Source organism: Leuciscus leuciscus (assembly GCF_965113295.1).
Source record: "Leuciscus leuciscus genome assembly, chromosome: 13".
Lineage (NCBI taxonomy): Eukaryota > Metazoa > Chordata > Actinopteri > Cypriniformes > Leuciscidae > Leuciscus > Leuciscus leuciscus.
This window is the reverse complement of record NC_138737.1, coordinates 22,790,900-23,079,257: the sequence shown is the minus strand read 5'-3', so window position 1 is coordinate 23,079,257 and position 288,358 is coordinate 22,790,900. Positions and strand designations below refer to the sequence as shown.

General features: G+C 36.8%; 10 protein-coding genes and 4 long non-coding RNA genes across 22 annotated transcripts in view; 6 read left to right on the top strand and 8 right to left on the bottom strand.

Moving 5' to 3' along the window:
• The window catches only part of golga1 (golgin A1), a 21,096-nt gene extending 124 nt beyond the window's left edge, over positions 1 to 20,972 (top strand). The window contains exons 1-23 of one of the 2 annotated variants that reach the window (XM_082188088.1): positions 1 to 43; positions 693 to 972; positions 3,447 to 3,537; positions 4,226 to 4,300; positions 5,934 to 6,064; positions 6,170 to 6,298; positions 6,519 to 6,688; positions 8,109 to 8,220; positions 9,293 to 9,388; positions 9,850 to 9,975; positions 10,061 to 10,156; positions 12,469 to 12,564; positions 12,650 to 12,745; positions 13,990 to 14,142; positions 14,243 to 14,338; positions 14,993 to 15,082; positions 15,175 to 15,277; positions 15,751 to 15,911; positions 16,011 to 16,166; positions 17,128 to 17,187; positions 17,276 to 17,530; positions 18,240 to 18,326; positions 19,374 to 20,972. The exon at positions 1 to 43 is cut by the window's left edge and continues 124 nt beyond it. In XM_082188088.1, the coding sequence (XP_082044214.1) occupies positions 847 to 972; positions 3,447 to 3,537; positions 4,226 to 4,300; positions 5,934 to 6,064; positions 6,170 to 6,298; positions 6,519 to 6,688; positions 8,109 to 8,220; positions 9,293 to 9,388; positions 9,850 to 9,975; positions 10,061 to 10,156; positions 12,469 to 12,564; positions 12,650 to 12,745; positions 13,990 to 14,142; positions 14,243 to 14,338; positions 14,993 to 15,082; positions 15,175 to 15,277; positions 15,751 to 15,911; positions 16,011 to 16,166; positions 17,128 to 17,187; positions 17,276 to 17,530; positions 18,240 to 18,326; positions 19,374 to 19,451 (2,583 nt within the window). In that variant the 5' untranslated portion in view covers positions 1 to 43; positions 693 to 846 and the 3' untranslated portion in view covers positions 19,452 to 20,972. The remainder of the gene's footprint in view (positions 44 to 692; positions 973 to 3,446; positions 3,538 to 4,225; positions 4,301 to 5,933; positions 6,065 to 6,169; positions 6,299 to 6,518; positions 6,689 to 8,108; positions 8,221 to 9,292; positions 9,389 to 9,849; positions 9,976 to 10,060; positions 10,157 to 12,468; positions 12,565 to 12,649; positions 12,746 to 13,989; positions 14,143 to 14,242; positions 14,339 to 14,992; positions 15,083 to 15,174; positions 15,278 to 15,750; positions 15,912 to 16,010; positions 16,167 to 17,127; positions 17,188 to 17,275; positions 17,531 to 18,239; positions 18,327 to 19,373) is intronic. The other variant, XM_082188089.1, reaches the window with a different exon arrangement.
• Positions 20,973 to 24,976: 4,004 nt separating this feature from the next.
• On the bottom strand, positions 24,977 to 30,418 carry arpc5la (actin related protein 2/3 complex, subunit 5-like, a). The gene is made up of 4 exons (XM_082187669.1): positions 30,069 to 30,418; positions 28,167 to 28,239; positions 25,702 to 25,878; positions 24,977 to 25,595 (listed from the first exon to the last, which is right to left on the bottom strand). The coding sequence occupies exons 1-4, from the start codon at positions 30,209 to 30,211 to the stop codon at positions 25,533 to 25,535; spliced, it is 456 nt and encodes a 151-aa protein (XP_082043795.1). The 5' UTR covers positions 30,212 to 30,418; the 3' UTR covers positions 24,977 to 25,532.
• A 4,773-nt stretch (positions 30,419 to 35,191) lies between these two features.
• On the bottom strand, positions 35,192 to 47,898 carry LOC309513519 (uncharacterized protein). 2 transcript variants are annotated; one of them, XM_082189395.1, is made up of 5 exons: positions 47,645 to 47,898; positions 43,479 to 43,844; positions 41,715 to 42,017; positions 40,932 to 41,103; positions 35,192 to 36,386 (listed from the first exon to the last, which is right to left on the bottom strand). In XM_082189395.1, exons 2-5 carry the CDS (start codon positions 43,789 to 43,791, stop codon positions 35,570 to 35,572), a joined length of 1,605 nt encoding a protein of 534 aa, XP_082045521.1. In that variant the 5' UTR covers positions 43,792 to 43,844; positions 47,645 to 47,898; the 3' UTR covers positions 35,192 to 35,569. The 2 variants fall into 2 exon arrangements, with proteins under 2 accessions (XP_082045521.1, XP_082045520.1); XM_082189394.1 differs by having other exon boundaries at positions 35,192 to 36,389; positions 47,645 to 47,897.
• An 18,179-nt stretch (positions 47,899 to 66,077) lies between these two features.
• olfml2a (olfactomedin-like 2A) lies at positions 66,078 to 90,855 on the bottom strand. The gene is made up of 8 exons (XM_082188425.1): positions 90,519 to 90,855; positions 73,904 to 74,167; positions 72,625 to 72,732; positions 72,362 to 72,541; positions 71,361 to 71,628; positions 69,698 to 69,946; positions 67,939 to 68,124; positions 66,078 to 67,349 (listed from the first exon to the last, which is right to left on the bottom strand). Exons 1-8 carry the CDS (start codon positions 90,585 to 90,587, stop codon positions 66,745 to 66,747), a joined length of 1,929 nt encoding a protein of 642 aa, XP_082044551.1. The 5' UTR covers positions 90,588 to 90,855; the 3' UTR covers positions 66,078 to 66,744.
• Positions 90,856 to 92,515: 1,660 nt separating this feature from the next.
• pop5 (POP5 homolog, ribonuclease P/MRP subunit) lies at positions 92,516 to 95,431 on the top strand. The gene is made up of 5 exons (XM_082188459.1): positions 92,516 to 92,594; positions 92,697 to 92,839; positions 93,018 to 93,167; positions 93,278 to 93,361; positions 94,964 to 95,431. The coding sequence occupies exons 1-5, from the start codon at positions 92,575 to 92,577 to the stop codon at positions 95,065 to 95,067; spliced, it is 501 nt and encodes a 166-aa protein (XP_082044585.1). The 5' UTR covers positions 92,516 to 92,574; the 3' UTR covers positions 95,068 to 95,431.
• Positions 95,432 to 95,582: 151 nt separating this feature from the next.
• On the top strand, positions 95,583 to 110,306 carry rnf10 (ring finger protein 10). 2 transcript variants are annotated; one of them, XM_082188419.1, is made up of 17 exons: positions 95,583 to 96,113; positions 99,144 to 99,334; positions 99,507 to 99,712; positions 100,819 to 100,909; positions 100,996 to 101,180; positions 102,425 to 102,561; positions 102,638 to 102,795; positions 103,450 to 103,584; positions 105,179 to 105,377; positions 105,498 to 105,631; positions 106,839 to 106,956; positions 107,304 to 107,405; positions 107,551 to 107,688; positions 107,764 to 107,855; positions 108,043 to 108,100; positions 108,210 to 108,374; positions 109,180 to 110,306. In XM_082188419.1, the coding sequence occupies exons 1-17, from the start codon at positions 95,963 to 95,965 to the stop codon at positions 109,251 to 109,253; spliced, it is 2,334 nt and encodes a 777-aa protein (XP_082044545.1). In that variant the 5' UTR covers positions 95,583 to 95,962; the 3' UTR covers positions 109,254 to 110,306. The 2 variants fall into 2 exon arrangements, with proteins under 2 accessions (XP_082044545.1, XP_082044544.1); XM_082188418.1 differs by having other exon boundaries at positions 108,207 to 108,374.
• LOC309512740 lies at positions 109,797 to 113,310 on the bottom strand. The gene is made up of 3 exons (XR_014211158.1): positions 113,171 to 113,310; positions 112,570 to 112,678; positions 109,797 to 111,767 (listed from the first exon to the last, which is right to left on the bottom strand). It is a non-coding gene; the product is annotated as an uncharacterized lncRNA (long non-coding RNA).
• Positions 113,311 to 113,646: 336 nt separating this feature from the next.
• Positions 113,647 to 128,624, top strand: LOC309512742. Its single transcript, XR_014211160.1, has 2 exons — positions 113,647 to 114,722; positions 128,559 to 128,624. It is a non-coding gene; the product is annotated as an uncharacterized lncRNA (long non-coding RNA).
• Positions 117,916 to 131,109, bottom strand: LOC309512717 (putative aminopeptidase W07G4.4). 2 transcript variants are annotated; one of them, XM_082188433.1, is made up of 18 exons: positions 131,019 to 131,109; positions 130,575 to 130,929; positions 129,027 to 129,169; positions 128,710 to 128,751; positions 127,318 to 127,408; positions 127,080 to 127,228; positions 126,811 to 126,919; positions 125,740 to 125,864; positions 125,550 to 125,649; positions 125,381 to 125,456; positions 124,366 to 124,451; positions 124,182 to 124,286; positions 124,029 to 124,104; positions 123,799 to 123,917; positions 121,085 to 121,168; positions 120,941 to 120,998; positions 120,682 to 120,863; positions 117,916 to 118,542 (listed from the first exon to the last, which is right to left on the bottom strand). In XM_082188433.1, the coding sequence occupies exons 3-18, from the start codon at positions 129,035 to 129,037 to the stop codon at positions 118,414 to 118,416; spliced, it is 1,542 nt and encodes a 513-aa protein (XP_082044559.1). In that variant the 5' UTR covers positions 129,038 to 129,169; positions 130,575 to 130,929; positions 131,019 to 131,109; the 3' UTR covers positions 117,916 to 118,413. The 2 variants fall into 2 exon arrangements, with proteins under 2 accessions (XP_082044559.1, XP_082044560.1); XM_082188434.1 differs by having other exon boundaries at positions 129,027 to 129,119.
• Positions 131,110 to 132,553: 1,444 nt separating this feature from the next.
• Positions 132,554 to 152,483, top strand: LOC309512744. Its single transcript, XR_014211162.1, has 2 exons — positions 132,554 to 132,708; positions 152,419 to 152,483. It is a non-coding gene; the product is annotated as an uncharacterized lncRNA (long non-coding RNA).
• Positions 142,660 to 153,919, bottom strand: LOC309512716 (putative aminopeptidase W07G4.4). Of its 3 annotated transcripts, none has more exons than XM_082188430.1 (16): positions 153,818 to 153,919; positions 152,569 to 152,610; positions 151,827 to 151,917; positions 151,589 to 151,737; positions 151,296 to 151,404; positions 149,968 to 150,092; positions 149,778 to 149,877; positions 149,609 to 149,684; positions 148,595 to 148,680; positions 148,411 to 148,515; positions 148,258 to 148,333; positions 148,045 to 148,163; positions 145,827 to 145,910; positions 145,683 to 145,740; positions 145,424 to 145,605; positions 142,660 to 143,278 (listed from the first exon to the last, which is right to left on the bottom strand). In XM_082188430.1, exons 1-16 carry the CDS (start codon positions 153,826 to 153,828, stop codon positions 143,150 to 143,152), a joined length of 1,542 nt encoding a protein of 513 aa, XP_082044556.1. In that variant the 5' UTR covers positions 153,829 to 153,919; the 3' UTR covers positions 142,660 to 143,149. The 3 variants fall into 3 exon arrangements, with proteins under 3 accessions (XP_082044556.1, XP_082044558.1, XP_082044557.1); XM_082188431.1 differs by lacking the exon at positions 142,660 to 143,278 and adding an exon at positions 144,621 to 144,680 and having other exon boundaries at positions 145,391 to 145,605; XM_082188432.1 differs by lacking the exons at positions 151,589 to 151,737; positions 151,827 to 151,917 and having other exon boundaries at positions 153,818 to 153,843.
• LOC309512749 lies at positions 146,881 to 148,038 on the bottom strand. The gene is made up of 2 exons (XR_014211168.1): positions 147,838 to 148,038; positions 146,881 to 147,704 (listed from the first exon to the last, which is right to left on the bottom strand). It is a non-coding gene; the product is annotated as an uncharacterized lncRNA (long non-coding RNA).
• Positions 153,920 to 154,601: 682 nt separating the features above from the next.
• Positions 154,602 to 164,213, top strand: fahd2a (fumarylacetoacetate hydrolase domain containing 2A). 3 transcript variants are annotated; one of them, XM_082188450.1, is made up of 8 exons: positions 154,602 to 154,674; positions 155,844 to 156,045; positions 156,928 to 157,144; positions 157,346 to 157,405; positions 159,049 to 159,211; positions 159,307 to 159,415; positions 160,281 to 160,368; positions 162,259 to 164,213. In XM_082188450.1, exons 2-8 carry the CDS (start codon positions 155,876 to 155,878, stop codon positions 162,319 to 162,321), a joined length of 870 nt encoding a protein of 289 aa, XP_082044576.1. In that variant the 5' UTR covers positions 154,602 to 154,674; positions 155,844 to 155,875; the 3' UTR covers positions 162,322 to 164,213. The 3 variants fall into 3 exon arrangements, with proteins under 3 accessions (XP_082044576.1, XP_082044575.1, XP_082044574.1); XM_082188449.1 differs by having other exon boundaries at positions 154,645 to 154,834; XM_082188448.1 differs by having other exon boundaries at positions 154,645 to 154,834; positions 155,783 to 156,045.
• Positions 164,214 to 164,322: 109 nt separating this feature from the next.
• Positions 164,323 to 210,984, bottom strand: gpat2 (glycerol-3-phosphate acyltransferase 2, mitochondrial). Its single transcript, XM_082188416.1, has 21 exons — positions 210,877 to 210,984; positions 202,679 to 202,789; positions 199,437 to 199,510; positions 193,969 to 194,079; positions 192,145 to 192,279; positions 191,441 to 191,540; positions 188,344 to 188,477; positions 185,830 to 185,929; positions 182,296 to 182,481; positions 181,051 to 181,149; positions 178,696 to 178,778; positions 177,337 to 177,455; positions 177,143 to 177,213; positions 175,955 to 176,219; positions 174,779 to 174,921; positions 174,285 to 174,362; positions 172,275 to 172,400; positions 169,254 to 169,374; positions 169,037 to 169,105; positions 165,548 to 165,603; positions 164,323 to 165,355 (listed from the first exon to the last, which is right to left on the bottom strand). Exons 1-21 carry the CDS (start codon positions 210,940 to 210,942, stop codon positions 165,230 to 165,232), a joined length of 2,373 nt encoding a protein of 790 aa, XP_082044542.1. The 5' UTR covers positions 210,943 to 210,984; the 3' UTR covers positions 164,323 to 165,229.
• Positions 210,985 to 288,358: the final 77,374 nt, after the last annotated feature.

Sequence of the window (288,358 nt, the reverse complement as noted above, 5' to 3'; positions counted from 1 at the left end):
CACAATAAACATCAGTTCTTTCAGAGTTTATGGAGGTGTTACGGTAGGTTCACGCTTGTATGTTTTGTTGGATTAGTAAGGAAGATGCACGAGCGCTAACATCTGCTAGCTCTGTTTACTATTTATCTCTTATTTCTCCGCTTTACGTTTTTTATTTGACAGTTTAAATTAGATGTTGTCATGCACTGTCAGCATGTGATGGATGAATTGTTTTGACATCAAGCTTACGTGTCATTATTAAACCTGACACTGGTTAGCTTACTACACTGTAGCATATCAAGCAAAGTCAACATTGAGTCTTTTTGCTCGTGTAGTCTATTCTAAAACATTGAACCGCAGTAGCAGAATTTGGTTTTATGAATTGATATTTGTATTTAACTCTACTGTATTGCCGATGTTTTGCTTGAAAACAATGCATCTGCTTTAAATAATTCTTAAGTCGAGTGTCAATATAAGTGAAGTACTATTTTGATATGCCACTACTAGAAAAACCGGTGTATCATCATAATACACAGGCACAGATGTACACTAGACAGTGTTGTATACTAAACAATTCACTCTTAGAATGCAGGTTTCAAGCACAGGAGACTCATTTTATTCAAGTATCTGCTGTTTAAAAGCCTTGTTTGATTGTATTAGTGTAGTGGATTTCTTCTGCTAATGTAATTGTAGTGTTGTGATTGTCTCCACAGAGTCAAGGCAGCAGAGAGTAACCCCAGAATGAGTTCTGCGTATGCCGGGGATATAACCCGTTCTGCGTTACGAACACCCTAAAGCGTCTCGAGAGAGAGTCATTCAAAACATTGCTTCACACACACGGCTATAGGCTACATCTACACTACTGAGATGTTTGCAAAGTTGAAGAAGAAGCTGGCAGAGGAAGGCGCCGCTGCCCCTCGTTCAGGCCGCATCCCTCGCTCCATGAGCAAAGAGTCCATCACTTCTGTGGGCGCAGATTCAGGGGATGACTTTGTGAGTAGATCCTTCTCTTTTTTTGCGATCTCATATCTTCATCATGCAATTATAAACCTTTGTGGTGTGTAGATCAATTAAGTTGCTTGGTCGGTTACAAAATTAAGAAAAAAATTATTATGAGATATTACTGCCTACAACCAAATTACTGCCAAACAATAATGTATTAAACTTTTATAATGTTGATACAATAATAATAATAGGTTTTAAAAAGTCTCTTATGCTCACTAAGGCTACATTTATTTGTTTATAAATACAGTAAAAGTAGTTGTATTGTGAAATATTATTACAATTTAAAATAACAATTTTCTATTTTAATATATTTGAAAATATGATTTATTCCTGTGATAGCAAAGCTGAGTTTTCCAGTCTTCAGTGTCACATTATCCCTCAGCAATTATTCTAATAAGCTGATTTCTTCTTATCAATGTTTTGCTTATTTTTATTTTGAAGACTATGATACTTTCTTTAGATACTTTTTTGATGAATAGAAAGTAAAAAATAACAGCATTTATTTGAAATAGAAATATTTTGTCTTTTATTGTCATTTTTGAAAAAAATGAATGCATCCTTGTTGAATGACAGTATTTATTTATAAAAAAAGTAAAACTTTAATTTGCAGTGTCTGTTACATATGTTACATGTACTTACCAAGTAATAACAGTAAATGATGCATAATTACATGCAACTAACCCTCAACCTAACCCTAATTCTACCCTAAACCTATAGTAAGTACATGTTGTTAATTAATATTACCCATTAGTTAATAATTATATACAGTAATATTTATATATTATAAATATAAATTATATAAATATTTTATAAATACTATATATAATTACATGGTAACAATGGCACCTTAAAATAAAGTGTAACCAAAAAATCTTACTGACCCAAAACTTACGAAGGGTATAATCTTGGCTTATTCTGATTTTGGATCAAATGGAAATAAATATGCAATAACCCTAATGCTACAGTATGTTTCTCTTAGGCTTGTCTGTATGGCGAAAAATATCCCCCCCCTAAAAAATATTAAATATATTATAATAAAATTGTTTTTAATTCTAAACCAAAACCATTTTCCAAGTGTACTTCCAAGTCTAGTAAAGTGCCAGCTGACACATTTTGATTGGTGGACAAAAGCAGAACTGCCCTAGCAAAACAGCATGATCGTTATTCCTGTTTCAAATAACTGGCTTATCCACAGCATCCATTCTAGAGATAGTCATATGACTGTGTTCCGGCTGTGTTTGCACACTGCTCTACATGAGGAACCTGCTAGTGTGCTTGTAAGGTTAGTACTAGAGGGCTGTGCTATGCTGCTTGGGAAACCAGTGGTGTTATAGAAAGTGCTAAATAATATCACATGCTTTGACAAACCAGTGTAACCTGACACTCTTGTCCTCTAGCAATTAATGGCAACACACTTAGGGTTAGGTTGTCTTTCGCCCTAAATAATTAAAGCTGCAGCCTTCAGGCTTGATGGAGAATGAGAGTCGAAATCAAAGCCACCCCTTATAGGTGTTTTATTGAGAGAAACTGATGGGTTTGGACCCAAAGGACCATGCAAATGTTTTAATTATTATAGTGAACACCTAAATGATTCTGCATGTGTGCTCAGTTTAAGGGTTTCTCCTTTTTCAATTATATAGTTCTTATCAAGGATGTGCAATTATATTGTTGTTTTTTTTCCCTCAGATAATAGTATTTTGTATTTTTCGAATTAATTGTCTAATTTGTATATTTAATTGTTCATGCTCATTCCCACTGCTAAATGTAATCTTTAGCAAATCTCAAAAAAAATAAAAAAATGTACTGTACTATATACAGTATATACAGTACAATGTTTAAAACTGTTTAAATGATATATATTTATCAGTGTTTAAAAATTATATATAAATATATACACATACATTTTTCTTGGTGCAACTGTTTTTAAAATTTTGTTTGTTGCTTACATTCACTTGCATTTTAAAAGTGTTGATATTATTTTTAGTGTGTTTTATTACATTTTACAAACAATATTATAAATATTTTAATATTAGACATTTATCAGTTATTGGCCATAGCATTTGAAATAATACTAAAACATACTATAAATATTATATAATCGGTAATCAGTATTAAATGGTAAAACCATAAATAATAAATAATACTAATCAGCATTAGTAAATGGGATGGTGTTATTAATCACATATATAAGTCCCTTAAAGGGGAGAGATTATAAATTATTTCGTTTTTTTTACTATGCTACATATGATATGATATACAGTAGTGAAAGGCTGATACAAATTCAATTAAACCACCAAATATGAGGAAATATTTTAAATTATTTGGCAAAAAAAAAAAGGCAAACTACAGCTACAAGTTTTATTTTCACAGTTTTACTTCTTTAATATTGATGCATTCCTAGTCTATTTCTATGGTGCTACTAGGATGATAAATGTCTCTTCATCTATATCTTTCGCTTTCAGGCGTCTGATGGCAGCAGCTCCAGAGATGACGCCTCTTCTCAGATTCAGCGCAGAAACGATCAGATACGAAAGCTGGAGGCCAAACTCTCAGGTATTGTCAACACAATACAGTGAAACTCACGTGAACACACATGAGAAAGAGATTGAAACGGGAAAAAATACAAAAGGCCATCGTAACAAAATCTAAGATGCAGGCTGTTATTTTTACACTCTTCTCACCTGTAACTCTTACGTGGTCTTATCTATTTCAGTCTGTATTCGGATACCTTTAAACCTTTTATACCTTTTGCCACAATGGAACTGTTTAAAGCACATAGCATTTGACAGATTTGCCAACCAATGAATCTCAATGAATGCAAATGACTGGAAAAATCAGCATGAATAATAGATACCTGGCTCTCACTATCAGCCTGCCATGGTATGCAGTTACACATAGCCTGATCTAGAAACTGCTTTAACCCTAAATGAGCTGTGCTAGATAAGATGATTGCATTATTGACCTGATCAGGGATGATGTATTAGTTTAAAGGTCAAAGGTCAGCAGTGAAAGGTAGCTGTCATTGCACAGCCTCACAGTCAGTTTGGTTTTCTCATCTCAGAAAATCATTCTGTTTTTCCCTCCATTTGTTTATCTTCTCAATCATGTTTATCCCTTTGTTTTCTCGTCCCTGTTTTTATCCCTCCTCCTCCCTCCCCTACCCGTGATCCTCCCCTCATCCTCCTCTGCCTCCCTCCGGTCGTGTGTTTGTGTGTGTGGGTAACCCATTCCCCAACCCTAGACTACGCTGAGCAGCTTCGGCTAATGCAGAAGACCAAGGAGAAGCTTGAGATTGCATTAGAGAAGTATCAGGATTGTACGTACCGTTCTTTTCCTCCCATTTTCACCTCTTCCTTCTTTTGGCTTTCTCTCCTCTACTCCTTTCCCATTTGTTTGTCCGATGCTTTTACACATACACAACATGCATTCTGGCTATACATTATCAACTTATAGACAAGTAAGGTTGGTTCTTGATCAGAAACCAAAGAAAAAAAGAAGACCGTTAAACGGTTTATTCACTTGTTTTATATCAATTGTTTTATCACAAACCTCTTGGTCTGGGTTTTATTAGAGTTAAACTCTATCAACAGCATTTGCAATCATGAACATTACCACAGAAAATTATTTCTACCCTAAGTTGTTTAACCTTTTTAAGCTATTCGGGGTCTTTTTGACCCCAAATGACATTTGCTGAAATAAATAAAAAAATATCTAAATGGCATGAGACTTGATGTGATGGTTGACACTTGCTAGCTCTACAAACAATACAATAAATTGGAATGATATCAGGTTGTATGTTAGTGTGAAAAAAATCTCAGAAATGATTCTCAAAAAAAACAATTTGCAAGGTTAATTAAGTGAATACTTATTTGGGTAGATAAACATCTGATGTAACTTTACAAAGATAAGGTCAGTAAGTGATTATATCACGCTAGTCATTAATAATAATAATAAAAACAAATTATTAAACTATAACAACAATATATTAATATAATACCATTTGTTACTGTAATCATGCAATTTTTTCTTTGTTTAAAAAAGCTGAGGGATTAGTCAATGATTCCTTTTGGTAAATTAATCAATAATATGCCGCAAATGCTGTTGGTGGAGCTTGACTTTAACCTGAAACCTCTTGCTTTGGGAGTTTTCAGTGCCTAGGAAATATGTGTCTTTCACGTCATCTGAGTTTTAAAGGTGAAACCTATAGAGAAAAGTCCTTTGCCACTTTTTATGACATGATTTTTTCAGCAAATTGTAGATCGTGCCTATAACAAGGTAATATAAGATGCTGTTTCACTCTGAAACGTCATGATCTGAAAGCACAGATCCCATTTATAGACCCAAATTAAGAGGATAAATGCACTGAATTGAACAAATTGAATAAAACAATTGAGTACAAATAAATGCATGTACTAACAATGTGTTTTACAGCTTTACTACCAAGGACGTCTGGAAATTAAGCAATGTTGTTGTTCTTTACATTTCATTTAATGAAAGTGTGTAGTTTTGTCTCTAATAACATTTAATGCAACACTAACAAAGGTAACAAAATTAATACATTATGTATTGATATGTAACACATTTATTTTACATATGTCTAACATCTGTGATAACACTTAACCACTGAGTTATAATGTTATGTCTGTTTAAAGCTGTATTTAGAGTCACAGGAATATTCCCGGGTTACTTACAAACATTTAGATTGCTGAATAACCAATTTATGTGCTTTAACAAAAATACGAGCTGCAAATTTCTGCTTTTAAACCCTACAGACCTCTTTTCTGCTAAGCTTCCATTATAAGTGTATTAACTGTAAAAATTGTCTTCTGAAACGGACTGTTCGCCACAGATGCGGCCCGTAGGCATTATGTTGAAAATGATCTGGATTATTTCTCTAAGAAGGATTTCGGAAAAATTTAAGCTTTTGACTTGTTTTTGTTTTCATCCAGCATCCATGCGCAAACTTCAGGACCAGAACGAAGCTTTTCAGTCTAACAGAGCCAAGATGGCAGAAGGAATGGCCTTAGCGTTAGAGAAGAAGGACCAGGAGTGGATGGAAAAGCTGGCTTCACTAGAGCAGGTTAAGATGCTTTGTGACATATTGGATAAAGTCGCTCTAATTAGTGTTTTGTAAGTCTAATATACTAATAATTCATAATTGCTTTGTCCTCTTTCTCTCAAACAGGAGAAGTTGTCACTGACCGCTCGGTTAGACGAGATGACAGAGCAGAGTTTAAGTCTGTTTCAGAAGAGAGATGATCTGGATGAACTGGAGGGCTTTCAGCAGCAGGAACTGGCTAAAGTCAAACATATGGTCAGCACAGTCAACCTTGTGTATTCTTTATTAGTTGTATATTGCAAAAAAGCATAGTTCGCAAAATGATACACATCACCTTCCTACATTTCTGCATTCAACAATCATTTGTATACTGATGCATTTCCAAGTTAAAGGAATATTTATTCTAACACCAAGCTGTGTCAGAAAACTCAATAGACAACAAGAACAAATTCGTTAGTGGGCATTTCTTCTGCAGCTGCTGAAGCGAGAGGAACAGCTGAGTCATCGGGAGAAAGAGCTCAGATTGAGAGGAGAGGAGCTGAACACAGCGAGACTGACCCTGAGCCAAACCCAAGACAAACTGTACGAGCTGGGAGAGGAATATGAGGAGATGTGCAGGATCAACTCACAGCTACAGGCTCAAAGGTGTGTGAGGAAGCACAGGAGAACTTGACTTCCAAATTGTGAGAATGTAAAATAAGGTTTGACTTCATTTTATCAAAGATCAATGCAAAAACAACCAAATAATCCGTTTGTTATCGGATTGACGGCTCAAATGGACAGAAAAGCCTTCATGTAAACACTTTAATCGATCCGATTGAGCTCGATACGAATGAAATTTCTATCGGATTGAAAGGGGTGGTTTATTCCTTTTCTAATCCGATCGAGAGGACATGTAAACACTTGATCGGATTGAAAACCGAAACTGAAAGGACTGCACATGTGCAATGACGTTAGGGCCTGGCGATATGGCCAAAAAAATCATATATCTGTATTTTTTGGTTAAATGGCGATATACAATATATATCTCAGTACTTTCTACGTTTTTCTATTTGGATAAAGAAAATCTGTATTTATAAAAAAAAAATGTTATTTCACATCCTGCCTAATGATATCCTACAAACAATGTTGATATTGAAGGATATGGAAACAAATAATGAATGTAATGTAGGCTATGCAATATATTATGTGCAAAAAGGTGGTTAAAATCACATTACATTCTAACATTGTAACATTACAATCTAAAAACAAAAATAATGCTTTTGTTCTGAAATTGACTAAAGGCTAAACTAAAAAATGAAAATAAAAACAAAAGCACAAACTAATTATATTAGCCTGTTTTTGATTACCCCATTATAAATGGTCACTTTCATAAAATACTTGTACGTTTACAATTCCACATATGGCACATTTATTGTCTCCAACAACAAATATTTGAGCATTTTTCCTGCTTGATAAATATAAACAGCACGGCACAACGCTTCATATGTCATTGTCTCCAAATTACGACCAGAAATGGATAAATATAAAATCTGTTGTTTAAAACAAATAAAGAACCGATGTATGAGAATGGTTATTATGCACAAACAGCGGGAAACTCTATCTATTCGTGCAGTGTGCACATGTCAAAAAATCTACGCACATCAACCCAATCACACGTTTAGCATTCATGTAAACACTTCATTCAGATTCATCAATCGGAATGAATTCAGTCCGATTGAAACAAAAGTTGTGCATGTAAACATAGCCAATGTTCTTCAGACTTAAGTGTGCAAAACCACACATTTGCATAAGCTGGGCAACAAAATGGAACAGAATGTGGCAGTCTCAACAAAAATATAATTTTAAAGATTTTAAATCTAGGTCATCTAGCTCAATCACCCTGATTCATTCCTATTTCAAGATATTTGGAACAGGATGAAATGTTTCAAAGAGTGTTGAAATATTCATTAAACAAATAACCACTTTCAAGGCTTCCTTCTGAAAAAGCGATTGCAGTCAGATTACTCTGTACATCTGTGGAGTTTGCTTATTTATTTCAGTTTTTCTATTTTGTCTCTCTCAGGGATGAGTTGTTGAGTGAGAGAGCGGAGGCTGAGAGGAGGGTTGTGGATCTGGAGAGGAGAGAGCAGGAGTTACAGCAGCTCATCGAGCAGGTCTCGCAGGATTTCCAGAAGGTGGGCACTTGACAACTTTCAGCTCTTCATCAACACAGATGACACTCAGAAGCCAAGAAGGTTACTTTTGGGAGCATATAGTCACCACTCCCATATAAGTGTTTTCATTTCTTTCACTTTTATTTATGCATTATATTTATGCATTTATAACAGTGTTATAACATTGCTTATGGTGTGCTTAAAATCGCATTGCTTATGGTGTTCACCCAAAAAATTTAATTACCCCATGTACTCACCCTCGAGCCATCCCAGGTGTATATGAATTTCTTCTTTCAGCCAAACACAATCAGAGTTATATTAAAAAAGTTTTTGAACTCCATCCATCCATCATAAAAGTAATCCATATGGCTCCAGGGGGTTAATAAAGGCCTTCTGAAGCGAAGCGATGCGTTAAGAGAAATATCCATATTTATAACTCTATAAACTATAATCACTGGCTTCCGGTAACGGCCGTACCCGAGTCTAGTTCTGGCAGAAGAGTGACCTTTGACTTGACGCAACTCAGGTTCTTTTCACTCCCATTATAAAGCTTGGAAGAGCCAGGATATATCACTCCACTTGTGTTTTACTAAAAGAAGAAAGTCATACACACCTAGAATTGCTTGTGGGTGAGTAAATCATGGGATCATTTTCATTTTTGGATGTACTAATTTAACCCTTTAATAAATTTGTATTTTTTTATTATTATTAAAACCAATTACTGAATTATCTACAATATTTGCATTTTTTATTTTTTTTATTTCTTCTATTGCTTGTGTTTGGTCTTTATTTTATTGCTGACAGTTTATATCTCTTGTATAATTTTTTTTTTTATATAAATATCAAGCAGTAATTGCATCGTGACAAATCTTGACTAATATTTAAAAAAAACTGATAATTTATTACATTTATAAAAAAACAACTCTAAAATAATCTGTTGTAGAAATATTTAAACCCTTGCTTTCACTTGCATAAATTGTTCCTAACGTAACCATAAACTCACTGTTTAAAGAAACTGGAATATGTTTTAAATTTTCCTTGAATGGTATAATAATAATCATTGCCACATTCTATTGTTTCTTTTGCTCTCCAGGCACAAAGCAATGCAAATGTACTAGAGAATTCAATGGAGCACCTCCAGTCTGAACACAATAAGCTAAAGCTACAGCATGAGCAGCACAAGAACAAGGTCTGATTGACTCAACAAAGAATTCCTTGATACTAATAATGTAAAGTATTTACTCGCATTTGCACGTGAAAATTACTGTCTGAGAATGTGATAAATTGTTCAGACTCACATGTGAGTGGCATCCGATCAAAACCTGTAGGTTATAATATTACATCAGAATAAACTATAAATGCAAATTACATTTGTCTGCTTTCCATCCCGATCCATTTTATATCCAATTTGTTTTTTAGACAGAGTGTCAAAGTAAAGATAGTTTAAACAATGCATCTTGACACCCTTGGGCTTTATTCCCTTTCATTGCACTGCATATAGCTGTTTTTGGACCCAAAAATATGCCCTGTTCCTAAGCCCTGATGCCAAGTTATATATATATAGTGTGTGTGAATGGATTGACCTATTTGCAACTCTCTATTTCTTTGTCACTTTGGTATAACTCTTCATACCATACTGTGATTGGTCAGGTTGCAGTGACAGAAGAGGAGCGAGAGCGTCTATTGGCTGATCTGCAGGAGAAGGCCGCCTCCTTAGAGAGAAGACTAGAAGCAAACTACTCTCAGGATGAACACTTACAGGAACTGCTGAAAGAGGTCAGAGGACACGTGTTTATACATGCCTCTCATCTTACTGCAGTTTCAGTCATCTAATATCCGCATTTTTTGTTTGTTTGTTTAGAAGTCTGCATTAGAGCAGAGGTTAGAGGAGGCCAGAGGTCAGTTACTGGAGACGAGAACAAATCACACCACAGCAGTCAGTTCACTGGAGGCCCAGGTAACACAGCATCTAACCTCATCAATGCTCTACATTATTACATGTCATTTTTAAAATTGATTTTCAGGCCGGGAAAAGTAATTTAAATAAGTACAATCTTTACAAAAATAAAATAGCCTGTTAATGTGTTTCCTTAACCCTTTCGCACGTACGATCACACCGGTGTGATCAGTCTAGGCTGGTCCCTGGAGCGTACGATCACACCGGTGTGATTAGAACGGTCAGTGCATCACGTGATCAACTGCTAAATTCAAATGTGCTTTCGCGCGTTGGCTGGCGCTGAGCCAGAGACAGGTGCGCTCAGAGCTGTCATACATCACAACTTTTCAGTGTTTTCAACCACATAATGTTTATTTTAGGTTTCAGACATATAAGTACTTAAAAAACAATACATTTAGAGTTTGTAAAATACACACTGATGTCAAAGGAAGAGGCAATAATAATCCTTTCCATTAAAATGAGTTTTATTCATATCAGATACACATTGTGTAAGTAACTTTAAAGTTTACTCTATTCTTCTCCCAGTTCACCTGCCACTTACTTTTATGTATTTCGGGAGAAGTGGATGAATTCACGTGTTGTAAATCCAACAGATCCGATTCTCTGAACTGCGTCTGCGGCACAAACTAAGATGGCGGCGCCCATCGCGCATACAGCTCAACTAACGCGATCGTTATAAAGGTGTTTAAACAACAAAACACTTCCACTTGCATATATTTGACAATCGGAATATCAGATATTTCATGCCATATCAAACAAATTTGTGAATATTTTGAATAAAAAAGGAAAAATTACATAAAAGCAGATCATCATTCATTCAGCTCTGTTGTTGCTGCGGTGTGTCACGTGACAAGCAATGACGCGTCACCATGGAAACCATAAAGTGACGCATTCTAAATAACGGTCGCCTTGAAAAACTCACGCTGGGGGGTCAGCCAGAATATTTTAAACTTACGTGTGAAAGGGTTAAAGGTGCTCTAAGCGATGTCATACGTTTTTTAGGCCGAATTTGTTTTTGTCACATACAGCAAACATCTCCTCACTATCCGCTAGCTGCCTGTCCCCTGAACACACTGTAAAAAAAACACGGTCTCTGTAGACAGCCCAGGCGCCACAAACGGCAAGAAAAACAAACTGGCCCAGCCTGGACCACGAAACATAACAAACAGTGTTCCAGCCAATAACCGACAAGAATGATTTGGGGGTGGGGGTTGGGGGGTTAGTGCACGTGCACATGAAGGGGGGTGTGGAGGAGAGAGAAGCATGAAGAGGAAAGTTAGCTGGAGGAGAGATGTCCTAGACAACGACAACGACTAACGTTAGAATTATATTCTCTTGAATTTTGATATGGCCGACACGCGACCAAAGAGACAACGTTTCGATGAACAAATAACTGTAAGAAGGAAGTACGGAAGGGAGGGGGAGGGGGAGGGGACGGGATGAGGAGGAGGGAGGGTCGAGCTAGCCTTAGTTTTGTTTGACAATACTTCGAACGTCAACAAGAAGTGACGTCACCCAACATCGCTTAGAGCACCTTTAAATGTTGCTTTTGGTTCAGTAAACATCTTTACTTTGTATTCGTTATTGTACTATATTAATGACACTTTATACACCACCATTTAAAATGTTTTTGATAGAAGCATTAATTTGATCAAAAAGTAAAAAAAGTAAGATTTGAAATATTATTGCAATTTATTGTAACTGTTTTCTATTTGAATATATTTTCAAATGTAATTGATTCCTGTGATTTCAAAGCTGAATTTTCAGCATCATTACTCCAGTCTTCAGTGTCACATGATCCTTCAGAAATCATTATAATATGTTGCTCAAGAAATGATTGTTATCACTGTTGAAAACAGCTGGGCTGCTTAATATTTTTGTGGAAACCGTGAAACATTTTTCCCCCCAGGATTCTTAGATCAATCGAAACTTCAAAAGAAAAGCATTTATTTGAAATCTTTATAACATTATAAATGTCTTTACTTTCACTTTTGATCAATTTAATGTGTATTATTAATGTAAAGTATTAATGTTGTTCAAAAAAAAGTCTTACTAACACCAAAACTTTTTAACGGTAATGTAGAATGTATTTAAAGTATCCAAATACAGAATTTAATTATTATTCAAATCATATTTTATTGTTGATTGAATCAAATTGAATTTGCAAAAACCATTTTGAATGGAGTCAAACATCTATGGTTTGTGAATCAAACCGATTCACTGTACTGTACTGTTCAGTGCTTAGTGCTGCCATACTGTATTGTTTCATACAGCTATTAGTGAGAGAATTCCTCTTTCTCATTTGTTTCCAGATCTCTCGACAGAAAGCCAGCATCACAGATCTGCAGACTCTGGTCAAGCACAAAGACGATTCATCCAGGGCTTACAAAGAGAGGACAGACGCACAGGTGAGAGCACTGCGATTCTCCATTTAACCCACACATCACATGACCGTGGCTGATTGATCTGAATGATGTGAATGTGTTCTGTCAGATCTCAGAACTGGAGCAGAGGCTGGCTGACTGCGCTGAGAAGATGAAGAGTCTGCAACAGCAACTTGAAGACAGTGAAACGCACACAGGAAAACTGGTACATTATGTCAAGTCAAGTTTATTTGTATAGCGCTTTTCACAATACAGATTGTATCAAAGCAGCTTCACAGTATTAAATTAAAATAATACAACAAAGTTTGTTTCAAGAGGAATTTATTGATTGATAAAATTTAATTAAATATCCCCAAAATATCCCCAACTGAGCAAGCCAAAGGCAACAGTGGCAAGCAACCGAAAAACTCCATCAGGTGACCTAATGGAGAAAAAAAAAACCTTGGGAGAACCCAGGCTCAGTCGGGGGCCAGTTCTCCTCTGGCATTTATGAGCTAGAGGCCGGATTGTAGTTTGAACTGTAGGATTATATGAATGCCTGGCTGAAGAGATGCGACTTTAATCTAGTTTTAAATTGGGAGAGCGAGTCTGAGCAACGAACAGTATCAGGAAGACTATTCCAGAGTTTTGGAGCCAAATGTGAAAATGCTCTCCCTCCTTTGGTGGTTCTGGATATCCTAGGTATGACCAAAAGCCTTGAATTTAGTGATCTTAAAGAGCGCGATGGATTATAGGGTGATAGAAGATCCGTTAAATAGACTGGAGCTAAGCCGTTTAGGGCTTTATAAGTCAGTAGCAATACCTTGTAATTAATACGGAACTTTATAGGTAACCAATGCAGTGATGATAAAATTGGTGTTATATGATCATATTTTCTTGATCTCGTAAGAACTCTAGCGGCGGCATTTTGGACTAACTGTAGCTTGTTTATTGAGGATGCAGGACAACCAGCTAATAAAGCATTACAGTAATCCAGTCTCGAGGTCATGAATGCATGAACTAACTTTTCTGCATCAGAAACTGATAGCATATTACGTAGCTTAGCAATGTTTCTAAGGTGGAAAAAGGCTGTTTTTGTAACATATGAAATATGATTTTCAAAAGACAGGTTGCAATCGAGTGTAACACCCAGGTCTTTTTCTGTAGAGGATAAAGTAACAGGACATCCTATGATGTTAAAGTTATGTCAATCAAAGTCTCACCAAACGTCCCAATAGCCTGTTTAGTGCTGTCCATCGGTTTGTTACGACTACCAACTGTTTTTGCTGAAATGTCGCCCTCTTCTGTCAGAAATCTGTCATACATACTGGGACGGCAGCATTAGATGAGGAAATTATGTTATGGTGTTTAGGGTTATTAAAAAAATGGGCTTGTTAGGCAGCTCAGTCTTACAAGTCAGCTTTGTTGTGAATCCCTTAGAGTTTTGACCTTTGACCTTTGGTCCCATAGCAGGTGGAGTGGTCGGAGGAGAGAGAGCGACTACAACAGCAGGTCTCGACACAGAGACAGAGAGGCTTGGAGAAAACAGCCAAGCTGGAGGAGGAACTTCTTGCACTACAGAGAGAGAGAGAAACCGAGGTCAACAAGCATCAGGACAACCTGGTGTGTAACACATCACTCGTGTTTCTTTGACTATCATGAACTTAACATGGGGACATTATTAAAGGTTTGTCTGATGTGATGTTTGTGTCTTTCTCTCAAGCGGTTGCTGGAGGAGGAAAAGGCCTCACTGTTGAAGAGCAAAGCTGAGATTGACAGCACTGTAGAGAGACTGACAGCTGAACTCGAGCAGTCTAGAGTGAGAATCATCTGCATCTGCACACACAGATTCACTATGTAACACTACCATGCAAATGTTTGGGTCGATAAGATTTTGAAAGAAGTCTCTTTATTTGATCAAAAATGAATTACCATTTAAAATAACTGTTTTCTACGTTAATGTATTTTAAAATGTAATTTATTCCTTTGTTGTCAAAGCAGAATTTTCAGCATCATTACTCCAGTCTTCAGTGTCACATGATTATTATTAATGTTGAAAAACAGCCGTGCGGCATAATAGTTTTTGCAAACCATGATAATATTTCCCCCAGGATTATTTAATGAATAGGAAGTTCAAAAGAACAGCATTTATTTGAAATAGAAATGCGAAATGTGTAAATACTGTCACTTTTGATCAATTTAATGCATCTTTGCTGAATAAAAGTATTAATTTCTTTAAAAAAAAAAAAAAAAATCTTACTGCCCCCATACTTTTGAAAGGTAGTGCAAGTTAAAACCGAAGGACAGTACAGCTGATAATATAAAGCAGTCCATCATAATCCCTACTGGTTGACCATCCAGTCAGTCATACCGCCCAGTCCTACTGTGCATGTTTCCAGAGGTATTTTGTGAGCTTGAGTCGTGTTGCTGAGCAGTATAGCATTTGTGTGACATGTTTCTGTTTGTGTCACAGGCGGATTTGAGCAGCAGACAGACGGTCAGCGTTGAAATTGCCAAAGCTCTGGAGGAAATCAGAAAACAGAGGGAAGAACTCCAACAGCAGGTTCATTCACTGGCATATTCAAATATGCATAATTGTTTTCACTCATAAAGTCATGCACCTGTTTTAATAAATTTATTGGTCGTCTTTTATAGGTCAGCAAAATGACAGAGTCTCTTGAGAAGGCGGAACAGGAAGTGAGTCGTCTTTCTCAGGATTTAGGGGCAAAGGAGGAAGAACTAAACGCATTGAAGGAAGGTGAGGGACCAGATGTGTTTTGGCAGCAGGAAAGAGACTGGTTCAACCCCTCCATATTTAGCTGTTTATTTTAATAAAATAAAATAAATGGTTTTGGTTACACATTTTAATGTTTTAAATATTTAAATATGTTTTGTTAATTTATTGTTTTTTATTATTATTACTATATATATATATATATATATATATATATACTGATTTTGAAACTAAATTTCTGATAATGATACTAAGATTCTCAAACCTTAAAAGCACAAAACACCTTCAGTTAACTTCTTGACCAAAAGTAAGGTTGTTCAGTGAGTCAGATGTTAATTTAGTAACTGCTTTGACTTATTTAATGGGTTGGTTCTTTGAGAATTTTGTTTAAATGATTTAAACTGGTAATTAGTGTGAGCAATTTATTAAAAGAGCCATCTTCAGAACGTTTATGTGCTTTATAATGGTCTGTTTCTGTTTCTTATTGTGTGTGTCAGAGCTGAAGGCAGCCCGTAGCAGTCTGTCTTCTCTGCAGGCTGAGTGTGAGTCTCGTCGTTTGGAGGTTGAGGAGAGAGAACGAGAACACACCTCTCAGCTGACATCACTGCAGCAGGAAGTCCTCACACACACACAGCAACTCTCTTCTTACAAGTCCCAGGTCAGTGTGTGCTTTTACCCACCCGAGCTGCTTGCTGTTAGATACATTGTCTTCAAAATATAATGTTTTTGTATTGACATATCTCTTTGTGTGTGGCAGGTTTCTGATCTGGAGGGTGAGGTGTTGAGATTAACAGCACAGTCACATGCAGACGAGTGTGATGGTGAGCAGAACGGGACGATTACTGCAAGTGATCTTGACCAGTTACAAACGGTCAATAAAGACCTCGAGCAACAAATGGCTGAAAAAAACAAGGTGAGAGCAAAGAAATGAATCAGTATAAGTTCTAAGAAGAGCAGAGATTGTAAAGTGCCCCTATTATGCTTTTTGGATATTAGCGTTCATGTTGTGAGTAAACTAGCTGTTTAAGGTCAAAAGTCTACATCTACAACTACATCTACCTTGACCCTTAAACACTGTAGCTGAGGCCTGAAAGAGTTTTGTTCGTGTTGTTCGTCTGTTTTATGCGCTACGAAAGCAAATGAACTTTGCATGCATTTCCAAAGGATGAGGACTCAGTCTTGAATTTATATGGTAAAACCTACGCCATTGTTACTGTTCGTATCACTGTGTATTCAAGAGCTGAGGAAGCCTTCGGAGCTAACATTCAGATATGGTAATTTTACAACAATAAATTATTTAAATGAATTACATCAGTTATTTGGAGAATGTTTTAAGTGGTTTAAAATGCACTTGTCTTGAAAGACAAAATAAAAAAATTCCCTATTTGTTTCCTTAATTAATATGTCTAGTTTTATTGTGCACCAATCATTCATACATATTACTGTAAAAAAAAAATATACTTCTATATGTAAAAACAGTTTTAATAAAATTTTCATTACAAATGTAATACGTTTCTCCACATTTGAACCAACTTTGCTGAAATATAAAAATTATATTCACCGATAATATTACCCTATTTTAATTATAATTTGGGTTAAGGGGTAAGGGAAGGGTCAAAGGTATTATTAAATATGCAATTACAGAAATAAATTACAGCTGTAATTACATGCAGGTATTTTTTTAATTTAAGTACAATGTACAAACATGAATACAATCATTTGTATCAAATGATTAATTTAAATGTAAGTACATAGTAGTTAAAGACACTTAATATAAAGTGGGACCAAACAATATACTATATATATACATGATACTACTATATATATATATATATATATATATATATGATAATGTTTTTTAATTTTTTTGTCAGACAATAAAGCAGTTACAGCAGAGGCTTGCGGAACTGAAGAGGACGCTACAGAAAGAGCTGGTTCGTGTGTTTATTCAGATACATTTGTCAGTGTACTGTATGAAACAGTCCATGTCAGCAAACATTTCCTCACGTGTTTATGCAACAGAAACTGAAACCAGATCCTGACTCTGAGATGAGGGAGAGACTCCAGGAGAGATCGGCCGATAAGATGCTCACAGAGACACAGATGCCCACCACAGCTCCAACCCTAGCTCCAGGACTCCCTCAAACCCCAGGCCTGCCGCCCATCACCTCCAACACCACAGTCACCAACAGTTCAGACCTCACCGACACAAGAGAGATCAACTTTGAGTACCTCAAACACGTGGTTCTGAAGTTCATGTCATCCAGAGAGGCAGAGGTGAGGGCTTGATCGCTTTCCGACCTGTTCAGATTACTTAAAAAAACAATGTACACTACCTTTCTAAAGTTTGGGGTCAATATATATATATATATATATATAGCATTAATTTGATCAAAAGTGACAGTAAAGATATTCTATTTCACTTAAATGCGCAAAAATTATAATAACAGTGATAATAATAAGAAATGTTTCTTGAGCACAGAGGGGCTGTTCACACAGAATGTGTTTTTCCATTCCATATATGATGCATTTAAATGCATTTAAAAATACAGCACTCAAGTTAAAAGAAGTTCAACTTTTAAAAAGCCCGTTTCTAAAAGATCATGTGACACTGAAGACTGGAGTAATGGCTGGTGAAAATGTAGCTTTGCCATCAAATAAATAAATAAAAATATATTAAAAACATTTAAATTGTAATAATATTTCACTATATTACAGTTTTTACTGTATTTTTAATCAAATGAATGGAGCCTTGGTGAGCATAAGAGCCATCTTTCAAAACATTAACAATTCTTACTGACCCCAAACTTTTTTAGTGTACATCCAATCATCTTTTGTTGTCCTATAAATGTTTTTTCGGTACATTATTTACCATAATAATCCTCTTAATACAATCCGGTTAGTATGTGCATCAGTGATTTTTAAACTAGCGTACATTTAAGTGATGCTTGAATGAATGAGATGTTACCTCTCTCTCTCTGTTCAGGCTTTCCAGCTCATCAGAGCTGTTTCAGTACTTCTGCACTTCACAAAAGATGAAGAGGACATGCTCAAACAGACACTGGAGTACAAGGTGTGTAAGAGAAACAAGTCTAAGTATGATGGAGGACGACATGTAGAAAGTCAGATTGCTTTCTTTTCAACCCTTGTCACACCCGGCAGCGTTCTCCTACGGACGCTTGAGCTAACTAGGCCACTCTGCTAAGGCAGATAACAAGGTGGGTCAGGATATCTGGCTCACCGCACCGAATCAAACCATTAGCTCTCAGAGACACGGTCAGGAATAGCACCACAGACTGGTATTTATAGCTCAACCCAGCTGGAAATCACTGTGCTACATTACACGCGATGCCCGTTTGAACACTGTGGTACACTGGTACTCTGTGGTGTGTGTGTATATGCTTTCCTTTAGCTTAGTGGTTCTCAACGGGGGCATTCAGAGAACAACGGGGAGCGTTGGAAGCAAGATTTTTTTAAAGGGGGGTGTTCATGGGACCTGGATAATGGATAGGGGGCGCTGGCCCACAAAAGGTTGAGAACCTCTGCTGTTGCTCAAACAGTAGTAGAGCGTTGGCGCTTGCAACGGGAAGGTCGTGGTGTTTGATTCCCAGGGAAAGCAAGAACTGTTAAGAATGTAAATGTGTAACTTGAAATGCAATGCAAGTTATTTTGGATAAAAGCGTTGTTGTTTTTTTTAATACAGAAGTTTGACTTTTATTTGAAACGGTTCGATGTCACATGTCATCAGTTTTTTTTTTTTTTTTTATGATCAGAAAAGCAGAATATTATCAGGGATGTATTATTCACCTCCACTTCTGTACTCAAAATGTTTACAAAATGTTTTTGTGAAAGACATTTTTCAGCTTTATTTAAAATTAAATTTGTTATATTGTTTATTTAAAATACTGTGACCTCTTTCAGTTTTTTTTTATATCAATATTGGATGGATGGATATAATTTTTTTTTTTATAAATGTATAACATTCCATAGCAGTGCATTCCTAATCACTTTCTGAAATGTCCTGTTCTCTGACAAAATGAGGTGGCCAGATTTCTGAATAGTGTGTTTGAAGGATAGAAGCACTATCAGCAAATTTAAGTCTGTTTTGTGTGTGTTTCAGATGTCGTGGTTTGGTTCCAAGCCCACACCCAGAGGAATCATACGGCCTTCCATCTCAGGAACCTCAAGTTTGAGCTGAGAGACAAAAACATCTCTGAGACAAAGTGAAAGAGGGAACGGTGACTGATCTCGGTAGGAAACTACTGACGTCCGAAGGGAACCATTGCAGACTCTGCAGTTTCAATCTCTGCCTCAGCAGTTCCTATGTAGCTCATGCCCTTTAAAGAATGGGACACAAAAACAAATCTGTCCATTTTACACTCAAAATATTGCAGGGACTAAAAACAAATGCTTTATGAACATCATCTTTCTGTGACCTGGGGAGTTTCATCTTTTAAGTAATGGTTAAAGACATCATCCGTCTCAACTCATGTACTCTGTAGTTTCATCCGCTTTCAAAAAACTACCACTGCTGTTTCCAACAGCCTTCAACTGAGGAAGATCTTTCAACACAAGAAGGAATATTTTTTTCATTTACTTTTTTGTATCACCAGTCTGAGCTTGAACTGGTTCAATCAAATCCTCTACTCCATTTCACTGGTACTCATGAAGACAATAATATGGCCTTTTTTCTCTTCAATACTGGACATCAGTGAAAATCAGGAACGGGATGTTATAAGATATAATGTTGTGATTTTGAATATGTGGAAGCATCTTACTTTAATCTGCCTTGTTCATGTCTAAATTACAATTACGTACATTCCATACAAGTATTTATATATGAATACCTGTATATAAGTGATAAGAGGATTTATAAATTAGTGGATACTTAAGTTATGTTTTTTGTACATCATATACATGGCATTAGTCACAATACTGTTCATGAGTGTGTATGTGTATGAGATTCTTCACTGTGGGCTTGAAACTGTAATATAGAGGCATATATGCACAGACTGAGGAAACAAGCATGCATGCCTTATACAACTGAATGCTTTGATTGTACTTTGGTTTTGAGTGTATATTGAAGCATTTGAGTACACTTAAAGCCTTAATGTTCAAGGCTAAAATACTGTCAACTGCATTTATATTTCTCTGAGAATAAGTCAATAGAAGCATCTTTTCATTTTACCTGTGAAAACAAAGTCGTTTTCGGTCAGAACCGGTGTTTTGCTGTCAGAACGATGTAATTTTTGTGTGTTTTAACACTTTAAGGAGCATCAGCAGTAAGGTAAACCACTCTAAATGACAGACTCTTCTGGTAATAATAGCTGAATTCAACATTGGATATATCTGCGGGATGCTTAACGTGTGTTTGCTGTTTTTAGAAAAAGAAACCCAAAGAATTTCTGTTTTATGTAAAGCTTGAATCAGCCGATTCAAAAAACTTGCTGTGCCGTAAATGAAGGTTCTCTGAAATCCCATTGGAAAATGCAGATAAAATGCCCTGTGTGTGAACAGTTAGGAATGAGATTGGAAGATCCATAATGCACTTTTCTACAACTTTATTCATGTTTGTTTTGATGTTATGATACTGTAGCTATCACGACAGTATCCATTGCCTCTGCTTTCAGCAAAATATCACTACATCCTTAATTTGGTTTGACTTCATGGTATGTCAGGAATATCAAAACTTGATAAAAATTGAAATCTTTCTCAGTGACTTAGTCTAAAGAAGACTCATTTGTACTTCTATGTGGTTACCAGTGCTGACTTTAGTGTTTTTAATAGTGGATCTGAAAGTGATGAGACAAAGCCTTTCTAAATCATTTCAGAGCAGAACTAACAGATCAATAATTAACGATGAACATTAGCATTCAGTTTCACTTGAGAGATTATGGATTAGTTACTTTATAACTAATACACGTACACACTACAGCTAATTTTATTTATTTTTTTATTCACCTTTTAGTGCTTAATCCCATTCTATACACACAGAGTTCAGTAATTTGCAGGAGTGACAACTGAATTCTACAGCCGAATTAAAAATGATATGCAGTGTGCACAGACCAAACTGAACTAGTTATTAATGATGTATTTAAATGCGCATCAGAGTCTCTCTTGTATGCAAAAAAAAAAAAAAACGGAAAAGAGTTATGAGCCTTTACTTAGGGTATGTTTAAACGTCAGTGACGGTAACGGTATCGCTTTCAAAAACGTGCACTTTAGGGGTGTTTACATGACACCGTTTTCAACTAAAAACGGGTAACTTTTCATGCGTTTTGGCCGTTCAGTTACACGACAATGGCGTATTGGGGGCCTGAAAATGGAAACTTTTGAAAACGGTTTTCAGTTTTCATGCTCCCAAAACACAGCTGTCAAGTCAAGTCACCTTTATTTATATAGCGCTTTTACAATACAGATTGTTTCAAAGCCGTGAACATTTTTATGTAAACTGTCGTGTAAATGAACGGCCAAAACGCTTATTTTTCAGTTTTTAGTTGAAAATTATCTTGTAAACTCCCCCTAAAATAAACCTAAATAAATCCAAGTGCTTTTATATTGAAAATAAGACCAAAATATCACAACACAATTTTAATAACTCCATAATGTTGATGGCCTTATGAGCCAGGCCCAAACAACAAGCTTATTATAATAATATGGGCATGGCAAGCAAGAGAGTGCCCTGCAAAGCAGCCTTTCAATCATATAAAGAAAAACACAACACTTCTGTTGATGGTGGTTTAGTTAAAATTGCAGAAAATAATGGCCTGGTTTCACAGACATGCTTAGATTAAGCCAGGATTAGGTTTTAGTACAATGACGGTATTTAAGTGGCTTTTGTAAACATGCCTTAGAAAAAACATTATTGGTGTGCATCTTGAGACAAAACAATAGCAGTGACATGTTTTAAGATATGTCAGTGCAAGTTGCTTTCAGTTAAAACAGCTTAAACTTGCATTTTAGACTGGGACTAGAATTAAGCCTTGTCTGTGAAACCGTGGTAATGAGTCTTTGGTCGCTTAATGTTACTTTGGTCAAGAATAGGAGATACCAAACATTCAAGACGGCAGAGTTGTGTTCCGTACACACTTAACGGTAATTTAGGGCATCCATTCCGTATTTAAATGTGTTTGTCACTTCTGAAACTTTAGTGAGTACATGGCCAGCTCAATAATGCATATTCATTGGCATATTATGTGGCAACTTCTTGTTGTTGCTATGGTATTGCTCTACCAGCGGCCGCCATGGGGGGTGTTGGCAGGGGTATAACCGGGAACATTGTCCCAGACCCTGTGATGAGAGGGCCCCACAAATTTTGTCTTGATCCCTCTAAATTTTAGCAGCAGCCATGAGTATCACTATTAGTATTCCTCATTTTAGGATTCAGGATTAGAGCAACCTCCAACCCTATGTTTTAAACCCGATGTGAAACAACCTCCATTCTGTGACATGAATGATGCCTCAAATCATGTTTGTTTTTTGTTTTTTTAAGGAGAGATATACTATTACTCTTCAAATTGGAAATACCAAAATAGGCAAAAAAGTCATACCTAGGGGACCAATTCCAAAGAGACTTGTGTAGGTAATCCTTGTGTTTGAAAACCAAATATTTTCCTCAAAAACTGCAAAGTGAAAAGACTGGAGCGCTTTATGAACAGATTAAATTTAGGCTTTTATTCACATATAAACATTTATCAACGCACACATCAGTTGTGGTAAACGAAAGTTTAAGCATGTTTGCTCGATGTGCAAGAATAAATGAGGTTAATTCTCGTGTTACACAGCATGTTTGAGCTTAAGCAAGAACCAATGAGGTTCATTCTCGTGTTACGCAGCACGTTTGAGCTTCAGCAAGAACCAATGAGGATCATTCTCGTGTTACGCAGCACGTTTGACCTTCAGCAAGAACCAATGAGGTTCATTCTAGTGTTAAGCAGCACGTTTGAGCTTCAGCAAGAACCAATGAGGTTCATTCTCGTGTTACACAGCATGTTTGAGCTTAAGCAAGAACCAATGAGGTTCATTCTCGTGTTACACAGCATGTTTGACCTTCAGCAAGAACCAATGAGGTTCATCCTCGTGTTACGCAGCACATTTGAGCTTCAGCAAGAACCAATGAGGTTCATTCTCGTGTTACGCAGCACGTTTGACCTTCAGCAAGAACCAATGAGGTTCATTCTCGTGTTACGCAGCACGTTTGACCTTCAGCAAGAACCAATGAGGTTCATTCTCGTGTTACACAGCATGTTTGAGCTTAAGCAAGAACCAATGAGGTTCATTCTCATGTTACGCAGCACATTTGAGCTTCAGCAAGAACCAATGAGGTTCATTCTCGTGTTACGCAGCACGTTTGACCTTCAGCAAGAACCAATGAGGTTCATTCTAGTGTTAAGCAGCACGTTTGAGCTTCAGCAAGAACCAATGAGGTTCATCCTTGTGTTATGCAGCACGTTTGACCTTCAGCAAGAACCAATGAGGTTCATTCTCGTGTTAAGCAGCACGTTTGAGCTTCAGCAAGAACCAATGAGGTTCATCCTCATGTTATGCAGCACGTTTGACCTTCAGCAAGAACCAATGAGGTTCATCCTCGTGTTACGCAGCACATTTGAGCTTCAGCAAGAACCAATGAGGTTTATTCTTGTGTTACGCAGCACGTTTGAGCTTCAGCAAGAACCAATGAGGTTCATTCTCGTGTTAAGCAGCACGTTTGACCTTCAGCAAGAACCAATGAGGTTCATCCTCGTGTTACGCAGCACATTTGAGCTTCAGCAAGAACCAATGAGGTTTATTCTTGTGTTACGCAGCACGTTTGAGCTTCAGCAAGAACCAATGAGGTTCATTCTCGTGTTAAGCAGCACGTTTGACCTTCAGCAAGAACCAATGAGGTTCATTCTCGTGTTACGCAGCACGTTTGAGCTTCAGCAAGAACCAATGAGGTTCATTCTCGTGTTACGCAGCATGTTTGACCTTCAGCAAGAACCAATGAGGTTCATTCTCGTGTTACGCAGCACATTTGAGCTTCAGCAAGAACCAATGAGGTTCATTCTCGTGTTACGCAGCACGTTTGAGCTTCAGCAAGAACCAATGAGGTTCATTCTCGTGTTACGCAGCATGTTTGACCTTCAGCAAGAACCAATGAGGTTCATTCTCGTGTTACGAAGCACGTTTGACCTTCAGCAAGAACCAATGAGGTTCATTCTCGTGTTACGCAGCACATTTGAGCTTCAGCAAGAACCAATGAGGTTCATTCTCGTGTTACGCAGCACGTTTGAGCTTCAGCAAGAACCAATGAGGTTCATTCTCGTGTTACGCAGCATGTTTGAGCTTCAGCAAGAACCAATGAGGTTCATTCTCGCTGATCAATGTTTATATGTGAATAAAAGCCTAAATTCAATCTGTTCATCATATAAAGTGATTGAGTCTCAATTCATATGGATTAGTTTTACGTTCTTTTTGAAGATTCAAAATTCAGTTGCATAGCTGCAAATGGAGGGATTAAAATCTCTCAGATTTCATCAAAAAAATCTTCATTTGTGTTCCGAAGTTGAACAGAGTCTTACATGTTTGGAATGACATGAGGGTGAGTAATTAATTACAGAATTTTAATTTTCGGGTGAACTAACCATTAAACTAGCCATTAAAGCCTAAATGTCTAAAAAATTATGTCCCTGAGAAGTATATCAGATATGTAATGACCAAATAGTCAGATAAAAACAAAAGAAATACACTCTTAATGTTCTTTATTGCACCAGGCACTTCACAATAACCCTCCCGACCCGACGCCACACTACAAACTGAATTGACCCATAAATCCACCACCTAAATACTATATATTAAACATCATCCTCTTTCTGTACAATAAGAAAAACTGAGAATTGGAATTAAAGAAATGAGAACTACACATCCGAGAGTGAGTGTAAACTAAGTAAAACAAGCAATTAAACTTTCATATTCGTCACAGTATTTAAAGCCCTGAAACTGCTGCTCAGGGCTTATACAGCAAAGTCTCTTCATGAGACTCATAGTCCTTCAGTCTCAATTCACAGACTGTCACACAACCGCTCACCTTCATTAGTCGAGAATCGTGTCTTCCGTATATTGAAGAATCAATCATTTACATTAAATATCATACAATATCTCTGTATTGAGTGAAACAATCGCTTGGGCTTGAGTGGTTTTCCCCTGGATAAGGTCGAGTTGTGAGAGAGCAAATTGTCCACGTCTAAGAAAAGAGAAACAAATCCCGTGGCTGGTTTTCTCTCTTATTTCTTTCGGCTTCTCAGACAGATTTTCTCGCAGTCAGCACCCGTACGATGGACCCCAGACCCCCCACAGCGAAAGCCTGAGTGAGAATATGAAGACAAAAATAGAAATAGACATGTGAGATGGAAAAAAAGGCTTCGAACCTTTGGAAAGAAATCGAACCTTTCCCATATTCCCAGACCGACCTTTTCGTGCCACTGGAGCAGGATGGCGCTGCTGTTGTCTGAGGGCTTCTCGAAGCCTCTGTAGATGTACTTCATCAGCAGGTCCACTCCGTTCTTGTCCAGGGACTTCACTGCCGGCTCAATATCGCTGCTCTTGAATGCAGTCAGCACTCGTAACACCACCGCCTGGGCCCGTTCCTGAGAGAGGAGGAGGACGGAGCGAAAAACACAAGTGGAGGTGGTGTAAAAGAGAAACAGCTTGGACCGTTCAAATGCATGTGCTAGTGACGCACCAAAATTAATTTGAAATGGATTTTGATCTTATGAGAACACGACAGCATACTGAGTTCAGTTATCCAAATTTAATTGTCAAAATGTTATTTTCAGTTTTCGTCTAAATCAGTGGTTCTCAACCTCTCCTGCAGGGACCCCCTGACAGGCCATGTTTCTGTTTTAACCCTGAAATGGCACGCCTGATTCAATTAATTAAAGGCTTAATGAGTAGTTGACTAATTGATTAATTGACTAATTCCTACTCTTCCTACTCTAATAACTATTCATTAATTGAATCAGGTGTGCCATTTCAGGGTTAAAACAGAAACATGGCCTGTCAGGGGGTCCCTGCAGGAGAGGTTGAGAACCACTGGTCTAAATGAAAACGTTTATAGAGTAGTGCAGGTATGACATCAGAACCCAGAAGACTAATTCGCCGCTGGTTCCTTCGAGACTTTACTTTGGGGTTTTACAATGGCGTTTCAAAATTTTTTAAAAACGTTTCTGTGGTAAACATAACTTGACTACTTTGACGTTTTGTTCTACAATGTAAATGACACACACTCATAGCAAAAACACGAATTTTGAAGCAGATATGTTCATTTTTGAAAACGTACGTTTTTAATACAATATAAGACTGCTTGGGCTGTGAGTGTGTGCAGGGTACGTTGTACAACAAAACGTCAAAGTGTCATCAAGTTATGTTTACCACAGACTATATTTCACTCATATATTGAAAAACCCCATTATAAAACCCTATAGGAAAATCTCAAAGGAAACAGAGGCAAATTAGACTTCCGAGTTCTGACATCATCCCTGCACCACTCTATAAACGTTTTCATTTAGACGAAAACTGAAAATATTAAAAAATTTCAAATTAAATTTGGGTAAGTGGATAACTGAACTGTTTGCTGTCGTGTTCTCAGAAGATCAATTAAACAAGTCGTAGTAATTTTTTTCCGAAAATGAGCTGCCTCACGAAATTTGACATATTGCTTCTCCAGCATCATTTTTTGGTTTTCTCTGCATCACTTTCCTATTTACTTGTTGTAGCTTATACACATTGGGGGAACAAAATAGTCACTGTCACGGTCAAAAAGCAGAGGAAATCAGAGGAGCGGAAAAGAAACATTTTGTCAATGATTTTCTCACTTGCCAAAATGTTGGTGCATCATCACTAATAATGATGCTTAATATTATTAAAGGAATATTTCATGTATAAGTTAGTTTCAATCGACAGCATTTGTGGCATAATTATTGTTACTGATTGACTCGTCCGTCGTTTTCTTATATACATGTATTTAAATCATATATAAAAGCTAAAATCAAAGCTATGGTGAGGTGAGGTGCTTACTATGGTAGTGAATGGGGCCAATTTTTGGAGGATTTAAAAGCAGGAATGTGAAGCTTATAATTTTGAAAAAGTACTTATATTAATCCTGTTAAAACCTGTGTACTAAGAGCTGGAAAACGGTTCAGTTTTTTATAGTCATGTTAGGCATTACGCTGTAAAATTGGATATAACTTTACACAGAAAAGGTTAGCGAGCTCATTTTTTCACACCAAAAACATGTCAACGCACACTGTTATAAATAGTATTTTATTGTTTACCAATCGGCTCCATTAATTTCCATTGCAAATGCCTCAGTATGGCCCAGATTTTGCTATTTTTTAAGAAAAAGAAAGACAAGTATAAATTAATTTTAGTAGAATCAAACATTTTGCAAACGCTGTCAAATGAGCTTAAGTTGAACTGAACCCAGAATACTCCTTTAAACCATCCAGAGGGCTGGATTTCACACCCCTCGAGCTAAAAGAACAGCACATTTAAGGCACACAATGATGCCATTGTCATCACAACCTGTTGTGCACAAATAGGGCCCCTAATAGAACAGTGAGTCCAAAATCACATACTGTCTGACCATTCAAATGTACATTTGATATATTATGAATATAGGTAGTATGAATGAAATTCAGATGAATTACATCCGCCATGTTGTTACTGTCAAGTCATAAATCATCATAGCCATTCATAAATCCTCTCCCATGGCCTCATGGGATAGTAGTATCCATCGGATAGTACTCTTTTGGCTTACTGTTTTTCACATTCTATACAGGCTAGTAGAGAAGTATTCGATTTCGAACACTGACAGTCTTCTTGAACATCTGAAATTGATAGATCAAACTGTCTGAGTAACAGAATTGGCTCTTACTTTCACTGCTGGATTCTTGGAGTTGATTGGTGAATTCCTCAAGGCGATGTGAAATGCTGACATCATGTCCCCTGTGCATCACGATTAGTTAAGGAAAGCAGACCAACCAGTCAGTCGGTCACTCTCAAAGAACCCTGAAGAGCATTCCTTAGAGAGAGGAAATCTTATTTTTGCGTGGTTGAAATTGTTTTTGATGATTATAAGAAAAGTTTACAGAGAAGCTGGTGTTCAGAAGTTTGGTTTGAACATTTCTGGAGTTGATTTCACTGGCTTTTAATGACTTTGTGTTAGAATATGTTGATTTGAAAACACTTCTTCTATCCCAGCTTAATATAGAGACAACTATAAATAAATCATTAGTGGGTTGATTTCTCAGAAAAATGTAAACTCTCTTGGATTCTCTATGGTATATCGAAACATCATTCTGTTTATAAAAATAGCATTCTGGCCATCCCAACACCAACTTGATTTTGATTTTGATTTTGGGGTGGGACTATCTAAAATAATCAACTGAAAAACACATAACCTGCTGCCAAGGCAAACCTTTAAACACTAGAATAGTCCATATGCTGATGATATGAACATGAAAATCATGTCTTTATTTCATAGTGAGGGTAAAGGAGGCGTCAGACTCAAACCTCTTTAAAGATCCTACAGTCTAAAAATGTGTCTCTGAGCATCAAAAATGGACACAACCGCTGATGACCTGATTAAATAAATGACATCACGCACAGTTGGAGGGAAAAGAGGGGGGAGATTTTTTCTCAGAAACTAAATAACTGTTTACGTTCTGATTTGGCAACTCTGGTGTGTCATTTAAAAACACATCTGAAGATTAATGCTTTTCTATCACACGTTAAAAATACACGACCTTGTCATATTCAAGGTTATTCGAGGTTTCATTTATTTAATGTAATTAGAAAAACAAACTAAATTTTGGTTACACTTTTTTTTTTAAATGTGTCCACGTTACAGTGTAATGATACATTTAAGTACTGAATAATAGTAATTAACTACATGTATTTACTATAGGGTTAGGGTAGGATTAGGGGTTCGTTTAGGGTTAGTTGCATGTAATTATGCATAATTTATAGTTATTACTGAAGTAAATACATGTAATAACGTGTAACAAAGACACATTAAAATAAAGTGTTACCTAAAATGTTAACTGAACCAAAAGTAATGGCACTGTTTTAAAAAAGCGCATTAAAATATTCTCAGTCAATGTGTTAAGGATATGAAGCCTAAATATAATAAATTATTAAATAATTTATAATTGATATATCACTAACTAAACTAATGTGAAGAAAAAATGAAACAAAAATAAGAACAATTAAATACAAAAAAAAATTACTAAAACTATTGTAAGGACAAATACATTAGAAATAAAAAATAGAAATGCAAATAAAATAGAAATAAAACCTATATAAATCTAGGCCTAGTTAAAAAGCAAACAGAGCTATAATAAATGAATAGAATATACAGTAATCAGCATTCAGCACCAGCGATAACTCCACAAAATAACCTGTTACCTAAAATACAAAAACAAAACATCAATCATTTCGAATAAACCTAAAACCACATTCCTATCCTAACTATTTGACAGGTTCACTATTATTAACATTCGTCTCAAACACACAGTGAGCTGCCTAACTAGACACTTGGACAGCACTTCTGGACAATGATGCCTAGATAGAAAGCTGACTGGTGTTTAAACACAACATATGTGTCTAAATAATGTAAGTTAATCTAAACTAGGACAAGGTTGTTTTTTGGGTGCCTTTAAAAGAGATGAACTTTTCCCTGCCATGTTTTCTAGAGATAATAAACAATATCCGTCAGCATACGGTAGGATAATATCCAGTATAATGAATGATGACAGTGAAGGCTTCTGAAGGATATTGTCCGATGAGCTCGTCCACCTCACAGGCGTCCGGTTCCTGCTGCTGCTCGGCCGCCTCGTCCTGCTCGTCCACGAATTTATTCTCGTCGTATTCGTCGATGTCGACTCCCCGGAATCGTGAGGACAGGGTGTTTTTCGCCATGAGGAGAAGCCCGGGAATGTGCGATAACGGACAGGTCTGCAGCTTCCCTCAGTGACAGTGCAGAGAGCCGTTAATGTGTTCATCTGTCAGTGGGAAGGTGCGGCTGTTATACCTCCTCTTCCTCCTCCTCCTCCTCCTCCTCCTCCTCCTCTTCCTCTCTCCCAGCTCGAGCATCTCCACACATTCCTGCAGAGCGGACACAAATCCCGACTGGAGCGGAAACGGAATTGCACTCCATGGTTTACGCTGTGACACTGTGTTTCCGTTTCCTGAGAGGCAACGATGAATGCGGCTTGACTCAATTGAAGTTGCCTAAAAAATAGGCTACTATAGATTGTTGTAAAGCCTTGAAATTTTATAATTTTCAAGGACCTTTGTATTTATTTTGTAAATAAACGGTTGCATAAACTGTTAAGACTAGTCTTAAAAGTTAGTCATCTAATTGTATTCATCAAGACTAGTCCTGAAGTGAGCATCAAATCAGCATATGATTTTCTGAAAGAAAATGTGACAAACTGAAGACTGAAGTAATAATGCTGAAATTCAGTTTGGCCATTGCAGAAATAATTTACATTTTAAAATATATTCAAACAGATCATTATTATTTTACATTGTATATTTCACAACACTGCTTTTACTGCATTTTTATCAAATAAATGCAGCCTTAGTGATCATGCAGACTTCTTTCAAGATCATTTAAAAAACGTAATTATTCCAAACTTTTGACCAATAGTGTTTATAGCATATTTTCATATAAATAAATAAAAAATCGTTTTGAAATGTTCTAGTACAACAATGTTAATTTGTTTTATATGAAATTTATTTTTGTTATTGACATATCGTCTCTGATGAACCTATTGTCTCCCAAGGTGTTTGGAAATATGAACAGTTATAAAGTCTGGAGAGTTTGTGACTAATACTAAATAATAATAGTAGATTTTACCTTTTAAATCTACAATTGCGCTAGACAGATTTGGGTTTAACATGTTATAATAAGGTTTCACTAGTTAACATTATTTATACTTTAGTTAACATGAACTTACAATAAAAAAAAACTTCTACAGCCTTTATAATTGGTTAATTTCAACATTTAGGCCTACTAATACATTATTAAAATAAAAAATTGTATTTGTTAACATTAGTTAATGCACTGTGAACTAACATGAACAAACAATGAACAGCTGTATTTTTATTAACTAACATTGACAAAGATTAATACATAAAGTAACACATGTATTGCTCATTGTCAGTTCATGTTAGTTTATACATTAACAAATGTTAATGAATGAGACCTTGTTGTAAAGTGTTACAGATTTAAGGGAAAGATAAGAAAGGTAGAATTCTTAAGAAATCTTAGAATTAGAATATATAGTTTATAAAGTTATTGTATCTGTTTTCACACTTCAAACCTTCCTGGCCAACAGCAGAAAGTGACCACTAGAGGACAGCAACAGTTTTCAAGTAAATCTAATGTCTATTCAATTTCACAGATGGATCAAACCAGAAACCACCCCACCATCTTGAACACATGTGTTTTATTTGTTTAGAAAAAAACATTTGTTGAATTATATACTGTTTGACAATGTCAGACATGCAGCTTGATGATGCTATTACATTGTCTTATAGAATTGGATTTATTAAACTTTAAACAAGTAAATTAAATTGTCAGGCTCATGTAAATAGAAACCATTTAACTCAAAATTGACTTTAGCTATTACATTGTCTTATAGAATTGGATTTATTCAACTTTAAACAAGTAAATAAAATTGTCAGGCTCATGTAAATAAAAAACATTTAACTCAAATTTGACTTTAATGAATTAGCATGCAGATCACTGAGAGTGTCTGACCCAGTCTGTTCTCATATACCATCATGATTTCCATGAATTACTTTTAGTGTTTTTCTACTTCTACATGTATGTTTTGGTTCTATTTTCAAAAATAGCAGTTGTTCTTGCCTTGCAGCTAATGTGTATGTTCAGGCTTTATCAATACCTGGCTTACATCCTCTCTCTTTCATTTTCTGAGGGCAATACAAATATTTACTCTGAGTCTGAACTGGAAGGGAATGCTGGGAGACAGAGACCTCTGGGTGTTCCACACAACCCTGCTGCTGTTTTATGAATGTATAGTGTTCATTTAATCAGAAAATCTATGGCATTGATGGAAGTCTCGAGTTACACTCTTTGAAAATGTTCAAAATCTGAATAATTCATTCAACATATAACAGGACAGCATATAGATACAAAAAGAAAGTGTATAAAGAATGACTGATTTAAAGAGCTGTGAGCATGTCATTGTGTTCTTCAGTGCCTTAAAAATGAACTGATTCTTAATATATATATGTATATTATTATTATTTTTGGAATGATGCATTTAAGATATTTTGAAGAATGTTTGTAACCAAACAGTTGAACTTCATTGTATGGAAAAAAATAATACATCAACTGTCTGGTTCCTTCCGACATTCTTCAAAATACCTTATTTTGTGTTCAACCGAACAAATACGTTTATATAGGCTTGGACCAACTTGAGGGTAAGTAAATGATGACAGGATTTTTACTTTTGAGTGAACTATCCCTTTAAGCAGCACAACTGCTTCACCATTGATTATAATAAGAAATATTTCATGAGCATCAAATTAGCATATTAGAATGATTTCCATATAGCATATTGGAGTGAAGGATCATGTGACACTGAAGACTGGAAGACACTGAAGTTTTGCATCACAGGAATAAATTATATTTTAAAATATACTAAAATAAGAAACAGTTACTTTAAATTGTAATAATATTTCACAACATTAGTGTTTTTACTATATGTGTGATCAAATAAATGCAGCCTTGGTGCATTTATAGAGACATAGAGTTCTTTCAAAAACAATACAAAATATTACCGACCTTAAAGGTACAATATGTAAGAATTTTGCATTAAAATATCCCAAAATCTCAAGGCCAGTGTTATATATTTTGTTAAGTTGATTACTTACAATATCCCAAATGTTTCCAACTATTTTTAAATCGTGAGAAAATTGCGATTTTAACCAAGGAAACGGGGCGTTAGAGCAGGGGGGAGCTGGGAGTCGCCAGTCAATTGCGTCATATCCGCGTCACCCTCGGTTTCCGCTCGTACTGCGTGGAGTCCTGGACAAATGCGGAAGTTGTAGTTGTAGCGTCTATCAAGCTACAAACTTTAGCTTGTTTCTTGCAGTCGTTATGGGACACAATTATTCTTTACCGATTGCAGCTGGTTCTGTCAACAAAGTATGCTTAATTTTATATTTTCCAAAAGTAGCATTCGGTAATAGTTATGTTTATGTAAGGAAAGTATTATTGCTTCAGATTTGTGTTTAGTTTATTGACATTGTTTATCATGTCTGGTGTTTATGGCCATGTAAATAAACATAGCATGTGTTATACATAAAGATTAATCAGTATTTTGGCAAATGATGTGGGCATGTTCGAATGTACTTTTACAACAATTGTTTAGAACACGTAAAACTGCGCAGCGTTATCACAACAATGAATTCAACAAATACAGTAACATCTATGAAGTATTAAACCTTACTTTTCATGCGGTTAATTCATTTTAATGAAATAATAGTGTGATGAGGTTTAAGAGTCAGGAAGGAAGAAGACGCGTCGTCGTGACTGGGACTCGTACTTTATTAAAATAAAGCAAAACAAACAAAAGCCGCGCACAACGCGCATTCACTGTGGCAACCGCGACGGCACAAAACAGTTCAAAAATGAGAGCTCGGATCCACCGGTTTTCTTCCTCTGCGTCCGATTTTCTCTCCAGTCTCTCTCTCGTTCCAGCGCGGCTTATAAGCGGTCTCTCCACGCCGATCACTGCAGTAATAAGACAGGTGCATTTGCACTTGACCTACTTGCTCGTCTCTTTTCTCTCCCATCACAGACCGCGCTGAACCACGCCCCCCTCGCCACAAAAAGCATGTCATTAAACGCAACATTTATAAAAATAGAACTTAGCCTCATCCATGAACATGATTTTTCGATTCCCGTCTGACTGATTTACATCCACGGTGGAGTTTAAAACGACAGTTCCCATCATTCCACGCTCCTTCACATCGTCATCAAGCTACGCCGTTGTTGTTGTTTGGAATGTAGCGCCCTCTAGCGGCAAAAATTCTTGCATATTGTACCTTTAACCTTTTGAACAGTAAAGGCCAATTTATACTTCTGCGTCGGGTTCGCGTAGAAGGTACGGCGTAGCATACGCATTGACGTGTACCATACGTCGTACCCTTCGCCGTACCCTGACGCGCACCTCCTCAAAAATGTAACTACGCGTCGCGGCGACGCGGACCGCAAGATCTGTGATTGGTCGGCTGGATAGCATCGCGTTTCCTCCTACGCATTTCCGGAATGATCTTCTGCACTCTGCACCGCCCGCCCGCCATTTTTAAATTCCGAAGATCAGTGAAGAGCCATGGAAATAGACCAAGTGACCGAGAGATTGCTTGAAGAAGTGCGGAAATACAGCCATCTGTATGACTCCTGTCCTTCAGTCGCCATTGCTCGTAGAAACCTAAACTCAAAACAGCCGCGAGGAATGTAAACACAGTGGAACTGGAACATTAAAACCCACCCGCGCCAACTAGCGTTTCGGCGGTGTAACTGCAGAGCAACACAGACATTCGCAGAAGTATAAATGCTCACGACGGCGTCGCCTACGTGCGTACCCTACGACGTACACTACGGCGTACACTCGACGCAGAAGTATAAATTGGGCTTAACGCACATGGATATATTATGTTCACAAAACAATTCATGGAACTGATTTCAAAGTATCTGTAATTGACCTTTCAGTGTGCAATACACTTAATTGTGCCTTTAGTTTCAAAATCAGCAGCTGTTTTTGTTTAATTTTTTGTTGCATTGAGATACTTTTCTCTTTGACCTTCAAAAGTCTTATGTAATGCCACTCCCCAGTGCTAAAAGACAGTCACCAGACATGATTTTTGGATGAAAAATATAATTTTTTTATTTTTATTTCAAGTCAGAAAGAAATAAAAAGCACCAAAACCCGCAGAGATTCAATTTTCAATGAATCATAATACCATTCACTGAGAAAGACCAGATGGGAGTCAGTAATACTAAAAAGTCTATCATTCTTCTTTGCTGGACTATATTGAAGGAGAGAGCATTGCAGACGGTGCTAAAAACCCTTCTTCTCAAAATGTCATAAGACATTTGAGTTTATCAACCCTAAAGTGGTCCAACGTCCAAGTCTGAACAGCTTTGATTCAATCAATCAGTTTTTTGCAAAGCAGATTTTCTGTATTGTAAAGGCATGAAAGGCAATACACAACTGTGCCGTCACGTCGCTCTCAGACTTAATCCAGGCTTCTCCACCTGTTCACATGACTTTCTAGCTCACACACTGTCTTAGTCTCTTGGGGCCCCTCTGGTCCCCACAAAAACGTCTTGGTAGTTTTCATTTTACGAGGCTGGGACCCCCTGTCAGTGCTCATTATTTTGGGGTGGGGGCTGACTGGCGCTCCAGCCCTTGTTTTTAATAAGCAGGGATTTCCTTTTATTTCTATGGTATGTCGCATGTCATTCATCGGCCGCGCAAATCTGCTGTCATCACAGGCTTTTCTGGTCCTTGTTTTGGATCGGCAGGGTTCAGACGTCGAGCTGAAGCGATAGCCAAATGAAGTCCTATAAAACGATGGCAGGACGCTAACAGAGGGAAAGGGATTTCTGTTCGTCTGGGTGGACGGGAACGTTAGAGGTGTAGCTGTGGTCGGAGAACGTGTTTTGGCATCATACGCTTTGTAAGAACTACTAATCGATATGGTCCTCCTATATATGCCTTCAGTCTTCTCTGTGACGACATGTTCTGGCTTGTCCTCTATGATATTAAAAGATCTGTCGATGTCACATTGACTTTCTGTGGTTTCTTGTTGTCTGTTGGCGTCTTGTTGGCGTCTCTCCTCCATCATGTCACTCTCAAAGGTTTCCTCTGGAGGATCGTTCTGTGTGTCATTCCGACAGGTCTCTGTAATATCATATCGTATGACATCTGTGAAATCATTTTGTCCTTCATCTTCTGTTTTGTTGATGGTGGCGTCTTGTTTTTGGCTCTCCATGGTGATGTCACGCTCTCCGAGTTCCTCTGTGACGTCTTGGTTCTCGTGGACCTCTACACTGCTTTTAAGGAAAACAAATTGTCAACACTTGAAGAAAAAAAAAGGTACACTGTAAAAGAATGGTGCTGCAGTTAGTTATAACAACTTAAATAAACTAAAGTTAACTAAACTTAATATTTTAAGTCAATCACGAACACATATTATTTAAGTTGAAATAACACATGATTTCTTATTCTAACGTTGAATTTTAAGTTAATCACAGCAATCCTTTATTACAGCGAGAAAACGGACTGTTTAAATCTCATCTTGTTTGGAAAATGCTGCGCACATGGACTATAAAGTTTACATATTTGTTCGTAGATTAAAAGACTGTTTTGTCTGGAGGGCTAAATAATTTTACAGCATATTACTTTTAAAACTATTTTGTTTTAGATTTCCAAAAGTCATAAAGAGTGATTACATCCTGAGGCTAAGTAAACCTGAAATCCCTTCTCGATTACAGCACCCCGGAGAGCTATGTTCAGAGAAAAGAGTTTTGCTAGCCTGGAACATGAGCAAAAGCCTAATGTGGAATTATATTTGCAGGCTGACCTACAGCTGTATTACAGCTGCTATGATACTGAAACATGCAGTGAACTATGTAGTCATGGGAAACTGAAAATATGTACTAGACAAAACGTACAAATTTCCATTGTAATGTGAGTAGATTGGAGATTAGCTCTATTGGCACTCTGAAAATGCTTTAACGGTACAGGTGGCATCAATACTTCATTAGGTTAATTAAGTCAGCGATGTGGCTTATGCTGGCTGCGTTCATGTGTTTTGAAGGAGGCGTGGCTTTAGAGACGGTCTAAAGGGAGGGTGGGATCTTATGATTTCATAACTAGCTCGCTATTGCTAGCCTCAAAAATGACCTACCCTACCTTTAATTTATATACAAATGCAATAAATGCAATTCATACATAAATTACTTGAAGCACCTCTTCCATTACGAGCATGTTTTAGTTTCTATTTGACATATGTTTGAGGTATAAAGTGAAAAATGTCAGAGTGATAGAACTGTCCTGATATCATATAGAAAAAAAGCTTAATTAGAAGAATTAAATTTTTTGGCATAATCTTTTATTATTATCTCTCAATATCTGTATGTATCAAAAATCCACGAAAAGGTTCAATGTTAATATTATTAATTTGTGATATTTATAGAACAAAGATAAAACAACACTGTAATAAGACCAGCGAAATGTATGGTAAAAATGGCAGCTGTGGTTTCCAGAACTTGACTGTAAAAAATTTGGTAGTAACATTTGAAGTTTTACAGATTTAACTTAAATTTACATAAAAAATGTGTATATTTCAATAATTGAAATAATACCAAATTACTCAAATCTGTCTTTTACCTTATAACATACTAACAACCATACGGAGCCCCTAAAGGGACATGGTGATTATATGTCAATGCGTTTGTGTTCCCTCACAAATGCTTTGGTTCCCCCGAGAAACTTTGTGTTCGCATGTAAAATGTTTGCATCCTCCCAAGAAACTGCGTTCGCTCATAAAAGATTCAAGTTTTTTTGTGAGCGAATACAAAGTTTCTGGGGGGAAGGGTTGCCAGGTTTGCATAACAATACCAGCCCAATTACTATTCAAAACCCACTCTATCACGGCCCAAACTAGCCCAATTGCGTTCCGGGGGGTGGGTTCCCTGGTAAAAATCAGGGAAATTGTCGCGTTCTGGGCAAGCGACAACCTTCCGATCTCTCTATTGAATCCAACATGGAAGTGACTTAAACTGCAAGACGCTTCAACCCGCAGACAAAAAAATAAAATAAACGTGTAAAAGTAGCCCAATTCCACAGGAAAACGGTGAACTTGGCAACACTGCTGGGGGAACGCAAATGCTTTGGAAAAGAACGCAAGGTTTCTCAGAGGAACTCAAATGTTGTGAGAGCCAATGCAAAGTTTCTTGTTGGAACGCAAAGGTCTGAAATACATTTTTTTCTCCCGTATCATATTTTTTCCAACACCATGTCCCCTTAGGGGCTCCTTATGAACATTGGTGTTAAAGACAAAGCCACATAATGAATCAAAGTTCATCACAAGCTTTTCCACAAGCTGAGGTAAATAGGCTACTAATATATAGAAGGTGCACAATGTCATGTACACATAAAAATCACAATCATGGAAACACACATGACAACAATGCAATAAACATTCATTTAGCATAAGATGTAACAGAATTATATGTTTCATTTTTTTTGGGAGAGTAAACAATGAAGATTATTCTTTTTCTGACAGAAAATCAATTTACTTGCGCTAGGTTGTATTATGATCAATGGGCCCCTTCCACCCAGGCCAAATGAATAGGCAGTATCACAGAAGACCTTAGTGGGACCCCCTCACCACAGGATTGAGGCAATGTTCCCACCCTGACGACGACAGTAATGTCTGAGTGCAGTTGATGAGTTAAATTTACTTCATCTGTGAGTGTCAGGTTAATGTCATTCCTAGCATGAGTTCCTCTAGTCTGTTGTGAGTTTCCATGGAAGTGAGAACATCATACTGTCACCATCTGAATGGCAGACACTAACCACACGGCTTACAATGTCACTTAATACTGCCTCTGTAGCACAGAGGACTCATGATATCACTCACGTATCCTTAGTAACCGCTCAAGGGGATGGATGAATGAGTCCAATATTTTTGGCATTCGAATATGCTAGCCATCTATTTCGTTTCATGTAGTTTTTACTGTACAAGGGCTTTACACTTAACCTGTTCTTACTTCCAAGGTGTCCGATACTGCCACATGTTGAAGAGATAAGGCTGGCAACCCATTGCTGTCAATGAGAAAAACTTTGGAGTCAATAGAGTGCTGCAGGATTGGCTTATGTTTGTAGGCCAAACTGGAAGTTAGCATCACCATGATTCACTTGGCAAAAACCTTGTGGTGTCTGTCAGGAGTTAGTGAGCGGAGAAACACATGAGACAGGATTAGCGAACTACATCCATCTTGTTTACTCTTCACTCTTCGCGTTCTCCACACACATTACATCATTACACAACACTACATAATAATAGTGACAACATAATTCACTCATGAACAAACCTAATAGGATTTTTCCATTGGCGTTTGAATTACTGCACAAATGAAGCTCTATGACCAACAAATGTTTACGATTCTTACACATTTTGTTGAAGATAATCTTCATAAATGAACATAAGTTTTAGGAAGTTTGAAGATATATCTTCACAAATGAACACCACTTTTATGAATTTTGATGCCTAAATACAAATACTTTTTGTTTTGCCCTACAAAAGTATGTTATCCCTGCAGCACAAGATATAAAGTATGCAAAGGGACATGATATGTTGAGGTATGATTTTCACTTTGAACATCCACAATAATTTTAACAGCCTAAAATGTCACTATTAGCATAGATTTTTAAGCACCTAACTAGGGGTGTAACGATTCACTCGTTTTCTTGATGCATCGATTACAAATCCTGATGATGCAAATGCATCGATCTCGAAACGTATTATTGAATCGTTGTTTTCGGTCAATAATCGATTTTAAAATGCTAAAAATCGAATTAATCGTGATTCGATAGCGATTCAGTGCTTTAAAATATATATTAATTGAATACATGCGCGAATCGTTGTTGAATCGAATCGAAAACCTATGAAACGTAAATCGAATCGATTCGCTGTCTACCCAAAGATTCACAGCCCTACACCTAACCTAACAATTTCTCTATAAAACAACATTATATAAAACACGTAATTGGCTATTCAGATAAATGTACAGTCACAATAATATCTTCCTTAAAATTACAAATATTCCAAGTATTTTGAATCCAAACTATCATATTGTTTGAGTAACAGACGCAAATACTTGATTAGCCTATCGCGTCCTTCAGCCCTATTCCGTCCTATAACGCTCAAATTGCCGACTGAAATAATGTTACAATGTGAAATTGGCCATTGGCTCTAAAGTGTTTCATAATCTATACACACAAAAAAAAAATGGTTCTTCAGGGGTTCTTTGCGGTGGTTAAGGTGCTATATAGCACCACTACCATTTAAAGAACCTGTTAAGCCCAGTTTGGTTCTTCAGCGGTTCTTTAGCGGTTCTTTGGGGTGGTTAAGGTGCTATATGGCACCTCTTATGGTTCTACATAGCACCATTTGACAAAGGTAGGTGCTATATGGCACTTAAAGTGGTTCCCCTATGATTACAAGCCAATGAACCACTTTCAGTGCTATTTAGCACCATTTTTGTTTAGAGTGTAGTGAAATGCTGAAATTTTTATTTTTCTTTAAACGAAATGTGACTAGAAGATTCTATGTGTGTTTGGAGCATTTTGACTGCAGTAATTGAGGTACAGTGTAATGAAAGATGTTGAAAGATGAAGAAGACAACTATATTGGATCTGACAGCATCACAAACCGCAAGTAAACAATTTCTATGCTTTGTCTGTAAAGGACTTTTATATGGATTATGTTTTCAAAACACAATGCAATAGCCAGTGGGCGTTGATACTGTTTCCAATGCAAAGACGTTAGCCAATCGGTTAGTCTATCAGTTCAGTTTTAGTTTTACCTATTATCCTGTCCCGCAGCTGTGTCTTCTCCCTGGTCCTGCGGATGGTATGATGAAGGCAGGTAGAGATGTAGCGATGGGGCTAGATTGCCTTCAGTAAAATGTCCATGCGTATCTTGAAGGACATTTTGGTCATCTTTTTTTCTCCAGACCATTTTACACATGGGAGTTTCTCCATAAAGAATGAAACGATCGAGAATTAGTGTGTGAGAAATGGACTAAGAATGATTTGTAAATTTGCTGCTCATGACTGTGTCTTGTAAGCATTTGACACTATTTACTTTGAGAAGGAGAACATAGCAACAACGTTCTTCCGCTAGTTTATAACTTTGATCATGAGACCTGTGAGATGACGTAAACAATTTATTCAATCTCATGTTCACAGGTCAATGATTACACTTGTTTCAGATGCCACACAAAACTCTCACTGTGCCTTTGCTAAGCGAATAACTGTTGAATGAGTTTTTCGAACAGTATCTTTCAATTTGTTATTAAATGGCGTGTATTTAATATGGAATTTGGAAAGTAAAAAGTGCATGTTCTGCATCAAGGGGTCAAATCGTTATAAACGATTTGTTCATCATGATAATCTTAAAAAATGAACTTTTATGAATTTTTAAACCTAAATACAAATTTTTTGTCATTTTATGTGGTTGTGGCTTACAAAAAATAAGTAATCCCTGCAACACTCTATAGACTTATGCAAAGGGGAATTTTATAATCATGACATTATATGTTGGGGAATTTTTTTTGTCATTTGATCTTATACTGAGAGTCTTATACCTGGTGTGCTTAGTGCTCGGCGTCCCATCTGATTCTCCAGTGGGACAGTGGAAGGCCGGTGGGTTGAATCCAGCGGGACTCTCTGTCTGTGTACTCCGCTCCTCGCTCTCTCTCTGTCCTCTGTTCTTTTTATCGCAGTGAATGATTCCCATACCCTCAGTTCACCCTCTTTTTCAAACCAGTCTCTACTGCATTTCTGTCTCCTTGCAGAAGTGGAATGAGGTCTGTCTTTCTCGTCTTTATGAGGTGATGATGTGGAGCAGTTGGAGGGTCGTGGTGACAGGACACATCGCACTCCACATGCTGCGAGAACATAAACAGAGATCTTGATTAATAGGGTTTAAACGTCTTTAACTGCAGCTGCTGCCAGCATCAGCTGGATCTTGGTAAAGTATTAGGAATATTTATTTAACTGTTAAGTAGCCGAATAATAGGCAGGATATGTTAGAATCACTGGCTGATTGTGCATTTTTCCTTGCATAATATAAGGAATAATTGATGACGGGCAGTTGCATTTTTGAAAAATAATGCACACCAAAGGTGGTAATGCAGTCACAATGTAAAGTTGTACAAAAAATTTAATAAAATAAAGACTCCAATCGATAGTAAAAGTTCATTTAATTGGAAACATTTTAATCATTTGCCATTTTTTATCCTATTGTTAGTCATATTTAATTGCCTGGTCTCTATCTTTTTGGGCTTTGGTTCATTTGCTGTTTTTAGGACTTTTAAAATAGCTGAAATAATTAAACTTAAACATCTTAAACATCATTAAACATTAAACAAGTGAATTGTACTTAAAAATAAAAGGCAGCAACTTCTTTTTATTTTTACAGTGTACAGTATAATGCATTTGTGTCATTAGTTCCTTGTTTTGTTTGTGTTCCCGTGCTTTTCTTTTGTGACTTTTAGCTTGACTTTTGGTGTGCTCTATTTTGTAGTCCCTTTGTAGTTTTCTTGTTAATTAGTTCCCTGATTTTTTCCAGGTGTGTCTTGTTAGTCTATTACCCTGTGGGTATATAAACCCCAGTGTTTCCTGTGTTCATAGTCAGGTATTTTCTTTCCATAGCTGTTTTGTTGGTGTTCTTAATTATTGTTTCCTCAGTTCTTAGATGTTCTGCATCTAGGTTGTTTTGTTAATAAATGATTACTGCAATTGGACACTACTGTCCTGCGTCTTTAAAGTTCACCAAACTTTACAGTTTAAGACCTGGAACTACTTCCTATAGCTTTGCATTTACTGGAAAATAATTGCGTTATCATCAACTAATCAGAAGTAAACATTCAACTGCCCTGTGGTATTATATAATGTAATGTAATGTAATGTAATGTAATGTAATGTAATGTCATGTCATGTCATGTAATATAACACTTTAGTTTAGTGTCCAATTCTCACTATTAGCAAGTTGCTTATTGGCATGCATATTACTAGTATATTAGCTGTTTATTAGTTCTTATAAAGCACATATTAATGCCTTATTCTGCATGACCATATTCTACATCCCTTAATCCTCAACACCCAAACATAACAACTACCTTATTAACAATTAATAAGCTGTAATTAGGAATTAATTGAGGCAAAAGTCATAGTTAATAGTTAGTTAATAATGATAATTGGACCAAACTGAAATATAATATAATATCATTTTAAATACACAAGATATGTTTACTTGGTGTGCAAAATCCCACGAAGCATGTGTAATGTAGTGTTTAAATATATATTTAATACTTTCACATTTTAGAAAAGCATTGACATATAGTTACCTATGAGCAGAGCTTTTTTGGCTGTGAATGATTTCTTGGAGGTTTTCTCTGAGAGGTTTCTTGAATCTTTAAAGGACCTCCCCTGAAGCATGCCGTTGCTATAAGCATAAGTGTTTGGAGAAGATGATCCATGTTGATGTATTGGAAATGTTTTAAGAGGTTGGACCCCTCTCTGGTTTGTGATTTGGAGCTGCAGTCTTTGTTCCAATATAGAGTTCCATGCCATTGAGCCTGTTCTGATGGATCCTGTGTGGTCTCTGAAACGTCTCACGGGACAGAAATGCATCCCATGGCTGTGCCCATTTTTGTTCATGGGTCAACAAGGGGCACCTCACTGAATCTAAAGTGATTGCTAACAAGTTACACCTAGAGAATGTAAGAAGAAAGAACGAGAGAGAAAAGATACAGTCATAATAAATCTTACTTTCTGTCATTTCTGTTATTTATTAACTTTTGAACTGTACTGTTACTTTAAAAAAATAACCATGCCTTTGAGAACATATTTCTATAAAAGGGTATATCAGAATTCCAGATTTATGTTATGGTCAAACTCAACTTTATTAATGATGACTTGATTATTTACACAATAGAAAGAATACGAACATGATGCAACCCAACAGGATGAAAATAAAGAGCTATATTTACCCATTGCTTAGTGAGAGATTAAGAGGGAATTTACATGAGAACATCAACTTGAAATGAATTTAGATTTTTTTTAACTATCTTTGGAAATTTTACAATTATCATCCTAATATCTATAACAGAATGGAATATATGGAGCCACTAAAGGGAGGGAAAATTATATTTCAATGTGTTTGTGTTTATTGCCAAACTTGTGCATTCTCTCAAAGCATTTGCATTCTCTCACAAAACGTTTGCAAGCGAAGTGAACACAAAACTAGTGTTGTAAAAAACATGAGATGAGAGGAAAAACTATGTCTGTGTCCAAAATCATATAATAGGTACTTCTTTTGAATAAGTAATTACTTTGCGACTGCTAACAAGTATGTTCTGTATATGAATGTGTATATGAATGTAATCCGGACAAATGCTGCCATTGTCATGTGACCTACCAGTGTCAGTTGCGTAATTTCATTGCCATTCAATTCCTCTCCCGTGGCCTCATGGGATAGGACAGTGTTCATTGTAATGGTTACTTACTGCCAGACATTTGCGTTCTGTCACAAAACATTTGCAAGCAATACCAAAACTGAGATGAGTGTAAAAAATACATTTCAATGCTTTTGTGAGTAAGCAAGTTTTTTGGGGGGGAACGCAGAACTTTTGCAAGAGAATGCAAAGTTTATTGGGGGAACGCAGTGGATCAAAAGTGAAAAAACTAAAATTATTTTCATACTTAAAGGGTTTATTCACCCAAAATTGAAGATCTTTTAATGAAATCTGAGCGCTTTCTGTCCCTCCATTGACAGTCTACGCAACTACCTTTTTCAAGCCCCAGAGAGGTAGTAAAGACATTGTTAAAGTAATCCATGTGACTCCAGTGGCTTAACCTCAATTTTATGCAGCGACGCTTTTGGAGTTTTGTTTCTGTTTGCAGAAAAATATAATTTACCACTTTATTTACAAAATATGAATCTCCAACGCACGTTCACGAGAGCATCAATGCATGTTGATGCGAGATCAGATGTTGTTTCGTGAACGTGTGTTGGAGATAAATATTTTGTCATAAAATTTATATTTTGTTAAAAACATTATGGGCCCTATTTTAACGATCTGAAACGTAAGTATCAAACGCAAAACGCAGGTAAATTTGTGGGCGGATCTCGGGCGCCGTTGCTATTATACCGGCGGGATAAATTACTCTTGTGCCCGACGCAAATCTAAAATGGGTTGGTCTGAAGTAGCTTCATTATTCATAGGTGTGGTTTGGGCATAACATGTAATAAACCAATCAGAGCGTCATCTCACATTCCCTTTAAAAGCAGGCGCACTTGTTCCATTGCGGATTGCTATTATAACGGCGGATTTGCCAGGAGACCGACGTTGTCGTCAGAGCCGTAAAAGACAGAGAAGTGACATTGTATGGGGATGGGAGAAACACACCCAAATTAGCTTCGGTTGAACAGGCGTATAATAATTTGGGTAAATGTGTAAGCTAGATTTATGCCTATTTTTCTATCTTATCTTCATGGACACCACAATTATTTCCCTCGTGTGGAATATTTTTCCTTGTAATTATGTATGATTTGCAAAAATGGCAACTGCTGCGTCTGTGTTGATGAGAGAAGCAAAGTGTATGCGCGTTGTGCACACACATTATGGCCAAGCATGCGCCCTTAAAATAGCATCTGAATAACGCGCCACTGACTTTAAACTAGGTTTTTCCTGGTCTGTGACGGAATTGTTTTCTGAAACTGCAAAATAGTACCAGGGAATGTTTGCACAGGAACACACCTCCTCTTTCCACTGAACCGCCCCCAGGAGCGCAAGTTCATTCCCTAATTTACAGACGTGCGTCTGTGGAGGGAAAAATCCGCTGTGCGTCGGGTGCAAAATAGGAATGATACATGCGTCGGTGTACAAAGTCAGTTGCGCTGGGTGCAAGATAGGGCCCTATATCATAAAATTGAGGTTAAACCACTGGAGTCACATGGATAACATTAATGATGTCTTTACTACCTTTCTTGGCCTTGAAAGTGGTAGTTACATAGACTGTCAATGGAGGGACAGAAAGCTCTCAGATTTCATTAAAAAGATCTTCATTTGTGTTCTGAAGATGAACGAAAAAACAGAATTTTTGGGTGCACTAACCCTTTTTTATCCGATATGTAAAATATACTAAAATGAGGACTGACCCGGCTAAACCTGGATTATCTGTCAGTTGGTGCTGTCAGTATGACTCATTTAAAGAATGTAAGTCCCAGCTGCATCTGCTGCCTGCACGGAACCCATGTGCTCTCTCCGTACAACCCTCTTGCTCAGCGTTTTGATGTTTTATGATTTTGGACAGTCAGTTAAGCTCTAATCCCATGATGAAAAGGCTTCGGGATGGCATTTGGAATGTGAAGTCAACAGTAACACCAATAAGGGCTTCATCATTAGTCTTTAATTAGCTCAAGTTGTGCGGGTTTGTTTTTCTGTCTGTGCCACATATTGTAGCAAGACGTTCAGACAAACTTTAGGCAATTAGAGACGATAAACAACTGCTTTCCCATGTTTAATGTTTTGCATGCATCCATATACTCATCGTATACTGTCTAAAGGTTTACCTTCCATTGATTTTACTTTAAAATCGTGCTTTCAAAATATATATTAAGTCCGAATAGAATGTACTATTTTCAGAGACTTCAGTGTATGTTATTTGTGATTAAATGAAACTTAGCCTATAGTTTAAACTGATACTAAATTAAATTAGTAGTGTAACCATTAGTAGTAACCACATTATGACTTCAGTACATCTTTATATGTAATTTCATAATTACTATTGTCATTAAAATATGGTTAAAGTGTGCTGCCGAATGTACTGACAAGCATTTATGGCAACTAAAATATACTTTCATTTAATTTCTATTGAAACTTGTATGTCATGTATTTATTTGTAATTACACATTTTTAATGATGAAGGTGCAATTTAGTACAAATATATTTTAGATTAACATTAGATTAAACATAAGATTAAAATAAGTGTGTTTAAAAGCATGCCAAACATTATTATTATTTTTTAAATATAATGATTTTACTTTAAGGTGAAACTTTTAATTTAACATTATTGCAAAGTGCTTAAGTGTGATAAAAAACATAGTATTGCACTCTCTTTAAAAACACATTGTCTTTCAAATATATTGACATTCAACACAATTAAATGCACTCCTTTTTCACAAGGTTTGCTTTGAAATCATCTCCTGTAATACATTGTTTGCAGCTTTTACAATGAATCAAGTCTGCGATGTGTGGAATAGGTGGAAATACATGGAAGGCCTTCACTACACTATTCTCATGCACCCTCAAAATACACAACATCTGTAAATCCTTAAATTATCCACCAACCAAAGAGATACATACGTTCTCTTTCATGCGGCCCAACCCTGAAAAGGGATAGTTCATGAAAACCCCACTGGTTTCTTTGAGAAACGGGAAAACGTGTAGGAAGATTTCCATACAGGCTTCACTCGGTTTGTTTGAGAAGGTTGCAGTTGCACTCTTACCTGCCAGTAAAGTTAAGGTCCGAAAATGGTTCCTCTTCTTTTATACAGTGTTTTAAACTCCAGTTCAAAAGTATAGATATCTCTTTGTTGAAGGTTTGACCATCTTTGGAGTTTCCTAGGGAACTTGCAGCTTTGATTTGTGTTTTGGTTTAGTGTCTGGTGGCAAAGGTGAATGAGCAAGACCCATTATGTCGTCAATGGATACAACAACAAAACCTTGCATGAGCGCTATAATTATGTGTTTCAGTGTTAAACCAGGGCACCGTTTCAAATCCGAATGCTCAGCGTTTCCATGATTTCAGAACCTATTCCAGACAAATGTGTTCCGAATATCTATGCATCTGTAAACCACATTCTGTGCAATTTATTCGAAAGCTTTAGCAAACTACAAAAACACCATCTAAAGATTGCGAAACATATCGCATATGGATTAACATTCTGCCTGTTCGTTCCCCCTTCCCCACCCATTGTTAAACTGTCAGGGCACGGTGATGGCTGCTAGCTAAGAAAAGCATGTTTTCGATTTATAAGCATGTGTATTCATTCCAATAGCATGTACCTTTGATTCCAATAAAAATAATGCTTTGTCCATCTATTACAATTATGTGGCCTGATAGTCTAAAGTCAGAATTTTGATTTGAATGTTAAGTGTTTTGTCTTATTCTTGAGTCTCAAATCTTGAGTCTCATTTACTCAACAAATCTGTCTGTCAGCGCACTGGCCAACTCAAGCCCCCATGATCCTTTGGGGCTGCTGACTTATGTCAATTCTACAGACGTACATTACCTTGCAGTACAAGTGATGTCATCTCCTTTGAGAGTACGCTTACAAAACAAGATATACTGGAATGTGATTTTTAAATGTTGGCATTTCAACTTGCAAGCATAATAAAATCACTCCGTCTGATGTGTTTTTACAATGGGGGAAATGTGATTTAATCATTTTAAGGTCTGGTTTTATTCTTTCAAAAGCCTGGATCAAATATAAACTGAGTATTTAAATATATATTGTATTAAATCAACAATAAATATATAAAATGAATTAAAGTTAAATATTGTTTTTCTTTAAAATGTCTCTCTGTGCTCTTTGTTTAATGGCAACATTCCCAACGTTAGCCAACACTAACATTATGAAGTGTATGTCTCAACATGTTATAGATTACAGTACACTTTATCCAGTGGGTCAGGTTTTTGCTTTTTCATCCAAATGCTACACCAAATGTTTATTTTCTTCACACTTCTGTTGATTTTCACATATAGAGCCAAGCTTGCTGCTATATAAATATGCTATCATGTGTATTATCAGTACCATGTTGCATTGAAACTGCCCACTGGCGGTGAATCTGTGATCAGTGATCTTCTTTATTATTTTAGCAGTAAAGCATGACACGCATTCTTTTTTAATTTGATTTGCTTGGTGCTGTGCTTGAGTTGGACAATGTCAACGAGAACCCTATTGCACAGTTTATGCTCACTGTGTCAGTGGCTCGCTCGTACTTCCTTTACATTTCAGATGGATCAAAGAAGACAGTTGGCGATGGATTCAATGAGGGAAGTCTCGGGGTGAGGAATGCAACGGACACTCACTGTATCGACTTCAATATCATCTCAAACAAACAGTTCGGTGCTGTAGAATTTCAAGCAGCACATATTACAGCCTGAGGCTTAAGATATAGATCTCTTATGAATGTCCATTTCATTTTTCAACACTCTTTGAGGTCTTGAAATGCATCAGGTTCCCTCAGCTGACCTCCTTGGATAGATTCAACATTCAATATGTTTAGGCTCAGAAAGGAGTTCGCAAGCCCTATAACAATGTTTCCTATTCCTGCCCTGGAGGTTCTCAAACTCAGAGCATCAAGGGACATGAACGGGAATCGCTGCCGTATACGATTTAAAACATGCTTTATTAAAGGTTTAAAAGGCATGTCCTGATTTTGCCGAGTTAGACGCGTTCCTGGGTCAACATATTTTGTTGATCCTGGAATAACATTCCTGTCCGAAAATTTGGTCCTAACCATATCCCTACCCTTAAACCTAACCTTACCCATAAGTTATCCCTAAAATCAGAGGGAAATGATAGGTGAATAACAGTGATGTAGAAGCACCTAACCCTGGTAGTAATCCTAAGCTTGACATAAACTGTAAACTTGTCCCTCAAATCTGATTGGTTGATTGGAATGTTGATCCAGGGACATGCTGTTCGTGGTATGATCAGGTTCGCGTCTAAAGGTATCTGAATGAATCATACTAGGCCACCATTAAAGTTTGATTCTTCAAGTCTTCTAAATGTACTAATATTATGAGATATTTTATTTTTATTTATTAACATATCTTTATTGCGAGGATTATAGATATAATTACACTTTTCTTACAGAAACTCATAGGATAATTATTTAGAATTGTGTTGTATATTATAATTATGTATGTTATGTTTGGCTTATGCCATTGACTTATCTTTAGACACACACACACACACACACACACACACACACACACACACACACACAAATAAAAAAATCCTAAAATATTTGTAAAAACTGATTAAATATTTTGCATTTATATATACCAAATGCATATTCCTGGTGTTATTGCACACTAATTATCAGTGCACATTTTAAATCTTTGTTATTTTATTAATACAATGCCTTCCTCTGAATAAACATTTTCTTTTCAGCCGACGTTAAATTTTCAAGCTGTTTTCAAAACCTGATCAATAAAGTCTGGTGTCCTATTTTCCTTGAAAATGCATTTTCACTCTGCAAATTATCCCATTTTTGACAGTAACATAATGTTTAAAATGTTGTTTAACATTGCCTTTAATGTCAACTGGAAATGTTTGTTTTTAATCCTAAAGATAGTCATCAAGTCTTAAAAAGTTTCCAAACAAAAGGTAAATTCATGTTTCTCCCGCACTGAAATCATTTAAAAATCTTTTGGATCACTAGATACAGGTCCTGCTTTAAAACATGTGAGGTTTATATGATGGATGCATTTTAACATTTTTGAAGCTGAATTATGAGTAGCGCTGAAAATGAAGTGGCTGTCTTTGGCTAAGTGGAACATATTTAATAAACAGTACATGAACAGCACATATTTCAAGTTGTCACATTGTTTTAAGTTTATGCTTGTTCACATTCATCTTCTCAGCAACCTCAGCGCAGAGGCTCCTTAAGAAAATCAGTTCATATTTGTTACAGTTGGCAGTGGATAAGTGATAAAAAACAGATGTAATCAAAGAACAACTTCTAAATAGCTCTTCCATGGCTTTCCCTCATTAAAGGGGTCCTATTATGCCCTTTTACGAAGTCTTGATTTTGTTTTTGGGGTGTACTAGAATATATTTTCATGTATGATTGTTAAAAAAACACATTATTTTTCACATATTTTACATTATTACAGCACCTCTCTCCCCAGTCTGTCCTGAATGCACCATTTAGTTCCTGTTTCGATGAAGCCCCTCCTTCTAAAATGCAAAATGTGCTGTGATTGGTTAGCTGGCCCAGTTGTTATGATTGGCACTGCTTAGTGCTTGTTTGGGAAATGTCATCTCCCTTACCATAACCGCAAGCTCTACTCAGAAGTAAATATTAAGGATGGCATCAATTTCAAACCATGGTTAATTTTCACAAGGGGCGGTGAACCATCTTACAAAAGCAAGAGCTTACAAAAGCTACATAAACACTAAATCAATATTGTAATGCTAGTTAGCAGGCTAGCAGAGGCTTTGCCCTTAGTTTACATCATAGCAACAATATAAAACTTATAAATGGAACTGTTAATAGAAAACAGAACTATAAATAATAAGACATACTTACAAGTTGTGATCCAAGAATAACAGATTGTCCCAACAAAGAACTGCTCCATTTCAGGAGAAGCTTTTGTGCGTAGCCTGCATTGTACTCTCTTCTGGAAGCTGTTCTCCTTAAAATGTGCAGCACACAGCTAAACGTTTAAAATAAATTGAAACCACTCTAAGTTCATCAGCCTTCATCATCAGTTTTGGAAACGGGATGGAACAGTGTCTCTTTGACATAGCGACAACACTGTCTTCTCTAATGCAGCTCAAACAGGCCTCGTCTCCTTTTTTTTGCGTATTGGGCGGGATTATTTAAATGAGTAAAATTGTGAATTCAAATATCTCGAAAATACGCGTTGTAGTCTAAACGAGGCGTTTGTTGTAGTTCTTGGAAAGTGAATTCTGTTAAATAAAATATCACCCATTGGAGTGGACTTTGAGCTTTGTAACCTTGCAGATCTTTTTTATACACAAACAGCAACATTAAACACTAACAAAAGTTGAAAAAGTAAAAAAGCATAATAGGACCCCTTTAAGACAAACAATAAAATACAATTAACTGAAGGCTTATGTATCCACTATAATGTGTCCACTCTCTTAATAACTCTCTAGTGCTCCTGGATTCAGAGATGCTGCTATTTCCTTCAGAAAAACCAAACAGACAATTCCATGGAATGAGCGTCTAGGAATTTGCCCTGGTTCTTTGTCTTCCCACTCAAATTTTACAAGTAAAATGGACTCTTGCCCTGCCAACATCTGTTCTGTGGAAGACACCAGTAAATCCACTTTTATATTGGCTCTTTATCTTTTTACCCAACACATGCGGATACTGCTGATGTCCACCTCAGCCGGTGGAGGAGATATGTGAGTGAAATAGCGATTTCAGAGCTTTATGTAACTTTGTGTGTTTGCATATGAGGCGTATAAGCTGCATCAGTTCAAATGTTTTTATGTGATGTTAAAGGAATAGATTACCCACATTAAATGTATCATAAAAGTCATCCATATGACTAGTGCGCCATACGCCAAGTCATCTAAAAAAAAGTACACTTTAGCATACTTTAAAAATGAATATAATATACTTACTGTAAGTGGGAACTGAATGTAGCGTTTTCAGATATTAATTGCATGTTATTTAAAATTAAATGAAAATGTGTTACAGTTTAAATTTATATTAAATGCGATTAGCTGAACATTATAGCACTTTCTTGACACACTTATGCAGGACTTAAGTACATCTTTATTAGCCTTTAAGTTCATCATTTCTTCTATTGTCTTTGAAATATGGTTAAAATGTAATGTCGAATGTACTGATAAGCATTTGTGTTAAACTAAAATATACATTAATGTGATTTAAAATGTCCTTTAAAAGGAAAACTTTTATGCCTGGTTTCACAGTCTAGTCCCAGTCTAAAATGCATGTTTGAGCTGTTTTAACTGAAAGTAATATCTTAAAATATGTCACTGCTATTGTTTTGTCTCAAGATGCACACCAGTATGTTTCTTTTTCTCTAAGACATGTTTAAAAAAGCTACTTAAATGTCTTAATTTAGCTAAGGCCTACTCCTGGCTTAATCTAAGCCATGTCTGTGAAACCGGGACTTGAACTGACAAGCTCCAGCGACATTTCTCTTTAAAAATTCTCGCTTTAGACTTCTAATTCGTGACCGGTGTTTTGTTTTCCTCTATCCTCTGTGCTTCCACTTTCGTCAATACATCATGCGTCGGGCCAGAATTCACTCTTTGGCCGGAACTCGAATTGTGTATGGAAGCCAGTGATTTTAGTTTTGAAAGTTATAAATATGGATATTTTTCTTACAACATCGCATCGCTTCGCTTCAGAAGGCATTTATGAGCCGTATAGATAACTTTTATGATGAATAGTCATCCTTTTTTAGTCTTCAAAATCTGTTATTCACTCCCATTATAAAGCTTGGAAGAGCCAGGATATTTTTTAATATAAATCTGATTGTGTTTGACTGAAAGAACAAAGTCATATACACCTGGGATGGCTTGAGGGTGAGTAAATTATGGGATAATTTTCATTTTTGGGTGAACTAATCCTTTAAGTAAGAAACATTCATGCACACGTGTTCTCTTTAAGTACATTTAGCTAGACTTTTGTTTCAATATACTATATTATCTCAGTTTAGTAAAGTAAATGACTCTTAAGAGTTGAAGTAGATTCTTCTGGGGCATTGCTAGTGTGGGGAAAAGTGGGACTGAGAAGAGGGGGTCCAGATCACAACGATGCCCCTCCCCGATGGCCCCTGCGATTTCATTTTAGAAAACCGGAATAATTCATTTATAAATTGGACTGATTGAGTTCTTGAGATCAACTCACTGATGCATTTATGTTGTTATAGTTATAAACAGCTCACTGGAGGTGAAGCTTATCAGTGAATAACTTATTTTGGTCTTTTCCTCACACAAAGTTATCATATGCCTTCAGAATATAAACCACTTGCATGATACTTATGGTGCTTTGTGTACTTTTGAAACTTAAAATCTAAGATCTTGATTTTTAAGTGAACTATCCTTTTGGGTTTTGGCATGATAGAGCTATTCTTTCCTTCTCCCCAAACACCAACGCTCACATAAATCAATGTTTTGCAATTCAGTTCCGGGTGATAGTACAGTTTACTTTTCGAAACCTTCCTTTTCTCCCCTTGTTTGCATTGGCACAGCATCTGAATATCATTGGCTTCAAAGTCAGTTGCAGAACGAGGCATAAAATCAGTTACAAAAGGACCCACAAGCATCAGAGAGGCAGGGCGATCTGATTTCACAACATATGGCATCACCTGTTCTCTGGAGGCGAGTATAACGCTCATCCCACCGTACTCCACTCAAACATCTGTGGCTAATTTATCATTCTCACATTAAACAGAGGATTTTTCAGATGCCTGACTGAATCTGCTCTCAAGCCCAAGGCATTAAATCCTGTTATATCACTCACAGCAAATCTCAGCTTGTCATAGAGAGAAACGTAATATTACTCCATGTGTTTGGCCCAGTTTATGGAGGGTGGGTTGGTGGATGTATTAATTAAATGTGTATTTGATTTTACCACAGATTGGGTCTTGCAGATCAGATTAGATGAATAAAACATGTAATGGAGTCATGTCATCAAGTCATCATGCAGGAAAGTCGTTACAAGGACAAAATCTCAGTATACTCAATAAAACCACACTAGAATATATTCGAATAAGGGTCATCCATAGTGAAGGTAGAAGGTAAGTTGTCAGGTGTTTTAAATGTTATACATTTATAAAATGTATTAATAATAAACAATTTTGTATTTCAGTACATTAGAATATAATTTAAATGTTTGGGGACGATATAATTAAATATATTTATAATGTTACAAGATTTCTATTTCAAATAAATGGTGTTCTTTTATTTGGAAAAATATTTCCAAAAAATATTAAGCAGCACAACTGCTTTCTACATTGATTATATATATATATATATATATATATATATATATATATATATATATATATATATATATATATATATATATATATATATATATATATATTCGTTCTTTCTTTAAATTATTTATTTATTTATTTTTGAGTACCAAATTAGTATATTAGAATAGTTTCTGAAGGATCATGTGATAGTAATAGCTGTTGAGAATTCAGCTTTCCCGTCACAGAAATATATTACATTTTAAAATATATTAAAATATTTATTTTAATTTATTTTATAAAAAAAAATACAATATTTTACAATATACTTATTTTTTACTTATAGACTTCTTCCATGTGGTTCCTTGCACAATACATGACCTGAAAACACTACCATAGAGCTTGATTTGTAAACTCATACATTTTGATGTTTGCATCATATATCTAGCTCCGTATGTATGGCTTTTCTGATGTAGTAAACTTTCTCTGTAGCTCACCTGGTACAGCACTCGAGTATTTATTTCACAATAATTCTGTTTTTACTGTATTATTGATCAACTAATGCAACCTTTGTGAGCATAAGAAAATTCTTTCCCCAAAACAAAGTGACCCCAAACTTTTGAACGATAGTGTACTCTTCACATTTTTGTATGTGTGATTGTGAAATCAACTTTTTGAAATAAACCTTCCGAAAGAAATGTTCACTGGAGTAAAAAGTGACAGTTAGTTCCCCTTGTATAAATATGAAAATGCCCACCCACAAAATTCAACTCTCAGCTCAACTGAGCGATGCATCGCACAAATAAAAATAAACAAAAGCTGAAGTAAGAAAATAGTTGCTCATGTGTGTCATTTGAAAAACACCGTGGGCCAGATGAAGGGTTTCATTTACGTAAGGCCTCACTCGGGGCATTGGGTGATGTCATCAGAGCCTTTTCTGACTGATTCTCAAAGGCATTAGTTAGAATAATAAATGTAAGTGCATGTTATGGGTTCAGGTTACTGGGCTGTTTCCTCGTGTTGGATCTGGAGAGGAACAGGGCCAGAACAGGAAACAAATGATTAGTGTTTTTGTCAAATATTGTACACGCACTCTGACCTTGTACAGGAAATTAGTCTTTAGTGATAGAATGTGTGAGTTTTTATGTGTGAAAAAGCTAAAATACATGCAATAATAATTTAGCGGTATTGGGTGCAATAAAACTCTATTGCATTATATTTAGTGCGACATTCAGTGTTGTTTTTCTTTTTAAAAAGATGTCGAGAAACACACTAATTTACAACATGAGTGAAACAATGCTTTTTATTAATAATTTGTGGTGCACAAGAGAATAAAAGAATGATTCCAACAAATGATTTTTGATTTATGGCAGAGCACATGCCCTTGGGAACAGCTGTTGTTGACAACAGCATTTTCATAAGCATTTTTCCAATCCTTAGAGCAAATATACGTTTTGATGTGAGTCCGATTACTCATGGCTTCCAGGAATCTGGAATCTCCTTCATCCAGAGAGAAAGCAAGAAACAGAGTCAAAATGTATCAACACTTGACATTAAGTCCACTTCTTTCCAAACAAATGAAAGTATATTTCTGCAGAGGAATAACACACATGTACAGGGCTGCTGATAGCGACACGTTCTGCCTTTATGTCAGCTATATTAAACAAGCTGCATCAATATTCATGTCTTAATCTATGACTTTTTTTCCTATAATGTTTCAGCTCTTCCTAGTTCCCACAGGATTTTTGTTTTTGTTTTAATTGCTCAGAAGACTTAATGCAGTTTACATTGAAGTATCAACTTTGTTATTTCTAACTTAAATTTCTATATCTACCTAGGCTCATTGAAAATACAACTCCATCAACTTTTCAAGAAAATTTTGATTACAGAGGCAAATTATCAATTAATAAATGCTTATTTCCATGCAGTTCCTTGCTAAGCTACGACCTCAAAACACTTTTACCATAGAGCTTGATTTGTAATCTAATACATATTGTTGTTTGCGACACATAACCAGCTTTGTATGTATGGATTTTCATGTAGTGAACTTGCTCTGTAACTCACCTGGTACAGCACTGCACTTGCCGTGAGGAGCACTTGGGTCTAGTAGTACCGAGAAACACAAATCATGACACTCAATAAAAAAGACTTGTACATGCAAGCGTGGTGCTAACACTATCAGTTAGGTTTAGTGCAGGGATGGACATACTAGGTCCCGCAGAGTTGAGCTCTAACCCTGATAAAGCTCATCTGCCAGTAGCCTTCTAACCGTGAAGACATTGAGTATCTGGTTCAGGTGTGTTTGATTAGGGTTGCAGGACAGTGGCCCTCCAGGACAGACTTTGCCAATGGTTAGCGAGCGTACTAACCAGACATTTCATTTTTGAACTGCCGCGATACTTACAACAACCAGCGTGATAACAAAATGTCTGATGGCTGATTACAGACTTTAGATATTTTGGCAAATCTAAGCACACTTGTTGAGACCTATTCTTAAATTATGGAGAAGATATTATCATCAACTACAGTCTAAAGGCCCATTCACACAAACAACTGTATGACAACTGTAACGATAACTATAAATTTGGTGTGAATGGGCCTTGACAAAAAAAAATGTGAGATTTTGAGGTGTTTAAGGCCTACATTTGCGTGTAGAATCTGTGTACAATTTCAAAATATAAAATTCTAGTTTAATATTCAGAAAAAGCTATAAGTAGATAATTTGGAGGTTGATTCCTCTCCAAGGGTGTAAACACTCACTTTGTCCGAAATCGAATACTTACTATATAATATGCAAAAAACAGCACACCAACAGAGTATGTCCAAATACATAATGTTCGAAAAACCGTAGGTGAAAAAAGTCCCTGGATGACCTACTTGTGCATATAATGGACACTTTACAATCCCATGAGGCCACGGGAGAGGGTTATGAATGGCAGAGATGCAACTCAACTGACGTTGGTAGGTTAGAAACAACATGGCAAATGTAGTATGTCTGAATTCCATTCATACTATCCATACTTTATAGAACAATTCTTTGTGAAGTGAGTTCCAATTCAAATGTACCTATTCAGATAGTATACAATTTCGGATGCACCGACTGTAAAACATCTTATTATTTTTAGGATCTCAATCAGCTTGACAGCTCAACCAATAGCATTCTTTTGGGGCGGATGTATCCATTTTCTGACCAATGACAGCCAGAAGGGAAACATGTTTGAAAATAGTAATTATTTTCACATTTGGCTGCATCCAAAAATCGCATACTTCCTTAATATATATTAGGCGAAAAACAGTACGAGACAAAAGTAGTATGTCCGAATTCACAGTACTCATAAAAGAGTAGGCAAAACGTACCCGGATGACCTACTACTTCTGGCGATATTCTGAAGTGTGCATATGATGGACACTTTACTATCCCATGAGGCCACGGGACAGGATTTGTGAATGGTAGTGACACGATGCAACTGACGCTGGTAGGTCACATGATAATGACAACATGGTGAATGTAGTACGTCCAGATTACATTCACACTACACACACTCATACTATATAGAACATACATTTTTAGCAGTCATGAAGTAATTTTTCAAAATAAGTACCTACTCAAGAGAGCATGACATTTCGGACGCAGCAGGTATTCCATTCGGTGACACATAAATCACACACTTCACCTTTAACCCATGTTTCATTCACATTGCTTATTGTATCAGCCAACTCTGAAACACTGATTGAAAAATATTACCTCTTTACCTTGTTTATTGTGCTTGTCTGACCCCGCCACTCCCTGCATGTTGAAAGAGATACTTTCACAGCTGAGCGACTTGAACCACAAGGATTTTTTACAGCATTACGTTGTCTTCAGTGGTGCTGAACTCAGTCTGGACAGCACGCGAGAGTTGATTATTCTGGCATTTTACCGCACGCTTCGTGCCTGCATGTGTTTGTGTGGATGGATGGGTGATTGACCGCGTGTTTGTGTGTGCTGAGTGTGTATTTTTCTTGGCTGTTTGCCACACCATTGTGTTAAACAGAGCAGCTGGGTAACTCCGTCGCCGCATTTTGTTACATAGTTTTGGTCTTTCAAGCGCCATTGCCCACACTGCTGAATCAATAAAAACTGGTTTTGCATCATTAAGTTTAATGTGTTTTGTCTTTTGTGTTCCTCCTTATGTGTCATATGTGTCTGGAAGTAATCTGTTCTGCGTTTGTTTGTAGATTTGTTACTCTTTACTGTACATGAAACATGAGGAATTTTTCTTTGGAAAGTACCAATTAGTTTTATTTATCACAAATTCCCTTGTGAAAAAGAAGTGTGCTTAATTGCAATGAATGTACACATGTGTACTTCAAATCTTAAAGTCCCCATGAAATCAAAATGGAGGTTTTGGGCTTTTTTGTTATCTATAAGATAGTGTGCTCCAAAACAATGACAAAAGTCACATTTAGAAGATATAAGCATTCAAAACTTGCAGTCTCTCACTTCCGCCAATATGATTTTTATGACATCAGCTTCTCATCAGATTTTCTCTCCAATCAAACGCTCTCTAATCTAAAGCATCATAGACGCTGATGCTGCGGCTAAAGTTGGTCACTTGTTCACACATTTACTATTTTCTACATGTTGAATGGCACATAGTGCACCAGTGTAAATATGCTTTCCATTTACATACCATTAGTGTCACGTGAAACGCCACAGCACACACACAGTCTGCTCCGGTCCAGAGACACGATACACAGAGCGGATCATATGCGTGAGTCGGCACAGAGCTGAAAACGTAACGGACCCATTTGAATTCTGCACAGAATGCTATATTTTAAAGCGATATGGAGGAGATTAGGAGGAGAAAAGGTTAGAGATTATTAGGAAAATGTGGTTTTACCGAGCTCAACGGCTCTGGCCGAGCTGATATAAACGAAACGCTATTTGCTGTTTTAAAAAAGGGGAGGTGCTGTCAGATATGTCCCGCCCTGTCTTCCTGTTTCGGTGGAAATTACGTCAACGTTGTATAATGCTGCACATTTCAAGGCACTTCAGTGGGCCTTTAAAGTATATATATATTTTTTAAACTGTACTTATGGATTCTATATATTAATGAAATAAAAAGGAGACTTAAGGAGAGGACACTTTCATGACACTTTTAAAAAGTGCACTTTGTAATAATGTAAATAAAATAAAAATCCTTATAGTATACGTTTTAAATAATTATATTTTAATAATATTTTGTTGTACTAAAGCACATGTAAAGTACTTCATAATTTGACTGTAATGTGTTATTCAATATTATATTTAATTAGTCCTGTCAAATCGGGATTAATCGATTTGACAGCAATACATTTAATACATTTTCACTACATTTAATACATTTTAAATATACTAAACTGCAATAGAAATTACATTAAAATATGTTTTAGTTACCATGGCTTGCCAGTACATTTGACATTTTAACTATATTTTAAAGACAATAGAAGTAATTATGAAATTACATTTAAAGATGCACTTTACCCCTTCTTAAGTGTGTCAAAAAAGCTAATTGACTTGAATATACATTTGTATATTATATTTATTTAAAAATGTGTGGAATGTCTGACCTCTGTAAAAATACATTTCACCATATAACCCTGGGAAGTATTTCCTATTGCTTTCGAACACTGATTTATTAAGTGCTTTAAACCTGCTTTGTGACGAATGTGCCTCTTGTGGTTCAACCTATTAAGACAAATGTCCTTAGCTTCCTTTACACAAACCATTCTTTTCATTTCTGTTTTCTCTCAGTTTGAGACTTTGAACGCAGTAAGTTAGCCTTTGTGACTATACTTTACATCACAGTCTGAACATGTTGAGCTTTTTCTGTCACAACACGGGTCATTATTCTCTCTCTAGACTCTCTTCCCATGGATGACATTTGCACTAAATGAAGACAAACTGCATTAATTCAGCTTCCTGTTGCAGCTGAAACTCTCAGCACTGTGGTTGACAAGTGTTACACAAAGGCCCTCTCAAACAGAGTGCACTTCTTATGTGAACAATCAAACTATGCTTCCCAGACATTTTCTGAACCTATAGATATCTCATCAGAAACAGCATGACTTGGGTCGGTCATATTTCTTGTCAGGGTCAGAGAAAGGGTCATATGTCTGCTATATGCCATGCTTTTTATTCCAGGCAATGATCTATGAAAGTGACATACATAAGTATTTGAAGCTTTAACATGTGTGTCATACAAAACAGTCTGTGCAGTTATTTTCAAGCTCTTTATCAAGATATAATATCAGAACATCAACCTCTCATTTGACATCATGAGTGGGAACTCAGAATTTTTCAGATTCTTCACATTTGACTCCATCAGTCCTAAAGACAGCATTGTGTTTTTTTACAATGGCTTCCTACTGTGCCCGTACACTGTGTGTGTTCGTGTGTGTGTGTGTCACGAGGTCACGAGGTCACGAGGGCTTTTTTTCTGATTAGGGCTGGTCATACCCCTCACATCTTGTTAGTAAATGCTTGCACTACACGACAGGACACACCAAATACTTGCCAATCTGTTACTGATAGAGTCCAGTTTCTTCACTCCTTTTTTTCCCCAGCAGACTTTAATCAGTGTTGGGGAATCTATTTTGAAACTGTAACTTGTGACTTATAAAGTAGTTAAACTTAAGTTATTCAAGTTTTTTTTGGTATATATAAAAATAGAAAACATTAAAACTACTTGATTTTACCAAGTTTCCAGTGACATCATTTATTATATAATTTTTATACAAATTTAAAAAAAAATCAAAATTTTTATTTTATTTTACAAGTTTAACAATTACAGACACAACTTAAAAGAATAAATACATTTACACTGAATATATATATATATATATAAAGACCTAAAGTACCACAAATTTAATTGTATAATTTTCTTGTAATCTGTAAATTTATGTGAATTGTCTTAATGAACCAATTCACTATACTGTATCAGACTTTCCAATAGGTGTGTATGACTTGAAGCGGTAGTGCGCATGCCGATGACATCAAAAGTATGACAGTGAGAGTGATTGGAGAGCAAACGGCTCTGTATGCTTTTGATTTGCTCTCATACACTGTAAAAAAAAAATTACATCCCCAAGTCAAAAATTTCTAGTGACTGATAACATCTAAATGTTTCAATTAGTCTGACGTATTATTTCTCATTGAGCCAATGTTACTGTAACAGACTATTGCAACAAGAATTGCACTTGGGCCAATTAAAAAATTTAGATGTGACCAGTCACTAGAAAATTTTGACTTGGAGAGGTTCCACATTTTTTACAGTGTACACTGTCTGTCGCCACTTCAAGTCGAACACATGTAATGCTACACATGAGAATCACTCAGCATGAACCAATTCAGATTTTGTGTGTGTGTGTGTGTGTGTGTGTGTGTGTGTGTGTGTGTGTGTGTGTGTGTGTGTGTGTGTGTGTGTGTGTGTGTGTGTGTGTGTGTGTGTGTGTGTGTGTGTGTGTGTGTGTGTGTGTGTGTGTGTGTGTGTGTGTGCGTGCGTGCGTGCGTGCGCGCGCGTGCGTGCGTGTGTGTGTGTGTGTGTGTGTGCTATGAAAGAGAGGACAATTTAGAGTGAAGGACGATTGTTTAGGACGAATCGACTTACTAATTCTGATTTCCCAATGCTAAATGTGCTTTCAATGCTACATATGAGAGAAAGAAACCTTAATGAGTCAGTAGAATGATTCAGACTTTCCAACACTTATGAGATTAAGACAAACCCATTCACTAGATTTATTCTGACTTTGGCTGTGTCCGAAATCGCATACTCTCTATGTATTTATATTGAATAAGTAATTCATTTTTGATCGCAAATCTATATAGTATAAATTTGTGTAATGTGGAAGTACTTCATTCGCCATGTTGTCACTGTCATGTGACCTACCAGAGTCAGTTGCGTCGCTTCACTGCCATTCGCAACTCCTCTCACATGGCCTCATGGGATCAAGTAGTAGGTCATCTGGGAACTTTTTGCCTACTCTTTTATGCATGTGAATTCGGACATACTACTCTTGCCACATACTGTTTTTCACCTTCTATATAGTAGGGAAGTCTGCGATTTCGTATGCAGCCTATACGTATGAAGGAGAGGATTGTTTAGGACGAAGGGATTCACAAGAATGATTAGGATTTTCTAATACCCTGAGACAGACAAAATATTTTTACAGTTCAATCAACTCACTAGAATTATTATAATTTTCCGACACATATGAGAAAAAGAATTGTTTAGAATTGTTAAGCATTGTCACTAGAATGATTTGGTTTTCCAGCGCTACATGTAAGATAAAAAATTATTTAGGGTGAATCGATTCACTAGCATGATTTGGTTTTCCAGGGCTAGGCTACATATGAGAGAAAGAACCATTTAGAATGAATCAATGATTCAGAGTTTTCAATGCAATAGTTTAGAATAGTTTAGGGTGAATCGATTCGCTAGCAGGATTTGGATTTCAAGCTCTTCATAAAAGAGAAAGAATCGTTTAGGACAAACCAATTCACAAGAATGACTGATTTTGAAGGACTGATCTTCCAATTCCCTGAGAGAGAATAGTATAGGATGAGTATAGACTCACTAGACCGATTCAGACTTTTCAATGTTACATGAGAGAAAGACATAATTTAGGATGAATCAATAATGATTTGTATCAAAATGCTACATAGAGGAACAGATACATAGTTAGGCGAAAGTTTGCTGATCACCAGTCCTGGAAGCTACTGAGAAATATAGTTAAAATTCAGTTGCTCCCCAACAAGGCTTTTAATTAACTATAGCTTGTTGCAAACTTCACACATTTTCTTGTTTTGATGGGTTTCCATAGAGGGATCAAGTCGCTGTTTTAAACAAGTTCAGTAATGTAATGCATGAAATATGATTTGAGTCGAAGCCAGACATTTGCAAATGCAATTGATAAATCAAGGCTTATTTGTTCAGTGTCTTGCGTAAGTGAAGGACTTCTGGGGGCTTCTAGCAGTGTTATTGTCATAATGAGTTTCAATCCTCTTGCGGTCAGCCTTCAGATTATGTTTTGTATGCCTTAACTGCATTCTGAGAGAACTGAATTAAGGACTGCTGTGGAAAACAACCTCAATGAGCTTCATTAAACTCAACAAAATCCAGTTATGCCTGTAGTGAATGTCAAAGCCTCTGCTGGGCTGGAATGGAAATCCCCTCTTTGAGTAAACAGACATGTTCAAAATTCAAGAATTTATTGATCATCTTGACATTTTGTTCTTGCATGTCAGGGAATAAGTGTTCAGTGGCTTCAAAATCTGTTTATTTAATGTTTTTAAAGGAATAGATGACTCGAGGTCCCAACACAGTGATTTGGATTAGGGTGTGTATTGGAAAGGGTGAGCAGACTCTACACATAGCGACTTGTAGGAAAGCCAAGAGGACCTTTAGGGGGTCTGGGACACTGGAGCTGCACAACACTAACCCGCCACGGCTCATTTGTCTTCTCAGTTTAATCACATTAATGACATCCTGCACCAAATATGACAACCTGCAGCTTTTATTAGGGTTGCTAGTGAGGTCTTACATGTATTGATGCCCATATTAACAAAGAGATGCAAGTCTCCAAGTGTGGCTTTCACATAAAACAAATTCTTATCCTGCTGAGCATTCGAGCTAACAGATAAATGCGGTTTATTTGTGCATCATTGATGGAGTACTGATGTTGGCTTGAAATTCTGCTGTGCAAGATTTTGGCTCACGGGGAAGTGTCTTGTGGGTTAATTCAGATGCGAAGACTCCACACATTAAAGAAGAACCTCCGCCCTGTTCTACCAACAATTCTATACCTCTCCTGAGTTCATCTAAACACACACACCGTGTCATGTCAGTCAATCATCACCACACCCAGACCTCCCAAACGCAACAATGACCTCATGAAAACACTTCTGGGTTTTATATCTGGGTTTCCTCTTTCCTGCTCAGACAGAATGAATGTGACCTCAGACCTGGAAGGCAAGAAATATGCATGCCATTTGTGGATAAACACCCACTGATTTTCTGACTGAAAACAAAGAGTGTTATTAATGGTTTTGAGAAGGTTACTATATGGTTGCTATAGGGTGTTCTGTGTGGTTTTTACTGTTTTTGTCCATAGACTGAAAGTCAATGGGGTCCAAAACAACCCTGGACCCCATCGATTTTTCATTGTGGACACAAGACGTGTCTCAAATTATCATCTTTTAGGTTTATGAGCTAGAAAGATTTGGAACAATGAAGGTAAGTAAATGATGACATAATTATAATTTTGGGGTGAACTCTTTAACTCATAGGATTCACCCTGGTGAAAAAGCGCAATTAAATATGCGTTTGTATAGTGTACTTCAAATCTTAAAATAATATTCTAGCAAATTTGTACAAAAATAATATAATATGAAATTAAAGTGTACTTAAAGAGTATACACTTTCTTGACTATGTTTCTTAACCCTAGAATGCATAAAGGGGGTCAAATTGGGTTGACAGCATGCTGTGATTTTTGAAAGATTTTTTCATTGAAAAGATTTATTTATTTGATATTCCATGAATTCTTCAAAAAAAACCTTGTTTCTGACCCTCATCAATGTAATTTTCATTTTTCTTGGCCACAAGAATGCATAAAGGGGGTCAAATTTGACCCGTATTCATTTCCTATGGAATTCTGGCTAAACAGTATTTTTGGATACCTTTTTGTCAATAATAATATTTATTTTTCTTAAAACTTTATGGATTACCTGTGAATTATTTTTGTTGCTTTTTATTACACATTTTTATTTATTTGCCATTAACATGCAATTTTGTCCAAAAAAAAAAAAAAAAAAAACACATTACATTCAGTTTGCGCTTAGGTATATTCTTTTAAAGTATATTATTTTCATACTAAGTACTGCTAAAGTGTACTGCTTTTTCACACAGGGCTAAAATAAATAAATATCCATAAATATAAATCTTACTGTACACTCTGACCTAAAGTTATTTCCCACTATGCCTTTACCACTTTTCTCACTATGTCTATGTCTTCAATCATATGTTGCAACATTTTTAAAATGTCAGACATCTGGAGATGGGGAGATGTATGTCAAGTGACAATGATTTATTTTATCTGAATTATGTATGGTTGCATACTGTATTATACAGTATACCACATAGTGAAGTGCAAAATGCATAACATTACATTGTGTGTTATCAAGTAAAAACACAGCAACTGATTTTAGAAAGTTTATTTGAACTATTTTACGCAAAATGTGAAATTTGACACATACTGTAAATGCAACATACAAAACATTGTAACTCATCCAGGAGTAATCATAAGTAACCACTTATATTGAGTGACTACAATCTTAAATATCTGGGGATGATAAATCTGAGCTTCATAATAGGAATATTGTACCACAAAATATTTACAATGAGAATTTAATATTTTACAAAATGAATAGCTAAAATAATGACATTTACATAACATTTAACATCCCACCCCTCCAAAATTTGATTGGCACAGAGTTAAATGATATTTGGCTGTTAAATGATTTCACAACACATTTCGCAAATCTTGAATGTATGAATAAACATTATGGCACAAAGCTGTGTAAAACAGGTTACACTTTATACTTGTTCAGTATCCTTAACTGTACCCCTATTTACAGTGGTAAAAGGTTTGGGGACTGATAATGAACTACATAGAAAATGAGACATGCAAGTCCTTAAACTCTTTAGTTGAGGGTAAAAATATATTCCCAAATAACGTTGACTCACTTTAACACCTCATCTCAATCATTATACCAATAAAGAAAACAATGTGCTCCTATAAATGGTGTATTTCCTTATTCACCAGGCCCAATTACGAAAACGCCCACCGCATCAGATTTTGGACCTTCATTGGCCAACAAAGTGAACATTGTAGGTCAGCTGATGGCCATTGTCCCATGCATACAGCACCTTATCTTTGGGATTGTAGTCCACTTGGGTCACAAAGGCGTACTCATTTGTGAACGGCAAACGTGGAGCGGCCTCCGTGTTCGTGTGCGTATCGTAGGCGTACAAAATCTCGCCCTCTTTCTGGTTGTAGACGTCAATGGCGTACAGCACGCCACACACGATGAAGCAGTTTCCATACGAGTTGCGTTTCAGCCCAGTCCTCCATGTCGTCTCCTTCTTCATGGAGAGGTCGCTTGGGTCCAGCTTGCTGATGACGATGACTTCGTGTTGGGAGTAGTCGTAATCCAGCGCTGGGTAGATCACCCAGAGGCCACTCTCGTCTACGGCGAAATCGATGTCTGAATGGCCTCGCCATTTCCAGGGAGTGGTGTCCTCGTAGACCGCATCATGAAGCTGAGTCCAAGCTGCCACGTAGCGCATTCGCAAGTCATATTTGATGATGTTTTTGGTGAAGGCTCTGTTATAATAGAAGGCACCGTTGTAGACCACATGACCAGTTCCTATCCAGTTGTAGGGAAGCTTGTAGAGGTTACTCCAGCGACCTATTGATTATGATACAATTTGTTATTAGTTACACAATAAAGGCCATCATGAATATTCTCATACCTATTCTCAACTGCAATTAACTCAAACCATAATGGGGGAAATTACTGCCTGCATTGTTTTAACACCTAATTCTCAAGAAATTTTACAAATCAGTACTTAAGTTTTCGCTGAATGCCATTTTTCATAGTGCGATTCTCCATGTAGCAGGCCAGATTTTGAGGACTCCCAAAACTGCAATACTGACAACTGAATTGGCTCTCAAAAATGCCATGGTCTTGCTATATGTCTGGTTTTAGCGCTCTTCTCCATGATCAATCATTATATCATTCAATTACTGCTGCCACAAAAAAACATGTATGACTAAAACATAATAAAATAAAATAAAATGTAAAACTTTTGTGAATTAGGGATGATCTATACTCTAATTTACATAAAAAAGAGACATTTCACCAATTCAAATAGTTAAGGTACAGTGCTATTTTATTGCACATAATTAGCAAACAAGAATTACTGCTGTAAACTACCATGGAAAAGGTGCACAGTTGTTTAATGAATTTACCCCTCTTTGTTTTTGACTGTTTTTACCTTGTTTGAAGTTCTCCAGGTTGCGGAACTCCACCAGGTTATTGCCGTAGTAGTAGTTTGTAACATAGATCTTGTTGTCTTTGGCCACTGGGTCTTTCATCCAGGCTCCTTCATTCCGTCCATAACTGTGATGCTTCTCTGGAATCTCCACTGAAGCAAGGGTGCCCTCGCAGTCTAGAGATTTACCTATTCAAATAATAATACATAAAATTCCATTTTACACATATCCCATGAAAGTCTAGAGAATGTGCGTGTATATATGTGTATATATGTTTATGTTACATTCCCGACGTGTTTGCGAAAGGCATTCAGTGGAAGGACATTAATGTGTCAGAGCTGACAAGTATTACATGTGACAGCTCTATATACAAGCAAAACATAAATGTTTTTTTATATTGCCTGCGTTTAAATTAGCTGGTTTCCGTGGCAGATCACACAATAAATTAACATGTAATCGCTTGCTTTAATGTCCTCTGTGTTTACTTCCGTATAACAGCGTGGCGTCTTTTTTATCGTTCTTTTGCGCATGTGCAAAATATGAAAAGGCAATGCAGAAAAGCTGAGTGCATGTGGCGGAAGACAAAACGTGTAGTCCATTATAACATCTATACAGCCTTCATGCTTTCAATGTGGAACTAGGCAAAGCTAGACAGACTTTCTTCTCAAATATTATAAACAGAAACACAAATAACACGCGCACTCTTTTTGCTAGTGTAGAGAGTCTAACAAACCCCCCAAGCCAGATTCCCAGTGAAATGCTCTCAGACAGCAAATGCGATGAGTTTGCTTCCTTCTTCTCTGAGACAATCTAAAATATCAGAAAGGCGATCAGCATATCCTCGTGTGACACTGAGGTAAGACAGATCAGAACACATTGTCAGAAAGTTGCTATGTCCGATTTCAAAGAAATTAATGCTAAAATTTTGGAAGAAAGAGTACAGCACCTTAAAACTTCAACCTGCGCCCTTGACACACTCCCCACCTCCTTTTTCAAAAGTGTGTTAAACTGTTTAGAAGCAGTTCTCCTAGAAGTGGTAAACCCCTCATTTCTCTCTGGGACTTTTCCAAAGTCCCTTAAAAACTGCAGTTGTCAAGCCCCTCCTGAAAAAGAGCAATCTGGATAGCAACATATTGAGCAATTACAGACCGATCTCAAATCTTCCTTTCAGAGCCAAGATCATTGAAAAAGTTGTCTTCAATCAGCTGAACAACTTCCTAATCTCAAATGAATACTTTGACAATTTTCAATCTGGTTTCCGACCGCACCACAGCACAGAGACAGCGCTCATAAAGATAATAAATGATATTCGCTTAAATAGTGATTCAGGCAAAACATCAGTTCTGGTACAACTCGACCTCAGTGCTGCATTTGACACTGTCGATCACAACATACTTCTTGACAGGCTGGAAAACTGGGTCTGGCTTTCTGGAATAGTCCTAAAATGGTTCAGGTCATACTTAGGAGGGAGAGATTATTATGTGAGTATAGGTGACCATAAGTCTGAATGGATATCCATGACATGCGGAGTCCCTCAAGGCTCAATTCTTGCGTCACTCTTGTTCAACCAGTACATGCTCCCAATGAGCCAAATAATGAAAATGAACCAAATTGCTTACCACAGCTATGCAGATGACTCACAGATTTACTTAGCCTATCGCCTAATGATTACAGCCCCATTGACTCCCTGTGCCAATGCATTGATGAAGTCAACAGTTGGATGTGGCAAAACTTTCTTCGGTTAGGCAAAATAAATTGTACCTGCTTTGTGCAAATGCGTCTTTCCTCCACTGCCCATTGGTTTCTCTGAAGCAGGTGTTGACAGGGTTGAATTCATGATTGGCACTTCCCTGGTGGTTGCTAGTGTGGTGCTTGTTGTTGTCACAGCAACAAGCGTAGTGGTGGTTGTTATTGGCGGTACAGTCGACGTTATTTCAGAGGCTTCCAAGACTAGCTCGGAGCCCCTTTTGTCCTCGGTTTGGTGGCCAGTGTGGGTTTTGGCTGGGTTTTCTGAAAAGAGCAGTAAGAGAAAGACAGGGAGGGTTTGAAAGGAACATTACAACTCTTGGCCTAAAGTTTTACCCCAAGCATTTCAGATTCCTCACATCAAAAGAATTATTAATGAGATGTTGCACTCGAAGAAACTTCCTGCATTGTAACCCAGTCTCTGCCTGCAATGCTTGGATTCGACATTCCTACACTGAATCCATTTCATCTCATGCCATGTACAACAGATCTCCGTAAAGACAATGTCAGTGGAGAGACCCTAATCTGAGCTTTCTCTTCCTGCACTGTGGGACCGTCTGGAACATTAAACATATGGACATGAGCGCAGGAGAGAGTACATCAGATATTAATACACACACCAACCATCACTGCCATCTGTCATTCAAGGACACAGGGCCATTACTGTAATAGTTTAGGACACCTCAACAAACTTTTGATTATTTTCACTTCCATTCATGTCAAGTTTTTTTAGACAGCAATGCAAATGATTTCATCCCAGAGGAAAGTTATTGGTGATACTGCTGATGAAATAAAGAAATACAGACCAGCCTTTCACTAAAATAACTTAAGTTTGTTGCCGCCTCTCAAGAGATGCATTTAAAGCAGGGTTTCTCAAACTCGGTCCTGGAGGGCCACTGTCCTGCACAGTTTAGCTCCAACCCTGATCAAACACACCTGAGCAAGCTAATCAATGTCTTCAGGATCACTAGAAACTCACAGCTAGGTGTGTTCGATCAGGGTTGGAGCTAAACTGTGCAGGACAGTGGCCCTCCAGGACCGAGTTTGAGAAACCCTGCTTTAAAGAGATAGTTCACTATACCAAAGTAAATTATGATAGACTTTTCATTTTTTGGGTGAACTAACCCTTTAAAACAAGAGCAAAACTAATAAAACGACTATACTGTAGATTTCATGTCCAGATTCATGAAAAGGAAACCCATTTTCCTAACCATGGGCTATTCTGGTGTTCACAATTACTACAGTGTTTTAACAAGGAATAAGATAAGTGGAAAGGGATTTTGGAGGATTTTTTATAGAGAATATGTCAGAGATCCAGTCTTAAAAGAGGTTTGTGGAATATAAACAATAAGATGTTTCTCTCAACTTTCTGCTTGCAATGTTTTATTTGCAGGTTCACTGTAGCATTCTCAAAGCCGTGGGTCACAAAAGGGTACAGCTGCAAACAACTATCCTAAAACTCAGCTAAGCAGTACATAAATATGAACATATTTTCACATGCATTCACAGCACAGTTGCTTACTGGTCCAATCAAAACATCTCATCCTCAAGTCTCTACGATGTGTTTTACCCATTTTATCACCCACAGTTAAGCCAGTTGCGTTCGGCCCTGGTAGAACTATACTAAGGTGACTAACACATTAATTGAACACAGATGTGATGTGCACGGTCTCCATACCTCTCTCTCCTCTCCCTGCTGAATGTGATTCAGAGTCCTCTGTCCTGGACGCTTTGTAGTATGTGATCCCCCTGATGACTCCCGTCTGGTGGACTAAGGTCTTGGTTTTGGAGGTGGGGTCTGGCTTTACAAGTTTTGATGCTTTGGCAGGAGCCTCTTTCTTGGGCTTGACAGGTTTCTCTTTAGGCTGTTTGGGTGGAGGTTTGACAGCTGGGGGTTTCTTGTTGGGTGGTTTTAAGACCTCCTTGGACTTTTTACTTTCTGTGCCCTGGAATCATAAAGTTTTGAATTACAAGGCTGATCTTGTGCAATTGTGCGTGTGTGCTATTGTGTTGGAGAAACCGTGGGCAATATTTTAACGATCTAAGCGCATGGTCTAAAGCGCACGACGCAAGTGCACTTAGGGCGTGTCCAAATCCACTTTTGCTAGTTTAACGACGGGGGGAGTCTAAAAGGGTTATTCTCTTAATGAGTAATGGGTGTGTTTAAGCATAATGTACAATAAACCGATCAGAGTCTCATCTCCAATTCCCTTTAAAAGCCAGTTGTGCTTGCGCCATGGCGGATTCGCTATTTACATGGCGGAATTTGCAAGTGGAAAAACTAAACGCTTTTCTAGCGAGGAAACAGATATGCTCATGCGCGAGGTTAAAGGGCGCAAGCAGACCATCTACGGGACAAAGTGTATGCGCATTCTGGACCCGCCTATAGGTGCATATTACTAATGCGCTCTTTAAATAACAAAAAAATATTGCGGCATTGACTTTAGACCAGGTTTCAGTTGGTCAATGGCGCAGTATATTTAATTTGCCTCAAAATAGCAACGTGCCAACAATGCGCCTGAACAAACCTCGTTTTCAGACCAGCACGCCCATGGGCGCATAAATGGGCGCAAATGCATTAGCTATTTAAACAACGTGGCGCAGGACGTGAAAATGACAACCTGCGGCGGGGTGAAACTAGCAAAAAAACACATTGTATGATAGGGCCACGTGTGTTACCTGTGCTTTACTGTCAGAGGCTGCATCTTTCTGCAACAGCTGCAGTCCCAGGCTGGAGATCTCTTTCTTGATGCTCACCATGATGTCAGAGTAGTTCTCGTAGCGCTTTAGCTGATTAGACAGATTCACTACACTGTCTCTCACAAAGTCATTTTCCCTGGTAAGGTTTGTCTTTATGGTCTATGAAGAGATCATCAAAACAGTGTCATACTTCTGGCAATTTCCTTGAAGCTTGAATCTTTCATATACAATCTGATGGTTACCTCTTCTAATGTGTTCATCTGAGACACAACCTTGTTCATGTAGGCATGGACCTTCATTAGATCCATACTGTACAATGTTCCTTCCAGCAGATCCACCATGGAATGGAGCTAAACACAAACAGGATAATAAAGAATGTTTTTAAATCAATATAATATTCGATATAAAACCATATCGTTATGGCTCTTGGACACTGCTCTTTTGAGCACTGTGGACAGCATCTGCATCATGCTGCTGATTACCACAGAAAACCATTTTGACTTTCAGTTAGAAAAAAAACAACTAATTCTGTCCATGTGTTTTTTTGTTATTTTTACCAGTTGAGGGGTCAATATTATTTTATGTTGTAACCAACAGCATCTGTGCCATGCTTTCCATTAACATAAAACATTTTTGACTCCCAGTAGAGAGGTTATTTTGCGTTTGGCACCTCTTGATGAATATGGTACAAATTCAGGCCTAAATATAAAAAAAAAGTCAAATTAAGGCCTGAACAGCTTCATAAAAGACCAAGTTAAGGCCTAAACATCTTCTTTTTTTTAAACGGCAGATTAATGTCTGAATAAATTTTTTTTTATGTCAAATTAAGGTCTGAACATCTTAAAAAAATGCCAAATTAAGGCCTGAACATATTGAAAATGCCAAATTGAGGCATGAACATCTTTTAAAAATACCAAATTAAGGTCTGAACATCTTGAAAATGCCAAATTGAGGCATGAATATTTTAAAAATGAAATCAAAGTAAGGCTTAAACATCTTCAAAAATGTCACACTAAGGCCAGAGCATAAAAAAAAGAAAAAAAAAAAGCCAAATGATGGCCTCAAAATCATAAAAATGTCAAAGTAAGCATGGAAATAAAAATGGTAAATGAAAATAAGTTAACCTTCATAAAAAGTTGATGTCAAAGTGTGTAATGCGTGTAATGGTCTTACACACTGTGTAAAGTGTGTAAGACCTCAGGAAGTCAAACTAAATATATGAGCTTATTTTATTTAAATGTGTTTTATTTTGCCATTATGCTGTTACTAAAATGTGTCTAAATAAATAGTGTTTAAAACATTACTTTTTGGTTCATAACTGATTGAATGGAAATTTAACAGATTTGTTGAGGTGGTATGATCCAAATCCCCATTTCAGTTCTTTTAAAAATGTACTTCAGTTTGGTGGCTATAGTGCAACTTAACTAAAAATGCCATGTAACTGGAACATTCTTTTAAACTAAAGTCAAGTTGAAAAATCAAGTCAAATATCAAAATCTTTTTTTGTAATTTTTTTTTTACCTTGAGTAGTTCAGGAGCTTGTTTCCTGAGTTTTTCTGTTCTCCATTCATTCTCACAAGGGTTGAGTGAGGATGGAGGAGCCGTGCAAGAACATTTACAGTCAGAGCCTGAGCTCACCGTCTCCACAGTGTAAAAATCATCCACTCGCAAGCTTCCGTCTCGGAGCCTCGTGCACGCCTCAATACTCAGCGGCCGCATCACACACTTACAGCGGCAGTCTGAACCCTCAGATATCATCCGGACCGGCTCCGGCTCACCAAAAATCTGACAGAGATAGACAATGTGAGAGAGTCAAACGTCAAAGAAAAAATATAAAACACATTTACAATAGAACTTTTTATACAATTCCATTCAAAAGTTTAGGGTTGGTAATGTTTTTGAAAGAAGTCTCTTATGTTACCAACCAAGGCTGCAGTAAAACAGTAAATTGTGAAATATTATTACAATTTAAAATAACTGTTTTCCATTTGAATATATTTTCACATTTAATTTAATTCTGTGATGGCAAATCTTAATTTCCAGCATCATTACTCCAGTCTTCAGTGTCACATGATCCTTCAGAAATCATTCTATATGATGATTTGCTGCTTAAGAAACATTTCTTATTATTATCAATTCAAGTTGTGCTGCTTAATAAAACATTTTAAGGATTCTTGATAAATAGAAAGTTCAAAAGAAAAACATTTATTTGAAATAGAAATCTTTTGTAACATTATAAACATTTTATCTGTCACATTATCTTGTTTTTGAATGACTGTCATATTCGTATAATATGGTGTAAACATGTATATGATTTTTTTTGGAATTATGTGTAAAAAATATGGAATTATTCTTATCACATCCAGCCTAAACATGAAGATCAACATAAATCCTTCAAGAGTTAGCAGAATGACACGTGATGCGATTGCGAACAAAACAAGTTTAACCCTTTCACGTCCCTCTTCAATCATCAGATTCAAGTCTTTCTGCACTTTAATTCACCGTAACTGACTTTGTCTGTCGGCTTGAACCCTGATGCTCTGGAAGTGATCAGCCGTTACACTCTGGCCTGTGAGGAACCCACTGCAGTGAAACTTTACCAGGCCCTATAACACTTGCCCACAATTTCAACTCCCTACCAGACCTTCATAAACACATACTTTTACTTGATGGATCTGTGCCATTTTACATAGCCTATACGTTTAAAGTCTTATCTGAAGTTCCAAGTTACACAAAACATAAAAATCTATCTACTTTTTATGAATCAAGACTACTAACTTTGGAGAAGATACAGAAAACGACTATTTTCTCTCACACGCACACATCTGTTGTGAGTTAGCGCTATAGCTTTTACCATGGCACTGGCTTTGAAGACGGCCTGGGGCTTGAGATTCCCATAAATTCAGCACAGTGATGGGACCTGAGTGGATTTGCACCTTCTCCCATAAACAACTTGTTTTTAAACCACATCCTGCAAGCACCTCACAGTTTGACAGAACTTCTCTCATTTCTCAATAACAGCCTTGCATGACATCCAGTGAGATACATGTGAATATCATTTACAGAGTATGTATTAGTGCCATAAAGCAATAATTGGAATGATATGAAGCATCATGAAAGCCAGGTGTTGTTGAATATGGAGGTTGTCCATATATGGTGCTGTGCTTTCTGAGACGTCTACCACATGCACTTCAAAAAGATGAGGAGCTTTTTGCCTTTGTTATACCTGCCTGACGCCGACAGCACTAATAAATCCGGCCTCATGAACAGTAGCAGTAAAAGCGAAAGGAATATGTCAAGCCACAGGGGAAGAAACCACAGAACGGACAAAAGCGCAATGACGGCATACAATTAAGAAAGAAGTAGTAAATGATGCACAGATGTGCTGTTTTTTTCCTCAGGCTGCCAAAACAACCTGCTGCTTTTGAGTATGTACTGAAGACAGGGTTGTAAGAATGATCTGAAAAGTTACAAAACCTTATTTCCTTGGCTCATGAATATGAATTAGGTGGCCTAACACTCTACTGATTGAGAAGCTCTGCTTTTTCTTAAAGGCACAGTCTACCCAAACATGAATTATTTACTCACCCTGTTTCAAACCTCTATGGCTTTCTTTCTTCTGTGGAACACAAACAGGGATTTTCTAAGAACGTTTCGACTGTTTATGTGTATACAGTGGAAGTCAATGGGGTCCAAAATTGGATTGGAACAACATAAGGGTGAGAAAATGATGACAGAATTATCATTTTTGAGAGAACTTTCTCTTTAAGTTCCAAGTTCCCGGTTGTTCCAAATCTGTATGGCTTTCTTTTTTCTTTGGAACACAAAAGTGATTTTCTGAAGAATGTTTCAACTGTTTATGTGTATACAGTGGAAGTCAATGGGGTCCAAAATTGGTTTGGAACAACGTAAGGGTGAGGAAATGATGACAGAATTATCTCTTTAAGAACTTTCTCTTTAAGATCACTATAGTCTCAATGACTGCTTTAGTACATCGTTCAAACATTCCTTTCTGGTTGGCATTAATATGTAAAGACAGTATGACCCTATATAAAAAAAACTGCTGTATTTGATGACATCAGGCTCCGCCTCCATCTTGGCCCTTTTGCTCTCTGACTGTTTGCCCAAAGAGCTCAGGCCTGTCCTCTATCTGTACTGAGATTTAGAGGTCTCTATAAATGCCCGGCCGTAGCACATATGGAACTGCTTACAAACAGTGAAAGATTTCAGCCTTTCCGAAATTCTTTATTATAAGATCCGCTCTGTCTTTGAGACATCCATTTGTCTGATCTCGCAACTGCCACGTAGTCGGGTATAATGGGTCTAAAGGCTCAGCGGGGTAAAAGGAACTCTTGGGTTTTTTTCTCTCTCAAAACAATAAATAACAACAAAAGACACCACAGACCTAAACACCTGTTTGTTGTTATGTGCTGTAACATTGTCCTGATCCATGAGGTCATCATGTGCAATGTCTAAAGGTTTATTTTTTTGAGGTAATTTAAACATTTCATCTCATGAGAATCATACATTTTTTAGACAAAAGCTTGGAGAAAAAATGCCATAAAAAAAACATTGAAAGAAAGAATAACTACTTGAGAGGTTTTGAAAGGTGAGTATTTAAATATTACTTATGAATTAAAATAAATAAATAAATAAATACATAAAAATTATATATCAATAGCATATGATGACACATTTTGTGGCCATATCACTATCACCTCTATCAACCAACCTAAACTGTATTACTATAGGTTCTTTCGGGACTTTTACCCAAAGCTGCCTTCATTTTACAATTAAAATCAAACGTTTATTAAAGGGGTAATGACATAAGAAATCAAATTTGTCTTATTCTTTTGACATATAAGATGTCTTTATACCATTCAAATATATACTGCAAATTTTATAGCTTAAAACATCCTCCTCGTTATAAACAAAGCATTTATTTAATCACGCTCCAAAAACGGTTTGTTTACATATAGTGTGACTTGTGACATCACAGGGGCAAATACATTTGCATATGTGCTCATTTCTGTACAGAGTTCAGAAGGATATACCAGAGTCATGAACAAGTGGATAGTTTACTTTTAATGGTGTCAGGGATCGCCTAGAACAGAGGTCTTCATTCCTGCTCCTGGAGAGCCACTGTCCTGCAGAGTTTAGTTCCAACCTGCTTCAGCACACCTGCCTTTGAATACTCAAGTGATTCTGAAGAGCTTGATGAGCTGATTCAGGTGTGTTTCATTAGGGTTGGAACTAAACTTTGCAGGACAGTGGCTCTCCAGGAGCAGGATTGAAGACCTCTGGCCTAGAAGGATAATATGTATATATATATATGTATATATTATATGTATATGAGGTGTAAATGTTCTGAGAATTTGACAACATATTGTTTTGTAAACGCGGCACATTGTAATGGAGAGTTTGTTTGCAAAGAAACTGTTGACAGATAAAGCAGCCAATTGTATTGGATCTGACAGCAGCTACATTGTGAACAAGGAAACTATTTTGTAATGCTTTGCTGTAAATAAAGGTTTTATATGGATATTTTTTGGCCAAGACATTGGCTAAAGACGTTAGCCAATCATAATAGTGGCCATTTCCTGACAAGCCTTAAAGGAGCCGCCCCTTAAAGGAATAGTTCACTTTAAAATGAAAATTACCCCATGATTTACTCACCCTTAAGCCATCCTAGGTGTATATGACTTTCTTCTTTCAGACGAATACAATCGCAGGGCTGCCAACTCTCACGCATTGAGCGTGAGACTCACGCAATTGACACTTTTCACACGCTCTCACGCCACACATCCATTTTCTCACGCACAGAAAAATTGCAGAGCAAAGAGGTACTTTTAATATTAAACTAATTATCAGCTCTTAGATTCCGTCAATTTTATTATGAAATTCAGACAAAAATACGTTTGGCGCTTGTAAATGTGATGTGACAGATCGCTGAGCGCCTCAGTTCAAGTGCACGTGAACCAATCATCTGTTACTTTTTTATTTAAAGATGCAGTACAACTTACCGAAAGTATACATAATATCGACCAATTAGTGTTTTTCAACCACGGAAAGAGGTCAATATATAATAGCAGGAGAACAATTATGTCACATAACGTTACATTTACCTCAGGAAAGCCATTTAATGACCATAGCATGTTAATTGAATAGAAAAAATAGCTAGAGAGGAGATTTTGCTGAGCACTATATTACATATTTATTATATTTTTACTTATGTCATTAAATAATTGTTATTATAACAAAAACTGCATTATATTTAATTTCATTTGTTATTTTTAACCTTTAATAATACCAGCAGATTGGGCCCTCTATGTTTACAGCATTAGGTGAGATTATTTTTTTTAATAAAATGTAAAATAAACATGTATCCAAAGTAGTCAATATTGAATCAAAATCAAAAAGAATGGAATTGAAATCTTGACATTTTTGTCAAGCAATAATAAAAACTGTATCCTACCAGTCATTGTACAATGTAAACATTGTAACATGTTATCACTAAACTTCATAAAATTCTATTTAGTTACCAAATGTTTTGACAATCACAATTACACTTATTGTGATGCAATATTTGTTTTTACATATCCCCCATACTTTTACATATAAAACTTTATAAAGTAAAATAACTAGCTTCCGGCCAAACGAACATACGGATTTGAAGCACAACTTATGTGAGTAATGCGACGTACTGCTGATATTTATGCTGTGCCATGACGCACTACGCTACTTCTGAAGTCATAAGTTGCGTAAGTTGCGCTGTAGGCGTAAGTAGACTGTGTATGACCGTTTGGCCATATATTGCCAATATTCAATCAAATGTGTATTTATATCTTTAAATAATAATTTACATCAGAACCAGAAACATCTGCCAGATGATTAAATGTAGTTATTACAATTTCAAGTAAATTATTCATATTATGGGCAGGGAATCCCAATACGACTTAAAATGCATTTGTAGTTGCCAGTTAATTACCTGGACTGACTCTTATTAACAAGGCTTAAAGTCCAAGTCCTTGTGGAGACTTTAATCATGTAGTTCCATGACAACCACACAATAATGCACACGGGGTGCCACGCAGAAACCGAGCTGTCAGCTTGAAGTGGAAGGTTTTAATAAAGCTTTGCTGTTCTTTTGTGTAAGCTCAGACTGATAGGGGATATTAAAAAGATTTAATCTGACAGTAATTTGCCCAACTTCTCAAAAACACATTTTATCCTCTGTTGAAATTACCAGAATGGCTAAACGAGTTAATTAGGTGAAAAGTCCAGCAACACTTGCAAACATATTCACACACACGCAGTGTCTATAAGGCCTAGTGGGCTTTGACAATAAGAGCCCTTGTTAACTGGAATGAAAGAATGTGTTATGGTCATTTTGGTGTGTGCATCAGGCATCAAGGCATACTCAGTTCTTTGTAGGAATTAAATAGAGTCTATGATTGGATCATTACTGCAGTGATTATTATGTTTCTAGCATGTTATATGTTTGACAAAAGTTCTCCATAATTGAAGGAGTGTGTAGCTTTTCATTTCTTAAATGACCATGTAGGAAGACACATCATAGCCATATTTCCAGATGACAATGTCAAGATTCATCAGGCTCAAATTGTGAAAGAATGGTTGGGAGGGAGCATGAAGAATCATTTTCACACATGAATTGGGACCTCTGAATCCTATGGAAACTTATTTTCGCCACAGAATAAAACATTTTTAAAAGATAATTGCGACTTTTTATCTCACAATTGCGAGTTTACATCTCGCAATTCTGACTTTATTTCTCACAATTGTGAGATATAAAGTCAGAATTGCGTGATATAAATCGCAATTGCATGTTATAGTCAGAATTGCGAGATATAAACTCACAATCGCATGTTATAAAGTCAGAATTGCGAGATATAAACTCACAATCGCATGTTATAAAGTCAGAGTTGCGAGATATAAACTCACAATCGCATGTTATAAAGTCAGAATTGCGAGATATAAACTCACAATCGCATGTTATAAAGTCAGAGTTGCGAGATATAAACTCACAATCGCATGTTATAAAGTCAGAATTGCGAGATATAAACTCACAATCGCATGTTATAAAGTCAGAGTGGCGAGATATAAACTCACAATCGCATGTTATAAAGTCAGAATTGCGAGATATAAACTCACAATCGCATGTTATAAAGTCAGAATTGCGAGATATAAACTCACAATCGCATGTTATAAAGTCAGAATTGCGAGATATAAACTCACAATCGCATGTTATAAAGTCAGAATTGCGAGATATAAACTCACAATCGCATGTTATAAAGTCAGAGTTGCGAGATATAAACTCACAATCGCATGTTATAAAGTCAGAATTGCGAGATATAAACTCACAATCGCATGTTATAAAGTCAGAATTGCGAGATATAAACTCACAATCGCATGTTATAAAGTCAGAGTTGCGAGATATAAACTCACAATCGCATGTTATAAAGTCAGAATTGCGAGATATAAACTCACAATCGCATGTTATAAAGTCAGAATTGCGAGATATAAACTCACAATCGCATGTTATAAAGTCAGAATTGCGAGATATAAACTCACAATCGCATGTTATAAAGTCAGAATTGCGAGATATAAACTCACAATCGCATGTTATAAAGTCAGAATTGCGAGATATAAACTCACTATCGCATGTTATAAGGTCAGAGTTGCGAGATATAAACAAAATTGCATGTTATAAACACAATTGCGAGAAATAGACTGACTTTTTAAAATTCTGACTTTTTTTCGCGATGGGGAGTTTATATCTCGCAATTCTTACAAAAAAAACCACGCAATTTTCACATATTTTCTCAGAATTGTGAGATATAAACTCGCAATTGCGAGTTACTCCATGAAGTCCAATTCTAAGGAAAAAAATACTGACTTTTTTTCATCAGAATTGCAAGTTTATATCTCACAATTCTGACTTTATAACACGCAATTGAGACTTTATATCATGCAATTCTGACTTTATATCACGCAATTCTGAAATAAATAGTCAGAACTGCAAGATGTAAACTCACAATTGTGAGAGAAAAAAGTCAGAATTGTGAGATGAAAAGCAATTACCTTTTTTTATTTTTTATTCTGTGGAGGAAACAAGATTCAATAGAGTCCAGGCTTAAATTCATTGAAAGTCTTTGGGATGTGCTGGAGGAGACTTTACAGAGTGCTTGACTCTTGCATTGTCGAAACATATAACATTATGCTAGAAACATAATAATTACTGCACTAATAATCTAATCATAGATTCTTAAGCATTTGCCTCTTTAAATCCAAACAACGACTCTTTTGTGAAATTCAGCATGGTTATACATTTAAGCTGTATATTTAAATATATGTGTCATTATTTTACTTCAATATAAATTAACCACTAAATTAACTACGTGCACATTAAAACGGGGTCTTAACCACACAGATTTAGGTCTAATCAATTAAACAAACAGCATTCCAACTGTTTCAGGTCATGCAAACAAACACATTTGTTATCTAAACCTGCTACACTGACATTTGGTCTAACTGTACCAGAGTACCTCAGTCTGACCAAACAGGGAATGGGCTGCTGTCCTGAGATAAGATAGTTGTTTTTCCAAAAATACTTGGCAGGAGCAGTTGTCAACATTGGCCGCTTTCCTGAAAAGGCCTCTTAACCTAATAACCCCATGCCTGGTGAAGTAGTTCAGGTTATGAGTCTGATCTCTGTTTCAATGAGGTGTTGTCAATGGCCGGCTCATCTTTTCCCTTTAATCTAGTGCTTTGAAACAACAATAAAGCAAGTTTATGGCTAGAATTCAAGATGATCCCACACTTAAAAAAACACGTGGAACTGTCTAGAGCATTCTGAAATTTCAAAGATACATTTCTTTGATGTGCACCAGGGTCACGCTTCATATCAAGTGTGCCTTCATTATTCTGCAAAACAAATAATAAGATAAAAAAAAATTATAATAATAAAAATTCAGCATGATCCTTCACTGTCTTCAGAAATTATTCTAATATGCTGATTTGCTGCTCAATTTATATATTTTTAAATTATTATCAATGTTGAAAACAGTTGTGCTGCTTAATATTTTTGTGGAAACCGTGATTTTTTTCATGATTCCTTTATAGAATTTAATAGAAAGGTCAAAATAATAGCATTTATTTGAAACATAAATCGTCTTTACTGTCACATTTGATCAATTCTTAATTTCTTTTTTTTAAACCTAAACTTTTTAACAGTTGTGTGTGTGTGTATATATATATATATATATGTATGTATATATGTGTATATATATATATCATATCATATCAGAAAAAAAAAAATATAGTAATACAATTTATCTGTGGCTAAAAAGGTTATATTCTGGTGAATACTGATAATTTGGTTTAAAAGATTGAACTAAAAATAACTATTTATCTATTCTATCTAGACTATTCTATCATTGTTGGATGAATTGGTTGCTTCTGTCATGAAATTTAAATCTTTCTTTTCTATATGGCGTATCTTGACATCTTTCTGTCAGTACGATGACCTGATGAATCAAGGACATGGCGAAAGAGTCAACATTAGCATACCAAGACAATCTAATCCCGTGTTAGTTGAGAGTCTGGGTGGTGTTCCCGGGGTCACAAAAGTCTGATAATAAATCAATGTCGTAACATATCCTATCAGTGCAGAAGTATTGTATTACTTGAATCAACTGCGGTTATCACAGCCTTAAAGACACTTGACAAAATAATGAATCTAGATCTGAAGACACAGACCTCTCCATCACTCCATTCCAACAGAACACACACAGACACACACATGCTATTAGGACAGACGTGTCAATTAGCCCCAAACTAGTTTAGTGAGCACTTGTTGATTTTGGGGACACACAGCTACATTCCAGATGAGTGTGTTTATGTGTCACAGCTCTCTCTGAACCTCAAACTCTTCATGCTCTCAGCACAGCCAAGAGATGCGAGACGTTCTGGCCGAGGAAGACAAACAGATGGTTCACGCTTAACAGAATCAGACTGCATCTCAGATACGGTGATTTCATTCAATGCGAATAATAACACAAGCTTTTTTTTTTTTTTCACATCAAACTGATGATAATGATATCAGTATTTTCACGATTTCTTCATTCTTTTAAGGTTTTAGTACATGTAATCATTGCATGTTTGTGTCCCCTTGTGAAAAGAAATAGCCTACACTTTAGCATACTTTAAAAAATAGTACTTTTTATGGCAATAAAAGAATATACTTGTGCGAACGGAATGTGTTGTTTTTCCGACACTTAATTGCATGTTAATTGCAATTAAATAAAAATGTATCATAGTTTTACATTTAAATGCAATTACTTGAACTTAAGTGTTTTTGAGTAGTACTTCAATTTCATAATTCATTTCATAATTTCTTCCATTGTCTTTGGTAAAAGTGTACTGCTGAATGTACTGACATTATGGTAAACTAATAAGCATTTATGGTAAACTAATATAGATTTTAATGTAATATCTGTTGAAATGTCATGTTTTTTAAATATATTTGTAATTGGACATTTGTAATGATGTATACGTATATTATAAAATATATTAACTTTAAATGTAATATTGAATAAAACAAGTACAAATTATAATCAAGTTTACATGTACTTTAGTATGGTGAACACATCAAAATAAGTGTACTTCTTTAAAGCACAACAAATGCTATCTGCAAATATATATTTTTTCAGGATTTAAAGTAGGCCTAGTGCACATTTAATACAATTAAAGGGATAGTTCACTTTGAAATTAAACTTTGGTATGTTTTAGCTTACCTTAAGGGCATCCAAGATGTAGGTGTCTTTTTTTCCGCAGTAGTTTCAATTTTGATATTTTTAGGTCAAACCGTTCTTGTCTGTCAGTCATATAATGCAGGTCTATGGTCACTGTCTCAAAGAGCATGCACAGAGTCCAAATTAAAACAATTCCCCATCGTCCAAATTAAACAATTCCCCATCGTAAGTACACATTGATGGCCTAAGACACGAAACGAGCGGTTTATGTGAGAAAACTAACAGTATTTATATCGTTTTTACCTCTTGTACACAGCCACGTCCAAGTGATCTGAGGGCGCGGGCGGGTATAGTTATATACAATAGAAGTCGCATTGGCTACTGCAGTTCATTGGAACAAAACCGTAGCCAAGGCGACATCTAGTGTATATATCTATACCCGCCCGCGCCCTCAGATCACTTGGACGTGGCTGTGTACAAGAGGTAACAACGATATAAATACTGTTCGTTTTCTCACACAAACCGCTCGTTTCGTGTCTTAGGCCATCAATGTGTACTTACGATGGGGAATTGTTTAATTTGGACGACGGGGAATTGTTTTAATTTGGACTCTGTGCATGCTCTTTGAGACAGTGACCATAGACCTGCATTATATGACTGACAGACAAGAACGGTTTGACCTAAAAATATCAAAATTGAAACTACTGCGGAAAAAAAAGACACCTACATCTTGGATGCCCTTGAGGTAAGCTAAAACATACCAAAATTTTATTTCAAAGTGAACTATCCCTTTAAGATCACTACTTTTTCACAAGGGATTATTTGCCTCTCTCCTAATTTCAAGATATCAAAATTTAATTTGAGGATAAAAGCATAGCATTAACGCAATAAAGGCCATGGGTTACAGTGATTTTACCACAGGCACCAGGTGTTCTTAGACATGAGGCAACGTTGTTTTGCTCTTCTTTGTGACAGCAACAGCATTGGCCCTGTCCCAAATGGAACCCTAAGATCTTACTCTGAGCATCGAGTGCGAATAATGGTCACAAAGGGGTTTCACACCCTTCTGAAACCCAAAATGACAGCTAGAATACTCATGGTCTTGTGGACTTAACGGATACATGCCTACGGCGTCCATTGTAAGTCCACAAGACCGCAAGTGTATATGAAGTGTACCATTTGGGACAGGGTAAATTTAAAGGAACACGCCGACTTTTTGGGACTTTAGCTTATTCACCGTATCCCCCAGAGTTAGATAAGTCCATACATACCCTTTTCATCTCAAATGTTGGCGCTATTCTGTTACTTATTGGGAGCAGTATGCTAGCTGGAGCCGTTTACCTCCAGTCTTTGTGCTAAGCTAGGCTAGCGGTGGGTGCGTCAGAAAGAGTTACGGCACGCACGGAGATGAAAAGGGTATGTATGGACTTATCTAACTCTGGGGGATACGGTGAATAAGCTAAAGTCCCAAAAAGTCGGCGTGTTCCTTTAATAAAAACCACCAATGGTTCAATAAAGTGTAACCAGCATCACCAGCTCTTTTGCCAAGTAATATATGATGTGTCTCCACCTAGTGTAACCCCTCCAGTTCTACTTGCCCCGCTCAGAGCGGGACTCCAGCATGGAAGGCAGGCGCGCTAACAAGGACACTAAAGACCGTAGTCTCAAGCGTCATATGCTACTGCGCCTCTTGAGATCAAATGAGTGATGTTTACCCTGTATGGTATGAACATGAATTCAGGCACCAGAAAGGTTTTATACACTAATCATTGAGGCACTGATGACTCAGTTTTCAAAACGATTACGTAATTTGTGCATTAAAACATCAGTTAATTAGTATCAACAATGCTATAACACTTCCTATTTGATTTGTTATGATTTGATTTGTATGACTTTTGTTTATCATGCATCTGAGCATGATCACTAGTTTTTAAAGTGCATTGAGGAAATTTGAATGGAGCAATGTTTCAGCGAACTTCTGACTGCCTGGAACCAATTGAGACACACCCATGGTTCATTATTCTAATGCTGTTTATGTAGTGTGTATGCTTTTTATGGTTTCCAGGCAACTTGCTGCATTAAAATAGAATGCGCATTGGCTTTGAACACGGCTTATCCAATCAGAATTTAGAGTCAGAACTATCTGTTCTATAGAGTGCAACAGTGCCCGCCCACTATTTCAGCGGCGCTGGTTCCGGAAGTATTTTTTCCATTCAATACTCCCACAGGGTTAAAAAGTCTTTATTAAAGTATTATAAGCCATGAACCAATAAAATCAGCTGAGGAGAATCACAACACTACAAACTTTGATTTGAAGCAAAAACGTATTTGAAAACCGGACAAAAATACAAAGGTACAAGACTGTGTACTCAACGGCTTTAGGAAAGAACTACAATCCCATGAAGCTTTGCGTACAACATAACTGAATTAAAAAAAAAAAACGATGGAGAAATATTAAACTATTAATTTAAAAATATTGATTACATCTAGTGCATTTTGCTTGTGGCGGCTCTCTGATTGGTGGAATTGTCTGTAGAGCATCATGGGTAATGCAGTTTTTCACAATGAATTTTGTAAAAAAAAATAAGTTGAAATAATGCGGACTGACAGCTTCAACAGAAGCAAATATCATCGATCAACAACCTTGTAGGTCTGTCTTTAAAGAGTTTTTACTTCCAAACCCCATCTGTTCAAAGCGAACATCAAAAAACTACAATCGTTTGTTGATTTAACAGAGAGTGCAGAAAGCACTTGAAAATGAATGTCGAGAAACCCAAATGTTTTACGCAAATATGCTGCAAATAGCCCAGGTTCATGCTGGCAAATAAACATTAACCAAACATCATCTGCTGTGGCAGACCATGAGTTATAATAGTGCTGGATGGTCAGTAGCTGCCAACAGAAGGGCCACCAAAGGTCCAGATCTTGCTCACCACACAAAGATCAACTCTTATGTAAAGGTCTATATAAAAGAATATTGGCATTGTTGCAGCGTTTTGAGGCTCAGTGTCTGGTCTGGATAAAAATATGACAGCCCTTCAGCTATGATGGCCATCATTACCGTGACGGCTCGGTAAAAGATGTGACGCATTAAATGGGACACAGATGTTCCCGGTTACTCCTAGTTTAAATCTTGTGGTAGAAGTGTTACGACAGTTTCATAAACAGGAACTGCTTGAGCCTTTGATTGGCATTGTGTGAGGTATAGAAACTACAACCGATAGACTTTTTCTTCTGTTTTAGCATCAACCCTATAATTCTTCATTCCTCCATCTTTGTCTCTCTGTGCATCATTTCCAAGATCAGTATTCATTTATGCCATAATGTGCTAATGATAGTATATTTTATGTTTAATGTTAAATAGTATGTATTTAAATAAAAAATGTATTTGAAATCACTGCCATGACAAATCTACTCTAGTGACTACAAACCTTGTTTTTATTATCAATGACATGATGCTTTTTTGTCTGTATTTAATAATTAATTTTAAATACATTAAAATGTATTTTAATATATATATATATATATATATATATATATATATATACTGTATGTATATCTATATATATATATATATATATATATATATATATATATATATATATATATATATATATATATATACTGTATATTGCTTTTTTAATCATAATTGAGATGTGTATTCTCCAGTATTATTTTAGTATTAATTGCAATTATAGCATTTATTAACATTTAAATTGCTTTTATTTTTAACAACTTTTTGATTGATTTTTTTCTTCTTTTTTTCCAGTTTTATTCATTTAAGGACTTCAACTTCAACTTATTTATTTCAGTTCGTTTTATTTTATTTTTTTAGCTTTTCATTATATTTCATTTCAGGTTTATTTTAATTACTGAAAATGAATTTGAAATAGCCTAGTTTTAGTTTAAGTTAGACACTTAGACTAACACTTAGACAGTTAGACACTTAGACTAACACTTAGACAGTTAGACACTTAGACACTTAGAATGAATTACAGTTTTTGCTTGAATTTATTTTTATTTTTTTTACCAAATAAGTTATTCCATCAAACATGTTCTTGAAAATGCAACAAAAGTTCATCAACCCTCTATACTAGGCGACAGATAAAAGTCTAAAGAACAAACACATTCTCTTGGCTCTTCAGTTTGAGCTTTTTTTAACACGCAGATTTGTGGTTTTTACAAAATGTTCAGCTAATTATCCCACATAACAGGTTTTTGTTAACATAGCCCTGCCACCAATGCTGTTTTAACCTCCTCACCTTTTCACACATTTAACCAACGACAAAGACGTTTTAAAAAAATTCGCAACATAACACAATTAGTTAGGGTTACTGAGTTGGTGACTATCATTTACAATGAGTCAAGACCTCTCTCTCTCTCTCTCTCATACACACACTCACACCCAGTCATAAGAGGGTAGGGCATGTTTCTGTGGGACCGACAGGGCTGTTCTTAAGTGCTACAGCTGTGTAAGCAGACATATATTGTTTTTAACCCCAGCAGAACTCGACTCCAATTACCATACTAGGCACCAAGCCCAAAACACACTCACACACCCTATCAGGGTCAGTTTTAAAACAAATGTCATGGTTTTCTGAGGAAATGACGGCTGTGCTGTCTGTCCAAAAACGTTATTGAGGGACATCTGTCTCTGGTTGTAATCGCAGCCTCAGTTGCACTGTTAACACAGCTGAGGTTTGATACACTGACTCATCTGAGTCTAAAACAGGGACAAACAGAGCAAAATAAATACATTAGGGAGCTTTGACAGAGACTTCAGCTACTTTACAACTCAGTGTGGTGTTTTGCAGGTGCACTGTGCATTAAAACTATCAAAGCAAGCTGCATTGTGGTCGGTTCTCACAGTTTTAGCCTAAAAGGCCTGGACTGGATTTAGAGTAAGGTCAGGGGTCTAAAATGCCAATTAAATCATATTGCCATGCCATCTCAAGGATTAAAGACTGGAATGTTCTGGCAGTGCCAGGAGTAATTTAGGCCAAGGCATATGTGCCAAAATATGTTGCCTGTATGCCGCTTTGGGAGGGGAGATTGTGTGAGAAAGCATATTTGTTAAGTGTTGTTTGAGTTATCCTGAATGATCTGTCTGACTGTGAAAACCTCCCTTCTCCCATATGGGCTTTTCTATCCAGTTGCACCACTAACATAGTCTGATCTGGAACGCCGTGAACACGGACAAGTCGAGTGATGCAAATCCCAGTGCCTTTGAACTTAACATCAGCATTCCTGGAAAGCCGCTTGGCCAATCAAATTCAAGGACTGGAGTCTGGAACTGACTAGTGTATCTTTGCCACCAGAACGATTATTTAACACCTAGGCCCGGTTTCACAGAAAGAGCTTAGATTAAGCCAGGATTAGACCTTAGTTCAATTAGGGCATTTAAGAAAGCTTTTATAAACGTGCCTTAGAAAAAAAAGAAAAAAGAAAAAAACATTATTGGTGTGCATCTTGAGAAAAAAACAATGGAAACTGACATTTAAGATTTAAAATCAGTGATAGTTTCTTTCATTTAAAAAATATCAAATATGCATTTTAGTCTGGGACTAGATTTAAACCTTGTCTATGAAACCGGGGCCTTCATATAATAATATAAAAAGTTATATATATAATAATAATATAATATAATATAATATAATATAATATAATATAATATAATATAATATAATATAATATAATATAGACCTACCGTTCAACAGTTTCGGGTTAGTAAGATTTTTTTTTATGTTTTTCTCTTATGCTCACAAAGGCTGCATTTACTTGATCAAAAATACAGTAAAACAGAAATATTGTGAAATATTATTATATAGCCCAGGCCTATATACAACTTACTGACCTCAGACATGTGAACGGTAGTGTATAATGACTTAATACAGATTGCATGTTCCTTCAGAATCCTTTTATTAAGTCAGATTAACATTATGCATTTGACCTCGTGGAATTTCACGTTTCATTAACGCTGATTAGGACACGTCATTTCACAATCCCCAGATGAACGTCCGTTTCAAAATCTCACGAATGCTACAAATACAGGCACTCCCATGATCCAGCACTATTGCAAAATCAAGAAAATACTGTCTGTTCTTCATAATTTGGCTGGAGGTTTGATGTCCAGTCTTCAACTCTGCCAAAAACACCATGCGCAACAAACGAATGGCATGCCAATATTAAAGACAAACGAATCTAGTAATCAGATGATAAATGCACTTGTCAAGTAATTAAAACGAGATCATATACTAATAATCATGTTTATTGCAAAATCGTGTTTAGCAAGCTGTGCGTAATCTGTGCGTAAAATGTAGCTATTTGTTTTTCAAAATAAAACGAAATGAAACAACTCTTACCTTATTCATAGCTCTTGCATCTCTGGCCAAAAGAAGCATACATGTTAAAATACTTGCGTAGATCCACATTTTTCATTAACTAACCCAAGTCCCTTTTTTAATGCACACCTTCCACCTGATGATATGATTTGGCGTCTCTGAAAGCACCTGTATCCTCAGCCTGGAATTATGAGCCTAGATCCGCTAGAACACAGGTTTACGGCTCCATGATTACAGGTCGGTGCCATGCAGAGTTGTGTATGTTGTGACGCGCAACTTCAGTATAAGCAGCAGTTCGAGCTCGAGCTTTGCTCCGCGCAGATCTGTGATAAACGCGCGCACACCCCCACCACCATCATCATCATCATCCCCATCTCGGACACGCGGTCTGTGCCAGTGCAAGGAGGGGAAACACTGGCACCACTTCTGTGCCACAAGGACATTTGTGTTTTGAGCGTATTTGTAAATCTTTTAAAAGTCACCGCTGACCACTATAATTATATTTCTATAATAAAAAGTTATGCGTAAGTTGCCTTTGTGGTTGATGCTAGATACAAAACCTCTCATTTTTATGTTTCATATTGTTCTTATTTATAATAATCGTATCGATATTATTAATGTTAGTATTATATAGTTTATATTTTCAGTGACAAATAATAATGGGCAACGTAAATCAACCTTCAGGTTAAGTTTTGGCTGTTGTCTAGCGCCCTCTTTCGGTTAATAATGATATTACAATTATGACGGGAACATCTCGTGTGCTTAAAATATGGTGTAAATAAAGTGTTTTTAAATGTACCAGACATGTTAGAAGTGCTTATGGTTCTTTAACTACAATGCATTAACTAACATAACTAACGAACAATACATTTGTTTCAATGTTTATTAATCTTCGTTAAGTTATTAAAAATAGTTAGCTAATGAAAATGCAACTGTTCATGGTTATTTCATGTTCATTTAGGTCCATTAAATAATAGGCTATTAATAGATACGACTTTTGTTGAATCTGTTGGTAAATGTTGTAATTAACAAAGATTGATAAATGCTATAGGCCATTTTTCATAAACTGATGTTAACACAAGTCATGCTACCTTATGTAAAGTGGTTAACACTTTATTTTACAGTTTTCTGGTAACACATGTTACATGTAGTTACTGTACAATAACTATAAATAATGCATAATTACATGCAACTAACCCTAAACCAAACCCTCATCCTATAGAGTAGTACATGTAGTTAATTATTTTTACTCAGTACTTAAATGTAAAATGACACTGTAACACAGTCACCCTAAAATAAAGTGTAACTGTAAAGTGTTGATAAGAAAAGCATAGGCTATCTATTCTCTTTCAGAAAAAAAAAATCAATTTTAATAAACAATAATACAAATTCAATAAATACAATAAATGGGAAATTAAATGTAGGCCTACATGAATAAAATGTCAGCATAATTATGTGCATTAATGAATATCAGCCTGGTTTTTGTATAGGCCTAATCTTTCTCTCCATCTCTAATGTTTTATTACTTACTCACCCTCAAGTTGTTTCAAACATGTATGAGTTTCTTTCTTCTGTTGAACACAAAAGAAGATATATATTTGTAAATGTTGGTAACCAAAGTTGATGGCACCCATTGACTCCAATAAAAAAAGAAAAAAAAATTACTAGGAAGTCATTCTTTAAATTAAAACATCTTATTTTGTGTTCATTCGAAGAAAGAAACTCATACGAGTTTGGAACAACTTGAGGGTCAGTAGGCCTAAGTAATGAAGACAAAATTTTCATTTTGGGGTGAAATATCCCTTTAAGATAACAGGACGACGAACTGGCGACAACTACCCTAAATAATCCTAACTACTAAAAACCTCTAATATTCTTTCTGTTTTAACTGTAGTGATCTTCAGAAGAACGGTCTTGCCACTATGATTATTGTGTTACTGTTAAAAATGGCTTATCAGCTATGCTGATGTCAAATTGTCACCCCGCCCATTTTGACCAACGTGGAATATTATTGGCCAAAAGCAACCCGGAAGCAAAGTGCATTGTTTTCAAAGTCAGTTATGCACGTGTTGGAAATATGGTCAGATTTAAGTCGAGGTAATGAAGAAGCAAAAAAATAACAACAGATATTTTGCACTTTGGTAAGTTTTGAACTTCTAAACAATTCCGACCTTTCGTTATTCTTTGGACTGTGTGCAGGTATTTGCTATGCGAGGTTTGCTTCTCTGAACGGAGCAGTCTGCCGCTGTTGGAGGATAAAGCCATTTACCACACAGTCCGATCAGCCGTGAACCGAGCACACGGGGACTACGGATCAGCGCACTTTAACATAGGGGTGATGGGTAAACACTGGTCTTGTTTTCATGTTGTGCTCATCGTGAAGATCTCAACGTATAAGAAGTAATCCGACTGATCATTGTTACGTTACCGTTATTTTAACTCATTTAGCGACATTGCATTTACTTAGATCAGCCTGACGTCTCGTTACAGAAAGGTAAAATCTTTTCAAATGTTCTGTAGTGAAATACCTGAATGCCCACACCGGAGTGGTCCTCATACGCTGCAGGAAAGGGAATTATCAACTCATCTGGTCTGCCCTTACTTTCATCACCTGCCTTGAGAACCGAGGCCAGAGGGTGCCGTGCTTCTTCAACTGTTTACATGTTGGAGGTACTGGTCCAAGTTTAAAAGTTTAGAAGTCTAGATGAAAGCCAACTCCCCACAATGTCTTTACGTGTATTTCTTACTGCCATCCATGTCCTTCTTGATCTCCTCCACAGGAACGATTAGAACATGTCAGAAGTTTCTTGTTAAGTACAATAGACAACAGCTCGACAGAATGCTGCTGGACTGTAAAACAGATGGTAAGTTCTTTCTAAGCTACATTAGAGCCTACAGAAGCCCTAAGAGGCAAAGTGTAAATTTTTTTTTGTGTTTTCTTGTGATCTCGACATAAAGATCCAATCCATTATCCAACAGCAATTAAATTTCATACCGTGTGTATTAGGAGCACTGCACTTTTGCTGTAGATTAATAACATGAAAGTCCACATGAAATGGAACTTGATAGTCTTTTCTTCCTTATTGTGACAAATCTGAGTTAAATGGCTTCTCGAACATGAAATGTACAGTAGGGCGAGACTTGGTTTTGTCCATCGTTGATTGATTGGATGGTTGTAGTTTGCTATTGCTGTGATGTCATGTGAGTGACAGGTTGTCCCGCCCTCATGCCAATAAACGTCATCAGAGAAGAGATGTCACTGCTAGAGGGAGAAGTTATTTGGTGTAAAGATTATGAGGGCACATAAAAAAAAAAATTGTGTTTTGTTGGGTGTTATCATTACTAAGTAATTTAATTACTTTTCCCTTGAAAAAGTAAAGTAAGGGATTACTCTTAATTTTTCTGTTATTTAATTACAGTAATTGCATTAAATACTTTATAGACTATAGAACAATTCTATATAAAACAGTAGTGGATTTAACATCAACATTGAATTTCTATGTTCAAATGTATGATTGGTGAATACATGAGTTGTACAAGGTATCTATTTTAAAACAAGCTAAACAAAATTGCTGCTGACGACACACATTTTGCATGAGAATTGTACTACCCGAGGGAGATGATTTAGGATTTTGATGTGTAAATCAACTAATTATAAAACTGAGGTTAAATTATGGAATAGAGAATTCCAAAACTAAGATTAGATTGGTATACTGTAAGTTTTTTAATATAATTTAGGTTTATTTCCTAACTTTGACTGTTGGTATGTTACTGTGTTATGTAAAAGTCCAAATGTTGTGTTCTGGCCGTGTCAAATTTCCCAGAAATGAGACAAAGTATATTCAGTTTAATTCAATTAATGTAAGCTCCTTAATGTAATTCTTTGGTCAGTTCAAGAATAATTTATGCAATTTTCTATTATTTATTTGAATGAATTAAAAGAGCAGTTTCATGTCTATCCTTGTATTGTTGAACTGGTCATGGTTGATATGGGATTTAGAAAGTATTAGTAATAACTAATGCAATACTTTCTAAAGAGAGTAATACGTACAGTAATCTAATTACTCTGTTGAAGATGAAATTAGTAGCTAGTAATTAATTACTTTTTTAGAGTAATTTAATTTACCCAACACTGAAAATAATGATGTACACAGATAAATAATTTGATGCAAATGTAGTCATCATCTTGAGAAAACAAACTTTCGTTTTGTCAAGATCACGAGAAAATTATAGCCAACATGAAATCATAATGGATTTTTTTTCTTTTTTTTCACAAAGTATATTTATTTCTTTTGGAAAAGAGTGGCAGATGGCAAACTATACATCTCTGGAAGTACTATAAATTCAATATTATAAGAGTGTTATTTTCTTATAGTTTGTGATATTTGAGTAGACAAGGCCAGGGATTTAATACGACAAGTTTGTGAACACACCGTATTCTGTGTTTCTCTTCCCTTCCGCAACAGCCGAAAAACAAGAGGTTAGGAGATCAATCCTGAGCTGTTCCCTGAGTGCTGTCAGAGAAGAGGAAGCTTATGAAGATTGGAGTGATGATAATGAAGAAATCTAAAACCCCTCATATACAACTTTGTGGTAGTTGTGTAGGTCTTAAATGCATCTTGTAACCATGCAGTGATCAGATGTTCTGATATTTTATTTTGTACAATAGGACATGGTTCATGTGGAGCCCTAACATTTCTGATAATATACGAAACAGTTTTCATTTTACACTGTAAGTGATTTGTAAATTGAGTAGCCTATATCTTTACGTTACTAATATAATTGTGTGAAGACTATGAACTCTGGCCATGTGTTGTGTAGGTCACGTGTACTTTTTATTCTGTACTAAAACAACTGCTGCTTTTTTGTTATTAACTCAAAACATCTGTAAACATTTTTTTCTTCTTCAAATAAACCAAATTTGAATAACAGAACTCTTTGCCTATAAAAAGTATGCGAGATTACACATGCATTACACCCATAGACTGTAAGATTACACCACAGTTTGCAGTCGGATGCACCAATGAGAAGCGGCGACTCCGCGCATGCGCACTTCGTAACCCCTGTGAGGCTTATAACCCTCATCCGGGTGTTTACGGTTCCCGTTTGGCGACCCGTCGCCATATGTCTGACTTTACTTAGCTGAAGTAAAATTTGGGTTAAAACCCATTTATTCATCCGTTTTCCTCTTTCGGAGAGCGGCTAACGCCTTGTGGGGCGCAACAATTCCCACGCCAAGGAAAACTGCGCTTTTCAAGGGGCGAGGCCCCGCTTTTTGGGCACTTGTTTTTTTGTGTTAGCGCACAGCTTTTTTTTTACTGAGACATTTGGATTGTGTCTCTATTTTTCTCGGTTTGTCTGTGGTCAAGATGTCGCCGTAATGGAGTCTCCGCGTTTGACAGAAATGAATAAGGGCCTTCGTCGCCTGACCCGCGTTCACAACAACCCGTTGTTCTCCCCGTTTAATGCTAAAGAGCTCCGAAGCTCTCTCCCCGGAGTTCGGCCTCAAAATGGAGAAAAACCCAAACGCAAACAACAGCAGCAGCAGCAACACGAAGATCCCGCCCCGTTCTAGCTCTACAGGCTCGACTCCTACTGACTCTAAAGCCAAAACAGGTACAGAATCAGCGTCTTATTCACACAAACACACGCTTCGAGGGGAAAGTATTTGTATGTTTGGGACTTGCGGCATGGTTTTGTTTGTGTCTGCCGAGATGACGTAGCCACGGCTAGCGATTGGCCCGTTTCTCGAATAAACAAATATCAATAAAGCTTAGCATTTAACGTGTTAGAAATGAACTGTTATTCATTAAGTGGCAGTAGTTCCTCTAGAATTGTTTTTCAGGTATGTTTTACTTTTTTTGGTGTGCATTCATATTTTAATCAACATCAAATAAATTCATAGTAAACTAGATAGACCTATGATAGACTATATTAAATATTATATATAAATACTAAAATTATAAATATTTAATGAACAGTGTTATATACATTTATGGGAATTCAGTTTGTTTTAGAGAAATGTTTGGTTAGTAGTTAATTGGATTTAAGTTTTGAATCAAAACTATTGATATCTGTTTATTTATCTATATAGAGGAGTGATAATCACTACCAGTGTTATCAGAACATGAGTAACTTTATATGTGAGGTGGAATGGATCTATGCGCTGGACACCACAATAAATTACATAAACGCATGGACTGAAAGCTGTAAATTCTTGGACAAATGTGGAACTCTGAACCTTTTATGGGATACTAGTTCAACCGTTTCCCAACTTGATCTGACTGCTTTTCCTGTGATTGTCAATTAGTCTGGTGTCCATCTATATCAGTAAATATATATTCACAGTCTACTTCATATAAACTAATGTTATAATAACACAACATGGGTGGTGTGTGTGTCACTCTCATATAGATAAACTGATATCAAATCTGAATTCTCCTAAACTAACCCAACATTTCCAACTGCATTCCCTCAAGGAGAATTTTTTAGTATTACCCCAAGGAGAAACATATTTAGGTTTATTGTGTCTGCTACTCCTCTTAGTAGCAGATCAGATGCTTGAGGATCATGGTCAGGATCTATTCTTGTCAGCAGTCTGCCATGTGACCAGGGGCCTGTTTCAGAAAGGAGGTTAAGTGAAAACTCTGAGTATGTTAACCCTGAAATGAGGGAAACTCTGAGTTTTCTGTTTCAGAATGGGAGGTATGTTAAACCTGAGAAAGCAGAGTAAGTCAAGCCTGTTTCTGAAAGAGAGGTAACTTATACTCAGAGTCAGTTACCATGGTAACTTACTCTGTGAACCTAACCTGGTCGGGAGCAGGGGGGATAAGAATACCCGTTTATACTTGGATATAAACTTATATTCTAGGCTATAGGCTACTCCACATAAATATGTGAAAAAAATCTGAATGTGTAGATTGTGTGATGTGTAGACACATAATATTAACATTACCTCTCTGTGGCAGCAGAAACTCTTTATCCCCATGTGATGAGCATTTGGTTGAGTACACTTTATAACACCATTTATCATAATTTCTGGTGTATTGAGTAGGCGACTTACAACTGCCTGGGGTTCTGTTGGGACAGGAGGCTCCAAAAGACAGATATTACCATCAGAATATGTTGGGACCAACAAAAAACCCAACCCAAAGTAAAATAAATGGAAAATAGCCTATATAAAAAAATGACACATGTAAACCTCTTACATTTTATGAAGGCCCTTGGATCTTCGGGAGTGACTGGCTCTGAAGTCCCTCCAGGAATTCCCTCAGCCAAAAATGCTGCTGCACTGCTTGACACTGGATGCTATTTAGTTATTTATGTCAAATGTAAAGTCAAGTAGCCTACACCCATGATATGCTCAAGCCTTACCTAATTGAATTATGTTTTTATATTTAATTTTCAGCTGCTGCCATGTTCTTTTAATGCCTGCAGGATTGCCCCTACATGAAAATTAAAATTAGGTTGAATAACACACTGTTCTTTCACCTCTGATATTATAACAGTTGGGTAAGTACTTGTATTACTAACTACAAATGACATCTTCAACAGTGTAATTAGATTAATGTCTACTTATTACTAATTACTAAATCCCATATCAACCTCAACCACTTGAACAATACAAGGAGAGACAAGAAACTGCACTTTTAATGCTTTCAAATAAACAATATAAAATTGCATGAATTATTCTTGAATTGACCAAAGTGTGTAGAGGGAGAAGGTTACATAAAAAATATACCTTTTAAAAATGTATGTTAAATATACAGAATTGTTCTATAGTCTAATGCATTTACATCAGATTTTACTTTAAATTACAGAAGAATTAAGAGTAATCCCTTTAATTAAATTGCAGTATTTAGATTACTTGGTAATTAATTACACCCAACACTGTATAACTAATTAAAATGTAAAGGTGAGAAACGTGCAGACCTCTTTTTGTCTGGCGCTGTTGCCATGGTGACTCATAATATCTGTGCTCCATTGATAATGGCTTTTTATAGTGGTGGTGCACGCGCTTAACTCAGAGTAGGTCAACTCAGAGTTGATTGAACTAACTAATTTCAGCTGTTCTGTAACCGAAAACTCAGAGTTTCCCATCTCAGGGTAAGTCAACTCAGAGTTCAAGTTTTAACTCAGAGTTGGTTGAACTTCCTTTCTGAAACAGGCCCCAGGCGAAAAGCTTCAGTGCTGTATTGCCCTCCAGCATATCAGAACCAAATCACTGTAGATAACTTAAACCATGTTGTCTATGTTTTAGTTATGCGTATGACAATGTTTTGTTGTGGGCTTGTGAAGCGCATGGGACAGTGATCTCTGCTGCCGGATGATAAGCTATGTGTGTTTACACCCCCTGCTCTTATCATGTGGTCCTCTGAAACACTTTAAAGTGCAGTGTGTGACTGAATTGATTAGCGAAGGCCTGTGTGAAATTCAATGTTGTCAAAAATATTTCATTTTACAAAAGGGCCATATATCTAATTTCAGCTTGCAGAGGGACGACACGTATCAAACTGTCAATCTTGCAATCAAGAAAATGTTATATTTTCCCTGAAGTTGGTGGAGGCACCCCCTTGTCTTATGTTATGGTTGGAGTAATATGTTCATGTATTTTGACGTTTATCCTCCTTTTACCTGTTCTTTTAGATGGTAAGAATAATGGGGGCTCAAAGCGCTATAGCCGCAAGCGCGAGCCTACTTTTGCCAAGACCGAGAGCTTTCCAGGCCCACGTCGCTCCCAGCCACAGAAAAGCAAGAATTTTGACAAGAGACCCCCTCAGAGAGGTGGCGGAGGGGGGCGACAGTATGGCCTCGCTGGTGGTGGGAGAAGAGAAGAGGTGTGTGTTACAATAAGCCTTTGGATTGTGATTCATTTGTGCTTTCATTAAGGGCTGTTTTTATGCTTCCTTACTGCATGTTTACATGCTGGTTTGCAGTTATCATGCTGGTTAATGAACTACTAGAAAATAACACAAAGAAAGTATAAACTGTTGGGTTCTCTCTCATTAGGTAGCAGAGAACCGCCGGGCAGAGTTTAGCCCGGCTCAGTTCGCTGGACCCAAAAAGATAAGTCTGAACCACCTGCTCAACTTCACGTTTGAGCCACGTGGAGGCCATTTTGGCTCCGGAGGAGATGGCCATTCCTGCTGGGGTCGCCGCAACAAGTGGGGTCACAAACACAAGCCCTTCAACAAGGAGCTTTTCCTACAGGCCAAGTGAGTACAGCAGAATGTTGCATATTTTTATATCAATTGGTATTAAATCACACGCAACAATATTTAGTGTACCGTGGTGTTATATTAGTATCATTATTGTAGTATTTTATCATTTATTAAAGGGGTCATGACGTGAGAAATCAAATTCGCTTTGAGCTTTTGACATATAAGAGATCCTTATACCATTAAAACATCCTGCAAGTTTTAGAGCTTAGAACATCCTCCAAATTATAAACAAAACACTTTTTTTTTTTATTAAGCTCCAAAAACTGCTCGTTTTGATATTGCGGGATTTGTGATGTCACATGTGCAAAAACATTTGGTTATGACTGCCTCCAGAGTAAGACATTGACAATAGTTATAGATCATCTCACCGTAGTAAATTATTTCATAATGCTTTGTCTGTGAATGAAGGTTTTATATGTATAATATTTTCAAAACACAAACTTGCATGTAATAGCGAGTGGGTGATGATACTGTTTTCTAAGCAATTACGTTAGTCAGTCATAACAGCGGCTGTTTACTGACAAGCCTTAAAGGAGCCGCCCCGTAAAAACTGATCATTTCAGACAAAGAATGAAGGTTGAAAATAATTGTTTTTTTGCATATATAGTTGTTTTTTGTGCAAAAAAACTTTATTAACATTAAACCTGAAGGAACATATTAAAATAAAAAAAATCCATGTCATGACCCCTTTAATGTAGTAGAATTATGTTATTTATATTTTGAATTTCTATTTAATTATTTATTTTTTAACTACAGTTTAGTTATTTTAAATTTTAGTTTAGTTTTTAGTTTTGATAATATAAATTAGAAATGATGCCTTGGCAAATAACTGAAATATTTACTGAAAGTATTATCTAAATTGCTTTAAATTTTATTTCAGTTAACATAAATGTTCCTTAATAGTTTTAATTAACCGTAATAACACTTGTGTACTGTTTAAAGGTTAAATTAAACAGTTTAGGTCTGCTCCACCTTTTTCCATTTGGCCAAACTGGATTAACAGCTGATTGCTTAATTTGTTCTGGTGTACTTGTGTCAGTTCATGTTGTCAAAAGAAAAAAATGATTAGCTGATGAGGACATCTTCCTTTTCTCGACAAGTTGCCAGTTTGTGGTGATTGACGATCAGGACTATCAAGCACACTTCACTGATCCGGACACTTTGGTGGACTGGGACTGCGTGCAGCAAGTGGTCAGTTCAGACTTTACTCTTTCTTGTATATGCTGTCAGTGCATTTTCTTCAAATGTTGCTCATGATTTGTTCTCTTTCCACACAGCGCATCTACAGTCATGAGGTGCCGTCTTGTCCGATCTGCCTGTATCCCCCTGTGGCGGCCCACATCACGCGCTGCGGCCACATCTACTGTTGGCCATGCATGTTGCACTACCTCTCTCTGAGTGAGAAGAGTTGGTCCAAGTGTCCCATTTGCTATGAGGCCGTGCACAGCGCTGATCTCAAGAGGTTCATACTGAAATTGGCATTTTATAATGCTTGTTTTGTTTTGGTTGAAGGTGCAGCGATTTCTGAGAAACACTGTTGATATTTGAAATCGACACCCAAACAAACACACCCCTCCCTTCATTGCTTGCCCCGATTATAACAAACATGCTATGCACCACCGGCAACCACATTAAAAAAGCTCACGCAAGTATGGATGAATCCGCTGCGAATCAGTGTTACCCATGTATCAAGCAGAAACAAAAGCAAACTCTGCATCCGTTTTCAGGCCTTGCCGCTCTCTACTCTAGCGCTGGAAAGCTTTTACAATATTAAAGCAGGTCCTAGGTCTTGCCTGATTGTAATTCCAATTATATACCTCTGACCATTCCCTATTTGGTTATATCTCAGCCATCTCTCTTTCTACAAATGTCCCCTTCGCTCTCACTTTCTTCTCCCTCATCATGAGTTGGTCTAATAGGTCCGATCCACTTTTTGTTTTTCTCCTATTCACACAGCTAGGACTAGGTACTAACACAATATTTTTTTCAGCACACACAGAACAGACATCTAGCAAATATTCCCTACATTTTTTTCAGCGCTTAATCAGAAATCGATTACTGCACCTTTAATGTGAACATCATTATGTAAACTTTAGTTCTCCTCAAAATCAAACACCTGGTACATAAAAGTGCCATATACATTACCTACTGCTCAAATGTTTGGAATAATTCAGATTTTTTAAATTGCTTTTGAAAGAAGTCTCTAATGCTCAACAAGGCTACAATTATTTGAAGAAAAATTCTGTAATATTATGAAATATTCAAATTTAAAATGACTCTTTTCTATTCTAATGTATGGTAAAATGGACTGCATTTATATAGCGCTTTCACAGACCTATGGCCACCAAAGCGCTTTACATAGCCTCACATTCACCCATTCATACACCGACGGCGGTGTCAGCCATGCAAGGCGCCATCCATTTGTATTGTAAATTGTAATTTATTCCTGTAACTGTAAAGTAGAATTTTCAGCACCCATTGCTCCAGTCTTCAGTGGCACATAATCCTTTGAGAAAAACAACATTCTAATATGCACAATATAAAATTGTGTTTTTGATCAAATAAATGCAGCCTTGGTGAGCATAAGAGAATCATTTAAGATAACAAATTAATCATGCAAAACTTTTGACCAGTAGTGTACATATTTACTCAGTGAACTAATTGTAATATCTTGTTGTCAATAAAACCCATCTTGTCAACTTTCAGTGTGGTTGCAATGGAGACCCGTCAGTATGTGTCTGGTAACAACATCACTATGCGTCTGATGCGGAGAGAGAAGGGATCGCTGGTGGCTCTTCCCAGCTCTCAGTGGGTTAAAGTGGAGGAGCCCATTCATTTTGAAGGTGAGGCATTCTACAGTTTGCATGAGATTTTTGTGGTGATCACTTGAGTATGTCTTATTTGACACTTTTTCTGCAGATGTGCATTTGCGCGCATACTCTAAGCTGCTGCTGGCGTCTCAGCACCAGGTTTTGGGTTTGCTGGCTGAAGAGAGGATGGCTCTCCAATCCCAGCTCAGCCAGGAGAAAGACAACCCACAGGCCTGTTTCATACAGAGCGCCTTACTGCAGCTGCAGGTACACATGCATCCACACCGGCATATGAATGTTGGGTTGGACAAGCTGCTTTGAAACTCAAAACTAGTTAAACAAGTCACACTGCTGTTTTCAAAAGTAGTTTGTATAAGTTACTCAACTAGTTTAGATGTTGACATTGAAGCTATTAAAGGGGACAAAAACATGAGTTGTATAACTCAGGTTATGCAATTTAGGTTGATGGCAGCAAACTTGAACTTTTACATGCAACCAACTATATAATGTTTAAAAACTGTTTTATAAAACTGAAAACATACAATGTGACATTAAATACCTGAAAAAATGATAAAGGGAAAAGCTACATGATTTTTTTTTTAACACTTTGAAAAGTCCCTGTGGATAAAAGCATCTGCCAAATGCATAAATAAAAATAAAGTTACTCAAATATCTTAAACTACATTAAAGCCATTTAAGGGTACAGTAACTTGTAATATGTCATTTATTATTATAAACCATTAATGCTTCATGCTTTTATGAAACTGAATAAATACATGGTTACATTTAAAAAGGCTAAACGGCTACACGATTTGGAAAAGTGTTGAGCTATTTTACATAATTGAAAATTGTTAGATTTTGTTACTCTCCAAACACTGCACTCTAACATGTAACCCTCACATTTCATCTCTGAATGAACAGGAACGGGAAGAGGGTCTTTTGAAGTGTCGCCGTAAGGATGGCGGTTCTGTTGATATGCCGGACATGAGGAAACTATCTCTGTCAGAGCACTTCTCTCCAGAGGTGATTGTGGTCAAGAACCTCACTAGCTCCAAGGTCAGTAGAAACTGTGCTCCTTCCTTTTAGGACTCTGCTCTGCTGTCCCACAGGCTCTGGGCTTCAGATTATAAGCTTTCCTGTAGCTCAAACAGTAGAGTGTTGGCGCTTGCAACGCCAAGGTCATGGGTTTGATTCCCAGGGAAAGCAATAACTGACAAGAATGTAAATGTGTAACTTGAAATGCAATGTAAGTCGCTTTGGATAAAAGCGTCTGCCAAATGCATAAAAAAATGTAAAAAACGAATGTAAATAATGATTGTGATGGTCTCAATCAAAGGCTGTTTGACAAATAGTCATCCACTGTGCTTGCGAATTTTGCCATTCATTGTTTTTACACAGCATAGGACAATAAAAAGTCTTAATCATGTGCTGTGTTGCAAGTTTATGGCTTTCTAATTCAGCTCTAGTAATATGATAGACAGTAAACGGTGTGATCTGTTCAAGAATTATTCCACTGAACTCCACTTGGAATCTTTTATTTTTCTTCCTAAACCGGTGCCGCAACAGCTGTTGGCTGTCTACACTGGACGTGACAAAGGTCTGCATCCAGTGTAGACAGCATTACTGATTATAATGGGTTCTATTTGGGTCATTACATGTCAAATCAACCAATTTTCAGAAACTTCTCCAGCTCAATTTTTATTTTTTCAATATTTTTTCTGAAGAAAGACGAACATCAATGGTGGTGAAAGGCAAAATATTAAGTGTCGTAGATATAAAAAAGAAATGCTTTTTCCAATTTTTTAACTCTCACCATTGGCATAAAGTGCAACAAAGATTGCAAACGTAAAGAGACTTAACTAATAATGATGCTGCTATCTCTCTACCTTCTACCTCCCTGTAATTTGGCTCCAAATTTTGGCCCCCCTCTACAAAATAGTGGATTACTCAGGAAATATACATTCATGACATTTATTTTTTGCCTTTCTTCTTCGTTTATGTATTTCTTTCACCAGGAAAAAAATATAAAAATTAAAAAAAATTAGCCGGTGACCTCTGGTTGAGTTGACACGGAATGACCCATTTGCTTTTGTCGCGCCGCTCGTGTCCGGTGTAGACTGTGTTCAACTGCTAAAAAGAATGTTAGGTACAATGTGCTTTTTGTGTCCATGTTGTATTGCAAACTTAATTTTACGGTCCTGTTCCCCATGTACATACTATGCACTTATTAGTAATTGCGATAGCTGGATAATAACTAGGTACTAAACTTGAACCTGCCCCTAAACCTAACCTTAACCCATGTAGTTACAGTATAACCCATGTAGTTACAGTATTACCCAGTACTTTCTTAGGTAAGTGCACATACTGTAAAATAAAGTGCAAACCAAAACACTTTTGCTGCTATTGAGTTGGGATACGGGTAAGGTTCGAGTGTAGTTATAGATTTTACAGAATTACAGCTGTTATTACCTGTAGGCATTTTTTTCTGGTAAAGGTACAATGTAAAACATGCAAGCACACAATAAGTGCGTTGTATCAAATTATTAATTTAAATGTTAGTATATAGTAGTTAGACACTTAAAATGGAACCTGAATATTGACCAAATATCAGTGCGCATCATTGGGCTTAATGTAGTGTGTCCCACCACAGCCCATCCTGCAGTATGCCTCAGCTTTTGATGATGAGCTACAGGAGGCTCATGAGGAGCCAGTGGAAGAGATGACCGCTCCGAGTGTTCCTGAGGTGGCTGAGGAGATGCCTGAAGGGGCTCTGGAAGACAAACCTGTAGAAGAGACCCCTCAGACCAGTCAGACTGCTCATCATGGCCCATATTACTACTTCTATCAAGGTGTGTGTTAGTCTATTTGTAATGAGGCTTTAAACTAACACTACTATGTCACACTAACTATGTAACACTAACTATGTGTAAGCAATGGAGAGTAAATATGACTGTTATTTCTCTCTGTAGCTGAGGATGGTCAGCAGATGTTTCTGCACCCGGTGAATGTGCGCTGTCTGCTGAGAGAGTACGGGAGCCTGGAGAACAGCCCTCAGTCGATCACCGCTACCGTAGTGGAGATTGATGGACAAACGGTCTCTGAGGTACACAGTCTCTCACATTTATGACAGAACTGTCACACATTTTCAGATGACCTCAGTGTCCAGTTAACATCCTGGCATTAACCCATTCAACCTGAAGTGTACACTAAGCAACCACTGAATGGAACAACACAAAATAGGTATCATTTTAAAGCTTAGAATCTCAGCTTTTTAATGCAACTATTAACGAGTGCTGCGTAATCGGGCGCCACCTAGCTGCGAAAAAATGAATCATATTTTTCAAAACTACTACCTAGATCAACTCAAAATAGGTGTCATTTGAAAGCTTAGAGTCTGAAGTTTACAATGAATGTAGCCAATTTGATTAACTCCTAAGTAGTGCGAAGTTATTTGTCACACACGGACCCGCACAGGCGCACACAGAGCCTTGTATATAGATGGAGCACTGATGTCGCGTTTTCACTCGTAACTCAGTGAAGCATGAGTAAATTGTGGAAAATGCAGTTTGGTTTGCTGTGGTTACAGCAGATTATTACGATTAAAAGGAGCCCAAACTCACCATAATCCATCACTCAGATCTAAAGATATTCATGGACTTCTAACACATACACAGGCGCACATCCAATGAAGTAAATAGATGCATTGATGTGATGCATTGATGTGACGTTTTAGCTCATAACTCCATGAAACGGGCATGAATTGTGGAAAATAATCTTTATTGACAGCAGAGTCTCACGATTACAAAGAGCCCAAACACAACATAATCCATTGCGTTGATCACGAGATATTTCTCACAAAGTGTTTGCACTTTCACCACAAAATCTGATCCAGATGCAGCTCACATGCAGAGGGACTTCACCAAAAAAGAATTTTCCTCCTACCTTATTTCCTTCCTGAGTTATTCCATGTCAAATAAGAAAGATATGCAAAATCAAAAATTTATATATTTATGTATATTTTGTCTTTTCTCACCAGTTTCTCAGCATGAGAATATCTTAATGTAATGTATATTTTCTAGAACTTTAAAAAGTGTTCTATCAAACGATGCCTATCTTTTGACTCTCCTTGCTATAATTTTGGAGTTATGAGTCTTTAGTTTTGTGTGTCACTCAGAAAAAAAACTCTAAAAATTGTTATTTTTGTGTGTATAAATAATCTTTTACTAGAGTGAATTAATGTTCCTCTCAAAAGATCAGGATTTAAGTAATGCCTACTATGATGAAGTAATTAACACAGAGCTCATTTGTAGGATATTCGCCGTCGGCATCGTTACCTCTCTCACCTGCCCCTCACGTGTGAGTTCAGCCTGTGTGAGCTTAATCTTCAGCCACCCGTTCTCTCTAAAGAGACCCTGGACAGCTTCGCAGGTACATGCATGTTAAATAATACAATACAGTAATGCAACTCCACTATAAAATAAATGTAAGTGATAAAGAAATATTAAGTCAAGTAAAATGACCATACTCATGTCTTAATTTCTGAACTTTCAAAAGTTAAACCATCTAGCTTTTATTTTGATGGAAAACTGCACTTTCTGCGGAAAACCATGTTTACAAAGTGGAAATGGGAAACTATTATTCTACATATGTCATGATTCAATGTTTTGCTATTCTAGTTTGGGGGGAAATAGTGATTTATCATGTAATCGTTTTTGCGAGTTCTACAAAATGAGTATCGAATGATTTTATTTTTTACATATTTGTCTGTCTTGCAGATGACTTGGAGAAACGGAAGCGCCTGAGACAGAAGAAAGCAAGGGATGAAAAGAGAAGGGAGAAGAGGATTGAGATAGAGGAAAACAGGAAACAGGGGAAATGTGAGGATTTAATTCCCCATTCTGAAGAAACTTTTTTTTTTTCTTTTTTTTTCTTTTTAAGACACAATGTCAGATTTTTGAACTCAATTTAGATGTTGTAGTTGGTTTGTCAGGGTGTGATTATTGAATGTCTTGGTGTGTTCAGATCCAGAGGTGCACATTGGGCTGGAGAACCTCCAGCATTTTCCTGCGTTTGGATCTCCTCCTCAGAGCGGCTCAGGGATGCAGATCCCAGAGTTCCTGCTGGGACCCCCGTCCCCTCTGAGCACCAGCCCTTTATCAGGTAACACTCACTCTCTCTCTTGCCCTGGCCTTCAGTGCCTTTGTCTTTTGTGCTTATTTCCCATATTTATTGCAGATGGAGTGATGTTCCCTAATCTGAGTGAGCACAGTCCATCTTTGAGTGTCGCCAGTGTGGAAGAGGACTCTCACTGCATGTCCTTCGCTCAGGTTTGCCTAAAGCACTTTCTTTCACGTTTATAACAACAAAAGTCAATTTCGCAGCCATCACATTGTGTTCATGTAGTGGGAAAATCTGCACTAAAATGAAATTAAAACTAAATTTGAATATAGTAAAAAAAAAAAATGCCATTGTGAGTGTCAAATTGTCCCATACTGATGATCCTCTCTGGTGTAGATGCTGAAAGATGGGAAAGCCCGCGTGGATGCCGGGCCTAAATGCACCCCAAAGAAAGGTGAGCCTCCTGTCAACACTTGACCTGACTGATACACTTGTTTCTTGTTAGCTTACTAACTCTTATTAGCGTAGTTTTGTAGTGACGTGTGTGTTTTCCTCCATAACAGACATGTTCCTGGCCCCTCCTATGGCAGACAGTGATGGAGAGAGTGACGGCTCGGATCGGGTCCCAGTGCCCAGTTTCCAAAACTCCTTCAGTCAGGCCTTCGAGCAGGCTTTGTCTCAGCTGGACAGTGGACATCAAGGCCCAGCACAGGCTTTGCCCATCCCTGGTGAGAGAAACATTTATACACACTACTGTTCAAAAAGAGGTTAGGTTACAGTTTATTTTAAAGTGTCCATGTTACAGTGGAATACGGAGTAGTAACAATGAACTACATGTACTTACTATAGGGATAGCGTTAGGAATAGGGGTTGGCTTAGGGTTAGCATGTAATTATACATAATTAATAGTTATTCCTACAGTAACTACATGTAACGTGTAATGGACACTGTAAAATAGTGTCACTGATTTTTATTTTTGTTATTGTAAGTATCTTCTGCTCACCATGGCTGCTTTTATTTGATAAAAAAAATACAGTAAAGACAGTAATATTGTGTAATATTATTTAAAGTAACTTAACAATTTACAATTTGAATGTTTTAAAAAGTAATTTATTCCTGTGATGATAAAGCTGAATTTATAGCAGTCATTACTTCAGTGTCACATGATCCTTCAATAATCATTATTTAATAACATTATAAATGTCTTTACACTCACTTTTGCTAAGTTTCATCCTTGCTGATTAAAAATGCAAAAATTTGAAGCAGTGTCATGCTATATATATATATACATACTTAAAAATACTACTAATAAAACATTTGTTAAACCTCAAAAGTGCATAAAATACCACACAGGGACTTCGGGACTCCTGGACAGAGACCTTTCAAATTGAGTTATAGAGACCTTTTCAGTAAATATTTTCTTTCAAATGAAACTCCCCTTAACTAGCTCGCTCTGAAACAAAGGAAAAATGAAAGCGGATTGAAAGTGATTTCCAGAATGTTTGTTACACATTCCCTTTCTTTTCTTTTTAGATGAGAAAGGGGGGAAGAAGAAAAAGAAAAAGCAGAAGCTTCTGTTCAGCACCTCTATGGTTCACACCAAGTAAACACTGAAGTTCACCCTTCACTCCCGTCACTTTCTTCTGCCTTATTCCTCCCATTTGCTTCGGTTTCATTATATCCCGCAATAGCAGCTTCCCTCCTTTCATGCCCCAGTTGAACGAGACCCTCTCCAGACGTTCAGTGACCAGCAGGAAGTTCAATAGCAGCAGTGATTCAGTATTATAGATCAGTCCCACAGTTCTCCAGCGTCTCTAACAGAAGAGACTTACTGGAACAACAGACTCCTGTAACTTCAGCATATGTGTCTCCTATCAGCATTTAAAGAGCTTTAGATCAGTTCCATTCGACATGGCGCTGTAGTTCAGTGCCGATACTCCATTATAGTCCAGAAAGTGGTTGTTGGTTATGGGTTTCAGTGATGTATTTCGGGGGGTCCTGAGGTAGCAGTCAGCCAGCTGTAGAGACGTCCTGCCCCCCCTTCATCATATCTGTGACACCCTTATACTTCAACCTTCATGATTTAAATCTTGGAATAAACCTTAGCAATGCTAACAGCAGAAAAAAAAATGAAGAACCTGAAGTGAGGATTATATGCATTTGAGTTATTCTTCCTGTCAGGCACAACATATGCTGATTGTAACACTTCATGCTTGTTTGTTTACACGACATCACACATTTGTCTCCCTGCTCTTATTGTGAACTTCAGTTTGTATTCAACTAACCAGCTGTTATCATTTGTCTAGCCTGAGAACTGCCTTTCAAAATCAGACATTAATACATAAACATGCAAATGAGAAATCATCTTTTTTTTTTTTTTTTGCTGGAATTGCTGAGAACTTAGTGGGTCTTTTAAGCACTTGACTATTAGAACCTCCAACTATTAGACGGGGTTCAGAGCTGCTCATGTTCTCTAGATGTCACTGCTTGCCGTGTGTTGAGTGAACAGAATATGTAAAGACAAAGAGAGGCTATATCAAATTTTGAAGAGGGTTAATTTTTTCCTCGATTTTCTTTTCTTTTTTCTGATGAAACCTGTGGTAAAGAACCATATGCATATAGATTAAGTTGAATGAATAAAGGATTCTTATGCACTGGTATTCTGTTTCTTATTTAAAACAATTTCACTCTACAAAAATATCATATTGTAGTCACAAAAATGGCACTGCAATAAAATTTGTAAAAAAAAGAAAACGGGATTATTTGAATAGTAAAAACAAAAAAAAAGATATATATATATATAGTTTACTGTTGTTTTTAAAAAATTAAACGTTAGTGCATCCGGAAAGTATTCACAGTGCTTCACTTTTTCCACATTTTATGATATATGTTTAAGCCTTATTCCAAAATGGATTAAATTAATTATTTCCCTCAATTCTACAAACAATACCCCATAATGATCACGGGAAAATAATGTTTGAAATCTTTGCAAATTTATTAAAAAAAATAAAATAATTCACAGCCTCTACTCAATACTTTGTTGAGGCACCTTTGGCACCAGAGGTCTTTTTGAGCATGATGCTACACGCTCGGCACACCCTTTTTTTGGCCAGTTTCTCCCATTCTTCTTTGCAGAACCTCTCAAGCTCCATCAAGTTACAAGTTGCACAGCCATTTTCAGATCTCTCCAGAGATGTTCAATCGGGTTCAAGTCTGGGCTCTGGCTGGGCCACTCAAGGACATTTACAGAGTTGTCCCATAGCCACTGCTTTGTTATCTTGGTTGTGTGCTTAGGGTCGTTGTCCTATTGGAAGATGAACCGTCGCCCCAGTCTGAGGTCCAGAGCGTTCTAGAGCAGGTTTTCATCAAGGATGTCTCTACATTGCTGCATTCATCTTTCCCTCGATCCTGACTAGTCTCCCAGTTCCAGCCACTGAAAGACATCCCCACGGCATGATGCTTCCACCACCATGCTTCACTGTAGGGATGGTATTGGCCAGGTGATGAGTGGTGCCTGATATCCTCCTGACATTACGCTTGCCATTCAGGCCAAAGAGTTCAATCTTTGTTTCATCAGATCAGATAATTTTGTTTTTCACGGTCTGAGTCCTTCAGGTGCCTTTTACTGAGGACTGGCTTCCTCTGGCCACTCTTCCACATAGGCCTGATTGGTGGAGTGCCCTTTCCCCCTGATCACTCAGTTTGGCCGGGCGGCCAGTTCTAGGAAGAGTCCTGGTGGTTCCAAACTTCCATTTACGTATGATGAGTGCTCATTGTACTGTGCTCATTGGGACCTTTAATGCTGCCGAAACTTTTCTGTACCCTTCCCCAGATCTGTGCCTCAATACAATCCAGTCTCGGAAGTCTACAGACAATTCCTTGGACTTCATGGCTTTGTTTGTGCTCTGACATGCACTGTTAACTGTGGGACCTTATATAGACAAGTGTGTGCCTTTCCAAATCATGTCCAATCAACTGAATTTACCACAGGTGGACTCCAATCTCAAGTATGATCAGTGGAAACAGGGAGCACCTGAGCTCAATTTTGAGTGTCATGGCAAAGGCTGAGAATACTTATGTACATTTGATACAGACATGGAGGATGTGCGAATCTGGCGGTTCTGTAGAGGTTAGAGTGATTCATTATCAGTATCTAACCTGACAAAAATGTATTTATCCAATGTTGTCCACATTATATTGCATCCGCAGCAGCATTGTGAACTTTTGTAGATACATTTAGCCATTAACTCTTAAATGCATCATTATATTCAAATTGCAAACACATGAGGAGTCTCCACATGAAAGACCCACGACTGGCACTGGTCTGGCAGATCAACATGCTACAACATTTCTCTCTGATACATATATACGTATATAATTTCCTGCAAAGGATCAATAAAGTATCAACAACAACAACAGTAGGAAATTAAATTAGACTGAATAGAGGATTTTAACCGTGACAAGATGATTGACAGGGCAGTTTACGGTGACAGGATGGATGTAACTAAGCGGCAGAGATGTCCGTTAAAGATGACGTAGTAGTATGTCCCAAAGCTTGCCTACTTTTTTGCTGCACACTCAGAAGTATGGACTTTTTCTTCACAAAAACAGTAGGCTACATACTTTTAGGGCACAGTATAAATAGGCGAACTGGGATGCAGCATGAATCTTCGAACAAGTTATTTTCAGACTCTTTGGGAAGTGATGTCACGTGCAATGTATATTATGAGAAAATAAGTGTTTTAGACCTCGGATGCATGTAAACCTATTGTAGGGCAAAATTAGGAACCTTTAAAACAGCATAATAGGAAGTCTATGTACATTTTGGGGTAAACTGGATTTTTAATATGTTACTATTTTGATGATTTGATGAATAAGTAAATATTAAAAATGTAAAATTCAAACAAAAAAGACGCTTCTTACCATGTAGAGAATTTGCAGGGCTCCTAGCACGGCTGCCAGGGTGTTTTTTGCATAGCTGTTGTGTTGGGGACAGACCAGCAGAGGGCGCTGCATGCCAGTTTTTAGAGCCCTATATGATCAAAAATCATTCAGATCAATGAAACAAAACCTTTAGATGAGTAAAAGTCTTCTTCAAACACAGAAATATGTCCTCGAAGGACAACAGGCCAAGGACATGAACATTAAAGACACGATGTTGTTTTCAGAGGATGTAAGAAGATCGTCACGCATCATGTTTGCATAGGCACCTCTTAAAGGGATAGTTCACTTTGAAATGAATTTTTGGTATGTTTTAGCTTACCTCAAGGGCATCCAAGATGTAGGTGTCTTTTTTTCCGCAGTAGTTTCAATTTTGATATTTTTAGGTCAAACCGTTCTTGTCTGTCAGTCATATAATGCAGGTCTATGGTCACTGTCTCAAAGAGCATGCACAGAGTCCAAATTAAAACAATTCCCCGTCGTCCAAATTAAACAATTCCCCATCGTAAGTACACATTGATGGCCTAAGACACGAAACGAGCGGTTTGTGTGAGAAAACGAACAGTATTTATATCGTTTTTACCACTTATACACAGCCATGTCCAAGTGATCTGATCTGACGTGTACGCAGACTGGTGCATAGATATATACACACTAGATGTCGCCTTGTCTACGGCAGTTCATTGGAACGAATGTCTTTAAGGCGACATCTAGTGTATATATCTATGCGTATATATCTTTAATGCCATTAGCAGCAGCATCACTGAACCGCCTGATATCATCATAATCCCGATTCACTGGACCGGTGGAGGCAAACAACAATCTGTTTCCAGGGAGACCAGGGGCCTTGACAACCACGACCTCTTCCCCAAAGCAACAGTCCAACTGGATGAGAAGAGTGACAGAAGTGAGCAATAAAAGATAAAGAGAAATATAACTCAGTGCTGGTTAGATGTGTGTGGTGTTGAACTCACTGCACTGTAGTCCTGTAATGGTGCTTTCAAGCACACCAGTTCATCAGGAAGCTGCTCATAACTTTGGGTTATTAAGATAATGCCATCAAAACTGTAAAAGAGAAGAATAATCCAAATCAACCTTCAAAATATAGCAAATATACAGAATATACTTTCACTCTAATATACATATGCTACATATGCCTGATGCTATTATTGCTCACTATTACACAGCAAAAAAAAATCCTTAAACCACAAAAACTCATGAAGCAGAATTGTGTAAAAGTTAGGGTTATATTAATACTTGTTTTCAGACAATATATCCATTAAAAGTAATTTTTGTTCATTGAAATTAAGCTGAAATTAAAATACAATATACTAAAGTACTCTTGCACTTTCTAACTTCACAACAACACTATACTGTGGTTGCACTGCGGTTTATACTGTGTATTGTTTAAATTATATTTATATTGTTTATTTTATTCTTTATTTATACTAGTTATTTATTATTACTTATAGTTTTCTGCATCTTTTTTAGAGCTGCTAACTCCATTTCGTTGATTTGTACTACTTTGTGCATACAATGACAATAAAGATTCTTATAAATATTAGGAAAAAAATAAATAAGTTTAACTGAAATAAGTTTAAGCTAAAGTACAAAAAATTACTAAAACTGTAGTAGTACACAAAAAAAATAAAATAAAAATAATTCAAAATATTAATAACCTCTATAATCGTATATAAACAAGCTACTTCTGCTGGCATCATTTTTGTTTGTTAAATGTATTAAAAATAACAAAATTTGTTGTCTAGGAATAAATAATTTGCCAAAAAACTAGATATATTCTTGAAACGCAAGTCTCATTATATTACAGAAATTTGGTTTTCATGTATATGAACAGGTATGTGGTTTTGAGAATGTTCAAGTCATTTTACTGGAAAATAAAGACACAAAACAGATACTTTTTTTTGGAAATGTAGCTCAGTTCACAAAGAGTCACACTCGACACAAACTACACTCTTACACATCAGGGATAAGAGAGCGGTCTAAAGTCTGTGTGTTGTAGATTGTAAAGCAGACAGGTCAGGTAACGGCAGTGAAGATTGATTCATATCTAAGATAGAAAGTCACAGTTCCAGTGATGGTGATGTAATGCTAGGTGATGGTGATGTAATGAAGAAGTCTATCACCCTTCTGAATAAAATAATAATAAAAGGCAACACTATATGCACGTCTGTGAGCCAACAAGATTGCAATAGTACATTCAGTTTGAGACAGGATTTACTCACTTCAGGTCCTTTACACATGTGCTGAGATATTTGCTTTAATGAATGTTAAGTGAATCTTGCTTAGTTATTATGCTTATGGTCACGAGAGGCTCTTCAAGAATAAAAAAATTGAGTTGATGTTTAGCTTGACTCATTTCAGCTGCACTCATGATTTCTGATAATGTTTGATTGAGTCTCTTTTGGCATCTATACAGTAGGGTCCAAAGAACTGAGACTATGACAAAGGACTGTGAATAGGAAAAATGTTTCCTTTTAAAAACTTGTTTTTAAACTAATGGCAATTTATGCACGTTTACAAATTTGATTTGCATCCTAGAAATTGTAGGACTTCTGCTACTGCAAAAATGTTGCATTTAAATGATAATTCAATTCCAATGAATTAATGCACTGAAACATTTGCAATATTCTTCAGATGAGGGATGAATAAACAACTTTCAGCTTCCACAAAAACAGTTCCCCAATACTAGATCATTAAATAACAGTTTCAGGAAAAACAGTTCCTCCTTGCTGACATAATACCGTTAAAAATACATTTTGACATTTAAGAACTATTTGATTTTGTCATGTCAGCAGCGAAGAATTGTTTTTGCTGAAACTTATTTAATTATCCTTCTTAATCTTGGTACTCTGGATGGGGACTGCGACGGGGTGATAGTGAGTGTATGGAAGACTTAGAACAGTAAGAAAATAAATAAAATAAAAAGCAGTTTATAATGGTTTCATACTGCTTACTATACACTAGTAAGAAATCATATCAAATCACAAAATATGCACAGCCAAAAAAAATGCACAGCCATTTTCAGATCTCTCCAGAGATGTTCAATCGGGTTCAAGTCTGGGCTCTGGGTGGGCCACTCAAGGACATTTACAGAGTTGTCCCATAGCCACTGCTTTGTTATCTTGGTTGTGTGCTTAGGGTCGTTGTCCTATTGGAAGATGAACCGTCGCCCCAGTCTGAGGTCCAGAGCGTTCTAGAGCAGGTTTTCATCAAGGATGTCTCTACATTGCTGCATTCATCTTTCCCTCGATCCTGACTAGTCTCCCAGTTCCAGCCACTGAAAGACATCCCCACGGCATGATGCTTCCACCACCATGCTTCACTGTAGGGATGGTATTGGCCAGGTGATGAGTGGTGCCTGATATCCTCCTGACATTACGCTTGCCATTCAGGCCAAAGAGTTCAATCTTTGTTTCATCAGATCAGATAATTTTGTTTTTCACGGTCTGAGTCCTTCAGGTGCCTTTTACTGAGGACTGGCTTCCTCTGGCCACTCTTCCACATAGGCCTGATTGGTGGAGTGCCCTTTCCCCCTGATCGCTCAGTTCGGCCGGGCGGCCAGTTCTAGGAAGAGTCCTGGTGGTTCCAAACTTCCATTTACGTATGATGAGTGCTCATTGCACTGTGCTCATTGGGACCTTTAATGCTGCCGAAACTTTTCTGTACCCTTCCCCAGATCTGTGCCTCAATACAATCCAGTCTCGGAAGTCTACACACAATTCCTTGGACTTCATGGCTTTGTTTGTGCTCTGACATGCACTGTTAACTGTGGGACCTTATATAGACAAGTGTGTGCCTTTCCAAATCATGTCCAATCAACTGAATTTACCACAGGTGGACTCCAATCTCAAGTATGATCAGTGGAAACAGGGAGCACCTGAGCTCAATTTTGAGTGTCATGGCAAAGGCTGAGAATACTTCTGTACATGTGATTTTCTTTTTTTTTTTTATACATTTGCAAAGATTTGTAACAAAATGTTCACGTTATCATTATGGGGTATTGTTTGTAGAATATTGAAGAAAATAATTAATCCATTTTGGAATGAGGCAGCAGCATAAGATGTGGAAAAAGTAAAGCACTGTGAATACTTTCCGGATGCACTATATCACCACTTCCTTTATAAAAAGTTTTAAACAAAAGTTCAAAATTGTATAGTTGCTTAAAGCTGCCTTCACACATTTCAACATTCACATCATACAGTCCTACATTACGTTTGACAAAAGCATAGTTTGTTCTCTTGGCTAATGTAAATCATGTAATAAGAATAAACTTATTTTCTGAATTGACCCATGTAAGCAATCCCAATTATCTTTAAAATGATCACGCCTGTCAATAATTTAAGCACAATAATTTGTGACTATAAAGTTATAAAATATAAGTTCTCAATTTAAAAGTACAATTCGGCCATTTAAAAATTTTATGGTTATATATATATATTTTCTTTTTTTTTCTTTTATTTTACAATGCTGAATTGTCATCTTTAGTTTGTGTTATGCAAGATTCATGCATTAGATATTTTTACATATGTGGAGGACTAGAGTGACAAAAATAAAATGAAGGAATGGTATCACATCAAGTTAAATGAATGGTAACACTTTAGGGTCCAATTTTCACTATTAACTAGTTGCTTATTAGCATGCATATTACTAGGATATTGGCAGTTTATTGGTCCTTAAAGTAAAACCAAATTAATTAAATATGAGTACTAAAGTATGACCAAATTAATAAATTCTTTTTTTAAACACTTGAAATTTAAAATGGTTTATTTGATGCTTTAAATAAAGCAGTAACAGTTAAGGTCTCATTTGTTAATATTAGCTGATGCATTAACATGACTAACTATTGTTAGCATGCTAATCGCTTATTAGCAATATATTCTTACAGCATTTATTATCAACCTTTGTTAATGCTTAATGTTAAAGGTATAGCGGAGGATCTTTCCAAATTTTAGATAAGACCCGCCCTCTCCACTTTTTGAACAGTTTGATTGATTCACCAGAATGATTGACAATTAGGAGGACCAATAGTATAGGTTACCCACCAGGAAGTAAAACATCCTCCGCTATACCTTTAAGATCAACATTTACTAAGATTAATACATGCTTTATCGTACATAGAAGTATTGTTTATCTTTAATTTTAACATTAATTAAACCTTATTGTAAAGTGTTACAAATAAAACAAAACAGTAAATTAAATACATTTTAATTTGGAATTTCACAAATTTTCAAATCATATTCTATTCAGTATTCACAGAGACATTTACTCTTATGGACTTCCAGTTGGATACAGAAGGCATCATGTTCCTTTTGGTTTGCCAAAATGCTTTTATTATCATATTTTGATTACATACAAAATGGGCGGTTACACGATATGCAACATTCTTCCAACAGTATTGCCAAACAAAATCACAGATGCAATTCAATATCAAAATCACTCGCTCAACTTCCTCACCCCCTCTTTAATGTCACATCAACTGAGAAACTGTAAGGCTACAGGGTAAGAACGGAAATAAAACTCTGCTTTGGTTAATTAATCTGGTTCAAAATGATAGAAATGTGATATAAGATGATTTTGTGTTAGAGAGCAGCATATAGGTTTTTTTAGGACGTGAAGAGATGAATATATGCATGTATGAAGTGATAAAATGATAAAGATGGATGGCTTTCATAATGGAAGGATAAAAGCGCCATTATTTGGCCACACTGTGTCAGACGGAGCCGATATGAAAGCCATTAATTGAGAAATGGCACAAGACGGAAATGATTGAATTCACGAAGGAACAGAAAACCATTGGACGTAGGTTTAGAGCTGCAGGTATTTTGTCACCATGGCAAGTATTGGGGCTCCTGTCGGGACCCCAGGGAAAGGGCCGCTGGATCCAGCAATGTCGATATGGGAGTAAGGCAGAGGTTTGTCCGAGTCCACTCCATGCTGAGGGGCAAATGTGTAGATGGTTATTATATGTATTTTTGCAAAAGGGTTAAGATTTTAACTTTTCGCCACCAGTGTTTTATTTTTAGGTTGCCAGACAGCGCAAGTTTCTTGATCATATTCACAAAACTTGCATGGCCCCCATAATGTTTTATTGTATGATAAACAAAAAACAAAATTCCTTCATTCTTTTTTTATCAACACTTTAATGTTGGTAACATTTTGAACAAAAAGCTGAGAAAATGGCATTTTTGTCAGAGACTTTGCATGTTAAAAATGTCATTGTTACGTTAAGGCAGTTTTGATTTATATGCTTTTAAATGTTTGATACGTGATATTGGGTTCACAAGAACGAGACGAGACAATATTAACCACTTTTAAGAAATCTTCAGTGACGAAATATGACTGGAAAATTCTCCTTGAGAACTTGAAAGTCACAAAATGCAAAACAAAGCAGGTGCATTTTGAAATGTTTTAACTGATCTAGTGCTGTCGCTAATGATTATTTTGGTAATAGATTATTTTGATGATTAATCGAGTAATCAGAAAATTTTTGTGGTAATAAAAATGGACCTAAGTGAACAATAGCCTTTAAAATGACTTAAATACATATAGAATAACAATGAAGCAATTATAATTGGTTCAAAAGCAATAAATCATACGGTTTTATTGAACAACACTATGTGATATGCTGTACATAATATAAACAAATCAACTTATGTACATTATAAAAACAAATGCCTGCAGAGGGCGCCTACAGCCTGGTGATTGTTGTGGTTAAACTTTACAGTTCAAATCCTTGTTTAATATTAGCCAAACAGCATTAAAATTCAAATGTCCACTTAATCTTTAATATTTGCTCACTTCTTTACGATAGAAATGCTACAGCCACCGTCATTTCTTGAACAAGAACATTTTGGGTGCTTCTCATTTCTTATTTGTGCATCCTCGTTTCCTTTCCTCGCTTCCTTTCCTCGCGTCTCAGCTCCGCCCCCTGTAGGATGCGAGGGAAGGCTGCAAGGAAAAGACGCGAGGACGGAGGAATCGAATGTAACTTTTTTTTAAACATTGGAATACTTGATCACTCGAGCGTCACTTCATCGCGTCATCAGCAGCGCTCAAAGGATCTGCCCTTATGTTGTTGAAGTTTGTTTATTTAAGAAATTCATAATAAATAATAATAAAGCAAGATACCCTGTTGAAATATGTGAGATGTGTGGTTTATAGAAACTGCAAAGGTAAAGTATAAATTAAAATGATTGTGACCGATGTGAAGGGGGAGGAGAATTTAGACGTGCGTCACGTTTAAGTCGATAAAACTCTTCCGCATAGGATACACCTGTGTATCCTCGCTCATGACTACTCAGGAAGCCTCCAAACTCCGCGATCCTCGACTCCTCGCGGTGCAATTAGAGAATTGAGATGTCCTTCAAGATGGCTGAGCTCGATCGGTTTCCGGGTCATAGGATGGAGGACGGAGGAGCGAGGAGACGAGGAGGGATATTGAAAAGCACCCCTTGACATAAAAACACGCAAACTCAGAGCAAGGGTTTAAACTTATTTTGAAATCGGGATGAACAACAATTCGCATATTTAGAAACATATTGATGTATTCTCCTGTGTTGGCGTAGGCTTATAAATGATTTCTATTACGAATCTGGTGAAATGGCGCACGTTGTGTTCCCAGATGAACGTTATGACCAACCCAAACTCTCAGCACATGCAAAGATGGAGTTTGAGACGCTCCACGCATGTAAATGCTAACAGCGCAACACTTTGCAATGAAACGAAGCGTGTCACACTTTATATGCGTTCCCAAATGCACGTTTTTGGAAACCCAAGCAAACAGCAAGGTTTTGCCACAAACTCAACTCATGCTGATATCACAAGACAGCTTTTCACTTCGACGAGAAATATCATCACGTTTTGGTATCGCGAGATCTCGTGGCAAGAGATCTCGTCAAACACCCCCAGCGGGGAAGTGCTTAATGTGTCATAAATAACGAAGGAGAAAGAGCTAATAAATCCTAAACTGATATTACATCAGGAATAAGGTTTTTCCCATAGTTCTCTTAATGCTGAAATGTATGTGTGTATGTGTGTGCGTGTGTGCGCGTGTGTGCACGTGCGCGTGTCTACCTTATCCAGTCCAGAAGCCATGATGAGGAATGCGCTGGGCGCCTGGTGTCCACGTGGTGTGGAAGACGAAGGCAGGTTATTGCACTGCAGGATCTCCTCATACTCAGACTTCCCTTTGTGGAACTCATAATCATCCCGACGGATAGTGGACACCTCAAACATATCTCCCAGCACCTCTCCCGCTGCCACACAAACAGATTTCAGATGAATCAAACTATGTTGATGGAAACAAAAACAAAAAGGTCTTAGCTCTTCTTACCTTTCTGCCACTGCAGAGCGTTTCCTGAGCGTTGAGCAGCACCGTTATCCATTATGATCTACAGGGACACATGGAAAGGGACACTGTTGAAATGAAAGCGGTCACAGTAGCACTGATGTGTGATGAAGATGTTCAAGTACTCACAGAATAGTGCGGCCCCATGGCTCTGGTAGCATGTCCGGTCAGAGTGGCAATAGTGAAGAGATGAGGAGACTCCTCCCGCAACGCCTAGAGAAACAAACACGAGATGTCCAGACCACCAAAAAGGATAAATGTCATATTTAACAGTTTCCCTGCCATTGATGGGATTTTCCAGCTTTCCTTGTTTTCACTGTTATAGACCTTATGTAGCTCCGCCCCATTTCAGCGCTGGGCTCGTTGTGTTCTGTCTTCCGGTTTGTATTTTCAGAACATGAAGGTAAGATCTTACGGATTTATGAATGAATCGCTCGTTTTAAAATCTTCCCAAGCTACTGACATTTTTTATGATGTCGCTTCAAACATTACAATGCTCATGATAACTTTCGTTAACTTTACAATAAGTAAATCCATGTCACCAGCTAATTACTCTTCGACAGCGATGTGATAGAAATATATAAAGCTACCGCAAAAACAGAAGTTCAAACACAAAATTCTAAAGATGGCTGCACGCTTGTTTCTCTGGCGCATGAGGTCTATACGGTAGAGGGCGCTATTACGCCTCTTCTGAAAGAATACAGAATCTCCGGATCAAAACATAGACGAAGAAACAGCATTGCTTCTAGCATTGCTTATGCATGTAGTCTTTGAAAAAAGAAAACGTGATTTTCTCCGTTTTTTTTCTCCAAAATGTTGCTTTTTTGATGAAACTTACCCACATTCAAGTGCTGATAAAATTTTGTAAAATAATAATACATGAAGCTAGAATAATTTTTTAAAGCAGAGGCTCTGTTCTTTCTTTTGATATTGCATGTTCATACAACACAATATTCTGGGGGCCATTACATTTTTGTGAATATTATCAAAAATGCTGGCGGTGGCAAACAACTTTTTTTTTTTTTTAAACACTGGCCGGGAAATAGTTAATATGTGACCCTGGATCACAAAACCAGTCTTATGTTGCACGGGTATATTTGTGGCAATAGCCAACAAAACATTGTATGGGTCAAAATTATAGATTTTTCTTGTATGCCAAAAATCATTAGGATATTAAGTAAAGATCATGTTCCATGAAGATATTTTGTAAATTTCCCACCTTAGATATATAAAACATTTATTTTTGTGAATGGATGCAGCACTATCGCCAATAGAAATGGACAATTTTAAAGGCGATTTTCTCAATATTTCGATTTTTCTGTACCCTCAGATTCCAGATTTTCAAATAGTTGTATCTCGGCCAAATATTGTCCTATCCTAACAAACCATACATCAATGGAAAGATTATGTATTCAGCTTTCAGATGATGTATAAATCTCAATTAAAAAAAAAATAACCCATAAGACTGGTTTTGTGGTCCAGGGTCACATATAATAATTTAACAATAGAAATAAGCATGAAATAAAATTAAATATTAAATTAAATATAAAATGTTAGATTCTTTTTTTTTTACAAAAAAAAAAAAAAAGTTTGATTTGTGTACGAATGTGTCTAAAACGAATAAACTATTATTATTATTATTGTTAATTAATTAGCCTGCATTATTATGAGGTTTTCGTAAACGAACGGTGCTGAAATGTGCTGCTCACACAGAGATGCTTGTTACTATCATGTAAAGATATGCAGAGCTGTAGGTGCTACACATTTTAAAATAAGATGATCTTGATCTCATGATAGGACCCTTTAAATCTTAAAATAGTAATGCATAATATTCTATATAGGGTTGGGTACCGAAACCGGGCACCGATATTGAACCGGTACCCAAGTAACCGGTGTGTAACCGGACCGAATCAAAACGCAGATTTTGGTGCCTCATTTCGGTGCCACTTAATGCCTCACCTGTCGGTTGAAATATTTGCACTCTGGTTCTCCAAAACGGACGTAAGAAGCATCACCACCGCATGTGATCGTTAGTTAACCCTTTGACACTGTAGATGGTTCACACCGGTGTGATAAGGTTCAGATCGCGTGATCATCAACTGCTAAAATTCTAATTTATGATATCATGCATTAAATAATACATTGTTTAAATTGTTTTTAAATGTGAATACGTCTATTAAAGAGTGCATGTGTACAAAGAGAATCGCAATGCTGACAAAATATATATATTTTTTTATAAAAGTTGCTGATAACTTCTAGACTTGAAATAAAAATAGTGAGTATGTGTTTGTGGTACAGCCGCGGATCAGTTACGCACTGCAAACGCAGCATATGTGAAAGCACTATAGCGAGTGCTGCTCCTGCACCGCTTTCACACTGCAAACGGAGTATGTGTGAATCGGGCGTGAGTCAGGAGAGGTGTATTTGGCCAAAAAAGGCAAAAAATTTGAAAAGAATGGCTGAAATTTAAAGCTGGTTTGTAGCATACCAAGAATACAGACTACTTTGCTGTTATTAGTATACCGTAGTGTTTTTTAGTGTTAAATTATTGTATTTGGGTCAGGTGGCTTAGGTTTTATTGTGTATGTAAATTTATTGTGTTTTGTATTTAGACTACTTATATTTATAAATTTACTACATTTTTTATATATACAATTTTCAATAAAAAAAGCCGTTCTTTAATGTCATTCACCATCGTTTTGAGGCTCTCTTTTTTTTTAAAGTATCGGTTCAGGCACCGGTTAGGCACAGGTACCGTTTTAAAAGTATCGATTTGGCACCGGTATCGGAAAAAACCCAAACGATACCCAACCCTAATTCTATATGCTGATATATGTGTGTACCTGCTCCTTCATCTCACACAGCAAGTCCACCATGACCATTCTTCCTTCAGCATCAGTGTTTCCAACGCGGATTCTACGACCAGCGCGAGACACCACCAACTCGTCCGCCACATAACAATCTGTCAAAGGGTAAAAAAATAAAATAAAATAAAATAAAATAAAATAAAAGACAAAAAACTAAGTAACAGACACCCAAACTGGTAAACACATGCAGACAAAAAGTTGCTTACCAGACCCGACACTGTTCCGCACCATTGCCATCGCACCCACAACCTTCAGGTGTTTGGGCTTCAGTTTGGCTAAGATCTAAAACAACAATGATATTAGTCTCTAAGATTCTTCTGACCATCAGTAACACGAGCAGGTGTGTGTGGGACCAGTACCTGGAAGAATCCTGCAACAGCCGCAGATCCGCATTTATCTCTGTGCATTCCAGCCATGACTCCACCGGCCTTGATGTCAGCTCCACCGGTGTCATACGTAATGCCCTGAAACAACATACAACGTTCATATGGACTGGAAAATGCTCTGTCCTGGGTGTCCAGATACAGTGAACCGAAATATTACCTTGCCAACCACCATGAGAGTCTGCTGAATGGGTCCTTCTCCAGAGTACAGCAGTTTGATCACTCTGGCCTGATGACGCGGCACAGCTGAAGAAGAAACATCAGCCTTTTAGCACATTACAGAACACAATCACTAATGAGATCCAGAGATGGAGAATTGTCTGGGTCATGGTCTTATGGTTTATGGCCTCATACCTCATCCTACTTCCACTGTACTAGGTGAAAATGGGCTCAACAATAACCACATGCTTACTTTTATTGACGTGACTTCTTTTATTGACAATGTAAAAAGATATTGTAAACATTAAAATTCCATTATGCTCACCAAGGCTGCATTTATTTGAACAAAAACTACAGCAACAGTAATGTTGTGAAATATTATTATTTAAAGTGTTATTATTTAAATTATTTGAAAATGTCATTTATTCCTGTGATGACAAAGCTGAATTTTCAGCATCATTACTTCAGTGTCACATGATCATTCAGAAATCATTCTAATATGCTGATTTGGTGCTCAAGAAACATTATTATCAATGTCAAAAACAGTTGTGTTTCTCATATATATATATATATATATATATATTTATTTATTAGGATTCTAAAATTAATAGAACATTTTAAAGAACAGCATTTACTTGAACTACAATTTGTGTGACATTATAAATGTATTTATTTGATCAATTTAATGGATCCTTGCTGAGTAAAAATATCAATTTCTTTCAAAAAATAAATTACATATTTTTTCTGCTTTTGGAAAAATTAAACAAATTCAGTGTTTGAAATAAAATGTTATTATGAATATTTTATAAATACTGCACTTTTCTCTATTTTATTGATCAGACTTGGTTCTCGGTATGGATCAGTACTTTGAGGGATCTAGTTTTGGCTATAACTGATCTGAAACATTCTGTGTTTAGTATAAATTTGCTGAAATCTTTCTGCAATTTCATATTAAACCCATATTAATATTAAATGGATATAATATCCATATATTCCATATTAAACTGTGCTCTTACTGTTAGCACAGCGGTTGACTGCAGCCAAACAGGGGTAATCCTTCTCCAGAGTTTTCAAATCACTCACTACAGTCACCTAAGAAACACATGGAGATGAATGAAGCATGCCAGTGCTTACTGACACGAGATACAGCTTCAAACTCTATTGAACGTTCACTCAAAGACTCACCGTTACAGGACTATCCTTGAAGACAGCTTGAACATACTCAGATACACGCGGGGCAGCCATTCGCTCCGGGTCAGAGCCGCCGATATCACGACAGACAAACCTGCATTATACACAAAAGATATTTTTATTGCTTACTGTACAAAAGTCAAAATGATGCTCTAAGAACACAGTAAAGGACACACACTCATACCTGCCGCTCTCCAGAGCAGAGGCCATCTCAGTAATGGCGACTCCCTCAGTCTGGTTCTTCGCCCAGATGCCCAGAATCGACACCTTATGACCGGGGGACGGCTTGGACTCCCTCACCTCTAGAGGCTGACCACACAGATATTAACTAGGTTACGCTGGTACTGACAAGCATTAAAGTCTAAAACTAGAGAACAGATAGGAAATTTGTTCTATAATATCCAGTGTTAGTTTAGTTTTACTTGTATAGTATTTATTAATAGTTTGAATGTTAGGTTTTCTTTTTATATTTTCAGTTATTATTTTAATTGTAGTTTTAGTAATTTTGTTAGTTTTTTCTATTTGGCTTGAATTTATTTTAATTTCAGTTTTACTCATTGAAATTAAACATTTTATTTCAGTTAGTTGCAGTGGCAAAGTCTCGTTCAAGTTTCACCATTAATTTCTTCATCTAATATTAATATTTTAATTTTATTTCAGCTTTAAGTGCCCACATTATGTTTTTCAGGCATTACCTCTCATTTAGGGTGTTATAAAAGCTGTTTATTAATGTAAAAGGTCTGAAAAGTTTCAAAGGTCAAAAAAGTTATTGTCTCTTTTAAAGGATTTTAACTGTGACAAGATGATTGACAGGGCAGTTTACGGTGACAGGATGGATGTAACTAAGCGGCAGAGATGTCCGTTAAAGATGACGTAGTAGTATGTCCCAAAGCTTGCCTACTTTTTTGCTGCACACTCAAAAGTATGGACTTTTTCTTCACAAAAATAGTACATACTTTTAGGGCACAGTATAAAAAGGCGAACTGAGATGCAGCATGAATCTTCGAACAAGTTATTTTCAGACTCTTTGGGAAGTGATGTCACGTGCAATGTATATTATGAGAAAATAAGTGTTTTAGACCTTGGATGCATGTAAACCTATAGTCGGGCAAAATTAGGAACCTTTAAATAGCATAATAGGAAGTCTATGTACATTTTGGGGTAAACTGAATTTTTAATATGTGACTATTTTGATGATTTGATGAATAAGTAAATATTAAAAATGTAAAATTCAAACAAAAAAGACGCTTCTTACCATGTAGAGAATTTGCAGGGCTCCTAGCACGGCTGCCAGGGTGTTTTTTGCATAGCTGTTGTGTTGGGGACAAACCAGCAGAGGGCGCTGCATGCCAGTTTTCAGAGCCCTATATGATCAAAAATCATTCAGATCAATGAAACAAAACCTTTAGATGAGTAAAAGTCTTCTTCAAACACAGAAATATGTCCTTGAAGGACAACAGGCCAAGGACATGAACATTATGTCAGAGGATGTAAGATGATCACGCATCATGATTGCATAGGCACCTCTTAATGCCATTAGCAGCAGCATCACTGAACCGCCTGATATCATCATAGTCCCGATTCACTGGACCGGTGGAGGCAAACAACAATCTGTTTCCAGGGAGACCAGGGGCCTTGACAACCACGACCTCTTCCCCGAAGCAACAGTCCAACTGGATGAGAAGAGTGACAGAAGTGAGCAATAAAAAATAAAGAGAAATATAACTCAGTGCTGGTTAGATGTGTGTGGTGTTGAACTCACTGCACTGTAGTCCTGTAATGGTGCTTTCAAGCACACCAGTTCATCAGGAAGCTGCTCATAACTTTGGGTTATTAAGATAATGCCATCAAAACTGTAAAAGAGAAGAATAATCCAAATAAACCTTCAAAATATAGCAAATATACAGTACTTTCACTCTAATATACATACTGCAGAATGTGTCCAGTAAATCCAAACAGTGCTGTTACTGCTCACTATTACACAGCAAAAAAAAAAAAAAACACAAAAAAAAGAAGTATTGCTTGTCTATGTCTTGTTTTCTATTAAAAAATATATAAACATCCTTAAACCACAAAAACTCGTGAAGCAGAATTGTGTAAAGGTTAGGGTTAAATTAATACTTCTTTTCAGACAATATATCCATTAAAAATCATTTCTGTTCATTGAAATTAAGCTGAAATTAAAATACAATATACTAAAGTACTCTTAAAGTACTCTTGCACTTCCTAACTTTACAACAACACTATACTGTGGTTGCACTGCGGTTTATACTGTGTATTGTTTAAATTATATTTATATTCTTTATTTTATTCTTTATTTATACTAGTTATTTATTATTACTTATTGTTTTCTGCATCTTTTTTAGAGCTGCTAACTCCATTTCGTTGATTTGTACTACTATGTGCATACAATGACAATAAAGATTCTTATAGATATTAGGGAATAAAGACAAGAAAAATACTGAAATGTTGCTTTAGCAGCTAACTGAAATAAGTTTAAGCTAAATGACTAAAACTGAAATAATACAAATTAAAGCAGTACACAATACACAACAAAATTACAAAAAACAATTCTAAATATTAATAACCTCTATAATCAAATATAAACAAGCTGCTTCTGCTGGCATAATTTTTGTTTGTTAAATGTATTAAAAATAACAAAATTTGTTGTCTAGCAATAAATAATTTGCTAAAAAACTAGATATATAATTGAAACGCAAGTCTCATTATATTACATAAATTTGGTTTTCATGTATATGAACAGGTATGTGGTTTTGAGGATGTTCAAGTCATTTTACTGGAAAATAAAAGACACAAAACAGATACTTTTTTTTGGAAATGTAGCTCAGTTCACAAAGAGTCACACTCGACACAAACTACACTCTTACACATCAGGGATAAGAGAGCGGTCTAAAGTCTGTGTGTTGTAGATTGTAAAGCAGACAGGTCAGGTAACGGCAGTGAAGATTGATTCATATCTAAGATAGAAAGTCACAGTTCCAGTGATGGTGATGTAATGCTAGGTTATGGTGATGTAATGAAGAAGTCTATCACCTTTCTGAATAAAAACAATAATAAAAGGCAACACTATATGCACGTCTGTGAGCCAACAAGATTGCAATAGCACATTCAGTTTGAGACAGGATTTACTCACGTCGGGTCCTTGCAGTCAGAGGTCCACTGGATAGGCTGAACACTGGATGGAAGGAAAAACAGAGAAAAGATTAAGGTCATTTGCATTTTTCTGCCAAGAAACAAATCAAAAAAAAAAATCACAGAAAAATATTTCAACACGTCTATTTTAGCACTGCCTATGTAACGAACCAACATCTAATGTTTAGCAAGTATTACTTAAAATAATTGAATTTGAAAAAAGATATAATGATCATACCAAACACAATATACCCCAGAAAACAGTAGTAATGACGGAAACTTATTTTAAACATTAACAATTATAAATAATCCTCTTACCTTACAGACATCCTCACGTTTCCTCCTCCACGTCTTGCAGAAATGAAGTCTTCTTCTTCTAGTTGTCTGGCCGTTCACTCCTTCTTATACTGTCTATGGTTCACTCCCAGAAATGAAGTCGTGATGTCAGCTGAGCTGATAGTCTAATCACATGACCAATGGAGTCACGTGATGTGTGAAAATTTAGTTTTTCCGAACTTTGTAACGAAATAAAATGCACATAAATTGTGAAATGAATGCATTTATTTATTTCAAATGCACGATTTTAATACGCATCTTAATGTTTTAACCCCCAAGTGTATTTTAATATGACGAATTCCTTAACTTACATCCTTCTCAAAAAATACTCTTCAACTACAAAATACAAACCGGAAGTCACCAGTGATGACAAGCCCAATTAATTTCTGCGAATCGGTTCTTCTGAACATTACAAACCTGTTAAAAAAAAACAATTCCGTAATTCTTTTATCATCCTGTCGTGGCTGGCACGCTCTATGTGACTGTTACTATCAAATCATGACTGTTTATTACGTTATTGTCTGTGAGGCCGGCTTCAACTTCTGGTCGACTTCCTTCCCGCTTGGCAAAAACACTACGTGAACCAACTAGAGGCCCAGAGAGAAGGAAATGAATTGTGGAATAAAGTCGTTGTTTTTGTTTGTTTTTGCGCACAAAAAGTATTCTCGTCGCTTGATATACTTAAGATTGAGCCACTGTAGTCACTTGGACTATATTAACGATCTCTTTAATAACTTTTCTGGGCCAGCAAGTTTCGGTCACCTAGCAGCCTATGGAGAAGTGATCAGCTCTCAGATTTCATCAAAAATATCTTAATTTGTGTTCCGAAGATGAACGAAGGTCTTACGCGGTTGGAACAACATGAGGGTGAGTAATTACTGACAGAATTTTCATTTTTGGGTGAACTAACCCTTTAATGGCTAAATGTATCATTATATTCAAATTGCAAACACATGAGGAGTCTCCACATGAAAGACCCACGACTGGCACTGGTCTGGCAGATCAACATGCTACAACATTTCTCTCTGATACAGTAGGAAATTAAATTAGACTGAATAGAGGATTTTAACCGTGACAAGATGATTGACAGGGCAGATTACGGTGACAGGATGGATGTAACTAAGCGGCAGAGATGTCCGTTAAAGATGACGAAGTAGTATGTCCCAAAGCTTGCCTACTTTTTTGCTGCACACTCAGTATGGACTTTTTCTTCACAAAAACAGTACATACTTTTAGGGCACAGTATAAAAAGGCGAACTGGGATGCAGCATGAATCTTCGAACAAGTTATTTTCAGACTCTTTGGGAAGAGTTGTCACGTGCAATGTATATTATGAGAAAATAAGTGTTTTAGACCTCGGATGCATGTAAACCTATTGTAGGGCAAAATTAGGAACCTTTAAAATAGCATAATAGGAAGTCTATGTACATTTTGGGGTAAACTGGATTTTTAATATGTTACTATTTTGATGATTTGATGAATAAGTAAATATTAAAAATGTAAAATTCAAACAAAAAAGACGCTTCTTACCATGTAGAGAATTTGCAGGGCTCCTAGCACGGCTGCCAGGGTGTTTTTTGCATAGCTGTTGTGTTGGGGACAGACCAGCAGAGGGCGCTGCATGCCAGTTTTCAGAGCCCTATATGATCAAAAATCATTCAGATCAATGAAACAAAACCTTTAGATGAGTAAAAGTCTTCTTCAAACACAGAAATATGTCCTCGAAGGACAACAGGCCAAGGACATGAACATTAAAGACACGACTGAACCGCCTGATATCATCATAGTCCCGATTCACTGGACCGGTGGAGGCAAACAACAATCTGTTTCCAGGGAGACCAGGGGCCTTGACAACCACGACCTCTTCCCCGAAGCAACAGTCCAACTGGATGAGAAGAGTGACAGAAGTGAGCAATAAAAAATAAAGAGAAATATAACTCAGTGCTGGTTAGATGTGTGTGGTGTTGAACTCACTGCACTGTAGTCCTGTAATGGTGCTTTCAAGCACACCAGTTCATCAGGAAGCTGCTCATAACTTTGGGTTATTAAGATAATGCCATCAAAACTGTAAAAGAGAAGAATAATCCAAATCAACCTTCAAAATATAGCAAATATACAGTACTTTCACTCTAATATACATACTGCAGAATGTCTGCAGTAAATCCAAACAGTGCTGTTACTGCTCACTATTACACAGCAAAAAAAAAAAAAAGGAAAAAAGTATTGCTTGTTTTCTTTCAAAAAATATATAAACATCCTTAAACCACAAAAACTCGTGAAGCAGAATTGTGTAAAGGTTAGGGTTAAATTAATACTTGTTTTCAGACAATATATCCATTAAAAATCATTTTTGTTCATTAGTATATTGCATTTTAATTTCAGCTTAATTTCAAAGTACTCTTTAAAGTACTCTTGCACTTCCTAACTTTACAACAACACTATACTGTGGTTGCACTGCGGTTTATACTGTGTATTGTTTAAATTGTATTTATATTGTTTATTTTATTCTTTATTTATACTAGTTATTTATTATTACTTCTTGTTTTCTGCATCTTTTTTAGAGCTGCTAACTCCATTTCGTTGATTTGTACTACTTTGTGCATACAACGACAATAAAGATTCTTATAGATATTAGGGGAAAAATAAATAAGTTTAACTGAAATAATATAAATTAAAGCAGTACACAAAAGGAGGGAGAGCATTTTCACATTTGGCTCCAAAACTCTGGAATAGTCTTCCTGATACTGTTCGTTGCTCAGACTCGCTCTCCCAGTTTAAAACTAGATTAAAGTCGCATCTCTTCAGCCAGGCATTCATATAATCCTACAGTTCAAACTACAATCCGGCCTCTAGCTCATAAATGCCAGAGGAGAACTGGCCCCCGCCTGAGCCTGGGTTCTCCCAAGGTTTTTTTTTCTCCATTAGGTCACCTGATGGAGTTTTAGGACACCATTAGGTCACTTGATGGAGTTTTTCGGTTCCTTGCCACTGTTGTCTTTGGCTTGCTCAGTTGGGGATATTTTGGGGATATTTAATCTAATTTTATCAATCAATAAATTCCTCTTGAAACAAACTTTGTTGTATTATTTAAATTTAATACTGTGAAGCTGCTTTGATACAATCTGTATTGTGAAAAGCGCTATACAAATAAACTTGACTTGACAAAACACAATATAAAAAAAATTATAATTCAAAATATTAATAACCTCTATAATCGTATATAAACAAGCTACTTCTGCTGGCATCATTTTTGTTTGTTAAATGTATTAAAAATAACTAAATTTGTTGTCCAGGAATTTTTTTTTTGCCAAAAAACTAGATATATTCTTGAAACGCAAGTCTCATTATATTACAGAAATTTGGTTTTCATGTATATGAACAGGTATGTGGTTTTGAGAATGTTCAAGTGATTTTACTGGAAAATAAAAGACACAAAAACAGATAAAAATTTTTGGAAATGTAGCTCAGTTCACAAAGAGTCACACTCGACACAAACTACACTCTTACACATCAGGGATAAGAGAGCGGTCTAAAGTCTGTGTGTTGTAGATTGTAAAGCAGACAGGTCAGGTAACGGCAGTGAAGATTGATTCATATCTAAGATAGAAAGTCACAGTTCCAGTGATGGTGATGTAATGCTAGGTGATGGTGATGTAATGAAGAAGTCTATCACCCTTCTGAATAAAAAATTAAATAAAAGGCAACACAATATGCACGTCTGTGAGCCAACAAGATTGCAATAGTACATTCAGTTTGAGACAGGATTTACTCACTTCGGGTCCTTTACACATGTGCTGAGATATTTGCTTTAATGAATGTTAAGTGAATCTTGCTTAGTTATTATGCTTATGGTCACAAGAGGCTCTTCAAGAATAAAAAAATTGAGTTGATGTTTAGCTTGACTCATTTCAGCTGCACTCATGATTTCTGATAATGTTTGATTGAGTCTCTTTTGGCATCTATACAGTAGGGTCCAAAGAACTGAGACTATGACAAAGGACTGTGAATAGGAAAAATGTTTCTTTTTAAAAACTTGTTTTTAAACTAATGGCAATTTATGCACGTTTACAAATTTGATTTGCATCCTAGAAATTGTAGGACTTCTGCTACTGCAAAAATGTTGCATTTAAATGATAATTCAATTCCAATGAATTAATGCACTGAAACATTTGCAATATTCTTCAGATGAGGGATGAATAAACAACTTTCAGCTTCCACAAAAACAGTTCCTCAATACTAGATAATTAAATAACAGTTTCAGGAAAAACAGTTCATCCTTGCTGACATAATACTGTTAAAAATACATTTTGACATTTAAGAACTATTTGATTTTGTCATGTCAGCAGCGAGGAATTGTTTTTGCTGAAACTGTTATTTAATTATCCTTCATGAACTTGGTACTCTGGATGGGGGCTGTATATCAATGTATACATGTATACAAACACTGTAGTTGTAGCTGAGGCCTGGAAGAGTTTGGTTCGTGTTGTCAACATGTCGAGAAGATGCGGTTTTCTGCGCTGCGAAAGCAAATTCACTTTGCATGCACTTCGGAGATCTGTGAACACTCTAACGGCTAATATTGCCCACAACCCATCGCGCGTTGGATGAGGATTCGATTAGGACTACAAACACGAGTAAAAAGTGTTTAAAAAAAACCTACAGACATGGAGGATGTGCGAATCTTGGATGTAGAAAAAAACAACTTGCATCACAATAGGTGTAAATGTGATTGTCAAAACATTTGGTATCTAAACAGAATTTTACACAATTTTCACGATTTCAATTCAATTCTTGGGATTTGATTTCAATTTTGATTCAATATTGACTCTTTGGATAAATATTAGGTAGGCTACAGTAGATGTTAACATATTGACTCTTTGGATAATTATTATGTAGGCTACAGTAGATGTTAACATATTGACTCTTTGGATAAATATTAGGTAGGCTACAGTAGATGTTAACATATTGACTCTTTGGATAATTATTATGTAGGCTACAGTAGATGTTAACATATTGACTCTTTGGATAAATATTAGGTAGGCTACAGTAGATGTTAACATATTGATTCTTTGGATAATTATTATGTAGGCTACAGTAGATGTTAACATATTGACTCTTTGGATAATTATTATGTAGGCTACAGTAGATGTTAACATATTGACTCTTTGGATAATTATTATGTAGGCTACAGTAGATGTTAACATATTGACTCTTTGGATAATTATTATGTAGGCTACAGTAGATGTTAACATATTGACTCTTTGGATAAATATTAGGTAGGCTACAGTAGATGTTAACATATTGATTCTTTGGATAATTATTATGTAGGCTACAGTAGATGTTAACATATTGACTCTTTGGATAAATATTAGGTAGGCTACAGTAGATGTTAACATATTGATTCTTTGGATAAATATTATGTAGGCTACAGTAGATGTTAACATATTGACTCTTTGGATAATTATTATGTAGGCTACAGTAGATGTTAACATATTGACTCTTTGGATAAATATTAGGTAGGCTACAGTAGATGTTAACATATTGACTCTTTGGATAATTATTATGTAGGCTACAGTAGATGTTAACATATTGACTCTTTGGATAAATATTAGGTAGGCTACAGTAGATGTTAACATGTTAATTTTTCTCAAGAAAAAAAAAATATATATCTCACATAATGCTGTAAACATACAGAGAGCCCTATCAGCTGGTAGGCTATTATTAAAGGTTAAAAATTAACAAATTAAATTATATATAATTTGGTTTTCATTATAATAACAATTATGACACAAGTAAAAATATAATACAAAAGTAATATAGTGCACATATTTAGCAAAATACTCCTCTCTATAGCTATTTTTTATAGTCAACTAACGTGCTATGGTCATTAAATGGCTTTCCTGAGGTAAATGTAACGTTCTGTGACATAATTGTTCACCTGCAGCTTTATTGACCTCTTTCCGTGGCTGAAAAACACTGATTGATCGATATTATGTATGAGGCATAAATACCTTTCAGTAAGTTGTACTGTATCTTTAAATAAAAACTAACAGATGATCGGTTTACTTGAACTGAGGCGCTACAGCGATCGGTCACGTCACATTTACAAGCACCAAAACGGTATTTATTGTCTGAATTTCGTAATAAAATGGACAGAACCTGAGAGCTGAGAATTGTTTCATATCAAAAGTAACCTGCTCTGTCTAGTCTGTCGGTGTCAGTGTCCTCTTTGCTCCGTGATTTTTCTCTGCGTGAGAAAATGGATGTGTGGCGCGAGAGCGTGTGAAAAGTGTAAATTGCGTGAGTCTCACGCTAAATGTGTAGAGTGGGCAGCCCTGCTTTTAGAAGGGGGATAAATCGTCGGCAGCGTTCCTCCTTCCGTCATGCTTCTTCTCCATGTGAGGATTGTTTACATTAGACTAGAGTGCGCACTGCGCCGCATGCACACAGTGCTTCTACATGTGGGGATTGTTTACATCAGAGTGCGCACGTGTTTCACGCGGCAGAGACAGAGCGTATTTAGGCCACGCCCACACCCAGGGGGAAAACAAACCAACCGTCCCCATTGACTTTGCATTGCGAGAGGCTGCCTCCTTGTCATTCCTTGCTTCTAACAAAAGACAGAAAAATGCCTAAAAGCTGCTGTGACAAGGTGTACAGCAAAGAAGCTAAAAAACCCAGAAATAAGTTTTTATTAGCTCTCGACCCCAAAAAACGAGTGTTTAGGACATAAAAGTGGATACAGGCAGTTGAGACAGAGCGTCACGCGTCTCATTACTATGAGAACTAACGTACGTCCGCTGGAGGAGACCTAATCGGCAACACAGGATAGTTTCTTACAGAAATATAATATATAAAACTGACATTTGGTTATTTGGCTCACCAGTGACCAAATGTTTAACTTACTGCACACGTAGTGTATTTTTAGTGCATACTGAGTGTCAGGATCCCACAATTTACCCATTCGTTCCAGCCTGTATCCACTTTTATGTCCTCAAACGCTCGTTTTTTGGGGTCGACAGCTTATGAAAACTTATTTCTGGGTTTCTTAGCTTGTTTGCTGTACACCTTGTCACATTGCAGCTTTTAGGCATTATTCTGTCTTTTCTTAGAAGCAAGAAATGACAAGGAGGCAGCCTCTCGCAATGCAAAGTCAATGGAGACAGTTGGTTTGTTTTCCCCCTTGGTGGGCGTGGTCTTCAGATTATGACGCGTTGCGCTCTGTCTCTATATGCAGTGTTTGTTTAAGCGGTTGATGGAAAATAAGTTAATGCGCGTTCTATAAATATAAAATCTGATCTATTATTTTTCACGGTATTTTGAAGTGCCCGCGATAACAATATCGTGCATATTCATTACCGCGATTTATCGCATTACCGAATACCCGCACATGTCTAAAAGATACATTTAGCCATTAAAGGGTTAGTTCACCCAATAATGAAAATTCTGTCAGTAATTACTCACCCTCATGTTGTTCCAACCCCGTAAGACCTTCGTTCATCTTCGGAACAAAAATTAAGATATTTTTGATGAAATCTGAGAGCTGATCACTTCTCCATAGGCTGCTAGGTGACCGAAACTTGCTGGCCCAGAAAAGTTATTAAAGAGATCGTTAATATAGTCCAAGTGACTACAGTGGCTCAATCTTAAGTATATCAAGCGACGAGAATACTTTTTGTGCGCAAAAACAAACAAAAATAACGACTTTATTCCACAATTCATTTCCTTCTCTCTGGGCCTCTAGTTAGGGTTAGACTATGACTGACAGACAAGAACGGTTTGACCTAAAAATATCAAAATTGAAACTACTGCGGAAAAAAAGACACCTACATCTTGGATGCCCTTGAGGTAAGCTAAAACATACCAAAATTTAATTTCAAAGTGAACTATCCCTTTAAAACCTTTACACATGTGCTGAGATATTTGCTTTAATGAATGTTAAGTGAATCTTGCTTAGTTATTATGCTTATGGTCACAAGAGGCTCTTCAAGAATAAAAAAAATTGAGTTGATGTTTAGCTTGACTCATTTCAGCTGCACTCATGATTTCTGATAATGTTTGATTGAGTCTCTTTTGGCATCTATACAGTAGGGTCCAAAGAACTGAGACTATGACAAAGGACTGTGAATAGGAAAAATGTTTCCTTTTAAAAACTTGTTTTTAAACTAATGGCAATTTATGCACGTTTACAAATTTGATTTGCATCCTAGAAATTGCAGGACTTTTGCTACTGCAAATATTTTGCATTTAAATGACAATTCAATTCCAATGAATTAATGCACTGAAACATTTGCAATATTCTTCAGATGAGGGATGAATAAGCAACTTTCAGCTTCCACAAAAACAGTTCCTCAATACTAGATAATTAAATAACAGTTTCAGCAAAAACAGTTCCTCCTTGCTGACATAATACCATTAAAAACACATTTTGACATTTAAGAAATTTGATTTTGTCATGTCAGCAGCGAGGAATTGTTTTTTGCTGAAACTGTTATTTAATTATCCTTCTTAATCTTGGTACTCTGGATGGGGACTGCGACGGGGTGATAGTGAGTGTATGGAAGAAAAAATAAATAAAATAAAAAGCAGTTTATAATGGTTTCATACTGCTTACTATACACTAGTAAGAAATCATATCAAATCACAAAATATGCACAGCCAAAAAAAATGCACAGCCATTTTCAGATCTCTCCAGAGATATTCAATTGGGTTCAAGTCTGGGCTCTGGCTGGGCCACTCAAGGACATTTACAGAGTTGTCCCGTAGCCAGTCCTTTGTTATCTTGGTTGTGTGCTTAGGGTCGTTGTCTTGTTGGAAGATGAACCGTCGCCCCAGTCTGAGGTCCAGAGCGTTCTAGAGCAGGTTTTCATCAAGATGTCTCTCTACATTGCTGCATTCATCTTTCCCTCGATACTGACTAGTCTCCCAGTTCCAGCCACTGAAAGACATCCCCACGGCATGATGCTTCCACCACCACGCTTCACTGTAGGGATGGTATTGGCCAGGTGATGAGTGGTGCCTGATATCCTCCTGACATTACGCTTGCCATTCAGGCCAAAGAGTTCAATCTTTGTTTCATCAGATCAGAGAATTTTGTTTTTCATGGTCTGAGAGTCCTTCAGGTGCCTTTTACTGAGGACTGGCTTCCATCACTCTTCCACATAGGCCTGATTGGTGGAGTGCCCTTTTCCCCCGATCGCTCAGTTTGGCCGGGCGGCCAGTTCTAGGAAGAGTCCTGGTGGTTCCAAACTTCCATTTACGTATGATGAGTGCTCATTGCACTGTGCTCATTGGTAGTGATGTGACATTTGAACCGAGGCGTCGGAGCTTGTGTCGAGAAAAAATGGGCGTGCCAGATGAAGCCGCGATTCGAGGCTTGTGTTGTTAACGTGAAAATCACGTGACTGATGACAAACGAGGCCTCGGTTTGTGTGGATACGTCATCGGTTTGGTCTGAGTGTCGCTTCCGTATAAGGGTAATTCTCCAACTAGGAGCACTTTTGGCACTGTGAGTTTATGGAAAATTCACTCTCTTAAAACACTCTTAAAACAATCTTCCTAGCTTCATTCATTTGTCTTCTAACACAATATAACAGTGGGCAGTTTTAGAATTCCATGGATTATTATTATTTTTAACAGTTTTTCTGTAGAGCGCTTATAAAGATGTCATTTCCACCACTTTTCAATTTATGTATTTTATTACAATATAATATTGTAAAACTGTTATATAAGAATATGTATCTGTCAACAACATCAGTGGCTACCTAATCATGTAACAAAATAAATCTTAATACTTCATGAACTTAATGCATTTTTATTTAAAGTTGCTAAATGCCACGAGTTGCCACGAGTTGGGATTTTTGCCTACAGTATCTCATTTTTGCTCAGGTCTATGTTTATTATAAGTCACTCACACATATATTGTAAGTAATGAACTATTACTACTTGATTTAAAATACATTTAGATCCACATCGTTGGTTATTTTTAATTTTTTTCTTAAAAACTGTAGTGGTGGAAAGTGGTGGAAATGACGGTTTATGGTGGAACGATTGTTTCTGTTTATTTTTACTTAAATTGCCAGTCCAAAATATTTTTAACCATGTATTTTATTATTTAACATATATGAGTTGAACAGTATACCTAATAGTTTTAAAAATAATGATTACAAATGATATGCAAATTATATAAACCTGCTCAAAACATTCATATAAATATAGATAAATAAAAATACATTTAGAGTGTACTGGAATGGTGATATATAAAGTTCTCAGTCCAAAAGCACAAATATGTCATGAGAACATGCAAATAGCACACAAAAACTACATATATCATGTCCAAAGCTAAGCCTGTAATTTCTCAGTGGTGGAAATTACGGAGGTGGAAATGACATTTTAGCAGTTTTTCTGCAATATTAGCACACCCTCATGTCAGGCTTAGCTACTTTTGGACTTAGCATGTTGTTTACTCGTAATAAACATAAATACATTATTTTCATATTTGTTGTACATAATTCAACTGAACTACAGCCAAGGTGGAAATGACGCTGAATAAAAATACTCTGTATAAAAGCTTGAGTTACCTTGATTTATTTTCTTGTGCTGAAGAGCACATGTGCCTGAAGTTTCATCTTCAACTAATACGTCCTTTTCACTATTATTTCCATGATTACCAAGTAAATAAAATATTTAAGGTGGATCTATTAAAGTGGATTTTGTTGATGGAGGTGGAAATGACGGAAAACCTGAGGACAGACTTATTTAATTCCAAAAATAGTTTAAAATTATGATATACATATGGAATTTCGATGGTATGATATTATTTTATTTGTCCTTAAGACAAACATGTTAAAAAATATTTTTAAATCGATCCTTTAATATAATTTTCTAACATTCAAAGAGGGCCAGTCTGGGTTGGGGACAAGCATAAAACTGCAAAATCTGCTAATAAACAGCCATGCAAAAGCATTTTTAAAAGAAAAAAGGGGAAAGATTTGGTGGTTACTAGGATGTTGGAGCATGAACTTCATAATGACAGTTTATTTTTGCACTTGTTTGTTTATTTATTTACAAAAAAAGGCCAAGGACACAAAAGTGCCTGTAGTTGGAGAATCACCCATAAAAGGCGGTTCGAAACTCGCGCCACCTTGTGGGTGTTGTCAGCAGTAGTAGAAGCAGTTGTAGTAGTGTTAAAGAGTCAGAGAGTTAAATAACTATCATTGTCATTGTCGTTATTGTGTCATATATGTGTTAGGGCTGTATATTATTACATTATCAGGTTAGATATTGTTATTATTAATTATAGTAGGCTTAGCTATATTATAGTCTTGTTATATTAATTAGATAAGATTATTTGGATTGCTCTGGATTTTTTTATTTGGATTGTCCTTTTGGATTTGTTTGCTTTTTGTGACTCTTCCTTTTTCCTGGTAATGGAGCCAGCAAGAAAGAGGGAATCCTCCCCTGTCTGGGCTCAACAGAAGCATCAGTGTCCTCATTTATACCAGCTGGCACTGCCATTTTTTAAATAAGTGTGTTACCCCAACACACTTGAAATAATTCTGTTTCTCAATAAAAATAGATTGTAATCCTTCCTTCCAGACTATTCTGTTGCAGTTTACTTTATTACACTCCCTCCAAGCACTGCACTCAACACAGTGTCACTGTTGTTGTTCATACTGTCTGTCACTATCCAAACAATTAATGAATATTTAATTAACTGTGTGTGTGACTCTGCACAAGTAAATTCAGACAGAGAAAGATACATATTTTATATTATACACAAATGTCTGATCATGTCTTTTTATTATTGCAAATGAAAGGTTACATACATCAACAGCGAGTACAAAATAAATAAATAAATACATATTTTTATTTATACAAATATTTTTCTAAAATATATATTTTTTATAGTGAGCAATGCTGAATGAAGCTTCGAGTAATGAACCTTTGGCTGAAGCAATGGGTTGCGAGGTATCAGTGGTTCAGGAAGCCTCATTTTGCCATCACTACTCATTGGGACCTTTAATGCTGCAGAAACTTTTCTGTACCCTTCCCCAGATCTGTGCCTCAATACAAGCCTGTCTCGGAAGTCTACAGACAATTCCTTGGACTTCATGGCTTTGTTTGTGCTCTGACATGCACTGTTAACTGTGGGACCTTATATAGACAAGTGTGTGCCTTTCCAAATCATGTCCAATCAACTGAATTTATCACAGGTGGACTCCAATCTCAAGTATGATCAGTGGAAACAGGGAGCACCTGAGCTCAATTTTGAGTGTCATGGCAAAGGCTGAGAATACTTATGTACATGTGATTTTCTTTAATTTTTTATACATTTGCAAAGATTTGTAACAAAATGTTCACGTTATCATTATGGGGTATTGTTTGTAGAATATTGAGGAAAATAATTAATCCATTTTGGAATGAGGCAGCAACATAAAATGTGGAAAAAGTAAAGCACTGAATACTTTCCGAATGCATTGTATCACCACTTCCTTTATAAAAAGTTTTAAACAAAAGTTCAAAATTGTATAGTTGCTTAAAGCTGCCTTCACACATTTCAACATTCACATCATACAGTCCTACATTACGTTTGACAAAAGCATAGTTTGTTCTCTTGGCTAATGTAAATCATGTAATAAGAATAAACTTATTTTCTGAATTGGCCCATGTAAGCAATCCCAATTATCTTTAAAATGATCACGCCTGTCAATAATTTAAGCACAATAATTTGTGACTATAAAGTTATAAAATATAAGTTCTCAATTTAAAAGTACAATTCGGCCATTTCAAAATGTAATGGTTATATATATATTTTTTATTTTTTTTTATTTTACATTGCTGAATTGTCATCTTTAGTTTGTGTTATGCAAGATTCATGCATTTGATATTTTTACATATGTGGAGGACTAGAGTGACAAAAATAAAATGAAGGAATGGTATCACATCAAGTTAAATTGATGGTAACACTTTAGGGTCCAATTTTCACTATTAACTAGTTGCTTATTAGCATGCATATTACTAGGATATTGGCAGTTTATTGGTCCTTATAAAGCACATATTAATGCCTTGCATGACCATCTTCTACATCCCAAAACTTAACTACTTTACTATTAATAAGCAGTAAATAGGAGTTTGAGGAAAAAGTGAGAATTGGACCCTAAACTAAAGTATGACCAAATTAATAAATTCTTTTTTTAAACACTTGAAATTTAAAATGGTTTATTTGATGCTTTAAATAAAGCAGTAACAGTTAAGGTCTCATTTGTTAATATTAGTTGATGCATTAACATGACTAACTATTGTTAGCATGCTAATCGCTTATTAGCAATATATTCTTACAGCATTTATTATCAACCTTTGTTAATGCTTAATGTTAAGATCAACATTTACTAAGATTAATACATGCTTTATCGTACATAGAAGTATTGTTTATCTTTAATTAATTTTAACATGAATTAAACCTTATTGTAAAGTGTTACAAATAAAACAAAACAGTAAATTAAATACATTTTAATTTGGAATTTCACAAACTTTCAAATCATATTCTATTCAGTATTCACAGAGACATTTATTCTTATGGACTTCCAGTTGGATACAGAAGGCATCATGTTCCTTTTGGTTTGCCAAAATGCTTTTATTATCATATTTTGATTACATACAAAATGGGCGGTTACACGATATGCAACATTCTTCCAACAGTATTGCCAAACAAAATCACAGATGCAATTCAATATCAAAATCACTCGCTCAACTTCCTCACCCCCTCTTTAATGTCACATCAACTGAGAAACTGTAAGGCTACAGGGTAAGAACGGAAATAAAACTCTGCTTTGGTTAATTAATCTGGTTCAAAATGATAGAAATGTGATATAAGATGATTTTGTGTTAGAGAGCAGCATATAGGTTTTTTTAGGACGTGAAGAGATGAATATATGCATGTATGAAGTGATAAAGATGGATGGCTTTCATAATGGAAGGATAAAAGCGCCATTATTTGGCCACACTATGTCAGACGGAGCCGATATGAAAGCCATTAATTGAGAAATGGCACAAGACGGAAATGATTGAATTCACGAAGGAACAGAAAACCATTGGACGTATGTTTAGAGCGGCAGGTATTTCGCCGCCATGGCAAGTATTGGGGCTCCTGTCGGGACCCCAGGGAAAGGGCCGCTGGATCCAGCAATGTCGATATGGGAGTAAGGCAGAGGTTTGTCCGAGTCCACTCCATGCTGAGGGGCAAATGTGTAGATGGTTATTATATGTATTTTTGCAAAAGGGTTAAGATTTTAACTTTTCATGCTAAAAGTTTCTTGATCATATTCACAAAACTTGCATGGCCCCCAGAATGTTTTGTTGTATGATAACATGAACAAAAAACTAAATTCCTTCATTCTTTTTTTAATCAACACTTTAATGTTGGTAACATTTTGAACAAAAAGCTGAGAAAATGGTATTTTTGTCAAAGACTTTGCTAAAAATTTCATTCTGTTAAGGCAGTTTTGATTTATATGCCGTTAAATGTTTGATACGTGATATTCGGTTCACAAGAACGAGATGGGACAATATTTAAACCACTTTTAAGAAATCTTCAATGACGAAATATATGACTGGAAAATTCTCTTTTATCCAACTGAAAGTCACAAAAAGCAAAAGAATGCAGGTGCATTTTGAAATTTTGATGATTAATCGAGTAATCAGATAATTTTAGTGGTAATAAAAACAGACCCAAGTCTTAATAGCCTTTAAAATGACTTAAATACATATAGAATAACAATGAAGCAATTATAATTGGTTCAAAAGCAAGAAATCATACGGTTTTATTGAACAACAATGTTAAACACACAATGTGATATGCTGTACATAATATAAACAAATCAACTTATGTACATTACAACAAATGCCTGCAGAGGGCGACTGTTGTGGTTAAACTTTACAGTTCAAATCCTTGTTTAATATTAGCCAAACAGCATTCAAATTCAAATGTCCACTTAATCTTTATTATTTGCTCACTTCTTTACGATAGAAATGCTACAGCCACCGTCATTTCTTGAACAAGAACATTTGGACATAAAAACACGCAAACTCAGAGTAAGGGTTTAAACTTTTATTTTGAAATCGGGATGAACAACAATTCGCATATTTAGAAACATATTGATGTATTCTCCTGTGTTGGCGTAGGCTTATAAATGATTTCGATTACGAATCTGGTGAAATGGCACACGTTGTGTTCCCAGATGAACGTTATGACCAACCCAAACTCTCAGCATATGCAAAGATGGAGTTTGAGACGCTCCACGCATGTAAATGCTAACAGCGCAACACTTTGCAATGAAACGAAGCGTGTCAGACTTTATATGCGTTCCCAAATGCACGTTTTTGGAAACCCAAGCAAACAGCAAGGTTTTGCCACAAACTCAACTCATGCTGATATCACAAGACAAGCTTTTCACTTCGACGAGAAATATCATCACGTTTTGGTATCGCGAGATCTCGTGGCAAGAGATCTCGTCAAACACCCCCAGCGGGGAAGTGCTTAATGTGTCATAAATAACGAAGGAGAAAGAGCTAATAAATCCTAAACTGATATTACATCAGGAATAAGGTTTTTCCCATAGTTCTCTTAAAGGAACACTCCACCGTTTTTTGAAATAGGGCTTATTCACCTTCTTTCCCACATTTAGATAGGTGGGCAAATGCATTTTTGTCTCAGTGCATGCATTGTTTTAGTTTGACAGGGTCGGCGTGAGCTTAGCTTAGCATAATGAATGGAATCCTTTGTTGCCAGCTAGCATGTCCTGAGTAAAAGTGATATAAAAAAAAAAAACCCGACCTAATTACTTCTTGTGGCCTGCGTATTCACAACAAGTACAAATAGCGATGCAGATTAACACTAGGCGATTTCCTAGGCAGATATTGATGTATATATTAAGGACTATATTAGGGGGAAGCACAGGCGAAGCACTGCTACTTGGGGGTGATATCTCTGCGCCCAAGTAGCAGTGCTTCGCCTGTGCTTCCCCCTAATATAGTCCCAAGTCAAAATCTGCATAGGAAATCGCCTAGTGTTAATCTGCATCGCTATTTGTACTTGTGAATACGCAGGCCACAAGAAGTAATTAGGTGGTTTTTTTTTTTTTTTTATATCACTTTTACTCAGGACATGCTAGCTGGCAACAAAGGATTCCATTCATTATGCTAAGCTAAGCTAGCGCTGACCCTGTCAAACTAAAACAATGCATGCACTGAGACAAAAATGCATTTGCCCACCTATCTAAATGTAGGAAAGAAGGTGAATAAGCCCTATTTCAAAAAATGGTGGAGTGTTCCTTTAATGCTGAAACCTTAGGCGAGTGTGTGTGTGTGCGAGTGTCTACCTTATCCAGTCCAGAAGCCATGATGAGGAATGCGCTGGGCGCCTGGTGTCCGCGTGGTGTGGCAGACGAAGGCAGGTTATTGGACTGCAGGATCTCCTCATACTCAGACTTCCCTTTGTGGAACTCATAATCATCCCGACGGATAGTGGACACCTCAAACATATCTCCCAGCACCTCTCCCGCTGCCACACAAACAGATTTCAGATGAATCAAACTATGTTGATGGAAACAAAAACAAAAAGGTCTTAGCTCTTCTTACCTTTCTGCCACTGCAGAGCGTTTCCTGAGCGTTGAGCAGCACCGTTATCCATTATGATCTACAGGGACACATGGAAAGGGACACTGTCGAAATGAAAGCGGTCACAGTAGCACTGATGTGTGATGAAGATGTTCAAGTACTCACAGAATAGTGCGGCCCCATGGCTCTGATAGCATGTCCGGTCAGAGTGGCAATAGTGAAGAGCTGAGGAGACACCTCCCGCAACGCCTAGAGAAACAAACACGAGATGTCCAGATGTTTCCCTGCCATAGATGGAATTTTCCAGCTTTCCTTGTTTTCACTGTTATAGACCTTATGTAGCTCCGCCCCATTTCAGCGCTGGGCTCGCTGTGTTCTGTCTTCCGGTAAGATCTTACGGATTTATGAATGAATCGCTCGTTTTAAAATCTTCCCAAGCTACTGACATTTGTTATGATGTCGCTTCAAACATCACAATGCTCATGATAACTTTCGTTAACTTTACAATAAGTAAATCCACATCACCAGCTTATTACTCTTCGACAGCGATGCGATAGAAATATATAAAGCTACCGCAAAAACAGAAGTTCAAACACAAAATTCTAAAGATGGCTGCACGCTTGTTTCTCTGGCGCATAAGGTCTATATGGTAGAGGGCGCTATTACGCCTCTTCTGAAAGAATATAGAATCTCCGGATCAAAACATAGACGAAGAAACAGCATAAACAAGCATTACTTATGCATGTTGTAGTCTTTGAAAAAAGAAAACGTGATTTTCTCAGTTTTTTTTCTCCAAAATGTTGCTTTTTTTATGAAACTTACCCACATTCAAGTGCTGATAAAAAAAGAAAAAATAATACATGAAGCTAGAATAATTTTTTAAAGCTCTGTTCTTTCTTTTGATATATTGTATGTTCATACAACACAATATTCTGGGGGCCATTACATTTTTGTGAATATTATCAAAAATGCTGGCGGTGGCAAACAACTTTCTTTTTTTTTTTAAACACTGGCCGGGAAATAGTTAATATAATAATTTAACAATTGAAATAAGCATGAAATAAAATTAAATATTAAATTAAATATAAAATGTTAGATTCTTTTTTTTAACTTAAACACACAAAAAAAAGTTTGATTTGTGTACGAACATGTCTAAAACTAATAAACTATTATTATTATTATTGTTAATTAATTAGCCTGCATTATTATGAGGTTTTCGTAAACGAACGGTGCTGAAATGTGCTGCTCACACAGAGATGCTTGTTACTATCATGTAAAAAGATATGCAGAGCTGTAGGTGCTACACATTTTAAAATAAGATGATCTTGATCTCATGATAGGACCCTTTAAATCTTAAAATAGTAATGCATAATATTCTATATAGGGTTGGGTACCGAAACCGGGCACCGATATTGAACCGGTACCCAAGTAACCGGTGTGTAACCGGACCGAATCAAAACGCAGATTTTGGTGCCTCATTTCGGTGCCACTTAATGCCTCACCTGTCGGTTGAAATATTTGCACTCTGGTTCTCCAAAACGGACGTAAGAAGCATCACCACCGCATGTGATCGTTAGTTAACCCTTTGACACTGTAGATGGTTCACACCGGTGTGATAAGGTTCAGATCGCGTGATCATCAACTGCTAAAATTCAAATTGATGATATCATGCATTAAATAATACATTGTTTAAATTGTTTTTAAATGTGAATACGTCTATTAAAGAGTGCATGTGTACAAAGAGAATCGCAATGTTGACAAAATATATATTTTTTTTAATAAAAGTTGCTGATAACTTCTAGACTTGAAATAAAAATAGTGAGTATGTGTTTGTGGTACAGCCGCGGATCAGTTACGCACTGCAAACGCAGCATATGTGAAAGCACTATAGCGAGTGCTGCTCCTGCACCGCTTTCACACTGCAAACGGAGTATGTGTGAATCGGGCGTGAGTCAGGAGAGGTGTATTTGGCCAGAAAAGGCAACAAATTTGAAAAGAATGGCTGAAATTTAAAGCTGGTTTGTAGCATACCAAGAATACAGACTACTTTGCTGTTATTAGTATACCGTAGTGTTTTTTAGTGTTAAATTATTGTATTTGGGTCAGGTGGCTTAGGTTTTATTGTGTATGTAAATTTATTGTTTTGTATTTAGACTACTTATATTTATAAATTTACTCAATTTTTTATATATTACATTTTCAATAAAAAAAGCCGTTCTTTAATGTCATTCACCATCGTTTTGAGGCTCTCTTTTTTTTAAAGTATCGGTTCAGGCACCGGTTAGGCACAGGTACCGTTTTAAAAGTATCGATTTGGCACCGGTATCGGAAAAACCCCAAACGATACCCAACCCTAATTCTATATGCTGATATATGTGTGTACCTGCTCCTTCATCTCACACAGCAAGTCCACCATGACCATTCTTCCTTCAGCATCAGTGTTTCCAACGCGGATTCTACGACCAGCGCGAGACACCACCAACTCGTCCGCCACATAACAATCTGTCAAAGGGTAAAAAAAGACAAAAATAAAAAAGACAAAAAACTAAGTAACAGACACCCAATCTGGTAAACACATGCAGACAAAGTTGCTTACCAGACCCGACACTGTTCCGCACCATTGCCATCGCACCCACAACCTTCAGGTGTTTGGGCTTCAGTTTGGCTAAGATCTAAAACAACAATGATATTAGTCTCTAAGATTCTTCTGACCGTCAGTAACACGAGCAGGTGTGTGTGGGACCAGTACCTGGAAGAATCCAGCAACAGCCGCAGATCCGCATTTATCTCTGTGCATTCCAGCCATGACTCCACCGGCCTTGATGTCAGCTCCACCGGTGTCATACGTAATGCCCTGAAACAACATACAACGTTCATATGGACTGGAAAATGCTCTGTCCTGGGTGTCCAGATACAGTGAACCGAAATATTACCTTGCCAACCACCATGAGAGTCTGTTGAATGGGTCCTTCTCCAGAGTACAGCAGTTTGATCACTCTGGCCTGATGACGCGGCACAGCTGAAGAAGAAACATCAGCCTTTTAGCACATTACAGAACACAATCACTAATGAGATCCAGAGATGGAGTCTGTCTGGGTCATGGTCTTATGGTTTATGGCCTCATACCTCATCCTACTTCCACTGTACTAGGTGAAAATGGGCTCAACAATAACCACATGCTTACTTTGATTGACGTGACTTCTTTTATTGACAATGTAAAAAGATATTGTAAACATTAAAATTCCATTATGCTCACCAAGGCTGCATTTATTTGAACAAAAACTACAGCAACAGTAATGTTGTGAAATATTATTATTATTATTATTATTTAAAGTGTTATTATTTAAATTATTTGAAAATGTCATTTATTCCTGTGATGACAAAGCTGAATTTTCAGCATCATTACTTCAGTCTTCAGTGTCACATGATCATTCAGAAATCATTCTAATATGCTGATTTGGTGCTCAAGAAACATTATTATTATCAATGTCAAAAACAGTTGTGTTTCTCATATATATATATATATATATATATATTAGGATTCTAAAATTAATAGAAAATTTTAAAGAACAGCATTTACTTGAACTAGAATTTGTGTGACATTATAAATGTATTTATTTGATCAATTTAATGGATCCTTGCTGAGTAAAAATATCAATTTCTTTCAAAAAATAAATGCTTTTGGAAAAATTAAACAAATTCAGTGTTTGAAATAAAATGTTATTATGAATATTTTATAAATACTGCACTTTTCTCTATTTTATTGATCAGACTTGGTTCTCGGTATGGATCAGTACTTTGAGGGATCTAGTTTTGGCTATAACTGATCTGAAACATACTGTGTTTAGTATAAATTTGCTGAAATCTTTCTGCAATTTCATATTAAACCCATATTAATATTAAATGGATATAATATCCATATATTCCATATTAAACTGTGCTCTTACTGTTAGCACAGCGGTTGACTGCAGCCAAACAGGGGTAATCCTTCTCCAGAGTTTTCAAATCACTCACTACAGTCACCTAAGAAACACATGGAGATGAATGAAGCATGCCAGTGCTTACTGACACGAGATACAGCTTCAAACTCTATTGAACGTTCACTCAAAGACTCACCGTTACAGGACTATCCTTGAAGACAGCTTGAACATACTCAGATACACGCGGGGCAGCCATTCGCTCCGGGTCAGAGCCGCCGATATCACGACAGACAAACCTGCATTATACACAAATGATATTTTTATTGCTTACTGTACAAAAGTCAAAATGATGCTCTAAGAACACAGTAAAGGACACACACTCATACCTGCCGCTCTCCAGAGCAGTGGCCATCTCAGTAATGGCGACTCCCTCAGTCTGGTTCTTCGCCCAGATGCCCAGAATCGACACCTTATGACCGGGGGACGGCTTGGACTCCCTCACCTCTAGAGGCTGACCACACAGATATTAACTAGGTTACGCTGGTACTGACAAGCATTAAAGTCTAAAACTAGAGAACAGATAGGAAATTTGTTCTATAATATCCAGTGTTAGTTTAGTTTTACTTGTATAGTATTTATTAATAGTTTGAATGTTAGGTTTTTATTTTAATTGTAGTTTTAGTAATTTTGTTAGTTTTTTCTATTTGGCTTGAATTTATTTTAATTTCAGTTTTACTCATTGAAATTAAACATTTTATTTCAGTTAGTTGCAGTGGCAAAGTCTCGTACAAGTTTCACCGTTAATTTCTTCATCTAATATTAATATTTAAATTTTATTTCAGCTTTAAGTGCACACATTATGTTTTTCAGGTATAACCTTTAATTTATGGTGTTATGAAAGCTGTTTATTAATGTAAAAGGTCTGAAAAGTTTCAAAGGTCAAAAATAAATGGAGTTATTGTCCCCCCCCCCCGATTTAGAGGTTAAGATAAAGAGGTTTGAGTGATTCATTATCAGTATCTAACCTGACAAAAATGTATTTATCCAATGTGGTCCACATTATATTGCATCCGCAGCAGCATTGTGAACTTTTGTAGATACATTTAGCCATTAACTCTTAAATGCATCATTATATTCAAATTGCAAACACATGAGGAGTCTCCACATGAAAGACCCACGACTGGCACTGGTCTGGCAGATCAACATGCTACAACATTTCTCTCTGATACAGTAGGAAATTAAATTAGACTGAATAGAGGATTTTAACTGTGACAAGATGATTGACAGGGCAGTTTACGGTGACAGGATGGATGTAACTAAGCGGCAGAGATGTCCGTTAAAGATGACGAAGTAGTATGTCCCAAAGCTTGCCTACTTTTTTGCTGCACACTCAGAAGTATGGACTTTTTCTTCACAAAAATAGTACATACTTTTAGGGCACAGTATAAATAGGTGAACTGGGATGCAGCATGAATCTTCGAACAAGTTATTTTCAGACTCTTTGGGAAGAGTTGTCACGTGCAATGTATATTATGAGAAAATAAGTGTTTTAGACCTCGGATGCATGTAAACCTATTGTAGGGCAAAATTAGGAACCTTTAAATAGCATAATAGGAAGTCTATGTACATTTTGGGGTAATGTGACTATTTTGATGATTTGATGAATAAGTAAATATTAAAAATGTAAAATTCAAACAAAAAAGACGCTTCTTACCATGTAGAGAATTTGCAGGGCTCCTAGCACGGCTGCCAGGGTGTTTTTTGCATAGCTGTTGTGTTGGGGACAAACCAGCAGAGGGCGCTGCATGCCAGTTTTCAGAGCCCTATATGATCAAAAATAAAGATCATTCAGATCAACGAAAAAAAACCTTTAGATGAGTAAACGTCTTCTTCAAACACAGAAATATGTCCTCGAAGGACAACAGGGCAAGGACATGAACATTAAAGACACAATGTTGTTTTCAGAGGATGTAAGATGATCGTCACGCATCATGTTTGCATAGGCACCTCTTAATGCCATTAGCAGCAGCATCACTGAACCGCCTGATATCATCATAGTCCCGATTCACTGGACCGGTGGAGGCAAACAACAATCTGTTTCCAGGGAGACCAGGGGCCTTGACAACCACGACCTCTTCCCCGAAGCAACAGTCCAACTGGATGAGAAGAGTGACAGAAGTGAGCAATACAAAATAAAGAGAAATATAACTCAGTGCTGGTTAGATGTGTGTGGTGTTGAACTCACTGCACTGTAGTCCTGTAATGGTGCTTTCAAGCACTCCAGTTCATCAGGAAGCTGCTCATAACTTTGGGTTATTAAGATAATGCCATCAAAACTGTAAAAAAGAAAAGAATAATACAAATCAACCTTCAAAATATAGCAAATATACAGTACTTTCACTCTAATATACATACTGCAGAATGTCTGCAGTAAATCCAAACAGTGCTGTTACTGCTCACTATTACACAGCAAAAAAAAAAAATATATTATACTTCTTTTCAGACAATATATCCATTAAAAATCGAGTCCATATTCAGTGGAAGTCTCATTATATTACAGAAATTTGGTTTTCATGTATATGAACAGGTACGTGGTTTTGAGGATGTTCAAGTCATTTTACTGGAAAATAAAGACACAAAAACAGATAATTTTTTTTTGGAAATGTAGCTCAGTTCACAAAGAGTCACACTCGACACAATAAACTACACTCTTACACATCAGGGATAAGAGAGCGGTCTAAAGTCTAAAGTCTGTGTGTTGTAGATTGTAAAGCAGACAGGTCAGGTAACGGCAGTGAAGATTGATTCATATCTAAGATAGAAAGTCACAGTTCCAGTGATGGTGATGTAATGCTAGGTGATGGTGATGAAATGTAGAAGTCTATCACCCTTCTGAATAAAATAATAATAAAAGGCAACACTATATGCACGTCTGTGAGCCAACAAGATTGCAATAGCACATTCAGTTTGAGACAGGATTTACTCACTTCGGGTCCTTGCAGTCAGAGGTCCACTGGATAGGCTGAACACTGGATGGAAGGAAAAACAGAGAACAGATTAAAACCTTTACACATGTGCTGAGTGAATCTTGCTTAGTTATTATGCTTATGGTCACGAGAGGCTCTTCAAGAATAAAAAAAATTGAGTTGATGTTTAGCTTGACTCATTTCAGCTGCACTCATGATTTCTGATAATGTTTGATTGAGTCTCTTTTGGCATCTATACAGTAGGGTCCAAAGAACTGAGACTATGACAAAGGACTGTGAATAGGAAAAAGGTTTCCTTTTAAAAACTTGTTTTTAAACTAATGGCAATTTATGCACGTTTACAAATTTGATTTGCATCCTAGAAATTGTAGGACTTCTGCTACTGCAAAAATGTTGCATTTAAATGATAATTCAATTCCAATTAATTAATGCACTGAAACATTTGGAATATTCTTCAGATGAGGGACGAATAAACAACTTTCAGCTTCCACAAAAACAGTTCCTCAATACTAGATAATTAAATAACAGTTTCAGCAAAAACAGTTCCTCCTTGCTGACATAATACCGTTAAACATAAATTTTGACATTTAAGAAGTATTTGATTTTGTCATGTCAGCAGCGAGGAATTGTTTTTGCTGAAACTGTTATTTAATTATCCTTCATAAACTTGGTACTCTGGATGGGGACTGCGACGGGGTGATAGTGAGTGTATGGAAGACTTAGAACAGTAAACAACTTAAAATAAAATGCACAACAGCATAAAGTTACAATTTATCAAACTTGAGTTTATAATGGTTTCATACTGCTACTATACACTAGTAAGAAATCATATCAAATCACAAAATAATTAATTAATAAAAAGGTAAATACGTCCCCCAAACAATAGTATTTTATTCATATTTATAATATTTTATTTTTCCACAGCATAAATGGGTCTTTGTCGATAAAAATAGACGCCATTATATTTTACCCCCTGCTCTGGAACAAAGCGCAAAAACCCAAACAAAGGTCATTTGCATTTTTCTGCCAAGAAACAAATGAAAAAATAAATCACAGAAAAATATTTCAACACGTCTATTTTAGCACTGACCGTGTAACGAACCAACATCTAATGTTTAGCAAGCATTACTTAAAATAATTGAATTTGAAAAAAGATATAATGATCGTACCAAACACAATATACCCCAGAAAACAGTAGTAAAGACGGAAACTTATTTTAAACATTAACAATTATAAACAATCCTCTTACCTTACAGACATCCTCACGTTTCCTCCTCCTCGTCTTGCAGAAACGAAGCCGTGATGTCAGCTGAGCTGACAAAGTCTAATCACATGACCAATGGAGTCACGTGATGTGTGAAAATTTAGTTTTTCCGAACTTTGTAATGAAATAAAATGCACAGAAATTGTGAAATTAATGCATTTATTTATTTCAAATGCGCGATTTTAATACGCATCTTAATGTTTTAACCCACAAGTGTATTTTAATATGACGAATTCCTTAACTTACATCCTTCTCAAAAAATACTCTTCAACTACAAAATACAAACCGGAAGTCACCAGTGATGACAAGCCCAATTAATTTCTGCGAATCGGTTCTTCTGAACATTACAAACCTGTTAAAAAACAATTCCGTAATTCTTTTATCATCCTGTCGTGGCTGGCACGCTCTATGTGACTGTTACTATCAAATCATGACTGTTTATTACGTTATTGTATTAAGTTGTATTAACAAAGAAAATGTTTTATTGCGTTTATGTATCTCAGTTCAGTTTGTTGAAGCCATAAAGTCTTTAGAATTACTTTTTTTTATCGTACAGTAGATTTATAGGATAGATTAATAGTTATCTATTTAAATCACCCATCTTTAAAACTACTGATTTGTGTCGTATGTCTTTTAATGAATGGTCGTGAACATACATTCTTTTTTTTTTCTGAACAATATTTCTAAATACTTCAAATCCTCACAGTGAAATCCACAGGTCATGAATCATTCTGTCCACTTTTGTGAACCGGTTCAATAGATACACTGAAAAGATCCGACTCAGGAGACGATTCTTTGACGAATCCGGACATCACTAGAAGTCACATGACAGCGACGACAGAGTAAGCGAGCTGTACTTGTATCAAAGTACAAAGATTGTGTTATTTTAGTCTACATTGAGCTGGTACAGTGAGTAACACATTAAAACTGAGACTGGTCATTTTGTAATAGTTTTTCAACGTGCACGATCAAACTATCATTTTTTCTTTGCACCAAGATCAGGTAGGATATCACACAGCACTGCAAGAGACTGAAAGCGACAGTCTCTTATCTACACTGCCTTGCATGATATCTTATTTCTAGCGATAAATAGGATGTCTTAAGCAATACGTAATCTGACGATTGCTGAATATTGTTACATAATCGAAAAACCTGCTAAAGCTTGGGTTGGGCTGCTTTGATGTCTTTATCTTAAATAATTCTGCTTTCTGGTGCACCTGGGAAACTCGTACCTCCGAGTTGGGCACTCAAGTCAGAAACATAACAAGAGCCTAACAAACAAACAAACAAACAAACAAACAAACAAAGAAAATAATTATATTGTAAACAATAAACGAAGAAGATTCGTTAAAGTTGCTCCAAATTTAAATTTGACCCCTTAAAGCAGTGTATGTATATATATATATATTAATATTAGTGCTGGGCAAAGATTAATCGCATCCAAAATAAAAGTTTGTGTTTGCATAATATATGTGTGTGTACAGTACACACACATATATTATGCAAACACAAACTTTTATTTTTACACAGTGTACTGTGTATAATTATTTTGTATATATAAATACACACATATGCATGTATATATTTAAGATTTTTTTATTTATTTATATATAAATGATTTATATTTATATATAATATAAATTATGTATAAATACATATACAGTATATACATGCAAATATTTCTTAAATAAATACATGCATATGTGTGTATTTATATATACAAAATAATTATGCACAGTACACACACATATATTATGCAAACACAAACTTTTATTTTGGATGCGATTAATCTTTGCCCAGCACTAATATTAATATATATATATATGATTCCACTTGAAGGGCACACAACTTATCCTGTCATGCTGCATTTTTTCCATGTTTGTCCACTTCTCTCTTTCACTGCTGTATGTCCTTTCTTCTGTCCGTCTCTCTTTTCCTCTGTTTTAATAGATGAGAATTCTGGGTATCTCTCAGCTCAGTTTGAGGAGACTCAATGCCGTATTTTCTGCAGGCACCATCAGAGGCACCTCAAGCTCAGCCGCTATGAGACTCGTCCAGTTCTGCCACAAAGGCGGCGAGGGGAGCGTCAGAGTCGGGGTGGAGCAGGCAGAAGGTCAGGGGGTCATTGATCTGAAAGCTTTCGACCCCTCCATGCCTTCCACTATGAGAGAGTTTCTAGAAATGGGGCAAAAGGGAATGGACTGTGCTAAGAGGTATAAACTTCAGAAACTCAACAAAGAGAGCACAACATTTACAGTCACCTGCCACATAATAGAATGGTCATTTTGTCCGGATCTATTAATTTTTTTATTTTGAAATAACATTAAAAGTGCAATTTATACATACAATGCCTCCAATGCACCTCTTCTATGATTTTTAATACCTGAATTTATGTATTTTTTGGGGCATAAAAAAACTGAAAATAATATCATAGCCTCCCTAAAGGGATAGTTCACTCACCCTGAAGTCATCCTAGGTGTATAAGACATTCTTCTTTCAGACGAATACAATCAGAGTTATATTAAAAAATTCCTGGCTCTTCCAAGGTTGATAATGGGAGTGAATGGCTGTATATGGCATTATAAAATAATGGCCAAAATTTTTGCCACCCCTAGAATATTCCCATTAATATTTACCTTTTTTTTTTTTTTTGCACACCAGGGTGACTAGGAACATAAAATTGTCTAGCTATGACTTCTTGTTTCACAGGAGTTTAAATAGGAGGAAACACAAAGGCCAAATTCCCTGAATCATCCATCACAATGAGTAAAACCAAAGAATATAGTTCTGATTTGCAGCAAAAGATTGTTGAGCGTCACAAAATAGAAAGTGGCTGTAAGAAAATAGCTAAAGAATTGAAAATCCCCATTTTGACCATCAGGGCAATAATTAAGAAGTTCCAATGAACGAAAGATGTTACGAATCTGCCAGGAAGAGGACGTGTGTCTATATTATCTTAATTGTGTTTATGAAGACTAAAGGCATACACACATTATTAACATGATTTGTTAATTATTAAGGCATTCAAGAGCTGATATGTATGTGGAGCGTGTTATGTTATGGAAGACATCTTTATTTTACCGTGTCTCTCTCAGGGCTTTGTCCAGCGGTCAGCATGTGGTGTCGCGGTCAGATATCAGGCTTCTATCCCCCGTGACCGGCCCAGAGAAGGTGGTGTGTGTTGGTATGAATTATAAGGACCACTGCCTAGAGCAAAACGCCCCGATTCCTAAAGAGCCCATCATATTCAGCAAGTTCCCCTCCACCATCACTGGCCCTTATGATGACATCATTCTACCGGAGGAGAGTCAGGTGAGCTCAGGATTATAATACAATTTCAAACAAACACGTGGTGTCACTTTAACCCAACAATTAAGACTGACTCTCGTAATGTCAGCAAATGCAGTTTTATAGTTTGCCGTAGATTTTGTACATGTAGAATAATACTAGTGTTTTTACTCTGGTGTGCGAGAATGAAATCCATAGTTTCACATTGTGGCGACTCATTCACAGGAAGTGGACTGGGAGGTGGAACTTGCCTTTGTGATTGGACGAAAAGGGAAGCATATTAAGGTAGTAAAAGAGTCATTTATATCTCCATGTGTTGACATATCTAAAATTTAAAATGTTCTGCTAATTGATTGATCAGATATACTATATTAAAGGGGTGGTTGATTATGATTTCACTTTTTTAACTTTAGTTAGTGTGTAATGTTGCTGTTTGAGCATACACAACATGTATACAACAAAGTTACAACGCTGAAAGTTCAAAGCAAAGGGAGATATTTTCTTTTAAAGAAATGGCTTTTTAAGGACTACAACAAACGGCTGGTAGGGACTACACGAGCTTCCTCCCGGGTTAGTGACATCACCAACCGCAAAAAGTTTTTGAAATTTTCAGTGCATGTCTGTGTGAGTGCAAGCTGTAGAAGCTCCGCCCCCTGTGCCAGGAGCAGCAGCTCATTTGCATTTAAAGGGACAGACACAAAAACGGTGCGTTTTTGCTCACCCTCAAAAAGTCACAATTTTAACATGCTATATAAAAATATCTGTGGGGTATTTTGAGTTAAAACTTCACATACACACTCTGGGGACATCAAAGACTTATTTTACATATTGTGAAAAGGGCATTACACCACCCTTTAAACATTACAGGTATAATTTCAGCAGCTCAAGTGGGACACAATCTCATTTCATTTTTGACAAATGCTAAATGTGAACAGTCAAAATATGCAATATAACATTTAATGCAATATAACAGATGCAATATAACATTTAACCCTATAAAATCGACTATATCATAATTGATACACAAATTACTAAGGCCTCTAATTTTCAACATAAAAAAACTTTGCTGATTTATAGTTCATATTTTTAGCAAGGCAAAGGCTTTTTAGAATCATTCTAAAAGGTTGTAGGACATGTGTATTTTAGCTGTTAAAAGCTGGAAAACAGATTTTTATCAAATAAATGTAAGAATGTTTTGATATTGTTAGTAATATTTCAAAATGAACACTTCCTGGACTGAAGTAACTTTTTATTAGATTAATCCAAGCATATTTTTTTGTTGTTGAAAAATCGTGTTAAAATGTGAGTATCATATACGATACATCAGGCTTTTGAGGAATGTTCATTTTTGTACATCTCTTAATCATCATAGTCTTTTCCCCTTCAATAAAAACGACATAAAACTAAGCATTTTAATATCATCTTTATAAGACATTATTGGGAGATATAGAGTGACAACTAATATTATATGCATTTTATGTAGTCTGCAATATGGTTATAAAGATCTCATTGATTTACATTACAAGCGCTTAGAATTTCACTGTAGTTTTTGGCAATATAAATAACATTGGTTTCAAATTGCACATTTTTGCTCAGTTTGGTCCTCTGTATTAAATTCAGAGATGTTTTTTTCTTTCTCATTGAGTATGAGCTCCATATTCTCCTATATACTAGCCTGGTCAAAAGAAAAAGAAACACAAAACACATTTGCAAACTTTTTTTTTATTTTGTCTTTTATTAAATATCCTAGATATTTTTATTAGTTTTCATATATATATATTTTTTTTTACCTATTATTTCATACAGTATGCCAGGCTTACATGATTAAGTGTACCTCCTAGCAGCAGGACAATCTTATGCCATTCCTGTTGGAATTTCAACAAATGTCCCAACCTAACTGATGTCCAATAAATGTGTCTCTGTCTCAGGAAGAGGAGGCTCTTTCCTATGTTGCAGGTTTCACTGTAGCGAATGATGTGAGTGCTCGTGATTGGCAGATGAAGCGCAATGGAAAGCAGTGGCTGCTGGGAAAAACATTTGACACGTTTTGTCCACTCGGGCCAGCGCTGGTTACCACTGCAGCACTGAAAGGTACTTGAATATATGAAAACAGTAGGACATACGTTATATTTGGGAGTTAATACTAGTGACATTGGTTCTGATATTAATCCTGCTTGTTCAAACAGATGTTCATAAGCTGGGTATCCGTTGCCTGGTGAATGGGGCCGCAGTTCAGGACAGTAACACCAGTCAGTTGATCTTTCACACCGAGAAGCTGGTGGCTTGGGTCTCACAGTAAGAAAACTCACTCTGGTTTTAAATGTTTAATATAATATTCATTATAAAAGTCGTCATGCTCTCCAAGGTTGCATTTATTTGATCAAAAATACAGTAAAAATATTGTGAAATATTTTAATTTAAAATGTTATTTATTCCTGTGATGAAGTCTTCAGTGTCACATGATCCTTCAGAAATCATTCTAATAGGCTGATTTGATGCTCAAGAAACATTTCTTATTATTATCAGTTGAAAACAGTTGTGCTGCTTAATATTTTTGTGGAAACTGTGATTTTTTTTAATTTTTTTTTCTGGATTCTTTGATGAATAGAAAGTTCAAAAGAACAGCATTTATTTGAAATAGAAAACTTTTGTAACATTATAAATGTCTTTAATGTCACTTTTGATCAATTTAATGCATCCTTGCGGAATAAAAGTACAATTTCTTTTAAAAAACAACTAATAATACAGCTGTTTGTTCATGTTACTTCACAGTGCATTAACTAATGTTAACAAATGCAACTTTTGATTTTAATGTATTAGTAAGTGTTGAAATTAAATGAACAGATTAATAAATGCTGGTAAAGTGCAGTTCAATATTAGTTCGTTAACTAATGAAACCTGTAAAGTGTTATCATAATTTATTGTGTATAATAATGTTTTATGGGATATTCTGGTTTACATTTGATCTTTTTGTTGCTGAGCAGTTATTTAAATGTATTTTTATTAATGTAAGTACAGTACATAATCAGTAATGCTGCAAATGTTATTTTTAATGTATTAAATTATTTAATATTCAATACCCACCCCAAAAACAACAACGTTGCAACATTTGAGAGTTTTTATAAATTTGCTTCTCAACTTGTAATTGTTTTTTTTGCAGGTTTGTGACTCTTTGTCCTGGCGATGTGTTTTTGACGGGAACGCCTCCAGGTGTGGGGGTGTTCAGAAATCCACCTGTGTTTCTAAAGGTGAGGAAAATCAATGTATATTTCAACATTGCTGGGTTAGCGTCACAACTCACAATCACTGCACCTGGCGGGCTGTTAACACCCGTTTACAGCCTTTCCTGAAACCTTTGTTTTGCCGCACAGATAAAGTCGAAACTCAAAACCTCTGATTCCCTTCTGTTCAAACGGTCAGAACAGTGTGACTGACGCTGACACAATGAGAACAGTTGAAACACAGATCAACACAAGACCAGCTGTAATGGCCTTATTGACGTTGACGCAATGCCAGTTTTCACACAAAACCAAAGTTCAAAAACGAAAGAGGCACATTTAACAGGCCCTGGCTTCAGTGTTTAGGCTTTCTAATGGCCATTGATTGGGCTGACACCAATTAAAGCTGATTTACAGAGGGAATCGCGAGGCCAAACAAAACGCTGCAAAGATAGGCTACAATTACTGACTTATTGTTCTACATCTACTTCAGCTGTTCTTCCTGGTTCTCCTAGTTGTCCGTAGTTGAATCACACTCTTTATCAAGAAAAATTGTACTTGAAGATCTAATCTTTATATCATCTAATCGCATTTTATAGGTGTGGACAATTCAATGAAATATAATGAAACTAAAATAAGAAAACACAGTCAGTTGAAACACATTGTTTTATTCTCAATATGTAACATCAGAAAAAAAATGGCAGGAGTAATTCAGACTAATTTGTTTAAAAAGGAAATAAAATAGAAGGTAACTCTTTACAACAAAGGTTTCTTTTGTTAACATTAGCTAATTTGTTGACTCTTTCTTTTGCAAATTTCGATAATTTCTATCAAATAGTAAATTAAGATTTTATATAGTTGTTACTGTGATGCAAGTAGTTGAATTGTAGATTGTATTATTAAAGGTGTAACTACTATCTAACTTTTGGCCTCTAGCAGTAAAAAAATAGTTCTGTGGAAGAATATTGTTTTGTTTGTGCTTCGCCTCTGCGTGGATGAATATGGTTCAAGGTACACACGTATATAGGGTATAAATTATTATTTTTTGCTCACAAACAGTGATACCCTGGATGTTTGCCACTTGAAATAACCCAAATTTTTAATTCGTCGTGATGACAAACTTTAAACTTCACGCTACTGACAACCAGAGCGGCCGGTCTAATTTCCAATTTCCCACAAAATCCGTCCTGACAGCTCTAAAATAAAAATAATTATTATAGGTTTATCAGCGTGTATTTGGGTAGAGACATGGTTTGTAAGATGGATTTTCTTTGAACCCTCTCATTACTTAAAAAAAATAAAAATAAAAAAACTTTAATAATAATAGTCATCGCAGCAACACATCAAACCATCAGAACAGCAGCTGCTGCAACTCTTCCTTCGAAAACCAACCAGAATAAAAAAAAAATCTTAATCTTTCATCCATACAAACACTGTTTATTGAGCGTGCAGCATGCCGTGCCCAAGAGAAAAGCAGCCGCCACGCCACACATCATTTACACCAAATGAGCTGCTTGAGAAAATAACTAACATTAATCCTGTGTGATTAGAAATGCAATTTACACAACAGAAAAGTGTTAGTTCCCTTTGAAAACTTTTGCATTTATCTGGTACACTGGGGGTTTACAAGCACCACTGGGTAAAAGCACATCATTAGATTGTCTGTTAACAGAAACAAAAATTATTATATATTTTAATGTATAACATGTATATTAAATCTGTGTCCCAGAAGATGTAGTTTTTTTTTTGAATAAAGCAGCCAATTTCCTATGAATTAAGTCCTCAAGTGTATAAAATGTATAATCCGTTTCCTAAGGCAGTAGATATTATTTTAAAATATTTCTTTATATCATTATATTATTGTTGTATTTATTGAAGGTCGGTATATTGTAATGAAGTAACTTTAATGATCTGTTTCAGAGGGGAGATGTTGTGGAGTGTCAGATTGATGAGATTGGATCGATACGGAACACAGTCTTGTAACAGGAAGTTCTGCAACATAGATGCAAGTGCCAATACGGAATCTAATTATTTCATATTGTCAATGTAAAAAAATTTGATAAAAAAAAAAAAAGTTTTTAGCTGAAGTAAATCAAATAAGCATTATGCTCTGGGCCACTTCTTAAATAAAAAAGTTTTTAGAATGCAGCATTTTATTCTTATCAACGCCGAATCTGGTACACATGTATTTTTCATAAAGAATTGAATTCCATGTGAATGTCAAACTGGGGTTTTCATGAAGAGGATACAGAACAGATCATTTCCAGTAGAGGGCATTACTGACCCGTGTACGTTAGCATTCTTGTCCATCTATTCTCAGCTTGAGATAGATAGGCTTGGTTCCCAGATACAATTTTGTTTGTGTGTGTGTGTGTTGAATTATACTGTCATTCAAACTAAGATGACTTTTAAATATGCAGGGTTCTTATTGAAAACCTTTAAAATTAATAAACACCATAAAAAAAGGCTTTATTGATTTTTTTGTTGTTGCTATTTTGCTAGTAATGATCAGCTTTCTCTTTATGATTGCTAAATACTAGTGATGATTCTTGAACGAATCAATCTTTAAAGCTGGAAACCAGTCGAGCCGGTTCACAGAATCGAACTATGGTTCTGGTTTGATGACGCAGATGCACATCTACAGTAGCCGGCACGCTCCTTGTGCAGCACTGAATGAACCAATGAACGTGTCCATATGGGTTATTGAACCAAAGGACCGGTTCGAAATGAGCGAATCAAAAAGAACCAAACGAGCTGGTTCTGTCAGTTTTCCTAGTGTTATCATCTGAAAGCTTTGACAGTAGAACCAGCACATTTGGTTCTTTTTGAGTTGGAAATGACTGAAAAAGCTGACTTTCAACTCTGCCTGTAGGTTTGATTCATTCATTTCAACGCAGTTCTCTGGTTCAATAACCCATCTGGATATGTTTATTGGCTCATTAGGTGCTGTTCACTCCTATTACTCATGAATGGGAGAAACTGCAATGCGTAATATGGCGAAGTACTTTATTCTAAATAAAAAAACTTCAGCTTCATTCAAGTTTCATTCGGACTTTAAAACATTTTAATAAATGTAGGAAGGAAAGTGGGATCAAGTAGGGGACAGTGTTAATCATGTGAATCCCTGAGAGCAGTGGCCAGCTGTTATTTCTCAACCCATCTTATTTCTTGTTAATTACCCAATTCTTCTGCCGTCTCCAGCTTTCCCGCTCATGTGTTATTGATAGCCGAGTGTCCGCGGGTCGATTGTCTGGATGTCTCTAGAGAGCTTGTTCAGCACTTCTGCACTACGAGCAGCAGCCGTCCGTTAAGTCTTTTTGTTTCAGACGAACATGTTCAGGGCCACACACTCGTTTGTTGCTCAGTATTAAGATACACAAGAATGATGTTCCTGGGTTAATGCACATTTAGAATGGTTCTCGTGTTGCATGGACGGGTGTTTATATATGAGATTGTCAAGTGATTGGTATATATAGAGCCAAAGTCATTTCCAGTGAGTGATAGTGCAGCGAGCCCTCAACACTGCCTGTGCTTCTGTAGCATCCATCATGATTATTACCCGTCATTTAGTGAAAACCTGAAACTCGACAAGACCAGGATGTTTTCAAAAGATATTAGCTGTCTTTTGAATACAGAACATCTTGCAGGGGTGATCAAATGACAACGTTCTCTTTAATCTGACATAATAATGAAAGCAGAGGCAAATTATCTAAAAATATCAAACAATTTCTCTATAATTTGGCAGTTTTGATGGCTGGTTTGACTCGACTCATTTCCTCTCACCAATTACCTAAAATTTCACTAGAGCCTGTGATGTTGAACACAGCAGGTGGGGTAATAAGGAAAGGAAAGAATGTGATTTTGGTATTGTTTTTTTTAGTTTTTTTAAAGCTAATAAAAACAACTTATGAACATGACTGAAAACTTGAACACTTCCCTCTCAGAACATTTAGAATATTTCTGTAATTTCATATGTTCATCATCATATCATATATAACATCATATATGAGATGTAGATTTAAAGTATTGGTATGGGTTTTTATTTATTTATTAATAAGTGTACATCAATTCTTAATATATTAGTGTACAAGTATCAATCTAGATTTTTTTACATACATTTTTAGATGGTTTTGGGTGTTTATAGTAGTGTATTGTTGTTTTATTTATAGATATTGAAATAATTATCACTTTGATTTGCAGTAAATAAGATGTATATTCTAATGATGACATTTTCACATGACAGGTTAGAGCAGGACATGTTTTGGTCCCATGTTTCAAGATTCAGTGGAATAGTTCTTAATGGTATTCAGTGTTTGTTCTAAAGGAAGCAGAATATGCATAGGAAGGAAATGTATGTGATAATTAATCTTAATGTTTTAGGTAATGTCATAAAGATAATGCAGAATGTTTGTGCATATGAACATTTATGTAGTATATAGTGCTGTGTGGAAAAACTATAAATCAAACCATGACAGAAACACTACAAACTGGGTAAATTGTTAGAAACTTGTGTACTGAACAGAGCCCTATATATATGTTCATTATAAGTAAACACAAGACTCATAAATAAAACAATTCAATGAAGGAAAAAAAAAAACATCTTGCAATTTATCTGCTCTTTATAAACAGAGAACAGTATTTAACCATCTGAATGGTGATTATCTAACCAATAACTAAACCAAATCTGGGCTCTCAACAACAATGAACACAAAAAGCAACCTCAGCATCACATATTGCCTAACACACTTGATTTCTGCAGTATATGTATGTATAAACACGCAAAAAAAAAACATGCATAATTAATTATTTAAACAACCCTGAAGAACTGAATAGTAAATTCAGAAGCACCAACTGTTATCATTCCCAGCTGAGACTGACTTCTCTGAGTCTTTTACTTTTCTCTTTTAGTAATGAACTGTTTGAAAAACTGCAAGAGTTTCTCTTTGTAAGTGCACTGAGAGAAGAGAGGACTGACGTCTAGATACACATCTTCTCTCTGTCTGTCCTCAGTCAACACCTGAAGTGCAGGAACAGAGAAACGGTGTTCAGTCAGGACAGGCCAAATTAACTGTCCTTTATTACAACACCTGCTACAGTTTGTTACACTTTACTTTTCTCAGTTTATCTGGCCTTGGGCTTTTATTTACAGCTTCTGTAGTTGTGTGTGTGGGGGTATATACAGTAAATCAGGATGAATAGAATCACTTACCCCAAGATCAATGAACGTACGAAGCGCCATTCCGACCAAGTCAATAGATGAGCTCTCTACAGAAGATTCACACAAACACATCAAATATGCAGCGCTGGAGCATCAAATGACACAAAGACTTTGGTCTTGAGGCATTATTTAATAATGCTGGAACACAATTTGATCAGCAGAAACTCTCATAAAACATCAAGGCTCTAGTCTTCAGCAGAGTTAGATTACCCAGTTACACAGAGCAGTGATTCACAAGTCTGTTAAAGACAGCGGGATTAATAATACATTAAAGAAGCTGAAGTGAAGCTGTCAGCATCTATGTAGACTGGAACGGTTGAAGCCACTTCATTTATTCTCTATCGGTGCTCCTGAAGAGGAGAGATGCTTAAATCCTCTTTGACAACAGAAATGCTAACGCCAGTTGTTTACATGCACTGATTTTCGTCAATTGGAATTAAAGGTAGGATTTTTCTAAAAAACTTTTTGTCAAATTTGTTTAAACTGTCTTTATATACCAATACATAATTAAAATGTAAGTGCTCTGAAAAAGAGAGTATAAAAATCGAGTGACTGTAGACCTTTTAATCTGCAATAAACGCAGATCATTATTTCCATTCGGGACGAAACAATTGATTGGTTTGGGCGACTGTCACTCTCTCTCGCAACCATGGCTACCACCACTGTTGCTACAAGATCTGCCCATATGCGCGCACCCGTTTGATTTGAGGAGTGCAAGTGAGGCGCGGAACCTACGGAGAGTAAAATTATGGCAGAGAAAGAGCATTCAAAATTCAAAGCACCTGCATATGCATTCAGCGAAGGCAAACAAAGCAAAAACTACTTCCTCGGACCCTGGTTGCCCGCACTCTTGAACGACCTCCTCTGCTTCGCCCTCGACCCCGGACCTGTCCTCGAACCGACGATGCGGTACTTGTCTCCGGAGTGTAACGTTAGTCCTCATCAGAATCAACAATGTTTTCATCATGGAAACTCTTACATGCAAAACACCGTATATGTTATGAATCTTACACGAAATTCACCTTCATCACAGTGTAACTGATGGTAATGGAAAAACGTGTATCAATGCAACCTGTTTTTAGTTTTGCCTTATAAATATAGCTCGTTACCTATAAATATAGCTCGTTACCGAATCAAACTAAATATATTTTAAACTTTACCAGTATCGATATGCTAGCTTGATAGTGAGTACTAAAAGCCATCTTATTTGTTTATATTTATAGTGATAAAGTTAGGTATTTTATTACATGTGATTCTGACATGATGTCACTGCATGCACTGCGCTCCTTCCTCTCCACTCGTCTCAGGTAAATAAATAAGTAAGTAAATAAATGCGTCTTCCAGCTGAGCCTGAGCGTTTGGCGTCGCGCGTTCATGTGTTTTGGGGGCGTGGCTTTGGAAGGAGCTCAGAAGGGAGGGTTGGAGTGAATGGAAATAATTAGCTGTGTTTACAACAGTCGTGAGAGATCTACAGACACTCAATTTTTATACTCTCTTTTTCAGAGTACTTGCATTTTAATTATGTATTGGTATATAAAGACAGTTTAAACAAATTTGGAATGTTTTTTTTTATTTTTAATCCTACCTACCCTGCCTTTAATCTTATCCAATTTTTAGATTCCGGATGTTGTTAATATGAACCATAAACTTTGTAATCCAAATCGCGATTGTGTCACCGGAGCTACCGTGAGTATAACTGTCTTTTGATGACATCAAATGTTCACTTTGCTTAGTTCGTTTGGTTCAAAAAGATACAGAATCTCAAAGCACAGGGATACGTTCACAACCTGATTGGTCGGCCTTTATGCCACATTGCCTATTTAGAAACGGAACTTACCGAACGTCCAAAACAGATCATCTAGTCTGACAGATCCTGTCAGGATTTTGCCTGATCTGTTTTTATTTGCTATGCATTATGCAATGATTAAAGGGTAACTAAACCCTAAACCAACTTTTTTTAGTTAATGATCTGTAAGAATGGGGCTTTATTAGTGCTGTTCATTGATTCAAGTATTTTTTTTGACATTTGTGTTTAAAGTGTTTTAATTTTACAAAATATGGTGTAAAAACGTCTGAGTGCTGCCCTCCTCAGGTTGAACAGTGGCTACTGCAGTTGAATTTTCCTATTGGAAGTTGTGGTACCCTCTGACATCAGAGAGTACCAGCTAACCACGCCCTTGCCTACAGAGAGATATGTCACAGATGCACGCCCCCTCTCCACTGGGCTCTGCCTACTTTTCAAGCATTTTTCAAATATTGCCAGTGGGTGGAGTCAGGCTCTGACCAGGGGTTTAGTTACCCTTTAATCAGTCGAATTTAAAATGAATGTATAAATTAACATTTAGGGCCCTATTTTAGCAATCTAAGCGCATGGTCTAAAGCGCACAGCGCAAGTGCACTTAGGGTGTGTCCGAATGCACTTTTGCTTTTTTAATGACGGGTTGTACCTATTCTCTTAAAGAGTAATGGGTGTGTTTTGGGCATAACATGGATTAAACCAATCAGAGTCTCATCTCCCATTGCCTTTTTAAAGCCAGTTGCGCTTGCGCCAAGGCGGATTGCTATTTACATGACGGAATCTGCAAGCGGAAAGACTGAATGCTTCTACAGAGAGGAAGCGGATCTGCTTGTGCGCGAGGTTAAAGTGCGCAAGCAGACCATCTACGGGACAAGCCTGATTCCACCATATCTTTGTGTACACAATAATAATAATAATAATAATCTTTTACATTGTAATCCTTTTATTTTTAATATTTAGCATATTTGTTTGCTGCTGCGCGTCCCTGTGTGTGTAATAAGCAGTGTGCGCGTTTTGGACCCGCCTATAGGCACATATTTCTGATATGCCCTTTAAATAACAAAAAAAATATTGCGCCATTGACTTTAGGTCAGGTTTCAGTTGGTCAATGGTGCAGTCTATTTCTGTAGCCTCAAAATAGCAACGCGCCATCAATGCGCCTGAAAACACCTCGTTGTCAGACTAGCACGCCTATGGGCGAACAAATAGGCGCAAATGCATTTGCTATTTAAACAACATGGCACAGGACGTGAAAATGATAACTGCGTCGGGCTGAAACTAGCAGAAAACACTTGCGTGAAGCCTGGCACAGGCGTGACGCCTGGCACCGCATTGCGCCGGGTGTATGATAGGGACCTTAATTTTTTTTAGATTTGTTTTGAAATTACCGTCAATATGCATTTAAGTATATTTATTTAAACAATTAATGCATTTTGACCTTCTTTGACAGGCTTTCCCTCAGAATCAGACTACACTTGTAGTGCTACATGGTTTTTATTCATACTTATCTGAGGTGCATTAGGACAATTAATGTCACATGCATTTTTAACAACCTCAAAATGTGTTTGAAAAAACATTTAAGACCATGTTTACACTTGTATGTAGTGCTGACCACTTGTTATTGGATGACCACGTGGAAACATCTAATCCTTTGAAATGAAAAGCATGTTTTTGTTTTTTACCATAGTGCGCTTTGTCCAGCTGAGCTCGGTTCTTCAAGTGTGTGTGTAGTTGACTCAAACAGTCCGTCTCTAAAATAAACAGTTTTTAGGTTATAAACACTCATCTGTTCACACTCAGTGTGAATAGTGACAGAGATGCTGCCAAAGAACACTTACTCATCACAAATGGCAACAGCATTGTGTGGACAGAGGTCAGAGTTTGTGTGTGTGTACTAACCTGTGATGGGTGTGGGGAGGTAATGAAGGCTTTCTAGCGCCCAGCAGAGAGCTCTCAGCTGGACACTCAGTAAACTACAGAGAAAGAACAGCAGCTCTGGGCACTGAGAAGGCTGACTCAACTAGAAAGCAGAGAGAGAGAAGACAGCAGAAGGGTAGAGGACAGTGAGAAAACATGCAAAGGTTACTATTAATTAGGAAACAGATGTTGTTTGGGCAGTAAAGACTTTTACATGGTTACCAAAAAATTTTATTTCCAATAAATCAGTTTCCCCCCCTCACAGCACAACTGTTTTCAAAATTGATAATAATAAATAAAATAAAATCTTGAGCAACAAATCAGCATATTAGAATGATTTCTGAAGGATCATGTGACACTGAAGATTGGAGTAATGAAGCTGAAAATTCAGCTTGGCATCAAAGGAATAAATTATTTTAAAATATACTCAAATAGAAAATTACTTTAAAAGCGAATCATATTTCATAATAGTACTGTTTTTACTGTATTTTTGATCTTGGTGAGGATCTTTAAAAAAAAAAAAAAAAAAAAAAACATTCTTACCAACCCCAAACTTCTGAATGCTGTTTTTGTTCATATTTATGTATTGTGAATGCATATAAAGGCTCATTTTCAATTATTGCATACATGGGTTTTTCGAAATGCAATAAAATGACAAATTATAAATATTTTTTAAATAGAAATCCATGCATGATACCATGTTGTCATGCTTGGATTTCTATAAAATAAAATAAAATAAAATAAAAGGAACACTTAATTATGATTATATTGTAAGCTCTTAATATGTATCATTTTAAAGTATGCATAATATGTATTTATTTATTGAACTTATATACACACACACACACACACACCCACCAGCCACTTTAGGAGCACCTGTTCAACTGCTCGTTAAAGCAAATATCTAATCAGCCAATCACATGGCAGCAACTCGATGCATTTAGGCATGTACACGATCAAGATGATCTGCGGAAGTTCAAACTGAGCATCAGAATGAGGAGAAAAAGTGACTTTGAATGTAGTATAGTTATTAGTGCCAGATGGGCTGGTCAGAGTATTTCAGAAACTGCTGATCTACTGGGATTTTCATGAAACAATATGAAAGCGTGGATCCATATCCTGTCTCGTGTCAACGGTTCAGGCTGCTAGTGGTGTAATGGTGTGAGGGATATTTTCTTGGCACATATTGGGCATCTATTGTTGCTGACCACGTCCATCCCTTTATAACCACAGTGTATCATCTTCTGATGGCTACTTCCAGCAGGATAACATGCCATCTCGCAAAGATCAAATCATCTCAAACTGGTTTCTTGAACATTACAATGAGTTCTCTACACTAAAAAAACAGATCTAAATCCAGTAGTGCACCTTTGGGATGCGCTGGAATGGGAGATTCACATCATGGATATGCAGAAACTGTGTGATGCTATCATGTCAATATGGACAAAAATCTCTGAGGAATGTTTCCAGCACCTTGTTGAATCAGTCACAAAGGTTTAAGGCAGTTCTGAAGGCAAAAGGGGGTCCAACACGGTACTAGCAAGGTGTACCTAATAAAGTGGCCAGTGAGAGTGTATATAAATATATAATATAATTAAAACATTTAAAATCCAAGTAAGTGTTCCTTAAAAAAAATAAAAAACAAGTAGTCTCTCAGTTGTAGCTAGAGTGTCCCTCATTTAATGTAAGTATGTGGGATTGTCTGTTTTATTGTCTACCAGAGGAAAACCAATAGTCTGATTACAGAAGGCGGACACATGATTTGAGGTATCATTCATGCCCAGTTATAGGATGAATTCAACACTAACGACAAGGGAAGTGTGAGCGATAGTATTAATGATACTTGTTTACTTGGCGTTTGGTAATGGTGAAGCTAGCAAACACCACTTAAATAATCGTACAAAAGCTTTAACATGTAAACGGAAATGACCCCAAAATATCAATAAGGATAAGCTAAAACCCGAGGAAAGCCTAAACCTGTGTCCGAAATGTTTGGTTGAGGTTCTGATTCAACAGGCGCCACCAATCCACAGCAGTTTATGCCATTGACACTCCCTTCCAGTTCTCTTTCTGCTGGATTCATCGCAGATACCAAGAAACAGCAATTTGCAGACAGAAGCACACTTCAAGGGCAGCAGAGTTGTCTGTCTAAAGCCTGGAACACACCAAGCCGACGGTCGGCCGTCGGGCAGTTTCCGTGCGTCGGCCGACTAAATCTTCTCAGTGTGTTCCGCACCGTCGGCTGAAATTGGTCCTCGTCGGCTTTATAACGGCCGATTCGACATGTTGAATCGGCGTCGGGCCATCGGTGAAAGAGGGAACTCTGATTGGCTGTTCAGCTTAGTGACCGAGTCAGTGCACGAGAATAATAGCAAAATAGCGAGCAAAGTCAAAATGGTACAGATAGAAGGCTGTTCTAATGATATGTCATCTTATCTGAGTGTTCCTTGGCGAATATTTCAATATTAACACGAGAGGAGTGGAATAAAGACAGTGTTTAGCAGGATTGATATTCAAAACGGTAAGCACGCACTGCTTTGTTTACGGTTTGTGTAACTGCAGCCGGCAGCGCCGGTTTCCCTTTTTGAATGACGAATATAGACGAATATATCTGCAGAAATAGACAGCTGTCTCATTTACACGCAGGCGCAGAACGCGCATTCTAGCTGACAGTCGGCTGTAGTTCTCTCGGTGTGTTCAAGTGCAGCTTTTTCCCCCGACGCGAGGCGACAACACAGTCGGCTTTCATCAGCGCTAGTTCGTCTGCGTCGGCTTGGTGTGTTCCAGGCTTTAGTTATTGGGTCTTAGTCTGTCTGTGTGTGCATCTATAAATGATGAATGAGGTTTGCGTGTTAGTGTTTTTTAGTGGTTTTCATCTCATTAGAACTCTGGATCCAGAGTGTTCAGAGATGATGTGAGTACTATGAATCTCAATATATGATTATTATAAACACAAAAATCCCACTAAATGTCCATTGATGATGGGTCTGTGGGTTTGTGTACCTTGTAAGAGTGTTTGTCTGGTTCCTCACAGTCTGAATCGCTGCTCTGGTCAGGGTTGTCTGAAGCAGCCCATGATAACACACCCTGCCTCTTCATGAAGTCACATGCTGGTGAATCCTTCTGAACCTGCACACACATTAAGTTCAAATATCTAAAGACACAAGTTGAAAAATTATCAGTTTAGGGTTGAAATGACCTTTAACCATAGTAAACAAAAATAGCTTTCATCTCTGTGGGTGTTTGTGAATCAGTCAGCTGAAAACTCTGGTGGCACTTGAAAATAAATAGGCACAGACTGAATGGTCAGTGTCAGAGATTAGATTGAGCCTGAGAGCTTGCTAGATGTCTGGGCAGTGGAGTGAAAACTGTATTTTTGGCCATGTCTCTGCAAATTTAGTTTGTTGTTTTGACCTAAGCATTGACAACTTGTGTGTGTGTGTGTGTGTATATATGTATATATATATATATATATATATATATATAAACACATACAAACACACACTTGGTATTTTTAACATGGGTTCTTAAGCACTTAAAAAACATTTTAGTTAATCTTTTAAGTCATGTTACCATATTTTACAATGTGAGTAGTAAAGTAGAGGAACAAGATACCAGAAATTGTGTGTTATAGTGTTTTATTTATTTATTTATTATTATTTAAAAAAGTTCAGTTAATGCACATTCTGGCCTTTTTAGAGGAAAATATATTAATCTTAAGTAATTACTGTGCAAAATTAATTTAATTTCAGCAACAATTTTGAGTTTGTATATACACGCGCGCGCACACAATAGACTGTAAAACACACACACACACACACACACACACACACACACACACACACACACACACACACACACACACACACACACACACACACACACACACACACACACACACACACACACACACACACACATATATAAAATTGTCATAATATTTAACAATATTACTGGTTTTTGGTTGTATTTTTTATCAAATAAATGCAGCCTTGGTGAGCATAAGAAACTTATGAAAAAGAAAAAGAAATCTTACCGATCCCAAACTTTTGAACGGCAGTGTGTGTATATATAATACATATAATTATAGTCTATACACACACACATATATATATATATATATATATATATATATATAAATTGACTAATTACAAATTTTTCTGTTATTAATCGTGATTAACCACATCTAACATTAAAGTTTTTAATATATTTATATATTGTAATACTTTCACATTAAATCTCCAAAATAGATTAGATAGAATAGAGTTCAGATTTGTACTTGCACTCTTAAAATGCACAAAACAAGTTGTTGTTTTTCTTATTTTTGACAAATGTAAACATTTTTGTACGATTTTTAGGTAGGTCTAACAGGTAAATATACAGAAATTTAATAATCAATTAGTCTTCACTACATAAACATTAAATATAGATTAATCCTTATTAAATCTACAAAGGTTATTCAGTGAACAGTGAGATATTTTCTTTGTATTTTGTTCTTTGATTAACATTAATGACCGACAGTGGCAGGTTTATTAGGCTGTGGCCACTTTAAGACCTGACGCACATGACCTGGATCTGACACACACACAAAGAGAACTCAATGCAGTGCTAGCACACTGTCTGAAGCAGCATTCTGTGCACGCGTTTCGGGTATTTTTTCACATAGAGCCTTTTTTGAGTTATTTTTTTTCTTCGTATATTGCACTTTAATGGTTTAATAGCACTTGATTGAATGATAGCATGATCATATACTGTAGCGCAACCAAAGGATGACAGAAAAAACAGACGCTGTGTTAACTGTTAAATATTTTTAATGCGTATATATATATATATATATATATATATTTGTATTAAATTGTACCATCTCTGTAGTACAATGAATTTGCATTATATAATACCAAATTTCATAATAGCAAATTTTGGCTATTGATGAGGATTTAAAAAATGCTGCATGTGTGAAGACTAACTATGATCAGAGAATGAGAGCATTGTTTGTTAATGCAGGTGTCTTACCTCCTCCATAACAAGAACCCCACAGCGCACCATGCTGTCCACTACATCAAGAGCAAAGCTGTGAGCGTTCTGACACGGCTGAAACAGAGAGGCAGACAGATGGACAGGCAGACAGACACGAGAGAGAGCAGATAGTAAGGAGAAATAATTAGTTGTGTAGTGTTCTTGTTCTTCTTGACATTTCACAGCCTTTACAAGTGTTTATTTGCTGATGTAAGTATAAAATGTGCCTGCAATAATTACACATTCTATTCCCGCCGCTGAAGAACCCTTGAACGGGAAACTCGATTTGAGAGACAACGAGAGAGAATAATAAAGCGAACAGATGGGGAGCGACTAATCGATTGGAAGAGCGAGAGAGACATTTGGAGACTGTTTGAAAAAAATAAATTGAGTTTTTTTTGTATTGACTGAAGAGCAAGGCAGCTGTATGAGTCACTACTTGCATCAACGTGATTATACATGTCATATGTGCGTGTTTGAGCGAGACTCACCGGTATGTACCCGGGAGATAGTAAATGTGTGAGTTGGAGGCTTTTCTCCGTCAGCTCCTCCTGACCCAGGACAACATCAAACTCCTGGTCTCCACCCCCTCCACAGCCTACAACCTCACTCAGCATGGCTGAGACAGCACACGCTTCACACAAACACACATGCCTTCAGGGTTAGCACTGTCAATAAACCCTGCTGTGTACAAACGTGACTCACCCAAACACATCAACACCCTGAAGCGCCAGAACCATTCAAACTGGGAACGTGCCCCCTCAGATTATTGAGCAGAGTAGGTTTTTTGTTTTTGTTTCTTTTTTATCTGACATCATTAAAGGAATAGTTGCACAAATATTGTTGGTAAAAAAAAAAAAGGTGTATAAAACAGATTGGAGAAGATTAAAGTTTAAAGTTATCAAATGTTATTGGTTATTAAAATGCCAAAACTGGGTAAAAGTTTTTTTGGGTAGATTTTCTTATTAATAATAATCTTCGTTTGATTGATCGATACTTATAATCTCAAAATGATAAGATTATTCTAAATTACTTTTAAATGAAATTAAATCAATCAAGTGACAGTATATATAAGACATTTATAATGTTACAAAAGATTTGTATTTCAAATAAATTCAGCTCTTTTGCACTTTCTTTTCATAAAAAATCCTGATAAATGTGTCACAATTTCCACAAAAAATTGTAACTGCAAATGTAACAACTGTTTTCAACATTAATAATAAGAAATGTTTCATGTTTCATGTGACACTGAAGACTGAAGTAATGATGTGGAAAATTCAGCTTTGCCATCATAGGAATAAATTACATTTAAAATAAATAGAAAACAGGTATTTTACATTGTACTAATATTTAACATTATTGTTTTTACTGTATTTTTGATCAAATAAATGCAGCCTTGGTGAGCATTAGAGACTTCTTGTGAAATGGAATAATAAATAGAATGCACCCAAATTAATTGGCATCGAATCAGGAAATCTGTATCAATATCAAGATTTGAACCCTGCTTGCTAATCAAAAACATGTCAATAGTATACATAAAAACTTTCTTTTTCTTTAGTCATATCTTATCTTGCCAAGGTACAGTATACTAAATAAGCGTGTCACTGATTTCCCTTCAAAAAAAGATCGGTGCATGACGCCTGCCAACACCAACACACTCTGCCCACCTCCTACAGCCTCGTGTATGAAGACATGAGTGAGCAAATGGCAGTGCTGGCTCAGTGTGAGCAGAGACTCCGGGTCGGGCCGCGGTGCGATGATGGGTTCTCCCGTGGGCGGAGCTGCAGCCAGGAGCAGATACGGGCGGAGCAGAGAGAGCGCGTGATGAACCAGCCCGACCAGAGCGCCGCCGAAACCCACGTCTGTGTTTCTGAACAACACCTCCTCCAAAAGCCAACAGATGTCCCTGCACAGCACAGATACACGCACACCCTGAGAAAGAGGGAGAAGATTGTTACGATCATTAGCAAAATCATTCAAGCGAGCAGAATCATGTTTGACACTTGTATGAATCATCTACAACTGGTCGATGACTAATAAACCAATTAATGTACTATTGTAAAATAGTTCCCGCTCCTAGATGTTAATTGCTCGATACAGCTATATCGGCTATATTGTATTTTTATTGTGTCTATATATATATATATATATATATATATATATATATATATATATACATATACACACACACACTTGTCAAAGAAACATCATAAAAGTATTTCATATGAATGGAACTGTTCTTTTGAAGAGATAATTTGCTTTATATGATGAACAGATTTAATTTAGGCTTGTATTAACGTAAGTATAGAAACAGTTTAATGTAACATTGTTTACATAGAGCACATAAAATATGGAAAACAGACTTGAATTGTGATGAATACTACATCTGTTATAGAAATAGCAAATTAACTGACAAATATTGATAATCTATTGTCAAAGATCAACAACATTATGTATATACTGTGTATATATTTAAACAATTTTGATTATAAATAAATTGTTTTATTAAACAAATTAAGTAAAAAAAGCTAATTATATATATATATATATATATGTGTGTGTGTGTGTAATTTGCTTGATTTACTTTATTTGTTTAATAAAGCAATCTTTTTCTAATAATTTTTTTAATTCATAATCTAGCAACATTAAGAAAAAAGTAACTCAGATACGTTGTGTGTGTAAAAGTACATTTTAAAAATGTAAAAGTAAAGTAATGCGTTACTTTATACGGAACTTGAAAAAAAGCAATCCGATTACGTAACTCACGTTAATTGTAATGCGTTAACCCCAAACACTGTTAATAGTGATATACTTCATGTGTGATGTGATGCCCAAGAGGAGTTTTTAAAACACACCCTGCGATGCTTGTGCAGCAGCAAACAGGACACCAGACTGGTAGACATGACGGCCATACTTGTAGTTGAAGCTAAAAAATGATAAAAAAAATAAGACACACACACAAAACTTAGCCTCATAAATAAAACACCTACTAAAGTGCAAGGGTTTGATCTTTGATCTTTGAGAGCTTGCGTGTGTTGATCAGACTCACAGTACATTAAATGAAGAGTCAGTGCGATAGTCTGCTGTCTATCAGCGGGTGGCAGTTCAGGCATGACAGCGGGTGGGAGGAGCCAGGACACATCCTTCTGGTTGAAGATGGAGCCCATCCTGATGAAATAAACCACATTTCATTTTATTACAACATACTTTTGTTTAATATATAGGGGTGTACATCCTTTCATTCTCTGAAATCCCAGCATTAAATGTACATTACAGTCCTCCGCAAACCTCACGTGACTGCATCACAAGTTCACTGTTCTCACTTCCTAACGTTTACTACAAAAGGCTTTACAACAATACATTATTACCAGCTGTCAGAATGCAAATGTCGAGCCCTGCAGGGCTTAATCTTCACGATAAGGCCTCCCCTGCTGTGGATGTTCCGCTTTAAACGTATAACAGCGCCTGAGGCTCTTAGAAGAGGGTGAAGAGCAGATGAGAAGCTCTATGTAGATTTTCCAGGATAGTCCAGCTCATTATGAGGAATAACTTGCTTCTCCCGAGAACCTGAGTTGCTTGAAATGAGTGCACTGCAGAAACATTTTATGCACTTGGCTCTTGAGCTCTGCTTCTGCAGACGGGAGTCTCAGTGCTTTGCATCACATGAATAAATTATATTTTAATATATATTCAAATAGAAAACTTATTTTAAATTGTAATAATATTTCACAAGATAACTGTTTTACTGCACATTTGAACATTTCAAAAACATTACGAAATCTTACTAACTCCAAACTTGCTAGTGTTTATAAATATTGCTTACATTTCTCAAGTAATTGTTTAAACCAAGTGAACAGTCAGTGATAAATTAATCACAAAATACAAGGAATAGAACAAATAAAAACAATAATACAAAGATGCAAATGATATGCTAAATAAGTATTAGATAATTATATAATAGTCATTCAGCCGACTGAATCAGACCTCCAGAGCCACGTGCATAAAACGTTTTAAGCAACTCGAGTTACACAGGAAGTTCAAAGAAAGCGATACGTTGAACTGGCTGAAGTGGACTGAAAGGTATCATTCATCATCCTCAACCAGAATCCTTACATCACTATTAGTTCTTCCTGTTATTTTTCTTGCTTTTTTCGTCTCACCAATTTGGTACATCAGATAAATAACAAAGGTGAAGAAGAACTGAACTGGAGGACCAGAACCCCAGGGACCTTCATGACTGACAAGAAATACTACAGTGAAGGATGCAGGATGGTGAAGTGAAGTGAAACGCGTGAGCTCTTTCGTCTTTGACCATATGTGCAGACAGATGCTAGGGTGGCAAATAGGAAGAGATGGATGATAAGTGGATTCTGCCAATGAGATACAGGAACAGAGGGATTGAAGAGACCTGTTGTTCAGTATGGCGGTCAACAGCAGTTCCTGTAGGGGGCGCCCTCCATCCACACGACACCTTCCACTCTCGCACATCTCCTGAGAGAGAGAGAGAGAGAGAGAGAGAGAGAGAGAGAGAGAAAGAGAACGAGTCTAAAAACTTTTCCACAGTGCCCATACATAAGCTGCAAAAATTGATTTGTGGCAATAAGTCTAAACTGGTTCTGATTCAAGACCCAGATTTTGGACATCAAATGGCAGCACTGTACGAAAAGTACTTAAAATCAAACATGTATTAATATTATCACAAACTGAAAAGGTCCAACAATGTAGTTTTCAAAACAAATAAAGGAACACAAAAGTTTTAAACAAAAGTACTGTATCATCTCAATTCAGTGCGTGAGTGCTGTTTGACATGTGGCCACTCACATGGGTATTCATGCTCTTAAGAATGCCCAAAATAGTGTATCTGTGCATTAGGTCTTGCAATGTGAATGCAGTCTAACCGCAGTCATTCAAGAAGTTAATATTGATCAAACAATAGTATTAGTGAGAAAACAAGAAAAGTCTCACTGCTCTTTGGATGGATAACTTTAATAGCTTTAATAAATTTTTTTAAAAAATGCTGTCAAAAAGCATTAAATCAGTATTATATCTAAGTAAATGACTATTATACATTTAATTTGCATATTATTTGCAACAATTAAAGGTGCAGTATGTAAGAATGACAACTAGTGGTCGAAATGGGTACTGCAGTCGAATTAAAAATATCAGAGATCGTCGTTTCTCCCGCCACCTTCTCCTCAGACTGGACGGCTCTCACACGGGTGGCCAGTTTGAGCACACTCGACAGGAACGAGCGCAATGGACAAATAAAATTGGCAACGTGCAGTATCACAGACCAAAAAATAATAAAAATAAAAACATTCCAGCATGGAAACACACATTTCAAAGTAAAATAACTGGCTGTAGAAGTGTTTTTCAGAGAAACAAGTATGTGGACTTAGCATGTTTCCTCAATATATGCAAACATATTATGGTATTTTTATGCTTTAGTAGAGTGAAAAAGTTACATACAGCACCTTTAATGGATAAATTGAAGCAATATTAGCACACACTACCATTCAAAGGTCTGGAAGATTTTTTTATGTTTTTAATGCAAGGCTGCAATTATTTGATTAAATATACAGTAAAAACAGTAATATTTAGAAATATTTTTACCATTTAAAATAACTGTTTTCTATTTTAACTTTAAAAAGTAATTTGTTCCAGTGATGGTAAAGCTGAATTTTCAGCATCATTACTCCAGTCTTCAGTGTCACATGATCCTTCAGAAATCATTCTAAATGCTGATTTGATATTCAAGAAACATTTCTTATGATCAATGTTGAAATTTCTGCTTTATATTTTTTGTAAAAAAAAAAAAAAAAAATCAGGATTGTTTGATGAACAAACATTAAACGAACAGTACTTGTTTGAAATAGAAATAGTTTGTTTTAATTTTTATTAACATTTTTATTAATTGTACTAAAATGAAATAAATTGTACCAACCCCAAACTTCTGACCGTTACTCTAAGGTTATGTTCCATTATTTTATGCAATTTGTCAACAAGTATATTTATATTTAACTTTTTAAAGGAGTGTGTTCAATAGAATATTAGCATATTTTCAATTCAATAGAATATTTTGCTGTATACAAATTATTGGTATTGAGAATCATGAAATTATGAAGAAAAATGGCAATAGATATTTATGGTATTAGGTACTAAAATGTTGGTATTGCGAAAAACCCAATATTACCCATATTACCAAGCTCTAGATAAATTTGCGAATCTACAAATGGTTCTCCTCCTTTTTAAAGGAATAGTTCACTTCAAAATGAAAATTCTGTCATCGTTTACTCACCCTCAATTTGTTTCAAACCTATATGAATTTCTTTCTTCTGCAGAAACACTAAGGAAGCTATTTTGAAGAATGTCGGTAACCAGACAGTTGATGGACAACATTGACTTCCATAGTAGGAAAAAAAAAATACTATGGAAGTCAATGGAGTTCATCAACTGTTTGGTTACTGACATTCTTCAACATTTATTTGTATGTGTTCATGGTGAGTAAATGATGACAGAATTTTCATTTAGAAGTGAAATAATCCTTTAAGTCTATTAGACAATTTATTTTGATTTACTTACTACGTATTATTATATGGCTTGCATTTTATTATTTGCATTTTGTTTTATTTCCCTGCTGTCATGAACACACCAGCCGAGAACCACTGCGCTAAAGCTCTGCATTTGTATGAAATTATTGTATTTTATATGCTGGTGTATACGGATGAGCGAGCGTGTGTAATTCCATGCGTGTGAGTCATACCTTCAGAGAGAAAGCCTGTGCAAAATGGATCCTAACACTTCCTCTGTGATCACCCTTCAGCAGGGAGACCACAAACCGCAGAGCAGACATCACGCTGGCCTAGAGAGCACACAAACAAATGAAACAATACGCTGCCACTCACACACACGAGCTGAGGAAATGACTTGGATCTAATTCGAGAAAACTATTCTGATCTTCACGGCGCTCTAATGGTGAAGAGCCATCAGAGGAGAAATGAATGGCTGAAATGGATGCACACAATAATATAGATTTCTCAGAGCCCTTTATCCCTCTCTTCCCCTCTAAATGTGAGACGAAAACACATCTCGCAATCTGCATATTAAAAATCATCACATCAAAATGCAAAAAACAGCGTCTGGTTTTATTTAACTGAATATTGCTGCTAATTAGTGTGTAATGAATCAGTTCACCTCAGGAATTACAAATACAAAACTGCATGACTGCAATTCCTGTGCAAAACCCATAAGACATTTTTTCATCTTCATCTTTTTGATGAAATCTGAGAGCTTTCTGTCCCTCCATTTACAGTCTACATAACTACCACTTTCAAGGCCAAGAAAGGTAGTAACATCATGAAAGTAATCCATGTGACTCCAGTGATTTAACCTCGTTTTTATGAAGCGACGCGACGGCTTCGTTTTTGTGCAAAAAAACAAACAATTTACCACTTTATTTACAAAATGTTAATCTCCAACGCACGTTCACGCAACAACGTCTGCTCTCGCATCAACACAACACGCATGCATTGTGGCGCTCTCATGAATGTGCATTGGAGATTCATATTTTGTAAATAAAGTGGTAAATTATGTTTTTTTGCTCAAACAAAGCACTTGTCTCGCATCATAAAATTGAGGTTAAACGGCAACAGATTGTCTAGTTTTGTTGTATCAGTGTGTTACTACCCCTGTTGGTTATGGTGGGAGCTATTTTTCACCGATTGAACGTTTTTATGCATCAGATATCGGTAGCAAAATAGTGCATACTGAGTAACATGAAAAGTTTATAACTTGAGTTAAAAGTTTGGTAAATCCTTCCCCAATTGGTCAATGATCATTATGCTTATGACTACCATTATCATGTTTGCCTTTGTCAGGAAAAATGTGGATCTACTTCTGTTTGTAATTTGTTTATTGGGTTTGTTTAATAGCCCAGTGCACTGACGGTGACGGTGACTGCCGGGTCATTATGGAATGGAGTGTGCATTGTTAATATTAAGGTCGTCACCTGTGGACGCATAAAGTGGCGTGGTAGGCAATCGTAGGAAACGCCCACAGGCACGATGCTAACATCAGGCACTAGACCGTCACTGATGGCCTGATGTACACGCGCCAGCCACTGCCCGCCGTGACCTCTGGCTGCGGTGATGCCCACGCTGAGAGCGGCGCCCTCTCGTAACAGCTCGCCAATGAACTGTGGAGTGGGACAAAAGAGGAGAAATTATGGATAAAAATGTTTGCGGGAAAGTAGAGAGGCTGGATAGTTTTATGTAAAAGCAGAGAATAAATGAACTGCAATATCTGCAAAATCAGTCACATAAAAATGAATTGAAAGCCTGGTGTATGTTTGAGGTAAGTGTCTATATGTGAGAGGAGAGGAGAGACAGATAATATGAGCTATAGCAAGAGCGAAAGTGGCAAGCTGACAATTCTGTAGAATCAAATGGTGCTTTTCTAATGCCTGGACAAAGCATTATGACGATTGTGTCATATTTACTCACCCTTGCGTCCTTCTAAATGCATACGACTCACAGGGAGCAATTCTGGTGAAGGTTTCAGTGATATTACATGCAGTGACCAAGGGCTAACCAGCTAGGCCATAAAGTTCAAGAAAGCATCATAGAAATGGTTTGTGTGACTCGTGCTATATTCCTAGTAGTGTTCTGTCAGACTGAACACTGTCATTATAAAAATCTAGCTCTCATATCTTAATCGTGCTTGTGCATATTCAAACCATTTAAGTGTAATTTTTTGTATTATTATAGTATTTATCCTCCTGAGAACCAATTTGTTTTTACTTTATGCAGTATGCATGTAAACATGGCCATAAATGCCATTCCAATTCTATGCAATGCATCGACACACTATGTAATCTGAATATTAATGTGTTCTTGGGGCAACATGTAATTAAAAAAGACATGAACTAATGGGAGTAATAATTGGGAATATTTTCATTAGAATATCTCAAAAGAATATTGATATCTAATTTATTTCCCCATTCACTTCTTGTGTCTCCAGAATCCCTGATAAAGATGCAGTAAGTTCTGGTGTCCTCTGCAGTGGACATGTATGAAATCGATGCCCGGTTTCGTATAAGAAAGTAATATTCTGATTTGAAACCCCATAACGTTTTCCTGAGATGTTGATTTCTGACAAACAATTAGAAAATGAGTCTGATTTAAATGATAATTACAAAATATTATCATATTTCATGTGCGCTAAATTTGATCATTCAGTCATTTTTAAAGACCAAGGAGAGGGAGTTGTCATGGTTACACCTCCAAACATTTGGTATCTCTGCAAAGCCCTAAATGTGCTCTTTACATGACATCCAGACTTAAAACTATGACATGCATGTTGTCAGATAAATTTGCTAAAATATAAATGTCCTCTACAGAAGAAAAACGGTTTAAATTTTAACTGTTTAAAACAATTTAAATTTCTATTTAGCTTTAAATTATTTTAATTGTAGGTATTTTATTTCAGTTGTCCTTGCAACACGTTTTTCAAATTTGTTTTTCATTTAATATTTCCTCTTTTTTTTTTTTCATCTAAGCTTTATTTCAATTAACTTTAGTTTAAGTTTACAATAAAAAAAACTGATTTAAACTTGCTGTTTCAAGAAGTTTTACAACAGATTTGACGTCTGTGACATCAAAGTCATTGCTCCTTGTGTGCATCGAATATGTTTTAACTAAAATCACGATTGCACATTTCCCATACAGATGTGAGGGCGATGCATCAGTATGATGAATAGAGCTCACATCTAAGAGAAGAGAATGATGTATTACCCACCTTTAGATTTTATTTCCATATGTTAAAGACTCCACAATTAATCTTCATCTGGCAGTTATTAGTATTTTGATTGGTGTCTTTAATATTTCAATTCCATTCCTCATTAATTCCAACTGCTCATTGTCAATTAAATTGATAGTTTAGTTAAACCAAAAATAAAAATTATGTAATCATTTACTCACCCTCATGTCATTCCAAAATTGGGGGGTAAACTATCCCTTTAACAGCCCCTGCTCTCAGTCTGTTTTAATATGGGAAAGAACAGCATCAACACTGACATGTTTTGTGATTCATGCAATAAAGTACTTTATACAGGTTTTGAATTATATAAAGGTGAGTAAATGACTAAATGTAAATTTTTGGATGAACTATCCCTTTATCTCTCTCGCTCGCTCTCTCTCTCACACACAGACACACACACACACACACACAAATCCTAAATCCATCTTGAGAAGCCTGATAAGCTCATATGCTATTCCAGGCATGACAGATTATTTCCTCTGTTCATTTACGCCAATCAGAAGTCGCACATTTGCACATATCTAATCAAAGCCCTTCATAGTAAAACATATTAGCCCTTCTTTCAATCAAGATTCAAATGCAGTTTATGTCAAATCCTGTTTAAAAACCTACAACATCCAAATTCTGGTAATGTTTCTTCTAAACTGCTAATAAGATGCGCCACCAAAAAAATTCAGATAATAGTATGAAATCTTGAGGCCGAGGAGATTTATTATCCACCTCCAAGCATCAGCGAGGCAGAGTAATGGGTTCAGCGACTCATGCAACCTCCCAGTGAAACATCTGCAGTCCGCAAGTGCCCCATTGTCATGGGAACCGCTGTGCCCATCAAGGCCAGGTTACTAATGTATCCTCACCCGCCCTGAAAACGTGGGTGACTGTCCGTCTTGAGACTAAACCTGGTATCAATGGCATTCAAAAGCAGTGTGTCTGAGCAAACGTCTTAAAGGGAGAGTTCACCCAAAATCGAACTTTCTGTCATTAATTACTCACCCACGTGTCGTTCCAAACCCGTAAGACCTTCGTTCATCTTCGGAAAACAAATTAAGATATTTTTGATTAAACCCAAGAGATTTCTGACCACACATAGGCAGCAACTTCATTGCAACTTTCAAGGCCCAGAAAGGTAGTAAAGACATCGTTAAAATAGTCCATGTGACTCCAGTGGTTCAACCTTAATGTTATGAAGCTACAAGAATACTTTTTGTGTGCAAAAAAACCCTAAAAATAATGACTTTATTCAATAATCTCTTCTCTTCCACATCTTTCTCCTAAGCTGTTGAAGTAGTGTAAACAGTGCAGCGCTTCTGGGCTCTACGTCAGAACGCCGCCTCACTATTGGCCGACGCTGGTCACGTGCGCACCACGACACATGCGTGTGTATTCTCGTCACTTCATAACATTAAGGTTGAAGCACTGCAGTTACATGGACTATTTTAATGATGTCTTTACTACCTTACTGGGACTTGAAAGTGGTAATTAAATTGCTGTCTGTCAGAAAGGTTCAGAAACCTCCCGGATTTCATCATAAATATCTTAATTTGTGTTCCGAAGATGAGCGAAGGTCTTACAGGTTTGGAATGACATGAGGGGGAGTAACTAATGACATCAGTTTCATTTTGGGTGAACTAAACCTGTAAGCAAGAGTCTGTTTCGCTTGTCTTATCATGTGCTGAATCTGAGCAATTCAAACAGAACAGCAAACTCAGCCTTTGCGGGGGCTTACAGAGGTCATGACTGGAGAATAGAGGCTGTCCATCTCCACGTCTCGCTCTGAGCCAGTGCCTTCTGGGAGCAAGACGACACCCAGCCTCTGAAGGATGGACCTGAGAAGACAAAACGGTCTCAATTAACAGTGACTAATGGGACATTCCTTTAGGTTATTCAGCCAAATAAACATCAACATAGATGAGACTTCAAAGGGGGCACATAAAAGCACTTCCGTAGCACTATTTTTTCCCCCTGATGTCTACTTAAAGACAAGGTCAGAATTTAGGGAGTCTCAATCCCATCCCTAGCTCAGTGGTAGGTGCACAACAAAAGGGTTCAGCCATTTCTACTCACATTTATTATCAAAATAGTTAGAAAACTGCAATGTTTTCTGCCTAGAAACTCCCAGAATGCACCATGAAAAACTTCAAGGCTACTGATTATATTGACTTGCAGGAAATGTCATCACAATTTCAGAGCCTTTCAAGTCACAGGATGGGCAAACATGTATGAAGACAAACCTTCCTTTTATGTCTCTAATTATTGTTCACACGTCAGTGAGATTTTTTTATTTAATGTTTTTGAAAGAAGTCTCTTATGTTCATGAAAGCTGCGTTCATGTTATCAATAATACAGTACAAACCGAAATATTTCAAATTTTAAAATGTAATTTACGTGATGGTAAAGCTGAATTTTCAGCATAATTACTCTAGTCTTCAGTGTCACATGATCCTTCAGAAATGATTCTAATATGCTGATTTGCTGCTTAAGAAACACTTTGCAATATTGAACTAATGTACTATTATCTTGTTTAACTGCTTTGTTCAATATAAAAAGGCAGAACAAGCACATATTTCATAATGGCACTCCATTAGATACTTTCTAACACCTACAACAAAGGTGTCATGCAGAGATGTTAATAAATACCAGCTACATTTTAACGCACAACCCTCATAATCGTGTCGCCGGCAGATCGCAGGCAATTGAGTCATGAGTAGACTGTTGTTTAGTGGATAAGGTCCTTGCTAGTGCCTGAAATTGTGTTTACTGATTCATCCACGTAAAATGACCATTTTCCACTTTTTGCTGCTTTATTGTTATGAATTAATAATCCAGGAACCAACAATATTCAAAAGGTCTGGGGAGCTTAGCACTGAGAATAGGGATGGAAATCACAAAGAAATCAACGATTCTTCATCCAACTCCAATTTCTTGTACTGGTTCTGGTTCCTTAATGATTCCATTAACAATTCTAGTACTTGAACACCAACTCAGACCAATTCAAGCCAACAAGTATTTTTATTATTTCACCTCAGGCAGTCGTTCAGTCAGATTCAATTCAGATTAAGCTCACAACATCGCTAAAACATAAATTTGGTAGCAGCACATCACCAACATTTAATGACAACTGCAGGAAACACTGTCAGAGAATTTTAATGGAAAAGGGCCCAGGGCCCACTAGGGGGCCTCAGCAAACTTCAAATGGGGCTGCAAGAAGACTAATACTCAACTAACTTATTAATAATATTTTTAAATAATCTAACTATAATCTAAAATAAAATGTTTTTTTTTTAAAACAACAACAAAAAACAAGATCACATTTTCCACCTTTGTTGTTTCTATTCAAGAACATTAAGTTATTGATACTTCCGGAATGACAACATTATTTGTGGCTAATTAAATATATAACTGCTTCCAGTTTGTGTGTATAAAGTTTGAAAACAAGCTGCTTTGAGCACCTGAAAATATCTTGTTTATATGGGAGGGCGCTTCAAATCAAAAAGGTTGAGAACATAACACATTTAACTCTTCTTTCAAAAGAGCAAGAAAAATCGTGTTTGTTTCTTTCCCCCAGTGAATTTGTGGCACATTTGAAACTTGGACTTGGACTTTCTTTTAGCAAATGAAAAAGTGTGAACTGTTCAAGCTGCATTTTTACATTTGTATTCATGTGTGCTCCACATCCAGTGACAATCAATCAAGCATTGCACCTTAAGCTTGAAGCATATCATAAATACATTAACAATTACTGACAGGGCAATTTGTATAAACAGCTATTAAGTAATTATTGATGTAGCCTTGTAAACAAAGCACAAACTTCCCCACGGCTTGCAGTCGAAGTCTTCCGTTAACTGCAGGAGGAAACTATTTACCCCCACTACTCCCTCGCCACGGTCGACTGCTGTTTCCAGCACTCTGTGTCATGATTCTTTAAGAATTGTATGTTTCATTACTTACTGAACCATTATGCCCTGTTAAATGCGAACAGGTGCTTCCGTTGGCTGTCTAACAGACTGAATAAGTGCACTGAACTTTAGAATCTGCTGCGCTTGCACCGAACTAGTACCAAACTAATGAACTAGAATGTTCTTTTTAACAATAGTACGGCTAAGCGGATATGTACATTTACAATATTAGAGGGCAGGTAGGGAAGTAACCTTGCAAAAATAACCTTTCTAAGCAAACTATCCATCTGTAGGTGCTATTGTGTTTTGAGCGAGTGCGAGTGTGTGTGTGTGTGTGTGTGTACCTTAGCCAGGTTTGTCGGACGTGGGCTGGATAAATGGTGTACGGAACCCTCAAGTTGTGGCAGAAAAGAGTCAGACAAATGAGAGCATGATCGATGCCGCTCTGCCGAACACACACATAGACCAGCGGAGCTTTCTACAACACACACACAGACACGGACAAAATTAGAGGACACTTCAGTGCAGGGAGAAATAAAGTTCAGTGCTAAGTGCGCACTTGAAAATGAACCCGTAAATGAACTGTTTTTGTACTTCAGAAAATGGCACTCAGATTGTGTTTCTAGACCCTTTGTACCAACTGTGCTGATATTTCTGAACTGATGCCTTCTTATTTAACAAACACTGAGAGCCAAGAGCACAGGTTAAAGGTCACAATAGCCCTGTTACAGCAAATAAAACATTGTTCATCTCAACTCTGATCAAGTATTCTACCCATAATTTTATAAATAGAGCCTACATGAAATCTCAAATGTATTGCTGCATTCTTATAGCTATTATTTGGAATAAATATACATTTAAATAGACATGAACAGTAAAAAATGTTTTTAAAAAATCCTCATTAATAAAATGTTACCCCTAACTAAGAAACATTTTATTTAAAAGGGTTTCAAATCATCTACACTCACATGAGACAGACACACATCAGCCTAAAATATATATATTTATATATACTTTAGGCAACAATGCTGATGATGAATAGGATTTTGGATTATATGTACTGAATTCTTTCAAACTCTCTTTTTGTGAAGTTAAACTGAGTGGTGCAGAAATGTGTCAGTGCTATTCAGGTGGGCGGCAACTGGCAAGTAGGTGAACAGGTGAGCTCAATACTTTCCGGAGTCATGCACATGGACTGAGGCCAAAAAGATGATTTCTGGCTGTGCTGTAGAATGCATGTTTAATTGGTTATAAAACCACAAGCTAGATGAGGTCTAATCGGTTCTCTGATGTTTTGTTTCATATTGCACTTGCACCAAATGTAAGAATCACACAATCAAATGTAACAAAAAAGCTTTCAAAGTGTGCTTTTACTTCCATATAAAGGATTATCTGTGACCAAAAGCCTGAGGTGGAAAACCTGACTGCAATAAAAATAAATGTGTAAACAGGATAAATGGAGCAATAGCTTGAGAGAGGGAGAAAGAAAGAGAGGCACACACAAAAAGAGCATTTTGATATAGAGAGCAGCCTTCAGCTTCATATATTTAAATCACAATATCATACAGTGAAATCAAGAATAACTGAGTTTTGGTCAGAAAAAACACTTCAAATGTAAAAAAAAAAAAAAAAACACTTGAGGAGATATAGTGGTGAAAGAAGAAAAGCAGTAAAGACAATGAGATATAGGAGTGCAAGTGCAAGTGCAATGAGATATAGGAAGAATGAAAGCATGCAATACATGAAGCACAGGATGCCTACAGGGAAGGAAAGCTGGTAATATGAGAGAATGGAGTGAAGAAATACAACCCCAATTCAAAAAAAAAAAAAAAATGGGACATTTTGTAAAATGTAATAAAGAATCTGTGATTTGTTAATTCTCTTTCAACTTCTTTTTACTGACAGAAGTACAAAGAAAAAAATTCCAATGTTTTCACTGACAAACTGTATTATATTTTGTAAATATGAACAAATTTTGATTTTGATGGCTGCAACCCACTCCAAAAAATGTTTACCACAGTGTCACATCACCTTTCCTTTTAATTACACTATTTAAATGTTTGGGAATTGAGAATACTAATTGTTTTCTGGAAACTTTTGCCCAATCTCGCCTGATATAAGACGTCTGCTCAACAGTCGGTGGTCATCGTTGTCAGATTCTTCTTTTTCATGAGCCATACATTTTTAAAAAGAGAGAGATCTGGACTGCGTGCAGGTCAGTCAAGCACATCCACTGTACAGTGTAGAGTTCATACGAAACCACTCTGTTGTAGCACATGCAGAATGAGGCCTGGCATTGTCTTGCTTCCCAGGAAGGATGTCATCTTTAAGTCTCTGTACAATCCCAGTATACACCTCCAAGTCAATGGTACCTTCACACATATTCAAGTCACCCATGCCGTTTGCACTGATGCACCCCCATACCAAGACAGATGTTTGCTTTTGCACCAAAACAAACGGAAACATGGACTCATCTGACCACAGCACACTTTTCCAGTATCTTTTGGACCATCTGAGAAGTGTTCGGGCCCAGAGAACATCGGCAGCATCTCTGCATTGATTAGATGTGTAGCTTTCTCCTTGCGTAACAGAGATTTGAGTTGCATTTCTTGATGCAGCGACAGACTGTGCAAAGTAACAACGGTTTCCCAAAGTACTTCTGAGCACATGTGGCTATATTTAACAGAGTAGCATGAAGGTTTCTCATGCAGTGCAATCTGAGGGGGCTCAAAGGTCATGGACATCCAATGGAGGTTTCCTGCCTTTTCCTACACAGACTGAGATTTCTCTGGATTCCCTGAATCTTTTCACTATATGCAGCTAGATGCAGAAATACCAAACTACTTCACAATCTCGCATTGACAATTCTCTCATGGCACAAAGTGGTGAGCCATGACACATCTTTGCTTACAAAGACTGAGATGCTCCATTTAGTGAAGTGAAGCAAAGTGACATGACGTGACGTGAAGTGTCCTCTTCATTTAACCCATCCATGTTAGTGCATGCATATTAGGAGCAGTGAGGAGTGGACACACACTCAGAGTAGGGCACCAGTGCTCAAGGGCACCTCAGTCCTTTCCTTGTCGGTATTGAGAATCGAACCCACAAGTCCGACTCTCTAACCATAAGGCCATGACTGACCCTGCAGTATTATCATTTTATACACAAACATGATACCCTCATTTATTACCAGTACAACTGCTAATTGTGGACCATTTCAAAACCATTTAACTTTGCTTTTCTGTGATCTTTTCACTTTTATTTCAACTTTTTTGGAGTGGGTTGAAACCATCAAAATCAAAATTAGTTTATATTTACAAAATACAATAAGGTTGGCCAGTGAAAATATTGGAAATCTTTTTTTTTTTTTGTACTGTTGTCAGTTTAATAAACGTTAAACTTTTCTGGAATTGGGGTTGTAAAGGCTGTATATTTGGTTACCAGTCGTGTGGCACGGTGTAAAGCTGCCAGCTGGTTGAGGTTGATCTGTACATTGCAGAACATTAAACTGAAGAACTTCAGCAGCATCCAGCTCACAATCCTAAAAGAGTTTGGGGAGACATCGACTAAAAATATCAATATATCTTAATAATAATCTGCAGAGGGACAGTTGACATGACATAAAGCAGTGACAGCAGTTTCCTTAAGAATGTCACGCTGCCCTTCATTAAAAGCTATAATATTTGAGTTCTTTGTAAATCATATAGGGCAGTTATGTAGCCTTCATGACCTCATTTTAATTAAAAGGCTACATGGAATAGCTGAGCTTTTAAAAAGTCATGTCACACAGCAGAACTAAAAAAAAAAAAGACAAAAATTAAAAGACGACTGAAATGCTGAAAAATACTTGTACAAATAAGTTCACATGGTCGATGTACCAAGTTTGCTTATTTAATTAGTGACCAAGAAATGCATGAGGTGAAATATTTCTTCATTTGACAATTCCTTTAACTTTTCAAAATCCCCCAAAAAAGGATTTTAAATCTCAGATTTTCAATGTGGATTTTTGCGACCTACCAAGGGTTATTTTAAATTTCTGTTACATTTTGAATGCTGAACAATCTATTAGTTTTTAGACTTGTTAATTTTTTTGTAAACAGAAGGATGAAAGTGATTTGCTTTAAGAATGAGAATTACGTTCAGACCTGAGTAGGCTGGGGGAGATGAAGGTCTGCGTAAGGGCCAGAAGTCTGCTTAAATAACCTCTGACCTTAGGCATCACCAGTTCCACCACCTTGGTCTCATCTGAGGAGCATGCTGTTTCCAGAGCCTGCCTCACTCTGGATAAAAACACACAGAGTCACAGGACAACAGACCGCAGAGAAAACAAAGAGGATATTGTGTCATGGATCATCACATAAACACCACGCAACACACCGCTTATGCCTGCAGAGTGAAAAACACACCCATACTGTTTGGGAATATAAAAGGTTATTTAAATGTTAGGGCCCAAATTGGGTTAGGTGAATGGAGGGAGGGTGTGGTAGCAGGGTTGAACTAAGGTGAGAAGCAAAAAGAAAAGTTAGCATGGCATATGTGGCATACAGTTGACAGCAACATTAAAATAAATGCCATTCCAGTTGGCGATGGGACACAATTGTCCAATAGTGCTCTGTTGAACTGTTTTTGAATGCAAGAATGCCTCTTATGCAATTGCTCCTATCAGATACGCATACAGTCAGGGTCAGGTGACTGTCATTGTATACAGGGCTTCACGACCGATTAGTCTTTCAAGCAACCCACCAACTGTCTCTTTTTCGAGTCTTTAGAAAAAGAGCATTCACCAAATATACTTTTAGGGCTGTCAAAGTTAAAAAGGTCACATAAGATATTCAATTTATTTAACATTATATTTTCTACCAGACTTACTCATTCTGCTTTCTGGGTCAGGAAAGGACAGAAAGACAATTAAAATGGTGTTGAAAAATACTTATACAAATGAGTTCCACATGGTCAATGTCCCAACTTTGCTTATTTGATTAGTGACCAAAAAATGCATGGGGTGGGGGGTGTTGATTTCTTCATTTGACATTTCCTTAAACTTTAGATCCTAAAGCTTTGGACTTCTAGACTCTATCAAAGGTACATTTTTTAAACCGACAGAAAGGGAGAACATTTTACATCTCTGCTACATTTTGAATGCTGAGATTACTACATTACTACATGCTGAGACGACTATTTATTTTGTTGCAATTAATTTTACTGACATCCATAATTATATTTTTTTAGTAAAGGCTAAATTGACAGTTTAACAGTGTTTTATTTGTATTTTAAGCTAACATGATCTGTCAAAAGGTATTAAGTGTTAAATTACATTTGAATTGAAAATTGCTATTTAGAAACAAACTGCTATTTTGTCTCACAGTATAAACTAGCCTTTATGCTGCCTTTATATTTTACACTCCAAAAATAACCATGGCATAGTTTAAGAATTTGCATCCGTTTGATTTGATGTAAATAATCTTATTTTAAAAATGCATTCAATTTGAGAATCAACTGTCAATTGTGAAAATTTTATTTAATCAGTTTTTCATTATACAAGTTTATTTGTTTGTTTATTAAAACAATATAATCCGAATGGATCAAATATACAATTCAAATACACAAATCTAAATATTAGGCCTAAATATATATATATATATATATATATATTGTTTTACATTTTAGAAAGGATCCTCACAAAGGGAATCATTATATTTGAAATTTCCTGTAATCTAAAAGGTTGAAATCCCCTGTACTGGTCGCTATTGAAAATATGAAAGTTTTTACATCTCTGCATCGAGCTAATGTAATGTCAGATTAAGTGGGTACCAATCTTCTATATTAACAGAGGAGAAAGACATCTGAATTAAATCTCAATGGGAGCGCCTCTCAATCCTCAATCGCATCTCTCATCCTCTCTCTCTCTCTCTCTCTCTCTACACATGGCATGTCATCTAATCAGTGAAGAGTGCTCGAGCAAGCCGCACCTCTCGCTGCCGTGGACTCTATGCCTTCTGTTTCCAGCAGGGCTGGGGTGAACTTCACGACCCCAGACAAACAGCATACAGCACACCCTCCTTACTAACCAGCCACGGTACCTGAAAAAACACACACACACACACACACACACACACACACACACACACACACACACACACACACACACACACACACTACATTCAAGTATGCCCGTTCTCTTTTACCCAATTAGCAAAATAAAAGGAGCCCTTGTGTAAACAGATATTGTCTCACTCACCTTGGGACAATGAAAACAATCACTGACCAATCAGAAATTGGTGAATACATCATATTCTCAGCATAATCAGGCTCCAAAATGTTAATGAGCTCAACCAATGAAAGAGCAGGCTCTGATTTGGGACTATTAATTCAAGACGAATTAAACGCTTCAGCAGGATTTGCAGAGCTCGGCTTCTGACACTCTCTAAAGTGAGAGGGGTGATTGAAAAGAAGATAAACTGGGTGCTCACAGAGTCAGTCGCTGTGTGTTTTGATGCGAATCCCATTTATTTGGCCTAATAAAGTGTTTTCTAGGAAGTTATAAAACCCCTCTTCATGAGAGCCCTCTTTCTTTTCTGGGAAACAATGACTGCATCACCACACGTCAGGATCTATCAGCAATGGCTTAAAGGGCCATTCACACAGAGCGCTGCCGTTAAAACGCGAGATGCATCAATGGAATGAAAAAAACATGCTTTTAAAAAAACATTTTTTTAAAAGCTGAAATTCTTTAACTTGAGCGCCGCATTTTGGAAAACATGTTCGTCTAGTGACCGTTATTTCACACACCGATGTGATTAGAACTGATGTGAAGCTTTCGTGATGGCGTGTCATGTGAGTGTTACCGTGATAGAGACGATAGTCCAAAATCTCTACCAGTTGACAAATTTCTACTGGTTAATCATGTCTACCGGTATATAGCCCACCCCTAAAGCCATTGTAGTTTGACAAAGAGGGTGGTTCTTCACCATTTAATAAATAGCCTTGTGGAACTCTTGTATGACCGAAACCGCATCTAGTAAAAACAACTTGATCATACCAAGATTTGATATTAGCTTTAACATTCTTCTTATACAAGGATTTATTTCATGTAACTTATTTATGTGGCATTCATGCCATTACATCCTGCCACGTTATTAATATAAGACTTTATTACCGGTCTGAGATCAGAGGTTGGCATTTGACACTCTGAAATACTCAAGATGAAAGCCTCCTTTACAGCAATGTCTGCTTTCTCATCACCAGATAAACCAATATGACCTGGAACCCAGCAGAAAAAGATACGGAAGTTTTTCTTGCATACCATATCTACTTTAGCTAATATACTTGTAATTATGGGATGATCAATCTTTACAGATTCAAGTGCCTGAAGGCAGGATTTTGAGTCGGTGGATTAAGAAATTTCGTTCTTGTCCATTTTCTATTTTCCACAGCCAGGAGTAAAGCACAAGCTTCAGCTGTAAAGATAGAACTTTGTCCTCGGATTCACATGCCATGAAATTGATCTCCAATTATTGCTGCAGCCGAAACACGATTACCGGTTCCTGCTTTGGATCCATCTGTGAATAGAGGTCCATGGAGAGGAAAAATGGCATTTTACTCAAAAAATGTCTTCTGATATTCATGAGGGTGTGTTGTTGTCTTTTTGTGTTGTTTCAGGGTTGATATAACAGGGTTGATATAACCTTTTCAGATCCCAGGGAAGAATAGTGCAAACATGAGTCTGAGTCAAGATGTCCAAATTTAAGCTCAGGTTTTTCAAGTAAGGTTTTGTCCAATTCTTCAGAGGCAATTATCAAGGGGAAGTGATATCCATATCGCCAAGTGTTATCATAAGCCTTTGCCAGGTCAAAGAAAACAGCATGTTCTTTTTTTGATAAAGATATCACGTAAAATTTACTCCATTCTAATAAGACGATGGATCTAAAGTACTTTTACCTCATCTAAAACCACACTGATATTCATTTATTTTATGGCCCGACTACAGTATCCACACCAGATGTTTATTAACCATTTTCTCCATTGTTTTGCAAAGGCAGCAATGCTATTGGGCAATAGTTGTTTGTCTCAAAATGGTCCTTGCCTGGTTTAGGTATAGGAAAAATGATGGCTTCTTGCCAAGATTGAGGTATATCTGCTGTTCTCCAGATTGTATTAAAAATTGAGGAGGAGTAATAAAATACAGCATGGAGTAGATGCTTCAGAAACTAATAGTGAATTTCATCTGGACCAACTGCAGCATTATGGGAGCATTTAAGAGCACTTGAAAGCTCTTTCATAGTGAAGAGATCATTATACGGTTCCGTGTTATTTGAGAAGTCCAGATATTTCTGCTTTTGCAGTGTTCGTATTGTTTGAAATTCAGGTTGTCAATTTTCTAATAAGGCGTTCTTTTCAAAAGACTAACATTTGCTATTTCTTGATTGTCATTAAAAGAATATCTCAAAATTTAATATGTTGTATTTATGATCCACTTTCTTTGTTGTTCATCTTTCGAAATTATATCCCAGATCTTGTTGTTCGGTGTGTTTGCAGTTAAACTTGATAAAAAACTTTTCCAGCTCTGTCTCTTTGTGTTAATAACTCTGTGTGCTTGTGCCTGACACATTTTAATTTTATCAGATTTTATTAAAAATTCTTTCTGCTTTTTTCAGGATTTCAATAACTTTTGTACAGTTTTCATTGAACCATGGGGGTTAGACCTACAACATGGCTTTGTTGACAGTTTAGGAATAGTTTTGTTTGCCATTTCAGTAAGAATGTCAGTGAACCTTTTTAATGGATCTTGAAAATCTTTTATATATACATTTTTATAGCATTGTGTTGGAAAATTGTACTAATTTGCTTTAAGTTGCCATCTTGGGATTCTTTGTTGGATGTCCAATTCTTCTGAGGCAATTATCAAGGGGAAGTGGTCACTTTTGCATAAGTCATCCCAGGTCTTCCATGAGAAGTCAAGCAAAAGTTTATATGTTACATTAATGGCAGTATATGTTCCTTGTCCCGGGTGCAAGTAAGTACTTGAACCATCATTGAGGTGGCACAAATCATTGTTACTAATGAAAATCTTCAAGTATTTTGCCCCTCGTATTTGTGTGGTGTCCTCCCCATAGTGGACTGTTAAAATCTCCCATAAGAATGAAAGGGGGTGGCAATTGATCAACAAGTTTGTTTAAATCTTGAAGTGTCACAGATACATCAGGAGGTATATATTTATAATACGGTTCAATCAGACTGAAAAGCCTTCAGGTAAACATTAATCGATCCGAATGAAATTTCAATTCGATTGAAAGGGGTGGTTTATCCCTTTTCTAATCCAATAGAGAGAACATGTAAACACTTGATTGGATTGAAAGCCGAAAATGGAAAGGACTGTGCATGTGCAACGATGTAGAAATGGCGTAATGACGTATGACGCACAGAACGAGCTGCAGTTGCTGTTAAATAAAATGTCATTAATGAATAAATAAATACAATTCTACTACCACTCATCGTCTGTGAACTTTGATGAAAGGTTTTGATCCTCTTCAAATGTTGACTACTGTATCTTTCTCCACTGACGTCCTAAGTTGTTTAAACCGTTTCTGCCGATGCTGATATTTAGAAGGCAGCTGTATGACTCAGAGATGGCGAACAGGACATGGTTTGGGTAACATTGGCAACACATTATTAGCTGTTTGTTAATGTCACGGTTATTATATTGTCTGCTATATTTGCTTTTTATTTATTAAATTATGCAATTAATTAATCATCCTCATGTCGTTCCAAACCCAGAACACCTTTGTTTATCTTCGGAACAAATTTCTTTGATGAAATTAAGAGCTTTCTGACTCACACATAGACTGCAACGTAATTGCCACTTTGAAGGCCCAGAAAGTTAGTCAAGACACCATTAAAATAGTCCATGTTACTATTGTGGTTCAACCTTAATTTTTTGAAGCGACAAGAATACTTTTTGTGCTAAAAAAAAAGCTAAAAATAACAGTAATGTCAGTCTCTGATGCTGTTCACGTTGTAAACACATTGCAGCGCTTCCGGGTTCTGTCATACGCCGGATCAGTATCAGCCGACTCCTGCGTCAGCATCACACGCATGTGTCGTGGGGCTCAAGTGAACAGAGTCAGACACTGACATGGAAGAAAATAAATTGTTGAATAAAGTCATTATTTTAGTTTCGTTTTTTTTTTGCGCATAAAAAAAGTATTCTTGTTGTTTCATAAAATTAAGGTTGAAGCAGTTGAGGTTGAACTATTTATTTTCAATCTTTAACATTTTTACATTTTAATCTGGACTACAACATGCCCTAGATATTGATTTAAAATGTTCAGATTTTTTATTATAGAGCCTTATTGTAAAGTGTTACCAATCAATAAGTTAACATAAACTGAAAATGAAAAATGCTTCTAAAGGATTTAATAATCTAATGTTAGTTTCAACATTTAATAATACATTATTAAAATCAAAACCTGAGCTAACATGAACTAACAATGATCAGTTGTATTTTTTTAACTAACATTATCAAAGAATAATAACTTCTGTAATGTAGCTATTTTTCATTGTTAACTCTTTCCCCGTCAGGGACGGGTTATCTCGTCTTTTATGAGAAAATGCTTTCCAGCCTTTGACGAGTTTTTACGGCTTTTTAGGTAGGGGCCGCTATTAAGCATCTCCTGAACAAGTACAGTCTCTCCAGATCAAATCACAGGCAAAGAACAAGCAGAAAGGAGCGATCTCATATGTAAGCAGATGCATATGAAAAAAAATTCAATCATCAACAATAAACAGCATATAAATCAGAACGGCCTAATGTTACTGAGTGAAATGTCAACCCACGAAATGTTAGGACTGTGCAAGCTTTGGGGGTGTTGATCTAAATTTTTATCATCGTTCTGAATCTGATCTGGATGTAGTCTTTTACAAAAACGTGATTTTCTGTAGCTAGAATAAAACGCTTTTTTAAACACAGGTTCGGTTCTTTCTTTTGACATATTGCATGTTCAGATATTCATACAAGAAAGTATTCTGGGGGCCATGAAATTGTGAAAATGACCAAAAACGCTGGCGGTGGCTGGCAACTTTTTTTTAAACGCTGTAAGGTAAAGAGTTAAAGAATTTCTGTATTGTTTTACTGAATTTAAATGTTCTTTTTTTATATATATCTTCCCCAGCTCTGGTGTGTGATTGGCTAAAAGTGTACAAAAAGGGTACCCTTTTACAAAAGGGTAGCGGGATTGTGGATCTACACTTGATTGTGGGTCTGCGATGTAAAAGATAAAGAGAAATTTATTCTAGGGACTGAAGTACACGTGCCTGGCTTGCGAGTCAAACACAAACAGTAATTACACTTGAGCAGTTTGAAGCTGGAGTTGAGAGGTGCATTGTTATTTTAATGGCCCGGATGTGGAGGGCTTGAGTTGAGTGAAGGATGTGCACTTACCCGGTGTGTGTCTCATTCACACACGTCAGGTTCTGAAAGCCCAGGGGAGGAGTGTTACACAGCAACTTCAGACCCTGAGAGTGGCAAGAGGATATTTGATCAAACTTGATGGAAAGCGCGCTAACCAGCCTCCATCACAGTACAGAGAGTCTGCTCTGCTGTCCTACATAGACTGAGATAATGACACACTTTAGGGAAGCCTTTTAGTGTTCAAAATAGCACCCTATTAGTTCCACTATAAATCATAGCCTGAAATATGTTCAAAAATTGGGCCTAAATAAAATACTTCCAAAATAAAATGTTTCTCAAAACATAGTGACATGCAAGTAACACTATCATGCAAGTTTCTAAATTATAGAATAAAACATTGAAAACTGCTTGTTCCTGATTGCTTAGTTTTTGTCTCATTTTATTTGTTTAAAATAAATTAATGAAATAGATTTGGGTTGTACAGTACAAAGTAAAGTAGACAAAAGTGTGTATTTTAATCTCTGTGTAAGGGTTAGTTTAAGATAGTCTTTTCGAGCAGCTGCATCAGCTCCAAACAATTCATCTCTAAAAAAGTATCTTGAACAGACTTATTTGAAAAGTTGTGAATATAGAAGTTGGAACAATGTACATTTTAATTATTTGCTGCCATTAAGGTCGACCATAACTAATCCCTCGGAGCACCAGCGCTCTTAAAAGCTTCTGGAATAAAGACTAATTTGTAAAAGTTTGTTGAAAAAGTAAATTAATAACTAAAGCACTCAGAAATGAAAAAGATAGTTCCTCAAAATTAAAACTGTTTATTTTAGTTTATTTACAGAATAAACTGAAATTTAGGAAACTATTCACTGAAAATCTTCTTGTTTAGGAAGGATTTTTGCATACACTACCATTTAAAATGTGGGGGTCAACAAGATATGTTTATCTTATAAGCCTTTAGAAAAGACGTGTAATGTCTTGTGCTGTTCTTTTTTTTTTCAGTGAAGAATCCTGGGGAAAAAAAGATCAATGTTTCCACAAAAATATTTAGCAGCACAAAATTCAGATTTGCCACCACAGGAATACAATTACATTTTAAAATATAATAAAATAGAAAATGTTTTTTTCTAAATCAGAATATTTCACAATATTACTGTTTTTGCTGTATTTTTGATCACATAAATGCAGTCAGTCTTCGTGAAAAAAAAAGAGACTTCTTCAAGAATATAAAAAATCTTAGCAACCCAACCCTTTTTATCAGTTTGTTAAAACGGTTCCATTTACAATTGGCCAAATAAATGTGTCTCCGCAAAACGGATATAAATCCAATCTTTAATTCCCGTGCTATATGCAAATTTAACGGAGGTCACGTCAATCAGAAGCAACAGATATGTGCTGCATTTTACTTATCAGCTAATTTCAAGATTAAAAACCGCAATAGGAGAGAGAGCGGCATCAGCACTGGTAAGATCATTTAGTCTCAATACTTTTAATGAAGATGATTGTGTGTTGAGCGTCTGCGACTTACTTTCAGATTAATTTGCGGCAGTCAGCGCATTGGTTGCTGAAGAGATACTCAGCTACTCATCTGCGGCGGCGCTCTCACAAGTTTATTTTCATTTCATTTTGGCTGAGTAAATTTTACATCCAGGTATGTGGTTTAAACAACCAGATGCATTTACATTTGTCCAGTTTCGTCTGAAATGCGAGAAGTGGTTTGAGTGATGTGATTCTCTACAGCGTTTCGGAGGGCATTTACACCTGGTCTTTTCACGATCAGATAGCCATCCAATCAGAGAAGTGACCAGGTGTAAACAGGCCCTAAATTGAAAGTACAGAGATAAATTGCAACTTTAGATCTCCCACAATCTTGCAATTGCAACTTCTTTGCCTTGTTTCACAGACAAGTCTTAAAGGAATGGTTCACCGCAAAATGAAAAATCTAATTTACTCACCTTCAAGTTGTTCCAAACCTGTATACTGTACATGTCCTTGTTCTGCTGAACACAAAAGAAGGGATTTTGAAGAAAATTTGTAACCAGGCCTCTTTTGGCCACCATTGACTACCATAATAATAAAAAAATAAAAAATGCTATGGAAGTCAATGGTTCCTCAGAACTGTTCAGTTTCCGATTCTTCAAAATATCTTCCTTTGTGTTCAACAGAACAAATAAATTCATGCAGGTTTGGAACAACCTGAGGGTGAGTAAATTATGACAGAATTTTTATTTTGGGGGGAACTGTTCCTTTAAGTCTAGTCCCAGACTGAAATGCATGTTTGAACTAAAAACATCTTGCACTGACATATCTCAAAATATGTCAGTGGCTTTGCTTTGTCTCAAGATGCACACTAGTAATTTTTTATTTATTTATTTGTTTTTTTTTCCTCTCTCTCTAAGTCACGTTTTTAAAAGCTACTTCAATGTCCTAATCCTAACACCTAATCCTGGCTTAATTAAATTAAATTTTAATTTGTCTCACAATATGACTTTCTTAATTAATGTCGCAAATATTTTATTTTAATTTTTTTACTTCAATTCAGAAATGTGCGTACATTGAAAAAAGATACATCCTGCTAATAATTTCCTTTTGCGCTCTACAGAATGACATGACTGAGTGAATAACTATTCATTTGAGGCACTGATTGTCATTATCTATCTCAGTAAAACATGGGGGGGGGGGCATAAGGGGAGATGCAGACATCTCATAAGTACAATTATGGTGGTTGCTACGTACCTAGTTCAGTGCAGATTTATTTGACAGGGTTGTTAAGTAAAATCCAAGCATGCTTTTTAAATGACTTTTAATACAAACACCAGATAGCTCAAATATGATTTATCTGGCTGGCTGGTCTGAGATTAATAGATTGTTTCAGGAGAGGTTCGATCCAATAACCCTCTGATTACTGCTCCATTAGCCTCACATCCCAGCTCTCAGCACCATGTGCCCACTGGGACCAGTGCTGCTGGAAACAAGCTTAGTCGTCTGCAGTTTTCTGAAAAGCTCTTCATAGCATGGGGGGGAACTATGCCTCTTGAGTGTTCATTATTTTTCTCTCCACTACTAATCCCTTTTTTTCCTGCTATCCCTACCATAAGTAACACGTTTGCTGGCGCTCTGAAATCCCTTTGATCGCCCCTCATGATATGGGTTTGTGAAAGCAGTGTCTGAGGTTTTTCAGGTGAGCCTAAATCTGTGTACTTCCCCCATCTGCCTCTGGCTGTTTGTCCTTTTATTATCTTCAAATAATCCTTTCATCCCTCTCGTTTTCTCACCAGACTCTCTGGGGTGCATTGGTGACAGCACTGTCCAACCATCGGCCTGAACCTGCCCAGGAAAGGAGCCACGCTTTTCAACTTCCTCTTGATTTTCACACACCACGACAGCTACCAAAAGGAGAAACACACACACAAAGAAACATATAAAAGGGTTTGCCGGAACACAAATAAATGAATAAACTGAAGATTTAAAACTGGGACTACAGCGTCAGCACTTTCCACATGGAGAGAGATAAGAAACAATCCTCCGGGATGGAACATGTTCCAATTTTATCTTTTCTATGATCGCTTCATTTGTTTCACATTTTCCAACATCAAAGCAGGAAGGATGAATGTTTGAATGCAAACAGAGGGACGGAATATGAAATCTATTCATGAGTGGTTACAATTGATGGTACAATTTATTTGCAGTCAATTTGGGCCTTTGTGACAGAGAGCCGTCGCCTAAAAGATTTCCACTGAAGATGACATCAATTTAAATTGGTACTAATAATAACATTTTAGCACAGACGGATAAGAGACATGGCTGGAGACAGTAGGACTTATTTATCATCATTCAAAGTTGTCTCAACAACAGACGCCATTACAATCATCTGTGTGGGAAATATCACTTACAGCAATCAATTATTAAATAAGACTGCATAATGGATGGGGGCTCCATCACCCAGGTTAATTCTTTCAATCTCCTTTTCAACTGAAAATTATTTCTGCTGGTAATGTTTCATTAGCTTGGGCTCACAGACACCATAGTGTCTGTCTTTGGAGTAATAAAAGCAAGAAAATATAGTCTGACATCCAGAGGAATTGCATTAGGTTGTAATTCACTTCAGCTCAAATTTCAGAACAGATAAGAATCAAATGCTTTGGTTTTAAGAGTAAAAGAGAAATATTTTACAAATAATAATAATATATGAATAAGACCATTCAAATTCACTAAATATTAAAATGGTTAAAAAAAACAACAATAACATTTGTTCCCAAATGTAGGGGAATCCGGTTATTCTTAAATTAGTTTTTTTCAGATCAAACTGCAAGGTATCACTTTTGATTTAAGGTATACGGCTATTGGTTGTCATAGTAACAAGGCAAACTTGCGAGGATTGTTCAGACTGTGATGCATTAACATATCTAATTTCAATGTGATTTCAAACCATTGGATTGGATTTCGTGTGTGTGTGTGTGTGTGTGTGTGTGTGTGTGTGTGTGTGTGTGTGTGTGTGTGTGTGTGTGTGTGTGTGTGTGTGTGTGTGTGTGTGTGTGTGTGTGTGTGTGTGTGTTTTTGCTATCTGACCTAAGATTTCTTAATTGTACAAAAATCGAAATTGTGATTATGGCTTTGTGCACTCATTAATTTGCAAAAGGCTGCAACTAAATAAAATAAGTGTATAGTGTGATGCGCTGCGGGTTTCAGAGTGATGTGCGGCACGGTGTTTTAGTGTATCAGAGAGGCACGGTTCAAAATTAATGAAGCTGACTCCTCCTCTGCGTGTACTGTACTGTGGGTTTAACGTGCATTTGGTAACCCAATGTGTGCCAGTTAAGCTTTATTTTCACATTCCAACATTATCATGGACAGATGATTTCCAGATGATTCATAATAATATAATGAAAAGCATTTGTAAACTTATCATAAAGTGGCAATGAAACTGAAGAATTGTGATGCACGCCTGAGTGTAACAGATTACTGGAAAAAATATTGTTTTCTATCCACCGGATGTTGATTGGATGTTGAGATGTGGGTGTGGCACTTAAGTGTGCCGCTTCACACAGTGGTTCCCAAACTGGGGTATGTATTTCTAACAGGCAACATGCCATCTCTAGTGTAAAAGCGGGAAAATGGTAGTGCTGTAAAAGGTCAAATAACCTGTGACAAATGACAAATGACCTGTTTACAAATAGATCGGGTGAATTTTCATTTCATGACAACTTTATAAGTCTCCCAGCAGTTTCCACCACAATAAACGTTTGAATAATAATTCACTTTTGCAATTGAAGAAATTAAGACATAAATATTGCAAATTTACTACTGCATCGTTGCGACGTTCGTCTGTTATAGGACAACTTAGTTTGAATAAACGAGCAGACACTGATTAGCTACTTGATCGCCTAAATAAAAAATAAAAAATTTTGTGTAGTGTTCAATGTTGTTATCGATAGAGATATGCGGATGGGGTATTATTCACAAAACTCATCATCCGCACCAACGTTTTTTGACCAAATTTCAAAGCCATCCGCTAATTGTTTTGCGGTCTATGGACGATGCAATGCTCTGCTGATGCGAGCCGCAAGAAAGCCCTTGTCTGTTCTAGAAAGGATGCAGCAAAGATATTTAATGCTAATGTAGGAGGCATAGGCCTACGCTGAGTTTGATTCATTTACGATGAGATGCGCTCTAGTTCACAATGCAATGCAAGTGAACGCGGCGCCTCAATGTCACGGTTATTATATTGTCTGCTATATTTGCTTTTTATTTATTAAATGTGACCCGATCTGGCGAAATGAGTCGGAAGTCGCAACGTTCCATTTTAAGATATGGGCCGTTTATGTGGAAAAACAATGAAATAATAGATTTTTTAATTTATTATTATTATTGCTAAATTTCAAAGAACAGACATTCAAAAATAATCTCCTAAAGTTTCGTAGTCCAGATAATTGAGAAAAGGTATTTAAATGACTATTAAAGTTTACAAAGTTTTACTAAATTAGCTGGAAATGAATATTGCTTTTCTCAACTCCTCTCGTCACCTCTGAGCATTTCCCGGGAATCCCCTCAAACGTCTCTGCTTTCCAAATATGGTGTTACACGTTGTATAGAACCAATCATAAAGCTTAGAAATGTACACAAACGCTGATCATTTGTCAATAGGAAGCCCCGTTTCGACTGACCGGCACGCGATTGGTCCAGTCATCCTCCTGTCAGACTCGTAGCGCTATGTGTACTCTTGCCTTTGGTGTGAGAGACCCGGGTTCGAATCCACTGTGAGACACCAATGTGTCCCTGAGCAAGACACTTAACCCCTAGTTGCTCCAGAGGCGTGCGACCTCTGACATATATAGCAATTGTAAGTCGCTTTGGATAAAAGCGTCAGCTAAATGAATAAATGTAAATGTAAATGTAAATGTGTAAACAAGCTAGCAGATCTCCACAGAAAGATTAAATATTATTAATTTGAGAAATGTCGCTGTCAAAAGAGAGCAAAGTCGCCAAAAGCGTTGAACTCACTGGGGGCTTCTAACCTAAGCTCTGCTGCTGGTCATCAAGAGTGGCTAAGGCTAGTCAGTGATTGTTTTGGATCTGGAGACGTGTCATCCTCTGATGACAGCGACAGCGAAAGTGACAGCCCTGTGGTATTTATCGTGTATGGATGTGAGTGAGTGCAATTATTCTGTGAGTGTATTTATCTGCAAGGAGAATCCATTACAATGTGTTTGATTTATTTTAACCCAAAATTTAACTGTTGGTATCTCCGTTATGAATATGTTACACTGTTATTGTCATCTTCTAGCCTACACAAAGATATGATTGCATAGGCTAACATTATTTGTTCTCTGTTTCCTTGTCTCTCTGCCTCTCTCTCTCACACACACACACACACACACACACACACACACACACACACACACACACACACACACACACACACACACACACACACACACACACACACACACACACACACACACACACACACACACACACACACACACACACACACACACACACACACACACACACACACACACACCCCCTCTCTCAAGCAAAACTGTAGCACCTCTGTTCAATCTTTCTGATTTTAGTAAATGTTTGTAAAAGTGCCTTTTAAATTATTTATTCAAATAAAAAAAATTCAATAATTTGAGCTTCAGCCTGGCATAATAGCATATATTAATGTCTTTGGTCAAATTAAGCTGTACAATAAATAGTTCATCCCTTTCAATGCAATGGATTTTGAAAGATATCAACAAAAAACGGGCAAAAAACTTTAAAAGCGATTTTCTCAGGTTTCAATTGGAAAAAGAGGGCAGACGACCATAATTCAAATGTGTATATCTTTACAACCATTCAAGGTATGACTTTGACTAGGATATCAGTTGAAAGCTTATGGTCTCCTCTTTCCATTAATACCAAAATCTCAATTTTGAAGTTTGGGTCACTGTGACTCATTTTGCTGGATCAGGTCACAAATATATGCAATTGGTTGATGAAACATTTATTAAAATTAAGATACAATTTGTACAAAACGAAATTTGCTTTAAAGAAAGGCTTTCTACAAAGCAAAATTTAATGAAGTGGTAAAAATCATGTCTGACGATTTACAAAACAAAACTTCATTAAGTGGTAAAAACCATGTCTCCCGATATATTGCGCATCTTATGATCCTATCTTTTATTACAATTGTTTTTGAGCTAAAATGTAATACACATCATCTAGGCTATATACACACTGTATATGTTTCTTTTATCAAACATGTTTGGGGCCAGTCAAGGGGTATTTAAACTGCACAATCAGTTATCGGTAATGATACGTTGTATATTATTGCAAATGTTTATTGCTAATGTTTATTATTGCAAATGTTTTTCATTTGTTTAATAAATCTCATAATGATGGCACATCACTATATCATAGTCATAGCTTTTATTTCTATCTCAAATGATTGGTGGTCGGTCAGGGGGTACTTGGCAAAGAATCAAATACAGTTGGAAACGACGTAGACCATTAATACCACAGACTGTTAACAATTGTTTTTAATTAATATTTAAACATTCTCTATGATAAATTTTTTTTGTAAAAAATATTTTTATAACACGGTTGTGGCGGTTATAGAGTTCTAATGACGGTGTTCAACTATAACCGTCGGTCTCACAGTTATATACTAACAGGTCACACCCGTAAGTGCAGCTATATTACAATAGTAATATACATCTGTATTTGAAATGATAATAATACTAATAATTACGGAGACACACTCTCACAAGCTAGAAAGAGTTGAGTCCACTTTAAAGTCCAGGTATAAGTCAATGAAACTAATTTATGTTCCTTTTTATTATATTTCTTATGATATAAAATAAATGTATTTTGGCACTTGGAGCATCACTGACACCAAACGGTTGGGAAAAGACAAAAAACTATGGGAAACACTATTCTAAAGAATCCTTTTGAACAAAAAGTCTGGTTCTGGACTTAAATTACATAGAATTGTCATGGCTCTGTGCAGAAAATATTATCTCCAATCTAATAAGACTCAGGAAAAAAGGGGAAAATTGCTTGTTGAACCCTTGCTCAGAAAACTGCGTGTATTTCTGAGTAATTCAATAATTTGGTAGAGTTATTATTTCTACAACTGCATCTAATTTGACAAGTTTTCAATCTCATTCCTGACAAGGTGAGTACATCTATGTCTGGAATCAATTATAGAAAAAAACGATATAACGATCCCACAAAGGTTCCACATGATTGACTCCTGACAGTCTGTGTGTGTGAGCTTTTTGGCCGTGTGTGCGCATTCATTAACGGAGGCAAGAGTTACCTTACGCTTACCTGGTGCTGTGCTTTGAATCTGATTATGATAATCACCATCATTACAAACACAGATAACATTTTTCAATCTGATACAGCAACACTAATGAACTAATCAAAAATGGAATACATTTCAGGTCATTTTCATCAGCGTTTGAGGGGAAGCAGCTTCTGAGAAATTTATCAAAGAGCTTTTTGACTTTGTTCACAATGAATCCAATTTTATCTTGTTTTTCAAACAATTTTACAAGAGATGAAATCAGATCGTTTAGACAGTCATCGTCTATAGAGGTTTCCATAGTAATAACAGGGCCAGGGCACACTACTGAAATTTGATAGGACCGATCAGGACTCATTTTAATCAGATTTCCAACCCGTTTATTGTCATTCATGTGACAAACAACAAAACAGGTTTGAGTGGGACACAAAAATCAGATTTTTGCTGCTCGTCTAAACAAAGCTTTTGTCATCTTCAGCGTTCTTTTTCTTGTCAACATTAGTTTCATCAAAGACTAATGTCATGTTGCATTTTTTACTACTCGACGACACAGTGCTTATAGTTGGGGACGCACAATACAGGATTCAGCAATATTATTGATTTGACTGTACTGACACTCTGAACGATGACATCACTGTCTCTACAGAGCTGCTTTACAGCTGAATTGATCTTATTTCTTTTCTGATGATCTTTACACAGTTATTGAACAGAACAGAATCAATTCTGAACTGACCTCAGCTGAATAATGACACTTTTCTCTTTAGAGCTGTTTTACAGCAGAATTGAATTCTGTTTGCATCATTGAATCGTCATTTCCCTGTTTACCCCTGTAAAGCTGCTTTGAAACAATCTGTATTATATAAAGTGATATATAAAGGTGACTTGACTTGACAGTAGCTCATTATTTGTGTTATGTATCCAACCTGCCCTAGAATAAGAGGATTACTAGATGATCAAAGACCCAATCAAGAACCCTCAAGTGGACTGAATCACAGATAAAGTCAGCAGCTCTTCGGGGGTAAACCAACACTGCCAACAACAGCTGGGAGAAAATGGGATGGCGTTTGGGAGTAATCGTCTGCAGCTGGTCTGAGTTATGAATTCAATTATCTTCTAGAAAGTAGGTGGATTTGGAGAGAGGTGGGATGAGTGAAAATATGAAAGCAAGAGCAGTCCTTTATTGTTTAAAGATATCATGTCCTCTCTGTAGCAAATTCTGCACACTGACCAGGCAATATTAACAATGGATACTAAGGGTGTAACGGTACACAAAACTGATGGTTTGGTACGTACCTTGGTTATGAGATCACGTTCGGTACAGCGGGAACTAAACATAAAATTGCCTTTTTTATATATTAAACAGTGGTCTCCTGAACAAATTGTGTCTCTGTCTTTAAACGAATTCAGTTATAATTAAAAGTTTCTTAAGGATAACAAAATTATCTTACTTGCACATTACTATAATATTAAATGTTAACAACAGAGCCCAAACTATTAGCCTAAATTCAGTTGCTATTTATTCTAAGATATAATAATCAACACTCAAATAACAAATTGTATGCAAACTGTACAATCTAGTGATGTTTTTACTCCAATTGGTGGTGGTTAATGGTGGTTAGGCTAAAACGCTGTATTCGTCATGACATGTACACATAAGACACGAAAATTCACAGGTCGAATACGTGTATCGTTACACCCCTAATTACTATTTAATCAAATGTCAAGGAAGAAAAATTTGTTTTGTGACAAATTAAAGTGAGTCATCCTCAACTATGGGCCAGGGCTGGGCGGGACAGCAGGGGTGGGGCACGTTCAGTACGCCATGAGATGATCACGTACCGTGTATCGAGTTTTTTCAGTTCGGTTTGAATATCGTTACACCCCTACTGGATACATTTAATTGACCAAACGTGACAATAAAGACATTTTTTATGTCAAGATTTAAAATGACAAAAGATTTCAATTTCAAATAAATGCTTTTGAACTTTCTATTCATCAAAGAATCCTGAAAAATCCAAAAACAAAATCATAACGACCAAAACGTTTGAAGGGTAGTGTATGTATACACAGACACACACATTTACATATACATATATTCCTAAGTGTGCAGAGGCTTAAAGGGATAGTTCACCCCAAAAAAATGTAATTCTGTTATCATTTATTTACCCTCAAGTTGTTCCAAACCTGTATGAATTTCTTTTTTCTGCTGAATACAAAAGAAGATATTTTGAGGAATATGGTTAACCAAACAGTTGATGGGCCCCAATGACTTCCATATTTTTTTTCTATACTATGGAAGTCAATGGGGGCCAGCAAATGTTTGGTTAACCATATTATTCAAAATATCTTATTTTGTGTTCAGCAGAAAAAAGAAATTCATACAGGTTTGGAACAACTTGAGGGTGAATAAATGATGGCAGAATTTTCATTTTTGGATGAACTATCCCTTTAAGTTGCCACTGCATCAGAGATATAATTACTGCCATTGTCTAAAAAAAGAGATTTCCAAAGAAGTAACACAAAGTAATCAAAGTACACAAAGACTTAGTAAACTAAACTTTTAACCAAGTCTTAGCCTGAAGTTACTTTAATCTAAACGTTCTGCAATCTTTAACATTCAGCACTTCTAACCCCACATATATAACAGTAAGATATGTCATGTGAAATGAAAAGTCTTACCACGGGGCGTTTGGGCTGGAAAGAAACTGCAGTTTTACTGGAAGGATTTCCGCTGTCTGGGTCCATGATTCTTCAAACTGAGTTGCTACCTTACCATCAGAAGTAATCCTGAAGAAATAAAAATGATAGATTATTAAAAATGCATACTGTTTATCAAGAGGTGAGTTTCTTAGTAGCTGATGTAAGTGCAAGTATTCCTTTTTAATTTTTTTTTATAAGTTTGGTTTTAGTTATTTGATGCAATAAAAACAGGAGTGTGGTGTCATGATTGACAGCTGTGATTGACAGCTTCTCTGAGCGAAGTAGTCACTGAGGCACCCAAAGACTTTTTTCCGGATCCTCGGGAGGATATTAGAGCTTTAACTTTAATTTCCCCATTTCAATAACAGTTTATTTCACACCGATTGATTGTAATGATTTGTTCAGCAGTAGTGTACTAACTGCAGTAGTGTACTAACTGATTCTGCAGGAGTGTGGGCGGGGCTTTTGGTGGACATTGGCGGCTTCACTTTTCTTCATTGGAAGAGAGTGAAAGTGCATCGTCCATCTTTTTTACATTAATGTATATCATCCAATTTGTCCTAAACATGAGACATACTTTATATTAAGGGCTTCAAAATAACTTGTAAGATATAGTTAACAAGTAAAGTTTAATGTGGCTTGCCCCATCAGATGCTTGTGACGTTGTGGGATTTGAAATACCCTTTAAGATAAATACAGAATTTTTTATTTTTTTTATCCAAATAGAAAAAAAGTACAAAATACAGAGATATATAACACATATCGCCATTCAGCCCTAAAAAATACATACTGTAGATATCATTTTTTTGGCCATTTCGCCCAGCCCTAATACTGAATGACCTCTATTATCTGAAAAATATGAACCTCAACATCAGTTTTGCTGACCTGACTGCAAAATTATTGATGACATCTAACTGCTGACCAGACATAAAACACACAAGGAAAAAATATATAGAATTCATGGTGCCTACAAATCCTTTTTATTTACATAGCAGCGTTTATTTCATAAAATGTATCTTTCTAGAAAATTGAGGGAACACATGTTGGACGTTTTCAAGATGTATAAATGTGTCTTTCACTGTTTCGCCATTAATATAGAAATCCAATGATCTTCCTCTCTCCAATATTAACAGCACAAGCATGAACAAGGCCAGACCTAAAATCTCATTCTCCCCAGCACCCTCAAAAACGTTATTATCCCCATCTCTCTCCAAAGCTGAGTGTATCTCACTGTTCATCAAATGCCCCTGTAGCTACAATTATTTCATGTCCGAACATCTCCATATCTCTATTTAGTCCGGTTTTCATTTCTCACTCCTTTTCTCCACATCCACCTCTGCATTGCAGAAATGAACTATGCTTGTTTCATTTTGTTCATTGTTGTATTACGAAAGTGTCAGAAAACATAACACAACACCAAGGAGTGCTATAACAGGCATTAGTGTAAAGTAAACTGTATTTATGGCCAGTTTATGTGTTTTTCAAACCTGCATGGCTTTTTTGTTTTTGTTTTTGTGGAACATGGAGATACTTTGTTTTTGTTTTATTTATACAATGGAACTCAATGGTCATCAAAACAGTTCAAAATATCTTTTGGAATGACAAAAATGCTAGAATCTTCTATTCTAGGGTGCTAGGGTGACTAAAAATGTTAGAATCTTCTATTCTGGGTAAACTATCCTTTTAAAGTCATTTTTATATTAGCTAGTCACCTGAGTAATAATAAATCCACTTTAATGGCACAAACATTTGAAGCTAACTATCACCCCATTGAGCACTAAAGTTTTTTACCGCCACAGCAACAGAAGAGTGCACTTTTAAGTAGCCTATGTTCAATCCTTAAAACTACTGACATCTGCATAATGAAATATGTTTCTGGCCTTGTTTTTATGTCATCATTCATTAAAAATCAACCTAAGGGAGGAACAACACCGCCAAAAGCTCTGGCAAAAAAAAACAAAAAAACCTTGAAGAGGGTACCTTCAGGAACCTGACTTTAAAACTATGCACTAATATGGACAAAAAAGTTTTGTGGGTCATTTCTGTTATGCAGTACCTTTTGAACTCGTGGCTGTTCAAGTTGTGGTTTTTTCACATTCCATTTAATTAGTAGCACTCATTTCACTACTAATGAGCACTTTGTATGCAGCAGAGATACATTTACTAAGTAGTTTTGTTTCATGAAATAATGTATGCTGTGTATTCTAGATCATTTTGTGGAGAACGTGCACACTATATGAATATCTATTGCATGTCTGTCACTCTTTATCTGTTAATACTTGCAAACACTAGGTGTTAGGGCTGCACGATATTAGAAAAAAAAATCTGACATTGCGACTAATACAGAAATTGATTCATCAAATGTAAAATAACACTGCATAGTCTTCACTGAATAAATTAAATATAGTTAATCTTTGTTAAGTTTACAAAAGTGATTTTCTTTGCATTTTACAGTTTTATTAACATTAAAGGTACAATATGTACGATTTTTGTAATAAAATATTAAAAAACACTTTCAGTGTGATAAATTTCATGCAAATCTGTAGTTTACATGATACCAAAAGTTCCCAAGGATCTGTAAATCCAGAGAAATTCCAGTTTTAAATCATGGCTCGTCCCTTGTCATTGTCGCCTATCAATGACATAATATTCGCGCTATCGTCGGTTTCCACTTACAGAAACCATAGAAATAAATACATAGACGCCTCATTAGTGGCCGTTTCAATGGGACGCTATACGTAAGCCACCAATGAGGATCTATGTATATATTTATATATATCTATGATATAGTATCTCGCACGCTGCTGTTGTGTCGTTCAGTCATCATGGTTCAGGATTATTGATTGCGAGTACAGAAAATCCCCCCCAAAAAATGTAAACATGGATCAACTGAGGCAAGCGGGCTTTGGGAAAAACAGAGGAATAAAACAAGAATCAATATCAGCGTGGCGTTTTCAAGATGGAGAGAGCTTTGCGACAAATTTGGACTTGACAAAGACTCTGCTCATGCATGTGTTTTAATAGACAGGTAAGCAAATATATATTGTACACATACGGATATATTGCACTGTTTGTACTTCAGTAACGCTTTTTATCAAGTTTGGTGACCAAGACTATGGCAGTGAAATTAAACAACATCTCCCATCGTTCCACTCGCCTTCATAGCGTCATCAAGCTTCGCCTTTGTCATTGTTTTGAAAATGCGACCTCTGGCGGCGAAAAATTACATATTGTAGCTTTAATGACTCAGACAGCAGAGGTTATATTAGGCTGCTGTCACTTTAAGAGCTAATGCACAGATCAAATTTAATGATACACATTCGTTTACTTCCTCAATTGTTTATGTAAGCCATAAGCAATTCGGATTGTGTTTACTTTGATACTCGCCGAGACAGGCATTTTGAGATCATTTTGCACGTATGAGTCTGTTCAAGCACAAATAGATGAGAAAGAGAAATTCGGTGTTCACATGCTTTCTGCGAGTTTAGAATTGAGTTCTCTTTCGCATCTTTTTGCACTCAAATGTTTTGAAATTGATTGAAAGTTTAATCTGACAGGACCCAAACTCTTTACAAGTTCACAAGAACACATATTGAGAAACTACTGACTCTAACCTTACTGACTTACAAACCTAACTGTGTAGAATTTAAATGAATTATTTATATGGGTATAGAGTTGTTTTTCTCTAAGACTTACTGATTATTGTGCTTTAGTTTAGGATAATAATCCTTTCTGGGTGATGCAATTTACTCGCTCTCTTTTGTTCCAAATTCAAAGACTTTCTTTCTCCCATGGAAAACAATTACATTCTCAGTCACTCCTCACTTTCATCACTTTTTTTTTTCTTTTCTTTTTTAAGTTTGACAAGTGACTGAGAATTTCCACAGAAGAAAGTCATACAGGTTTTGGAAAAACATGAGGGTGAGCGAATAATGACAGAATTACAAACTGGCAACATGAGCATGAGCTAAGGACAAATAGTTATGATTGTGATTGCTATCACACAAAAATGTATTCATTGATTAAAAATGAAAACTATATTCTGAAGAAAATGTTTAGTTTGAAACATTTCAATTCGCAATGCACTTAATCATTATTTTGTGATAAAAGAAAACTAATATGATTTTCATATTTTAAACTGTTTAAAGTCAGCATGACACTGAAGTTGTGACTGTATTTTCTTCCCTATCCGCTTGTTAAAGTCCCCTTGTGGTGAAAATCAAGCTTTTAATGTTGTTTATATGTCTATGTGGGGTTTTTAATATGCTAAATTAAGACAAACCATGTGCAAATTCACAAGTCAGCACCATTGCTGAGTATTTTCTCTTTAAAACTGCGGTAGGAAAAAAAAAGCGGTTTGAAATAGCTGGTGTTTCTTCCGTCACCAACGTATCCAATCACGTCAACGTGCGGCTTTAGCATATCATTAACTAATATCTGAAGCAGGGGAGTCTCAAGAGAAGCCAGGTTATCCCAGTATATTTTTCTGTTATACGAAAAATCTTGTGCATTTAGCAATATAGCGGGTGAACTGTGTATGATGTATATTACGATGTTAAGACGAACTATATTCCTTTCTCACTAAACGTCCTAAGTTGTTCAAAGCGTTTCTGCGGATGCTGATTGTTAGAAGGCAGCTGTCTGACTCGGAGATGGCGAACAGGACATGGTTTGGGTAACATTAGCAACACATTATTAGCTAGCTGTATTGATAACATAGTCAGGCAAAAGGCTAATCATATTAATTACTGTTATCTGTCAGATGTTGTAAAGAGTGATACCATTGTGCAGCGTTTACCTCTGTTGACCGAGTGGATCTCTGAGCTTGTGTGAGTGAGTGGAGGTGGGGCTAATTTGCATATTCATTATTAAACTTTTTATTTATTTATTTTCACAGGAAATTTTATGTCATTTTGGTGATCAAATATGAGTTTAAGGGATACAATTATTGACAACAGGGGGACTTTAAATGTGTAAAATGAATAAATAGTGCACATAAACTGCTGTTGAGATAGTATTCTCAAGTGAAACGAGTAGAAGGACCCGGAAACAGCATTCCTTATGTCATGATGAATTAACAAGCGAATTTTGACATATCCGAGTGAAACTGCTTGTTGAACAAGACATATGTAGGACGGGACTTGGTTTTGTCCATCAGGAATTATTTGATTGGATGGTTGGATCATTGTGGTTTGCTATTGCTGTGATCTCATGTCATTAGAGAAGAGAAGAGATGTTGCTGCAAGAGGGAGGGGAACTTATTTTGATTAAAGAGGACTTATTATGCCTTTTTACATTTTCAACACAAAGTGCACTTTAAATGGAGTTAAGTTATACTCTATCTGACCAAAGAGAGCACACTGTGTTTTTCGGAAGAAGGGGCTTCATAGAGTGTTACTCACAGACTGAGAAATGAGAGGTGCCGCTACAATGTAAAAATATGTGGAAAATAATTTGTTTGAAAACCTATTCTTGTTGGCCCAAAAACAAAATCAAGACTTTGCAAAAGGGCAAAATACAGCCTCTTCAGATATAAAGAGGGCACATGAATTTAATTATATATATATATATATATATGGTGACTTTAATATTTGACATATTAAAACATACTACACGACAATAATGATCCGCGTGTTTTTATTTTACTAGCAAAGTGGCGTGACTCACCAACCCCGCATCACGACTCACGAGACTTGATGAGCCGCGAGCACCTGAAGCTCGTGAGTCAGCTCTACTTCACGCGCACGCGCTAAATCAAAACATAACGCACGTGCAATTCTTTTCTTTTTGATATATGACTCACGTTAGAAAACTAGAGTGTGTCATGATAATATTATTTATATGAATCATATAATATAGATGGTTTAATCACCCGGCCCCAGCAGTTCCATGTATGGAAGTGTATTTAGATAGAAAATCATTCAGGGCACGTTGCTTACAAAAGCTGTCTGCTTCTTTGACGGACAAAAGTAGAACAACTCAAGGGTACGATCTCCTTTAAAGTGTGGTTATCCATTATGCAGAATTAGGACTAAGAGAAAAAAAGATTTAAGTACATTTGATAATAAAAGGCCTCTGCATTAAAGTGGGAAGAAATCAAGCAAAACGAGGCTAAATATCACCCGGCGCTCGTTAAAGTCCACCATGCTCCGCAAAATCCCCCAATATTTCACACAGTTCATATTAAAAGAGTTAAGCTACAAATTCAAATCAATATCTTGATCGAGTAAAGAAAGAACGACTGACATGCATCACTCACCTGCAGCAATTAAACTTGCTGTTACTAATGCAGCTCATCCGTTCATCGCCCCCTACAGGTGAGGACATAACGGTTTATTCTGCAGATGGAGATGTACATTCATAGATATTATATTATATTATATTATATTATATTATATTATATTATATTATATTATATTATATTATATTATATTATATTATATTATATTATATTATATTATATTATATTATATTATATAAAGGAATAATTGACGACGGGCCATTGAATTATTAGAAAAATAATGCACACCCGAGGTGGTAATGTGGCCACGACGCGAAGCGGATATAACTGAAATCATTTGGCGAAGTGATAATTCGGTCAAGACCTGACTGGAACTACTTTAGCCGTGTTTCCCTGAAAATAATTGCACACCTTTGGTCAAACCATCGGCATCAGAATCAAGCATTCAACAGCCCTATATTATATTATATTATATTGCTGAGTTATAGGATGGAGACAAGAATAAATTAAATTACATTTGATTTAAAATGCTGTTTATTATTTGCTTCAGTTGTTTTTGCTTTAACCAGCATATATGCATTATTTTTCTGCAGTCAGTCTCACACCTTTAGTTCCACCATGACCTTTTTATTCTCTTTTTTTCCTTTATTTTGACAATCCCCGAAACTTCTTTACTCCCTGCTGTATTGTCTTATTTTTCATTCTGTTCAGATTTGTATTTATTTATTTATTGACCTTTTTTGATTTGCCCTGCCTCTCGTCTTATTTTTTTGAACAGGATTATGCTGGAACGGATGTCCGGATGTTGAATAAGTCATAATGTTTGCCTGACTCTCCAGGAAATTGTAACAAGTTCCCTTGTTCCCTACAAGTCTGTTCAAAGGACATCTTGAAGCCCAGATCTCCATTTTATAACCTTTCTTCTGGCTTGTAAAACGTTTGCAAGGTTGCCATCACTTCGTCTCACAACAATCCAACTGGTAATTTCTTTGTAATACTTTTAAAATGAAATCATTTTGAAAGGTTTTTGGATGTGTTTGATTTCTGCCCACCCAAAATTCACCGCGTCTTTTTCTTCTTTTGATACAGTGCCATCCTTTGGCATAAGATAATGTGACCTGAGACATAAAAGGCCAGCTGCCTAGGTAATAAGAGATGCTTGCTGATTGCATTAGCAAACACTGTTTCATTTCAGTCCAAAAGCACAAACTCCATCCGAGTGGATTTGTTATGACGGGCAAAACATGAATAAGTTGATATAATAAGGGATTAGACCCGATGGTTTTTACCAAAAAGACTTTAAGATCTCCTGACATAACATAAGTGAAATAGGATTTACATAAATCCTACAGATTTTAAAAGAATCTTGGCAGTTATAAAACAAAGACAGACAACAAAGGGGTTACATATTAACAGCACTAATACAGATTTGTCAAGAATGAATAATGACGGATTTAAAAAAATATATATTTTCAGCAGATAAAGATAGTATCTTATTATGGGGGGAAAACTTAACTCTAAACTCATTCAGAATCCTTTAAACCAGGGATTTTTGATCTTTTAGATCCCAAAGACCACCAAATATTTGCATCTGGTATTTTCTTAATGCTTTTGAAATTTGGTGCTTTTAAATTTGGAATTTGGTGCTTTTAAATTTAAAAGGCAGCCATGTATTTTCAAATATTAAGACAAAATTGATGCTGTTATATATATATATATATATATATATATATATATATATATATATATATATATATATATATATATATATTATATAATGCGTAAATAGTATTTTGAAAGTAATATTTTCTGTTATGTTTCTGTTCACTATTACTGTGCTTTATTTAATTAGATGTATTATTTATTTATTTTAAATCAATGTATTTATTTTAATCAATGTTTAGCTTATTTTATTCAATTTATTTATCTTATCTTATCTTATCTTATTTTTTATTATTTTATTGTATTTAACTTTATTTTTCTATAGACTTTTCCATGGACCGTCCCTTGCAGCCCCCTAGGGATCCTTAGAAACCCCCTGCTTTAAAGTACATCCCTTGTTTTTCTTTAGGTCAAACATTCATGCTCAATTTCTTCTACACAGAGAGACCAAACATATAGCCAGATGCTTTGAATGGTGCTTATGGGGCAAAAGGCATTTGCGGTTCACAAAACAAAAGTAGCACACAGATACTTAGTGCAGATAATATCGACTGAAGAGAGCTCAAAATAGCTGAAGTGTAACTTGTGAATAACACTGTGTGAGTGTCTGTAGCCTACATGTATGTTTTAATAGGTGACACCGTCAAATAACATTCATTCGGAAAGGATATTGCGTGACGTCAATGTCAGATATTATCCAAAAAGTAAATTTTTTGCACTGTGCAGGTACTTGTACCTCTTGCGCAACGTATGACTACGTGTGTTTACCGCACTGTTGTGTGAGTGTGTGTGTGTGTGTGTGTGTGTGTATGCACCATGTAGGTGTAAAAGTGGGTGCTTAAAAATTAGATATGACCTGTCTGTTGAAAATAACAATATAGTGTGTTCTCTCTTTTGTCTCTTTTGTCTCTTTTTTTCCCCTCACCCTTAGACCTTTTAGTGATTTTTGCTTTTTTTTATGTATAGGAAAGCACTTTTCCGTTTTTCCACCCTCTCTAAAACATTCATCATCGCCCACATGTGTAAATATACACATTCAGGGGGGAAAAAGTCTCATTCTCAAAAATGATTTTCACTGCTAGGTCTTGGGATATTCTAGCAAGATTATTTGATTGTTTTTTGATTATTAAATAACTCAAGCAAATATAAAGGCTATAATGTTATAGATTCTTGTAATTCAAACATTATGTTGTATAAATTATAAAAATCGAATTAATTTGAGTCTGCAGTATCTTAATTTTGAGGTATTGCGAGATTATTTCTTATATTTGAGATTTTGAGATGCAATTTTTTGGGGGGGATGTCTTTTTTTTTTTTTGACATGTTTTTCTCATGTCCGAATGACAAGAAATCATACCGAAAAATACAAGAATAAACAAATAACAAAAATTGTGAAAATTAACACACCATTATTACTGCATGCTATATGCACAAATATTTATTACAAACTCAAATATACATTTTACATTTCCAGGACCCTGATAATCAAAGGCCACAGGGCATTAAAAGATCCATAAATGTAAATTCTGTCATCATTTCCTCACTGTCATGTCATTCCAAACCTGTATGACTTTCTTCTGTGAAAATGTCTCACCAATGCTCTTCAAAATATCTTCTTTTGTGTTCTGCAGAAGAAAGAAAGTCATACGGAAATGACACAAGAGTGAGCAAATGCTGACAAAATTTCATTTTTGGGTGAGCTATAACCTTGGACTTAAAGGAATTAAACGCTGCAGACAATTAGTGAATAAATTCCCAGTATAGTCTGATGAATACTCATAGTAAGACCAACAAAAAGGCTAATCTTAAATCTATGAGAGCAACGAATGTGTTTCTGACACAGAGATTAATGAGTGTGGGCTTGTGTCTTATTATAAAAACAGAATTGCATGCAACGTGTTAATACTGAAGAGAATAGGTTTGCTGATCAAATCCCAGTGAGAACGAATATTGAGTTATATACTGGCAAACATAGAGCAGTACCCACACAATCAGATATGCAAATCTACACGCTATACACACATCAATAGTTGAGTTGAGCTGAATTTTATTGTCCAGTCTGTTTGTCACAGAGCGGAAATGTATCTTTGACACTGGTGACATAGATTCATATTACTGCTTAAAAACACATCGCACATTAACAACACAGATACAAAATGTACTAAATTATAAAATTAAACACTGTTTCAAAGAAAAAAACGCTATAACATACGCTATGATGCCAGCCGTTTGTATCACTTTTAAAAACTGTACGATTTGTTCTTTTGTTTTAATGTTAGATTGCCGTACCATGAAACAATATATGTGAGAATACTCTCAATCATTGATCGATATAGCATAGTTAGTGTGTGCGTGCTAATGTTAAACCTTCTCAGTTTTCTAAAAAGACCCAAACATTGTCTTGCCTTTTTATGGATGTACTCTACGTTACTTTCAAAATTAAGTTTCTCATCAATAATTGCACCCAAGTATTTAAAATTCGAGACCTGCTCTACAGTTTTTCCCTTTACAACAACTGCATGGTTTATATACAGAGGCGGTACCTACTATTCGCGATTGATTTCGCAGACGTAGCTCTTTTGTCTTTTCAATATTAAGATGTAAGAAACTACTCTCAAACCAACAAATAATACTGTCAATATACTCAAAGAATGAGGAGCAATTAATTTCTTTCTGACAGGAGACCAATGCCATATCATCGGCATACTTTATAAGGGAAAGGTTATCATCATCACACTGTAATTCATTGATGTGTACCGAAAACAGTATTGGAGACAGTACACATCCCTGCGGTATCCCAGTATCTAAAACCAAGCAATCCTTAATCCTTAAAAACTCCTTAATCCATAAAATCATCCAACTACTAACACCTAAATCATAGAGGCGCTTTAAAAGAAGATAAGGTTGGACAGTATTAAAAGCAAACGAGAAAGTCTGAACGAAAAGTCTGGACGAAAGTCATTGAAAGATTTTGCATGGGGTTTTTTGGGCACCAGGATGACAATGGAATTCTTCCAGGTTAATGGTACAAAACCATTGTCCAGAAACATTTCAAACAACCTTGTACACACATATCCAAGTTGTGCTGCACATTCTTTCAAGATTTTCCCCTTTGGGCCATCAGGGCCAGGTGTCTTGTGCGGTCTGACTTTACGAAGCACTGGGACAACCTCTGGTCATATTGAGTCATAGTCATTACTTCATTACTAACAGTCAAATCATTTAAATTATTATCAAATCTTGAATAAAAAATATTACGATTATTTGCAAAACAATGAGAGTCTTCATATTGTTGAACTCTTTTCTTTTGTCTACCCATCATTGTATTCAAACCCTTCCATGCATCCCTTATATTCCCTGTTTTTGTGTTTCTCTTCAACATTCTCTTTATATTCATTCTGTGCATCTTTTATCTTACGTTTTCCTGCTTTACTGCTTTACTGCTCAAACCAGTGTGCTTGGCATATCAGGATAACCCTATTAGTATTGAAAAAGTCTCAGTGCAAATATGTGGGGGGACAAAAGGGCGATAAACAGAGTATGTGGATGTTTGTGTGAAGATAAGAGTTCCTGACACCACTAACGCCAAATCAGAAGACTAATTCATCCTCTATTCATCATTATCCTGTCATCTGTTTCCTGAGCCACAGTTCTTGTGGGCTTTGATGAACCATTGATAATTAGAAATAGATTGGGATTGGGAATCACTGGCATGGAAGGTCGGTTGCTAAGTGTATACCAGTGGTAATTAATGTGGGAAAGAGAGGATGAGAGAAGCCCTATAACTGGAGGGGAATGCTAAAGGGACACTCTAAGAGGGATCTAATTACTTCAGATGACATGAGGGGATAATGACCAGTGGGTTACTGATTTTACAGCATCAGAATGTTGAATGGCTTTACAGGAGTGTTTTCAGAGTTCCCAAAGTCTCATGTTGTATATAATCACGCATGCTGTTAAACAAACTTCCTCTCAGGGTCAAAAACAGCAGCTTTGTTTTGAAACATGGTCAGTGCCTAATGATGGGTTGAGCATTCCATGTGTCCAAAAAAAAAAAAAAAAAAAATCCCCACAGCAGTGACCGCCAAGGGATGGATCATATTTCGAAATTTCTTCTAATTCCAGTAAAACTTCCGTCAAAAATATAAATCATGATCATTCATTTAATAATATTATTCAATTATTTTTAATAAATTATTAAAATAAAAGATGTAGAATTAACATACAAATAATTGAAAAAAATTATACAAAAATAAAATGCATACAATATTATAAATTGTTCAAATGTAGAATTGACAAAATCATAAACGATTTTGATAAAAATATATATTAAAAATAATAAAACTTATGTAGAATCAACATAAAATTCCTATTAATTTTTTTCAAAAAACTAAAACACATTTAGAATTAAAATAAATGTAGCACTAACATAAATCATATAACATTTTTGACTGATCTATGAAATAGACAAATTTGTTAATATTAAAATATTTAAATTATTCAATTACCTACATTTCTTTTACTTTCAGTCCCAATTTTTGTCAAAACTAATAGCCATGACAATTAATTAAGTAAAATGAATGCATTAAAAGAATCAAATAAATTCAATAATATTTTTTATAAATGTAGTGCTTTTCTACTGGTGAAACTTTTACTGTTGTGTGTGATCCAAAGGCTTTTCTCAAGGACAAAAACATACATGTACAATATATGGGCTACACATGCTGTCTACGACTTCTATTGGGCCTCATTCATGAAACACACAAGCAGAACACATTTCTTTGTAAATCGGTCGTAAAAAGCCTTATTAAGTTAAATAAATGCACCACCTTACAAACATATGATTTTATGAAGGAATTAAATTAATTTTTCTCATGCTTCATGAATAATTTCCACTATTTTCTTTAAGTCATGAACAACAGAATGTGTGTAGATGCAACTCAAGTTTACATGTCACGAGGCTTATCAAAATCTTCCACCTATGCATCAGTACTACCTCAATCACATGATTCACATTACTAATTTTTAAAACCTCCTTTTCCCATGCATATTTGATGTATTCATTACATTGTCAAAACACCTCACGCGATGCTACTTCACAAGCGTCTGTAGTGGCTGCAAATTCTAAAATCTAAGAGACTTTTAGAAAAATATTGGTGATTTGTACATTTCAGCAAATATAACAAGAGACTTAAGCCTGAACACAATTGATTTTCCTTGGGTAATTTCACAATGAGACTATCAATTTGTGCATTTTAAATGATCTTAGACTACTTCTGTCAGATCATCTTCATGTACGACTACTTCCCAATCAGTCTTCTGACATTCCTTTTGAAAGATTAAGGGTAGCCTAATAGTTTTGGAAAACAAGCTAACAAATTTCTAGACAAGACATCACTTTTGCAACTAATGCATTTCCATCTTTTTCTCTCGTAAAAGCTCAAATCTGCAATGTCCTATGGGAAATTTCTTTTTTTTTTTTTAAATTGCTTTGATTTTTGCACAAAGTGTATTTGCAAGCACTTACAAAGAGATTCAAACATGAACTGAAAACCTTCGGAAGTATTTAATTGTTAATTGTGCACAGACATACTTTACAGACCTTAACTTCACGGGTAGTCTACTTTAATGAACTTTATCTCATAAATTGATTACATTCCCCCCACCCCACCCCTCATTGCTATTTACTTTCCTCTTACATCATCTATGATCCCGCTGATCTTCTTCAAATGCTGATTAAAACACTGTGCTCATGCTGCAGAGGTTGAAGGGTGACCTTTTGGCCATATAGTATAAGCTGGGCAACACTTGACAATCATCCATCCATAAGAGGCAGTGTAAAGAAGCCTTGCCTTTCTGTCATGCTGTCTTACTGATTGCTAATGTATGCATGCAGTGATATCACATTCAGCATAAGATAAAGACAACTTTCAACTGAGGTTTTATCTGAAGACTGGCTTGATAGAAGTCTATGTTTACTTTGAAGTTTTTTTTCTGACATTGTGGCAGCATAACACTTTATAGTCATACGCATACGCAGAAAAAGGGGTAAAGTTTTGGTTGAGTTGCGTGTTGAAACTCGCGGTTATGGTAATGGGTATGACTTTTCCAAAACACATACAAAGCTGTTGACCAATCACAACACATACTGATACAGCCGACCAACCAGAGTGCATCACATTTTTCAGAAGGAGTGGCTTCATAGAGACCGGAAGTTAACAGAGCGTTACTGACAGACTGGGAAAATAGGTGCTGCAACTAAAATATGTGAAAAAAAGAATGTGCTTTTTTGAACATTCGCACATAAAACCTATTCTAATAGACCCAAAAAGAAAAGCAAGGCTTTGAAAAAGCAGCCACTCAACCGAGATTGCCCTGCTCTCGGTTATTAAAGGTTATTATAAGAGGCTGGCAAGAGCAGCTTCCCAATTATCAGTATTCATCTTGCTGGATCTGTCTGCTGCTTTTGACACATTTAACCACCATTTCCTCCTGTCAACACTCATGATGAAGGGTATCTCAGGAACTGCACTCCAGTGGTTCAAGTCTTATCTCTCAGGTAGGTCTTTACAGGGTATCTTGGAGGGGTAAGATGTCAAAGTCACAGCATCTAACTATTGGGGTGCCTCAGGGCTCAGTGCTTGGACCACTTCTGTTCTCCACTGACATGACATCACTAGGATCTGTCATTCTGAAATAGGGCTTTTCCTATCACTGCTATGCTGATGACACAGAATTACCTCTCATCCGACAGTAGCTGCTCACATCTCAGCCTGCCTGACAGACTGACATTTCTTGTTGGATGAAGGATCATCACCTTCAACCCAACCTTGCCAAGACAGAACTGCTTGTGCTCTCAGTCACTCCAACACTTCATCACAACTTCTCCATTCAACCATAACTCCTTCCACGACAACTTGGAGTTGTGATTGATAATCACAAGATCAGGCCCTTCCTATCGGAGAATGCTATATCCTTGTCCAAGCTCTTGTTCTATCCAGACTGGACTATTGTAATGGTCTCTTGAACTGTCAGACCTCTGTAACTGATCCAGAATGCGGCAGCAAGCTGAAGATAGAGCATGTCACGCCTCTCTTCATCAATTTGCACTGGTTGCCAATAACAACTCACATCAAATTCAAGGCACTGATGCTTTCATACAGAACAACCACTGGCTCTGCACCCTTATACCTACAGTGTAAACTCACTACTTCACACCAATGTGCCCACCAGAAGATTGATTTCTGCAAGTGAACGGCGCCTTCCCAAAAAGGCACAAAATCCCATTCACAGACCTTTTCCTGGACTGTTCCCTGCTGGTGGAATGACCTGTCTAACTCAACCCGAGCTGCTGAGTCTTTCAAGAAACGGCTAAAGACGCACCTTTTACTAGAGCTACCAATTATTACACTTTTGTTGTTTTAACTTCTTTTATTACTCTCCTCATTTGTTAATCACTTTGGACGGAAGCGTCTGCTAAATAATTAAATGTAAATGTAAAAGGGCATAATAGCTCCTCTTTAACTGGTTAATCTCTTGAAATGTAGTATCCAAGCTAAAATAGTTGTGGTTCATAAACCATGTGGACAGACATAATTGTAGCCTATTTTGAAAACAGACATATAGGAGTTTGTTGTCCAAAATAATTAATAATAATTAATTACATAAATAATTGCATTACATATAAATAAAAAGTTGTGTAAATTAATTTGCTAAATAAATATTTTTGATATAAAATGAAATTCAATGTTAAATAATGCACTTAACAAAATACATTTGAAATTTATTTGCATGAAATATACATACTATTTCGTATGTGAAGAATGAGCTTGATTTTAGCAAGAAAATAAATACAACTCCAAAAAATCATAATGTAAAGTTTGGCTAAAAACAAACCATCGAAATTGTTTAAAGATGTGATTATGATAATTCATCTCTGTGAAAGTAGTGGAGAACAGATGACAAATTTAGCACATTTTAAATTAAAATTAAATTAAATTAGCATCATCACAAAATGTGTGATCTTTCTTATCTTGGTGATGTACAATCACTCATTATGATAACTTGAATTAAGGACTTGCTGCACGTTATGAGAATTACATGAATCTGTGCAGATTTCTACATAATCTAAATGCCTATCAGTGACCTAATTGTCCACGTTCTACACCCATGCATGTTCATTTATTCTTTAATGATAAAAGTTTCTGAATAAATATCTTTTTAGCTAAAAACAGAGCTATTTAAATCCATATCATATATTTTTTAGAACAAAAGGATCGGTCTATTTGAAATACTAAAGGGATATGAATAGTAAAATATTTATTTCAATGAATAAATCAAATTTTTAGTTATGCATAATGACTTTAATGTTATCCCACAGGTGAGATACAGTAACACAGTACAGTGGCCAAAAAGTTTAAGGCGGCAAGTGAATATGCATGAATCTCTAAGCACACTAAGCTATGCATATTAAAGTCTGTCCAACTGCACAAGACGTTATAATTTATCATTTATACTGGTAATTTTTTTCTTCAGAAAACTACTGATATTCTTCCTCTATGAATATGCACTTTTAAAACTTTTTTTGTCTTTTTTCCCCACATTGCAAAACATGTGTTTTGCATCTTCAGACATATAACCATATACTGTATGGCCCCTTTTGAGAGTATCTGATCTGGCACCAATAGTCAGATCTCATATGTGATTTACTTCACCTTTTTCTTTTTTTAACCTTCCACTGTCGACTTTGAGTGAACACCGACTGGGAGTAACTTTTTGATCAACTGAGGAGTCCAAGTTCAAGAGTTCTAGAGTTCAGCAGCAGCATTTGGAGGGCCAATCATTCGGACAGGAATTTTGACCTCTGACAGTTCAAAGGCATGGCAGGAAGAGTGGGAGAGAGAGAAAGAGGGAAAAGGGATAAAACAAATCATGGGGATTATAAGTCACCAGGGCAGACGGTGAAAGGAATTCAGATAGCACCACTTAAAAGTGTGAGCGGAAATATCAGGAGGTCATCAGGCTTTAGGTGTTTACTGTGATTAACATCAGATGGAAGAAAACTCATCATAGATGAGAAGCATTATGAAAGGAGGTTCTAGAAACAGGACAGCTTATGGTATGGAATCTCAGGCAACAGTTTTAAAAGTTTGGGGTCAGTAAGTTTTATTTTATTTTATTTTTTTATGATTTATTTTATTTTTAAATGAATAGCCTACATTTATTCAGCAAGGATGCATTCTGGAAAAGTTTTCTGGTAACTGGCATTTAATGATTTTTCATTCGGACTGCCTACCTTACATAACATATTCCAATTATGTTCAGGGTCTGATTCCATGATTAAAATAATTAAAGCAAGATTAATCTATCCGAAATATTTAATAAACAAACATGCAAGGAGTTTTCTGCACAATCCCATGCAGCCTAGTCATGGGGTAAAGGATCATCTGACGGAAAAACAATCAAAAAGAATTTGGAATATTAAAGCAAACAAAGTCATAATGTGAGATGGCTCCAACTAGGGCCCATGCTTGTAATTACAGGCCAAAGACAAAAACTTTATGGTTGGGTGGCAGCGTAAGGACACATTTATGTCCTTCCTTTGTTGGGATCGGAAATTCTCGGGTGATGACTCAGGTGCTCGAAACAAAAAAATGCAAACAACTATCTGGACATCTTCCACACGCAATGTCTGAGGAAGGCTTGTAAAATCATTGCTGACCCCAGTCATCCAGCACATCCTGTTTAACAAACTGCCACCAGGCAGGTATACTGGAGTATTCAATCCAGAACCAGCAGATTGAAGAACAGCTTCTACCTGCAGGACATCTGAACTCTTAACACACTGTAATGCAGACTTCACGTCTGTTCATGACAGCATTTTTTCTACTATCTACGACAGGTTCTTGCACTGCATTTTTTGCACACAAATCTTAGGCATATACTTTGATTATTTTCCCTTACAAAGAGCATTTGCACTTTAAAACACTTCACATATACCACACATTCTATTATTTAAAGTCCCCCTGTGGTGAACATCAAGTTTTTAATGTTGTTTATGTATGTGTAGTGTTTTTAATATGCTTTAAGACAAGCCATGAGCAAATTCATAAGTCAGCAACTAAGTCAGCACCACATTGCTGAGTATTTTCTTCTTAAAACTGCAGTGAACCAAAGACAGTCTCAAAAACGAGGTTTGAAATCGCTGGTGTTTCTGACATCACAAACTACCAATCACGTCAACGTGTGATCCGCGTATACTAAATGAAGCAAGAGTTACATTAAAGCTATTTTAAGACATAATTATTATTATTTATTTTTTAAAGATGTCATTTTGATTATCAAAGATGAGTTGTAAGTGATAAAATTATTGACTACGGGGGACTTTAATATACAAAGCAAACATACAAGCATATCATTGTTTTGCATATAAATACATATACTTTACTGTAAATATCTACTTTTTTTTTTACTTCTTCCTCTAAATTGTATTGTATTATATTGCACATGCATGAGCCTCAACCTAAACATTTCAATGTACAAATTGTCACTGACATTTGTATACGTGACAAATAAACTTGAAACTTTAACTTGAAACTTGAAACATTCCTTAATTCAGCTCCTCTGAAGAAACCACTGATCATAGATGTCATTTGTGGGTGGGGCGGGTGGGACATTTCCCCACCACTTTTTGCCAGGGTCGATATTGTCCCCACCACTTTTTAAAACATCTCGCGGCACGAATTTACCAATTCAACAAATAAGTAAAACATCTCCAGTTAACTGGCAGAGCATTCACTTTGTTCGTTATAAGAGACGATCTAGCGCTGAAATTAGTTTTTTAAGTCAAGTGATCAAAGTGCTCATTGCCGCTGCGATCAGTGGCACAGTGTTTTCTCGTGTGGCTCGCGCACACGACGCACTGTCTTCACTCGGACGCGCGCTTCAATCCGTTGCAGATACTCTCTATTCGTTCTGGTGAAATCACAAAACATAATGCACACAAACGTGTCCCTGCTAAAACCACTGATGAACATAATCGGTTTTGATAAAAAAAATTAAAAAAAACTATACGGGAAAAAAAAACTATACGAGTGCGGATTAAGGCTGCGTCCACTGATCTATATAATGACATTCTATATAGATCAGTGGCTGCGTCTCATTTCTCTGTCTTACCCCTTACTCTTACCCCCCCCTCCCCCCCTCGGTTTTGTGCCTTCATGTGAGGGGAAGTGGTGTCTCAATTCTCATTTTGATTAAGGGCTAGGGCCAAGGCGTAGGGCTACATAGCCCTTGAAACGAAGTTTGCGGAGGACCACACTTGAAAGAGAGGGGTAGGAATTTCTCAGAAGTGCCGGCATCAAGCTTATTTATGGCTGAACGTCGAACTGTCAAGGAGTCGCACAAATGTAAGTATTTTCAGCAGTTTAATTGATATTATAATTATGACACTCGTGTTTTATGATACTTTTAATAAAATGTTCAAGCGGTTTTAATTGTAATGTTTTTGTTTTGAATCGCTAATGTTAGTTAACCGCTAGCTAGCAGCTATGCGCTATTTGTCGAGCTGAGCTATCTGATAATCCATGACATGACACTTCATATTATGGTTTTTAGGTGAAATCAGTGTGAAGTGAATTTGCTTGACATTACTATTCCTTACAAACTACATCACAAAATTAACGCATACATGGATAAAAATGCATGTGTTTTCCTCAGATCGTAGCTACAACAACATACGAATAGTAGGCTAACGTTAGCCGGTTGCTAATGTTTTGCTTAGCTATGGTGTCGCCGGCGCCGCCGTTAAATACAATGAAACATACGTACCATGACTTGATCCGTAAGAAGTCGTATGCGTCTGAGAAACAATCTTCTTCTACGATGTCTTTGACTGAACGCTAGTTGGCGGGGGCAGGTTTTAATGTTGCACTGTGTTTAGATTCCTTGCGGCTGTTTTGAGTTTAGGCTACTAAGCGACTGAAAGAGAGCGGATCATGTTGGAGTTGGAGCTTATCGAGGTGGAAAAACAGTTAATTTTAGTGAAATTACTAAAACTAAAAGGCAGAAATGAGAGAAGGCGTCGGAGGAGATGGTACGTGCGACCCGTGAACCTGTTGACGGTTGAACCAAATTTAAAAATGATGGGCAGTGCAGAAGAACACGGCGGAAATGCGTAGGAGGAAATGTGATGCTACAAGTCGACCAATCACAGATCTTGCGGTCCGCGTCGTCGCGACGTGTAGTTACATTTTTGAGGAGGTGCGCATCAGGGTACGGCGAAGGGTACGACGTATGATACACGTCTATGCGTATGCTACGCCGTACCTACTGCGCGCACCTGACGCAGAAGTATAAATTGGCCTTTAGAATCCAGAACCTCTGACACGCTTGGCGAAAGTTCTACCACTGGACCATTAAGATACATGTTGGACAAATAAGCGGATCTATGTATTTATTCACATGAAAATTCTCGGCACTGACAACATATATTAGGCTACATCTCATTAAACGACAAATTAAACCCCATGTAGCCTACTATTTAAATGCTGGACATCGTAATGTTATTGTACATATATTTGATTTAGCATTGTATTAGCAACCCTCACCCCACCTGTCCCACCCACTTTTTAAAACAAATTTATGCCACTGCCACTGATTCATAGTTTTAATAGACTCAAGTAATGGCTGCAATTAAGGTTGACTCACTGGATGGCATCACATGCTTTCCTTGGTGTCTTCTTTATGTAGAAAGATAAAACTTAATAATACAAAAAGAACCTGTGGCTAAAGACACGACCACATAAAAGTAATTTAAAACCACAATTCTTTGTGAACAATCTTTAATATCAGCACACACACTTCAGTCACATCAACGGCATTGCCACACTGTCTAGATGACATAGCCACCACTGTAATAAAAGAATACAATCTGCTCTTACACACTTGACTGCAACATCAACTGACCAGCAGACAAGGTTCAAATGTTACAGAAAGGGGAAGATTTAGTTGATCCAGGTCTTGTGATGGGCTATATAAAACAAGGAGGGGTTGATGATAATCCTCTAATACAATCAGCCCAACAGCAGACATGTGAGTTCCATCTACTGCAGGCACAAACATTAAACACTGCAACAAAACAAGAGATACAAATATTTTTCTTCATTCCCAGGGAGAGCGAGGGAGCGTGATATCAGGAGTTTAAGAAGGACATCTATAAAGGTCTGAGCTGTGACATTAATTATCTGAAATAGAACAAGTGATAAACCGATTACACTGTAAAAAAAGTAAAAAGCCGAATTCATTTGAAAATATGGCAACCAGCAGCAAAGCATTTTTGAAGAAGTAGTTTTACAGTTGTGCATAACACATTTTTAAATTGGTTGTAGTGGAGTGAATGAACTATTAGAGTTTACAAGTAAACTCACAGTGGTTAGCAGAACTCAAGAATTGAAGTAATCACTGACATCACAATTTTTTATTGAATAAACTCCAAGATTAAATCCATATGACTTTATATTGTTATGTAAGCTAACTCTTACAATTTGATTGGTAACACTTTACAAAAGGAGTCCCATTAGTTAACATTAGTTAATACATTAAATAAAAAAGTCTTGCAGTATGTATCAATCTTTGTTAATGTAAGTTAATTTTTAAAAAAATTGCTCATTGTTAATTTGAGTTAGCTGAGGTTAAAGCATACCTCGGGTCTTCAGTGACCCGGGACAACATTTACTATCCTCCTCTTCATTCATTTAAAAAAAAAAAAAAGTTAGACATCAACCTTTTCAGTATTCCTCAATCAATTCATTATAAAAAATATAACAGGAAAAAAATACTGAATGCCTGTCTTCACAATAAAAAATTGTATAGGGTCCCTAACGACCCGAGTATAACAGTGTAAGTATATATTTTCTCTGCAGAACAATAATTGAATCTTTGATGACTGAATAAGTGCAATTTACCTTTATTCCATAAAATTAAATAAATCAAATCAAATCAAATCAAAATCCAAAAGGTTACAAAATATGCTTTATTTTATTCTTCTGTAATTGTTACTGTAATATCAGGAGGCAAGGCAAGTTTATTTATATAGCACATTTCAAACACTATGACAATTTAAAGTGCTATACATAGAAAGGAATACAAATAATCACAAAATAGGCAAAGAAAATTAAAACAGTTATTCATAATGCTTTAGAAAGGAATTAAAATATCACACTATGGCAATTCAAAGTGTTTTGCATAGAAAATTTAAATAAAAGCAAGGGAAATTAAAACAGTTATATAAGGAATTAAAAGAGATAAATTATTTTATTAGAGTAAAATTAATTAAAGTGGTAAAAAAAATTATACATAGAATAAACTTCTCATCTGGCAAAACACAGGTGTATCTTATTTTGCTCTTACCCAATTCTCAGTGCCATTTGAGTTCAGTTTAGAATCAAAAGGAAGAACACAGTGCAGTCAGTCAGACGTACAGTGCATACAGTTATAAATATAATTAAAAGAGATAAACTGGCAAAACACTGGTTATTATGTTGTGCAGCTGCTTGTTATACTGTGAGATTATCCCATGTGGATTGTACCGTGTCTGTGGTGATCTTTCGACGTGCCTAAAAAATCTATTTGACCTCTCCAATAGACCCGATTTTTCCCTTAAATCGGACAGGAGGAGCTCTAGGACTGACTCCTTGGGTTCACTGCCCCATCAGTCTGCACCCCAAAAAACCCATTTGTTCAGAAGCTCTAGGAATGGAGTCGATCCAGTCCGCGCCCCACAGTACCTCGAGTTTAATTGACACATCAAACTCACTACTCCACCACATCAGCATGGTCATCAGCATGGTTTCATCTCTCAATTTCTCCAATTAAGTAATTTATGTTTGTCTCTTATCCAATTTTCAGTGCCATTTGAGTTTAGAATCAAAAGATGCAGAAATAAAATACAGTGTAATCAGTCGTACGCACAGTGGCACAATACGCATTCAGTAAATGCACAGCTAAACAGAAGTGTTTTGAGTCTGGATTTGAATGTGACCACTGTAGGAGCACATCTGATCTCTTCTGGAAGCTGGTTCCAGCTGCGGCTGGAAAGCTAAAAGCGGACTCGCCATGCTTAGAGTGAACCCTTGGTATTTCTAGTTGATGTGATCCTAATGATCTGAGTGATCTGTTGGGTTTATATTCAATATCTGCAATGTATTGAGGTTCTAGGCCATTGAGTGATTTATTTACCAATAAGAATACTTTAAAATCAACCCTAAATGTAACTGGGAGCCAATGTAAAGACCTGAGGACTGGTGTGATATGTTCATATTTTCTGGTTCTGCTCAGAATCCTAGCGTCAGCGTTCTGTATGAGCTGCAACTGTCTTATGGTCTTTTTGGGAAGGCCAGTGAGGAGTCCATTACAATAATCCACCCTGCTGGTGATGAAAGCATGCACAAGTTTCTCTAAGTCTTGTCTGGAAACAAAGCATTTAGATGATATGCTGATTTAGTTATTGCTTTGTCATAATGACTACATGAGAGTTTTGTATTATCGCTGTGAGTGTTAGATATAGATCCAGTTCGCTAAAGACCCCAATATGTAATAATGATTGGTGAAACATTAGATTTAATAAATAAATAAATAAATAAATAAATAAATAAATAAATAAATAAATAAATAAATAAGTATGATAGTTTACTCCTAACTCTATCCCTAAACCTAACTGTCAGAGGGGCATAAACAGATTGTATAAAAATATATGAATGATGTATTAAAATTCATACAAATTAGCCACCAATTTGCCAAAACATAAAATAGTTAGAGTGTGTTGAATTTACTCCACAGCAAGCTACCTTTTTATACCAAGTCACACTGCAGGAATGATTAGTTTTCTGTTTTATTTATGTTCTTTATGTGTTCAAATACTTTCTCCAATTGAAGTTTAATATGCAGAGACAACTATTGGTCAATCATAGTTTAAAAAAAAAAAGTATAGCACTGTGGCCCTGTGGCCCTGTGATGTTTCACCCTGACAAGCCTGGCACAGCAACAGCTCAACCAATGGCGTGAGTTTGGGGTGGGGCTATTTGTTTGTCTGACCAATGGCAGGCAGGGAGAGTTTTGTTAGGAAACCTGTTTGAAAACAGTAATTATTTTAAATTTTTTCATTACATTTCCTTTGTTGAAACGGAAATTACACCCTGCAGCTTTAAAGATTGCAGTATAAGATGGAGTTCTGTCATCATTACAGGTAATTAAGGAGTCTGATCATGACTTTAATACCTCGTGTAGATCAACATTAATCATGCACCACTCTTGTGAGACTAATAACATAATGTTTTATAAACTACATATATTAACTCATAAAAAATTCATGAGTTTAGAATAAAGAGTTACCTAAATGCTTAACATCACAGTGGAATGGATGGATGAGAGGCCAACTTGCTTCTTTTCTTGAACGAAGGCTTTCAGGTGTAAAATAGATCAAATTCTCTGGAGAGCTGCATATTGATGAGAAGCAGAGCAGGGAGTGAGATAGAGGGAAGCAGAGAGAGAAAATTACTGCTGCACTTTTATGTGCTCATTAAAGTAACTTTTCAAGGTTGGTCAAACGTCTTGATTGATTTTTGTGGACGTTGCTAACAGATATATGTATAAATTGGGACATATCTCACTGAATCAAACACATATTTTAACAGACCAATGCTTGTACTCTAGCAATTTCTATATTTTGTGAAACATGTGATCCGCAAACAGAAAAGGCTTGGCAAAGAACAACCAGTACAGCCAACATGTCCCAAACAATTAGGAGAAGTGTCTGAACACCATCACACATTTCTAATGTTTTGCTCCAGAGGTGAAGCGAATGCATCACGGGTGTACGCAATCATTTAGTCAAAACTACTCACCAACAACACTGACATGCATTCAAGCCTTTTCACGGCCTTCATAGTTAAACCACAGCAGTTAATGTACTGTGAAAGTGTAAACATGTGAGGCAAATGGAAAGTAAACACTGGTGCTAAGCCAAACTCGACAATTTTATCCATTGCAGAACATTATCAGCTGGATTTACCCTGCTGAAAAGACAGGCTTTATCCTGAAATCCATACTGGTTTGGTGCTGGACAAACATAGCAAAACATAGCTAGTGAAGCTAATTGATCAGCCTGGTAATTTTAATGGAGCTCTAATTATTCGAACTATGATAGACTAATATAATATATCTATAACAAAATTTGTCTCAATTTATTTTTATTTTTTTACAAGCCATTAGCTCATATGGCATGTTTCCAGTAGTTAACTTCCCTGTGATTCACTAGAAATCTTGTCCTATTTATGGAGCGAATTCAATCCAGTTAGAAGACGACTGTTTTTATACACTGCAGAAAAAACATCATAGCTACCATGCTGAGATAATGACTGAAATTAATGCAACAGTGCTACTTATAGGCTTTCCAGCTATGGTCTTCACTAAAAGATTTGCAGCAGAATCAGCTAATAATATATAATGCTTAACATGCTACAACTCCCACAGCCCCTTTAGAGCCCGAAAGAGATAATCAAGAGCATCTTGGGGAAAAGCTGTTTTGTCTACAGTGTTTTTGAATAGTGCTGACTGGACAGAAAGAAATTGAGCCATGTGTCATTCCAGAATTTTCTATGCAATAAAGCTCATCCGCACCCTGAGACAAAACTGTGGAGTTTGCAGTTCCATTCCTCAGGGATGGAGCATCTCCCCAGCTTCCTGCGACAGTGCTTCTGATCATAAAGCTGTTAATTATCTGCTATTAGCCAGTATTGGATAGAATTGGGCATGATGAATGTGCTTGGGAATAGGAGAGTTCTTCTTTTTTAGGAACACCCACAATGCCTCTGTACAACAGATTGTTTTTTCATTGTTTTTTTTTTTTTCATTACAGCATTAAACCTGGAGAAAAAGAGGGGTGATTATTGGTATAAAATGTAGGTGATATAGAAACAAAGAAAAAGAGAAAATCTCATTAACTATGCAGTGACTAAAATGGTGAATTAAAATGTTTTTATGGGTACTTTTAGTTCATTTAACTCTCTCCTATCTCAATTAGTTTCCAACACATCAATGATCGTTCTGTGGTGGAAATTTCATTTTAAACTTTTTCAAATAAAAAGGCTGCTTCAATAGCTGTAACACCTCGTTTATCTTGAACACTAAGTAACATTTTCAAATGTTCATTTTACAAAAATTGTTCAAGAGATATCAAGAGATTTGATATTCAGTATCAAGAGATATTCGCCTAGATTTCTCTGATTTTACACATCACATCGCATATTTCATATAGCTCTTCACTGACACTGCTGTCTTTTTATTAAAGAAAATCACAACTGAGGGAGACAACAGTCACAATATGTGTAAAAAATAATAATAACAATATATATACAGTATATATATATATATATATATATATTATTTCACACAATACATACTGAAATCGTTTATGTTTATTTACTCTCATTTTAGTAAAAATAACTGCACTTTAAATGCACTCTAAATATTGCAAGGCATGATAAAAGTCCAAGGGAGTTTTTTATATGTTAACTTATATAACAGGAAGACGTTTTTTAGTTTTAATAAAAATCAAACCCAGGGACGTGTCTTGGGTTGGAGAAACCCAATCACAAATGTTTTAGACACTTAAATACCGGACATCAATAATTCATTTGTAATCCTAATAGTAGCCCCCTATTGATTCTTAAGGACATAAGGACAATTTTTGTCTCTTCACAACAAACCTTCAGGAGCCTCTCAACCAATGACTGCTGTTTACTTCAAGATTCCTGAGGACTCCTTTACAACCAGGCATTGTCTGGATCATTGAGCCAAAACATAATTTCTCAAGACTGCATGAAGCCCTTTGCTGATAGATATTTTGTAATGGTCTGTCCAGAGGTCTGGATGGTCTCCAGTCTTGCTTTGAATTGGTCTGAGTGACAGCAGAGAAATACTAGAAAATACAAGAAAAGACCTCAGCCTCTCAGCAGCAGTCAGCGGTATTGAAAAATGATACATCTTTTGGAATGGAATTATGTTGTTCAATTTATAATAAGTATTATTTAGAATGGTTTATAAAACTGGAATAAAATAGGAAATATCAGCTGCTGAAAAAACACAATAACTATATTTTCTAAAAATAGATTCTGGGAGGCAGATGGTATCTGATGACAAATGAAAACTTATAGCTTATAGTTCCCTTTCAAGGGAACTCGAGCTGCGTTGAGAAGCTGTGGGAACGCCCCTGCGTGATTGCGTCGTGAAGCGAGGACCACAATGGAAATAAGTTTTTAACTTTCTTGTGTTATCCTCGACAGTTCTGATTAATGTATAATGTCACTGTGATGACTTTATGTTATGCATTTATTTTATTTTTACTGTCTAATAAATCAAATCAAATCAAAGCACGTGTATAATCAGTCCAATGGAAAGACGAGACGTCATAGGCGGGTGGTGTCATCGACCAGGAAACTATAAAGCACATCTGTAAAAACAAACCGCACTAGCTTCTGTGCCTTTAGCAAGCGCTCTCTGTATACTGTCCATGTCTATTTATCATTGTCTGGCATTGCAAGCACAATATTTCACAGAAAGATATATATATATATAATAATGGCGAGCAAGCAAGAGTTTAAGCGGTGTGTTGTTCCCTGCCCTAGTTTCATCATGGGTGGGGACACACATCAGATTTATGTTGCTTGTTTGGGAGTGGAGCATGCCCAGTCAGTTCTCGAGGGAGCTTACTACGAGCATTGCGAGAAGTTTTCCTTGAGGACGCTCCGCTCCCGCCGAGTGTTCTTTGAGGAGGACGGTTCGGACATCTTGGGGTTCGCAAATGGATCTGACAGCGGGGTTTGACACGGGCCCAGTCTTATCTCAGCCTTCACCTGCCAGATCCAGTGCCTTATCTCAGGAAGAAGCACGCGCTGCAGTTTCTTCTCCCCGGGATGAGGCACCAATGCTGCAATTATTCAGTTCTGTGGAATTTGATGTCGTCAGCATTGATGCAGGGGATTATGAGAGTTCGCCATCTCATACCTCTGTTGATGAGGAGCTTATGGAGGTTGTGACTCGCGCTGTTGCCAAATTAAATATTGACTGGCCAGCCGAGGATCAAGATGAATATAAAAAGAAAAGTTTTTCCGCTTTCGCCTTCGAGTCTATTCAGTGAAGCTGTAAACACTTTCGTTGATAGATTTCAGGAGGCGAAGAAGCAATCAGCGGTGTTCCAGAAGTTTCTTGCTCGCCAGTCTAATGTCCCTGAGACTGCTGGGCGGGAGCAGTCTCGGCCGTCTACAAGCTCTTCGCAGCAGAGAGTGCAGCAAAAACAAAGCATCGCCACTCAGGCTCCTCCACAATCAGGGGGGCCTGGGTGGCGGTCACAGTCGAAGCCTGTTAGAGGCAGGCAAGATCTGTCATCATCTCTAAAAAGGCTTCGACAAAGAAGAAGTCCTGACGCTGAGGCTATCAAGCTTCTGAGGGTGGTCCCCTCCAGGGAGAGATGGGTGCTTGTTTCTCCTCGGCACCATCTGGGGGGCGACTTTCTGAGGAGGGTCGCAGCACTGCCAGTTTGGTTGTTCCCTGCCTGTTCGCCGCTTCAGGGCACTGACGTGTCAGCGTCCCCAAACGATCCTCCAAGGAGGGTTGTAAAGCAGTCAGTTTGGTTGTTCCCTGCTGGTTCACCGCTTCAGGGCCTGCACATCTCATCAATCCTCCGAGGAGGGTCGCAGAACAGTCAATTAGATTGTTCCCTGCCGGTTCGCCGCTTCAGGGCACCGAAGTGACTGTTCGACCAAATCCAGAGGCCAGTCTCGGGAAACTGGTTCCCTTAGTAGAATATCTGGCAGCGTGGAAACTACTGCCAAATATATCTCATTGGGTCCTGCATATAATAGAAAAGGGTTACAGAATTCAGTTCGGTTCTCGTCCGCACAGATTTCTAGGGGTCCTCCCCATGGTGGTGGACCCCGAGCAGGCTCTGGTTATGGAGCAGGAAGTACAGACTCTTCTACGAAAGGGGGCTATAGAAAGGGTTCCTCCTCCCAGCAGTGAGTCAGGGTTTTACAACCGTTACTTCATTGTTCCAAAAAAGGATGGGGGGTTGCGTCCTATTCTAGATCTGCGCCAACTAAACCGCAGGGTTCAGAAACTCAAGTTCAAGATGCTTACACTCAAACAGATCGTGTCACAGATTCAGTCCAAGGACTGGTTTGTCATGATAGTCTTGAAGGACGCTTACTTCCATGTATCCATCCATCCTCATCACAGGAAGTTCCCGAGGTTCGCTTTTGGGGGTGAAGCATACCAATATCGGGTTCTTCCGTTCAGCCTAGGTTTATCACCTCGCACTTTAACGAAATGCGTGAATGCAGCTTTGGCTCCCCTGAGACTCCAGGGCATCGGCGTGTTGAATTACATTGACGATTGGTTGATTTTTGCTCAATCCGAGCAGATGGCAGTTCGGCATCGAGATGTCTTCTGTCTCACATAAAGATGCTGGGGTTGAGGCTCAACACCTAGAAGAGTTTTCTCCTCCCTCTCAGAGGACCACTTTTCTAGGTGTGGTATGGGATTCGACAACGATGCGGGCACAATTGTCATCAGCACAAATTACAGGCTGGATGCGATGGTTTAGGTGTGGCGGAGGCCACACCTGTACGCTTTTCCTCCGATATCTTTGCTCCCGGGAGTTCTGGAGAGGGTTCACCAGGAAGGGGCCTGTCTGTTATTAGTAGCCACGTACTGGCCGGCCCGAGTTTGGTTCTCGGACCTGGTGTCCCTTATGGACGGCTCTCCGAAAAAGATTCCGATCAGGAGGGACCTACTGTCCCAAGCAGGGGGCACTATATTTCACCCTCGCCCGGAGTTATGGAAACTGTGGGCTTGGCCCCTGAGGGGGCCCAGCTCATAGAATCAGGTCTCTCGACCGAGGTTGTGGAGACCATACTCCAATCTAGAGCTCCCTCCATGAGAAGACTGTATGCACTGAAATGGAAACTGTTCTTTGCTTGGTGCGTAGAATGCCAACTGAATCCTGTTAACTGCCCCGCTGGTACAGTACTTGATTATCTGCAAGAACGTTTCTCTGCTGGATTATCTCCTTCCACCTTGAAAGTGTATGTGGTGGCTATATCTGCTTTCCACACTCCTCTGGGTGGTGCATCTTTGGGAAGAGATCCTCTCATTACTCGTTTTCTTCGTGGCACACTGAGGCTGAGGCCTGCACTGCGCACTAGAGCACCGGCTTAGGATTTGGCCGTTGTACTGGAAGGCCTGGCTTTGGCTCCCTTCGAGCCCATTGAAGAGGTTTCAGAAAAGTTCCTTACTCTAAAAACTCTATTTCTCATTGCTATTTCTTCTATCAAGAGAATTGGAGATTTTCAAGCCTTGTCGGTTGCTCCTTCATGCCTAGAATTTGCACCTGGTATGGTGAAAGCCTTTATTTGCCCTAGGCCGGGCTAAATTCCTAAGGTCCCTACTAATGTTACGAGCCCAATTGTGCTGCAGGCTTTCTGTCCTCCACATTTTAATACACCAGATCAGGAAAAACTTAATCTGCTGTGCCGTGTGCGAACTTTGGATGGTTACGCACACAGAGCTGCCCTGTGGCGTAAATCTGATCAACTATTCGTCTGTTTCGGGTCACCCAGAAAAGGTTACCCTGCATCCAAGCAGAGGATGAGCAAGTGGGTTTTATAGTTTCCTGGTCGATGACGTCACCCGCCTATGACGTCTCGTCTTTCCATTGGACTGATTATATACGTGCTTCACGACGCAATCACGCAGGGGCGTTCCCACAGTGTCTCGACGCAGCATCTCATTCCCTGAGAAAGCTCGTAACCTGACATATGTAACCTGAGACGTTTCCCATTATTATGTTTGATCGGCCCCTAATACCTAAAAGCAGCAGGGAATGTAGGCTTCATACTGTGCATGTTATACAAAAAAAGATCAAACCTAAATGGATCATGGCAAGGTTGCATTAAATATTCCAGCTGTATTGAGTCTGCCCATGGAATTGAACTGTGTGTAGAAAAAGACAAAGACCTAAAACATTAAAATAAAATATAATCGCCTCCATAACAATGGTGGAGGGAAATTGTAACACTTGACAAAAACAAAACATATTTTTTAATTAATTTAATATTGAATTAATTTTAATATTAAAAAATTATTTTAGCTTTTTATATGGTAATAATTATTTTAGCTTCCAAGAATGAGCCTTTTTGGAATTGATATTTGATTTGATATATATAACTAGAAACTTTCAATAAAAAAAATATATACATTTTATTATTATTATTACTACTTTATTTCATAACTAGTTTTACAATGGCCTTGAATCATGTATGGACCACCATCTTGGATTGTATATATATATATATAATAACTTCTATAACTCAATGATGCAGGAGACTTTTGGCAGGCCCCGGACTGAGTGACCTGGAGTTTACTGTGGGACGTGTTAGAGTCCCCCTGTAATTGATAATTTTATCCCTTAATACTCATCGTTGATCACCAAAATGACACTTTGTAAAAAAAAATCCTTGAATTTTTTATTTTTTTTACATGCCTTAAAATAACTTACATTTAACTCTACACCCTTGCCTCATTTAGTATACGCGGTTCTATGAATATGTAAATTAGCTTGCCTCCACTCACTCTCACAAGCTCAGAGATCCACCCGTTGACGATCATACGTTCATGTGATTGGTTACAAGGTAGTTTGTGATGTCAGAAACACCAGCGATTTCAAACCGTGTTTTTGAGACTGTCTTTGGTTTTTCTGCAGTTTTAAGGAAAAAATACTCAGCAATGGTGTTGACTTTTGCATTTGTACATGGTTTGTCTTAAAGCATATTAAAAACACCACATAGACAACAGTAAAAGCTTGATTTCCTCCACAGGGGAACTTTAAGGTCCAAAAAAACCCAAAATGATGGCTCAACCCATAAATACTCTTCAGAGTATGCTGGTGTTTATTTACAAGTGCTCTGAAAATCCAATAGTCCAGCAGTGAAGATATACAAGTGTGCAGTCCTGTAAAACAGAGTACCAAACCAACAAATAAACCTACCGAAACAACATCAACAAAGATATATAACTATACAAATATGTACACAAATTCACAAGTATACACACTATTCAGGTAAAGGGTTTTAGCATATTTTACTCAATGAAAATCTCTCACAAGGTGAAAAGATATGCTTTAAATTCTCAGTAACACCAGTTTTGCAGAACACTGCAGCTCAGTTCAGTTTTAAGTAACCCTGTGCGAACATGAGAACAATTCCAATCAAAAGAGACAGATAGAGTAGGTGATGAAAATGAGTGCAGACAACCATACGTAGGAGACCCTGACAAGTGGGGGAAAGAAGAAAAATCAAGGACTTTTGATGCATTTAAACCATAACATCAAAAACCGACCACATCTAAATGGGAAAAAAAGCACAAAGGAAGAAAAAAGCGTGAGCAAGGGTGTGGAGTAGGGCTGGGACAACGCGTCGAGGTCATCGATGACGTCGACGCAAAAAATACGTCGACGCAAAATATGCGCATCGATTCGTCGACCTGTTTTTATTTCTCTAAAAAACGTTTGCAAAACGTTTACCTTATGTGCGCTGAATATACGCGATGGCCGGATCAACATTCTGTCCAACGTTATATAACCAATCCAGGGGTTTTTCTGCATTGATCTTTTTTTTGGCGGCTGTCAAAGCCTTATTTGATCGGTGAGTGATGTAGAATAGAATGACTGCTGGGGCGCGTACGAGAGAGAGCCCCGGCCGCGCGCGCGCACTCTTCAAACAACGCGAGCGCTGCTTGCTCTCTCTCTCCCTCGTGCATATTAATCAAAATCATTAAACACGATAGAAAAAGGGCGAAACACCAAAGTTTCACGCGCGCTCGCGCACTCACAGTCTTCAAACTACACGAGCGCTGTCTTGCTCTCTCTCTCTCCCTCGTGCATATTAACCAAAATCATTAGACACGATAGAAAAAGGGCGGAACACCAAAGTTTCACGTGGAGCATTCGGAGATTTTTTTTTCTCCATGACAGGCTGCTGGCTCCCACTGTTAATTTTTATTTATTTTTTGTTGGAAAAGCACTCTCTGTATTAGCTTAAAGCCCTCAAGTTTACATTGGTTACTGTATTCTTTCAGTTGCTCTAAACAAGTATTTTGGGTGACCTTTTTTATTTTTTTATTGAATGCTAGTCATCAAGTTGTTGTTATTTTCATCTGAAAGAACTTTTTTTCAGTAAGCTAGGCCCTATGTTTCAGTAAGCTATGTGTTTTCAAGGCTTCAAGGTTTTATTGAATGCTATCTCTGACTAAGAATGCATTACTTTGCACTTGTAGCCTATAGTCTTTTATTTTGTAATTTTAAGAGCAATAAACATATATTGCAATGTTAAGGAATTCATGTTTTTTCATTCAGATATGTAAATCAACATGTATAAATTGTTAGTAGTCAATTAATGGGGAGATAATCGATAATCGAATCGAATCGGCCCGAAAAATTAATCGTTAGATTAATCGATGCACCGAAAAAATAATCGCTAGATTAATCGTTTCAAAAATAATCGTTTATCCCAGCCCTAGTGTGGAGGTGTAAGAATGCAGAAGAAAAATGAAAATAGCACTAGAGATCCTGGAAATCTGTTCTGGTTCAGTCCAGTATGAAGCGTGTAGCTGCACATCAGAGTTAGCAATGTTTAAATTGGGGCTCAGCGAGTGGGATCAACCAGTCATAACTCACTACAAGCTTTGTCACGTTCCACCACCACCAAACAATCACAACCGATCAGATTCTCAGACAAGTGCTAAATGCAGGATGCTTATAGACAGTAATGTATTTCTGATCTGGATGTGCTTGGATATTACCTTCTATCTCAGCAAGATCAATCTCTGATATATCACAGCAAATTTTTAACATAATTTGCTGTGATATATCAGAGATGGATCTTGCATGTTTACCCACAATATTTGTTGTTTTGCTGTTATTGGCACATATTTAAATCAAATAACTGTATGTAAAATAGTCACTGATGGAAAAGGAGTACTGAGTATTGATTCTCTATCGATTCTGAGCTTTCTGGTGGGGCTGGGAACGTGATCTCATGAGAATACACGTATTTTTACGTAAAGTGTAATTCTACCATACGTACATTTACTTACGTTTTATACACACAGAAACGTATAATACTGACGTATTTACAGCACTAAAACGTAACATATTTACGTATGAACAACTCTACCGACGTACATATTTGTACTTATTCTTATTTATGCATATTAAAATCGTGGCATTAATGTTTTGACTCTATTGCATTCAAATGTCTTATCAATTAGCCTACGTTTTCAGTCGCATTTATTAAATGCAGTTTACTCAAGAAATAGGCTAACGTTAATAACATTTCGCTCTGTTCGTGCTTTCTGCTGCAAACTCGTTTCGGAGGATTAGCCTACATGCAGTTAAACAATACACTTTAAAACCTTAAAAATACCTTATTTAATCGTTTAACCATTTTGTAATATTTAACGTTAGTTTATTTACAGTGAGACACAAAATGCGTTTTCTCCAATAGAACAATAATACACCAAAACCCAACATAAATTCACCAAAGACATCAATTTTATTAGCTTGATATAGCCTAATCCAAATCTTTAGAATCCATACGTTTGCAAGAAAGAGATCCAAATTCAGCCCTTTATCCAGTGAGTGATCTTCATCTCCATTTCACAGGCTATCACAGCAGCGCAGTCCGTAACTGTCAAATCCCGCGCTCCTGATGAATTCAAATTCAAAAATTGCGCCCTCAAGAAGCGTTACGACATGTTTTACGGCAGTGATATCAAACGCTCATTGGCTCTCGCCACAGATTGCGACATGCCGTATTTCAGTCGGTAAACTACATTTGAAATGGAGAAGCGCGCGCGCCTTCACACAGAGCGAAGCCGGATTAACATTTTCATGGATTAATAACTTAAATTCTGCTCTATACCTCATTCAAAACTATTATATACTGAAAGAGAGGACTGTGACTGCAACACATCGTCATGTGAACGACTTTTGGTAACGTTACCGGTTTTGACATTTTCGCAATAAATAAATTATTGTGATTACACGTTTTTCTTCATAATTGTAGCCTATGTAGTTTTAAGAAATTGTTATGGGTAGGTTTAGGGGTAGGAGTAGGATTAGCTGCTAAAAAAATCTTTTAATGCTATATTGTTAATAAAATTGCCATTTCCCTACACTCTGTACGTTTTATCCTTTTTATATTCTGTATAAAATGGGTAACGTTATATTTAGGTTTGGGAGTAGGGTTAAGGGATCTTCCATTTATCTATAAAAAGATAAAAGGTAAATTATACAGATATCTTGATGATATGAAAGATTTGTAAATATTTAACGTTTTGTAGCTGTAAAAACTTAATAATGTTACGTTTAACTGTTGCAGATACGTCCATATCATACGTTTCAGCATCTATCCAAACGTATAAAACGTACGTCTTCTATCTTTGAAAATTACGTATACTAGGCTACGTATTAACAATGAGACCAGGCTACAGAGTTTGTATGCAACCTTTTATTTCTATCGTTTGGTTTATACATATAATTGATGATTTCCAATTACAGATATATATATATAGTTCGGCTTCCTCTCTTTAGAGTCATCCTGTTGAGGCCCTGTTCTCAAGAAGCTCTGGTTAATGATCGCTTTGCTGGCGTGCACCTTAGGGATTTGGACTCCTTTGAGCCTTCTGACTCAGCCAATAGGGCAATGAATCCAGTTGTTCTCTACTGGATATATACTGTATTCCACTGAAGCACTTGGATTTATTTGTTTACCAGCAGTATTTTGAAGTTTATAAAAACATAACTCTTGTGGAAAACAGTGTACTTTTAAAAGAGTACTTATTACGGAAATAATATATAATAATATATGGAAATAATATAGTACGAACTGAATGTAATGTTTAATGCAAATAAAAAAAATGTAATTAAATGCGATTAGCTGAACTTTAGAGTAAGCTATTGTTAAACCCACTAACATAGGACTAAGTAAATCTTTATATTTAAGTTAATAATTATTCATATTGTCCTTGAAATATGGTTTAAGTGTACTGACAAGCATTTATACTAATCTAAAATGTGCTTTAATGTAATTTCTCTTTAAAATTGTATGGCATGTATTTAAATATATTTGTAATTACACATTTGTAATGATGAAGTTACAATTTATTTCACTTAAAATATATTAAATGTAATATTGGATCATGTGCTGTGGTTGAGTGGCCCAGCCTTAACCGTGGGTGAGGCTGATGATGACATTTGCCGCTCAACCACAAACAACAGCCATCTTCATCGCCACATCGACTGAACCTGTTCCTGTGCCTTCTTCGTCAGTCCCAGTCTGCCCCCAGTAGGCCCGGTGCCCGCTCATCCTCTGGCTTTGCCTCGTCCATTCGTCACCCCGGCTCCTTTGGACTCTGCACTCCCTTCTGCTCCTCGTTGGTCCTCTGTCCCTCTGTCTTCACCACACCCTTCTGTGTCCCTGTCTATGCCTCAGTCACCTGAGCCAGCGGCTTCCCCCGTGTCCCTCTGAACCCTCTGCTCCACCATGGCCCAGCAAACCTCCGTCTTCTCCCTGTCATCCACCCTCATCGGTTCTGCCTCAGTCTGTCATCGCCCTGAAACCTTCTTCCCTTCAGTCTCCATGGCTCCTCCCTCCATCGGCTCCACCATGGGTCACGAGTCTTCCCGCTGGATACACCTTCCTTCTGCCTGGACCCTCTTCTTTTTCTCCCTGTAATCTGCCTGCCTTCTCCAGCCCTTCTCACAGTTGTGTTTTGTTTAGATTGTTCTCATTGGACTTGTCTGCCTGTCATCACATGTCACATGTAATCTTCATTGTCATTATCAGTTCAATTTTATCACCTGTGTTCAGTTAATCATCGTCATCTGTGTTTGCATTTAAGTTTCGTATGTTCAGTCAGTCTTCGTCTGATCTACGTTGTGTATGGTGTGTGTTGCTGCCTGTTCTACTATTATTTATATTATTACACTTAAACCTTCGTGTTGGAAATATATTCTCATCTTCATCTGCCTTCCTGCAACCACCCGTGACAACACTACAGTTAAAATTATAATTTATTACTTTATAATTTATGTGTGTAACAAGTATAATTTAAAACACAGCAAAAAATTAAATTAAATATAATGATTTTAAGCCAACATATATTTTTTTTAATTTGGCATTATTACAAGTGCACTTTTAAAAAGTGTACTAGAAACATAAGCATGAAAGTGTACTCTCTTTAAGTACACTTAACTGTCCTTTTATTTCAGTAAAATTATATTATGTGCAAGTGCCTCTACAGTTTTTAATAATTCACTTTTAATAACTGAGTTATACTACAAGTGCACTTTTAATACAATAAGTACAGTTATTTTTCACAATTTAAAACCATGACATGAGCTGAAAGAAAGCTTTATCACGCTTTACTGATAAGCATAAAACACTCTAGAAACATTCTCCTTTTGGCCATTGACTTTAACAGCATGCGGTAAGTTTGATGGGGGTAATTGAGAATGAATGGGGGAATGTCTCGAATCGGCCTGAATGAAAATAATGATGCTGTTAATAGGAATTAAAGTGTAAGAAAACAACTCAACCACTTAGATTTCACCGCTTTATATCACGTCAAAATCAAACTTGAAATGGCCTGAAAACATGATGACTGTGGGGGGTTTAGTGAGCTATCAGCTAAGGTACATCTTCGTTTCTGTCTGTGACTTTGTTTCAATAAATAGAACATTACATAGTTGGTGTTAAAATACAAAATATAATTTAATTTTGTCATTATATAACTTTTTTGTCAAAATATAACTTTTTATGTTATTTAACCAGGAAAATTAAGAGTAACAGGGACATCAATTTACTTTTGATCTATAAAAAAATGTGAGGACTTTGCCTCTTCATTTTAAAACACCATCGCACACCACTGTACACAAAACATCAAGTTCAGCCACCAAATAATATAAACAAAGTAAATAAAAGCTATTAAATAAAAGACAAATAAAATTATTAAAAGACAATAAAACAGATCAGAGGTAAAGTCCATTAGCAGCCTCACACCATCAAGATAGAGAATGTGAATTTGTGTATTACATAAGGAGTCAGCGTGGAGTCTATTACCTCCTAATGGGCTGCTGTTAACCTTTCAGGCCTTTAACACTACAGAGAGAGAAAAAGAGTGAGAGAGATAACACACTCAAGGCTAACCTTTCGAATTTTGGAGAGTATGAATAAGAGGAGAGAGATAGAGCGATAGAGATGGTGAAAGGACCCAGAAACGATGAGACACAGAAAAGAAGAGTGCCAAGAAGGACGAAGTGAACGCTCTGTCAAGAGAGCCGCTCTCAGGAAAATAACCTTTTTACTATGGAGGATGGAGAGCTGCAGTGAGAAATGGAGAGAGAGTGAGCCTGTACCAGCTCTGATACAATACTTCTCAGATTGACAGAGAGAACAGATTTTTTTTTACGACCCATCTACAATCATAATATAATAGCCTTATCAGTCTCATGGTACTGCTTTCCCAGAAAGCTCCCACACATATCACACAAAGTCATTTTGTCATGCTTGGTAAAATGAAATATTCCAGTTTAGATGGAGTAGTTTCAGTTTGGTTTCAAAAGATTTTCCTTTTAATATTCAAACCATCTTGTCTTTTTCCAGTCTATGAATTTAATGATGAACATTTGACATAATCACAAACTTAACAACTAGATATTTACTTTTTTTTTCAGAAAAAAAATGTGAGGTGCTTACTCACAAATCTGAATGCCATGCCTATTGTTGGAACAGTAAACACCTGCTAATTGATGTTAACTGTAACCATACCATACATGGTAAAAAAAAATAAAAAAAATTGCAACCTAGTCTCATAGAAATACGTACCTCTGTACACTTTTTTTTTTGCAGTGCCACAAAATATGTAGCCTATACCATCAGGTACATATCACTGCAGTTTCTAACAGAAATGTACACTAGAGGCAGTAAAACAGCAAGCACTTTTAATCGTTTTCACATACATTTGTGATTACAGGGGCAGATTATGGACGAATAAAGACTTTGCATCACTTAACCAGCTCCATATGTCCAGTTTTACTAATGTATCAAGTTTGCTCGGTAGCTCAGCTGCTACAGAACTGTTCTTGTGATGCGGAGAGCTCAAACATGAATCCCTTGAAAGACGAGTCACGATAAAAGAGCTCAAAGACAAGAGTTCAAAAGCAAACTAAAATGCCATTGTAACCATGGCATTACGATTGCCTTTTTATTGCACATTTGCTTTTGTTAACACTATCGGGTAGGTTTAGGGTTTAGTGTAGATGTACATTATTTTAAAATGGAGCATTAAGCTTTTAGTGCCACTCACCGGATATTTCAATTCAGAACTGCGCTGACACGTACAAACTCCAACGTAATAAAACGTTGCCATATTCACGTTCATCTGTTCCGGAAAAAAAATAAACACGATTTTAACGCCACTCACTGGACATTTCACTTTGAAACTGTTGCGAAACGTGCACGACGCAACACATTTTGCGTTTTGCAAATATTTTGCCACGGGTACTTTTTTCTAATGAGACCAAGCTATGAAATTATTGTGTTTGTTCAGTTTGGTGCCAAGGTTTGTGCTGCATGTCCCTCAAAAATTGTTTTATTATTTAACAGGTATGCGTGAGTATTCTGTCCTTTTTAGGGTCTCATCTTCCTGTTTTTTGTTCTTGTACATGTCTTTGGTCTGTGTTGGATTCATATCAATCGAACTGCACCGGAGTTTGTTTGGAAGCGGACCAGGACCAATCTTTTCAGCAGTCTCAGTCCGCTTGTTTGATGCACTCCAGGGTTCGGATGGCAGCTTATTCAAATGAACCGCACTAACAGAGCAGTCACACCAGGGTTCGTTTTAATCGAACCAAACATGCCAAGTGTGAAGAAACCCTTGGTTGCACCCCGTGTCGCATGCTGGATAATAGTCAGCTGTGGCTCATCGTGACTGGAAAGGGGCACTCTTGAGCACCCTCCTAATTCATGAGATGACAAATGGGACACTCCATAGCCTTGTGGACATTGCAGATGTGTGCGAACAAAGATCAGGAGACCATATTAAGCCATTTGGAACATGGCCTATGTTATACAGTAAAGATGGCTCCCTACAAAAGCCTCTATAAAAAAGAAAAAAAAAAAAGAAAAAAAAAAGGCAGTTTGGATGGTTTGTCACTGGCCCAAGTCAAAAAAGTATCTTTGACATTCTGTTCTCTATATGACTTATAGGTCCCTGCTTTCAAAATAAATTTAGATTGAGGCTGTTTCCAAAAGATGGAATGCACCAAGGCACATCCGAATCCAATGATAGTGTCACATTCTCTCTAGTGAGACCTTCATCTAATCGATTTTTGAAGGCAACACTCTTCGCTGCATTCCTTAAACATCCCATAATACTGTGCATTCCATTTTGGTGTCTGAAATTTGTGGTTGGTGGTCAGTTTGTGAGTAAATGTACATTTTTGATCAATGTTTTCCACTTTTGATGTCATTTTTATTGAGACTTTATTAGTATTGGAGTAAAAAAAAAATCACTAAGCTCTCTCTATTTGGCGTAGATCATTAAACTGTTATGCTGCCTCAGAAGTCTATCTGAAATCAGTTTTGTGATGTACCTTTGTGTGCAAACGCTGCCTGAAAAGTCATTGCCTGATAAGATTTCGGAAGCAATTCGGAAGTCTTTTCACCTATTTTTTTCATCCACCAGGCAAACATTATTTGTCTGATTGTTTATAAACATGATAGCATCATCACTTATGTCCATATATAGCGAAATGGTTTCAGGATGATGTACACACCAAAGTTTACGATTATAGGTTTATTTCAGACCCATAACCCCAAGTATGAAAAAAAGAAATGGAGATTTATGCTTCAGAAAGCATAGCTAATTACAAAGGTTTTACATAGTATCCATTGTTCGGTGATTCAATAGCAACCGTGAGCTAGAGAATAGAGACTGTCCGTTTTGAACACATTATCTGTCAGTGGTGTTGAGAGGGGCTGGCTGAAACAAATTTAATTTCTAATGCATGTCTCTAGAGCAGAGGCTTGTATGTAATGGCCCGTGTGTTTTGAAACCTCCTTTTGTTTGGCTGACATCAAACAAAAATGAAAGCATTCACCTGACTATGATCTACGTATTCAACTCCGTTCTTTCCCCCCTCCACATTGTTTGCTATTTTGTATTTTCCCGCATCACTCTTTTGTGAGTTGTGTACAATGCAGGTCTTTTCATTTATATATCCACTTTTTTGCTCATGGTTATTTTTCTTTTCCAAATGAAAATTTCTTTTCTTTCCTTTTTCTTCTCTCTCTCTCTCTCTCTCTCTCTCTCTCTCTCTCTCTCTCTCTCTCTCTCTCTCTCTCTCTCTCTCTCTCTCTCTCTCTCTCACACGCACTCACATCAAATTACCCTTCGGCTTAAACTCAACATTTCTCGCCTCATCTATTGTTTTTGTCACTCAACTTCAATTTCTTTCCATTTCCTCCTGCCTACCCATTCATCTAGTCGATTATCTTTTTATTTGTCTGTTTATTTGTTTCTCCCTTTATGTGTTTTCTGAAGTCCCTGCATTTTCTCCACAGGGGGCTAATCTGGCCTTGATTGATGATCTCATTTCTTTTGCATTTGTGCTAAAACTACTCAAGTCACAGATCATAACATAAAATAACTGCATAACAGTCCTCTCTCCCAATCGCACTAATTACGGTCATAAGGAAGTGCCACATAATTATCTTCATATAGGGGAGAGCAGGACACAACCTAACACATTTTGGTTTTGGCTCAACTATTTAAAAAATAATTAAGTTAGATTAATCTTTTTTTTTTTTACACAAGCAACATACACATCTCTGCTACAAATTAACACTTAAAGTTTTTTTCTAGGACCTACCATTTTTGTACAGTTGCACTGAAAGTGACAGAAGTGCAAATGTTACAACTTACCCCATATGCAGGGGTAATTGTAACAGACAGAGGGGTTAGTTGTAACACTTGTGTGTAACACACATAATTCAGTACTATTGTATCTGTATAGTTTGATATTGTTTGTACATCTGTATAGATAGATATCCATACATCCATACCTCATCCAATCATCCTTCTTTTATGGATCAATACCATGGATAGAGATATAAGAAAGGGCTGCAAAGTTTTGCAATAAATAAATAAATAAAATCATAAAATATTGTAATTGCAATTATATTTGTGTGTGGCAGCTGCATGCAAAATTAATAATAATAATAATAATAATAATAATAAAAACACATTTTAAAGGGTCTATTGCATGGAAAACAGGCTATATTTTTTAATAAATAAACAAGTGATCAATGCATAGTAAACAAATGTGAAAAAAATCATCCTTTGACAGTTAAATTCATCATATCCTACCACTTGCCCTCTAGACCCCATCCCATCACACCTTCTTCAAGCCATCTCTCCCACACTTCTACCAGCACTCACACACATCATCAACTCATCCCTTTATACTGGCATTTTCCCTACTGCATTCAAGCAGGCTTGGGTAACTCCATTGCTTAAAAAAAACAGCATTAAACACATCACTTGTAGAGAATTACAGACCTGTCTCTCTCCTACCATTCATTGCGAAAACACTTGAACGAGTTGCTTTCAACCAAGTAACTTCCTTCCTGTCTCTGAACAACCAGCTGGATGTCAACCAATCTGGCTTCATGTCGGTCACAGAAGCCCTACGGATCGCAAAAGGTGCTTCCAAATCTTCAGTTCTCATTCTCCTGCATCTGTCTGCTGCCTTCGACACTGAATCATCAGATCCTTATGTCCACCCTTTCATCACTGGGCATCATAGGTACTCCTCTCCACTGGTTTGAGTCCTATCTCACAGGTAGGTCCTTCAAGGTCGCATGGAGAGGCGAGGTATCCAAAGCACATCAACTGACCACAGGGATTCCTCAGGGTTCAGTTCTTGAACCCCTCCTCTTCTCCATCTACATCACATCACTGGGACACATCATACAGGCACATGGTTTCTCTTACCATTGCCATGCTGATGACACACAGCTCTTCCTCTCATTTCAACCAGATGATTCCACAGTAGCTGCACGTATCTCAAGCTGTCTGGCGGACATCTCGACATGGATGAAGGAACATCACCTGCAGCTCAACCTGGCAAAGACTGAGCTTCTCTGCCTCCCTGCCAATACAGCACAACTTCACCATCCAGCTAGATTCATCATCAATCACCCCATCAAGATTGGTCAGAAATCTTGGAGTAATATTGGATGACCAGCTGGCCTTCACAGACCAAATTACAAAGACTGCTCGATCATGCCGGTTTGCACTGCACAACATCAGGAAGATCAGGCCTTTCCTAACTGAGCATGCAACACAACTTCTCGTCCAGGCCCTGGTCATATCTAGGCTTGACTACTGCAATGCTCTTCTGGCTGGACTTCCATCATGTGCAACTAAACCTCTACAAATAATTCAGAATGCTGCAGCTCGTCTTGTCTTCAACGAGCCCAAAAGGGCCCACGTCACTCCTCTGTTCATCTCTCTGCACTGGCTACCACTCACTGCTCGCATCAAGTTCAAGGCCTAGACGCTTGCATACAGATCTATCACAGGCTCAGCTCCCTCCTACTTTCACTCGCTCCTACGAGTCTACGTCCCTACCAGAAGCCTATGATCGGTCAATGAGCGACGGCTCGTGGTTCCATCACAGAGAGCCATAAAATCACTCTCCAGAACATTCTCATTTACGGTTCCATGCTGTTGGAATGATCTCCAGACCCTCATCCGGAATGCAGATATCCCTGACAATATTCAAAAGACAACTGAAAACTCATCTCTTCCGTGAGCACTTAACTGAGCAATGCCTGAACTTAGTATTTTGAGTACTTGTTGCGTTGTTTTTACCTCTTCACATGACTCGCTTAATTTAGTCCTAATTTGTAAGTCGCTTTGGACAAAAGAGTCTGCTAAATGACTACATCTAAATGTAAATTCCAACATTGTTTGTGAAAGTCCAACAAAGTTAAATGTGGCAAAATAAATATACAAATAAATCTTCAAATTTGAAAAGTTGTATGACACTCTTTGTCCAAAATCTTCACGAAGTCGTATCAAAACTTTCCACAAATCAGAGGGAGACCGTCTTCTGGCAGCAAGAGAAAAAAAGCGGAAACACAACCTGTTTGACCCTGACTAACTATGTAAAAGGTCCGTGTTACATTTGACCCCGCGTTAGGTTGTGCCTTGCGCTCCCCTACAACTGATGTAATAGATTTACAAGCATTTTTTTATATATATACTTGCTCAAAAAAAGGGGTTAATAAAACAGCAATGCAAATTAAACTTTGAAGCTCAACAGTGTTTGGAAGCTGAAGGTTTCACAAACAGAATGATTACAGTACGTGTAATCTGTGGAATGGATATCCAGCCTTGCAGTTAAAAGAGCAGATTTAGTTCACAAATTGCTGACAGTCATGACAAACATGATTTTCATTTACAATAAGCACATTTTGAGTCAGACATGAACTTTTCAGTTAATTTTTAACTGGAGACTCAGTCTGACCGTATCATTGAATCAGTGAGTTTTTGACTTGAGAGCTTCAATCATATCAGTCCAATTTAAGGATCTTTCAATGTGATTTGCGATTCAGCAGGTCAACTTGTTCACAATGCTATATGGAGTTACATGCCACACATCTACAGTTCAAAATAACTAAATATTTTTTTATGAAATGCAGTGGAGTAAAAAGTCTGATATAATGCTTTGGAGTGTGTAGTGAGCTAAAAAACTAAAAAAATACTTAAGTGTAAATGTACTTAAGTGAAGTAACAATGTAAAAATACCTCCACCAATGCATTTTGTTAGGGATACATGTTTATACAGAAATAAAAATTCTGTCATCATGACTTTTTAGACAGAAATGTCTTGAAACTAAACTTTCCTCAACTAATAGTGAAAATAGCAAGAACACCAGGTGAAAGGGTGAACAAACCAAACTTTGGGAATAGGTGGAAGGAGTATACTATAAAAAAAAGAAGAAAATGGTAATATATTGATCATTTGAGATTCCTTTTTTCTCTGTAATGACAGCTTGGAGCAGGTCATCCCAAACTGAAGCAGAACCTTTGCCACAGCCTGCACTTTTTGCCCGTCAAGATGTCTCTGTGGTTCACAAAGTTCACTGCAAACCTGCACTTCACGACAACGCACAATCCATCTGGGAAAAGTGGACTGGAGAATTTGCTTTGTCCACTTTTAAGCCTGCCGTTTTATAAGAGATTTAGGTATGTGATTTGTGAGAATAATGACAAGTTCAAATGCTAAATTAAAATTTAAACACATTCTCTCATCCCAAATGCAGTGAGAAAAGGTGAATGGCCTGAAAAAAGAAGATAAGGTTTTACAGGCAGAGTCCTTAAGGGGCCGAGCAAGTGGGAGAAGAAGAATACGAGAAATGAAATAGAAGGATGAGGATCTCTCTTTCACGAACATTATCAACCTCCACAGTCTCCCTCACAGCGACCAAATGAAGATTTACTGAGTGTGTAGATCCGAGTTTGGGGATATGAGTGTGTGTGAGAGGGGAATGTCATTTTCCATCACAATTAATGTCCACCCTTATGGTGAGATTGGTGAAGCGGTGCCTCGAGCAGGTGGCAGAGGTCTCTTCCTGTCTTCTTTTTTTCTTTCTCAGCGAGAGAGAGAGGGAGAGAAGCATAACCTGTAGGAAAAATAAATCACAAATGAGATCTCTATCTTTCCCCCTAAACCCTATTTGTCAGGTTTTCTCTCAGGTAAGTATATGTCGAGCAGATATAGTTTATTTAATCCGGAAATGTCTGTGTTTAAATGTCTTGTTACCCGTTGCACTTTCATTATGATTTTTTAGAAACTTATGGGTGAAATACATCAGGTAGTGGAGTTCTTCTGCCATCCCATTCAACTTAGATAAGAAATGAACTGCTCAGAACAGGCACTGTAGTAGCACTAGCACCAGTACTGTTGTGATCCTCACTTTAATGGATTTCAAGTTGCATGCATCAAGAACAAATGACCTTCCGTAACGCTCACATCCAGACAACAAATACTCTCACTTCCAGTAATTGTAACGCAAACATCATATAGAAAACTAATCCTATATGAATAGGGCTGTAGATGTACTGTAACCTAGCAAGTATTAGGTTTTTAAAAAAGGATACAGTTGTTATGGTCGCGGCCAAATTGTTCCTAATTGGATTAAATGTAATTCACCAAACATCACTCCATGAAAAACAAACAGCTCTCATCAGGAAAAAAACTGAAAACCTTTAAAATGAATACTTCTCACACATTACAATTTTTTTTTTATAACAAATAAACATGAGGAATTTTTATTAACATGTTATTACACAAACAGATAAAGTTGTAAATAGTATTTAGTTTGTTTTCCTGAAGCTAAAACTGTTTAGCATGCCCCTAGCAAGAGCGATATCATGGGACTGATTCCCAGCGAACTGAACGAATAAAAAAATGCATGTTTTCAAAGTTTTAAGATTCTTTGGAAAAAAGTGAGAAGCAAATGTAAATGTAAAAACCCTCAAACTGACCTAGTGTTACAGAAGACGATTCAAGATATTTAAAAAAAAAAAAACACTATGAACAAACAAAGCACTACACACTAGTATAGTGATGTTTGATTCTTGAACGAATCGTACTTTTTTGCCGGTTCTCAGGAAGTAACGGCACAAATGGCACTCTTCATATGCACTTACAGTCTTGTGGACTTACAATAGCTGCCACATGCACAAGTCCATGAGACGGTAGAGTGTCCCATTTGTCATTTTAGGTTTCAGAAGGGTGCTCGCGAGCAGCCCCTTTGCGGTCGATATGTGCCCTCGAAGCTCACTTTTGTTATCCATGATAAAAGTGCTGTATTTTGTAGAGTTGGTTTGTGTGTGTGTGTGTGTGAGTGTGTGTGTGTGAGTGTGTGTGTGTGTGTGTGTGTGTGTGTGTGTGTGTGTGTGTGTGTGTGTGTGTGTGTGTGTGTGTGTGTGTGTGTGTGTGTGTGTGTGTGTGTGAAGAGATTAATTTGTATTATAGAGAGCAGGTGAGAATGATATGTCCCGGCAGCAGAGGTTTTTAAGTGAGTGTGAATCATAGGGTATCAGAGAGCAATGTTTGCGTCATCATGCCAGCTTCGTATGTGCGTGTAAGACCATCCCAAGCGGACATCCCTGTGTGTGTGGAACAAACCTGATTCCACCAAGTTCAACATGTTCCTGGATCAACATATTTGTTGATCCTGGAACAACATTCCAATCAACCAATAAGATTTGACAGTCTAGACAACCAATCAAGTTTACAGTCAAGATTATAGGCTTAAAACCAGGCTTAGGGGCTTCTACATCAGTGTGATTCACCTATCGTTTCCCTCTGATTTTAGTGATATGTTATGGGTATGGTTAGTTATTGGGGTAGTGCCACAGTGAGGCTCTGTGACTAGAGACTCTTATTTTTTAAAATGACTCTTATTATGACACTGGACTGAGAACATATATGCATACACTTTTCATACTAACATCATAACACATTATCTGTTTTGTGCAAATTTTGACACCAGTTAACACAGATATGGGTGTATCACTATTTTTTTATTGTTTAGTGTTGTTCCTGTCCTCACCATGCCCCTTTTCTTCAGTTTAACATTTTCTGAGTCATTAAATTCACTATGTTGATTTATGTATTGTGTTAAGAAGTCAAACAAGACCAGTAACCATGTTAAATGTTTATTGTTTTCGATTAACCACTTGCATAATATAAATTGTCATACTTACGTACTGGAACATTTTCCCATACCAAACAGACCTGGTCACTGTAACTGCCACCATTTTTGAAGATCTCTTTCCCACCAAGAGAAGACACAGTTAATTGTTCTCATGTTTGAGGGTGGAGATTGGTGTTCTGTTTGATTCTTTGTTAAACATTGCTAATATAAATTCTTTGTTAAACATTGTTCCCCGAAGCACCAATTATATGGGCGTCTTTTGTGAGTATGTGATGGCTTCCTTTTTGTGGGTGTGCATTCATTCTAGTTGTTAGGAACCATGTTAATAGCTTAGGCTTCCCCTCAAGATGAGAGCTTTTTGAGGCCGCCACTCATTCACATAAATGTAATGTTAGCGGAACAATAAGTGGCAGAACAAAATTCTAGAAAGAATGGAAGTGTTTTATGCTGCCGCTTGTTTTATTTCTAAGACACATCTGTGTTAGCCCTTAGGCTATTAGGGGTAGAGTAGTTTGTCTCCTTCTCTGCATTCGGGGGTGAGAAAAGTAATGCAGGTTGGTGCAGAGGCATGAGTAGTAAAGACATAGGGTTAGGCCTTCAATAAGACCTGAGCTCTGTTTGTACAAAAGTCTTGATGTAAGATGTACAAAAGGCCTTTTTTGAGCAGGGTTTAGGACGTCTTTCGCCTCACGAAGAGACTGGTTTGTTGTTTGCCCGACCCCGCCGTGCAGAACTAGTATATGCACCCAGGCCGCCAGAATAGCCTCCACTCAGCTCGCTGAGCTACCTGCCTGAGAGATGGTTTGTAGGTGGGTGGGTTGCAATCAAGGGGGTTAGGTGGTGGTACTCCTCAGGTCTCATCAGGCCTCCCTGAGGGCTAAGTCACAAGGACAGGCAACTGAACAGCTAGCCTGACTAGCTATCAGGTAATAGGCCTCATCAGGCCTCCCGGAAGGCGGGTTTCCACATTTGGTGGTTACCAGGTAGTAGGCCTCACCAGGCCTCCCGGAAGACGAAGTTTCCACACGTGGTGGTTGTCAGGTAGTAGGCCTCACCAGGCGTCTCTGTAAGTGGTTTCCCAGCGATGCTGGGTTCGGGCAGCTAGTGTCCGCTTGCTATCAGTTCAGCTGGCCTTAGCAGGCATCTTCTGAAGGCGAGCTTGCGCCCTGGCTCGACTAAAGTATTCATTCTCTGCTACTGGTTCCCTCACGGAACCTCTTTTTATCCTGCCTACAGCCTGGTTTGCCTACCAGGTGGACCATGTGCTCCCCTCACTGAGGGTCACTATGAGTACGCAGACTCCTGAGTCTGGTCAGACGGTTGTAGGCCTCTCGTGAGGCCTCCCAGTTAGATCAGGCCTTAGGGCTTCTCAGGCCTCCTCAGTGTTTTGAAACACAAATGCTGGGTAGATCCGTGGATCGAGCAGAGAAACTCTCCTCGCTGGCAAGGGTTGTAAGTGCTATGCTGAGTCATGGTCTCTGGGATACCCAGTCTCTGAGATCTGGGCCGAGTGGTTAACTGTCAGTTTTGCAGTCCCTCGGGTTGGATGCCTTATCTAAAGGCACGTGTCCAGAGGCTCTATCTTCGAACAGACAGGAAGTTGGCCAGGCTGAAGGATCCAATGTATGTGACGCCAGGTCAGGCCTTCCTGGTGGCATTTCGGGTGAGTATGTTCCCCTGAATAGTGATTGGCTGGGACTCCTTTGGGTTACCTAGCCACATTCCCTAGAAGGGTTCCCTTCTAAATTGAAGCTGTGGTTCCAGGCCCTTGAGCAGGCCCAGTTAGGCCTTTCTGTAAACTATGTTTATGGAGGTTTTCCTGTGAGGCTTATAGCTTGTGCTATGACCATTGGGAATGACAGCCCAGTGTGACCTGAGGGTGAGTGATTCTAGCATTTCATTTGAATTTGCTGGTTCTGACAGTTGTCACTGCCACTTGGCATGCACTCCCCTTAGCATGGCGGAGTGGGTATATCGTTCCCCACAATGCGTCATTCGACGCAGTGCGAGCTCCCTTTCGAAAGGGAACGTCTCAGGTCACGACTGTAACCTCTGTACCCTAAGAACAGGGAACGAGACACTGTTTTCTGATAATATAATTCACATATTAAAGTGTGGCAATAAATTAAATCTAACAATTATATTTATACTTTTATATAAAATATTTTATAAAAATACCAACAGAGTTGCTTGATGCAAGTAAATGTTGGTCTAATTATTTTATGGTTTCTATGCTGTTTATGTGTCAGAATACATGATCATGTAAAATAGGCTGTAGGCTTACAGCAAACTCACATATATATATATAAATGTTAGTAAATGGACTTAAACTTCCAAAAACATGTAGAGTAGTGGTATGGGTTCAAACATTCCGACATGCTAAATGAAGCATTCACGTGACTGTAAAGAAAGTGAGGCTTCGTTTTCCATTGATCACGTGTTTCTCTGAAAACAATACGTGCTCCAGCACGGAGCTTCATGAGAAATTGCGCTGCGTACTCGATACGCGATTTGAAGCTTCAGTGTCAAATGATACATCACTACCTCTCAGTGCTGTTAGGAAGCTCGTAGAGTGCGTTGGTTTGTAGTTGTTGCTCTGTTTTGGGTAAATTTATTGGCATAGACAAAAGTTTGTTTGCGAATAACTTTGAACAGTTTTTTTATTTATTTATTTTTTTTTTTTTTTGGGGCGACTTTCACTGTAAACACCATTTGCACTCTATTGAAAAAACTTAATTTTTTTCACTTATTAGAATAAAACAAAGAACTTTTGTCTTCATCATCATGTCACATCATTTTTACGCCTCCATCTGCTGGTACATTCAGAGCAGTGGTGCTGCTACTGTTTGAAACATCTTTGGGGCCTCTTGTAGCAGTTGGCACACCCCTGTCTCTGTTACAGGTAGGGATCTGGATCTGGAAAAATATCCATATTTAAAACTTTAACGGCTAAAATAACTAGCTTCCGGCAGACAGCCGTACGCATCGATGTACGCTAAAGAGTAACCCTTGAACTTGACGGACAACATAGTGACGAACGCGCTTGCCCAGCCCTGTTTGTTTGAACCGCGAGAGGCGTCAAAGCTTACGCTACTCCTATAGCCTACATCATACATCGTCAAATGTTACTATTTTGGCGTAAGTCAACTTGCGTACGGCCGTCTGCCGGAAGCTAGTTATTTAGTCGATCCATAAATGGATGCGCTTCAATGGACTTCCAAAGACATACAGCCATTCACTGCCATTATAAAGCTTGGAAGAGCCAGGAAATTTAGTAATATAACTCAGATTGTATTCGTCTGAAAGAAGAATGTCATATACACCTAGGATGACTTCAGGGTGAGTAAATGATGGGCTAAATTTCATTTTTGGGTGAACTATCCCTTTAAGTGATCATGTAAGATGGCAAATTTACATTCTCTTCAACTTCAAATGTTTTAATGGCTGTGTGAAAATGGTGTGAAAAAATCCAAGCTGATGTTTGTCTGCTGATCATTCTGTTTTTCTGTTTCACTCATTTTCCACACTTGGCCCCTCTGTGGAGATGTATAGGTTTATAAAAGCAGTGAAATTGAATCCCACTGTTTCTGCAGCGATGGTTTTATTGCAGAATCTCAATCACTGTTTTATCACCTTTGCCTTCAGCGGAGTAACACTAGCACCCCTCCTTCAACCCCAACAAAACCGTTCCGTTAGCACTACTGGAACAACAAACACATTAGAACAATAAAAACACCCTCTTACACAATACAATGTAAAACACAATGGTTACTCTGGGGGCGATGATGTTTGGGTGTACCTGTACACAAAAGCAAAGATACAAGAATAAATATCCAGCCTTTACTCTTTATTTCAACACTATTTGCAGGAAGTGATGGGAAAATCAGTTGATAAAGGGGGCAAGTGATGAGTCAAAGAACATTTTGTGTATTCAGCAATACAAAGTTTAGGTAAATTATTTCAACATGTTGCTGGTCTTTTGGCATTTACTTTAGGGTTAGAATTAGTTTGGCTGTCTAATCATGGCTTTTAGTGAATGGCCAGTTAATTGCAGTTCATTGACAAGGACCCAAATGGAAAAGGTCATGTCCATTCATAATGATGAAATGAGAGAAGTTGGCAGCTCATTACACCAACTGCAAATGGCCATGGATCTAAACATAAGCGTAATACAACATAAATGATAAAACACTTTAGGGTTGGTTTGTGACTGGACATTAAGCTTAGAAAAGCTATCGGTCCATATTAAGATTTTGGCTGATGCCATCCTCAAAGCAGTTAATTAATATTTTTTGATGTAATTTCAATGGGAAAAAAAACTAAAATCTACAGTATGTGTAACATTTACTCTACAGTAAATGTAGAGTTACAAAAGTTACCTTTCCACAAACAGTGAACAATAATATGTTTAACAGGTTGTAACGAAGTTTGAGGGAATAAAGAGGCGGGAACCAGCGAGCGTTCAACGTAAAACTTCCATAAAAAATATGTAAAGAATGGCAGTTCAAATAACAGCAACGTTTTAATAACTCAGAACAAGAGAGAAATATCCATGCAACAATGTGTACTACAACACAACCAACACCAGAAAATGTACACAGAGAACTGAAGGTATAACAGTTTTTCTCGATTGCTTAAACGCTATAACTAGGCTTTTGAACAAAAATTTCAAAACCATAACACCGTTTATCAAAAAGCAGACCCATTTCCCTAAACTATAAAAACTATTCCTCTGTTTTGACAAATGAGTCAGATTTGTTGAACTGTCACTGCAAAACTCTACACACAAATTTATCATTGCCTACACCATGTTGCCATTTAGAAAGCACTAGCATTCAATAATGTTCACTCAAGTCAGCATAGCTTCAGCTCAATTAGCACACAATTACCCAGGTGGAAACATTAAGAGTCAAAGTTGATCAAACACCAATCAGAACCTTCAATAGATAGTTTTTGTTGGAAACAGAGATGATGGAATGGAAGAAGCTTGCCTTGATATTTTAGTTGATCCATGCCAGGGGTGGATAAGGCGTGGATTTTACCCCCGCTGCCTGGCTTGGGCCAATATAGCCAGTGATGTGAACGAGATTCTCTGGCCTGTCTCAGACCAAAGACGGGATGCTGGGGCAGAATTTTTTTTTATTGTTGTTTGGTGTATTGTACTGTAGGAATAAAATGTGCAAATGTATACATTTGTTGTGTCTTTTGTTACTTTTGTTGTTTGTAAAAAGGTTTTTGAGGGGGAAAACCACAAACATATTATCGTTTTTTGTAGTATTGTGTAGTGTGTGTGTTTTTGAGGGCCTGTGTGTCATGTCTGAGGGCAAAGTTTGGGTTTTCAGCAAGATTTAATGGTTTTGAGTGGAGAGCTTCATTTTGACCTGAAAATAGGAAGTTTGGGGAATTGGGTGAGAAGTTATGGATATGTGTTTAGAGTTTCGAGAAAAAAAAGGCATAATTTCAAATTTAAATTTATTTAAGCAATTGAGAAAAACTGTAAATGCACAAGATAATGAACTGAAATGAAAACAGGTGTGCACTAATTAACATAATGAATAACCATGACAGCAAATGATGAGCAGGAACAGAGAGAAGCTAGCTAAATGTCTTTGAAAATGAAACCAAAAAAGACTGACCGTGACATTACATCTAATGATGGCTTCTCTCCAAGTACCTTTCCTCAAGTCAGGAAAGTTCAGGGGGCTGTAATAGTTTGCCCCAATCCAGTACAATGATTTAACAGTCTCATCGTCAAAATGAGTGCGCTTAGCGAGCGGGCAGAAGTGTCCTGTATACTAATATTGAAAGCCCTTCATGAGTGAAGGTGAATAATTCTGCTGTATAATCCATAATATATGGATCCTTGTAAACAAACTTGTTAGCTATGTCATCTGATATTCTGATTCTTAAATACGTGTAAGTTGTTAGTTGATCTATAACACGCGATGGGCACCGCCATGTTAGTTTGCACCGCAATTCAGAGAATCGGATCTGTCGGATTTACGCTCCAGGGACCAGCCTAGACTGATCACACCGGTGTGATTGTATGTGTCAAAGGTTCATTTTCATAGGGGTTTAATACATATTTTTATTAAAAAAAAACATAAAGTCCAGGCCTGTTCCTTTCTCGTCTTCCAGACCAAACCCACAGGTTCCACGTCTCTGGTCGAGGATGGAGGATCACTCCTCCTGCCTGAGATAGAAGGTACCTCCTGACCGCAATCTCCAGAGGAGAGCCATCGAGGAGGGATACTAGGTCCGAGAACCACAACCGGCTCTGCAAGTACGGTGCTACTAGCAGTAAACTTATTCCATCCCAGAGGACCTTCTCCAGAACTCCTGGGAGCAGAGCTATCGGGGGAAATGCGTACAGACGCATTCATTTGGCTTATCCTGTTCTGATTTAATTTGACTCCTGCACTGATTGTCAAGCACATCAACCCCCTCCCTCGCTCCTGCTAGACTCAGAGCCTGAAGTGTTGATCGCTGCTGCTGTGCCTGTCAATCTTAATCTACCGAGGGCGAACTTTGAAATCAGTTAGGGAGCGTGTAAGTGTGGGGGAAGCTATGTGTCGATACACTCATAAACTCTACACAAGCCATTGCTGCTCAACCACCTCCTGTTTTGTAAAGTGGCTATGAAAAGGTCATAAATTCAATAAACCAGTGATATGTGACATTGATATTGATGAATACTGTATTTTTTAATTGCACTGTCAAGAACGGTTTGTGGTTTAGGACGCAGAATGAGTTTGCTGACATTTTTGACACTCTATTTGAGTATGTAGACCTACTTGCCACCTTAAGAGAGAAGAACTTTTTAAAGGTATTGAAAAGTATCACTCATAAAAAGTGTGAGTGAAGTGGAATGAAAAAAAAGCAAGTCCCTACTTCGAAGCGGGGTCTCCAGTGTGGGAGGCGGGCGTGGTAACAAGTACGAAAAGTCAAAGTAACGCGCCTCTTGGGGGAGGGGGAGGGTGAGGGGGGGGGGCCGAGGTTTACACGCACAGCTCTTACTGGCCTATGTCCATTACACAAGGAAGCCATTCACCGTTTGCATCCACCACTCAGTGTTGTAGCCATACACTTTCCATGAACACTCAAACTCTTACATTGTTTCAAAGTGACTTTTTAACAAATAAAACAAAAACATCCCTTTGTCTCTAATCACATTTGACTACATTTTCAATTTTACATGAGCAGTGGCTAGCTGCTAACTTCCAGAGGCTCCCTGGAGTTGAGCGTGTTCTCAGAAGCGTAATTACTATAATGAAAAACAATGTCCTCAATGGAGACACAATGTGGTGGAGACAATTGGTTTGTGTCTGTGAAAGAAAGAGGTCTGAATAAATCCAAGGTTACTATCAGACAATACACCAATAGAAAAAAACAATAGTTTAAAAATCCTTTTGTAAACTGAAACTGCATAAAACAATAATCAACAAAAACAATAATTACTTTTGTAGACATCAAGCACTCACGACATGGCAATCTGTGTGTGAGTGTGTGTGGGAGAAAACGTCATATCCAGATGGCGATTTGGCATGTTATGCTAGTAAGGTTAATGATACTGACACAAGTGGACTTAAATGACACTGCAAAAAGGCTTGTAGGAAATAGCAGAACACTCTGTATTCTCTTATGAACGTGAACTTTCATGTAACTTTTGTGCACTGATTTGGCTACATAAACTAAAGATGCACTCTAAAAAATGCTGGGTTGTTTCAACCAATGTTTGGGTCAAAAATGGACAAGCCCAAACATTTGGTTTAATTATTATTATTATTTATTTATTTTTTACCAAACTTTGGGTTTAAAAGTTTAAACCAACGGTTGGGTTTGTCCATATTTGACCCAAATATGGGTTGAAGCAGCAACTGGGTTGAAGTTGTATGCTTTTTAGTTCCCAGCATGCTTTGCGTAGGAGAGTAAATGTTAAAAACATGTGGTTTTTAATGTTGTTTGTTTTTGCTTTTTTTTTTTTTACTTGTTAGTACATAATGCTCAGTTATGTTGGAGTTTCTGTTATGTTGAACTCTAAAATTAACATAAACTAATGTGTGTGTAACCAACCTTAAAAAAGATTGAAAATAAAAACCAACAAAGTCATAGGCCTATATCTAATGCAAACCAATAATATATTTGATTAGCCTACATAAAAAGGTAAATAAAAACTGTTAGCCTGAAATGCTCATGCTCACTATCTGCCCAAGGTCTGGACCTCACTATCAATTAGGAAAGATGGAAAGGTGGAAAGATCAAAATTTATCCTACAGGTGTAAAGCTACTACACCTTTTCCCAGGGCCCATAAATTATTTACTTTGCAGACAGTATAAATGTATAATGTTGCTGTGCTTTTTTATGATATAATAAATCAGCTGCATCAGGAATAGGAGTGTGAGTCACTATTACACAAAACTGCAGAAGAAGCAATAAAGTCTAAACTCTGCCAAAAGAACAAATGCAAAATCTTTGCATGATTGCATAAACAGTAAACAGCCATTAAATGAACAAATGTTTCTGAAAAGACTCGGGGGGACAAAGGTGTCAGGCCATCCATTTTACACAACATTTTTCTTTGTTGCTATGATTCATTTTTTTTGTACAACATCCAATGTAGTTTCATCATTTATTTTTACTACCTTATCATAAATATTTTTGCCAACAATTATGCAGACTTTACTGCTTCATCCTTGTCCCTGATTCAGACTTTCAATCATAATTCCATCATAATAATTCAATCATAATTCCAAATTATTTCCATATTTGTTTTACTTTATAATTTATAAAATCAATGTAATATTTACAGAAAATTCTATGTATCATTCCCAATCCATTTGACATTTTGTCATACTATGCAAAAAGTGTTCTATAAAATGCTAATCATTTGCAGGACAAAACATGTAGTCTTTTGAAATAAATGCAAAAAGTATGAATCATTTATCTTCAAAGTTATAAATAAAGAGGCTTATAATTTGATATAATTGTAAAAATACACATCAATATTGAATATTAGGGCTGCCAATGTTAATGAATTGCAATCACTTATGGAAATCACTTAGCCTATATAAAATTCGGTGCTTCTTTTCCAAACAAGTTGTAATTTTGTCATATTGTGCAAAAAATGTAAAAAATATTTAAATGTAGGATACATAAAATACTACCAGTGAAATTAGACTTAGCAAGACAAAGGAGTCTGGCATTTTATTCCAAAATGTAATATCCAGCATGGCAATTTCCATCCATTTCTGGCATTTCCAAAAGTAGCCATATTAGAGAAGACACCCGTACACAGAGATAGCTGAGTAATTTTGCCAGTCTGAGTGTAGTCTGGAGTATGCCATAGCATGCTGTGACAATTAGCGTTCCATCATTTAGTGTTGGCACGGTAACGTATGCTTTCATTATCAGCGCTGCACACATGCTGGGACAGAGTTCCAAAAAGCATATCACTTTCATCCATTAAAACACACACACATAAACACACACACTTCTCATTCAATAACACACAAAAGGCTAATCTGAAACAAATACACACCTCAACCAATAGGAAAAATTTTACGTTTCTCTAAAGGGCACCTAAAACATACACACACACACACACACACACACACACACACACACACACACACACACACACACACACACACACACACACACACACACACACACACACACACACACACACACACACACACACACACACACACACACACACACACACACACACACACACACACACACACACACACACACACACACACACACAGTACAGTTCAACTCAAGCCTTGTACAAGAAACTACAAACCAGAAACAAGTTCTCCTCAAAAAGACAATTTCCTTTAAACACACTCTGAAAATGAACATCCACTCACTTTCAGGCTGGCGAAATCCCACGCCAAAACACAGAATGAGAAAAGGAGAGGACACAGCATAATAAAGCGAACTGCCCAGCAGTCTATTACAGCCATACATCAGGACCGTCGTTGAGTGTGTGTGTGTTGTGCTGAAGAGCCCTTCACAGCAGCTGTATGTTTCCATACAGACACAAATTGAAAATGGAATCTGATTCTATATATCTGCTGTCACACAAGCGCACTCAAGAGATTTACATCCTTAAATCTAAATGAAGGACTAAAACCATATGATCGTTAATCGATTTAACACAGTGGTTCTCAACCTTTTTAAGCCTAAGGCCCCCGATTGTTTACAACAGAGTTTCCCAATCTGGGGTTGTGATGGATTTGCAAGGTGTTCGTGAGTTGATAAAAGCTAATAACATTGGATACAATTATTTTAGAGGTTGTCTGCAACAGAGATAGAATGTGCTATTTATTATGTATTTAATGTGCTGACTTCAAATATGGCAATTAAAACAACTACTGATTGTCAACGGTTTCCAAGAAAAGTTTTTAGATTTTAAATGTATGTATATTGTGTAGATAGTACCTGTCACCTGTCCTGTTTATGTAACACTTTAAAAATAAGAAAAGGGTTAAATAATTCAATTTATTTTGACTTTTCTCTTGTATTCATTAAAATCATTCTCTTGTCACTTTCCAGCAATCGTCTGCAAGCATCGATAGGCTGCATTTGCTCCATTTAAAATTATCTGCACTGTTCACTCAAGTAGAGGCATCTCTGCTCACTTTGGCTGAACAGAAATGTGTCCCTTTGCAAAATTAAACACTGAAAAAATAAGAGAGCCCCACAATGTACTCAGTTCCTGGAGGGCTGTTTGGCTTCAACCCTAATTTAACACACCTGATCCAGCTCATCGTGTCCTTTAGGCTTATTTGAAAACTACAGGTGTGTGTGTTGGAGCTGGGTTGGAACTTGAAACTAAACTCCAGGAAATAATATTACAGACATTTTGCACCAATTTCCCAGGAAGTCATGATTTTGTTCTCTTGAACACATGGAATGGAAACTGCTTTATTCATAAATGTTTTACGCAATATTCAAAAATGTTTAACTTTGGATGGAAACACAGCTATTGAAACATACAATATTGACGTATTGACAGCACTAAACTATTTTATGTATGAACAACTTTACAGGCGTACAAATGTGTACAAATCCTTATTTATAGATATTAATATTTTGGTTCTAATGTATTGTTACATGCTGATGAGGATAAGCAACATGCACAAACTAGGAATACAGTCTTTTATGATACTGTAAATGACACATTACATAACAACAATATCCGGCAGAGAACAAAACTGAACAGGGAGTATAAAGTGATTAACAAGGAACTAAATCTGACACAGCTGATAATTATAAGTAACCATAGGAACAAACAGGGACACAATCAGACACCATGAAAACTGAAACTAAACAGAGCAAAGAAACAGGAACTAAGGGAAACAGAACAGCATATCAAAATAAGAGTCCAAAGAACTAAACATAATCATCATGACAGTATCAGTCGTATTTATTAATAGTTTGCTTATCTACTTAATATAAAATTATTACATTTCGCTCTGTTCTGTGTGACTTCTGCTCCAAACTCGTTTAGAAGGATTGCATAATGTTAAGCAAGACTACACTTCAAAACCTTAAAATGAATAACAATAAACCTATTGTTTATATGTAATATTTATTTTGTCTGCCGTGGTGGGACACAAAAGGCGTTTTCTCAGTATAGTCCTATATGCTGTGATTGACAATAGAACCATTAAATAAACCAAAAACGGCACATAAATTCAAAAAAGTAATCAATTTTATTTGTGAGCCGCAATCCAGATCTTTAGAATCCATACTATGGTGAGGAACAGACCCAAATTCAAGACTTTGTTCAGCGATCTTTATCTCCTTTCTCAGCAGCTAGCAACCGCAAATATCAAATCCCGGTGCACTTTGTATAAATTACAAAAAATTTGCCACTCAAGAAGCTTTACGACACATTTCAGCAGTGATATCAAATGCTCACAAGGGCTGTGTCCGAAATCGTCCCCTATTAAATGGGCACTTGAGGGCACAGCCATTTGTAGCTGTGTCCGAAACCATGTTTAATTAAGGTTTATACATAGTTTCCATGACAAAGTTCAATATAAATCTTTTCATACTGGAGCTGCCAGTTTGCTGAGTTTCAAATGATTATTTAACAGCAAGCACAAACTATGCAAAAACGGCAGTCGTTCCGGTGCACTCAGTGTCCGAATTCACTCACTTGTTTTCATTCACTCCTTCAAGTGGACTATATTACTAAATGTTTTAATGTTGTCAATATGTTTATACTGTACATTTCAGCATCTATTCAAAAGTACAAAAATGTAAGTTTTGTACCTGTAAATGTTACACATTAATACATATTAACAATGAGACAAGGCTGCAAAAACTGGCCAGAGCCTAGATTTTTTATAACACCCATTTCAGTGATATTTGTCAGGTAGCAGAAATAGTTGTACATGATATTCCAAGAAAAGTACCTTCCATAATTAAAGTATGATTACATAAAACTGATCCTATATGGAGAATGTGTGCTATATGTTTAACTAGTGTAATGACTGACAAATAAAGAGAAGAAAAACAAAGAGCTTTGATAACATGTGCTATATATGTGCATTTGTGGCAGGAGGATGCGAATGAGTGCAAAACCTACACACGTTCAGACGTTCAGCATCAATTGCTTTCAAAACATTCATTTCAGAACACACATATCAACAGACAAAAGAGGTTGATGTGCAAAGCAAAGTGCAGGATATGCAGCAAACCCTGTTTGCACCACAGATAGAGTTTTATCGTGTTCACCTATTCACCAGGACCCATTAGCAACACGCATCGAGAAACAATATCAATCTAAACAACCACATTTTAACATGTCCCTTCTCAGTATATATAAAAATATATCGTCATTTTGACTGAAGCTTTCAGGTCGAGCTCTTGTGTAGACATGAAATGCAACAGTCTTTCCATTTTATCAAGTAGTGCAGACATTTGGAATATCAACACTAATGCAATTGACATTTCGAGTTATTAAACATGAAATCCAGAGCATTAAAATGTTCTAGTAATAGTGCAAAGTTAAACAACACTCCTGTTGAACTAGTCAGTTCATGCAGAGATATATATAAATTATGTTCTCCTCTGTGACTGCACCATTCCAACTTGGTGTTCAAGGCTGGCCAAAACATATGTTCAGTTGCCTCCTGAGGGATAAAATCAGGTAGGCTACAGTTTTCTTTTTGTTGTTGTTTGAGGAGATGATGATGCAAGGATTTAGGGAGATGTGTTCAACCTACATTTATATGAAGCTGTAGTGCTGCTATTAACCCCCATATGCATACCTCAGTCTTTATCAACCCGGGACATCAATCACTACCCTCCCCTTCATTCATTTTTTTAAAAGTAAAACATTAAGCTTTTTTTGTATTCCTTAATCTATTCATTATCAACAATATAACAAGAAAATACAAAAGAATGTCTGTTTTTTTTTTCTTTTCTTTTTTTTCTCACAACTATGTTCCTTTTTAGAAAGAAATGATATCTGCAAGGATTTCCAGTCAGGATTTAGACCGTACCATAGTACTGCGACAGCTCTCATTAGAGTCACAAATGATTTGCTCTCATCATCCGATCGTGGATGTATCTCTGTTAGTGTTACTCAATCTTAGTGCTGCATTTGATCCCATTGACCACAACCTTATTTTAAATAGACTCGAAAATAATGTTGGCATTAGTGGAGTTGCATTAGCATGGTTTAAATCATACTTATCTGAACGTTATCAGTTTGTAGCAGTAAATGAAGAGATGTCACATCAATCACAAGTTCAGTATGGAGTACCACAAGGCTCAGTACTAGGACCGTTGCTGTTCACTCTGTACATACTACCCTTGGGAGATATCATTAGGAAGCATGGGATTAGTTTTCACTGTTATGCCGATGATACTCAGCCCTATATCACTATATCGCGTCCTGACGAAACTTGCCAATTCAAGAAATTAACGGAATGCATAGCTGATATAAAGATTTGGATAACTAGTAATTTCCTACTACTTGATTAAAAAAAAAAAAAACAGAGTTTCTAATGATTGGAACAAAAACCTCTGCACATACTAACCTAGAAAACTGATGGCTGTTCTGTCAAGTCTTCATCGTCGGTTAGGAACCTGGGTGTGCTCTTTGATACCAATCTTCAATTTGAAAGCCACATTTCTAGCATCTGTAAAACTGCATTTTTCCATCTTAAAAATATATCTAAATTACGACATATGCTTTCAATGAAAAATGTGGAACAGTTAGTTAATGCGTTCATGACCTCAAGGCTAGATTATTGTAAAGCTCTAATGGGTGGTTGCCCTGCACGCATAATAAACAAACTACAGCTGGTCCGAAACGCAGCAGGTCTTACTAGAACCAGGAAGTATGACCATATTCTACATAATCTAGACTAAAAACACCTCTCTTTAACTTGGCATACACATAGAAAATTTATACATTCCTATTATTCAAATCAGTTAAGTGATTATTTGGCTGCATAAATTAGGACAGCTGGAACCGGAATGTCTAGGCGATATATAAATGAACTAAATTAAGAATTTTTTTTACAACATAAATGAAACATCACTTACTTAAGCTGGACTGTGACGGTATTTTCTTCTGGAAACAAACTTTTTTGCATTATTTTCCTGTTATCTCTGTAAAGCTGCTTTGAAACAATCTGTATTGTAAAAAGCGCTATATAAATAAATGTGACTTGACTTGACTATTAAAAGTCTCCTGAAGATATCTTCTTCGTCGTGTGCTTTTATACAGTCACATCTCGTGACAGATGTAGACGTGCATAGCCTGGCAAGCCAGACCTACATCAAGATGTTGGGTCTGGTAACTCACCATAGACACGGCTCAATCCGAGGGGCGGGATAAACGGCCGTCTTTCAAATTCCCTCTGCACGCAATAGGACAGGGCTTCAACCAACCAGAGCGTTTTCCCAACAGCGGAGCTAGTTGATAGATTAAACTTTTGCCATATCTGGCCGGCAAAACTACGAACACATCTTCCTTTTTTTAAGAATGACTTCAGTGCTGTTCTCTGCTCTTTTCTCAAAGAAAAACTTGACTCCAAGTCCTCCAGAGTCGCGGACAAAGCCAATTCGAAAGATGTTCGCCAGCAGCCGCCATTCTTTGTTTTCAAGTGGCAGGTAACCGTCGCAAGTTCACTCTGTCGTCATATGTTAAGCCCGCCCCGCCTACTCTATACACGACGTGATTGGCCTGACCCAATTTAGGTTTTTGCAGCTTGAAAGTCAATGGAGAGTTGCTAGACTGCCCTGGCTGCAAAATACATTTTGCTGCCGCTAGGGTGCGTCTAGATTTCTAGGCTAAGACGTGCATATAATTAGATGGAAACACATACTGATTAAATCACTTGAGGTGCTACAAAAAGCAGAGGATGTGATTGTATAACCAGCAGGCCAATTGGAGTGCTCTTCAGTTAAGATTTGGATGATTCAGATCCTTTTCAGAAACTGTGACTTTGTAGCTTAGTTTTTGATTTTGTGGATCTTGATCAGTGTTTCTCAACCCTTTTGATTAAAAGGCCCTATTCTCAACACAACACAATTATCGATTTTAGTTTGAAATGTAAATGGTGATTGAGTGTGTTTTTAAGCATTTCTGATTTAGTGTTGATTTTAATACATACAATTTTCATAAAATGTAATACATTAGTAATCTGTTAGTTTAAATACTTATAAATGCATGTTCACGTCAAGAACAATAACTATAAAGATAATGGTAAGTATACTCGCATCCACACCAACACACGGGGAGAAAAAAACGTTCTTAAAGTGACTCCAACAATATAGTCTTTTGTTATTGTTATAGTTGTAGTGGACCTCCCTACCTCTTAGAATTAGATCAATTATTAAAACTTCATAGTTAATGTTATCGTCCCTGAAGAGAAAGGCCCTTTAGTCATCCTGTGGCCCTCCTAGAAATTTGCTGAGGCCCCTAGTGGGCCCCTGCATCCTGGTTGAGAACCACTGCTCTAGATCTTTAGAGAATGGATGAACAATTAAAGCTGTTTGCTTTCTCATAATGCCATAGCAAATGAGCATAAAATGGCATAAAATTCTGAGACAGGTGTATCAAGAAACTTTTTCAACTATGCCTATGTGGGTCATGCAAGTTTGAGTCTGGCTCACCTCGTTTCCCATTCCCCCGCTCTTCTCCCCATATCCTCACTCTATTGTCTGTATCAATAAATGTGATACAAAGTACATTCATTTCTGAATCATTGTGACAGTAAATGGTCATAAAGTTGTTTTTGTCATTGATCTGTCCTCCATTTACAATGATGACTAGTTTAAAACCACAACAGCGTTCAAAGACGCTTTATGACTGAGCTTTTTTTTATCATTAAATATTCTGTATGCATACGAGACCGGATGTTCCATCCAATGACACTCAAATAAAACTCATCTTGTTTAGAAACGAATGCTCAGAATAAGGTATTTGTCAGTTAATCCAAATAAGTGTTTGATTAAACGTATCAAACTGACATTATGTAAGAGCCTCTGGGAAATGTTTTAATTATAGGATGCTTTTTTTTCTTTCCTTTCTTCTCTTCTTTTCTTTTTTTTCTTTTTTTTTCTTATTGTGTCCAATTGCATAGTGTTTATTATAAACTGCTAAAGCATGCACCGAGATAAATCAATTTTACTCGACATACTCGATAAAAACAATTAAAACGCTGCACCAGATGATGAAACTTTGATTCAGAGCATTCATTTGGAGTATTACAGCCTTAATATCTGCTAATGACAGACATCATTACACTGTTCTCAAGAAGTAACTGAACAACAGTCTTTCATTTAACTCTTTTTCTAATAGCTAGTCCCATGAGGGGAAAAGAGGACGGCAATGTTCTTTCTGAGTTGAAGGCCACTGTAGTGTAATACAGTTTTAAATCACACCCTCACAGGTGAAATTACATAGGCTTTTTGTTGCAGGCCAGTCTCTATTCTTTTTCCACTCATTCATCTCTCTCTCTCATCCTTTGACAACAGCGACACATCAACCATGCACTTGGATTATGTTTGTTCCAGCAAATGCTTTAAACAGGCATTATTATCTTTATTCTGGTGCTTTCAGAAAGTTATTTCACACAATGCGCTAATGAACGTGTGGGATATAGGTGCTTATTGAAAAGGTGCTTAATCCTTTCATCAAAGTCCATTATCCCCATTATGACACATTCCCATTTATTCAGTAAGAAAACAAAAATGTGAAAACCTCTCTTTGTAAAGACTAACAATATCAGTGCCAGCCCTTTGTGGCATTTGCATTTTACAAACTGTCATCCGAGTTAATTATATAAAAACACAAAGCTTATGCTATTGAAACATTGAAAGGAGTATTAGCACTAGCCTACTAGTTTCAGTTGAAGATGGGAAGACTCAAGAAGCCTTTGTGTCCAGCATTCAACATCCACCCACACTTTCCCACATTTACACTCTCTCACTTCCTATTATAAGGCCAGAAGCGTACTGTACACAAAAGCCAATGCTTAGCCAACTTGACCTGTTGTACATACTTTACATGCGGTTTTTGTGTTACATTGACGATAACAAACTTCAGCACATAGTAGTTTTGTCCCAAATGACGCACTATACACCATGTAGTGTGTGAATTTTATAAAGCTTTTTTTGTAATTCAACATTGGAGTCTGATAGCCGCTCCCCCTCTGGGTACATGAAGTGTACTTTTTCTTTTTGGAATTTTCAGTATGAACACTCTAGTACTAGAACTATTTACTGAAAATATGACATAGAATAGTGCATAAGTAAGCAAATTTGGGACGCACCTAGTGACAGAATAATGTTTAAATGTCTGTGCCATTAAACATTATCATGCCATATGTTATTATCAAGTTAGCTAGCTTGCTACATATGTACAGTGTCTAACCTGCGCCACAAGATTCATTTCAAACTGTTGATCCATAATGGAAACTACTAAATTGCAACTTCATCATTCATTACAACTGTGTGTACATGACATTCAAGTTTCAATAGAAATGACAATAAAATATATTTTAGTTACCATAAATGCTTGTCAGTACATTCAGTAGTACACTTTAACCTAATTTTAAAGACAATAGAATACATTTTTTAATTACATAAACATTTCTATTTAAGCGTGTTAAAAAAGTATGCACTCTTAAGTTTAACTAATTGCATTTAATATAAATTTATCCTGTAATACATTTTGATTTCATTGCATTAACCTTACATTCCGTTTGCACAAGTATATTCTTTTAAAGTATTTTATATCTGTGGTAAGTATGCTAAAGTGTTTATTTATTTTTACATTATTTTTTACATTACATTATTTTCCATTACACATTATTTTTCCTCTTGAGGCATGCATACCTGTTTATGCATTCTTTCATTGCATTATGAATTGCACTCTGACACATTTCGGATTGTAAGAATTGGTGAAATTGGGATTGTGGAACTAAAAGTGCTTGTCGTAGCGGCAAAATAAAGTAATCTACTTGAGGGCTACTTGACAGATGTGTGTGCTACAGGTCCTGTTTCAGGGTAAATATCTAGTGTGTTAATAGGGCTTTATGTTCAAAATAGAGATAAGGTTTGGAGCGAGAGACGCTGATAAAGGATAATAGTCACGATGGAGGAGCATGATTTACTCTCTTAACAGAAAACACTTTCATCCACTCAAATTTGTTTGTCCTATTTCCACGTCCACAAGTTAACAGAGAAGCAGCTGACTACCGTTTCAGCGGTGTTACATAGGGGGAGATGATGATAATATCTTTTACTTCATTGAACTCCAAACAGTCGCCCTGTCATCTTTTTCTGTACTGTAACAAAAATCAATTAAAAGAATGGCCCAGAGGACTTCACTTCCCTGCTGGAAGACCCAGCTGGTAGCTGTCAAATATGGGATCAAATTTTTTAGCCGGTCGTTATCTGGTTCAAGCCGGTTTAGGTGAACAGCTGAGAGGAACTATCGGCAAATGGGGACTGATAGACCACCATTAAACTGTAATGACCTGTTTTTTTCAGCAAAGTCATTGATTAACAAGGTATATTTAACCACCTGAACCAGCTTGGAAAAGCTAAAAAAAACTAGCAATCATGTTTCAATATACAGCCGGGTCAGTAAAAAAAAAAAAAAAAAAAAAAAAAAAAAAATCTGAATTAATATATTATTAAGTAAAAAACACGTGTCAAGTTTCTATAAACGTGCTACTTGTATTCATGTTGGTATAGGGTTTGTCATGGTGTATCTATCAAGTTAAAATATAATTTCCTTATACTTTGATTACAAGTTTCAAGCTTTTAGCTTTTCAAGCTAAAAGTATTTAACAAATATCATGAATTATTGATTCATAAATTAAATTTTAAAACCTCAACCAACCTTGTCTTGCCATAAAAAGTTAAAAATATTGTATATTTGAGGAGAATTATTGACCTTGGAATTTTATGGTAGTTTATGCTAAAAAGATCATACCATCAGTTTTAATATTCAAACACAAATGCACTTAACTACAAATTGGTAATGCTATATACATTTGTGAACTTACTTTCAAATCTAGGTCAATGATAAATACATCATCAGATGCATATTCATGTACAAATACAACAGTGTAGGGTTATAATAATGCACATAGGGCAGTCAGTGAAAAGGCAGAAACAAAGATATGTTTAAAGCTTAAAGCTAATGTGAATTTTCAAATCTATTCTGACATGAATTACTCTTAGGTCTATGCTTCTGGGAACAGCACATACTTCAAACAGCCAAACATTGATTTAGGAACTGCATACAGTAAGATGATGAAACTGCAGTGCAGAGATGTTTCTGTAGGAGCCTCAAGGTTCATAAAAGAGATGTTTTGACCCTCACTTCACAGTTTCTGGCAACCAGAGGATTCAATTTAAAAAAAAAAAAAAAAAGGTGAAGGAATATGGGTGAAATCCAACACCTCAACATAATTTATTCATTGTTCTGGACTTTTACTCAAGTATGTTTGAGATTTAGCATGAGATCATGACTAATACAAAAAGTGTATGTGGAAGCCAAAGCAAAACTTTGGAGCTTAACACTTTTTTTTTCCGGACCGATAGAACCGAAGTCGATAAGCACCCAGCCAGTGCAGTCAAACTTTACACAGTGAGCTTCATCTTATGGGAAACAGCAATGGAGATATGCACTATTAGACTTGATAACCTTCAAGAAACGTCAACGTGTAGTGTAGCCCATATATAAGCTTCGCTTCACAGCTTGCTGCAAGCTTCAACTGCAAAGACCTCTTTATCTCAAAGTTAAACTAAAAGAAAAGCAGAGAGTACATGCAGTAAAAGAGATAAACAGAGCAGGAAGGGGGTAACAGTGATGGAACAGTGTTTGAGAAAGGGAATGAGGACATCAACACTGGAGGACTGATAATAAGATTGATGTACCAACAACAATGAATTCAAACAGTGCACTAAAAACAAGCACACGGCACAGAGTAATTGAGTGTTTCGTTAAAGGGGATGTTACTGGATGAGGATTAATGTAATCCCTGTTGGACAATCCATCTTATGCTTGTAGCTGTGTTTTGGATCGTGGTAGCTGGTTTCTTGCAGGTCTAAGCAGGTCATTAGATGGTCCAAACTGGTCATCACAAACCGTTTAACAAACCACAATGTTCCAAAAAACTGGTCAAGATGATCTACCAGCTTACACCAACTAATTGCCAGCTTAATCAGCTCAAAACTAGCAACCATGTAAAAAAAAAAAAAAAAAAACCTTGACCTGGTAGCGAATGACTTGCATAAAACAGCTTAAAAACAGCTATTATGTTCCTATAACCAACTATACCACCTCATGCTAGAATTTACAACTGCTAGTTGGGCGGTCACTGGTCCAAGATGGTCTGCCAGCTTACACCAACTACTCACCAGTTAAACCAGCTAGAAACTTACTATACCTTGTAAAAAAACAACAACATCAAACTAACAAAAAAACTATTGACCCGGTGGTAGCTGGTTTGGTGCTGGTCCTTGAAGGTCGACCAGCATGCAGCAGCTACCAACCAGCTGGACCAACTATGTTCTTAAAACTATAGCTGTGCCACATTAAGCTATTTTCAACTGCTGGTTTGTTACTGATCCAATATAGTCTACCAGCTTGCACCAACTACTGGCAAGTTTAACCAGCTAGAAACTAGCTACTGTACCATGTAAAATAAAAAAATAAAAAAATAAAAAATATATAAAGATGACCAGCTAGTAGCTGCTTTGGTGCTGGTTCAAGAAGGTTGACCTGCTTACAGCAGCTATAAGCTTGTACCAACTCAAGGCTTGCAACCAGCTTGAAACCATCTATTACGTTCCTAATACCACTTTAAGCTGGTACAGTATTGACATGGTACAGTAGCTTGTCCGTCAGTTTGGACCAGCTACTGGCCAGCCTAAGCAGAAACTAGCTACCATGTTCAAAAACAGCTTGAAAATCTGGTAGCTGGTAGTTGATTCAAGATCGTTGACAAGCCTCCACCAACTAATGACCAGCTTAACCAGAAACCAATTTTTAAGTGAGAAAAACCCCCCACGAAACAAATTAACAAAACAGCTTGACCAATTAGTATCTGATTTGCTGCTGGTCCAAAATGGTCAATCAAGCTGATTGACCATTTTGGACCAGCAGCAAATCAGATACTAATTCGTAGCAACTAATAACCATGCAGCTTAGACCAGCTAATGACTTTCTTAAACTAGATACCAGCATGTTCCAATAATGAGCTTGATCACCTAGTGTGATTTGAGTATAGAGTTTGTTGGTCCATCAGCTTGGACAACCAGGAATGATTAATTGGTGCAAGCTTCCACCATCTAGAAAACCTACCATGATCCGACCTAAAGTCATAAAGCTAGATTTTCCAGCAAAGACAGATGGAGAGAGAGAGAGAGAGATAGAGGGGGAAACATAGAGAAAATTAATTTATAGAAGTGTGTTTGTGAAAAAATGGAACGATGAAAAATCTGGCAGAGAAAGCAGATGGGCAGATGGATGAAGTGTGTGCTCTGGGCTTTCACAAGGTCCTTTGAGGAAGGCAGAAATAAAGATGCACAGCTCACAGAGGTTAAACATGAGAGATTGAGAAGGATTGTAAGTCATGTTGACTGCTGTCACATAAAACAAACACTATGATACTCAAACCTAATTCTCTCATCTGCTGCTCTCTGTTATGCACAACATGACAGAGTACAGTGATTGAACAAGAAGCTCGTCCCCTGGGTATGATTTAGAATCCATTGTGCTGATCTTCACCTGTTCTCTCACATTCCCCCTTGTCAGCTCTTGACCTGAGAGGTGGACTGCTGACTCTGACACACAGTAAACTGCTGGTTTGGTATAGAATACATTACAATGTTGGAGAGTACGGTACCAAAAGTAATAAAATAGTCTCTGAAAAACGAATCACTGAATTTGCGGATATATGCAATGTCAGTAGCATCAGAGTTGTGTTTGAGTAGCAAAAAAAAAAAAAAAACACGATTTCAACTGGCGAATTATATGTGCATTGTATTTTTATTGCACACACATTGCAATCGCACACAGCAAACTGAGGTAATAATCAAATGCATTCTCATAAAAAGTCCTAATATCTCTCTCTTGTATGAAGCACTGGTACCCCCATTTCATTATGGTGGAATTTTCTCTCTTATTGTAGCAATAAATAATATATTAACTATTGAAAGATTTATTCAAATGCTGCTTCCCAGCACTTCATTTTTTATTAAATTTTTTTTGTGTTTAGTGTAAACATCTGTTTTTAATAAGATGTTAATTTATCAGATTATGGTTTTTTTTTGTGTTTTTTTTTGCTGTCACTCTAACTGAGCTTTTAAATGCTCCATTATGTGTTGCATAAATACAATAATAATAATATGATATTTATTTTAAAAAGATATTGCTAGAGAGTACTTTATAGCTTGAATAGCTGTAGCTGAACAACTTTAAATGAATAACTTAGCTTGACAAGTGACAGTTTCAAAACAAGACTGATATTATTGAAGTCAAAATGAAGCTCAGGTTGAGGTTATGAAGTTAAAATTACTCATACTTGACAAAGAATGATTCACGTTAGACACAAAGCTTTTAATACAACTTAAAGCTTTGTGTTTACCAACCTAACCTCCTCCAGCAGTACAAAATATCAATATGAGGAGACTCGATGGTGATATTTACAACACTGAGGTAACTATATATATATACTATAGGTATATAGAGTTACCTCAGTGTTGTAAATATCACCATCGAGTCTCCATGTATGTATATGGATGCTTCATTAAAAAGTTTCATTCCCTTTCAGCGCTTGAAAGAGAAGAACAATTTTTCCCATTTTCTGTGAAACCATGTTGTAAAAACATGTTCACTTCACCCACAGCTATGATATTGGTCATGACTGATGTTTGACTATTTAGCTGCTGGAAATTAGTTGTAGCACAAATCACAGTTCTGACTCAGCAGACTTTCAGCAACTTTAATATCCTCTTCCTCCAAACAGAGTTTGTTTTCTTTGGCTGAGAGTCTTAAACTGATTCAAAAGTCTTTGGGCCCTATTTTAACGATCTGAAACGCAAGTGTCAAGCGCAAAGCGCAAGTAACTTTGTGGGCGGGTCTCAGCGCTGTTGCTATTTTCCCGGCGGGATAAATGCCTCTTGCGCCTGGCGCAAATCTAAAAGGGGTTGGTCTGAAGTAGCTTCATTATTCATAGGTGTGGTTTGGGCGTAACGTGAAATAAACCAATCGGAGCGACATCTCACATTCCCTTTAAGAGCAGACGCGCTTTTTCTAAAGCGGATTCCTATTATAACGGCGGATTTGCCAGGCGCGCGCCAGGAGCGGTTCACAGCCGAAGACACACGTTCTCGTCAGGGACATTGGGGATGGAGAAATCCACCCAAATTAACTTCGGTTAAACAGGCGTATGATAATTTGGGTAAATGTGTAAGCTAGATGTATGCTTTTATAATAAATTGTCAGTCTATCTATCTATCTATCTATCTATCTATCTATCTATCTATCTATCTATCTATCTATCTATCTATCTATCTATCTATCTATCTATCTATCTATCTATCTATCTATCTATCGTAATAATGTATGATTTGCAAAAATGAAAACTGCTGCTTCTGTGTAGATGAGAGAATCAAAGTGCGCGTTGTGCACACGCTACATTGATTATGGCCAAGCATGCACCCTTAAAATAGCATATGAATAACATGCGCAACGCGCCACTGACTTTAAACTATTTTTTCCTGGTTAGTGGCGGAATTGTTTTCTAAACCTGCAAAATAGCATGAAGGAACGTTTGCGCCGGAACACGCCTCCTCTTTGCGCTGAACCGCACTGGGGAGCGCAAGTGTTCCTAACTTACCGACGTGCGTCTGAGGAGGGAAAAGTCCGCTTTGCGCGGATGCAAAATAGGAATGATACATGCGTCGGTGTACAAAGTCAATTGCGCTGGGTGCAAGATAGGGCCCTTTATCTTAAAGATGCCCAAAGGAAAACCAAACAAAATCTCTTTAGAAAAATATAAACACCAGAAACAGAACACTTAAATCAAACATATATACTTCTCTTTAAGTTTAAGTAAATGTTTTGCAATATACTGTATACTATGAAATGAACACATCATACATTTTCTACTCCTGAAACGGTACCTATCACTGTAAAAAACACATGTGAAATCTACAGTAATTTACTGTGTTTGTGCATTGGACATTATGCTGTACAAGTTCACATTAGAATATTGTAGATTCAGTAAAAAAATGCAGTAATGATATAAGTACTGTGAGAGCCACAGTAACCAGCAATGTACTGTAGAAAATCACAGTAATTACCAATGTACTGTAGAAAATCACATAAACCTATGTTATAGAGAAGGAAAACACAGTACAAGAATGATTAATGAAGCTTGTTATAATAATGAGCTGTTTAACTGTGACTGTCGATAAATGGATATTCATATTCAAATCATGCAATATGCATTACTTATTTTATTTATTTATTTATTTGGGCTGAAACAGTATAACTAAACAGCACTTAAACATTAGGAACCAGTCGGTGCTGATAGCTTAGTGGTTAGCACACTGACACATAGTCGCGCCTCCGATTCCTGCCTCGAGGTCCTTTGCTGATCCCGTCAATCGCTGCAGTTCTTGCAAATTAGTGGGTTTTACTTTACAGTTACAAGGTTTTTACTAATGAAAACAGCGGAAACATGGTTATTTCTTCTACATTAAGTTAATTTACAATTCCTGCCAGTTAATTACTTTTAATATTTTTACAGTAAGTTACTTGTCACTTGCTGCCAGTTACTTACTGTTTTTATTTTACAGTAAGTTACTTGTCACTTGCTGCCAGCTAATTACTGTTTTTATTTTACAGTAAGTTACTTGTCACTTGCTGCCAATTAATTACTGTTTTTATTTTACAGTAAGTTACTTGTCCCTTGCTGCAAGTTAATTACTGGTTTTATTTTACAGTAAGTTACTTGTCAGTTGCTGCCAGCTAATTACTGTTTTTATTTTACAGTAAGTTACTTGTCACTTGCTGCCAGCTAATTACTGTTTTTATTTTACAGTAAGTTACTTGTCACTTGCTGCCAATTAATTACTGTTTTTATTTTACAGTAAGTTACTTGTCCCTTGCTGCAAGTTAATTACTGGTTTTATTTTACAGTAAGTTACTTGTCAGTTGCTTCCAGCTAATTACTGTTTTTATTTTACAGTAAGTTACTTGTCACTTGCTGCCAGCTAATTACTGTTTTTATTTTACAGTAAGTTACTTGTCACTTGCTGCCAGTTAATTACTGTGTTTTTATTTTACAGTAAGTTAATACTCACTTTCTGCCAATTAATTACTGTTTTTATTTTATAGTAAGTTACTTGTCACTTGCTGCCAGTTAATTACTGTTTTTATTTTATAGTAAGTTACTTGTCACTTGCTGCCAGTTAATTATTGTGAATTTCACAGTCAGTTGCTTTCAGTGTAGGTATTTTAAAACAATTATATAATTTTGGAGTTTGACAGCCCTTGGTCACCCTCCTCATTCATTGTATGGAAAAGAGCAGTGTGAAAATTGTTCAAAAATGACCAACATTTTTTTTCATCCGCTGAAAAAAAGAAAGTGAAGGTGGGTAAATTATTCATTTTGGGATAAGACCCGAAGACTATGTTTCCCTTCAGTTTCTTCATTTACACTTTTATGAAATATCTCATCTCGAAGAAAAGATTCAGTAAATGTTTTTAACAAAATGCAGTTATAAGGCAGTGCTGGTTTCTCTGTAATGAAGTGGATTTAGGGCTTAAACAAAAAGAAATGCAAATGCGGAAGGAAACACACCGCCTGGTCATCAGGGGGCAGAGGAAAACAATTAGCCTCCCAGCCATTTCTGCTCACTGGATGGCTGACCACCTGCAAGACAGTAATCACAGACAAACAGCAAGTCACAAGAGAAATCCCCTCTCGCCACCCCATGCTGGGAGAGACTGGCTAAGAAGACGATCAATTTTCTTCATTTAGTGTTTTTTTTCTTTTTTTTTCTCCATTGTATTTCATTGGATATTCATGCGCAGAAAGGCAATAAGCGATTCTCATAATCCAACAGCCAGTGGCAATGTTTAGACTCAGCTGCATTCCCAACAGGTTGAAGTTGATGAAATATGATGTTAATCAAAAGGGGAGAACTTTGATGTGAAACGTAGCTGCAAATAATAGCTAAACTGGCATCCTCTCTGCTGTTTAATATGATTCCCATTGTTTCGGCTGTATGCACAAATATGCCAAGACTTTTTTTTTTACTGTATCCTGTCTCCTCCTGATTAATGCGTCTCATTTTCATCCCTAACGTGCTCAAACTTGTTTAAAGTCTCTGAAGGAGCTCAGTTTTTAAGAGGTTAATGAAAAGGTCGATACAGGGCTTCATCGTATACAAGTATAAAGATACTAGAGTATGGAAAATGCAGATTATACAGCTGGTAAATTACAGCTAATAAACCAAATCAGTAATCCTTATTTACAGCTTTTGGGATTTAATTGCAACAAACCTGCATTGCTATACAACGTTAAAGGTGAAGTGTGTAATTTATAAGCTTTAAATTACACACTTCACCTTTAACATTTATTTAACATTTTTATTAAGGGGTGTAAATGAATTTAGTATTATTTAATGTAAAAGGAAAATTATTTTTAGGTTCTAAAGGACTTTGTTTTATTAACTGAATCAAGGTAGCAATAAACTGAACTTTGTCACAGATCACCCTAGCCACCATCCTCTTCACTTCATTTCCCAGCACTCTCCTTGGTTCCCAGCTGCACATTCACAAGCACACACACCTGCTCCTCTTCATCACCCTCATCACTGCCACAATAAAGGCACACTCCTCACCACAGTTCCTGGTCCGACCTCGTTTCTGTTATGTGGCCTCGTCTCCCTGTCTCCAGTCTCCAGCGATCTCCCTGTCTCCAGAACCTCCCTCGATCACCCTTTGGACTCCACTACCCTGCTCACCTCATCACATCCTTTGTATTCAGTAAATATCACCATTCACCATCATTCTCCCTCTCCTGTGTCTCCATATACCGTAACAAACTTACACTTGAAAATACAATAGTAACCTTATTAATAAAATGTATAGTAATAGAAACGCATGATAAACAGCAATACACCCGACTGCCCATTTTTATAAGTGGCTTTATGAAAAAAAGAAAACAAGCCTTGGTTTTGACCCACTGCCTGTTACATGGATTATGATATTTGATTGCCCTGATAAAGCTGCGTTTGGATCCTCAACCAAAGTCTCGGAGCAGTATGTGACATCAGTGGTGAATTGCTTAAAATTTCTGGACATAATGTGCTCCTTGGTCTCTAAAATTACTTTGATCCAATACAGGGATACCAATCAGGTTGAACTGTTTGCATTAAAGTCAGCATGAAATGAACATTTTCCACTATATTTTCTAAATGCATATTATAGAACTTATTGTGAATGATTCATCCAGGCATGTTTATTTAAAAAAAAAAAATTATATCATATATTTTTGACCTCATATTGTCTTTGGTGGCATATGTAGGATTTCATTTAATCTGCTTGAACCCCACTCTTGCAAGCTGGTGTTCATTTGTCTCCACTCCACTGCAACGCTTCTCATTTCAAAATCCAATCAAGTCTCCGCCCTACATTTTTTCCTTTTTGATAATATGTTACACTCGAATGCACGTCACAATATGGAAGAAAATATCTGTTGTTACGTCTGTGTCATCGTGACTTAAATTTTTCTTGATAACAGCCGCAAGACACAAAATGTTGCTATGATTACCACAATGACAATTATCACAATTTCAGGAGTTTTGTACGAGTGATTTTTTTCCCAAACCAGTTAAATCACAAACCCTGTCCTGCAGCCTATTCTAATTATTTCATTGGTCATGTCAATCACAGTGCTGATTACACAACGCTGAAACAAATACTAACCCCTAACCCTAAACTAAACCCATTAACCTCAGTATTGCACTGTTAGCACATCCCGATAAATAGCTTTACTGTTTTGGATCGTAATTGGATCCATCTATGGTTTTTGTGAACTCTGAATCCATGAAGCCTGATGTTATGTTGACAGGTGACTGTGTGACTGAAATCGGCAGTGGGGTATGGATGTGCGCTGGTTTTGGGGGGAAACATTATATTCTCTGAGTAGGTACTTCCAATGCAATCTCACAGCAATTAGTACGTATTTTATGAGGTGGCTAATTCGTACAACCTCACTCATTTGTTTTTGTACGATTTGTCTAGTCCCCAGTGATGGGTAGGTTTAGGGGTGGGGTTTGGGGTTGGGGGTGTTCCTTCCTGGTGAGTTTTTTATTTTTTTATTGTACGAATTCGCATGACGGAATTAGCCATCACGTAAAATACGTACTAATTGGCGTGAGATCGGGTTGGTCCGATCTTTATATTAGGTGTTTTTAACTACTATATACTTACATAAAAATAAATAATTGTTAGGTACAATCAGGGCTGGACTGGGACAAAAAATCGACCCGGGCATTTTGGCCCAGACTGGCCCACTATATGATCATAAACACAACCCATCTTTGCACGCCCTTAATTATATGCATACCAACTCCTATTCCTTAAAACCACTAATGCCATGTCATGAGTGAGTATAGGAACGAGTGAAAATTTGACATTTATTAATTAATACAGTTGAACTATACTCCACAGTGATGAATCCTAAAACAAGCTATAAGCTGCAATGGCATAGCAATACCAGTGTTTCTCACAGGATTTTTGGTAAAACTGTGGTGGGTGGACCTTGGTTCTTCTAGGGAGGTCCGGGGGCATGCCCCCACGTGAGAAAATGTTGTGCATTTTAATGTTAAATTCATCAATCTGGTGCACTTTGAGAGTTCAAAATTAAAATCTCCAACCCATATTCAGTGTGCAAATTAAACGAAAAATTCAAACCTCTTTTAGTTAGTGTCTATTTACATTACACCTACTACATAATAATAGTTATAATATTAATCCAATGACAGTAATAGCCATATTTTGTAAAACAAATGCACTAAAAAATAAAGGAAACTTTCATAATTAGTTTTGGACCAATTTCTATACTT

What these genes read in the sequence shown, in the direction of transcription:
- gpat2 (XM_082188416.1), bottom strand. Translation starts at nt 210,942, where the DNA reads ATGGACCCAGACAGCGGAAATCCTTCCAGTAAAACTGCAGTTTCTTTC. An exon ending in AATGCACCCCAGAGAGTCTG is followed by an intron (nt 199,511 to 202,678) that starts GTGAGAAAACGA and finishes TGCCACTCTCAG; the next exon opens with GGTCTGAAGTTGCTGTGTAA. An exon ending in GCTGGACAAAGCGCACTATG is followed by an intron (nt 165,604 to 169,036) that starts GTAAAAAACAAA and finishes AATCTTCTGTAG; the next exon opens with AGAGCTCATCTATTGACTTG.
- rnf10 (XM_082188418.1), top strand. Translation starts at nt 95,963, where the DNA reads ATGCTAAAGAGCTCCGAAGCTCTCTCCCCGGAGTTCGGCCTCAAAATG. An exon ending in GTGGTGGGAGAAGAGAAGAG is followed by an intron (nt 99,335 to 99,506) that starts GTGTGTGTTACA and finishes CTCTCTCATTAG; the next exon opens with GTAGCAGAGAACCGCCGGGC. An exon ending in GAGCTTTTCCTACAGGCCAA is followed by an intron (nt 99,713 to 100,818) that starts GTGAGTACAGCA and finishes TTTCTCGACAAG; the next exon opens with TTGCCAGTTTGTGGTGATTG.
- LOC309512717 (XM_082188433.1), bottom strand. An exon ending in CTCTCATGGTGGTTGGCAAG is followed by an intron (nt 124,287 to 124,365) that starts GTAATATTTCGG and finishes ATGTTGTTTCAG; the next exon opens with GGCATTACGTATGACACCGG. An exon ending in CGCTCTGCAGTGGCAGAAAG is followed by an intron (nt 120,864 to 120,940) that starts GTAAGAAGAGCT and finishes TTTGTGTGGCAG; the next exon opens with CGGGAGAGGTGCTGGGAGAT.
- LOC309512716 (XM_082188430.1), bottom strand. An exon ending in CTCTCATGGTGGTTGGCAAG is followed by an intron (nt 148,516 to 148,594) that starts GTAATATTTCGG and finishes ATGTTGTTTCAG; the next exon opens with GGCATTACGTATGACACCGG. An exon ending in GCGGAACAGTGTCGGGTCTG is followed by an intron (nt 148,164 to 148,257) that starts GTAAGCAACTTT and finishes ACCCTTTGACAG; the next exon opens with ATTGTTATGTGGCGGACGAG.
- arpc5la (XM_082187669.1), bottom strand. Translation starts at nt 30,211, where the DNA reads ATGGCGAAAAACACCCTGTCCTCACGATTCCGGGGAGTCGACATCGAC. An exon ending in GTGGACGAGCTCATCGGACA is followed by an intron (nt 28,240 to 30,068) that starts ATATCCTTCAGA and finishes ATCGTGATGCAC; the next exon opens with AGGGGACATGATGTCAGCAT. An exon ending in TGCTCCAGTGGCACGAAAAG is followed by an intron (nt 25,596 to 25,701) that starts GTCGGTCTGGGA and finishes ATTCTCACTCAG; the next exon opens with GCTTTCGCTGTGGGGGGTCT.
- pop5 (XM_082188459.1), top strand. Translation starts at nt 92,575, where the DNA reads ATGGTCAGATTTAAGTCGAG. An exon ending in CAACTGTTTACATGTTGGAG is followed by an intron (nt 93,168 to 93,277) that starts GTACTGGTCCAA and finishes TCTCCTCCACAG; the next exon opens with GAACGATTAGAACATGTCAG. An exon ending in GCTGGACTGTAAAACAGATG is followed by an intron (nt 93,362 to 94,963) that starts GTAAGTTCTTTC and finishes CTTCCGCAACAG; the next exon opens with CCGAAAAACAAGAGGTTAGG.
- LOC309513519 (XM_082189394.1), bottom strand. Translation starts at nt 43,791, where the DNA reads ATGAACAAAAATGGGCACAGCCATGGGATGCATTTCTGTCCCGTGAGA. An exon ending in CAAAAAAGCTCTGCTCATAG is followed by an intron (nt 42,018 to 43,478) that starts GTAACTATATGT and finishes ATGTTCTCGCAG; the next exon opens with CATGTGGAGTGCGATGTGTC. An exon ending in CCGAGCACTAAGCACACCAG is followed by an intron (nt 41,104 to 41,714) that starts GTATAAGACTCT and finishes TTCTTTATGGAG; the next exon opens with AAACTCCCATGTGTAAAATG.
- olfml2a (XM_082188425.1), bottom strand. Translation starts at nt 90,587, where the DNA reads ATGTGGATCTACGCAAGTATTTTAACATGTATGCTTCTTTTGGCCAGA. An exon ending in ATGCAAGAGCTATGAATAAG is followed by an intron (nt 74,168 to 90,518) that starts GTAAGAGTTGTT and finishes TATCTCTGTCAG; the next exon opens with ATTTTTGGTGAGCCGGAGCC. An exon ending in GACGCATTTGCACAAAGCAG is followed by an intron (nt 68,125 to 69,697) that starts GTACAATTTATT and finishes TTATTTGAATAG; the next exon opens with GTAAATCTCTAGACTGCGAG.
- fahd2a (XM_082188448.1), top strand. Translation starts at nt 155,783, where the DNA reads ATGAGAATTCTGGGTATCTCTCAGCTCAGTTTGAGGAGACTCAATGCC. An exon ending in GGAATGGACTGTGCTAAGAG is followed by an intron (nt 156,046 to 156,927) that starts GTATAAACTTCA and finishes TGTCTCTCTCAG; the next exon opens with GGCTTTGTCCAGCGGTCAGC. An exon ending in ATCCACCTGTGTTTCTAAAG is followed by an intron (nt 160,369 to 162,258) that starts GTGAGGAAAATC and finishes GATCTGTTTCAG; the next exon opens with AGGGGAGATGTTGTGGAGTG.